Source organism: Semicossyphus pulcher, unplaced genomic scaffold, assembly GCF_022749685.1.
Source record: "Semicossyphus pulcher isolate SPU_LCO1_2020_fin unplaced genomic scaffold, fSemPul1.0.p SCAF_25, whole genome shotgun sequence".
NCBI classification, from domain to species: Eukaryota; Metazoa; Chordata; class Actinopteri; order Labriformes; family Labridae; genus Semicossyphus; species Semicossyphus pulcher.
In genome coordinates, this window is record NW_027211699.1 from 973920 (window position 1) to 1260973 (window position 287054).

The 287054-nt window shown below is 43.1% G+C and overlaps 11 protein-coding genes and 2 non-coding genes across 22 annotated transcripts; 10 read left to right on the plus strand and 3 right to left on the minus strand.

Annotated features, from left to right (window-relative positions):
- The first annotated feature begins 889 nt into the window (after positions 1–889).
- arl5c (ADP-ribosylation factor-like 5C) lies at positions 890–4488 on the plus strand. Its single transcript, XM_069676411.1, has 6 exons — positions 890–1109; positions 1805–1865; positions 1957–2104; positions 2419–2502; positions 2947–3098; positions 3199–4488. Exons 1-6 carry the CDS (start codon positions 1064–1066, stop codon positions 3245–3247), a joined length of 540 nt encoding a protein of 179 aa, XP_069532512.1. The 5' UTR covers positions 890–1063; the 3' UTR covers positions 3248–4488.
- Positions 4489–4688: 200 nt separating this feature from the next.
- trnac-gca (transfer RNA cysteine (anticodon GCA)) lies at positions 4689–4760 on the minus strand. Its single transcript has one exon. It is a non-coding gene; the product is annotated as a tRNA-Cys (tRNA).
- A 2075-nt stretch (positions 4761–6835) lies between these two features.
- On the plus strand, positions 6836–22180 carry LOC138604462 (plexin domain-containing protein 1-like). 3 transcript variants are annotated; one of them, XM_069676401.1, is made up of 15 exons: positions 12059–12777; positions 13771–13868; positions 15454–15620; positions 15877–16020; positions 19869–19938; positions 20069–20191; positions 20283–20401; positions 20491–20587; positions 20666–20761; positions 20840–20921; positions 21001–21061; positions 21135–21255; positions 21349–21384; positions 21463–21620; positions 21729–22180. In XM_069676401.1, the coding sequence occupies exons 3-15, from the start codon at positions 15606–15608 to the stop codon at positions 21840–21842; spliced, it is 1236 nt and encodes a 411-aa protein (XP_069532502.1). In that variant the 5' UTR covers positions 12059–12777; positions 13771–13868; positions 15454–15605; the 3' UTR covers positions 21843–22180. The 3 variants fall into 3 exon arrangements, with proteins under 3 accessions (XP_069532500.1, XP_069532502.1, XP_069532501.1); XM_069676399.1 differs by lacking the exons at positions 12059–12777; positions 13771–13868 and adding an exon at positions 6836–6906; XM_069676400.1 differs by having other exon boundaries at positions 12059–13868.
- trnac-gca (transfer RNA cysteine (anticodon GCA)) lies at positions 17507–17578 on the plus strand. Its single transcript has one exon. It is a non-coding gene; the product is annotated as a tRNA-Cys (tRNA).
- Positions 22181–22816: 636 nt separating the features above from the next.
- On the plus strand, positions 22817–57708 carry lasp1 (LIM and SH3 protein 1). 2 transcript variants are annotated; one of them, XM_069676034.1, is made up of 7 exons: positions 22817–23101; positions 36829–36923; positions 43789–43873; positions 50639–50746; positions 52905–52983; positions 53959–54056; positions 54483–57708. In XM_069676034.1, exons 1-7 carry the CDS (start codon positions 23033–23035, stop codon positions 54654–54656), a joined length of 708 nt encoding a protein of 235 aa, XP_069532135.1. In that variant the 5' UTR covers positions 22817–23032; the 3' UTR covers positions 54657–57708. The 2 variants fall into 2 exon arrangements, with proteins under 2 accessions (XP_069532135.1, XP_069532136.1); XM_069676035.1 differs by having other exon boundaries at positions 53962–54056.
- A 6666-nt stretch (positions 57709–64374) lies between these two features.
- On the plus strand, positions 64375–131918 carry arhgap23a (Rho GTPase activating protein 23a). Of its 7 annotated transcripts, none has more exons than XM_069675778.1 (24): positions 64375–64765; positions 104870–105073; positions 108083–108107; positions 108473–108565; positions 109075–109153; positions 110043–110103; positions 111593–113201; positions 117301–117456; positions 118962–119073; positions 119164–119203; positions 120091–120228; positions 120314–120622; positions 120712–120773; positions 120860–120978; positions 121073–121191; positions 121284–121436; positions 122011–122089; positions 122189–122262; positions 122425–122514; positions 122610–122735; positions 122829–122870; positions 124979–125072; positions 127999–128030; positions 128119–131918. In XM_069675778.1, exons 1-24 carry the CDS (start codon positions 64757–64759, stop codon positions 129571–129573), a joined length of 5280 nt encoding a protein of 1759 aa, XP_069531879.1. In that variant the 5' UTR covers positions 64375–64756; the 3' UTR covers positions 129574–131918. The 7 variants fall into 7 exon arrangements, with proteins under 7 accessions (XP_069531879.1, XP_069531875.1, XP_069531878.1 ...); XM_069675774.1 differs by lacking the exon at positions 64375–64765 and adding an exon at positions 78283–78590; XM_069675777.1 differs by lacking the exon at positions 64375–64765 and adding an exon at positions 78283–78590 and having other exon boundaries at positions 119001–119073.
- A 603-nt stretch (positions 131919–132521) lies between these two features.
- Positions 132522–134425, minus strand: hexim1 (HEXIM P-TEFb complex subunit 1). Its single transcript, XM_069675761.1, has one exon. The coding sequence runs from the start codon at positions 134101–134103 to the stop codon at positions 133009–133011; it is 1095 nt and encodes a 364-aa protein (XP_069531862.1). The 5' UTR covers positions 134104–134425; the 3' UTR covers positions 132522–133008.
- A 3749-nt stretch (positions 134426–138174) lies between these two features.
- On the plus strand, positions 138175–158564 carry plcd3a (phospholipase C, delta 3a). The gene is made up of 15 exons (XM_069675840.1): positions 138175–138416; positions 147766–147933; positions 151660–151888; positions 152536–152665; positions 153165–153390; positions 154205–154406; positions 154493–154637; positions 154896–155048; positions 155150–155302; positions 155401–155551; positions 155676–155792; positions 156049–156227; positions 156601–156736; positions 157038–157187; positions 157267–158564. The coding sequence occupies exons 1-15, from the start codon at positions 138326–138328 to the stop codon at positions 157407–157409; spliced, it is 2373 nt and encodes a 790-aa protein (XP_069531941.1). The 5' UTR covers positions 138175–138325; the 3' UTR covers positions 157410–158564.
- A 1177-nt stretch (positions 158565–159741) lies between these two features.
- nmt1a (N-myristoyltransferase 1a) lies at positions 159742–167989 on the plus strand. The gene is made up of 12 exons (XM_069676243.1): positions 159742–159878; positions 161973–162078; positions 162549–162693; positions 162807–162925; positions 163404–163495; positions 163650–163766; positions 164233–164403; positions 164482–164590; positions 164669–164839; positions 164924–165088; positions 165185–165322; positions 166307–167989. Exons 1-12 carry the CDS (start codon positions 159775–159777, stop codon positions 166325–166327), a joined length of 1458 nt encoding a protein of 485 aa, XP_069532344.1. The 5' UTR covers positions 159742–159774; the 3' UTR covers positions 166328–167989.
- A 2148-nt stretch (positions 167990–170137) lies between these two features.
- retsat.2 (retinol saturase, tandem duplicate 2) lies at positions 170138–178662 on the plus strand. The gene is made up of 11 exons (XM_069675812.1): positions 170138–170334; positions 171114–171296; positions 171405–171646; positions 172374–172575; positions 172667–172864; positions 172942–173061; positions 176444–176582; positions 176662–176771; positions 176870–177039; positions 177502–177661; positions 177761–178662. Exons 1-11 carry the CDS (start codon positions 170175–170177, stop codon positions 177907–177909), a joined length of 1833 nt encoding a protein of 610 aa, XP_069531913.1. The 5' UTR covers positions 170138–170174; the 3' UTR covers positions 177910–178662.
- A 348-nt stretch (positions 178663–179010) lies between these two features.
- On the plus strand, positions 179011–182883 carry cdk21 (cyclin-dependent kinase 21). The gene is made up of 8 exons (XM_069675725.1): positions 179011–179040; positions 179313–179545; positions 180106–180238; positions 180679–180846; positions 180951–181060; positions 181191–181241; positions 181382–181514; positions 182806–182883. The coding sequence occupies exons 1-8, from the start codon at positions 179011–179013 to the stop codon at positions 182881–182883; spliced, it is 936 nt and encodes a 311-aa protein (XP_069531826.1).
- Positions 182884–184047: 1164 nt separating this feature from the next.
- svilc (supervillin c) lies at positions 184048–208733 on the plus strand. The gene is made up of 33 exons (XM_069675814.1): positions 184048–184126; positions 186389–186862; positions 187725–187880; positions 187984–188148; positions 188543–188577; positions 189879–189940; positions 192502–192647; positions 192803–193031; positions 193216–193736; positions 193828–193954; positions 195934–195981; positions 196093–196155; positions 197664–197738; positions 197845–197920; positions 198000–198032; positions 198120–198306; positions 199882–200048; positions 200134–200247; positions 200333–200469; positions 202117–202264; positions 202367–202512; positions 202615–202790; positions 203892–204036; positions 204123–204429; positions 204511–204656; positions 204741–204843; positions 204925–205132; positions 205214–205347; positions 205432–205587; positions 205849–205992; positions 206887–206999; positions 207726–207881; positions 208085–208733. The coding sequence occupies exons 2-33, from the start codon at positions 186585–186587 to the stop codon at positions 208172–208174; spliced, it is 4791 nt and encodes a 1596-aa protein (XP_069531915.1). The 5' UTR covers positions 184048–184126; positions 186389–186584; the 3' UTR covers positions 208175–208733.
- A 2422-nt stretch (positions 208734–211155) lies between these two features.
- tmem98 (transmembrane protein 98) lies at positions 211156–213537 on the minus strand. The gene is made up of 6 exons (XM_069676415.1): positions 213407–213537; positions 212193–212324; positions 212065–212098; positions 211869–211984; positions 211725–211784; positions 211156–211357 (listed from the first exon to the last, which is right to left on the minus strand). The coding sequence occupies exons 1-6, from the start codon at positions 213535–213537 to the stop codon at positions 211156–211158; spliced, it is 675 nt and encodes a 224-aa protein (XP_069532516.1).
- Positions 213538–287054: the final 73517 nt, after the last annotated feature.

Genomic DNA, 287054 nt, shown 5'->3' on the forward strand with positions numbered 1-287054 from the left:
GGGCTGGACATGTGCGTGTCATAAATTGCGTCACCAGTTCATTCCTGTCGTCGGTGTGACAGAAAGAACGCCTGTAACGTATGATGCCTTCAAATTCGGACTACACTCCGACCTCTCAGATGCGAGGGCTCAGGAAAGTATTATTAAGGTACCGTGATTAATCATTAAACCTAATCGCGGTTGTTTTTTTGTATTGTAGTCTGTATTGTTTGATTTTCTTTGATAGATATCAAGAGAATATTTTGAAAAAGCTTTAGCAACCTCACTTAGTATTGTTTTAAACATTTCAATAATAGGTTTTATTTTAATTACTGACTACCATTAAAAATGCTTTTTTTGATTTCTCAACTGATCATAATAGACACTTACAGCATTTTTATTTATACCTTTTTGTTAAACCTGTAGTGGCAAAAAACCCCAAAAAACCCAATAATATATATAATTTTTTTTTATCGTGATTGTTTGTTGTTACCTCTCAGACACCTACACTCTCCTTTAATATCATATACAACATCTGCTTTTAAATTCACTTGCTAAATGTGAAATATTATTTCATATAAGTTGCCATACTGTGGAAAACACTCAGAAGGTTCATGTACCCTGATAAGCATTGCTTTTTGTTCACTTTGATGTTGTACTTAAACGATACTTTTTATTCCAGTTAGTCTATTTTGTTTAACCCCATGTGTCGGCTGAAAACCAGAACACCTCCCTCTACAACCCAGGCTAATAGCACAACAAACTAAAGCATCAAAAAGCTACCTCAACACATCTCAAAAATAGATTCATCATAACCTAATCATTATAGCCGTCATGAGGGTGACGGTAACGACATTTCCTACAGCATCTAAACGCAACCCTAGTATTCCCTTTGTCTCATTCGACTGAAAGATACCAAAGACATTCTTTTAACGAAGCGCCGCCCACTGAAGCTATGCTAACGCAGAGGGTGATACCAGATGAAGGAACAGAGCGAGTGTGACAGTCAGGTGTTAACACACACTGAAGTTTGGATTTCTATCGTCTACTCTTTACTTTAACCTCACACACGCACTTGTTGAACATGGGATTTCTTCTGACCAAGATGATGGCTGTGTTCGGTGACAGAGGTAGGACTAACTATTTTATCACTTTCAATTATTTTTGTTGTTTATGTTGTGACGAAGCTTGTGACTAAATAAAATTAGAACAATAACTGCTTTCATGTATCCTGTAATAAATAGTCACCATATGTCGTCTTTCTCACTTCTCTCGTTTCCTTTCACATGTAAATATTACTTTATTCTGACCAGAGAGGAAGTCCTTTCTTAACTTTGATTGGAGAGCCTTTCCTGGTTTTACTTGAATTTTATTTTGCAGTTTAAATTGTATTTTATGTATTTTGAAGTATTTATTTACTCATTTTCGTTTCAACTGTAAATCTATTTACAACCTGTCTGATTTATATTGATGCCTTTGTGAAGCACTTTGCTGCTTTTACTTTGAAAAGTGCTCTATAAATAAAGGTTATCATTTGTTATTATAAAATAAAGTCAGTCAACTAAGACAGTGTATGAACAGAGACCAGATTTAAACCTATCGCTGGACTGGTGTTGTTGATGTAATAACCTCTCTTTACCTTTTCCTGTTCAGCACATCTCAGTCCTGCTGGTTTTATCTTATCTTGTGTGTACATTCGCCTTTTTGTGCACTGATACAATATTACGCAACTCCAGATGAGAGTGTATTATATGGGAAAACATACACATGTAGTTTTCACTGTTTATGTTAAATGTTTTAACTTTTCTTTTTCTTTTTCTTACAGAGCACAAAGTCGTCATCGTGGGTTTGGACAATGCTGGAAAGACAACAATCCTCTATCAATTGTGAGTGACTTTCTCAAGCAACAATAGTGTCTTAGAACTATTGATATCTCTGGATTCTATGTTAAGTGTTTGTTTCCTGACTTTCTAACAGTCTGACGAAGGAAGCCGTCCACACATCGCCCACCATCGGCAGCAACGTGGAGCAGATCACCGTCCGTAACACACACTTCTTAGTTTGGGATATCGGCGGGCAGGACAGCCTACGAGCCAGCTGGTACTCATACTACTGCAACACAGAGGTACGGATCAATGTCTAACTGTGTGTGCAGCAAAACATAGGACCCTGGTCTAACTGTATAGTTTCAGAATTAATCATAAGAGTCAGAAACATGACAGGCTTTTGCACATTAATCCATATTGGCCTCTTATTCTTGTACCCTGCTCCCTGCATTGATAAAGATATCAGCGTTGCATAATTGTTTAGAAAGTCTTACGTATGTCTGCAGGAGACGTCTTGTGCCCCCTACTATCATTACAACAGCCACTGATACCACAGGTCCCGAGATGTCTGCTGTTTTTGTGCTAATAGCTGATTTTGTTGTGGCTGTTTCAGATTGTTATTCTGGTTGTGGACAGCACGGACCGTGAACGCCTCACTCTCACCAAAGATGAGCTGCACCGAATGCTCTCACATGAGGTACAAAGTCTACTTTTTCTCTTTTAACACAAATCACTCCTCACACGACTTCACATTATAGCAGGATTAATTTAATGAATCAAAACCAGGGTGTGAAAATGAGACGGCAGATTTAAATAGATTCATTTGAATGCAGCGTTGACGTAAAAACCTTTTGTCAGTCAGTGAGTCTGCCCAAGTCTGCTATTCGTGTTTTGATTTGGGAGATACACTCCTATTTTCAGAGTCAGTTCTTGCGCCATAGCTAATAAACCCATGACACTCATGATGAGGAAGTTTCAGCTCAGTCTGTGTGAGTCAGCGTGTTGACATGTTGTGTCTAAATGTTCCGCTGACGATGCTGTTCTCGGTTCTCAAAGGTCACACCGGGACATTTTCTGGGGGTTTTGATAGCTTAATAGCGTAAGCAGAATCAATAACCAATCTTCTCGAATTTCGACATAGGACCTGCAGGATGCGGCTGTTCTTATTTTGGCAAACAAGCAGGACATGAAGGGCTCGATGACGGCGGCAGAGATCTCCCAGTGCCTCACACTCGACTCCATCACGACACACTCCTGGCATGTTCAGGCCTGCTGCGCCCTCACAGGCGAGGGGTGAGTCTCAACACACCCCACACTCTGTCTTCATAATCACTGCATATGAGTCAGTGCTTAAAATGACTAACAAAACCTTTCTCTTTTCACCCTCTCCCAGTCTACCTGCCAGTCTGGACTGGATGAAGTCACGTGTTGTTGCAAACTAGACCACACCGCAGTGGATCAAACTTCCTCAAACTGAGCCAGCCTCGAAGGCCGGGGTTATTTACAGTGTTTTGGGCAAACATGGGGGTCTGTGACAGAGACTATCTCGTCCAAGTGTGTCCCAACCAGCTGTGTGAGAGTCTGCAAGGAGCTGCCTGATCAAAAGAGAAACATGGAGGATCTTAGAGCTGGTTAAGACACACCAGATATCAGTAAATTCTCACACTCCCAGGTGTATATTTTTGTACTGTTAAAGAACCACTTGGTGGTTTGATTATAATTCAACAGTTTTGACAGCTGACAGTGTTTTTCTCAGTGACCAATGTGTAGGCGTGTACACTGTTAACACATGTTTACATTTAATATCCCACCAGACTGGTAATATCACATTCAACATTTCGGTCCTGAGTGCATTTACATGCGCACTGGTGTCCTGGTTAAGATTTGGGTTTTGGAGTATCCAAGTTACATATTTCATATGACTGGAAATCAAACCTCTTATACAGGCATCATGAACATGAACAGTCTTTGTTGGAACAAGAAATAGTGATAAAGATCAAGACTCACCCGCAGTCAGATGATCAGAAACCTGGATGTTCTTATTATCATGTATGCAGGCATACAAAAAACATTTTTTAATGGTCTATGTAAATTGCAACATCCTGAATATGATTAAAAAAAAGGATAAAACTCAAAGCCAGATTACTAGTGAGCAATATTTTACTTAATTGACTTGTATTGTGGTAACTTAAATATGATTAATTACAGCCTGCACACAATACTAGGCATGTAACACACTTTTGACCTTTGATTGATGATTCCTGTCACCAACTACTTTCTGTCTTTTATACCTGAACCAGCTGCAGCTGCAGCTTCAGCATCTCAGTATCTCACTGGCTTTTCAATCACAGAGTAAGTTTAGTAACTGCCTCTGTAAAGACTTTTACACAACAGCTGAGAAGAACACAGCTGTAGCTCCTATGGCCTCTCTTACTCAGAAACTCTGCAATGTTTTTATTAAAGCCTGATGTATCAAACTGTATTTTATGCCAATGAACTGCTGTTTAGTAATTTATTAAGGAACAAAAAGCTCTTGAACTATTTACTGTATATTACAGCATTTTCCTGGATAGGAACATGAGCTAGCTGCTAAGGACTGAGTCATATTTAAAAGTATATATTGTATATTGTGATTTTTAAAAAAATAAATATTGTTATTGAAAATATGCAATGGTTGTTTTCTATCCTGTAGCTGTAAAAGTCTGTGTTTCAAAAAGCGATAAACACCATACTATGTAGGTGTGGCTTAAAATGACAAGTGCTCTTATTTATAAAGTAAAAATAACCTTAAAGCAACAATAAAACATAATATCCAGGTATATGGCTGTTACACGTCTAAGAAGTAAGTTAGATTTCATTGAAGCAAGAACAAAATTTGCTGTTAGGGGGCATCCGGATTTGAACCGGGGACCTCTTGATCTGCAGTCAAATGCTCTACCACTGAGCTATACCCCCTCGCGCTTCTCTCTGACAGTAAATTAATTATTTGGTTGTAATGACAGTTTAGTTTAAATAACTGCTGTTGCTGTTTGTACTAATGTGGATTTATCTTAGGCAGAATTAAACGTGATTCTGTCGACGGCCGCGGTATTTATTTAATATTTTTAAGGCACAACGTTATTTTGTCCACTAGGGGGGGGGACGTGCCTACATTTTTGACTTAATGTACCAAGCTGTTGATGTAAACCAAAGACTGTACAGTCATTGATGTAAACCACAATAAAAAAAAACACCTACCAAATTAAACGACAAACCATCGTTTGTAACTGACCATGTTCTGGTCTGACGTCACATTAACCGTAACATTCACTTGTGAAAGTCTGTGACAGGCTGCTACAACGCTAACCAACATAACTTAGTTAGGAACAAAAAGTAACTTGGCTGTGAGTACCGAAAGGTCGTAGTTTGAGTTAAGATAGGTACTGGCCGGTTTTGGTTACGTGGCGAGGGTACATTTGTTGTTGACAATAATAGTACTAACTAACTTGCTTTTCAATTACCGTCTTGTTATTTTGAGTCAACAGCTGATACTTTACATTCACTAAATTTCCAAGGGATATAGCCTAACATTTTTTACTGCAATACTTTTATTTGACAGCTGTTGTTAGCCAACTGCCTTACTGTCATATTCAGATTTTACATGTGAGAAAAAAACAAGCAATAATCTTTTAAAATGCCATGACATTACTAAGGATTAAACCACACATTTGTAACGTGCATAAACCAGCTGCAACAAATTGTGCTTATACATTCATGTTCCAATTAGTTACATTATCTAATATTATGACCAATACATGCTAATAGTCAATAGACATTCTCTCTAGTGTGACATTGCTAAAATACACACTAGACCACAAACTATGTACAGGTCAGATTGTTACTGTATGTAGGGTTGAGGCAACTTAATCTACTACTACTCCAGTGACAAAAGGTTTCTATGCCCATGTAAATTGCAATATAATACAGTGATTACAGGATAAATGTGAATATATGAGGTTTATACAAGTCAAGTAACTTACCGAATGGATATAAATAGAGTCTATTCATCCAGGAAGTCAATAAGCACAACTTCTTCATTTTAAGAAAAGAGAATATGAAAGATGAAGTCATTCCATCAACTCTGTATTTATGTGTTTGAATGATTTCAGCATAAAACACACACCTGCTGCAGTGAACACAGCACGCTGCGTTCATGGTCTGTATTATGGGACATGGTACTGATCGCCTTTCCAGCTGTGAATCCAATAAACCCTCAGCTGCCATTTTCTCTGCCAGGGACTCCGTGTTTGCTCCCATAACAGATAAAAACGATAAAAGCGGTGGCTCCGAGAGGTGGTGGAGTCAGCCACAGGGCTTGTTAAGCTCGCTTTTTGTCAGTTTTATACACCATAAAAAAAACGAGGCTTTTGGAAATTAAAACTGCAACAAAGAGAGTCTCCTGTTCCATGTTTGAGGATGTTGTTAGAAAAGAGACAGACAGATGTTTTAAGGAGTGATAAACGGACATGACATGGAATGTGTAATATCATAACTCACATGTTTCAGGCCTGGCATTGTTAGCATCATGATATCCATGTCTAATCTCAGATGTCAGATTATTTACTGTCCTCAGTGTTGGTTTGGGCAGAGGGAGGCGCCATACACACTGCTGCATGGTCATATTTTATCCCCCAGAGTGATGGGAGAGTTGATTTTTGATTTCAGGGACCTTAGCTAGAATCCCAATTGGAGAAGGAAAATCATAGAAAGATATAAATCAGTGCACTGATCTTTACAGTCTTCCTGCTCCAAAGCCTCATCATCTGCTCCTTGTGTCTTTGTGATCACCATGGCAATGGACGAGCAGCACTGAGGAGGAGAGAGAGGGTGTAGTTAGGAACAGGGTGGCGTGTGGAGAGAGATTCATAGGGAAGGAAGAGAGTGGCGGCTGGAGGTGGGATTCGAGAGAAAGCTGTTTTTGCAGAGAGAAGAAGAAGAAGAGGAGAGTTATTTTTGTGTTCATTTTTTTGTGTCTTTTTGCTGCCCAACATGTGTTTAAGTGTGGTGATGCTGCTCCTCTGCGTCTCCCAAGGACATCTGGCAAGAGCTTGGGATCAAACAGGTGAGTTGTGTTTACTGTCTCTCCGTCTTTGCTTTAATGTTTCCACCTGTGCTCTCTGAAGTCACGCAGATGCATTCAGGTGAAGTCTGTGCAATTGAACCCTCTTTTCTTATTCCGTCCATTTGTTCTCGAATTAGTCTTCTTTTTGTTGCTTTGTGCTACTGTTGCTATTTTAATCCACAATAAACCGCAGAACTCTTTATGGAGCGACAAATGGGCACACCATACGCGCAACTGAATGACCCAGTTTACAATAAAGTCCACAATTAAAATACCCTAGTCCACAAGCATGCGACTGAGTCTAAACAACAAGCCACAAACAGCCATGTCTACGGTTTAAAATTAGATGTAGACTTTGTTTTTCTTCTTGCGCATGTGCTGGACTCTGGCAGGAAAATGTAAGAGGACAAAGATTTATACTTTTTCATGTATTTATTTGACACAGTGCAAGGAGGGATGAAGAGGGATTTGCAGGAGGTGTGTTTGAGACACGCTTTTTCATGTATTTAAAGCTCTGAGGAATTTGACTGCACTCTCTACAAACTCCTCCAGTCATTTATTTCCCTATTTATTCCCTTTCCAAAGAGAAGAGATCCTTACTTTGTAACATAAGAGGTCAGTTGTGGCTATTGACCTAACATACCCTCCTTTCCTGCGCCTAATTTGTTCTTATCTGCCGTGTCACTCAACATTATGAACAGCTCAGTTTTTAAACATGACTCCCGGTCCTGAGAGAGCCATCTACACCATCCGAACCAGACTGTAAAAACACAGAGCCTCAAGCTGAAAATGAATTGTGTACCCGGCGATGACCTCAGTGTTTGGCCTCCTGTCTCTGGTCCTGCTGAGACGTTTGCTTAACAAATAGCCTGAAGTGGATCCAGACATGTTGGAGCTGAGCTTCAAGTGGAGGAATGAGACACAGAGAGAAAAACATGTGAGATTGGATCATAGATAGGATGTTATTATCTGTTGATCCCAGGTTGACTCTTGCTTTATAAAACTCAAACTAACAAATAAAAATGGCAAGAAGAAAAACAATCATCTGCTAACAGCGGAGCCGCTTGCTCTTTGACTCATGGTGTAATTTGGAACAGCGTTTGCACCCTTCATTCATTTCTCTTATCGGACAAAGAAAAGCTTAAAACAACATTTTTCAGCTGCCATGCAAGATTTGCTTTCACCGATCCAGAAATAAAAGAACAGGCAATCAGTGAGTTCACCAAATTTGGAATAGCTTTTGTCTTATTTTGAAATGTAGCTTGCAAATTAAATGAGTCATTTTTAAGATTCCAGGGTTATTTATAAAAGGAGGCTCCTCTCGAAGAATTAAAACTAATTGTTCCTAAGTGTATTAGCTAACTGCGTGATTACAAAATACACTTTCTTTTCTCAAAAATAACACAGCATTATAGTCCGGATAAAACATATTCAGTAGAATGGAGCTAAGGCACCTGCGTGCAGATCTGCATTTCAGCCTTGAAACTGAAACTATACATGTCCACTGTGGGTGATGCAGAGGGGAGCGTGCCAGCTCCTCCGGCCTCTGCTCAGGAAGGGTGTGTTCTCTCAGACCGCTCGGAGCTGACCGCTCACAGAAAAAGGACACTAAACGTCGTGGTTTGGTAGCTCCTTAAAGAGTGGGCAGAGGTCAGTTCTCTGTCCAAAACAGTTGCCCTCTCATACTTGACAAAGAAAAGTGGCCCCTGTTTTGTCCCACTGGGTCTTTCACGTACATATTGTCACCTTGGATTTTAGAACTTTGACAGCCTGAAACAGACTTAGATTGTAGCCAAAGTAAGCTTTGTTTTTTAACCGAGTTCTGCTTTAACCAACCACTTTCTGACTCAGCAACAACATTTCTGCACTGGCACACTGAGGTATGGTTCTGAGGCCTTATCATCCAACCGAGACACCACCCTGTTCTTTCCCTAAAAACAAGACAGAAGAAATGAAGGTCAATCTTAAAGATAGGAAAATCATTGCATGGACCTTAAATTGTACAACTGGAAAGTTGTGGGGTTTTGGTATTTCTGCCTTTAAGGTATCAAAAACAGTTACAGTTGGGATAACTGACTGTTCAGAGTATATGATAACATTTGTGTGAATCGCTGAAGATACCCAGCAGTAGGAGCAGAGTTCAGAGTATTTTGCAATCCAGTGAATTATTCAGAAATGGACAAGTGGAATGTGAGTTTTTATTAGTGTCTGCTTGACAGCCGAGACAATACGACTCCCATCTCACTGTTTTGGTTATCAGCCAAAGGTTTCAATACTTTAGGCTGCGAGACAGATTATCTGAGCAGATATTATAAACCTCTTCATATCAAGTGTCTGCACCCCGCCCAGGCTTTATAAATCTGAATATGTTTATCTGCTGCACTGCAAATCTCAACAACTGAGCACCACACCAATCCTCCTCTTACCTCATAGATGCCATAACAGGGCGGACCCAGCGCTCGGTAATCACACATGGAGGTTTAATATACGAGCTGCCACGCATGCTTTGACGCACTGCTTAATTGAATCAAAGGGTGGAGAGAAACACTCATGAACAAACATAATGTGCTGCCTATGAGGTCACGACATTTGGTTTGTCACTTCAGAAACTTAAGAGGCACATTGTTGTTGGGATGGCTTTGGAAGATGTCAGTGTGAATGCAGAGTGATGTTTAAAGCAGGCCTTGCCTGCATATGTCCCAAACAGTCTGAACTCTGGGGGTTTGGCACAGGACATGCCTTCACACACTCAAAATCAATGTCAAATAACATGCCACGGGCACCTTTAGGCACTTTTGATTAGTATCAAGTGTTTTGTTGAGCCAATAGGCTCTGCTTTACTCTGTTTTAACAATGAACATCTGCAAAACTGCAAAGAAGGACAAAGCTCCTTGTCTGATTATTTTCTCTTTAACATAAAGTAAAAGTAGGAGTGTGATGTCTGCATGCGAGGAAGATCTTTGTTGCCTTTTAAGTTGAAAACAAGTAGAAAATAGCTGAATTTAAAGCATTTCCTTTAGCTGTGGAACTCAGATGGCAGGTCAGGCTGATGAAACACCTGAAAAATAAACATGCAGTTTTTACATGTGCATTTTGAGAACACAGTTACACACCTAGCTAACACCTTGCACTTAAATGAAGGTTTGGTTGAAGGTGGAGTTCATTTGGATTATCATACCAAATGTTGATTCTAGCTCTTTTTACTCTATTGTCAATGTAAGGGAATGCATCTTAGCAGGGAAAACCATTTTTAAAGATGCCCATTGTGCAAAATAAAGAGCAACCTGGGTCTGAGCCTTAAAGCATATTTGGGGAAGTAATCTAAGTCTTAATATCCTCACTTTTGTCCTCTAATGGCATAAAGTTATCTGAATTTGGAAGATGGAGGAATGGCTTCACAGAGGAGATATTCCTCCCCTGATCGTATGGATGCACCATATTGGGAAACACTGACTGAATGTACGTATAAACAATTAACAATTATATTATTCTCCCCTTATTTATTGAGACTGATGCAGCTTGGGGGCCCCCTAGAGGCTACAGGGGTCCTATGCATCCGCATAGTCTGCGTATAGCAAGAAACGGCTTTGCTTGTAAGTTATTGCAAACTTATGAGGTTTTGCGGACGTCAAGCTTCAGCTTTATCAACCATTTGATTGAATGCGCACCCACACTTTAAAGTTCCCTCAGCCCATCTTTACTTGTTACCCGTTCAGTCCTCCACTCCCCCAATAGTATGCGTCTGCCCGGAATAGTATGTGTCTGCAGAGCCGGAGGCTGCAGATTCAGGACCGCAGTTCTAGGTCCCTATTGGACGACTGTAAAAATAACAAATGCCGGTTTCTGCCCAAATACCACTTTTTTGTCAACTTATTGTTTTCAAGGTTTATTACACCCAAAAACTAATTCTAACAACAGTTTAAAGGTTTATTACACCCAAATACTAATTCTATAAACAGTTTAAAGTTTTTACACTCAAATATATATTTTTTTTGTATAAATGTAAATATAACATTCACAGATTCTTGAGATATTGAAATAGAATCTTTATTCAAGTACAAAAACAGAACAAACAATGAAAACCATTTTTCTGAACAGAAAAATAAAACGTCATAAAAATACACACTGAGCATGACAGGTGTTCAATGAAGACATCAGGCGTTCTTCTGTCGCCCCAACAAACAGGCAGAGAGACAAAGACACAGAGACCGTGAGGAAGGAACAGAAAGAACATGTTACTGATGTCGGAACTTAATATTCAAAGTTCAAATTGTGAAGTAGATAATAGCACTACCTACCATTTTAAAGGTTTCCCTTCCTTCCTTAATTGCCTACAAAATTCCTCCACTTCACTAGAAGAGTAAACAGACAACATAATCAGTTGTGGGATAACAGAAACACTTTAAAAACATTACTACTTCCTAATTGAACTTACATTGGTAGATAGCTTATTAAGATTGTATTGTTAATTGTCCACAGAATCACTTCATGTAGGTTAAGCTATACAGTAAATTAGATAATCTAACAAGGTGTACACCTGCAGAAAAGGCCAATATAAATCCTATTAAAATGTGTTATCCAACGTTACAAAAGAAAATCAAAAATGAAGACAACTGTCTGATAACACTAATTGTTGGGTGAACAGACAGTAAGCAGTTTAATTATGAGAATATATAAACTTAACTAAAATGGTAAGACATTAAAAAAATAAAAAACAGGCTTTAATATAAACGTAATGTTTTTCCCATATCATCCAGACTATTGCTTTCATCCTCTTTTTAAGTGTATTTAAATGCACAGGCTAAAATTATTTTTCATAGTCATTAGGTCAACACTTAGCCTTGCTAAAATAATGCTTCGGTTTTATTAAACTAACAAATTCCCACCAAACTGTTAGCTATCAAATGAATGTTTGTAGTGCCTTTCAGACTAATCATAGTAGTAAATATAGTCACGTATCACAGTAAAACATTCATTTCGCTGTCAAATTGAAGACAACAGAATTGTATAATGACAACAAATAACTTGATTCACATTCAACAGCCACACTACGGTCGTCAGCCATGTTGCTGATAAAATGCGGTCTTTAGCTTTCCAATGCACTAGGTGGTGCTGTCGGAAAACAAGAGACCTAGAAATGCGGTCCCAGAACTGCGATCCTGAATCTGCAGCATCCGGCTCTGCAGACACATGCTACTCCTCAGACCTGGTATTTACAAGTGGCTTTCGTGGATCGGATCACAAGTGGACAGCCTTAACTACAGGTCTTAACACACCCAGGACGGATTGAAGACACATTGAGATCCGATCACTCAGGCCACATACGGAGTTGATCTGGGACGCTTCAGTGCGACACGCATGTGTCCTGGGCCACATTGGGCACCGCCCATCCCAGATTTCTTTTTTTATTCCAGTCTTTAACATTTCTCCGCTGTGTCTCTTAAAAATCGTATTTTTATTTGTCTAATGTCACTCCAGCTGTGTTAACGTTGTTTATGCATGAGAGCGGAGTGTGCACGGAAATACAGACGGATCGTGTCTGTGTTTTTTCACTTAGAGAGAGAATTATATATTTATATATTTTTTTAATACAGGACGATCCCGAACTGACGAGGAACTAACCCTAACCCTAACCTGGGTCGGAGATATGATCCAGGAGCAGTTTAAGTGATCCACATGAAGTTAATCTGAGTTTTTAATCATGCCGCGCAGTGAGGAGGAGACAGATCTGTATGTGTTTTATGCGCTGCTCGTGGCTTAATAGCAGTCTCGATCTGTCCCGTATTACAGCAGGAGCTACAACCCGCGTGCAGACCACCATGGTTTAGAATAACGCGCGGGGAGGACGCCTGCGCTTCATAAAGTGGATATGTGAGTTACTCGCGCGGGTCTGTCTGTCTGTCTGTCCGTCACTGTTAACAGAGACTCCAGTCTGCTGTGTATCATATATTTGATAAACACAGAGCTGAGGAGGAACATCAGACTTCATGATCAAACTAAGTTTTATATCTCATCTTATTCTCTAGTCCGCGACCACGCGCTCCCTCCATCCCTCTTTGTTCGTGCGCAGCAGCTCCCCTTCTCTCTGTGCTGCGAGTCTACATCACACTTTCTTTCATTACATGCCGTTTTATATTATATGATAAGTCTTTTAAAGGAGACTGGGCCTCCGTGTTTATTTGCATACAAGTGAACAGAGCTGATGTTTTATTTTGCTCAAACAATCACATTCAGACAAGCGTGAAAATTTGTGCTGGCAGGATTTTGCGTCCGAGCCATTTCCCAGGCATATTGTTGCAAAATCAAAGCAAATTGGCAGGGTTCAGTTTAAAGATATGATCCAAACAGTTAGGATGTCATTACAGTTAATGTTAATCAGCTGTGGAAGACAAGAGCTGGTCAACAGGTGGCCTTAGCTAAATTGAAGAACTTATTTGTCCTGATTCAAATATTCTATTTTCCTTTTCCCTCATGGCAAATGCTTCTTGGTAGTCATGGGTGACACATGTGGAGCTAGCCTGCAATTGTCACTTTGTGCTGCAGAAACAAAGATAAATACCCTAATAAAATGCCAAACTTCCAGCAACTCAAGTGTCCGCATCTCCCCTCAGTCCTATGTTATTTAGTGCTTGTGTTACTTTGAAGGCAGAAAGAGAGGGGGGTCGGAGATAGTTAGCTAGCTGTTAGCTGTAGGGTTTTAGCTAGCATTAGCACTTAGCCTTTATTGTTACCTGTACCTGCATGCACCCCTAAATAATGCTGACACTGTTAATTGAAGGGTTAACGGATGTTTGAGCGTAGGCGTTCAAACCAGATCACTTAGAGACCTGGTAGAGTAACCCTGCTCAGCTTTACTCTGTTCAGTTGCTAGTAAACCCGACATGAAGACACCGGAGCAGCAGAGACGAACTCTTCGCAGCAGCCAGGCTGACCACGGCCAAAATCACGGTGTTTCTGGACAGGTAACTGAAGAGGACGGAGTGATTTTCTTGGCTTTTTTAAACGTTACCAGCACCTCTCGAAACATCTCCTGTCGTTCACTGAAAGCCAGAGAGAAGAAAACAGCAAACGTTAAAGACAGGATGGCGCCCACATTTAGGGTTAGGAGAAACACGCCGCCAAATCACGGTGCTTTTTGGTTGTGCATTTATAGACTCGGACTGGCATATGACGTCACTGCGGAGTACCGTATTGTATGTAATAAAGGGCTATCCAGTGACGTGCGGTGAGGTTCATGGCTGGTGAGGCACTGACTCCATCAGAATCAGATTTACAAATATATGAACCCAACAACAGAGTAGATTATTCACCATTTGACAGCAAGGGCTGGCTCAATTCGTGGCAGCGGCAGCGAGTATTGGTACTTCCTTCTTCCTGCCTTCCACTCCAGTTGCCGGCGTCTGAGGCAGCTGCCACTGACCTGCCACTTACTCTGCAGCTGCGGAGTAGCATAAACATTTCTGGGCTCACCAGCGCCCCCTACGTTGAGGCAAGAAAACTGCCTGCCTCACCCAGTGCCTCTTCACTGCCGTTGTAAGATCGCTGAGCACACTAAACAAGTTACACATATATATTATATACATCAGCTAGTTTTATTATTATTATATATATTATTATATTATTAAGTGTTTTATTGGCGACATACAGAGAGACAGTAACACGCTCTCATTGCATGGCAGAGCACAGTTTGTGAGGGATTGCGCAATCCAAGGTGAGGCTCAGCTTGCTGCTGCCTCACTGTGCGTCTCTTCCCCGTATTTGAACGGAAATGTGAAAATTCAGCGATTTTTAATAAAAATCGATCCAAATTGTTTACGTTAAATGGAAAATCAGTTTATAGTTCAAACCATTTGATAAATATAACCATTTAATTTATCTGTTTATTATATATTTTATTTATGATGACAGGTGAGGCTCTGCCTCCCCTGCCTCTCCTGACCGCACGTCACTGGCTATCACCAACTAATTCCCGTAATTTCCCACATAGATAGAAAAACATCTAAACATAATCGAAGCCTACACTGCCCGTGGCTTATATACCATCACAGAAATTACTTTTGCAGGCTCCAACTTTAAGTAATGAGGTTCTCCATAGGTAGAGAGCCACATCAAAGTCTTCATATAAATGTAACAGCAGACATGCATTTAGCACAGTCAATAAAAATCACAGTGTGGTGCTAAAATAAACTCCCAATATAAACTAGGAATTTGTGGCTTTGAGAAAAGACAAGCCATCAATTAAAACACCAAAAAGTTTAAAACAAAGCCTACCTACCCCAGTTTGCTTACCAAATATGGTTAACATTTTTTGTTCAGTTTGACAGTTCCTTCCCAGCATCACCACATTGTAATTGTATTGTTTTTGCCTTCATTCAACAATGGCTTTCAATGACAGGACTAACACCAACTATTTTTAAAGCAAATTGTTATTTCTAATTTGGCTGATTGGTTGAACACCGAGCTGTAAACATGCTTCTCCAGGGTCCGAGTAAAAGTGATGTCTAAAATGTCATGCTCACCTGATATTCCTTTTTTTTTTGTACACAGATAACTGGTACAGTGTGATCTCACAGCAGCATGGACAGCCAACTGGAGGGAGCAGTCACAGAGCCCAGAGGTCATCTTCAGGCCAGGCTCGGATCAACAGGGTGGTCCCGGTCCTGGGTGGAGGACTCACCATCGACACCCTGCCAAACAACATGACACGCGTAGTGGTGAGAGCAGCACCACAGTGTTTGTCATGTCTGTAACAGTGTGTGGCATTTATTATGTTTTTGGCTTTGTTCTATTTGTTTTAGTTGAAGTTTAACACTGCCCTCTTATGGAAGTTTTCCACTCACTTGGAAAAGTACATGACATCATATAATTTAACCCTAAACAGAGTGCACTCCTGATGCCTGTATATGACACACTCTTTGAACATAATCACACCATGACAACCTCTGATTCTCTGTGTTTTCTATCTGGAAGGAGGATTCTGGCAAGTATTACACATGGCGTAGCTACGGCCCAGAAGACCAGCGCACAAAGGAACTATGGGTAGACATGAGCGACGTCCGACACGGCCAAGTTAGAGTCCATGGCATCCTGTCAAATTCATACAAACAGGCTGTGGTGAGTCTCACACGCAAAACAACACATGCACTTTTTAACTTTCTTGACAACTGATCGTGACATCTGCCATGCCTATACTCCTATTTTAATTTTTGCAACTGTAAAATGTTTAATTTACCTGCCCTATCCTTGATGAGCACATGGTCCTTCACCTTATTTTTTTATTACAAGATCATCTAGTAAAGTACAGACACTATATTTGGGAAAAGTGTGATGTGTCTGTAGAGACAATCTAAAAGTAAAACTTTTAGAGGTCAGAGTTCAAACCACAAATACTTTGGCTGAATGTGGTCGCACACTTTAATCTTTAAATCAGTTCTAAACCGAATCCTAAAGGCAACTGGACTTGGTTGAAGTTCTTGAAGACGTTTCACCTCTCCTCTGAAAGGCTCCTTCAGATCTAAACTGTTGATAGGTCATTAACGACCCATCAACACCAGGGGGTACTAAAGTCTCTCAGTGATATTAGGTCAACAACTCAGGTTAACGACTCTCCCTTGATTACACATCTATTAGCATACCAATGACCTAAAGAGGCTTATATTTCTAGCTCCCTCCACCAGTCAGTTTACAACTGAAGAAGCCTTTTGGATGAGAGGTGAAATGTCTTCAAGAACTTCAACCAAGTCCGGTTCCTTATTGATTAAGCTTATGACCCGGATGACTGAGAACCTTCAAAGACACTTTAAATCAGTTAATTTCAGTGGACATAATAGTATTAAGCCATCTACAATATATGGACACTGATTGGGACTGTCATGAAATAAATATAAAAGTATTTATTCTCGCTAAGCGTGGGACTCTCTATGATCAGACTTCCTGCCATCTTTTCTCCGTCCTTGATTAAATGTTAGTGCAAAATTGCAACACTGCACTACAGTCAGCTACTTCTGCATTTGTCAGAGAAGAAAATCGCCACATTTTGCCCTAATATGAATTTGTCAAAGCATTCCAGGATGGATCTCTCTGACTTATAAGGTTACACCACAACAGGATTTGAAGAAACTGGGAAAGAGCTCCAGGCCTGCCGGAGTCAGTCACAGCCTGGCCAGTCATGACCTCACCTGGCACCTGTACAGTTCACACAGCTCACTTTAATACGGAAAGATATAGTGGAACAGGAACAGGGGAAAAAAACCCTCCTGTACTCTGAGAAACACGGGATTATCCAAGTGGAAACTGAGTAGTTTGGCTTCATTGAAACATCCATTCCCGGTTGGAAAAGCAGCAGTCGAAGCCACGGCTGTAACATCACATTATGAATGGAGGAAACTAAGAAGGGAAATGTAGCTGCAGTTTGGAAAATAAAGATACTTCACTATATTCGGATTAAACTACAGCTGCACTCAAAGGTTATCACTTTTACAGTTGGTTAAAGCAGGCTCAGTTTCCCTTTATGCCCTACGGATCTTGAGGCGGATAATGTAAATTATCACAGGACAGCCTGCTGAAGTAAACAACTGCCTTTCCCTCTAATGTAGCATCAGGGGGTATAGCTCAGTGGTAGAGCATTTGACTGCAGATCAAGAGGTCCCCGGTTCAAATCCGGGTGCCCCCTCATTTATGACAAACTCAATGATTTGATTATATATATTCCATTATATCAGAGGTATTTTGAATTGATTGGCCTGTGTTGACATGTGCTTATGACTGCATTTGCTTTCAGACAAAGTAAACATGGTGACATTTAACTACAAACACAAGCCCTGCATTACTTGCTGTTTTGTTTCTAGTGAAGTCCTCATTCGTCGGTGGGCAATTTGAACTGAATCCTCCACTACCAAAGAAAACTGCTTTACAGAGGAAATATCAGAATTTATACACATTAAATGGATATTACCTAAATCATAAACATAACAGAAACAGTTTCAAAAACAAGGTCTGACTTCATGAGAATCTTTTTATTGTAACTTTAGAAAAGTCAAGTTGAGTTGTGCTCAAAAGTATATAAAAATAACCTTTCAATGAAAGAAATGAAACTAAACATATCTTTTCTAATACAAAAAAGCATTTCAGCATCTTTATTCATCTTAGTGTGATAAAAACAGCTGATCAGGATGCTTATATCTGCAGAATATTAACTAAAAACAAACACCCTTAGAACAAGAAGCTACAATGTGATAATTGTGGATTTAGTTAAAGTTACTGTGAGGAACCTTCAGTTTGTGTTGATTTTGGTGACCCCTGTGGACAACGCTGTAACTCTTATCTCTTTGTTGATTTTTTCCTGTACATGCTTAAAGGAGCAACTCGCCCCTGGAAAAAGCCACTGTCAGTCAAAGCTGGTGTTCTCTGTAATCGATAGAAGCAATAGTATTTGAAATTGGCGCCATAGCTGTGGAGAAAGTTGTACAAACAGCTCGTGGTTTTGCCCATTCTACATTCCTACAACACCCAGCATGCATTGCGCCCCTCCCTCTGAAAGGAACGGTCCAGCGAGAGACGCTGGAGTGAAATACTATCGTTTTCGCTGCAGGCAATGGCTCAGAGCGGTACAGAATCTGAAATAAGACGAGAATATACCGGTGGATTGTCTAAAAAAGTCTTCAGGTCTGCAGTGACCTGACATGACATAGGAGGCGGGTGTCCTAGATTGAGGAAGTGTAGTTTAGCGAGCTCCCTGGCCTCCGCCAGGTGATGCATCTTAAGTAGTCTGGTGGAGGTTTTCCAGGGCCCATTAGAGAAGCAGATAGCGTCCTCCAAAGGCACAGAGCTAAATTGCATTTTTTGTCTTTTTCTTTTTATAACGGCAACTGATTGCTTTTGTAGGTCATACAGACACATCAGAATGAATTTCAGTCCGTTTCATAAACAGCAAAAACTCCTCACAGGAGCTGTAACTTGAAAACTATACTGCTATGCCGATGACGTCCAGATTTACATCTCCACCAAATCCATCACCACAGCAACTCGCTCCACTCTGACCAACTGCCTCACTAAAATAAAAGCATGGATGCAAGCAAACTTCCTCCAACTCAACTGTGATACATCTGACATAATAATCATCGGCCCCAAATCCCTCACTAAAACCACCCACGACTTCTGCCTAACCATGGACAATTCCACTCTGTCCCCATCACCACACATCCGCAACCTTGGAGTCATTTTCGACAATAACCTCAGCTTTGAACAACACACCAATCAAATCACCAGGACTGCTTTCTTTCACCTCAAAAACATTGCTTGTCTCCGTTCATCACTCTCTTTCCCTGCTGCTGAAACTCTGATCCATGCCTTCATCACATCCAGAATTGACTACTGCAACAGCATCCTTTATGGTTCACCCTCCAAAGTCCTAAATAAGCTATCCCACTCCGGCTCCCGTGAGAACATCACCCCCGTCCTCCAGAAGCTCCACTGGCTCCCTGTTCCTCAACCCATCCAGTTCAAAGTCCTCCTTGTCACCCACAAAGCCCTCCATAACCAGGCCCCTTCATATCTTACAGACCTGCTCCACCGCCACGCTCCACCGCAACCTTCGCTCCTCTGATGCTAACCTCCTCTCTCCGCCACACAGAGCAAAGCACCGAGCCTGCGGTGACAGAGCATTCTCCATAGCTGCCCCCTCCCTCTGGAACTCTCTACCCCAACAGATCTGAGACTGCACTTACCTAACTTCCTTCAAATCTCTGATCAAAACCCACCTTTTTTCTCTTGTAGTTCCTCTTATTGTGTTTCTTTCTCTGTTCTTATTTTGTTTCTTTAGTTGTTTTTAATTATGTAAAGTGACTTTGAGAACCATGAAAAGCGCTTTACAAATAAAATGTATTATTATTATTATTATTATAAAGGTCTGTATTCCATTATCTTATTCTCTCACTGTCTGTTTCTATCTGCTGCCTTTGCAGAGGGTGGCCCTGTCGTTTGCCTTTCCTTTCTACGGACATTACCTGAGGCAGATTACCATAGCAACAGGAGGTACTTTTCGATTTTATATCAGATGTTCAAGTGACCTTAACTGCATGTAATCAGAGCGGAGGACTGTTTTTTGGCGAGGTAACAAGTCCCAAACACGTCTTACATGTTTTCCCATCTGGCCATTTTTCAGGGTTCATCTTCACGGGGGACATTACTCACCGTATGCTGACCGCAACGCAGTACATCGCCCCTCTAATGGGCAATTTTGACCCCAGCTACTCCAAAGACTCCACTGTGCAATACCTAGATAATGGTAAGATACCAGCTGATGTTTAAGCATGTCCTTGTTCCTCAAATTACCAACCCGACTTGTCTGACTACTATTTCACATCCTCTGTCTGCAGGTGAGGTGTTTGTGGTCCAGTGGGAGCGGGTCAGACTACCAGGAAGAGAGTCAGCAGGAGCCTTCACATTTCAGGCTGCGCTTCACAAAACTGGAAGCATCACATTCAGCTACAGAGATGTGAGAAACACCTCTGCTCTGTGCTCTCATATTCACCTTCGAAACCTGTCCCCTTCCTTATTGCGCTCCTCTTTTTGCCTGTGTATCAGATACCTCTGTCGATAGATGCGATCAGTTCAGCTGAGCATCCAGTGAAGGCTGGTTTGTCTGACGCCTTCATGGTCACGACACCTTCTCAATCACCAGGTCAGCTATAAAGCTTATGCACTGTGAGAGTCCTGTAAAAACATTAAGGTATTTAACCCTACGATTTCTGTAACACAGATTCCGAAAGGCAGACGATTTATGAGTACCATCGGGTTGAGATTGACACCTCAAAAATCACCAACTACTCTGCTGTTGAGTTCACTGCACTGCCTAGTAAGTGATCCTATGTTGTTGCATTAATTTAAGGTTTAGTTTCACTACACTCAAACTTGTCTGTGTCTCTCTGTTCAGCCTGCCTGCAACACGACAGCTGTGACCTCTGCCTCACATCAAACCAAACCTCTGGCTGCAGCTGGTGCAACGTACTCCAAAGGTAAATGCACATTAAACTAGCCCCGATGCTAAAATATAGTGCAGTTTCAACTTTTTGTGTAACACACTGTGTGTTTTAGGTGTTCAGATGGCATGGACAGACACAGACAAGAATGGTTGGACTATGCCTGTTCAGACGAGGTATTGCACGGCCTCAGGAGTTGATTTCTACTTACTCGCTGTTTTTGAGACTCATGCATGTTTTACCTTGTAGAGCGAGGATGGAACCTGTGAGGATTTCTCCAGGCCTGACAGCTCCACTGGCTCCTCTATCACACCTGGGCTCGAGGATGTGACCCCTTTGACTCCTCTACAAAAAGGATGTATAAGTGACGGTGAGGCTGGGCTACTTTCTGTGTTAGTACAGTGTCATAAATGGATTCTACCATGAAATAAGTATGAAAATATCTGCTTCCTGTCTCCTTCAGATGAGACCAAACGTCATATATATAAGTCTGGAAATGGTGAGTTATCACTTGTAAGAACAAGCATGGTTGAGCTTTATGAAAGGTTTTAACAATGGAGCTTCTTCTTTAATACAGATGTGCAGACAGAGACTTCAATCAAGAGTGACGTGTTGGCTAACACAGGAGTGATAGCCGGCATAGCGGCTGCCCTGGTGTTACTTTTGGCTTTGATACTTGTAGCACTTTACATCAACTATCATCCTACTGCTGCGTCACCACTTTACCTCATCCAGGTGAGCACCGACTGTGTCCTAAATCTACCCTGGAAGCAGCAAGAGAGGAGTGCTTTTATTACACAATTACACATCAAACATAATCTTTCTGTGCTTTATTTGTTTTAGCGACGCAAGAACTACTGGCCTTCCTTCAAGTTTCAGAAGAAAAAACCTGGTTACACAGAAGTGGAAGGAGAAGGTCATGAAAAAGACTGCATTGTTGAAGCTGGGCCCTGTTGAATTGATGGATGGAAACAAAACATTAGAACTGAACTTCTACATTTGTAAAAACACTTTTATGCCAAAGCCAGTTCAACTTTTTTATTCTGTTTATGATCATTTATTCATTGCATTGCAAACAATGAAATTGTTGCAGCAGTTTATGTAGATTATGATTTTTTTTTTTAAATAATAATTTCAGAAGAATTTTATATTTCTGCTGGAATTAAAGGCTGCTGCATTTAAAAGCATTATCTAATTTGACTGCAATAAACTGTGCAATGCATTCCACAATGTTGACAACATTAGACTAAACCTAAACTGCTGTTTTTCATCAAAGAAATAAAGATCTGAGTGTGCTTCATTGCCAGTTCTTGCTGCTTTTGCTGATGCTGATGTTGATTCTTTAATGTTCCGACTTTTGTTTTACAAGAACACACTACACAGTTTATGCTTCAAAGTTTAAAGTCAGATTTAACATTTAAAATGATTTAATGCTGTACATAAAAGGAGGGATGATTTCATTCAATCATCTGTAGTATGTAAAAGGTGCTACAGTACTTCTCTTTGGTCAGCAGATGTCATCCTAACCCAAATATTTCTCACGGAAATCAAGTAGGGCATGCAGTGAACGTGGCAGATGTGTAAAAATGTGATCACTGGATTGGTAAACCCCTCCAAACCTGCAACAATAAAGATGATCGCATGAGTTTGCTATGCAAGCACAGATGGGCCGAGGACGGATGTGTTGCACATGAACATCATGCATATTGAATTTCTTTACAGTTACACAATAATTTGTTGCTTAATTTTGAACCAATACACAAGTAATGCAGGCTCAGTTCAATGGTTTCTAGTTGTGTTTCCTCAGAAAATATGATTAAACCCTACTTTTTGAATTTGAACCTCCCACACTGCCTCTTCCCTTTCTGCTCGGGCACGCGCAACTGAGGGAGGAAGGAAGGGAGGGAGAGGGGGGAAGCGGGCGCGCGCTTTCCGTGTCTGGTTAGTGGACTGACAGCCAGCTGTGCGGCTACAACGACAACAACAATCTCCTGGATTTGCCACATACAACTAGATTAGTGTTAGTCTGGGACCGATCATAATCGTTCACTGTAGCTAGTTTTTAAGTGTGTACTCGACAGTACACGGCTACAACCAGGATCATCGGCGGTTTCCGTGCTAACTAGCAAGAAGAGCATTCCTCCAACATGAATCCGTTGTGTGGCAGATGTAATCTAGTCGTTTACCCCACGGAAAAAGTGAATTGTCTGGACAAGGTAAGAACATGAGTAAATCGTATTTCTTTGTATTCTTCTTTTACAAACAATCCCAATACGGTTTCCAAACATTGCACCCTTACTGCACCCATTCCTGTGCTCGTATAAAATGACACCCTTCACATTTTTTGTGAATGAATCGAACATCCCAACAGGACAGGTATTTCGCTAGCAAGGCAAGCTAACGGCTAGCTTAACGTCTGGAAGGCGCTAGCACGAGAGCGCGGTACAGAAACAAAATTACGACATATTTTGAAGATTATGGGCTACTTTAAGAACCCAGAGTTTAAATATTTTATTTAAGACAATGGCTTAAGGCTATAATATTGATTGAGCCTAAACCAGCGCCTCAACGCTTTCGCCAGACGAGGTCGGTTTGGGCCTGGCTGGCACCTCTGCTTTGAAGAACAACGCTCGCTAACGTCTGTAACCTCTCTCGAAATTACAGAGGCGTTACCTGACAAACACTTAAAACACAGCACCTCTGAGCTCCTTTCCTGAATAATTATATTATAACCAAGCTTTCCGTGTCCTGTACTGCTTAGGGCAGCAGCGTGGACTGATTTGTAACGTGCCTGTGTCTAATTCACTTGCTAATCCAAGTCAGGTATGATTAGTCCAGCCACCTAGATTAGTTTCCAGTCAGAGGCAGTAGCATAATCTCAGTTGAGGAGGTAATCTCATTAATTTTACCCACATTGACTCTTTTGAGATCACTAATTCAAACAGGGGCAACAATTTTAGTTAAATAATCTTGTTTCTGTGCCCCCTGTTAGATTTAAGGAGGTAAAGGTGACGATCATTTGTTGCTTATTGCATTTATTAAATGCTACTGTTCTCAACTACTCATTTACTTTGCAGCAAAATAAACTATACACAGTTACCATGCTTGATGGGTGGGGTCTGAAGTGTTTGGCATATGAAGAGCAATGTTTATGTATTTTTACTAAAGCATGGTTTGAGGCAAGTAGATAATTTGTCTAATGGACCTCTATTGAAAATCAATCCCTGTCAAGATGTGCTTATCTGTTGGGGTTGACAGAAGGGGAAGGTGGGGAAAGAGCACACAAAGCACATTAGCTGAAGTAACATCAGCTCTTGATTGGATGCATTTACTGCTCAGCTGCATGGATGTATTCTTGAATGCACCATGACTAATGTTTTCCCAAAGTGTTTCGGACTGGAATTGATTTACCTCACAGGCCATCTTCATGCACAAAAGCCTGCCAATCCTAGAAATGTGAGTCGTATTAGGAGGCTGGTATTGATGAGAATCAAATTGCCACAAGTACAGCCTGAATGTGCTGTGGAATCTGGCCTGAAGCAGAGTGAAGAAGAGTGCATTCCAGCAGACAGACACTCCCATAAAACGTGCTCTGTCAGAGGCCTGCTGTGTCTCCCTGCTCTGAACCGAGCACAGGAGAGTAGCCTGCCGTCTGTCTTTGCTGCCATTCCGCATCAGCGCTCACCCCTTCACACACGCCAAAACAACCTCCCCTTCTCCTTCTCTGTGGCACACCCACACACTGCCCTTCTGGTTTGTTTTAAGGCCACATTCGCTCGGGAATTTTCCGTGTGCTAGGCTGGCTCAGGTGAAGCAGCTACGTTGGTATTCTCAGCCATCGATGGATACCTTTTACCTGATAGTCTCCTTCTATATTATCCCTCTGTGGAGACGCTGAGCCACAGAGGCTTGTTTGTCTGTCAGCTGCATTCCAGTATAGCAGGGCTGGGCCCAGCAGAAGGAGCGGGCAGCCGAGCACATGTAAAGACAGGAAGTGAATTTTGGTTGCATGTTGGTGACGGTTTCTCCTTGTTGTTTGGCTTCCCTTCAGTCCTTGAAGTGCTTTTTGATAGTAATGTGTTTAGAGCTGCATATGTGGACCAAGCTCATATCTATCAAAGTAACTTTTTGTAGATTGATTTCATGGCAGCTGTTGGATTGCAGCCAATAAAACTAGTAACAAGGAAGCAATTTCCTTTGTAACCAGTGCCATGTATGTCAACCGTAAAGGTAAAACAGGGCACGTTTAGATTCGTATGTAATGTCTGGAGGAGTGAAGTGATTTGAATGTGTGCCACTATAAGATTAACAGCCTTTTTCCGCACTCAGGAAGCGTGTGTTTTCAAGATAAATGGGGAGATCTGTGTGGAGTGGTGAAAGCTCAAAGCTCATCTCTCACTGAAACACTCGAGTCTGCTGGAGTGTCTTTGTACTTACTATCTGTACGTGCTGTCTACATCATATATGCCTGGATCACAGAGCCTGTTCCTACATGCAGGTGAGGAGACGCAGTCCTCCTACATCCTTTTGAAAGATTTATTAATATTTAGCTTTGACTCAGGAGCCTTTATGCTGTATATCATGAGGGAGCATTATTGGTTCCCAGGTAGTAAATCAGCAGCTATATGTAGTGTTCTAATGTAGATGTATATAAATAATGCAACAAACTGACTTGTGTAATCTGACAGCTCATCCCGATAACTACGGTTGAAGTACTAACATCTCTGCTGGCATGAATATGTTATCAGGTTTAAAACATTTTGATGAATGATAATACACTGATAATACTAACTAGGGGTTTATTGATACATCAATATGGATCAGTACTCAATATTATCAATACAAAACATCTATCCATACGTCGTTTTAAAGATGTGCCTTTATTTTAAAACTCCCATGGCGCCTCTGTGTCATTGTTTCCAACCAAGCGCCAGGTACATGATGGCAAGCAGCCAAGGAAAAGCTTGATAATAGCAGAAAAACAATTTATTTCTTGGGCCCTAAAATTAACTCCCCTCTCCGGAAAAAATTAGCAGTGTAAAATATAATTGCCTTTTGGAGAAAGATGGGTCGACAGGCAAAGCACATGCCGCATGTAAACAATGCTTTTACAAGATATAATACTCAGGACACATAGCAAAACTTGGCCTGCCACCTAAAAAAGAAGTGCAGCCTTATCCAGCGTACGTTTTACACATAAACATTGGAAATATGGCACATAATGAAAGTGAGGTCTAGCCTGGGTTTTTTCTTGTTTTAAAAGGAAAATAGCTTTTTATTTACATTTATATAAGTCGCACTGAAATATAAGAATATTAGCAGTCTTTTTATAAGCAGTTTTAGGGGTATCCCATAGTGAAAAGGGTTTTCTATCGCTATTTATTAATAAAAACGTGTATAAAAATTATTTCAACACTATTTCAATTTATTTTCATTTAAAACACACACAAATTACAGCCTACCATCTGTTTTCGCCATTTCGTGTTTGCAATCCTGCTAGCTAGCGGTAGCTGGGAGCCTACGGTAATGTCCATTTTTGTGAGGGTGGCGGCTGCAATGGCGATCACGATGGTGCATGTTTATGACGAAGCGTTAGCAACAATTAAGTTAGCTTAAACAGCGAGGAAAACACAAAACAGCACTGTGGCATGTTGTAAATAGGAGATGTTATAGCGGCTTGGACCCGGAAACGGTTTAATGCGGAGGTGTGACGTCACCACTTAACAACCAACAACTTTAGCTAGATTATAGCGCTATTGTCTGGGTAAAATACCACACCTCTCTCTGCGTTTTATACTGGTATATTGGTCGCACCAGTATATAGGACGCAGCCCACTTTTTAGATGAAATTTTTTTTATTAAAAGTGCGTCTTCTACACCAAATTTTACGGTAGATGGCGGGAGGAGTTCAGTTAAATCATATTTTGGTTGTTTGTTTTTTTTGAGTTGATAAAAATATAACAAATTCTATTAAATAGTTCAGTGATAATGTCTTATATCAATCACAGACCACTGAAATAAAATGAACTGTGTTGGAGTCATATCGTATTACATGTTTGCAGGAAGGAATAACAGCGTATTTTGTTGGATAGTTAGCAAAAATAGCGGCTGCACTTTGGCTCACATGATCTCAAATGTTCAGACGTGGTTGTCATTTACAGGAGCGTGTGTAGTAATCTCATTTCATACATCATTTGCTTCACCCACTGATCCATCTGACACATGCTGTAGTTCTGCCCACGATTACAACAGACTTGTGTCTATGTATATTTTATGATATTTGGCTTCATTGTGGAGTTTCCGGTTAACATGTGAGCCTTAATTGTACTGCTGCGTCAATCCCAGGAAATGACTGTAATAGAGGGTTAAAGGTCAGAAGAGTACAGAATTTGAGTTGTACAGCTCTGTACAGTCTTTACAGCTTACATCATAAACCCCGAGCTAAGTCACAGTGTGCCACATGTAATCACCAAACTCCTTCCTGTTTATATTCCAGTATTATGCAAATACAGTTATTTTATAGGAGGATTTTGTCTGCTTTTGCTCTCGGATGGCCCAGTGGCGACGCTTTTCCTCTGACCCCAGTTTTTAGAGGCATTTGTATCGCGCCTTTCATATATTTAGACAGATTATTTCTGGGAGCTGATTCATGTTCTCCGAAGCAACAAGAGGTGACGAATCTGTCCAACCAGCGCCAGTCACCTCCCTTTAATGACCACAAACACACATTACAGTCAAAATCAGCTGAGGTGTTGACTCCACAGTGAGCAACCAGGAACTTCTTTCCAATGTAAAACAGCTTTACTTGTTGTATTGCCTTTAAATAGAATAATATTGTAAAGGAAGCTCAAAGAGGAAGTTTTATAAGCCAAACACTTAGAGCTGACTAAAAATGAAACCCGTAAACTCCATTCTGTAGTTGCACCTTGTCGTTATATTTGTTTGTTAGATCTATTTTTAGTGCAACAGGCTGAGCTTTCTCTTTTGAGGAAGGCGGGCTTGTGGGTAACATATGCATGTGACATAGTTCGGCTTATGGGAAGCAAGTCTCGCCTGTGAGTTAAAGTATGACTAGGATGTGCACACAGTACAGCTATGCTGTCCGCAGGTTGGAAAGTTTATTTTGTCAGCAAAAAGTGTCCAGAAAAGCTCAGGTTAAAGTATGGTTGTTAGGAAAAGGGCTGTGTAATTTATCTCCTGCGTTGAGTAAATAACGCATTGTTTTATGCACCGTTACAAAGTTACCACCACGTCTCACTATAATTCTTTACAGCAGAGTTTGCCCAAACTGGTAAAAGATATTTAGCACTAACCAGAGGGGCTAAAGACTTCTTGTCACAGGACAATAAGCTAAATCAGCTACAGATCTCTGTCACTGGTAGATTACAGATATATAACAAAACTGTACTTTACACTATGTTTAAACAAGTGCAGACTATTTTAATATATATTTTATTCATGTTTTTATTCTATTGTTTATCGTGTTTCTTAATACTACTTTTATATTATCTGCATTAAGCAGCTCAGGGAGATGCTTCACTGTTTTGCACAATGACAATAAAGACTTGAATCTTAAATTAATCTTAACTTTATAAACCGAAAGAAAACTGGTTCTTCTTCCTATGGTTTGGAAGTGAGCTAACCATAGACTAAGTATCAGTGAAGGTTTAATTTATGCTAAACTTTCTTTGGTGCTAGCTAGCCACTTACCGAGACAGGTGAGAGACTATGTTATATATATATATATATATATATATATACTGGAAGTTGTCTGTGAGCACTGTACTCCTTGACAGGAAGCTCAAGTGTACAATGTATATTTCCGCTGTAATCTAAACATTTATTCTATATCATGAAACTCAAGCCATTTTCTGGTGCTCCAAAAATACATATTAAATAATTAAATTAAAGCTCCTGTGAGCAACTTTCGGATTGTGTCGATTTTGGCACCCCCTGTGGACAAAACCGTACCTCTTCTGTCTTTAACTTTAAACTTTAACAGTCATATGCAGGGCTCGACATAAGCACTGGCCCGGTGGCCCGATGGTATGTTTGTAACCCCCCCGGGCCAGTAGATTAACTATTTAACTGGCCCTGTGTGCCAGTAGGATCTACAAGCCCACAAACAATGTAGTAGCCCTCCCGAGATTCACAGTTCTGATGAACGGGACGAATTACTTTCTACACAGTACCCTGCGGTAATCTCAGTCCGATGTCAGCATCGTTGCAGGCACTTTGGCTACTGCTGTCAACACGTTAAACGCTACTCTCTGCACTCACGACAGAGCAGCTGTCATTCTAGAACACTCTAATTGACATTAGCAAGCTACCGCAGACTAGTATAAACACACGTTTTAGTTTTCATACACACACGAGGGAGATTTACCTCCCCCAACGCTGATGAGCCACTTAACACCCATAGCAGTGTTTCCCACACATAGAACAACAGGAAAAGTCCGTCTGATATCACATAGTGCAGCTTTTAATGAGAGCACAGAGTAAACTGACCGCTGAGCATGCAGAGTCTGTGTGTCAGTCACCTGCCTGTAAACTGACAACATGCACGTGACGCTCCTGCCATCACAGATGCACCTTCGGGATTATCCTAGGCAGACGTGCAGTTACGTGAGGTGACAATAAGTGTGTGTATTCCCGTTATCAGCGGCACCTCGTCCCGGTGCACGTTAGCGCTGTGGCTACATAAACAGACCGTTCACAGAGTGGACGTGGTGCGGATTGTTTACCTTTAACGGCTACAGTAAGCACGAGACGGTAAGTTTTCGTTTCAAAAAGTTACTCTCACGGGCTGATCACGCTAATTAAACATACATTTGACACGTCAGTAATGGTAGGTAACATACTCAATCAATCTATTACTACCACGTCATGCAGGTCTCAGAGGTTGCTGAACCAAGAGTGGTAAAAGAAGCCTCTTTATACCCAGGACTATTTTTATGACTTTATAATAGTTCCACAATTGAACACATATTCATTAATAAGAACCCTTACAGAGAAACAAAATTTGACGTTAAAATAATACCGAAATAACAGATTATTTTAGGGCCAGTGGTTTTAATGGCAGGGCCAGTGAATTTGTAAAGTTACTGGCCCGGAGTGCCAGTGGAAAATTGTGCTTATTGTCGACCCCTGGATATGGATCACTCACTTTAAATATCTGCAGCGTGCAGTCAACCACTTCGTCTGACACCTACCCCACGCCAGCGGTTTCAGGCATTAAAAATAACTATATAGAAATAATCAGCCTCGCCACTGGTGGTCTGGTTTTGTAGGTCATATAGAGTAATCATAATTCATTCTCGTCTGTTTCTTAACCAGATAAAAACCCCTCACAGGAGCCAGAGAAACCATGGTTTCTGCTCTACAAACATGAAACAGTAACATGAGTGAACACTGTGTAAAGTGAATTATACAGATGATTTTTGACATGGCGGAAGTGTTCTGACATTTCACCTTAACTGTGCTTCATCTCTCAGTTTTACTATGCTTCTTTATTTTTAATGTCTCGTTGATGGTGCAGCAGCTTCTCTGTTTGTGTGTGTGTCACTAAGTGCACATTGCAGTCTGAAGTGGTTCGGAAAGTGTGTTAAGTGCATACTCTACTCTAGCATAGCAGTGTCTGTTTAAATCACCGTCTGCCTGCTGGCAAACAACAAAGCCCTCAGCCTGGGTAAAAATTAATGGCATCAGGTAAGCTAATAATTAACCAGCGTGCTTTAATGAGTTATAGTTTCCTTTATTAGCACCAGCCAGATGTGGGCACTTTGTCTTTAGGCATATCTTACGCACGAATAATCTTCCACTCTCTCACATACACACACTAAGCTGCTGTATTGGCCTAACGTGTGTGTGTGTGTGTGTGTGTGGTGTTTTTGATTCATTAAGCCACTGTTGGTTTGAGCTATATATCTGAGTCAAACAGCCGTCACAGTATCTTTCAAACCATGGGTTTAATAAGCCTCTAAAAGCATGAAACAAAGTGGTTTAGAGTGAAGTCAATTGACCAGGAGTTATGAGACATTTCATCAGGGTCCCCAGGGATGTCCTTTAGTGGTATAAGGCGCTAAATGCCTCTTGACGCTTAATTTGGTAATTACCCGAAGAATGGACTGTGAATATCCATCAAACACGGTCTATAGATTGAGGAGACCTTTTATTTTTTTCATCAAAAAAAAGCAATTATATCGTCTAATCAGTGAAGAACATAACACCAGCTAAGTCCTGATATTTCTAACCAGAGTTTATATTAAAATCAACAATGTTTTTGTGACTATTTTTCTGTGAACGGAAGCGAAACAAAGTGACAAATCTTCCCTGTTTAGCCTACGCGCTACTACACACATATGAAAAGCCCTGTGGAATTCAAATGCCCTAAGCCAGACACCAAATTGTCTCCCATCAGTCTGCGTTTAGTGTAAGAGCACATTCCTGGTCAGATATCTCACTAACCCGTCCTCTGTCTGTGATGTGTGTGCATACATGCTGTCTGAACGCTGTGTTCACCTCACCGATAGCTCCAGGCTTTTTGTCCAGACCAAATTGTATTTGGTCCTCAGCAAGAGGGAGCGACGAGGCTGACTGAGCATTTTTTCTCTCGGCTGGAGCCTCTGGATCCCTGCTGACACACATGCATCATGCGCTTAAACATATAACCTACATACAGCGCAAGTTCACACACACATAGTTAATACCCACGCATGCACACGTGCCCCTGAGCTGCGCTGATACAGGGAGACAGTGCTGGCTTTTTTTTTTAAGTGTGTTTTATTTCTAGGGCTCCATCTCTGCAGTGTCCTCATTTTCCAGCTGACTGCCAGATCCCGGCTGGGAACCCGAGAGCCAGGTTTTCCTGGAGCTGGACAAGGCTAACTGCTGCACGGCCTCTGTTACACACATTTGGGATGTTTCTCGCCCCCACATCTGCGTTTGTCCCTTCCTTTCCCTTTGGCATCTATTCAGCTTAATCCCGGACTTCATAAATATGCCCCAGGGCTAAATATAATCCTCTATATTCAGGTTTTGTCTGGGTTCAAATGGATGCCGCTTCATGCCTGGCATTATAATGCACCTCAAATGTGTCTCAAGTGACCACTTGTGATTAAATTTCACCTCTATGCACATTTGATTTTATCTGTGGGAAACTGTAACCGCTGCTGAGCAGAAAATATAAATGTGTGTCTTCAGCAGCCATACAGCTACAGATGGTGCCTGCAGCAGCTACATGCATACTAATTTAAACTAAGAGTTCACCAGGTTGTATTTTTAACATGTCAGTGATTTATTTAAGCGATAATATTTACACTTAACTAGAAAAGTCTGCTTTGAGGATCATCAGTCGAGGAGACCCCGAGATGATTCACACTTTTTCAGTCTAATCTGCACTTTTTTTTAGCTGTGTCATGCACAGATCAATGTATTCGCAAGGTTTTACTGGTAGCAAAATTATCCGCAGAGGTGTCCTCCTCTCCGAAACAAATGGACTCAGAAATGAAAACTGGTAAAAACCCTGAATAAAGCAGCTTCATGTTAAAAATCTGCCTTTTTCTGAAACTCTTCCTAGGCAGACGCTTTGACAGAAGGTTCTAATACAAGCTTGTTTTATGTTAGGATTCCTGCACTGTCATCAATAAGGAGCATTTATAGAGAGTCAAATGATTCAAAGAGATCTCCTCTTCTCTAAAACAAACAGCTGTGTTGTTTAAAATCTGTAAAAAACACTGAATTGATTATTTCCATGGTAAAAATATGTGTCTTGTCAACGCTCTTTGGCGTAGCTTCAGGGGCTGGAAGCAGATCTGCAAGCTCAGCGTTAGCTCAAAAGCTGGCTTAAATCCCTCATCTGGTGAAATAGTAGAGGTACAGATGACAGTGACGGGAAACACAAAGAAAGAAGTCGCCTGAAAATGTGTTAATGTCCGGTTGATAGTCTGTGCTTGTTGAAAACTGTAGCTGTGTCCTGCAGCCTTCGAAGGAGGCAGTCCACGGAGGTTGCACCATTCATAGCGTGCATAGAGCCTCAAAGCTGAACTGAAATGAGACGGCCTGGTCTACGGAGGATTTCCTGTTTGCGTCAGCAGCTGTTCCCACCCTTACCCTTGCATCACCAAACATTAATCCTGTTGCTAGCTAACATAACTAACTAGCTAACATAACTAACGTCACGTAACTTAACCTATTATTTTAAAGATAATTTGTTTCAAGGTCCCTTTTGTTTTTTAACATGTGTAATGCTAGCTATCCGATTGAAGTTTTACATGTAAAAGTGTATTCCTCGGCCGCGTAAGAGACTGCCATCTCATTTGAATTGGCGCGCAATGAATCTCGGGTTACGTCAGGCCGCAAAGGATGAACTCTGTGGATCCTTCCTGGTCCGGGAAAAGGAGGACGTATTTGTCAGCCGCATCGGAAGGAGCCTTCAAATTGGGACAGCTTTCAATGTGCCGCTGTGACGCAATCGTATTAAAACATGACCCTCGTGTAAGCTGATATTTGAGTTTGGGGTTTCTCAACTGAAAAAAATGAATGAATACTTTTTATTGAACCGCCAATTCTGATTTCACAAGGTTGGGTACAGCCCTACACTATGTGCACAAAGACAGTCACTTGTGTCCTTTGTTAGGGTTGGCAACTTTATTTAGAGCTGTCCGCTTTTTGATGGTTGATCCATTCGGTGTTTTACTTCGAACAGTTTGACCTTTATTCGCCCCAGAGGGTCGTGTTATCCATTTGAAGGTGGGAGGCTTGCCGTGGTGAAATGTAGGTTAGCAGGTTTGGCGAGGATTGGTTCCCTAAACACTTGAGTTCAGCAGGCTCGTTCTCTGGAACAGATCCAAGGTCAATATTTACTCTGGAAAACAACAAGAGTATCAAAGTCCATGCTCAGCTGATAGCCTCACTTTTCTTCCCAACAGCATTTTATTCACACTTTTCTGTTAGGATTGCTCTGTTAATCCTTGGTTAACTATTATTTGTAGAAAGGAGAAGGGACTAACGCTAGCATATACTCGGCTGCTGCTCTACAAGTAGATGAAGCAGACAGTATGTAAAGATGGCGGCCACCACAGCTGCAGATCAGCTGAAGAAGGAGGAAATGGAATCTGCCTGCAGTATGTTATTGTTTGTAAGGGGATTTGCCGTTGCAGTGCTAGCCAGAACAATGGAGAGGGAGAGCAATGGAAAGAGAAACATGATGTGTCCATCTGCAACTCCCTCAGGCTCCGGCTCGGTTGTAGAGGGATAAGGACTTTGCAATCGAAGGCTTGGCCGAATGTGTTTGGCCGGGGATCACAGCCATGCCGAACAGGGCCCAGGCTCGCTGTGAACCTCCTCTTTTGTACGCCTTGGGTACAATATTGCTGCCCCACAGCTACAGACAGACACCCATGTCAAACACACACATACATTGGTTTGTCGTCACCCTGGGTGGTCCAAACTCCAAACGAGACTGTTCTTAAATGCAGCCTGAAGCCATATTCTTGTCCGATAAAGGAAGCATGTGAACCGCTCATTGTGCTGCGTTTTGGTCATGTTTCCATACATAGCGCTGCCATGACTGTACAGACAGTCACCTTCAACATCCTGCTGATTTATTGCCAGCTCTGTATCAGTGCTGTAACACATGCTTTATTATCATACTGTATCACCGCATGAAGGGAAGTGATGAATAATTCTGTCAGTAAAGCTCGGTTCTTATCCCGAGAAGACCGCGCGGGATCAAACTTGCATCGTGCATGTGTTTGTGAGGGAAACCTTAAGAAAGAGATGTTGTGCTTTGTGTTCCCCTGTTTTGAATCTGCGCTGTTTGTTTGTCAGATTAGTGTGCGGGCAATTGGTGGAGAAAGTGATAAAGAGTGGGAGAAAGAACGTGAGGGATGACAGAGCGCCCTGAGGCCATGTTAATAAGGACTCTGTCTCTCCTTCCCTCCCATTCTTTCTAGCTCTTTCCGTGTCTTTGCACTCCTCCCTCTCTTCCCTTGACGATAGCAGGAGCAGCCAGATCATTGCTTCACTCTCTGGCGTCTCCTCTCCCTCGGCCACCCCTCCCCTGTTCGCTACATCCTATTGCTCTCTCCAGCTCCTTCCTTTCATGTTTCCTCCCTCCTTCCAGTTTTCTCCAATCTCCCCTCCCTCGATCCCTCTTTGAACCCTCAGGCCGCAGCTCAGCCCAGTGCCAGGAGGGAAAAGGAAAAGGAGGCGAGAGGGCGGATGGGAGGGAGGGAGGGAGATGGATGGAGGAGCTATAGAAACATGTAGAGATGTTAGAAAGAGATTTAAAAGGTGGTTTGAAGACATGACGGGCCAAAAATGTGATCATATGTTTCTATATCGATATTTATCACAATATTAATTTAATAATTAATCATGCATCATTGGTAATTTCTGTGCTTCTTTGGGAGTTGGGTGGATAGGGTGTCGTGCTGTAAAGCATCACCGTCTGCCTTGACGCTGGACGAGGACGGGGAGTAGCGACGTTATTCCTCTTGGCCTCCATAAACCCGTATCTCACCAAAATTAGCGCGTTGACGCAGGTTTGTCAGACCCGGGAAGACTCGCCTATAAATGCCGGTGGAGTATACTCCTTTCGGTCTCTTTTCTGCTGCGTCACCATCTGACATCACAAACATGCCGAAGACAGGGTTAGTAAACAGTGAAGATGTTATGGTGGTTAGGTTATGTCTATTACTCATTCTGCCTCGGCACTGACAAATTTAGAACGATGTTCGAGCGCTGCTCGGACGGAGACGGGCGCAATTTGTAGCTGAGATGACAAGTAGCCGAGGCGATAATGACCCATGTCTGAGTGCCGATTGTAACCTTTCCCACTGAACAAAAAAGCTGGGTGTTAGCGGGTTTTTTGACCAGTGGGTGCTGTTTTTACAGCTGGTTGAACAAAAACGAGTTGTGTTGCATTGCGGCGGCAGACACAGGTTTCATGCACTCTTTGCACATCATTTTTTCTTGCTTATCATCACTTGTTGTAAACCGAAACTACCTCCAAAGAACCGAGGACGAGCCGTTTCAGGGGATCGGTGTTTTGGTTGAATGAGTCACTTACTCTCTTCCTGTTTTAGCGCAACAACAAGCAGCGTTCAAAGCGCGAGGCGTAACTTAGAGTATATTTTTAGCTCGTAATTCAACAGCTGCTGTAACTACAACAATCACCAGTTAACATGGTCACTTGTTGAACCGACACACAGGTCTCTGTTGTTTACTCTTCCACTCTTAACTGCCGCTGCAAGGTAGGCGCTCATGACATGACACGCCAGCTCCCCTAAAAGTGAAGCCTAAACCTCTCGATCGCCCCTGGGCGAGTGGCGGTTTGTTTAGGAGTTTTCTACGGGTGGAGCACGTCAATAATGGCGTCAATGTATTGTGCAGCCCCAAGTCTTACATGTAAATTTTACCCCTATCCTGAGATCATTCGATCGTGTAACCCTACTTGCTGACCAATCAAATGCATCCAAAGCCCTGACTGAAAACAACTTCTCTCTTTGTATAAACAAACATTCTGCCCACATAAAAACACAAACTCTGATCAAAATAAAAGTGTAAAAACTGGATGGCACCAGATTAGATTAAATGAGCATGAGGGGACTTTGGTTTCTTGCAACAGTTCAGTGCCAGCATTCACAAACTGCTGTGTGTCCACATTACTTCACCCTTCAGAAAGTCCTAACAGTCACTCTTCTTTCTGTCTGTATCAAGCGCCTGTGGCTGTGAAACCTCAAGGGAATAAAAAGTAGTCCTGGCCTTACTCATTCAATTAGCTTTCCTGTGCCAGTACGGGTGTTGTGTGTGTGTGTGTGTGTGTGTGTGTGTGTGTGTGTGTGTGTGTGTGTGAGTGGTAAGCTGTGCTTTTGTATCCTGAATAAGGTGATCTCTCCCTCTCTAACGGTTCTCCTCTGTCTCTCTTGTCTCTTGACAGTACTGGCATAAAGGATGCTTCAGCTGCGAGGTCTGCAAAATGACTCTAAGCATGAAGAATTACAAAGGCTTCGAGAAGAGACCATACTGCAATGCGTAAGTTGTCCCCAAAGCCATCATTTTGTGTGTCAGTGAGCATGTCCAATGTTTTTTCAGACTCAACTGGTTCAGCCTGCTTCCCAAAGACACTGACAGCAGTGTTTAATCTGTCCACAGACGGAAATAGGACTCTCTAAATGTGTGTATTCATGTTGCAACCCAACCAAGGCCCCTGTCTCCCTCCTCTGCTGTTTATCAGTGATTATCCAGCTCCCCCCTCAGAGAAAAGGCCTATATGTGGTGTGGGAAAGTGCCTCCCTCCTCCTCCTCATCGGGGAAGGGAGGGGGGTATCAACAAAGGAAATTCCTAAAGTTCCTCTACAGTGACACAGGCGGACACAGAAAACTAGCGTGTCCACTCACGCTTCACCACATACTCACACACTAAAGGCTCATCAGGAATCCATGGAATCTCCCTCTGCCATTACTTCTAATGATTTTCTCCTCCTCTCTCTGAGTGTGTGTGTTTTATGTGTGTGAGAGAGTTGGGTGGTGAGTGCATGTCCTGAGAGGGAATGAAGAGAGAAGGCGTTGCTACATGTTCCGACAAGCTCTTTTGCATTTTGCCTAAATTGACGTTTTGTTGCCAGAGAAACAAATCAAGACGTCAAGCCTTGTCATTCTCAGCCCCGGTGGAAAATCTATAGCCGCGTGCAAGTTGTGATGTGGACGGCTGTTTTCCATAGTGTTGGGCTGCCCTTTATGATTGATACCAGGTGAAGTCATTTGTTTCATGGTCTGTGTTTTTGGAAAGGAACATTTTCAAGGAACATTTTATGTCCTTGTCCTTCTGTCTGGACCTAGATGTGTTTGCACTGTTACTGACGTAGCCTAAATATGCATTCAGACTAATGCAAAGCAATTTACAAGTCGGCAGCTGGAGTTTCTTGAAATGATCTATTAGCTATAAACAGCGTGTTCCTAGCTAGCTAACAACCGTCACCAACAGGATGTGACAGATTCGATTTATATTCATGAAATAAGGCTGCATTTAACTACATTATTTTTTGTTCTCCATTAATCCAATCATTATTTCATCGATTAATTGATTACTGGTTTGGTCAATATAAATGGAAGCAATATCAGTGTTTCCCAAAGTCCAAAACAGCTTTCTAACCTGACTTTTTTTTATCCACAACCCAAAGATATTCGATTAATTGAGTCTCTATCGTCGAATGAGGTAACACAATGGTGATTGAGCCTACGGCCCACTGATGAAAGCCTTTGCATTTGCAGTATTACAGACTGGGTGTCTGTGGCGACTTTCGCTGAAAAAAATCACAAGCGGCGCCCAGTTAGTGACGCGTTTTCCATCACCCAGCGGTGGTTGGTCTGCAAGAGAGGGTAGGCGGAGCTAAGCGGCTGCTTTTCCGGTCTCTGAACAGTAACAGTAATCTACTATGGCTGAACAAACAAAGAAAAGATGGATGACTACAGATACAACTTCAAAAATAAGTGAAAATCCAAAGAAAAAGAAACAAATTCGACGCTCAGATGAAGGCAAACAGTCTAACACCGGGAACACACCGGCCGCGAAGCGCCGCGAATAGCCGCGAAGCGCCGAGAAGCGGAGCCAGTTTCCTTTTGGCGCCCATGTCAACCGATTGTGTCGTTCACACCAGGCGCGCCGCGGCGCGCACCTCCGCGGCCGGCTCGCGCCCTGCAGCGATCGTTTCGGCGTCTGGTCTATTTTTTGCGCGAGCCGCGAGCGATCGCGTCAATCCTGGCAGGAAGTCACACATGAAACAATGAGAGAATCCAGTCAATTTTCAAAATTAAAACAATTTTCAAAATAAAATACCGCGATTGACAAATGCGATGTTATATTTGTGTGCTTTTATATATTTGTCAGCATCTAAACAGAGCGCGAGAGAGATGAAGATACACACACACACACACACAGACACACAGACACAGACACACAGGCACACACAAGAAAGAGAGAGACACAAAGTGGACTGGCTATAGGGGGTGCGGGCGGGTTGTCAAAACACACACGCAAACAGAGAGAGAGAGAGCATGATGAACACATGAAAACAGCTCCAAATGTGAGTAAATGACAGGTGAGGGGCAGAGGCGCTTGTCGACCGGCGCGGAGAAATGCGCGTCTGGTGTGAATGGAAGTGCTCCGGCTCGCGCGCGATTTTCGTTGCGCAGCGCTTCGGCATCCGGTGTGTTCCCGGCGTAAAAAGGAAAGCGACCGTCAGCGAGGAAAATCAAAAGTTACAACCGGAGCCAACCGTGGACGTCCCGCAATTACCCTTTATTCCAAAGAGAACGAAACTGAAATCTTCGAGATTACAACTTTAAAGCTCAAAAATATTGTCACACCACTCAGGATAATCGCACATTCTTCTCTCGGGGTGAAATTTTTCCAACTCCATTAAATGTTGCAATTTGATCCTGAGAAAATTTTAACAAAGCAACTTATTAGTCACTAGATTTGTTAGGCGACAAACCCTGAGTACATCCAATTTCTAACCAAATGTGTTGATCTGTTACTTCAGTGCACCCAGCTCACAGTATGAAAAGCCTCGCTGTGTCCCTGTAAGCCAACTAGATCAATAACCAGGAACTAACTGAAACTAATGCAGCCTAAATTAAATAATTGTTTTATCTAATTTCCTCCCCATCTTTGTTGTTGTGGATGTACCTAAGCGACATCTCCCTGACATCTTATGTTACCTTCATGATTCATGTAAGAGTACTGGGTTTGGTGTCCACAGCAAATCCCCAGCACAGCTACACCCAGCTGCAACCTGAGCAAACGTCTAATTAGCCATAATCCGTGCAAACACCTGATTGGAAGTATAATTATAATGTGTTTATACATGACTCGTAAAAATCTTGTTATCCTAAATCAGATGTCTCAAAGTGACCCTTCCCTGCTTCCAGTCTCTCATGTCTCCATCAAGTCCTTAACCTCCTACAGCAGGTGTCGTCCTTCCATCAGAGTAAAGTGTCCTTTCCTCTTCCCCTTCCTGCTTCCGACGTTCCCTCCGCTGCCCGAGCCAGCAGGAGCGCGCCCCTTCAGAGCCTGTTTATTTTGCCTCTTTCCGTTTGTTTTAAACGAGTCTTGTTCGAGTAAACATCATCAGGGGGACGAGACTCCTGCTTGAAGAGAGGAATGCAGGCTGCCTCCTCTGTTATTATTCTGTGGGATAACTGCTTTATCTCCTGTACTCCTCTATATTCGTCCTTAGTAATTGATATAGGCGTTGTTTGTTTTCTCTTTATTCCCACCCACCTCTTCCCTGAGAGTCTCATCCCTGATTAGATGCTGGACTCACAGGGGGGATTGTGGGAGATTTAGGAGGGCAGATAAGTAGACATCTTAATTTCCCCCTGAGACTGCAGGAGCGATTGGTAGGACGCTGCCTTAATGACCAATAGTCTGAAATTAATTTAAACATCAATGTGGTGTTATTAAATCTTGTCACAAATGTCCTGATTTAGTGGCAACATTTATAGTTGAACTTTATCTTTAATTATGGTTTGTTGACAAAATGATGATAAATAACCACTTTCACAGAGTGGCACGAACACACACATGCTGGTTACTTCCTGCTTTTTGAAAGCAGCTGTGGGATGTTTCTGTCTGGGAATGGGCTTGTTTGAGCCTGAACAAGAAGACAGACTGTACAGCATCAAATTAACTCTGATACATGAGCTTCGTTGTATAATGGATTCTGCCAGTCATTGTGCAGCAGACGGCTCTCTTGTTATTTCCCAACGTTACATCAATCCTGCCACTACGAGGTTGAGAACTGAAAGTTTGCTTTAAATTAGAACTGAATCTAAAATGTTATGTAGCAGGTAATCGTGGAAAATACTTTTGGTTCTGCTTTTGGGTTTCTAAAGAGTGTAACCCTTTGTTATTTCCAAAAATACACTGTGTATAAGAAGTGGACGGAGCATCTTGGTTTTTCAGTTGAAGTCAAGGCAGTAGTGTCTTAAACCTGCCTCGCCAAAGGGAACAACTCCACTGGATTCAAACTGATTAAATGAAACCTACCACATCAACCTGTCAACATGGCAATGCATATCTTTCTACTTGACTACTTCACAATCAGTGTTTGTGTATAAAGACGATGCATCTCCATCTGTTCTCATTGTACGAAATTAAAGCCAAAATCCCCCCCTGTGACGGGCGCTACCATCTTGCGATGTTGACGTCATTTGGAGCCAGAGCTGCGCGGTAGAGATCGGGTGGGCGGAGCCACCGTAGCCACTTCCGCTAACCAAAACACACACTTAACTTATCGTTGGGAAAACAGCAAAGATTCCCACACGTCGGCGCCGGCGTGTTTAACAGCAGAACAGCTTCTTTGAGTTGGTCTGAGCTTTACGTTCACAGATGGAAACTTCCACGACTGTAGTGATTGTTTTAGTTGCGTTTCCTCAGGGACAAGATATTTTTTCTTATTTTAACATTTGACCTTATAAAAACACACAATTTTGGACTTGAAACTGAAAGCAATAAATTCAAGCAATATCCGTCCCTGACCTTTACCAACCATAGCCTCTCTATTGTGATGTGTGTGTTTTGATGAGATCTGTCCACATTCTGCAGTCACCTGCTCCTGAATCTAACTTGTTCACTCATTTGATGTTTCCTCTTCACTTGGATGTAATATTTCCTTTGAATGATGCATTAAAACCTTTTCAGGTCTCACAGGTTCAAGCCGGCCTCAGCTTCCCCTGGTTCCACTATGCGAACAGGCGTCTCCTCCTGCACAGTAGGCGGTTTGTGTGTGCGTGTGTGTGTGTGTTTGATATTACACATGCGTGGCCTCCTCACTCCTCCACCTCAGCGATACCTCCCACCATTTTGATCACTCCCTCTTTAGCGTTCACAAGGGCTAACTGAGTTTGTGCATGTGTCACTGACTCCCGTCTGCGACTTATTACCTCGTTATACAACCTGACACATGGATGAGTGTTCTTGTGACTCACTCGTAGCCTCAAACAGGCTCAGGCTGCACACACAAACAGACACACATTACAAGATCCCACTGAGTCACTCGGTTTGTATCTGCAGCCCTGTTGTATGTTTGTATAGCAATTCACAGACCCTTAAGTGCAAGGACGGTGACTGAAGACGCACTGAAGATAACAGATGCTGGTTGTGGGGGAGTGTAGTATGAAAACACACCCTCTACTTCAGCCAAGTTAGCGCGCAAAGTGAAAGGAAGTGTGCTCCACCACAAACCAGACGACAAACGGCTCCAGAAAATTTATGTTTTATTAGCTTCCTAGCTTTGATCAAGGGACAGTCCCTAAAAAGACAACACTGCTGTCCTACTCATTAGCATGAGGACATTAGCCTGAGGACATGACCCCAGCTCAAACCTAAAAAGAAGATGCAGTGTGTGATCAGATATCCCTCAACAATGAACAGTAGCTTCATTTGCCTCAGCTGCTAACGTAGCTAACCGCTACATCATAATATTGCAGATAGCTCCAGGAAAAGGGAGTGCTAGCAGCTGTAAAAGCCACCTTTGAGCGAGCACACACCTGCACGTGTTATTATGGATACAAGCGGGGATCAAGTGCTTGGGTTTGTTTTATATCACAGAGCTTTAAAAGCCAACTTCAATCAACTTCTGCTTCTGTTTTTTACATCCAACATTTATGTTCGGCTTCCTGCTCTTTGGGTTTTCTTTAAAGTGGCTTCTATCTTTTTTTAACAGCACTTTATGTCAAATACGGCCGCCGCAGTGCTTTTGTTAAAATGTTTAAATCCCATAATCACGCCAGGATGAATGCTAATTTAGTGTGTTTACAATGTTGTCAAGGAAACGGTAAACATATCGCCTAAATGGGTTACCCAGAGGCGAGGATAGCGGTTGGAGATTTTTGAGGTCACCGTGCACCCTGAGGCAGGCTGGGAACTGCAGTCCATACGAGCTGTTAGATAAGCTGCGAGGGCTCTCCCTCTCCTCCTGGATTCAAGCCATATGTTTCTGCTGCCTTAAAGAGCACACTGAACTGGCAGGCACCATTCTCTTAGACGTAAAGGCTCCTTGTGCACAGATGCCTCCAGTGTATAAAAACCCTGACTTATGCCCTGCACGCACGAACCATTGACAGCGGTTTAGGCAATCGATAACCAAGCGTGCGATGAATTGCTTCTGGAATGATGCTCGGTGTGCTGCATGCGTGCATGTCTGCGTGGATGCTGCTTGTTTACGCCAACTTGTGCATATTTATGTTTGTTAAATTTGTTTCAGGCTGAGCTTTTTCTCCCGAGCAGTAGGAGGTCCGGTGGAGTCTGCGGCTGTCAAGAAAAATTCCCAGAATCCATTCAGAAAAGGGACTCGCCTTCACGCTCTGCTGACGGAGGCTACCCATGACATCATTCACACTCACCCACTGTCTCTTTGACCCTACTGCTGTGCTCTTCCTCTTCCTGTTATCCCCCACAGGGTCGTGCCTGTTTGTATCTTTGCATTATAAGTGTGTGTGTGTGTGTGTGTTTGGAAGCTTGGAAAGCTTTTTCCACACCTGCTACGGCTCGCCTCCAAAACTCTGCAACCTTGAGGCTCTCATCCCCCCCCTCACAGCCCCCGCCTGCACTTCCTCTTTCTCAGACTACCTTGGCTCCCACTGACAGAGCATTGTGTGTTATACTGACATGCTTTTTGTCTACAGGGGCTCCTAATTCAACCCCAGGACCACCTTGAATAACAAATGCCCCCACTGTGGGGCCACAGACTGCACACTGCTTGAGTTATGCTGTTTTTTCTCTTAGAGGTTTGGCTTGAGCAGCACAGTGTGAGTCTCAGTAAAAGCCGGCATCTGCCTGTGAGTGTTTACTGTGTACTGACTTTATTTGCGGTTCTCTGTGTTTATTTTACAGACACTACCCCCGGACAGGCTTTACCTGTGTGGCTGACACTCCAGAGAACCTCCGCCTCAAACAGCAGAGCAAGATGCAGAGCCAGGTAACTCTTTGTGCTGGTGGTGGCGTCTTATTAGATTTATGGCTAGACCAAACTCCAGCTTTGAAACACACACACACACATCAACAGCATCTTCATATTTTGGCATTTTTCCAAAAAAGAGGTTATAAAAAATAGTGAACGAAACCTCAAATTAATCTGTGAGTAGGTGCTTTCAGAAAGACCACTTTAAGATAAAACAATCTAATTCAGAGTTTAAATATTCAAGATAACTGCTAGCTTACAGACCTGTGAAGTCAAGCAGGAAATTGATTTATAATGGACCAGTAGGGGACTTGATAATAGGGCTGGTCATGTAATAGTTTAATAAATAGAATTTCATGGAGACAAAAAACGTATTGCCACAAAAACATAGAAAGTTTGGCTTGACAGACCCAAGTTATACTCTTTTCCCACCAAAATTAGCACGTTGACGCAGGTTTTTCAGACCCGGGAAGACCCACTTATAGATGCCGATTGTCTCTTTTCCCATTGTCAGTGAAGTATACTCCTGTCGGTCTCTTTTCTGCTGCGCCACCTTCAGACGTCTCAAACGTGCCCAAAACAGGGTTAGTAAACAGTGAAGATGTTACGGTGGTTAGGTCTTTATTGTATCTATTACTCATTCAGTCTGTTTATTAAACTCGGCGCTGACAAATTTGGAACGATGTTCGAGCGCTGCTTGGACGGAGACAGGCAGATTTTATAGCATCGCGCCGGAAAGTGGGCGGAGATTAGCCTTTCGACGCGGGTTTTGTGTTCCCATCAGTGCTGATCGGAGCCAGGGTGATAATTACCCGGGTCTACTGCAGAGACATTTGACCCGGGTCTGAATGCTGATTGTAACCTTTCCTACTAAGCAAAAAAGCAGAGTAGGGTGTTGGCGGGTTTTTTTGACCAGTGAGAAAGCGGCTTTACTGGCTTTACTGGCCTTAAAGACCACCTCCAGTCATGTTTTAAGACATATAAAATGCTCTGCTTGAAATAATCAATCGTGTCTGATATGTTTTTTTCTACAAAATACGTTTAATTACCTTGTAAAATTCCTGCCAAGGCATCTCCTCATGAATCTGCATAGTCCCCGCCCACTATGCAAATTTCCAACCACCCCTGCCATCGCAAAAACAAAACACGTCTCTGCCAACTTGTAGTAGTAACGATGAAGTTAGTAGTCAGTTTTGAGTTAGGGTAAAAATTACGATGACGGTTACAGCCGGCTCCTTATCACTGAAGTGGTTGCTATAGGTTGCACATAATGATATGCATAGCGTCACCCCGTCCATTAACAGGATTGGCTCCTTTGGTTTGGGACGTCTCAAACCGGCCACTCTGAAAACGTGTTCAGGCTGTCCTTGGTACACTGCAGTTTAAAAGCAGACAGGCCCAGCCATGGCGACGACTGTTACAAGGTTAAAAACTACATTCTGACTGCATGCTTTCCTTTATTGTTGGTTCAGTCTATTAAATTCCAAATTGAATAGAAATACACTATAACACAAGATTACCTTACTGTTTATTCAGAAGTAATGCAGTTTTCAACTATCAGCTAAGGCCTTGCTTAAATCTCTTTTGCAACACTTTTCATTTCCTTTTATTGGCAGCTGAAAAAAGGAAGGCTCATTACACAAGAACGCACCGCACTACATATCCTTAACTCTGGCGATAAGCCCATTTAGCACATTTGAACCTTACTGTGAAAACACATTCCGTGAGAATTACAGATGTAGGCTGTTGCTGTGGTGGAATGTGTTCACATTATTCAAAGTGGGGTTATAGTGGGACTGCTCCAAAAATAAGACAAACGTACTGTCATGCTCTTACCTCACCGAGCAGCTTGCTTGTTTCACACGGTAGCTGCTTTTTTTTGTAATTGTTGCAAAGTGGATTATACCCTCGTAAACGCGGTGCTCTTTAGATCGTGCCATATGCTGTGACCTAGATCTGATGCACATTTCTTCTCTCTGCGTCTTTGTTTCTGTGCAGTTGTTTTTGCAGGGTAAACCATATGCACTGCCCAAAGATCCCTTTTCTTCAAGCAGTCCCCATGCAGTCTGATTTGTAACCACAGAAAACCCCACTACGGCTGCAGAAAATAATAAAGACCCAAATATATTCTAGGATAAAAAAAATCTCATCAGACCAAAATATCCATCTGAACTGGGTCATGTGTTATTGCCTTAATAAAGATGGCACTGATAGAGTCAGAGAGATTAACAGCCTCTTATCTGGGTTTTTCCACGTTGCCTACCTCTAGTTAAACAAAGAAAAACAATTCACTGATAAAGAGGCCATAAAGTGTGATTATATTTAGTGGCTAACTGGTGTCAGACAGTCGTCATGTGAGGTTTCACTTCTCTTATTCGAGACGTGATGTCTCGAGCATGTTGCTTACTGTAAAATACAAGCACAATTCAGTAGAAAAGCCCCTTCAAATTCACTTATTCTGCATCATTGATCACAAAATACTTGCAAGATTGGGATCTGGAGAGAGGGAGCAGAAAGTGGGGAGGGGTTGAAAGCTGATGTAGAGGCTTGTTGTGTCAGCGTGTAGAAGGGGAGAGTCCTGAGAGGAGGTGGGGCTTATGACAGCGTGTCAAGACTTATCTAAGCGTCGGTGTCAAACACTACAAACGATGCCGAGGTGTGTGTACATGAGGATGGAATATTGAGGTGGGGGTAGCGGTCATATGGGGGATCAAGAGACAGATGGTGTTTTCTACATGGATTGTGTATCACAACAGCTCCCCACAAACACTCCACCAAACACCAAGTGACAGTGACTGATGGTTTATCACAGCCCCTCGCCTAAGAATGAGATTATTAATACACAGAATATGTTTGTGTGTGACGTCAAGTCTACCAGACACCCTTTAAGAAACGGTCTTTTTAAGGAACTTCCTGTTTAACTACAGAATATTTTAAAATATAATGCTATTTTTACCGAGAAGTTCCTTAATATAAAATGAATTCCTACAAAGTGAGAAGCTGAAAGTATGTTACTTACACACATGCACTCTGATGTTTGTGTGCTGTATTATTTTGTTTGTATTAGCATCAGGAAGTTGAATGTGTTTGTGGAGAAATGTGGCCATCTAACCCCTCTCCGCCGCTGCCGCGGCTGCGTTGCTACGGGAACCCTATTGCTATGGTAGCAGGGTAGAGGTTTGTCACACCTCATTACAAGACTTTGCGAGGGGGGAAACGGAGAGAAACAAGACGGAGGGCGAGAGAGAAATAAAGAAACTAGAGAGAGCAATTGGGGAGGAGGAGGAGAGGGAGAGCGATGAGGCGCACATGAGCGAGAGGAAAAAAAAGGAAGAGACAGGAAGGCACCGACAGAGAGAGGGAGGAGTGCAGGGTGAAAGAGGAAGAGATAAAAGTAAAATCCCCAGAGGAAGCGGAGCTGGAGGAATGCAAATAGAAGCAGAGAGAGAGATGATAATGAGGAAGAGCTCCAGCTCTATGGGACGAGCTGTGTTGCCGTTGAGGCAGTAAAATATGAATGAATGAAAAAGGAGCCCAGAGAGAGAAGGGAGTGTGGGTGGGGAAAGAACGCAGAGGCCTGATTGGAGGAGACGGAGCTGTTGCATAGACCCAAAAAAGACAAAGGAGATAGACTGAGAAATAAAATAGGGGGAGGATCACATGTTGCCTGATGGGAGCGAAAGGAGAGTGACAGACGAAGATGTGTCGAGGCCACATTAATCTTCTTCATGACTCGTCTGTGTGCGCAGGCTTCAGAGCCCTGTATAATTTGCCGTGGAATGAGGAGCGGCCACAGTTTTCACGCATTATCTCAGGGGACGTCACGCCCGGGGTGACACTGCATCACGCTCGCACATTATCCGTGAATCATACCCACGTCATGTCATCACAAGGCGTCGGGAGATGAGAGGACGGTTTGGTCAGCGCTCTGTTCAGCGGTGTCAGACTTTATGTGGAAGTCGGGGGAGAGCATGGAGGAGTGTTTCCTGGTAATTCACTGTGCAGGCAGACTCCATTCTGAGAGGGATGCAGGACATTGGTGCAGTCACTGTGACTGCATGAATAAGGATCTGGCGTAGGGAGGTGGAATTAAAGGGTTATTCTTCTATTAACATGAGCTCTATATTAACATTTCGGGGTCTGAACGCAATGCAATGGGTGCAACCTAATCCTAAAAATCAAAGTATGACCACTTAAAGTGCTTGTTTTGACACTGATAAGCTGGGTCCCAATCCAGGGGCTGCATCCTTCACAGGACGCGGTCTACGGAGGATGCGTCATTCATAGACCGTTAAAGATAAAGTGAAATGAGGTGGTCTGGTGACGCAAGGGTAATCCTCCGTAGACCAAACGCTGCTCCGGACGCCTAACAGCAGGTAGCTAGCAGGCTAACTGGCTAGCATAGCTAACGTCATGTAACCTTAACCATTAAGATAATTTGTTTCAAGGGCCCTTTCCCTTTTTTTAAACGTGTAACGCAAGATATTCGATTTAGCTGAAACCAAAAGCGTGCAATGAATCTCGTGATACGTTGGGCTGCGAAAAGGAGGACGAATTTGTCGGCCGCATCTGAATGAGCCTTCGAATTGGGACAGCCTTTGATGCGCCGCGTCCTTTGATGGGTGCAGCACCCAGATTGGGACACGAGATTTCAGAGCAAGACGTCTCCTTAAGTGTCAGTTTTCAGTCTCCAGGGGTTTTTTTCCAGTACATTTTTTTTGCTAACAAAAATCTCCATCTCTTTAACATCCTTTCCAATATGGTGTCAGACAGTATGAATAACAATCTGACCCTGTCAGTGGCAAAAATATTTAGGCGCTTTGATCAGGCGCTGTTGCCCTCTAGAATAACGCTGCAGCCATGACAGCCAGTTACATGGCTGCCACCTGATGTGATCTTATGGATCAATTCCAAATCTTTTTGTACCTATTGGTCTACTTAAACCTCAACATAAGTAAAACAAATTAAGGCCCAGGTTTAAAATAACGTTCCCCTAGTAGTGATTTACTATTTTTCATTCATCTTTGTTGCAGGGAGAGCCAGATTGTGTAGCTGCTTCTTTTAGTTTGAACATAAATAATTACCTGGCTTCCTGGTTAGTAAAGTGGCGTCCGTGGTTGTGGGTTTAAGAACACAAGATCAGCCGCAAAGCAGCTGTGAGGGAGAGGCCCATGCATTGTTATTTCTGATACTCATCTGACGCTGCATGGGCCGGACATTTCCTCCTCTGCCCTGAGGGTCCGGCTAGGGTGGGGAGGCTTGAAGAAACACACACACACACACACTAAGACACACACGCTACCTCTTATTATGACCATGTATGGTTGCCACCACGTCCTGTATGTGAGGCCTACACGCCCCTGCAAACAGGAAGTGAGTGTCACCACAAAAGACTAGGCAATATACATAGAGGCAGCTTCGCTTCGCTTGCTTATTACACACGCCCACATGCACTGGTAATGCCTACTTCAGAAGATTCTTTCTGCTTTGCTAAGTAGATATCATACATCATCTAAATATAAATGCCTTAGTAAAGACCATGCTTAATGGGGCCATATCTTTTGAATGTTATTCTCATATTTTGCATGGGTTTCACATTTTTGGGGGTAAAAGTAAAATCTGTAATTCCGTGTTTTTCCAGAATTACATTTTTAAAAAGGAAGCCTCTGAAATGGGAAAGCCTTGCTTTCGCTGAAATCCACCAATGGTCATTCACCTCAGGCTGCCTTCTTGCACTCGCTTGTAGTCAAGTCGTTTCAGCTGACCGTTCCGACACCTCCTGGCGATTCTGGCTCGTACATATAAGGCCGAATAACCGATCCTAGGGCGGCCATGTTTTCTACAACTTTGGAGTGACAGTGCAGTGCAGTGTGGCCGCTCGCTATGCGGTCATTCTAAATACTGTCAGCCAACCGTGGCTAAGGTCTGACCTTTGAATGGGGAAAAAGTTTAAAACAAAACAAACTTTACCAACGTGATTCAAAAACATTAAAATAATAGAAAATTGATTGCATAGCTAAAATATGTCCCCTTTAAAAATAAGACAAATGTAACATTAAACTAGAGGTGACAGTTTCTTGTTAGTTTATTTAATGGCGTCAAGCTGTAACAATAAGATAGTTTAACCCTTTTCCACCTGCTGTAGAAGTATTTTATTTCGGCAAATTAAAGCTCATGACTGATACCTTTACCCAGCCGACATTGATACCACTGATACTATAGTACAAGTTAATTACATGCTTTCTTTTTTAAACAATTTAAAATAATTATACATTTATTTGAAACAATCACGAAAATTCTAACACGTCAATTTTATTGTTTTTTTTACACTTTTAATCTGTATATGTCGGAATAATCTCCGTCAGAACTAGGGGTGTGGTCGCGATACGTGGCCCACGATAACGATAATATCACGATACAGCGATTCTGCGATAACTGCAGGACAAACATATAATGACACATCACATTATCTAATTATCTTCTTTTCTGGCCAATTAATTTCCACTCACGTTAACCTCATTCATGTCATGAGCACCACCGCGAGGAGTCATGAAGTATTGACGATATATTGCCCTATCAATATTTTGTCCCAGCCCTCGTCAGAACATGTATAAATAATCATTTGTTGGATGTTCCTTGTTGACTCACACAAACGCATCAAATCTCTTCATCTGCCCATTGTAATTCACCTCATGTGCCATAATGTGCCATAATGTTATGTGCCGTGCATGTCTTAACTACCTTTTGGTTTCTAACCTGTTTGTGTTCATGTGTGTTCCGCAGGTTCGCTACAAGGAGGATTTTGAGAAGAATAAAGGGAAATGTTTCAGTGTGGTCACAGACACGCCGGAGATGCAGAGAATTAAGAAAACGCAGGACCAAATCAGCAATGTAAGTGTCACCCATATGATCACCACTTCTGATATAGACTGAGTTATTCTAGTGCTGACAGCCTGGTGTGAAGCCAGTCTGCTGTGAGTTGATTAGTTCCTCTATGTGACGATAATCTCTGTGCCAATATTGTTCTAAGGATTTGTTCTGAGGAGGATAAACTGTCTACATGAAGCACACTGGGAAGTGTCCTTTCCGTCCCCGCTGTTATAACAGCCATAGATCGTTTAGACAGGTGATGCTTCACTGCTGTTAAAAACTTTGCATAATACTTTCGTTAGCTCGCTTACATTTCACCTCCTGAGATTGGGCGTACTTTCTTCATCTCAGGCCTCGGAGAGCTTTAGGAGATTCTTATCTGAAGATTTCTAAAATTGTACACGCTTTTAAGTATCTTTCATCCTTTCAGTTAATGTCAGGCTTACTCTGTTCACGCCGCTCCTCATTTATAGTAATGCAATTCTCCTCAAATCACTCCCCACATCGGCCTTTCTCCTTCCCCTCTCCCTCAGCTCCTGTTATTGATTTGCCATTTCTCTGTAAATACAGAACAGCGGTGTAGAAATGCAAGCAGAGTTTACCTCGTGTGTGTCCCCGGACTGCTTAAGTCAGCTGTAAGGGCCTTTTATTTCCATGCGAAACACACTCGCACACCAAACATGCGTCATTACGCATACGCTGCTCTGCACTGGCCTCGCTAATGGCATAATTAGTGTGCAGGGCGATGGGTAATTACTGCTTTCGTGTGCTGAGAGATGTTGCGTGTCTCAGATCAAGGAAATTTGGAAGACAGAGGGAGGAAGATACACATATGTAACGTGTACTTATGGTTGCGCACACACAAGCCACATCAGCAGAACAAGAGTGTAATGGCGGGATGGATTTGGGCGCATCATGTCTTGTTTTTAGCCAGAGCTGATAACCAAGACATCTGCTTACAATCAGAGCGTCTTTCACAGCCAATCACGAGGGAAGCGCCGCAGCTGAACGCTTCATCTCTCTCTGTTTTTGTTCTCTTTTTTGGACTCTAAGAAACAAACCAGTTCACTCGGATCTGTACCAAGAATGTCAACAATGTGAAGCCTTTCACATCCACTCGTCTAGACTCGTCCTGTCCGTCATTCTCTTTTTCCGACCCTCCTCAAGTTCTCGTCACCATCCTCTCGCCGAGCAGGAACTGTTCAGAAGTAGCGGGAAGCTTTAGGTCACTTCCTGTAAATCCACACACCATCTGTTCGAACTGCTTCTTTCAAACAAACACAAAATAATCTCCTTTACACACTCTCACTTAGCATATTGCTCTCGTGAACGGTCGCCGTGTTCTCTCAGTCAAATCGCCTTCACTGTCCTTGCACAAACACTCCCGTCATCCCATCCAGTCTGTCAATAGACTCCCCGCTAACGCCGCCGGCACAGTGGTGCTCTTTGAGTGCGGGTGTAAGCGGGGACAGAATCAGGGTTGTAAATCTTGACCGAGGCTGTGTGAGTCAGTCTGTTATCAGCCTGGTAATAAGGAGGGCCGGGCTATTTAGTGCAGTCAGAGAGCAGTCACTCAGTTTCAGTTTCATGAGTGGGGCCCCTGTTTCATGTTGTAACACTGAATGCTGCCTTTGTCACACCGGGTGGAGAGGTTGATCTTTGACTCTTTGTACCTGCATTTGTAGTGCAGTCACTCTTTTTGTAGTTAAACATAACCCACTAACATCGGATTAAAAAAACTCTGAGGAAAAAGTTCAAAATGTTCAGTTACACTTGAGAGATTATAAATGATTAGGATTACTCAGTCATATGATCCCCCTCCTCCTCCTCCACTCAGCGTTTCCTCTTGCTGCCTCATTTTCGAGCTTCTAGTTGGTTCCCTTTTTTTCACCTCACCTGCTCTGCCTGATGTGTCAGCAGAGGTTGCTATGCAACTGTGAGCTCACACTACTTCCTGCCGTTGAGATGTCATTTCCTGTCAGCGTCAGGCTGCTTCCCGAGGCTGTGCTGCACGTAGATCGCCCCACCTATCAGCACAGACATGGGGGTGCAGGCGAGCGCGCAGGAGACCTCTGGTGGATAGAAAGTGAACTACACTCTGCGATGGCTTCCTGGAAAGAAGACCTGTAGATTTGAAATTTAACTCTGACCTTATACTGATTGTGGTTTTCTCTTGCAGATTAAGTACCATGAGGAGTTTGAGAAGAGGAAGATGGGAGGAGAGGTCCCACAACATCAGCCAAGCAACCCCAGCCCAGGTACTCCTTCTTACACACACCCACACGTGGCATTTTATATACAGCTTCACTGATCAATGAGTGTGCATTTAATTTGTTATGTGTTAGCGGTGAAAGTAGTAGAAAAATATTAGTGCAAAATCACCTTTTAAATTCCATAACCGTAATAAATAAAAGCACGACTGTCTGTGCAGCTGGATACCCTGAAGGGAGCGTGAAAGAAAGTAGCCTTTTAGTGATTTGGTTCAACTGAAACCTTTTGCTACATTCTTCTTCAAGTATTTTGGCTTGTCTGTGCTTCGCTCCATTGCTGCCACAGGCAGTATGAAATCACTAAGCTTGATGTTGCAAACCACTCGGGGATCTTGGTTGTAACTTGTTCAAACCCCTCCTCCTCTGCTTTCAATCCACTCAGCCATAGTGACTCTCATGGCTGCAGAACATGTTGAAGGTTATTTTAATAACATTGAAAAGCTTAATCCATTGATAAACCAGTTTCTAATCGAGCAAACCAAAAAGTTGTTTGCAAAATTCGCAACTTAACTGAAGTCATTTGTATGAGCTGCTTTATGAAAATGAAGTGAGAAAGTTGCTCTGAGCATCAGAGGGTCAGTGGAGAAGTTGCGGCACATTATTTGAATGTCCAGTGTTGCTGCTGTTTGTACTTTACATGCCTGATTTAGACACAGAAAGGCATTGTTCAGCAGGTTGTGTAACAGGGGAAAAATACACATCCATGCACGTCTTGGCTTGCACGCTTTTAGATCCCTCCCTCCTCTGAGGAGTCAAAGAAGACACACAGATGGGAGCAAATCCACCTGGAATTAAGAAGCATTTACTGCATGCATTGAAATCCCCAAACTGTTGCATGCATGCTGCAGACTTGTGGCTCGTTGCTGAATCCCAGTTTTATCTACCAGTGAGTCTGGTGTTTGAGTACCAACAGGATATGTTTCATTCATTTTCTCTCCCTCTCCTCTCCCCCTATTGAACCAGCAGCTTACCAGCCGCCTGCAGCCTCTCAGAACTTCCACTATGAGCCAACTCCTGAACCAGTGCGCCAGGCAGCCGCTGCTCCTCCTCCCAGTGCTGGGGTGAGTCCTCGATTACCCGCCCTCTCTTGTGCTTCTAAGTGTTGCAAAACACATGTTTACACTTTATAATTAATATTAAGAAGTTGAGCTTTGGGAGTTGCAGCTATTTTGTTAAGCGATTAATCATTTAAGTCTATTTTCTTTCTGCAAAAATGCCAAAAGTTCACGGGCGTCAGCTTGTCGAATGAGTAGATTTGTTTGGTTTTCTTTGGCTTCTAACTATTTGTCACACATTATAAGACATTTGAGGACTAGTCTATTAATTGTGGAAGTAATCTGCAGATTAATCTGATAAGGATCATATATATTTATGGACAAAAACAGCTTTCATTATTGCTTGTGTAAAAGAAATGAACACATTTCTGCAGTAGCTTCTTGTGGCTGCTCTTGTCTGCGACTAACTGAGCTCCCTCTTGTTTTGCGCAGAAGCGTTACCGGGCAGTGTACGACTACTCTGCCGCCGACGAGGACGAGGTGTCCTTCGTGGACGGAGACGTGATCGTAGACGTGCAGCAGATCGACGAGGGCTGGATGTACGGCCGCGTGGAGCGCACCGGCCAGCAGGGCATGCTGCCCGCGAACTACGTGGAGGCCATCTGAGTGAGAGGGAGAGAAAAAGGAGGAGGTAGAGAAAGGGAGGGAAAGAAGGAAAGGAAAAGCCCAGTGCCATCTCATCTTAATGCCGCTTTCTGTTGATTTTACTCTTGTTCCCTAATCCTCCCCCCCCCCCCGTGAGACCCTTAACCCCCTCTTTCTGCATCCTTTCTCTGCTCTCCCTGTCCAGCTCCACCACAGACACCCTCAGCCTGTCTGTTCTTCTGTCTGTCTGCTTCTCTGTCTGTCAGTCTGTGCTGATGTCTATCTTTGTTATCTTTTACCCCGAACCTGGCTCTCGTGCCGTCACGAGTGGAAATCAAAAGTCTTAAAAGATAAACTCACAGTTCATCGCAGTACGTCAGGGGTCATGCCAAGTCACACAGCTCCATTCTAGCTAACACACTTACCTATCCTGACACATGATGCAAAAACCAAGAAGAAGTAACATAAAAAGAAGACATTTTCCCCACCGCTGCAGACATTATTCTAAGTGTGGGTGGGTGTGGCGTTTTCATAAGCCTGTTTGATTTCTGTCTTTCTCTAATTTAGCAGCGTGATCTTGGCCCGACTGGAAACGCAGTGTAGAATCTCAGTCTATCAGAGCTTGTGTACATTCCTTTAAACCTCTAACCCTGCTGCAGCTATCAGCCAGTTTATCAGTCTTAACAGAGAGGTTTTTAATGCAGTTTATAGACACACATCTCGCCATTGTGTGCTCAAAGAAGGCTGTTCAGCTCTGCATCATTGTGAAACTGGAAATCGTAGCCTAACTGAAGAGCCCCTCCTGTCGTTGCCTTGCTCGGGCGTGTCGTTCACAGGAGGGATCAGGGACAAGTTAGGGGACATTATCAGTCCATATCTTGCAGCCACACTGAATATATCACCTCAGTCAGTGTGGGTGCACAGTATATAAAAATATATATACATCCTTATTCATTGTTTTTGCAGCCTGAATGCCTTCAGTTCTGAGAGAAAAGTGATGGTTATCAAGGTTTAGGAGAAAGGAGAAATGCATCCCCCTGTTTTTGCTTCAAGAAAACATTAAAAAAAAGATGAAGGCAAAGCACAACTTCATGTCTTGAATCGTTTTTTATTTTTAATTTGTTTTTGTGACATTCCAGTCCTTGTTTTTTCCATTTAATGTGAGAGAAAAAGTCGAATCCTTGGCTGTGGTAAACGTCGCCGTTCTTCTCATGCTGTTCTTCCTTTGCCTTTCCTTGTTATCTTAAGATGCTTATTTTCCAAAAAAAAATAAGAAAAAAGTAAGTGTATTACATAAATAAATAAATAAATAAACCAGCAACAAAGTTTATGAACCAAGCAAGAGGAGTTTATCTCAATTTGTGGAGCCGCAGTGTTAGAACAGTTGGATTAATCGACCTGCATCAGTGGGTAAATCTCATTCTTTATAATATTCTGGAGCTTCTAAGTAATTAATATCACGGAATGGGATTCAAAAGAACATAAAAGAAAGGTTTGTTTCATCCTCAAAGGCAGGCCGAGCAAAAACAGGAAGCTTTTATTCTGGCGGGTGAATCCCAGGTCACTAAGATTCAAAGACGGTTGGTTCATAAACATGAAATGAAGCATTTAAGTTGCTGGCTGTTACACAGAAATACTGTATCACATCTTCAGTCCAGATACTGTATTTCTGTGATATTTGACGATTTCTCATTGTAAATAGTCTCATTTATCCCCCCTGACAATACACGCCTCTTCCCCTTTACTTGCTGTTTCATTCTCCTGTGATGCACTGTGACCGTCACAGATATGAGCGATCAGGGCGGTGTGTTTTTAGGCGGGGTCGGGGTTTGGGACGGGGGGCGCCCGAGAAAAAAAAAAAGTTCAGCTTTATTAAAAGAATCAAGGCTCTCACTATGTAGCTAGATGACATTGTACAATTGTATATGTATCATAAAGGTGAGTTAGGGAAAATGTTCTTACAGGTCATGGTGCTCTGGGACGTGGCTTGCCTGCAAATAAAAGAGGTTCATATTTTTGTTTTTGTTTTTTTTTGAATGTGGCTAAAGGGGGAAGTGATGTGGTTTTAAAAGTCGACTCCAGTTTGGTGCAAGTTGGTGCAGAAGAACTTTCTAATGTGTGTGAATCAGAAAAAAAAACACCTCAAACTGTTTTAGGTGGCCAAACAAATGAATGAACTCGCTGTGTGTACGCCTGTATTTTGCATTAACCTCTAACTTGACAACAGGACAAGTTTATTTGCAAAGCAGATGCTAGTTCGGATTTCTCTTGGATTAAACTGAGGAGTTGTTGGTTTGGCGTGAAGTGAAATGATTGTTGTTCCTGGCTTTCTGATGATGTTTTGCTCAAATTTAATTTAATAACACGACTGGTAGCCTAAAATCCAAACTTTCTTTGTGTCTCGAGGGCGTCTGTTTTATCAGTCGGTGGTCAGTTTGTAATGAAAAGACGGCCTGTGAAGTTTAAAGATTTAAGTCAGATTTGAGCGTGTGATGGTGTCAAGTGTGCGAGGCTGAATCTCCCGGGCTGTGAGGCAGGGCAAGTTGTTTGTCTGACCTGGATATTAGTCTGGAGTTGACCTCTTTGCGCCGAATGCGGCTCTTCTGCTCTGGCATCACTCATCTACTGAACCGTAACATCATATCATAACCCTGTTTCCATTCAGTTTCTGTCTCGTATCCTGTCCACCCCTCTTTCCTTCAGCCTTCATCGTAGGCTCCTGCGCTTCTGACCAATCGCCCCCCCCCCTCCCCCCCTGCTTCTATGATACTGGATATATACTGTAGACTTTGCAGAGTGAAATCATGTAATCCATTATCGGGTTTAGCATTCAGACCAGTTTTGTGCATTCCATCTTAAATTGTTTTGTTTTTGATATAATTTTGTTTTTTCTTTTTTAAATAAAAAAAAATAAAGATACCATTATGCATAATGACATACACGTGTGTTCAAAACTCATACTGGATACATACTCAGAAATAAGGACCTGATATCATCTCCTGTTGCCCTGTTACAGCACTTCAAATTGTACTTATGATTCTGCAGATTCAATAAAATGTCATTTTTTCTCAGACTGTTTTTTGTGCATCATCTTCTGTTTGCAACATTTACCTGTGAGGAGGGCTTCAGGGCAGACGTTTATACCATGCAACCTCCTGCCGACTATGCATTTCCTGTGCTCGCTTTTGCTGTCAACTTCCTTTCGTATGCAACACAGTACACGGCAGCTGTAGCATATTTTTAGAGAACCCCGGTTGACCAAAGTGCTGCACAGGCTTAAAACACAATATCAAATAAAATAACTAAGAAACGTAAAATGAACAATAAAAACACAATAAATAAGAGTAAAATATGGTTGCATAATAAAATGCTCAACTGGAATTAAAAGCAAACACGAGGTGGGTCTTAAGCAAGGATTTAAAGCTTTCAAGAGTCTAGGCAGTTCGGATATTAACAGGTAGACTGTTCCACAGGTTAGGAGCAGCCACTGCTAAGGCTCTGTCGCCACTGGTTTTGAGCCTGGATCTTGGCGCATCCAAGAGCATCTATGTGTTGAAACTGGATCCTGAAACTGACAGGAAGTCTTACCATGAACGCTTACAATGGTTTCCAATGCTTCTCTCTCATGTTCTGTATTCACTCCAATAATAATACCTGGGTAGTATATTCATTTAAGATATTAATGGAGAAAAAAGGGCCGATAGGTTTGAGATTATGTACTGCAATTTATGGTCATCTAGTCGCCACTTTATTTGTTACACCTTAAAGTATTGCAGTCTAGTAAAACAGTCCTGCAATAAATCCTACCTTCATGGGGGTTTTATTGTTCAATTTGTGTAAGTGAAGTGTTTATGCAACTAAATGATCTGACGGAGGCATACGTTTGGTGTGCTGTTAAATTTCAGTTGGAGTAAAAGCAACAAAATACATCCTCGGTATTTGTTATAAAGTTGCATCAACACTTCATTCAACTTAGCATCATAACAACGCAGGATTTATTGTAGGACTGCTATATAAATTTAAGATAGGTGTATCTAATAATCTGAAAAATCGGTGTATATTTATAAAAGTATTTGCTTAAATAACAATAAGTCTCTGTATTTTTATTAGCTGAAAACTTGTGTTTAAGTGTAATATGTAGGCAAGAAAGTTCTAGATCAATTGGCATTTGTTACAATAGAGGAAATCCTCCTCTCTTCTCGGGGACAATTGTACCCGGAGGTGAGCCTGTCAGGTAGAATACTTGTTTTCCTGGTTGTTTATCGCCCGTCATAATTACACCGTTTGGTAATTGAATATCTCGCTATGGTTTCATTTTTCGATGTTAGTTCGGGATTTGGTTTTGAAACCTGCTCTGAAAATCTGCCTGAAAGCCCCAAAACGAGGTAGAAGATAGCCTGGACTTACTTCCGGTTTCTAAAGCGGAAGGGGGGAGGGTCGAGCTGATTCTCACTTCGTCGAGTCCCGAACGTTTCCGACCTTCCCCGATCTCGTGCACCCGGTTTGTTACGCCGCTGCTGCTGTTTTGCTGCGTGTGTTCGCGTCTTCACCGTCCATCTCTGGTAGTATTTCCATCATGGTGGACATTTTGGTGTTGATGTTTTTCGCCATCATGGGCCTCGTCTTCCTCTCTTACATCATCTACCTGCTGTGACGATGAGGCGTCCTGCTCAGTCGTGCGGACGGCCGGAGCACAGGCGAACACAGGGTGTGTGTTGTTCCTCTCCTGCATCCCAGGTCTCCATCATGGACAATGGTAATGGAGCATTTCATTGCATATAGTAAATGTTATTTTGCATATATTTCTTAGCGAAAATGTAACATGATATTGTAATATAAGACGATCTACAGAGAGGATAGTCTTAAGTAAGGCGTGTGTGGCTCTCTCTACATACAGCTTTAGCTTGGAATAGATACAGTCTCTTATATATGTGAGAAATTATTAGTGCCTCTGAGAAAACTTAAAGATGTTTCGCTGTAAGACACTGTAAATGTTTGAGAGCAGCTGCCATCTGTTTCAGGGAGCAGAGCCTGGCTCGGACCATGATGGGGTCCCATTGGAGCTCTCATGCAGGATGTGAGGAGCAATCCAGTGGAGAGGAAAACAAATGGAGATGAAGCCAAACTCCTGTCTCCCACTTGCACTCTTGTCCTCCTTTCACCCCCCACCCACGCTCCTGCTTCATTGGACCAGGATCCTCCAACTAAACTTCACCTCAAGAGCTCCCACTTCCTTTTACAATCAGTCTAACCATTGTTTTTCTTTATCTACTCATGGTTGTGCATGTTCCTCTGCTATGGAGGAGAAATGTTACCTCTGAGCAAGTCCAGTGCATCTGCACATATGGATGCAGGACAGTTTTGTCAGGTTGTAGTTCAGGCGGAGAATTTGCCTTTTTAAAAGCACTGTGAGTGAATTGTTGGCTGTAATTATAATGTGTTATGTTCAGTTTGATGGTGTAGTGGATACGACTGTGTGGCCAACCCATCTGTACACTCATGTTTGTGTTGGAGAGCTTCAGTGTTAATCTTACTTTATCTATTGTGCCAATATGTTCTCCTTCTCACTACGATTAAGATTCCCCATCAGGTTATAGGGGTAATCAATTCAATTATTCATCAGTGTTCTGTACTTTTACGCCATTGTTGTCTATTTATTTATTTTACTTCAGCTGCAATTGACACACAAAGAGCAATGGTGTCATTTCAGATCTAGACATCTATGGTATTATCGTCCTAGTTTTACCACCAAACCTCAGACAAATATTCTATTATATTTAAATGATTTTATTGATGCACTGATAATCTACTGAGGGTTTTGACAGTATTTCACATGATATGTCAAATAAAGAGGATTTCAGTAAACCCAGCTGCTTCCTGTTCTGTTCAACACACAAGGCACAGCATTTTTTATTTGTTGACAACAGTAAATAATTCATTTTTCAAGAAGAAACATACATGCTATAATGGATATAAAGTCTGCTTTAAAATAAGCCTTTTTCAAAGTACAAATACACATTTACATTTTTATATCACTTTTTGGAATTTTGCCTTGTTGGATAGCGACAGGGATATTAACAGGAAACACTTTAGGAAATAAAAGGGTAGTGCTCGGTGACCAGCACTGCCTACAAAAGTTTTTAATTGTGTGAAAGGGATGTAAAACTATTGTGTTCTGAAGAAATTCCATTGTACTTCGCAGTCATGCTGCCTTTTAGATTATTAGATTTCTGTGGCCAAGTACTGTTCCAGCATAGAGTCAGTGACCCAGAGGGAGAGCAAATGAAAAAAGGACTATTTTTGTTCCCTTATCTTCCCTAGAAGCAGATTGTTATGCAATTGCAATAAAAAATCATAATAAATATTCCTGCATGGGAAGAAATCTCATCAAATTTGTGCATGTTTGTGCTGCAGATGTGAATATGGAATAATGCCGGGGGGGATAAATGTGTAGCTTGTAAGCAAAAACATCCATGCTTTCCTTTAGCTATGCTACACAATAATCAAACTGGGCTCAACGGAAATGCTAATGTGGTTCACCTGACCTCTGACCTCTCTTTGAACAGGGGATGAAATTAGTGTTTAAAAAGTAGTTATAAAGCCCTAAATATGTACTATATATATGGGTCTTTTTGGAGACATCTTTCAATTAACTTCAGCTACTCCAGATTTCCTGCAGTGACTTTCATGTTTTTTTGGGAAACTTACTGACATGTTTTAAAGATTAAACACAATGTTTCCTGTCTAATGAAGCATACAGGCATGGAGCCGTCATCTGCTTTATGGATCATGCCTCATGTGGCCCTGCAGATGGTGCTGTTTACCTACAGACAGCTGTAGAGAATCGGCTGATGGCAGTGAATCCCTGAAGTAAATTAAGTTGGTTCTTTCCAGATGTGAGTCAGAACAGGTGACGTGAGACAGGATGGCATTTTAATTTATCTGTCAGAGTTGATTGAAAAAGCAGGTTTGTTACATCTGGACCCTCAGACCTAAAATTAATCATTGTTAAAGTGTTTTTTCTGCACTTTTTCCTTATTGTTTTTTAGATGTGTGTTCATAGAGATCTGGTATTGTGTCTATGAACTCAGTTCTACTGTGGCTTGAAATCAATGAATTAATTTCTCATTTCTCATTTTGTAGACAGATGAAAGACTTCACTCTATCCAATTATGTTCTTGGTGTGTCCATCTCTATGCGTGGTGACAGGTGAGCTTTTCTTCTGTCTTTATATATATTTTTAGCTTTAGCTTTAGCTTTTACCTTTTATGAAACATGTTGTGAAACCAACCTAATTCCCCCCCTAAAATAGCTTATAGTAACATGTTTTGGGAAATAGCTTAATTGCTTTCTTGCTAAGAGTGTCATGAGAAGAGTTGAACTACTTTCATGTCTGTGGCGAAAATGTGACGCTACAACCTGCCGTCAGTTAGCTTAGCAGTTAACACAAATAGCCTAAAATAGGTGGAAACCGTTGGCCTAGCTAGCTAGCCTCTTACCGTTTTATGGAAACCACCTATTCAATCACAACATGTATTTTTTTTAGTGTTTCTATGAATTAAACAAACAAGATATGCCATGTTATTAGGAAAGTACTGGTAAATAAATATTTTTAACTTCAAAGGCTAGCTGTCTTTAGCTTCTTTTTTGCTGTACAGACTTGGCAGTGGTTTCAAAGTTCTTATTGTCAACTCTCAGCAACAAAGCATATAAGCATACAATGTTCCTTTATTTTGTTATGGCGTTGTGTATGTGCTTCACAGTGTCCCCCTCGTCCCAGTGCATCGCTAAAGTTTCTCCCACATGTGTGCAGACAGGCCCACTCTGGGAAATAATCTGAATTCCTCTGCTGATAGTATAATCTACCACCACTCTCACCATTACAATACACCCGCTGTTCTGTCCTAGAGCACACACACACACACACACACACACACACACACACACACACACACTTGTAGTCATTTCACTTCAAACAGCATCTTTTGCTCCAACAGATCAAATGACACTGCAGCGGTCTGCAGTGGAGGCTGTTCATTTGGGTTACAGAAAGGGATGCATTGCAGCTGGACTATAGAAAGTAGGGCAGGGTTTGTTTTGTTGTTTGCTGCTCTGCATGTTGTATGACCTTGCTGTAATAACTTGCATTCCTGAACCCCCTCATCCCTCCCTCACTCACTGGCCTGTCACACTGCTCAAAGCGTCCATATCAGATTATGTCACAGCTATGTTATGTGTCCATTGAATGAAAATAAGCCAGAACAGGTGCTCTTTTGTTTTGTAGCTGCAGAGGCCTTCAGGGTTTCCCCTGGAGCAGTATTATTGGGTAGATGCAGTAATACAGGGACATATGAAAGTGTTTATAATTACTTTAAAAGGAAATATCCACATCTAGGGCACTGCTACAGCTGCTGGCAGAGTGCCATGCATTTTTTAGCTCGTTTTGTTTTTTGTGTTAGTGCCAGATGTTTACAGTTCAGTTAAGATGTAAATGAGAAAGTTTGGGGTTTGTTTTAGTCGTTAAAAGTCGTTCACACATATTCGTCAATCATACAGGGAAAGACCCATAATAGAAGAGAGGGTGACACTAATTTGCAGTCATCAAGAGACCTTGGAAAAATAAGTAATCCGTCATCATAAATCACAAACTTTCAACACTTAATAACTCCTGGAACGCACCGTATCTCACACGTCTGTGATATACAGCAACATAAGATTATCCCATGTGGTTGTTTTTCCTTTAAATTCATGGTGCCTTTTCACGCATGCTGCTAGTTTGTAATAACATCTCCCCTCTGTGGCACCTGTAACCTCCAGCAACCTTTTCTGGAATCCCAACGAGGCTGAGTTTGCGGGGGGGGAGGAGAGGATGGAGCAGGGGGAGGAATTGAGTGTAATAATACAATAGGTGGAGAGGGGGGTGGAGAGGATAGAGAGAGAGCAAATAAAGAAAAAGAAGGCAATGAAAGAAAAGAGAAAGAGGGAGGGACGGGGGGTTTGCCTATGTGCTTAGCCATGGCCTTCAGCTGTGGAGTTCCTGTTGTTGTGGGGCGGGAGTTTCCCCCCGTGCGGCCTGCGAGGGAAACAGCAGAGGATGTCTTTTTCCTGGCTGACCAAGAATGCCCGGGCCTCGAGGTCTTTCCTCTCCTCGTGTGTGTTTTATACAAGTTTATGCCCGAGTTTAATGTTAATGATGTGACCTGCTGTCCTTCTCTTTCACTCTGGATCTCCGCCAGTGCAACACTGATGCATAAACATCTCAGCAGAGAGGCGAGTGCAGGGGAAACATTCCTCTCAGGGCCACAGGGATGTCTGCTCTTAAACACCCCGTCCACCCTCCCAGCAGATTGGACTACACGTCCCAACATGCTCCCCCCACAATAGGAGGCGGGGGCCATAAATCCTGCCAGCCAATAGCTTTGTGTCTGGGGATCTGTGGTTGGTGTGTTGCACAGCAGCTGTTGTCAATGGCAACAGAGGTTTTCAGGGAAGCATGAGCTGGACAGCTGGTAGAGGGTCCCTCAGCCTTCTACCGGGAGTCACATGACCCCCCTTGCAGCCAATCCCATACGTCCGCCCTCCTCTCCGCCTTGCTCCCTGTCTCTCATTCGCCCGCTCCGGCTCTGTTGGGCTGCAGCAGGAGGGGGAGGGGAGGTGGAAAGAGAGGAGGGAAGTGGAGACAGAAAGGGAGGGAGGGAGGCGAGGAGAGGGGCCAGCTTACACAGGGAACGAGTGGAAGAGCTCGAGGAGGAAAGCGGAGAGCGGGAGACTCCCCGTCTGTGTGGTTATCAAGGAGAGAGGTAAAGGATCCCACGCACGCCCTGTTTGCCCTCCAACCTCCACCCAGAGCAGCAGGACAGAGGAGGAGACGGAGAAAAGGACAAGAGAGGAGTGTTTGGCTGGATGTATCAGACTGTCACACTCAAGGAGAGACAGAAGCATGCCTCTGTGGAGAGGCGCAGCAGCAGCAGCAGCAGTCGGCTGCCAGGCTGCCTCGCCTGTGTGAGGACAGCGGGACCGGATTGTTGTTGGGAATACTGAATACGGAAAAGAAAAAGGAGGAAGCCGGAGATCTCGTGCCATGACCGGGAACAGGAGGAGGGAGGAGGCTTGCTGAAATCATGGACCAGGTGAGGATGGAGAGGAGGAGAGGCAGGGGAGGGGACTGAAGGGGAAGTGAAGGGGACCACTACCTCGCTCACACAAAACACACACAGCAACACGAGCAGTGCATTCATAACTTCCATCATCGCCCTTTTTCCATCCCCTCAAGGCGAAAACAAACAGCACAGCACGCTGCTTATCCTGCAGATGTGTTTTCTGCTCTCTCTCCCCTAAGGGCTAGGTTTCACTCTGGGGGAGGGGGCCGGCGGTGGTGATGCTGCCATCAAACAGCCACCGGCAAGTGCCCGGCCTCTGGAGGGACGACACAAGCTCCAAAACTTCCCCGGCTCACCTCCGATGCCGGGTGTTAGATCAACACTTGAGCAGAGAAAGAAGCAGAGCGTAAAAAAGAGGGGTGTGGCTGAGTTATGTGGGTCATAATCCGTCTTAACTTGTCATGTAGAAACCGGCATCCTCGCCTAGAGTCGGGATGGAGGGCGGGAGGTGGGGTGTCATGCAACAGGGTTTACCTTCACAGCTGCGTGCGCCTGCGTTCATTCATCGCGGCTCAGACGTGTGTGGGCTGCTTTGTAACATTGTGTACTCATGTCAGAGAGTGTCATCCGCACCTCCTTTTGTTTACTGCAAGATAAACTGATGCTTGATGAATTTCTGTGAGAACATCTGCAGAAACAGACTGTGTTTAGGGCTGTTTTTTAAATATTTGCTGTGTTTTACAGCCTGTTTTCGCAGAGCGGCGTCTGCTGCTGCTGCTGCTGCTGCTGGTGTTCTATCAAGGCTGGAGACAACCAGCTGCTGTTGCGCTGAGAGCTCAGACGCCCTCCTCGCCCTCAACGCACAGCCAGTGTGTGTCCTAGTCATTGATTACCTCATCCTCCCCCTTCCCTCCCTCCCTCCCTCCTCCTCTCCTGAGGTGTGAGCATCAGGTTTGTGATTAAGGAGGAGGAGGGGGTGTACGGGTGAGACACCCCAGCCCTGCCCTTCTTTTAGGTGAATTATGCATGTGGTCCGTAAGGGGAACATCTCTTGTGTGTGTGTGTGTGTCCGCTCAGGATGGGGTGACGTTAGCCCCCCAGTTTAGCAGGGATGATGTCATCACTGCTGCTGGTCAGTGTGTTTGGGTGTGTAGAAGCCAGGTGCTATGTTTTCTGTGTCTCATAACCTTTTTTCGCCGAATGAGAAACCACAGAGCACACAGTGCCATGACCTCAGTGTCACACACACACTTTCATATCACCGTGTGGCTTTCTGCACAATGTAGCTCGCAGGACACAAAAACTATTTATAAGCCTGCGCAGTGCAGTGAAATGCTGACACGGCGGGGCCTTGGTGCAACGCTAAGGCTGGGTCATTATGATGGATGGAGCACATTGTGACGTAAAGGACAAATATGATTATAGCACTTCCTGTTCGTGGTGTAAGTGTGTATTATTGTCCTTCAGTGATGTGACTGCGAGGCTTTATCTCTGCTTGTGTTTCCTGTTTAAAGTGGCCCCACTTGCCTGGTGTTAAAACACGATTCTGCATGTTCGCTATATGTCGGAGAAGCATCGCCGGTCATTTTGCACCCTAAACATTACTGCGCGAATGTAAACACAGCCGTGTAGTGTTAACTATAGTCATGGAAAGGCTGCGAAGTTTTACCGGAAATCATCCCTGCGGTATCTGTCTTTGTCCTTCTGTCGGACGCACACATGTTCACGCACACACACTGTGATAAGGAGGGCAGTGGCTCAGTGAGGAACAGGAAAAAGCTGGTTATAAAAAGTATCTGTAAGAGTCAAGGGCAGCAGTGGGACACCTTTTTTCTCTGTCTCTGCTGCCTTCTTCTGAGTGACTCCGTGCTGGACGCTCTGCATAACTATAATGCCCCGATCTAACTGGTCAAAAAACCCGCTAACACACGGCTTTTTTGCTTAATGGGAAAGACTACAATCGGCAGTCAGACCTGGGTCAAATGACTGCAGTACACCCGAGTTATAATCGCCTCAGCTCCAGCATTAATGAGAACACAAAACCTGTGTCAACATGCTAATCTCCGCCCCCTTTCCGGCGCGATTCTAAGTGCCATCGGTAACTTCTGCGGCTCCTTGTCATCTCAGCTACAAATTCTGCCTGTCTCCGTCCGAGCAGCGCTCGAACATCGTTCCAAATTCATCGGCGCCGAATTTGATAAACACATAGAGACACTTCCCGGGTCTGAAAAACCTGCGTCAATGCGCTAATTTTGGTGGGAAAGGAGTATCAGTATATAAAACACACTATCCAGCTGACTGACACCAGCCTGGTTCTAATTGTAAAAACACACTTGCCCGAGGAGGATTTTAAATGCCAGGCTCGCTGCAAATCACTTCGCCTCATTAGTGCGTCCCGATCAATAGTCATTAAGGCAGAGCAGGGCACGGCCGTGGTGACGGCTGCCCTGTGAACTCTGGGTTTGGCGCACCCTGACCACATCCATCACGCGGAAACAAGAAGCTGCTTTAACAGCCTGCAATGCCAAGTAACTAGATCATACAAAAAAAAGAAAGAAACAAACTTTCCTTCACTTAACTTCTGTTTTATTCTCCCGAATTAACTCCATCAATGAGTATTAATGGAGGCTGCCCTACTTCAAAGGGAATCCCTGATACTGCTGGATGAGCCTCACTGATGTGGACAGGGGTGACGCTGCTCTGTTTATGCCACTGTCTGAACACGGCTCCCTGGAGGCCTCGGTTCGGGCGGCGAGGCGACATATGTCTAACTGCACTACGCTTGTGTGTGTACACGAGTGTGTGTTTGTTGTGAGTCCCCGCGGCACTCGGCCAGAGTTATCTCGCAAATTGTTTTGTCTGTTTCCCATAGATGTGACTGAAGTGGAATGCAGTCAGAATTGGCTGGGAGCGCAGCCGGCGCGGAGGGAGATGTTTTATGAGAGCGAAAGTGTGTGTGTGGGAGAAGAAAGGGGTCTTATTAAGTTACAAACGAGATGGTGAGAGAGAATGTGAGAGACGGCGAGTGTGAGAGGAGGAAGGATAAAGGACGGGAATCAATGTGTGTGTGTGTGTGTGTGTGCGCCTCATGGTGGAACAGGTGGTCTAATCTGACGCCCCACCCATGGCACCCCCTGCCTAAAGCCCTCAAATCTTTGGACTCTCTGGAATTTCTTCTTCTATTGTCCCGAGCGGTAGAGGCCGAGGGACTCTAAAAGAACGAGCTGTGTGCGCGTATTTGCATCTAAATTGAAATTAAACACACATACATAAGCATATAGATCGATCTTCTCGCCCGTGAGGAGAGCTGCTGCAGCTTCTCCGCGTCGTCAATGAAAATAGGACTCACAATAAGAATTAAGCATGCTATAGTGAGGGAGTTTTAAAGCTGACTCTGCATGTGGTGAACAAAACAGGCAGGGGTCTGCGTGGGTCATGGAGCTGTGGGAGATCTTGTGTTTGCAGAATCAATGTCTTCTTAGCAATCTTTTCTTCTCACTTTTATTTATGTGTTTTAGATTTATACTTTTATAGATTCTCTCCACTCATCTGCTAATCCATGATAGCTATGTTAGCAACTCCATGAAGCTGCTAAATGCTAACTGAATACTCCACTGGGAATGGGAACAGAGACATTCAGCATCTATAAGCGGGTCTTCCGGGGTCTGAAAAACCTGCGTCAACATGCTAATTTCGCTGGGGAAGGGGTATTAAAATCAGAGTTTTCCGTGTTATGAAGCTGCCTCTTCTTTAACCTGGCTAGATCAGGGGTTCCCAAACTTTTCCATGCCAAGGCCCCCCCAAACAGCATTAGCTTCTGGCCGGGGACCCCCAAACCCACAGACAATGCTACAAAATATGCTCCTTCGGTCTATTTGTTGTCAAAAACCTGTCCATTTTAGCTACACGCAAGCTTGAGGAGCAGAGCAGCTTGATAACAACCGCCAGGTCTACACAGAATATGACGTCGTTATGACGTCGTCATGCCGAATTTGCAGCTGAATTTGAGAATCCAAGGTTACGGCAGTTTACGTGTTGTATGGTTCAGGACAAATGGTTATTAAAACAATAAAATAAAATAAAAAATAAAAATTATAGCCGTGGCTCCCACTTTGAAAACCACTGGGCTAAATCACCATGGCAACTTACTCTGCAAAGCTAACCTTATCGGGACCAGGGAGTTTGGGCTTTAAATCGGCTGTAAAGTGCCGTCATGAAGCGCCAACAATAAAGCGAGGGGCCGCCGAACCTCAAGGGGGCGTTCGTGTTTCCCCACAGTAAGAAAAATTCAGTACCGTCACAGCCCTAACCAAATTGGGCAAATGAAATTGTGACTTGATAATGCCGGTAATTGAAATCTAAGGTGATCAGAAAGTTACAAGTTACAAATTATCTTTAGAAGGAACATGAATTTGTTTATGTAATTCGAATTTCAGTTCATAACGGTAGACCAACCGACTTACTGAGCATTTAACAGATTATTTCCTCAACTTTCTTTAACTTCTAATGAAGAGAGATGTAAAAAAAACAAACTTGCATTCAGTTTAAGGCTATTTTTGAATTCACATACACCAAAGCTAACTTCTCAACTTGTTTTATTTTGCTCAGACAAACAGGGATGCACATCATGTCAAACGTAAGTGTGTCTGTGCGTGTGAAGGATGTTAGCACAGGGCTCATGTTCTTAATTCAGGCTCTATTGGATTGTCAGCCAGTGGAGAACCAATGAGTAGATGCCTGCGGGCGCACAATGGGCAGATTGTCCCGTGAATGAAACTAGGACACCCATCTCCAGGAAGTAAACAGCTCCTGTTCAGCTCAGGAACGACTGCTTTTGGACCTCAACCTCAATGCACTTGAGTGAAAGAATGAATGCAGGCGGTAGTGGTCGGGGGAAGGGGGAGGTGGGGGGGGGGGGGGCGTTGTCCCCGCAGAGGTCAAAGGGCAGCCTGTGTGGTTAAAGCCCTTCCTGTCAGCAGCACTTTGCATCATGACGCAGGATGAGAGCGGCTGAGCAGGGGTTAATGGAACAAAACAGAGGGATGAGGTTTATCAGTCGCATGAGGCGGCCATCCAATTAGGAGCTGGTTCAATTTAACCTAATGGGCCTGTGTGGGATGTTTTCTGCTTTAACCCACAACCCCGTCAGGCTGTTTCTGTCCCCACTTCTGTTTCTGCTCCCTCTTTTACGTCTCCACATCAGCGTCCGGGGTTGTTCTGTGAGGATGTCAGCCTGGTATGAGCAGCTGTGCAGCCGATGCCTCCCGTTTCATCACTTTGATCATTAAACAGACCTCAGATCTGCCCCACTGTACGAGGGCACCGCAGCTGCATGTCAATAATGAACTGTACGCATAATGAGCCGCTAACCTCTTGGCCTATTTTCCAACAACCAAAGACGAATGAGAAATCTTGCCTACTTTTTTGGCAGACCTCTTCTTCCCTCTTCTCATCACACTGACCCTGCTTTGCCTCAGATTACATGTAAAGGCCCTTTTTCAGTCTTTAAAGAGAATGCGCTGTTCCTCTCAGTCAGCCGTGTTTTCCCCATATTTGGAGCTCAGGTTGCATCAGTATCATTTCCACAAATCCTTCTAAATCCTGCTGATGGGGATAAAATGAATTGAACTCACCACAAAGCTGCATCGAGGGACGACTTCATTTGTCATCCTCCGGCCTGCGAGCGCTGTGCTGAGCCCCCTTGTGGCCTCCCAATGTAACTGTGGCTCCAATTTTCTGTCTTTTCAAGGGGATTGAGGATTATCTATTTAGGGAAATCTCTGCAGCGGAACAGATGGTGGTCTTTTCACAGAACTCAGAGTAGAAAAAGAGGACGTTTGTTTATTTTAATGTGGATGACGGTGCACATTTCTGTTTATTCCACAAGGGAAATATATATCATCTCTGTCTTGCTGGCCTCTCACCCTCATTAATCACAGAAGGGAACATTTTATGTTTACCTTCTCTTTAAAAAATGTCCTCACTCACAGATATTTATACTTTCTTTCACTTTTAAATGAAACTAGTGACTCAAACATAATTTAAATGTTACCTTTATCACTCTTTTCTTATCTCCCTTGTGATTTAGACTCAGGCACTAAGCCCGGAACACAAGAACTACAGTAAATTAACTCAAATCAGCATTTCAGACGTGTGAACCGAGCGGTTCTGTGCTGATGCTTGGCTTGATTTCAAAGGGGACCTTTCTGTGGCTTCCTGTCCTCCAAAAGGACCCTGCTTTAAGGCCGTGTCTAGACAAACTTATCTCTGAGTTTTAAGGCCGGGGAAACGCTCGGATTAGGATATGATCCCCTCGCACATACGGGATTATTCCGTTTACTGTATATGCTGTGAGAGGTGTGGCTTAAAGCTTTTGTTGCACCACAAATTCTTAAAGGATCTGCCTTTGAACACCACAATCCTTTTTTTAAAGGAGCAGTTCGCCTCTGTAAAAAGCCGCTGTCAGTCAAAGCTGGTGTTCTCTGTAATCGATAGAAGCAATAATATTTGAAATTGGCGCCATAGCTGTGGGGAAAGTTGTACAAACAGCTTGTGGTTTCGTCCATTCTACATTCCTACAACACCCAGCGTGCATTGCGCCCCTCCCTTTGAAAGGAACGGCCCAGCGAGAGACGCTGGACTGAAATGCTACCCTTTTCGCTGCAGGCAATGACTCAGAGTGGTACAGAATCTGAAATACAACGAGAATATACCGGTGAAACGTCTAAAAAATCTTTTTCAAACCTGATGATTTTGAGACATGACATCAGAGGCGGGCGTAGATTGAGGAAGTGTAGTTTAGCGAGCTCCTTGGCCTCCGCCAGATGACGACGTAGTCTGGTGGAGGTTTTCCAGGGCCCATTGGAGAAGCGGATAGCGTCCTCCAAAGGCACAGAGTGAACTTGTTTCTACCATAATGCCATTAGCTCTCCATAATAGCATGAAAGGACTGAGGTTGAAAATCAGCAAACTGGCCCTTTAAATCACCTGAAAATGTTTTTTTGGATGCATGCAAAAGGCTACACAGTCTACATGTGTTTAGAAACAATGCTTTTTATAGCAGGGGTTTAATTTAGTGGACCAGGGCTCAATTCAGCTGTGTCTTGATAGGCACGTCCATGTTGATGTACTCGCGAAAGCTTCAAGTAAGGACACGCCTGAAAGAAAAAGCTTGTTTTTGGAAGTGACATCAGAAAATTCTCGGTTATTCCAAAGGTAAAAAAGAGGAAAGGAAAATCATTCACGTCCTGGTTTATTCAGGAAACATGCCACCTTCTGTAATAATATATCATTCTAATTATATACATGTTATTTGAGGATGTCCCTGACTCACGAGTGACCAGCAGAAAAAATGATGTCTTTGCTGATATCAGACAAACTGGTTCCCGAATGTGACTCGAAGACATATGTCATTCTTAAGTTCATTTCCATTGTGCCACAGGAAGTGATGCGAGAGGCAGGAATTGGAGCTGTGAAAGGTAAAGAGGCCGCAGACACGTGAAGTGACGGGCAGCAGGAAGGAAGCTGGCTGCGCTGCTACTGGAATACGATGCCTGTGTTTATTTTTCCCTCTCCGAACAGGTTTAGGGGAAGAGAAGAGGCGGTGGTGGGGGCACTGCGGGGACGTCTTTTGAAGAAACTGTGCCAAGCATTTATAGTAACAGATAACGTTTATAGAAGCAGTGGAATACCCTGGATGTGATTCACTCGGTGTTGTTGTCTGTGTTTGTCTGGAGACCGACTGGGAGGTGAATCAGTGGTCATTTGTGCAAACTGCGACACCTGAACAACCACCTCTGTTCATGTTACTTTCGGGGTATTTCCTCCTCTTTGTTCTTTTATCTCAAACGCTCCCACATGGTCGCTGGTATCTGTTAAGGCCTGCGTCTGCACCACAAAGAACACCTCATGAGGTGGAGGATGTTTGGGATGAGATAGTGTATCAGCTTGTACGGGAAGATAGGACTTAAACTGCCTTGGAACAGTTTTCACAATAGACTCGCGTGCATAAAATCAAGGCAAATTTGAACAATGAGACTGGTGCTCTTTGGTTTGCGTGCTTGTGTGTGTTTTTGCCGTCAATGACTAATTCTCTCCGATGTCTTACCCAGACAAACGTCTTCTCCGACAGCCGAAGCTCCGACATGAACCGGCCATTCGTGCCCACAGGCTCTGGGTTGTATTTTCTTGGAGTTGCTTCAGCCTGCGGGAGAATGAGCGAGGCAGCTGCAAGAGAGAGGAGGGATTACAGTGAAATGTAGTGTGGGATGAAGAGGGGAGAGGAGAGGGGTCAGGAGGTCAGCAGAGCCACAGAGACGACAGTCAAGACAAAGTGAAGGGATAAGATTTAGACTGGCTGACGATATTTGCCCTTACATTTAGGGTATTGTGGACACGTGGTTTGCACGTAATTGAACATCTTTAATATTATTCTTCTAAATATATTTGTTACATGTTTTGTTAAAATACAGGAAGCTAAGGAGGGACTTGTCATGGTTATTGATTGGCGTTTACAGTGCCCAATAGTGCTGAATGTGAACATTCAAACTAACACACAGACTGCCTTTAACTGCTGGCAACCTCATTGGTCCTGTTCATAAGGGGGAGGGACCTAACATTTTGCTTTATTCATCATTGTGTCATTGGTTGCACAGTTAGTATATGCCCCCCAGGTACATTTTCCAGGCAATGACAGACTTAAAGGAGCAATTCGCCCCTGGAAAAAGCCACTGTCAGTCAAAGCTGGTGTTCTCTGTAATCGATAGAAGCAATAATATTTGAAATTGGCGCCATAGCTGTGGAGAAAGTTGGACAAACAGCTTGTGGTTTTGCCCATTCTACATTCCTACAACACCCAGCGTGCATTGCGCAACTCCCTCTGAAAGGAACGGCCCAGCGAGAGACGCTGGAGTGAAACGCTACCGTTTTCCAGTCAAGGACATTGATCGCTGCAGGTTAATGGCTCAGAGCGGTACAGAATCTACCGGTGGATCGTCTAAAAAAAACTTCAGGTCTGCAGTGTACACTTCAAACCTGACGATTTTGAACGACACATGACATCGGAGGCGGGCGTCCTAGATTGAGGAAGTGTAGTTTAGCAAGCTCCCTGGCCAGGGCCCGTTGGAGAAGCAGATAGCAATTACCACTATGGTTGACACCTCCCTCAATAAATAGCTGCAAAACAACAGCAAACATAAACAATAACTTAAGCCCACTGTTACAGTACTATTAAGAAAACATTTTTGTGTTATTACATGGCCAGATATTGGTGGCAATATTCTGATTTATTAGGAACTTTAATGATGATGTTATCACAATAATGCTGTCTGCGATGGACACACAAGTCCAGCAAGTTTCAAGAGTCTTCTTCATTTTTATATCACAGGGATAAAATGTAGAAGAAATTCATCAGCAAATATTCCAAAAGTATACATGATTTGCAGATACGTCGGGCGGGGCCTTCCATGTCTGATAAAAGCTTTAGTGTTGCCTCAGCCTTGGCTGAAATAAAGGTAACTGCATCATGGAAATGTTATGGAATTCTGCAGCCATGAAATTGAGATCATGGGACTTTAAAACCAGTAAAATACATATAAAAAACATCATAATAAAGTTACGTTCAAAGTACAGTCACAAGGCCTTTCTGCCTGTCTGTCAGCTGTTTCCTCCTCTCGTGCCAGTTGTCCGGCCAGACAAAGAGGACCCCTCCTGTCGCGCAGGGAGTGGGAATTTATGACCCCATGCAGGCCGTCGTTGCCCCCTCCTCCTTCCCCTCAATCTTCCCGCAAACCCTCTTCAAAGGAGTGCCACAGGAGCCTCTGTGTCAACAGGCAGCCAGAGACGAGAAGAGCATGAACCTCACATGTCTACATGTTGTCACAAGAATCGCTCATCATCCCTGACATCAACATCTCAATCACACTCCTACAGTCATGTGTGTGATCATACATTGTTAGCAATAGGCAGCTGGACATTACTGCTTAAGCTTGAGAACATGTGAGCAGATTTCCGGGCCTCCTGAGCGGACACATTTCACTCCAACAGGCACAGACAGCGCTAACAGCTTCCAGTTACATTGAAGACAGAAGGTAACTAATATAGAGAGTAGTGGATAGCATGGCTGGACTTGAACATTGTGTCTTTTTGGCTCTTAGCGGCAGGAAAACCGTCCAAGCTTCTCCATTAAAAGCAACTGTATCAAACAGAGGGATAGTGTGACCTGCCTGGCGGAGAATGGAGTGTTGCGCTCTCAATGGAGGCTTAAAGTAAATGATGTTGAAAAGATTTGGCAACTACACCCCTCGGACTGGGAGTATGCGTGTGCAGAAGAGGGTGACGGACCTCTACTGAAAGAGCGCACTCGATAACGTGAAGCAAGCGGAGTGAGACAGAGGAGATATGAAAGAATAAGGGAGGCAGGAGCCTAGGGGGGGTAAAGTTGGAATAAATGGGGTGATTACAATTAATCATAGCATACCAGTGAGTGCTCTCGCTTTGTGAAGTGGCCTGGAGGGGTACCCACACCCACCACTCCCAATGTGTGTGCCCAGTCCCTCGCCTCCACAGCCTCAGCAGAAGAACAGGAGAAACTAGTTCCGCCCATGCCAGCCAGCAGAGGGAGGTGGGAAAGTGGGTGGGGGGGGGTGCGGTCAAGCGAGTAAATAGGTTGATGGTTGTTTATGGGTTTTGTCCCACAAGGCGCCAGGCTGTGTGTGTGTGTGTGATTACATAATGACTGAGGAGTCTCTGGATGCTCCCTGCTCGTCCCCGTCCGTCCCTCGAGGGAAGGAGATCGGGGCGCGTCGCCTCACATCAGATCGGGGCTTACGCAGCCGATCACAGCGACGTGCCCGACGCCCGAGGCTGTGTGTCAGACTGTGACTAAGCCTGACCCAGAGACGCAGCACAAGATGCAGTGTATGAGATAAAAGGATATAGTTGCAGCCCTTTCCTGTATTTCTAAATCAGCACTTTAAATCTGCTTACCCACCTGCTGAGATTTAACACATGATTTACATCACACAAACCGTCCTCCTCCTCTCTGCACCGACCAGCAGCACATCAATAATAGAAAGCCCACTTTGCTCGCCTGACAGGCAGATTGATGCGTAGCGTGAGCGAGTGTCTGCGTGCAATCTGGGGAAAGATGTGGACAAACCCCAGCACAGGAGGGGGTTCGCTAACATTCGGTCACTCTTCCCACAGAAAAGTGTTGGGGAACAGACTGATTTATGTGCTCGCGTGCTGGAATAGAAAACACATGAGCTGCAGAAACAGGCTGCAGAGAAAGAACTCTCTCTCTCTCCTTGACCCCCCAGAAAGCAAGCTCCATTAAAACCTCAATTTTCTCACAGACCATCTGCCCTCCTCTCCCACCTTAAGACCACTTTAGATCGGCTAAGCCTCACTCTGCCATGGTGGATTTCAGACTATCCTTGTTCTACCATACGAGTAACCTGGAGGGGGGATTTGGGCCACATATGGTTGTTATCCGCCTCAAATGGGAGATGAGCGAAGGTCATGACTAGGACTTTTGGAGTGTAAGCCAGAGGGTGGAGAGAGTGAGCGGACAGGGGAGACATGTAGAGATGGATGCTGAGTTGGCAGCTGCAGCTCTCTGCGTGGGAAGGCTCCCATAAGCTGATTTTTCCCCTCTATGACTCTGATCTGCTTCCTCATAGGCAGGCCGGCTTTTGAAGTGGCTCGCTGATACTTGCTCAGAGTAATAGCAGCCACATGGCATCCAAGCTCTGAGCCACCACCATGCTTCCACATTTTACCCTTTTTCCATTTGTTATCACTTTTTCTTCATTAGCACCAAAGCTAACACACCTCCTATACAGCTACCGTGGAGCATGTACAGTTGGGAAACATGTAACATCTTGGCAGCAGTCTGGCCTTCCTGCTCTAATGATGAGTAAGCTTCCTCTGACTGGCTGTATTGATTCACATGGGCATCATTTATTTGCTGCCCAAGTGGCTAAAAATACAAGTCAGTCAACGGTTTTCCCAGAATGTATCATGAGTTATAATCTGTTGTCTGCGTGTGGAAAGAACTGTGACATAACTCATTGTGCTTCAGTCTTAATTTAGCCCTTTTCTCTTGTGCCTGTGTAGGTATCTCTAGTCACATACTTTTGTTAGTAACAGTGATTTATGTAAGCCTATGAGATTTTTTTCATATACCTGAAATTCTGTTTCATAAGCCTTCTGATTACGACTTTTACAGTGTGCTTCATCTTCAGGTAGCTTTTCAGTAGCACTATAAGGAGCTAGAAGGGTTGGTTGGGTAGTCGATTAGTCGATTGATAGAACCATTTTGATAATCAATTCTTTGTTTGAGTCATGTTTGAAACCAAAAGGGCAGAAATGTACAGCTTGTTTTATCTCAAATGTGAATATTTATTTCTTTTTTGTCTTTTTTAAAAGTCAAGTGAAGGGTTTTGACCTTTTGCACAGGTGGTTTCCCAAAGCGAGTAGGTTTAACTGTTTTCTGAGACTTTAAAAGCAATGAATCATTTATTTGAGAAATGAATCTCCAGATAAATTAATAATGAAAATAACCGCTACTCGCAGCCTGCAGTTGCTCTTTCACTTTCCCTTTTTCCCACATAGATACAACATGATCATTTGAGAAAGAATAATGACAAAATCCTATACAATTGTCGCAATGTGGGATTGTTAATTACTACATTTCTTAAGTACTGTAAACTACAAATTTGATGGACTTTACTAAAGTCTTTCCTTCTTTACTAAAAGTGTAATACATCAAATTAATTAATTAATTAATTTTACAAAATTAGAATTTTGAAGAAAAAGAAAAATTAAAACAAAGAATAAATACATAACCAAATAAATCACTGTATCTATTTCACTGATTACTGTCAGCCCATCAGGTGACAGATGTGCAGGTTAAACTTTTAAGTTAAACGTTTTGTTTTACATACTAAATGATTATACTGTACTAATAGAATGTTAAAAACGTGTATTTATTTTAACAGTTTTAAACATATTTACTTTTACTTTTTGTCTTGTTGGCATCAGTCGCCCCTCCCCTCCTGTACACAAATGTTTTGGCACAGCCAGAGGGAGCCCGCACGCTGTGGGTTTGCAGGGCGGAGCGCACAGATTTACCAAACGCACCCTCCTTTAATTTGATTCCCTTCTCTTCCCACAATGTCAAGTTTACCACAATACTAATATGCATCTTCCGGTGATTCACAATAAGAGCTTTGATCTTTCAGAATCTAGTCTACAAAATACAAAAAAATGACTTTAAAGGACTTTTGTTAACAAAGGTGTACCGATGAAATACAACAATTGGGTTTTCCTGAAGTGTAAACATTTATCAAAACCCATGAGAAACAATTGCCTTAGTAATTGTTTCTCTAAAACTGTCATCCAAAACTGTAACACTTTTGTTGAAATGTAGGCTGCACGCGCCTTCTCAGAACTTTACTTTGAAGGCAGATTCCCCGGACTTCCGGTGTCCCCCCCTGCCCTGTGTGTATTTTGACGCTGCTGCAGTCAGTTTCCAGGCAGGGGCCGAGCACAGAGGGATTTAGTTATGTACAACTGATGCGGTCTGGCGGAAGAAGAAGAAGAAGAAGAAGAGGAGGGGGTGGGAGCTGAAACAACGGGAACAGAGTGGGATTTTTTTTCAGAGGAAGGAAGCCGGAGAAGTGTTGAAGATATAAGTTTAAAACGTCGTTACTCAGAGCTCTAACGTCTGCCTCTGTTGCCGCGCGTGCAGCAACAAACCAGCCTCTCCTTGTTGCAGCCGAACAGTTTCTGCTGCCCAATGAATGGAGTTGCTTTCTGCCTTGTTGGAATACCACCCTACTCTGAGAACCACGTAAGTCCTACCCGCCGATAACCCTGGTCGATAATTTTGTTGATAACCTGGCTGGACGTGTATTTGTGTTGGGACAGGCTGCGTTGTTTGGGACTGGTCAGAGAGCGTGATTTCCTAAGAGGATTAACACTAGTTTACATAGCCACTGTGTACACACACTCACCGACATACTGTACAGAAAACAAGGGTTTGAATTCTGCAGCTTTTATTAGCTACATTTCGTCCTCAAAAACTGAACCAGAGTCGCATTTAACACCGGGGTGCTTCAGTCTTTTGTCCGCCTCTCGGTGCTGCAGGACGGCTGTCAGTCCAGACGGGACGTCCCGAGTAGGGATGCTGTTTGGAGAGTCTCGATCACTCCTCGTATGTGTTGATTTTTTTTATTATTAATCAAGTAAATTAGTCAAGTAATGGCTTTAATGTAAGTCTTTATCTTCTTTGACAGACTTCCAGCACTTTAGAAACTAGCAATAAAGCCATGAATAAGAGGTAGACAAAAGTTACACGTGAGCTTCCTTATTGGTTGATGTAAATCAAATGAGAAGATGCGTAAAGCATGAGCATCATCACCGGTAGAAAGAAGTTTCATGCACCTATAACCTAAAGATGCAGCTCATATCCTGCATAAAAAGTTCTTATAAGTTTTCCCTCAATCCTCTAAAGTGAAAAGCAACAAGCTGAGGAGATTTTTTTTGGTGATTTTTCATTAAGAGATGCTTTTTATAGATGCAGATGGTCTGACTCCAGGAATGTTTGTGTGTGTGTATAGAAGCACTGATGTGTCATAGTGAAGTCATGAGGTAAGATGTGTCATTCTGGGCAGTGGTCTTGCTCGATGAAGGCATATGGTTTGGTATCCAGGCCTGGTTCTCTTTCTGCTTGTGTGTGTGTGTGTGTTTGGATCTGCTTTGATTTAACCTCAGTGGGTCTTTGGCTCCGTGTGTGATGTGGCTGTGTCAGGGAGTTGCTGACATATTTCCCTTGCTCCTTTGCTGCATGGTGTTTTGCGTTTGTGCGTGCTCACTCTCTTGTGATTTTACCTTCCTTTTCTCCCCCCTTCTTCCCAGAGCATCTCTTTTTTTTTATCCGTCATGGTTTCGTTTAACCCCTCCAGCAAAGAATAATGTTTCCTCCTCTGCGGTGGCGCTCTAATTGAAGCTCCCTGCTTCTGCGGACGCTCCTTCAAACACTTTTATCTTTTCAATTTGACGCTTGTTACGTGTTCTGTCGTAGTAAAACATCTTTGTAGTAAACGGCTGCTGCACCCACAAACTCATAAAACCGCTCTCAAGAGTGTGTCTCTGTTTTGCTGTTAGCGTATGCTCTTTTCATGCTGACCTGTTCCATACCTGACCTTTGACCCCGCAAGTCTCAGCCAACACCCAGCTCTTATTTAGCTGGGGCCTTTCCCTGCGTGTTCATCTCACTTATCTTTAGCCAGAGAGAGGAATTTATCCTTATAATGGCTGTTTCTTTTCTTACAGTAAACCAAATTATCCCTCTGAAGTGAATACATCCAAGAACAACCTGCTTGTCTTTTCCTTTCACTTCCTCCTTGTGTTTGAACCAGTTAGATGAAGCGATAAAAAGCAACAAAATGCCGCTATGATCTGATAAAACGTGTCACAAAGTAAATCAGCCTTTGTGCGTCTGTTTAGCGCCTCGTTGCAGAGAGCAAAGCATGAAACGAGAAGTCATGTCGATGTCTGCCGGGACTCGTTTAATGTTGTTAGCGGGGGCCTCCTCCTAATGTAGCAGTGCAGGGGGGGATCAATAGAGGCAGAGGACGGCAGGGCGGGGCAGAGGGCAGGATGAGCGGCGGCCCTGATGCCTAATGCTGCATCGTGCCACGTGACGCTGAGTTTATTGATGATGGGAAACACGAGAGCGCTTTTATGAAAATCTTGAGCCGAGCCGGTCGATGTTAAACCCCCTCGTTCGTCCCTGCCGCACGTGTACCCGTCTTGTTTGTTCTCTGATACTCTGCAGACCAACGCAGCACTATCCTGCAGTCTCCTGAGTGTTCGTCCCAGACATGACTTGCACACACACTTTATTTTTTGCTGATCCTTGACCTTTTTAGCCCTGATCTGAGAGCTGTTTTTACACCGAGGTCCGGCCCTAGAAGCCGGCTAATAGCTTCCCCCACGATTATTTGTATTTGGCGGATCTACAAATGATCTTTTAGTCCCCTCTGATCACAGGATATCCACCTCAGGCTGCAGAGCTCGGACCACAGAGGCCCCGTCAGGCCCAGTAAGCAGGTCCAGGATCAGCCTCCTTGTCAAGGCAACGTTAACTTAAAGCAGCTGCATGATGCTGTGGATGAAAGCATTTCTGTGATCACTGGCAGATGCTTTCACCACGTAGTAAGAACGTTGCACAGATGATATTTCAACCCTGGGAATTTATGTGATTTAAGGAGACTGTCACTTTTATTCCATGCTTTGTACTGTTTTATTCTAACCTCCACATATGCAGCCTGTTAAAGTACCTTGAATTTACCACTTACTCTATTCTCAGTGTAATAAAAGAAATCACACTTGCGATCGCTTACCTCGCACCTTTGGCCCGAATAACAATAACTTGAACAAGCTGCAGGGGTGATGTAGTGACACGCTCTCTCTCCCTTTTTCCCATGCTCTCTGTGGTACCATTGTTTAATAGAGAGTGATTCAACATGAATCGGTACTTGATAACCTGTAATTATTTGGCCGGTATAACCACAAGCCAAACAATTTGGCAACCACTGCAGTCTTATAATTCTACACCTAAACTCTTATTACCTCTTATTACAGGATATAAAGCGGGTCAATTCTCATTATGTATTTAAGATGGCGGGAAAGTATCAACAAATTGATGCAGAAGTCATGTGACATCAACAGTTACTACTTAAAGTTAGAAAACTTAGAGTTGTTGCCTCATTTAATGCCTAATTAGCCCCCCAAAATCGAATGATATCAGGTATATTATCGTGTGACAATAACAAACAACAGCAGTGTGGTGCAAGCAGAAGGTGTGATGCTAGTCAAAGCTAGCAAAATGCCAGAAATCACTGTTTTTCCACCAATATTATGGACATTTTTTTTATCACACTAGTATCAGAGGGGTACTCTGTATTGGCCAATATTCAAATCTTGGTATCAGGGAGAGAAAAATGCCTTCAGAACGTCTCCAAAAACGTCACAAAAACCAGTGAAAATTTTGTCTAAGTGGTCACCAAAGGCACCCACCACTGCCTGTATTATGTCCTTTGTTTGTTTGTTTTCCCGCACTCATGTCTCCACTTCTGGTCGTTGTGAAACATGTTTGTCCACCGCCCTGAGAAATAGAACAGCGTTAACACATGTATTTGTTTTCATTTCTCCAGGCTGAATGTGCTACATACCAGAAACATGACAACTATTTGGACCTCTCTATCACTACGTCAGTGCAGTGGGCGGAGCCTCACAGACAGCATGACAGTACAGTGTGTGTTACAGAGTGCGCTTCATCAGTCCGTTAACGCCATTAAAACGTCTCTCACACCTTAACACCTCCGCCCTCCCGCCTCGACACCGTCACCCCTGCTGCATTCCTCCGAGCTCCCAGCCTCAGGACGACAGCTGCGCCGCCGCCGCCGCGCTCACACCTCGCGTCCACAATCATTAACCTGGAGAGTGTGTGTGTTGACACACTTTAATCACTCTCACACACACACTCGGTTGAGCACAGGTGTTCACTAATATAGGCACTCTGGCATGTTTACATCACACTTAAAGGGTCAGAGTTGCGCACACACACACAACTCATAAACTGCGCAGGTGCATGAACACACACACACACTGTACTGAGATGCAAAAAAAAGAAAACCAGCTTTCTGATTGGACCCTCTCCCCCTTGTGTTTGCATGAGGAAGTCCTTGATGGCGTCCAAACATGGTGCACAAGTGTTTAGGTGGGCGAAGGACATCAGTGATTGTTGACCTTGTTTACTGTGGTTAGCGGGGAGCGGTCGCTGTAGCACAGCTCTGCAAAGCAGGCGTGTTTCTGTTGCTAATGGCTCTTTATTGATCTCAGTCACTCTGTCGCTCCATCTCTCCCTGTTAGAGGCAAACTGACTTTAAATAATGAATTAATTTTGGTTCTACATGTGAATTATTGCGCACTAGGTCTGAAAATTTAATCATGATCATGTTTCTGTCTATTTTTAATGGGAGTTACTTATTTAGACGTTAAGATACATATTTAATATTTTGTAGTTAACCCCTTAAAACCCCCTTTTTATTCTTCCTTAAGTAGCTTGTGGATTGCTAAATCATCATGCAGTATTGCAATATTTTGTATCAGCTCCTTATTTAAGCTACAAGTCAATCAAACTACTCCACAGATGTTGTGGGCATCATGTCTTTACGTATTCTCTGACTGAACAGCCCATATTTGGTAGCTTTTGAAACTTTAGGATCCCTGCTGGAATTTTAAATAAAGTTTGTTGGGTTTGAACAGGGCTCAGCTATGCAACATAAGTTTGTTGTGACTGACCCCTGGTGTGTTTTTGGGTGGAAGAGGTTAATAAGTTGGTACTTGGAAGATACATGGTGTTTCCAGATGTGCACTAGAGCAGCAACGGTTTGCGGATTAGTTAGATATTAAATTATCGACTAACTATTTTGATTATCCGTTATTTTGTTGGAGTAATGTTTAGGAATAATCTGATTCAATTATTTAAAACTTGATCTCTGTGGGTTGAGGACAAAACAAGGTGCTTGAGTATGTCATCTTGTGCTTTAGGAATTAGGAGATGGTTGTGGAACTGTGGCTGTGTCCATTTCATCACTTTCTTTTGTCGATATTTTCCCGCTTTTCCTCAACGTGACATTTACCTGATCTCGTCCCCGGTCGTCTCCTCCATGTTTATGCAGCACCCGTCCTCTGTCTCCCTCGTGTCCCAGCTGCGTGGGTTTCATGTGGCGTCTGACTGGCAGGCTCTGGGAGGTTTGGTGTGAAACAAAGCGGCTCTCAGAAACAGATGAGAGCTAATTACATTCAGCCTGTTGATGGTCTGGCTTGCGTCAGTGCCTCTTTGTACCTCCTAGTGTGTGTGTTGTTTCTGCGCAGGAAAATACGAGGCTGCACTGTAAAGGGGGCGGGGCTTTGGTTGATGCTGATCAGCGCAGAGCAGGAATTGGGGAACAGGTCGGGTCTTGTTCTGAAATGCATACTCGGCTCGGTGTGTATCTGTCTGCAGGCAGCACGGCTGGGTTTGAATCAGGGTCAAGGTTCAGAGGTTAGGGGCCCCCTCGTCACACACTTTGCCCCCCGTATTGAGCCTAAAGAGGCAGGAGGGACCCCCTGTCTCAGTGTGATGCAGGGGCCGCGGAGGTTAAACAGAGGCTGCTGTTTAACCGATCCCCATTCAGATGATCCGAACCTGCATCTTTGTTTTGTCTCCTTCGCGTCTGCGCTGCGTTCGCATTGTGTTTACATTTTTTGGAGAGAGGACAGACGATAAGAGAGCGCTGCTCTGTCTCGCTAACTGTGGAGGCTTTTTTTTTTTTTAACGAACAGCAGGAATCTGGAATGTGAGAGCGACCGAGAAAGAGGAGGGGGTAAGGAGGAAAAGGGGGCGCAGGAGATAACAGAATAGATGAATCCTGATGAGTCATGGGGGGAGAGTGATGCCAGTGTGACAGACAAAAACACACGTGAAGACGAGTGAGAGAGCAGCAGAGCGACCCTTCATAACCTGCAGAAAAGAGAACATCAACATCGCATATGAGCGCGACTTGTGTTTGGGTTATGCATTAAACTTAAAGTATGTAATCAATGTAGCAGAAGCACAGGATGTTCTGGTTTTGTAGCCGGGCCTTACAGTGACAGACACAGTTGATGATGTTTGCTCGCAGTACGTAACTCCTCAGGAGGTTCCTCTTTAGTTGTTTATACAGTGTGTGGCAGTCAACCCATTAAACATCCATCAAAGCTCCGGTTTAGAGACGATGAACTGAGTGGGATGACTCACAGACGTCTATCTCTACTTCGTAAACAACCCGGGCACTCGCACACGCATTCTCCTATCAATTGTGTCTTTTTTACTATTTGTAAGCAGTCTTGGGGGGGAGGAGGAGGGGGTTGTTTTGACAGTCCTGTAAGAATCACGGGGCAGAGATTATCAGGAATCTAATGAGGAGTGGTGGATGCTGGGAAGAGATAGAGCGCTGTGGTTTTCCTGATGCCTGCTGGTTCTGCACAACACTGCGTCTGTTTACACGCTAATTCTTCAAGGGAAATGCTGATGTGTCGTCCTCCAAGTAAATGTCAAACTTTAAATAGTGTTTTGTTCATAAAAAACAGTGTGTGAAAAGCAACTTTCACTTGCTTTCACTATTTCTTGACATTGCAGAGTGACTTTCTGGCCTCTTGACACTGTAAGGTTGTCTGGTAGTTGTCTTTGTCTTTCTCACTCTTGGCATTATAACAGACTTTATGTGACTTTTCTTAAGTTTAGAAGTTACAGTTAAGCATCAATAGATCACAGTCTCTGCTTAGAAAAAGCTTATTTTAAAGCTCAATATTGTTTTGTCTATTTCCAAGCACCTTTAGCAAGCACACAGCGCTATGTTCCACAATCTATGCAACCATACAGTTTGGTCGTCCATTGACGGTTGCTGAAAACATCGAGCACGGAGCCCTCCGCTAATGTAGTGATGACGCTGAACTCCTATCAGCCTCCTGTCTTTAGTGATTTATCTTTAGGACTGTTCTTCACTTAAAGTTGTAATCTGGAAGATCTCAGTTTTGTTCTCTTTGGCGGCACCTATGGCGATAAACGGTAATTGCGGGAGCACACTTCCCAGATATCCAGACAGTGTCGCATTTGTGACGTCCACGGTTGGCTCCGGTTGTTACTCTTGGTTTTCCTCCCTGACGGTCTTCATCTGAGCGTCAAATTTGTCTCTTTTTCTTTGGATTTTCACTTCTTTTTGAAGTTGTATCTGTAGTCATCGACCTTTTCTTTGTTTGTTCAGCCATAGTACTTGCAGAGACCGGAAAAGCAGCCGCTTAGCTCCGTCTACCCTCTCTGGCAGACCAACCACTCCTGGATGACGGAAAGTGCGTCACTAACTGGGCGCTGCTTGTGATTTTTTCTATGATGTCGCACCAGACACCCAGTCAGAAAAGGCTTTCATCAGTGGGCCATAGGCTCATTGTGTTACCTCATTCGGCGATAGATAGTGACTTGACAGACATAAATGAAAATCTTCAAGATTATTACTTTGTCTTTTTTCGGAGCAGCCAACAAATCCTTCAGAAATCGCCCAAACAACTGTAGTGAAGACATAAACACTTATTCTCGTAAACTGGCCATAATTCAGAGTCTTTAGTCGTCTGCTCATGTAGTGTTAAAGTCTGTCGTTTAGCATTTAACATGCAAAGTTCTTTGTGCATTTTTCCCGCTCCTGATGCCCACACATATAAAGTTACTACTATCACGAACCAGTCGCTGTCATGCTCCGATTCACATCAATTTGCATTCACATCGTCAGAGGTCACTGCACTGAGCCTCACATGACTCCAGATGACTCCGAACTGATGCGGCGTTGTATCCTGAGTGCTTTATAATGTGTATAATTGCAGCACAAGAGGCAGCAGCTGTTTATTTTGTGGCTTTCCTTGGAGTCATCTTTAAAAGTGAGCTATCAGAAGATGTAAACTCGTCCAAACCTCGACCAGAGAACTACGTGCGTTATGCAAAGCCAGCCACTTTACACACGCTCATATCTTTTACAGCTTCTTCCTCTTTTATTTGCTCCCTCCTGTTCTGTGTCACCGTCCTTGTTGATGGAGTAGTTCTCCTTTTTTTATACCCTAACCCTCCCCAAATTCCAGCTTTCTCTTCTCTCATTTCCCCATGACTGTGAGCTATTGCTGACTGCTCTGTGTTACCTTCTTTGGTCATGTCCTTTCTGGATGCTCCCGTCTTTAACTGATGCTTTCAGTCTGTACGTTTCATCTGAATGTGCAGCCTTAAAACATTTTCTGTCTGATTCTTCTGTCAGATTTTGAGCAGAAGCTTGTGCAATAAAAGGTGTTGTTCAGTTTACAGAATAAGAACGAACAGTACAGCACGTTTTATTAGCATTCCTCTTTGCTGTAAGCATCGCCAGTGTGTCTTTCATCCGACTAGCGCACTGAGAACATGTGCGTCTGTGTGTGAATCTCATGTCAACCGTCCCGGTCCTTGGCTGTCTTCCCACTGTGCAACCAAAACAAGAAGATAACCAAGACCCATGAACCCTCGAGGCCGCGTGCGTGACCTTTTTTCTTCTTCTGGGGTTGAAACAAGTCATGAAACCACAGAGGACAGTTTATTTCTGCAGGGTCAACAATCTCAGCCTCTTTGCCATGCTTGCATAAAAAAGGCCGCTAATACAGAGTGACAGAGGCTAAAGAGGCGGCACAGGCGACAGCATCCGGCTGGCATATGGATCGCATCATTATATTAAACACACAAAGGGCGAACACAGAGACAGCATCCCTGTCCTCCAGAGACGCCCCTCTCTGCGGCCGTGTGTCAACAGGAAGGAGCAGGCAGATGAAACGATAGCGTGGGCCCGATCCTCCTGTATTCAAAACAAGCCGGGCGGTATCTGTATACCATCTTTGTGCCACTGGGGACCCGCTACGAGAGGAGGAGGAAGAGGGATGCAAAGGCCAGCTAGACTTATGGGTCCGCAGTGTGAGAAAAAAAGCCCATAATGTCTGAAGAATCACGCTTTACAGGTTTTGCTCGGCCTTTAGCATCACATGCTATCGGCTTTGCTCCGGGCTTCAGACGCATCGTAGAAAATGTCAATTTTGCGGGAGAGAAGATTTGATTTGTTAGCCTGAAAATTCTTGCAGTAATTGATTATGTCGTGTGAATATCTCTTGCCCAGTGGCACTGATTGTTCGGAGGGGGCTGAAGGAGGTCAGTGCGAGTGTACCGAGGGAGTCATGAGTGTTGGAAAACAGATTGGAATTTGTGACGGTCTTGAAGAAATATTCGAAAACCTCGGTGAATCCTTGAACTCTGAGATTCCGTGAATTTGCCCTGCTGCGTCTACAAATGTGTCCGCGCCTGAGTACGTCTGAAAAGAAGCGTATGTACCAGCAGTCGTACTCTGTGGGTCTTTCGGATGAAATTAAACCGCCCCTCGCTGCTCCAAAGGCTCCCCAAATGGCTACTCCACAGGCCCAGACTCCACTTTTGAGGACTTCCTCAGCCTGGTGTGAGCGCTGGTGCATGGCAGGAATGTAAAAACCAGATGACCTCAAATGGAAACTCCAGGGCTGTTGGGAGGCGGGCAGGCCATCTTGCTTGCTCTAATAAACATTCAGACTCCATTCTGCAGTCCTGCTCTCTCTTTTTTTTCGCTCCTCTCTGGCTCGGTTAGCCTCCCAACCTGGCTCAGCATCGCTTCCACCACGCCCCGAATGTTGGACCGCTGCCTGGTTTCGGGCCTATAGGCTGAGGCGCGCAGTTTGGTCCGGAGAACAATGACGTCATCTTCCATTCCCGAAGATATAATTTTCATCTGTTAATTACACAGAGGCAAAGATGAGCTAAATATATACATCTAGGGGAAAGAGGGGGCTCTAAGTACGGCTGTCCTTCGCCCAGACGTAGACGAAGGAGGGGGTGAGAGAGAGGCCTGCTGGAGCCCTGTGGTTTCAACTGCTTCAACCAGTGCAGAAAGAGGCAGGGAAAAAATGGAGGAAGGGGGGCGGCTCTTATTGCAGCGGAGCTCAGACGTGACGCTCTGATTGCTCCCAGCGGTTGTGGTCAGTACAGAGGAGAGGGGGGGGGGGGTGCAGGGCAAGAGGAGCAGGGTTAGCTCTTTGCCAGATGTCGTCATAAGGCCTCCTGGAATATATATGGTGTATATATGTTAGGAGACAGATGTGTCTACTCAAGAAGAAGCACAGCTGGGAGTTTGACCCAGCCGCCGCCTCATGGTGGCACAAGGAACAGCAGGAGTATTCGAGAGCTGACGCGGTACACGACTGGACGCAGTGCGAAGAGATGTAACACCTTTAAGTGGAACACATTTGTTTTGAGTCGAGCATTCGTAGACGTCAACTCGCTGGTCTCTTTTTCTAACTAAATCCATTATTACTAAACACGCAATGATTTCCGGATTGTAGATGCCGACTGTTGGAGCGTCACGTCCCGGACCTTCACGCTCTGAAAAATCAGCTGTGAAGGACAATTTGAAACCTGTAATGAGCGTAAATGTCTCTGCCGTCAAACCCGTCACCCTGCAGGCTTCTTTCTCAGGCTGGAACAGAGCCACCTTGTTGGTTCTCATGGCAACTGTCAGTATGGAGGTGATGGCTGATGGCTGATGGGTGACTGTGATTAGGTTGAGGACGGGTGTCAGAATGGAGTCTGACAAGCTGCATACTGGCAGGTGGAAACCCAAGTGGCTGGAAATGATGTCTTTACTCCTCCTTGTGGTGTCAGATCAGGCAGGTTAGAGCTTTTTTTATAGATTGTTTTCAGCTTATTACAGATTTATATTCAGCTGAAACGTGTTGAAAAAATCAAAGCTATGTGAGGTAGTGTCGACATGTCTTTTATTTTAAAGTTTCCTACCATATGTTATTTATATTTAACATGTTTAGCTATGCTAACATTATAGCTCATGGTATGGCAATGTTGGTCGGCTGCTACAGATATTCAGAGCCCTCTGAAGATCAATCCTAATCCGCTGACTTTGCCAGCAGCAAGTTGAAATTTTGATTTATTTAGTGACGTATCAACAAGCACTATATTTTGGCATAGCATTTTTTAGAGTCATTCGTGGTGCCTACGGGATTTTGGTACACAGTGAATCATCTTGTGCTTGGTTTAAGGTCAAATACAAACTTCCCATGAGCCTCTGCTCTACTTTTGTTTTCAGTGCCGATTAGGAAATAACTGCACGGTAACATGCTAAACTAAACTATGATGGGACTGTTAGCATTGTCATTGTGAGCATGTTAGCATGCTGATATTAGCATTTATCTCAACAGACTACACTGTGCCTAGCTTCACAGAGCAGTTAGCATGACGACACATTTCTGCTCTTATTTAACATTTTATCAAATATCACTATTACTATCAGAATCCAAAGTGCAGCAACAATTGGAAAGTACTTTGGCTAGCTGAAGTTTTGAGATGTTGACAGCTGATCTTGTTTTTGGCAAGAAATGTTGCTGTTTTATTTTGTTTTACTTTTTGTTGTCGCTGCCTCCATCAGTTTCAAAGTACTTGCAGAAGTGTCAGAGGCAGATATCTTAAAATCCAAACGTATATAAAACTATTGATAAGCAATACAGGCAAGAAAAGAGTAGGTTATATGACAGAAGGAAAACATGTCACTACTTTTGGGCCGTGATTGTTTGGTAGGATGTGACCTGGCGGAGTCACTCCCTGCTGATTAGGTTTAAATGGAGCACCGTCTCTCCACTTAGCTGTTCTGGGAAACATAACGGGGTGTGTGTGTTTAGTTGTGCTTCTCTCTTTCACTATCACTTTCTCTCCTGCATGCTCGTACTTACAGTTGAGCTCACATACGATACGCTACACTTGGGAATACATGCGTCTCAGCTGAGGAAGAAACCTCTTCTTATGAAACAGGGTCAAAGGCACACTGACACAAGTCTAACAGTGTTAAATAATTCATACAGATTTCAGCCAGTGGGATCTACACACATGTTTACAGTTGTGTGTTCAGTCAAACTCAGAGGAGGTGTATGGGAGTAATTAGAGTGTATCTGTGAGTAAATATGTGTCATTGCTATCTTAGCTACAACTGTGTCAAACCCCCCTTTCCCCCCTCCTCACCATCTGCTCCCTCCGACGTCCTCGCTCCTGTTTCTGCTTTAGATCACTCTGCCCTCATTTTTTATTCTCGCTAAAAATTTCCCCCCAGTGTTCTCTTTCCAACATCTGTTGCCCCCCCTCCGCCCTCATTTTGTGCTCTTGTTCCCACTCTCTATCTGGCTCTTTTTTTTTTTTGCCTACGTAGAAGCTTGGCTGGCTGACTCATGTATCGCACACTCCCTTGTGGCAGATGTAGCATGAGCCAATGGTTTTTTTTACTGTGTGTGTGTTATTAATCCCAAATGAGCTTTTTCATCTATTGGCAGGGATTTTAGTGAGCTTGAGCCAGCATGTACTGTAGATGTGGTCGTGTATAAACTAGGGCTGATTAGTTGCACTATAAATATCTCTCTTTTCTCCAATTAAAAGTGGACAGAAAAAGATTTGGCAACAAGTGAGATAATCAGTGATCAGAGGTTTGTGTCCTTTATTGGGCGACAATGCCAGACTTTATCAGGTTTCAGCTTCTGCAGTGAGGATTTGCTGCTTTTCTCTCTCTATATGTCTATTAACTGAAAATGTGTAATGTTTCAGCTGGTGGTCAGACAAAACTAAACCTCTGAAGACTTCAACTTGGAGTCAAAAATAGTTTCTGGAAGCAAACTCAGTGTCTTAAAGTTGCTTGTTTTGTCTCAGAAGCAAATCACATTTGCTAACTTTTTGCTTAAAGCTCCTGTGAGGAGTTTTTACCTGGTTATAAATTGGACTGAAATTGAGATTGGTGCCTCCATATGAGCTTCAAAAGCAAACAAGACCATCAGTGACAAGATTGATTATGTCTTTATAGTTTTTTTAACTGCCTGTAACCTCTGCTGGAGGGTAGCAGTTTGACGAGGTGGTTAACTTCGCGCTGCCACATCAACCATTTTTCTATATTTTCCACGGCAAAGATTCACAGCGAGGGATACGTTTTTTTTAAATTAACTTTCTTTATTGCTTTTACGTATTAATAATAGTTCCATTCAATAATGTCAGTACAAAATGTGTTTTTTAACAATAACAACAAGAGAGACAAATACGTAACAAACAATTAACAATTAGACCCCGCATCCCCACTCGTACCCCTCCCCTGGCACATATCCCCTTAATAAAGAAAAATATTTATATAGAAAACAGGGTTAATAATAAGAAAAAGTAGGTGAAATATCGCAGGGTTTTTCAGGCTAGGTTCTCAGATCAGGTTAAGATGACATTCTGTGCTTGTGACATATGACAAAAAGGGGTTCCAAGTTTTTTCAAAGGTCCTCTCAGATCCAGACAGGGTTAGCCTGATTTTTTGTCATCGAGGGATACGTTTGAATGTTAAGAGAAAGCAGGATGAGATTTTTTTGTTGAAAAACACTTCTAGCACATGTACAGGTCAAGCTCAGCAAAGAGATACCACTTCGCCAAAATCAACTCAAACTGAAAGTTCCTCATAGGAGCTTTAATAAACGACCCAAACGATCAATCGGCGATCCAAACCAACTTTCTGATTGATCTATTTGAATAGTCTAGAGCTAAACCGATTAGCAAGTTAGTGGGTTACCTGACCAACAGAAAATGATCAGCAAGATACTGATAATTAATGCTATGTTCAAGAAGTTTTTGCAGCATAGTTGCCCAAAAATTCTCACAACTGGATCATTTATTGTTTTTTACCAAATTATATGGATTTATTTTTTTACAGATATTGATGCAGCCTTGTGTTAGGAAATTAAAATGGTCATTTAATTGTAATTTAATGGATTTAAATAATAATTATACAACAGTTAGTTCTGACCAAGTAATCTGATTGGATAAGAGGCATTCCATCGTGCTGATATAGAGAACAACATCACTGGGACTTTCACTCTGTGTATCACTCCGCCTCAGCTATGTGTTCTGAACACTGTTAATCAACATAACAGCAGACCATGTATGTTTACATTAATCAAGCTGGTACCTCTGAATCATACAGCAGACTCTTATTTCACTGGTTGATGATACATTTACAGATAAATGTTAATGTTAATAAAAAACAGCTGATCGGTGGTAACCTGTCGACGCAGAGGGCAGGAGAATGTTCCGGTTGCTTGGCAACAACAGTCCTGTTTCAGTTAAATTGTGGAACTAGTTGAGTTGGTGGAGCAAAAATAATCTGTTGTTGATTAATAGATTACTCTCGAGGTTGTGATGATATTCAGTACGACATCACTCCCTCTCGTGTGATATTGCTTAATTGATTGATTAATTAAAAGAATAATTGTCAGCAGCATGATAAGTAATTGCTTCAACAGCAGTTTGTATCAATAATTAGAAGCATGTTCTGCATAATTATCTTCATGCAGCATTTGGATCAGTGAGTGGATGATAGTTGTTTCGTGAATGTTTCCACGCTGACAGACTCACATGGCCTGCACAGTTACACAAACACACACACACACACAAGCACGCACGTAAAGAAAGCATGCATAATGCGTTAGCTTCCTGAGGAGGAACACACGGTCAGGTGGGCTGCTTTAACCTCTTTAATCCTCCTGCCCTGCCGGAGTAAGCTGGACATTGTTGTTGTTGTTATTGTATCAGTGCTGGTCGGACCACCCGGCTCCCCCTCAGCTGTGGGATGATGGGATATCTGACCCTCGCACATTTCGTCTCCGCAGAGTCCACCTGCTCTCGTCTCCGGACTCCCCGAGTTTAAACCTCAAAGCCACAACAGGTGTGACCTCTGTGATCCCCGGCTGCGCGCTCCCACCCGCCTCTGATGTTATTAATTAGTAACTGACATAACAACACAGATAACTGCACGCAGGTTGCACTCAACCACCCCACACACATCCCTTGCCTGTGTGCTGAATAAAAAGTGCAGTTGCATTAGTCTGCATGTTGCGTCTCCACCCTTTACTCTGTCGCCCCCCTACCCATTTTCAGCTGCCACACTGTCTGTGTCGCAGCTGCCCTCTAGTGGCTGCTGGGTGGTAACTACACTCTGAATGCAGCCAGTAGGCCTATAGGTTTTATGGCACAGGGATTTACTGGAGATTAAAGTTAAAATTTGCCTGCTTAAAACAGCTGCATCGTTTTTTTTCCCCGTCTCGACAGATAATGTCGGTCTAGACGGAGACATGGACTCCATCACTGTACATCAGCGGGCCCCAACAGGGACTGGGTATATCGAACATCATTACCTTTAAAAGACTGAAGAAAATGTGCAACTTTTTTTTTCTGAGGTTTTTTAACTTATTTTTTTATCAGGTGTTTCCTGACTTATAACTTATAACCAATTTTTTGTCCTTTATTTAATAACGATGCATCGAACGGTTTGGCATTGTGTTCACTTTGTAAAGGCCTTAGCTCATACCTTTGTTCTCTGTTTAAGCTATCAGTAAAAAAACTGTCTTTTCCCTTCAAAAAGGCTTAAAAAAAGCAGTTTCCATAAAAATAGAAAAATAATAAGCCCACTTTTGTCTCTAATCCCCTTACTCATCTAACCCCTCAGATTCATCCTGTGAACCCTGTGGGAGGCTGGAAACCACCGCTCTGCATCATGCATACTTTTGTGGTCCTCTTTGTTGGCTTCACTTCATTTATAGCACCAGCGTGATGATGCAGACAACTCATGTGGCTGCTGCATCAACACATGAACCCCCCCCCCCCCACCCCGCTCCGTACCACATGTTGAATCAGCGGCGTGTCAGCACAGCGTTCGTCTCACCAGTAGGGGACAGGATTCACACTCTTTGGGTATCAACGTCCTTCCATCTCTTGTCTTGGCTCTGCTGTGGAGTTTTTCAGGAGTTTCATGGTGAGCAGGAACCTCAGCCTGTCCTTCGCTGACCCTTTCTGTACTTTTTTCCTGAATTTCCACAGCCTGTGTTTAGAGAAAACACCCCGTGATTGTGTCTGCAGCCGGGTTTGTTTGTGACACGCCAACTTCAGTCTCACTCAGAGCAGCCTGAAACTCTTCCATCTCCTCTTTCGTGTGTTATTCCTCCCTCTCTCACCTCTGTAGGAAACTTTGTTTTGTCTTGCCACAGTGGAAAAAAGCGGTGGAAGGCCTGGAAGTGTTTGGCCTATGGCTGTGTTAAAGGGATTAAAACGTATCACTAAACTAATCTGACCGTTACACCGTCCTCCCCCCTTTCACTTTTCCACTGATGTGTTTATCAAAGAGCGGAGGAGGCCGGGGCGGGAGGCAGCGAGGCATCACTCCTCGCAGATTAGCAGCGCGTGTCTGCCTTTGATTTCCTCACTTAAAGAGCTTTGAGCTGCCAGGTTGTGATAAAAGAAATAAAGAGTGTGTGCAGTCTCCAGTAGTTAAACAGTCTGATAGGGGAGGTATGGTGTACATTATAGATGATGGATGTGTGTCTCCCTCCCTGCTCGGGCTTGTGTAGACGGCGTGGGTCACTGGTGGGGAAAGCTGCTATTGTCACAGCTCCTCATGTGTGACTGTGTGTCCTCCGGGTAAACTGTAACCCAAGGCCTCTCTCTCGTCTTCACGCTCGTCCTCCTTTTTGAGTAAATGCCTCCATGGTTCATGAAGAGGAGGGAGAGAAAGACAGGGAGCTGCACACACACACACACACGGACCTTTTGTTTCCAAATTAGGCACTGCTCCCTCCTCGCCAAAACCAACTCTTATTGTGAAAACTGTGATATGAAAACCCCGCTGAACGCTGCCACTGTGATATTTTCAGATATTAAACCCTCGTCTGGCTCGTCGCCGTCTGCGATTTCCTCGCTCACGGGTGTGGCCTTTTCTCCCATCTCTCCCTCCTGGAGAAGATTTGGACCTCCTCCTGCGCCCCGCCGGTGATCCACTCTCCTCTCTCCTCAGGGCGGTTCCCCCCCCGGCGGTGCGTCGAACCACAGAGGGAGAGAGAGAGAGAGAGAAGAGAAACCCCCCACAGCCACAGACTTTATGAGGAACCCAAATTACATAGCCGGTGTATTTATACTCAGCTGTGACTCAGTGGGACATGTGGCCTGTGTGTGTTTGTGTGTGTGTGTTGGCGTGCACGGTAGATTCAGCTTTTGTGTTCACACGTAAAAGGATGTGTGTGTGTGTGTTATAGTGAAAGTGTGTGCTGACTCTATAAACTATTTAAACCAGGGGGGAAGTGAAGCGTAGATCCACCTAAACCGAGGCTGTTATTATTGGAGAAAAGGTCCTTTAAAGCGACAGTGTCACTTTAAGAAAGGAAATAACACAACGTCCCTCAGACAAATGAAAAAAGACACAAGCAATAAATTGCACCTTTGCTCAGGTAAACATCCTCAGGTGTTTTGCTGCTATACCCTCACTTTGTCTGGTATGAGCAGTTAGCTTTAATTGCTAGCTCATGTTAGCGTACTTCAGGTGCATACTAGACATAAAAGGAGCATTTCAGTGGTTTATTACATTATCCAAACAGGAAGTTAACGCACTGAACCTCTCAGGTGTGCATGTTTTTATTTCCTGTTTGTGTTTTTCTCAGTCAGCAGGTGATGATGTCTTTAAAGGGCTAATTTAAAACTCCTCGTAATGTCATTAGAGTTAATTTGATTTGTGTTTGGATTCAAAGCCTCTGTTGGAAGACTGGGGACATGGGGTTTAAATGACACAGGTGTGTACCAGGCAGGGAGTTCTTCAGTGAAATACACTATTGAGGTGCATTGTGGGAAGTGTAGGATCCAGGGTTTTGGAGCTTTACTTATGTCCATAAACTGTATAAAAAGATGGATGACATGACAGCTCCCTAAAAGTAAAGCCAAAACATCTCTATCGCCCCCTGCTGACTGGCTGCAGTATAGGTCATAAAGCCCGCCTCCTCCATGTTAACAGATGAGACATGAGTCAAACTATAAAATCAAAATACACGCCAATTACACGCCTTCTTCTCAAACATGGTTTCTGTCATTATTGTTAGTTCTTATCATGATGAAGTTATTTGATGTTGTCAAAAGGATGATTGACAGCTCTGTTGACAAATACGGCTCCTGCAGCCGATCTGTTCCCGATCAGCAGAGTAGAGGAGGAACGGTGAGAGGAGACGTAACTAAAACAATCACTACAGTCATTGAAGTTTACATATCTGTGAACGTTAACCTCAGACCAACACAAGAAGCTGCTCTGCTGTTAAATACGCCGACGTGCGGGATCTGTTTTTTCTCTGTAATTTAAGTGTGTGTTTTGGTTAGCGGAAGTGGCTAGAGCCGCAGACCTCTACTGAGAAACTCTGGCTCCAAATGACGTCACCATTGCAAGATGGCAGCGCCTATCAATTTAATTCAATGAGAACAGATGGAGACACAGCAGTCATTGCTTATGTTCATCAGAAGAACAGCTTCATTGGATTCGAGGCTGCGTCCAACACTTTCTGTGACGTTACAAAAATCAACTGTGACATTCACTGCACTCTGTGGTGATTGGACGGCTGTGCAAAGGGTTCACATTTTTGTGTTTACACATCTATTTCTGTCAGTTTCCATGTGAATAACCGAGCTTAACAATATGATTGCCTTTCAGCAGAGCCTGAGAGTCTGAAAATGTGCCCTCTAACTCCTATAATCACACGATTACCCAGTTTCTGTCCTCTCTGTGAAGACCGGCTATTCACTCGTCATCCAGTGTGGCAGCTCAGTTCTAAACATTTCAGCCTCCTGACATGGACGGCTAACATGCTGTAAGAAAAAAAGTTATTTTCTCACATAAGCAGTAACTAAAAGTCTAAAGTAAAGTCTTTTTATATATATTTTTTAAATCTATTAACTCAAAATGCTTGATCTCTCTTTATTACAGTTGATATCTGCATTCTGTATCCAGAGGGTACAGCGTGTGTGTGTGTGTGTGTGTATGACAGGCCTCTCAGGTCAGGTTGATACTTGCCCCGCTGAGCGGCAGGTGAAACCTGTCTAACGTCCTCCCTAACGGATGTGCGGCGTGTTAAAAAGTGTCGGAGGGAAAACGTATGTCGTCTGGAACAACATGGTCACCTGTCTGCCGCTCTCGCTCCAATCCTGGACGCCCGGCTGTTTGGTGAGAACTCTGCCGCTGTGTGGGAGACGGACAGACTGATTTAGTGTTGTGGTGTTCAGGTGTCAGAGTGGATCCTGTGAGGAGGAGTGTGTGTGTGAGGGAGAATAGAGGTCACGGTGACATCCAGCGGTAGCCGTTTTATTTCGAGAGCCTTACATTTTTCCTGTTTTCTCCTCTAATTGTCATCTTCCCCTTTGTGTGTTTTTCCCTCTTTAGCGAGAAAGAAAGGGAGAAACAGTGAACGCAGCAGCGAGGCAAATGTTTTCTTTTCTCTTTGTGCTGGAAATTGGCCTCTCTCTTTCTTTTTTTGCGTGTTTGTCTCCCCACTGGGTGGAGGGGAGGGCCGGCGGAGGCAGGGCCGGCTTTTGTGGAGTTTAGCACCGGGATCACAGCTTTGTCACTGTGTTTGTGTCACACACACACACGCATGCGGCACACGTGCGAGCACCGAGCTCCCTCTATACGCAGCGCAGGAGAGACCTACAGTGGACTTACTCAGCCTGCAGGGGATGTCTCCAACTGGACCCCAACTTTGCCTCTGACGTCCTGTTCCAGTTGACTGTGCAGCACAGTTTGTTTGTTTGCTGATGACTGTCGAGGCGGCTCATGAGGAGGGAGGGAGCGAGTGATTGTTTTTATATGCATTGAGTAAGAAAAACAAAGGAGGAAGAGAAAGCAAAAGAGAAAAGAGGAGGGAAATAACTGATGGAGAGTTTGAGATGAGAGTGAGATGAGGGGATTTGTTTTGCACTAGAGGGAAGAAAAGAGAGAGAGAGAGAGAGAGAGAGAGGGAGGAGAGACAGAGGATCCAGCCCTCTGGGACAGCAGCAGCGTGTGTTTTGGGGGTGGACTGAGTGGCTTTGTATGCAGAACATCACCGGACACCAACAGGAGGGCCACTCTCTGTCAGTCGTTCTGTGTGTGCGTCTGTAGTGAAACCAGACCTACCTCTGATCCCCGCGCCACACACACTCCTCCATCTGCTGCCCAGGAGCCTGCCTTCTGCTTCCTCTGAGCGTGTGCGTGTGTGTGTGAATGTGTGTGTGAGAGTCTTGCAGAGCGGGTTCTCGGAGGTCAGGACGCTGTGATGTGGAACTTGTGGGATTAAACTTTCTGCGGGCTCGGCACTGACAGCGATGGACCCGATCCAGGAGACGGGAAGCTCAGAGTCGTGAACGACTGGAGGATCCAAGAGGAGGATTTGCGAGCGCCACTAAAAAAAACCTGCTTCTTCTTCGCTTGATTGTGTCTTCTGTATTTCTGCGTCCGGCCCATGTGGGCAGCGAGGGTTGAGGATCAGAGGAAACTCCACGCCCCGATGCCCGCTGCTATGCTCCCGTGCCCCGCGCCGGCCGGGTCCGACTGGAGCTTCCAGAACCCGGTGGGGGTGGACTGCAGCTCGCCTGAACCTCGCTGCATCTGGTTGGCGGTGCTCCGTGGACCCACAGGTTCTGTGTCGCCTCCGACGCCACCCACCATGCCTGTTAGGCGCAGCCAGAGCTCTCACCAGCTCAGGGTAAGGAGAGGTCGGCAATGTTCCTCATAGTGGCTGGATGCAGAGGCACACATTCAGAGCATCAGTCACCACCTGCAGTTAATGAGTCCATCTTAGCGCATGCATTGCTAACGTAGTTAACTTGGCTATCTTTCAGCTTAATTGAAAAGCAGCAAACCCCCTAATTGGACGAGCTAATGCTTTGAATTTTTACGCTAATAATCAGTTGATTGTTTAAAGTTTCATCTTATTCAATCATCTCATCATCACAACAGAGACGAGCATGTAAGCAGCTCCTCCTGTGTTTCAGACTCTTGAGATGATGATTGTGCAAACGTGTTGTTCTTTCTGTGGTCCTTCCAAAAATAAGATTACACAGAGAGATATCAGCAAAATCCTCCGCGCAAACCGCTGCGTGGGTTCTGCGTAACTGCACCCATTGTTTTCAAACTGTCAACCGCTCGCTTGTTGACGGATTCTTTAACCTTTTCACCGTCTCCAGGCAAGGCTGCTTGTTGTTTTGCCTTCGGGCTGTTTCGGTTTGATTTCTTGTATTTAGGAATGTACCGGGAAACAATGTGACATCACCTTGTCTTACTGGTTTAAGATGCACAGTTGGGTTATTATTGAAGGATTTCATCACTTGAAATATTCCCCACAGCTTTTACTTCCCTCTGGGCTTGTTTTTAAGCGGCCCGGCATCAGTAATATGAATATTAATCTTCTATTTCTCTTATTTTCTACAGCTTGTGTGGCATCTTGACCTTTTCCTCCCTTGAAGCGTTTTTTTTCCTGTTTAGCGCCTAAAGACGGACGAAGGAGGCCGAGAGGTGTGCGTCCTCCTCTGTCAGTGCCCTCAAAAATCAGGGCATCACTTCCTCTCATGAACTCATTTTAGCGTGGGCATATAAATGTGGAGTATTACTTCCCCCCTTTTTTTTTTTTTTCTCCAGGTTGTTAGCATCACCCCCTCCCCCTCGTTGACTGGTTGACACAGTTAAAGAAATGTGGCACAATTGGGAATGCGAGCGTGGGGGGAGGAGAGAGAGAGAGAGAGAGAGGCCGTACGCACACAGCTGGGACAAACACACTGTACACTGTTAGTTTAGGAGAGAGGCGTCTATTGCGCTGCGAGATTGATAGTTATCCGCATGCTTACAGCTCCTTTATCGGCGATCTGGGTTTTTGTTTGCGATCGGCTTCCATCTTGCACCACGAGTGGTTTGTCTACCCGCAGTTTACAGTTTGTAAAGACGATTAAAGAGGGAACAAAATACGCATGCACAAAGAGGATGCTTGGATGCTAAAGACGCTGCACTTTCAGACCGTATATAAAGTCTAAGGCCACATTTAAACCCTCAAACCTTCTCTGCCCACCTCCTCCTCCTAGGCCCAGGATTTTAATAAAGTGATCATCACATCTCTAAAAATGCATCATCCGGCGCTCCAGCTGTCGTGTAGATACAACAAAAGGATAATATGTTTTGCTGCTCAGGTTGAAAACCCTGTTTAACCGACGTTGCATCATCACCTGTTGGCCTATAACCGACAATGGCGTCAAACTGGTTTTTATGCACACATATTATGCTCATGTTGACTCTTAGGTGCGTGCAAACACACACATATGCCTGGCTCATAAAGCACACTTACAGGGATATTTGAACTTGTGCTTGCACTGCTCTACATTTTGAACCCTGGCTTGTCGGGCAGGTCGTGTTCTTCGGTCGGAGCGTTAGCGCTCAGCAGGATATTCCTCCACAAGAGATAAGATGCATCTCATTCACTGGACGCAAGATGCATCTAGACCTGCAGAGGTGCTGGAGCTCTCCCTCCATGTGGCCGGTGAGTGCAGGATTTACAAGGCCGGAGGTGGAGGTGGTTTGACAGCGCACAGCGTCCCTCTCCTCTCCTGGTCTCTCTTGGTTGGCAGCCGCGGGTGCAGACAGCCGCGGCCGGTCAGGATTAAAGGCTCGTCAGCATTTGTAACATCCGTAAAGCTCCACTTTTCAAACAGGTTGCAGCTCTCAGCTGTTTAAAAGAGCATTATTGTTCTGCCCTGCTGGGGTTTTAGCAGGAGCCCGCCTCCCCCGACAGCCGCTGCATTCCTCCCTGCTGCTTTACCTCTGGATGGAGCAGAGGAGTGTGTGTGTGTGTCTGTGCAAACCAACACGTACGCTGGTACTGACGATTGTAGGACTACAATATGTCTCTTATCTTACAAACAGAAAGTATATATTGTTTAACTGATTTCATGAAAGATAATCACGTGACGTGTTAATGCTGTCAGCAGGACATCCTCCACTCTCCTCTGACTACTTATATTTTGTCTTTTCAATCATGCAACTAAAGAAGGAGAAATATCCTCCGGGAAGCGCTTGCTGCTGTAAAGTGTGTTTTATCAATGTACACAGCTTTAACCACTATACGCCCACTCGAAGCAGGAAGCTGTCGTGTGGCATCACGAGACGCTCTGCATATTCAAAAGCAGTTGTTCCTGGTGCGGCTTTTTTTCCCCCTGTTTGTTTAAGTGACATCATCTTCAGGTGGTAATTGGGATCCCTCAGGGCTCTGTATTCAGACTTTATTTGTTATCGTAATTGGCTCCAACAGACGTGAACGTGTCGAGATTTTCAGCGCAAACAGGATGAATTCCCAGTAGGAGAGAAAGGAAATTCCAAATGTCTTCTTTTCTCAGCATAGCGAGAGCAAGGTTTCCCTCCTCTGTGCCCTGAGCCTGCAGAGGAAGTCAAGTTTGGACTGAAAACCGCAGAAAAAATGTTCCAAGTGCCTCGTTGGTTAAGTGTCGGGAGAGGACGGAGCGCGTCAGCAAGTTCGGATTTTTAGGGGGCTTTTGTTTGAATACTAAAGTGAAACCTGCTCTCGTCAAGGTGACAGGTACAGGAGAGGATAGTTTCTGGCTTCAGGGAGGAAACGGACTGTAGACTCGGCAGAATAGACGAGCACACACACACACACACACACATCCCACACAGACCAGAGCAGCCGAGTGGGAAACAGTGCTGGCTCAGAGACCCAGTCAGACCCTGTGTGTTTTGGGTAATCACAGGGTTTGGTATTCCCTGCGCCGGGAGGGGCCATGCGGTCGAAACCGGCGTGCTGGAGCCTGTCCCTCACTGGGGCCCGATACTCCTCCTCCTCCTCTCCGTCCTCCTCATCCTTCTCCTCTCATCCACTCTCTCCGCGCTCCCTCACCTCCTCCACCAGTTTACCGCGTGTGTTTCAACTTGTCCGAGCCAAACCGCTCCCTCTGAGGAATTCGCTCAGTCTTCTTCCTCCTTTCACCCTCATGCTCTTTCATTTCCTCTTCTCCTTTCTTTCCTTTTTTCGTTTTCTTTATCATCTTTATTTGACACCCCAAACACTCCTCCTTCCTCACGCGATTCTTTATGCTACTCTCAGGCCACATAATAGGTCTCGCTGCTCGCCTCTTTGAGAAAATAGCAGGTGTTACTTTACATTGTTTAGACTGCGGGACTAAAGATCAGGCTTAGAGTGCCACGGAGATACAATCTGCAACATAAACCCTTCTTTTATCCTTCAGAAGAGGCTTTTATTTTGAAAAACAGGCAAAAATGTTTAAGAAGTTTTCTCAAACATGATTCCCTGAACTCACTTTTCCTTGAATGGAACTTAAAAGTAGCGGAAGGGAGAAAAAGTGCGGTAAAAGCCTGCATCACACCAAAGCGTGTGGTAAAGAGAGGAAGGAGAAAGAGGAGTGAACATGATGGAGAGCGAGAGATATTCATTCATAGCAGTGTCTGGTTATCCCGCCCCGCAAAGCTACCACACTTCCTGAAGCCGGCCACTTCCTGTTGTTAAGTGGCCGCGTACGGGCCTGCCAGGTCAATGTGTGTGTTTGTTGTATATCAGTGTGTGTTTGTGTGTAGAGTGGGGGACAGGAAGTGAAACTTGGGGTGCGCTTTTTGTGGGGGATTGTTGCTTGTAGTCTAGACATGTTCACCTCTGGCCCACTGACACTAAAACACACACATTTTCACTGAATTTACAGGAAATACAAGGCCGACTTTGGCATTTAAGAATCAGTTAAAACATGCATGAATCAGCTAAACTTGTGTGCATGTTCACACCCATCTCATGCACCTAGTTTTCTTTCATTACCCTGGGGCGCTCTTATTTTGGCGTTTATTCAGACCACAGTGAGAGTGCTGTACATGTGGGTGACTGAGGTGCTGTTTTTTTTAATCTTGTTTGACTTCTTTTCTTCTTCATCTTTGTATCTCAAGCACGGTTGAAACTCTTTCCTCGTGAGCGAACCCTAAACAGAAGCGATGAGCACGGCGTGATCTGAGAACATAGTGTTCTGAGTGACTTCACGTTTGCAGCTGTAGGTTTGTTTGTAGTGAGGCTGTTGGATAATTAAAGAGGATCATCTAAAGCCGGTATTGCACACAGGCATTCCTTTCCGTTTCTCTTTGAAGCATCTTAAACCGAACGAACCTCATTATAAACATACTGTAAAGTCATTCTGGTCTGTGTAGCGTAAAGTTCTGGCAGTTTGAAGGCAACAAATTACATATTTTACTGAATAAAGTGCCGGTTTGTAACAGAAGGAAATGATACTAGACATGCAGAGATTGCTTGTGTTTTCACGTCAACAGTCCCAAACACAAAGACAGTCTGTTTACTATGAAAGCAAACAAAAAACACAGCAAATGTTTACATCTGACGAGCTCAATACTGTGAATTCTTGGCATAATTGGCATTTTTGCTTGAAAGGGAGCGGGAGTAGCTCAGTCCAGTTCAGTTCGAATTCTGCAGCTAGCTGATTTGTCACGATGATCGCAGTGGTTGTGTTTTGTTGAGGCTTTTGTCGTTAGCTGAGGGTTGTTAGCTGCAAAAGATGCTAGCTTCCCTGCTGCACTCGTAGCTGCACGTGTGGCTGGAGTTTGAGCGCCGTTAACTTGTTTGCCACTCTTAGAATTGCTCACATTGTAAACCTACAGTGCAACCAGAAGTCCCTGGGACTTTGGAAATCAGAGGTTTGTTAAAGTGCAGCATCGACCACAGTACGGCGTGGGCAAAGGTAGCTATAGAGGTGCCTATTTCCTTCAAAGGCAATGCTGTAGTGCATTTGAGCAAGACACAAAAGTCCTTCTGTCCGCAGACTTAGCGATGAATCGACTAAAAACGACTCAAATCACAACAAACTTTAGAAAAAGCTGAACGTTTTTCAAAGTTTTTATACTTACTTCGGTTGTTTGTGACAGTTGCAAAAGTGGGTTGCAGAAATGTATCACTCTTAGTTAGCATAAAGTGCATAAACTGCATGCTAAAGCGCTAGCAGTGTGCACTAAGTGTCTCACTGGGATTGAGACCACTCATCAATAGTGTTGTCTTTTTACTCAAGTGAAAAACCTCAGCAGACTTGGACCCCCCTCCTTCCTCCCCCTCCTCCCCGCCTGTTTGGTCAGGTGATAGTGTTTGACTGACAGATGTGGGTCGTCAGGGCAGCATGAGGGTGATAGTTCTCACGTGTGTCTGTCAGCTGAGCTAGCTGGGCTTATTTACTCGACCTCAGCAATGAGATATTTAGAGAGCGGGTGGAGATCTGCACTCGGATCCCCCCATCCCCCCGGACCCTGCCCTACCCGGGATAACACCCGGGCTAGAGCGGTCAGAAGTGGGTGAAGCCCTACATCCCCTCCTTGGTCCCGTCTAGACGTGGTTCTCCCTGATAGTGGACCCTCTAGGTGTGTTAATGGAGTGATGGGACTCTGAGCTGCTTTCAGGACTTTGTGAGGACACAGTGAAGGGTTAATGTCACCTTTCTGTCCCTTAGTTTTTGAAGAGCCTATTTTAAAAAGAAGAAAAAAAAATGTATTAAAAGTTGTCCTAAATCTTACTGGATCTCTTTCCTCTCTGTGTCCACAGGCGAAGGGGCGGAGGGATGGTCTCTCCTCAGCCGGTGACAACCCTCGGCCGCCGATGGCGACCCGGCCGGGAAGGGAGGGGGTCGGCGTGGGCTGGAAGGGTCCCCGGACGCTGGTTCTCCATAAGAACTCCCAGGGTTTCGGCTTCACGCTACGCCACTTCATCGTTTACCCCCCAGAGTCGGCTCTGCACACGAACCTCAAGGTGAGAGGATTATGTTAAAAACATACCGCTTTAAGGAGAGCTCTGGTGTTTGTCTTTCTTTTAATTCAGTGTTAAGCATCATTAAGTCCTCCTCACAGCTTCTGTGTTTATTTTCACAGCACACATGGTCTCCATTTCAGACTAGCTGGCATTTAAAAGGGTTTTCAAAAGCCTTATGTTTAACTTACTGAACCTGACACAGAGCCAATTTGAGCTTGGAGATAAAGCCAATCATACTGGAGTGGAGGGTCAGCGAGGTCGAGCTGAGCAAAATGAACTCACAGACTGAGGCTGACTGGAAAGATCAAACCTGTTAAAGGTTTTTTAAAGAAATATGAAATATGGACCCACAATGTGTGAACAACCAAATTTAACATATGAAAGACATAAAACGCACCTCCATACTTTGCCAGTACTTCTCTGGTGTTTAGGAGTCAGACTCAGTGAGCGAGCAGTCATTTAGCTCTTTGAGGTGTGGGGGCAAACGGCTCCAGATGTGAAATTGAGGGATATGGAGGCCGGGGTGGGGTGAGCACAGCTGAAACAAGGCCTCTATTATTATTGTACCACCCCACCACGCAGCAGCTGCAGATAGGAGCGCACATTGAATGAGATCTGTTGTCTTAGCCTGGTACCACTCTCTGGCAGTCAGGCCGTACCAGGCCGGCCACGGACAATGAGCCCACTGCCGGCCTCTGGCCCCGGTTCTGTCCTCGTCTCCTCTGCCTCGGGGGGGTCACATGGTGTTTTAGGACAATCGGACCTACAGAGCCGCCGTTCTTATCTGAAGAGGCTGCGTGGAAGTCTCCCAAATGACCCTCATAGTGTGTGATTATCAGGCCGGGTGCATGGCCTCAAGAGTCCTCAATTATATTATGTCTCCTTTTCCAACGTTACCCACTCACATGCTGACCTGAGAGGTCATGCATATATGTAAATGTATGGGCGGAGGTAGTTTTAAACATGTAAATACCCCTGCGTCAGACAGTGCAGGTGTTGACCCCTGTGCACAGTTTCTGACCCTGCTGCAGATTCTCGTCCCCTCCTCTCTCTGCCTCCTCCTCCATCCTGGATGTGCTCACACTGGGGCCTGCTCAGTTGTGGAGTGTCCCCAGCTCGGAGCTCTATTCTGGGGTCGGCAGCTCTCCTTTTCTCTGCCTCTAAACCCCCCACCATTGTCCTCAGAGCCAGGAATGAGCCCACTCAGCGTAGCATAAAGCCAGGCAGCAGTCAGCCCATCGCGCCCCTAACCCCAAACTGTCCACTCAGCTAAGTGTGTGTGTGTCCGTGTGTGTGTGTCGACCTGATCAGACAACCTGCAGCTATCAAATCACATTGCCGCCACGCTCGCTGCTTTGTGTGTTTGTTTGCTTCACATGACGTCATGAGTACCTGCATGCTGTCAAACCTGAAAGTCTTTGTTTGTAGTCCAACAGTGAGAGCTCATAAAAACAAGCAGGTCTATCTCACAAGGTTTCGTAAGGAAGTCTGCAGTAAACTACTCATTAAAATGACGCAGAGGATTCTTGTGAAGTCTCCTGTGGTCTAAAGTTTATAGAAAGTTCGATATCTACCAGGGTTAATGAGCTCAGCAAAGTCACTCAGGTCAATGTCAGGGTTGAGCCCGGGGTCAAACTCTTCTGCTTGTGACGATGCTGTAAAGTAAAAACCCCTGATCACAGAATCATGTGAGAAATTGAATTTTGTTCTACAACATGAGGGCCACGAATCAGCATTAGGCAACCTTGCTGCCTGTAAAAGCAGCACTTTGTTTTTATCTTAATGTTGCCAAATACTGAATGACCAAAAAAAAATCCCCTTTTTAAACAAGAGATCAGATTCTTCTCTCTTGTACCCGCAAGACTCATGAGGCCTCGCCGTGTTTAAAAACCAGCTTCAAGCTTTGGCTTAGGTCACCTCAGAAATGTAACCACTAATATTTGCCTTGTATTTATTCTAGTACTTAGCTTACACTGATGGACATATGTATTTTGCTGTTTTCCTGTTGTCCCGAGGACAGCGCAGGGATGACAGATGCAAATAAGCTGCTAGCTAACTCTGCTAAGTAATTAATAAATGTGTAAAGTTAGCTAACTAACTTTGTGCACATGCCCTTGCAAAAATAAACAATCAAATCAATATAAAATATAATTTACAAAACACTATTTTCATTTTTGAAACTTTCTTAAAGCGTACAGCCATTTCTCTTGGGCCTCTTTTGTCACCTGTCTGTGCACACGCCATAAATCTCGTCAGTTCAGACTTCGAGGCTGAAACAAGACAAATCACACGAGCTACAAAACGGACTCTGGATTTTTAATCAAGACCGGTCGAGACCACCACTGATTTATTTGTCCACACATTACTGTGATTAGCAGGAAAGCGTCCCTCTCTTAATACAACTTAAATTCATTCATAGTTTGTTTTCACCTGGTAACAGCCGCAGCCTTCCCGACACCCTTAACACAAGTGGGAGTGGATGGAGACGCCACGAGGAGTGGCTGCGCGTGTATGCATCGGACCAGAAATCGTCGGTCGTCAAGTTTGGTTTCCAAAACCAAAAAGTATTTATCTGTAAAACAACATGCGAGAGAGAACACATGGCAGTGTGCAAATTCAGTACACAGCTCGCAGAACAGGTTTGGCAGCTGATGTCATCCTTTATAGAACTGTTCCCAGTTTTATGAATGAAACACCTGCTGTTAGGTCACTGAATGTGTTACTTTGGAAATCTATAAAGGCGTCTTGAAAAACCTGCTTTGGAAATATGAGAGTGGAAATGGTCAGACTTTGTTGCTTACACATTTATTTAAAGGCAAACTTAAATTATATTTTTTTATATCTCGTGATGATTTATATATATGGTCTTGGTCTTGACTCGGTCTCGGTTAGTGTGGTCTTGAATACAACACTTCTACTAATACTTCTGCACTGGTTGTTTTCTATAAATCATTGACTTCATTTGTCTTGAATTCGATGAGTAATTATTTCTGTCTCTGTTCCCTGCAGGATGAGGAGAACGGTAACGGAAAGGGTAAGTCATCTCCACCTTTATCCTTGTCTTTCTCTTGATCCGGAGCAAATTAAACCTTGTTCAGAGGGATAACGGTAATCTAATGAGCTGAGCCCTCCTTTATTCCCTCCCGTCACCTCTGTCATGCAGCCTCTCTGCGCCCTCTAGAGGACACTATGCAGCAGTGCAACTCAATTAGTCCGGCTGCACTTAAACCCTCATAAGAGAAGAAAAGTAGTTTATAGATTCTGTAGGCCAGAAAGAGACAGAACATTGAAGTGCATTAACTGAAAAGGAGAAATCTAAAGCTTTATTCCTAAAAAATATATGTTCACTGAGATTTGTTCTTTTCCCTGATGTCTTCTTCCGTGTCTTTTGTCCTCCAGGGTATCAGAAAGGTCGACTTGAGCCGATGGACACCATATTTGTGAAGAGTGTGAGAGAAAAAGGTCCAGCCCATCAGGCGGGCTTGTGCACAGGTAAAGGGAGCATATTGTACACCGGCATTAACATCCTGATTTGCATTGGAAATCTGGTGCGGCAGAGTTTTGGTCATGCGATTCTGCACACATGAGCAGGTTAACACAGACGCTAGGTTATATAGCACGGTATCTGTCTCACATTGGAGCCGTTTTTTAGCTTCTTTGGGTGATATAATACAGATACCAATATGACAACTCAAACTCTCCAGTGCACTTTGAAAGTGACAGAGGAGCTGATGTGTTCCTGTCGTGTCTTGCTGCCTCAGCAGGGCAGCAGTCCGCTCCCAGCGGCTCAGACACACCAAACTAGTACTCCAGTGTGCGCGCTGTCACATCCAGAAAGTCCCATGCCAGAGTGAACAGTAAACACTCACGCACTCGCTGAGGAGTTTCTGTGTGTGTCAGCTCGCATAAAGTCACCATGAATGCAAACAAAGTATAGTTTAACGTCTTTCCTGGCTGTTTCTTTACATTTTACAGCCTTCCTTATACTCTGTGTCTTGCAGGGGACCGGCTGGTGAAAGTGAATGGAGAGAGTGTTTTGGGGAAGACGTACTCGCAGGTGATCGCCCTCATCCAGAACAGGTACGACCTCCCGCCTGTCAGCGCTCTGAGCCTTCGGTGTGTTGATTTAGAGAACCGAATGTTTGCTCTGTCTTTGAAAGCTCACCTTAGACATCACTTGTTTTTTTAAGAAAGAGTAGCCTGAAGCGGTTTACTCTACACGGTCCTGAAGCCAGATACTATGATGCTCTAGAGGGGGGATTAGGGGCTGGAAAAGGTGACACATACACTGGACTCATGTTTTACTGCTCGCAAGATTTTCATTTAAATACATGTTAAGTCCCCTAGATATTAACATTTAAAAATGATAATAAAAGTGTGTTTAAATGTGGATCGGGTGCATGCAGCTTACACCAGATGCTCATAAAAAAAAGTCAATGAAGCCTGGTGCAGATTTGGCGCATCCGGTCTCTGCATCACTCGCCAGTGTACTCCTCTGCAGTCGTGGCTTTTGTTCAACCTTTCCATAAATCATTCATAGGGTTACTTATTCACTGTCCGGGGGTCTCATTTATAGAACATTGTGTTGGATCCATTACAAAAGTGTATTTAAGCACAAAAGCTAAAAATGGCGTGTGCCAAATTACGAATCTGACTTATAAAACGGTGCAAACCGTGCATGCAGACCTGCAGGCGATGTTCCCTCTATAAATCACAGTCAACATGGAAACATGCGTACACGGATCAGCCTCTGATGCCGCCTCTACACGCCAATATTCAGTCATAAATTACGTTTCATATTAAGTAAAAAAACACGTGTAAGAGGTTATGACCCATATATATATTTATATTTATCCTACACTTATAAGTGAGACTAGATTTAGATGTAGTCATTATCTTTGAGCAGATTTCTGTTTTCACCTCTATGTCTCATTCATCTTCATCCTCCCTTCCTGTGTATCTCTTGCAGTGAGAGTATGTTGGAGCTCTCCATTATGCCAAAAGACGAAGATGTGCTTCAGTTGGTAAGTGTGAGTATGGGTTTTTAACGCACCTTATGCCACCAAAACAACAAACTAACCCACACATATCATGCACATATCACGCATCACACACGCTGGATCTCTTTTGAGTGATTTCTGCCGTGCTTGTTTGCAGACTTGAACCTGGGTTCACCCCGTCGTCCTCAAAGAATGTAGGGATTTAGCTGAATGGCTGCAGAGTGACTCAGAGGCTCGCTGCTCTGTGTTTAGCTCACAACGCGCATAAATTAAAAGGTTACGTAAAAAAAACATATCTGCCTGCGTTTACACACCCATTGTACTGTACAACACATTTTTGTCACTCCACAGGTTGCACCACGCTGCCTCACATGATCAGACATGCATCATTGTGCCTCGTCCCTCCCATTAACCCGGAGCAGCATCTCACAACACAAAACCAGATTTAACCCATTCATGCAGAAATGTCGGTTTTCCTGCCAGAAGAGTCCAAAGCTTGTCTCTCCTTTTAGGAGCGCTGCCATTTTTTTAACACTATAAACCCTCTCCTCTGTCCTCACGCTCCTCCCCTCCTCGCTGCTACGCCTGAATCTGCTGCATTCCTAGCATGACATCACCAGTGCTGCGCCTCCTTCCACACTCCCACAGGGTGGAGTAAGGCAGAGAATGAGAGGGAGGAAAGAGAAGGAACCGAGTGAGGAGACAACAAGATCAACAGATAGAAAACTTGCGAAAAAATTAAATAGAAGAACGAGCAAAAAGATTGAATGTAGGTCTGAGGAGGAGGGTGTAGAATCTGAAGAGCAGCAGGAGTGCTGTCGGTGAGGATCGGTCTTCTGCCTTGTCCTCTGTTCCTGTTCCTCGTCCTCTGGTTTGTTTGTGGTGACTACAAGCTTCCCATGCAGGCTGAGGAAAGGTTCTGGACTCTGTTGGACGGTCTAGGTAAACCTAAAAAAGTCTTGTCTTAACTTTTTGTGTGATTAATCATCAGAGAAGAACAGTTTTGTTTTTCTGCTGTTAGAGAGCCGAGTCAAAGCGGTGCTTTAAATGTGCCTGCGTTAAAAATTGTTAAAGTAATCTGTAATTATACGCTTTTATTTAGACATGGATCCTCTTAAAGCAGCGCATCGTGTGTACTCATGTCCTGTATTTATACATAAAGTTGTGTGTTTGCAGCGGGCTGCTGTTCTGTGAGTGTGGAGGCTTCTGCTTCAGGCAGTATGTGCTGTTTGCTAGCTAGCATGTGTTTGTGTTGAGCGCTGAGGCCCTGGGGACAAACTGTGGCTAAAGAAGCAGAGCTGAGACCGTCCCACTTTAAGGCTTGTTGTGTAATGTACAGAAGCATGAAGTTGTTTTATGGAGAAATCGTTTTGGTCTGTGTTGTTGTCAAACTTGTTTACAGTGAGAGCTTAAGAGATTTTGGTTTACAATCGTCACTGCCGCACACACACACCTTTTCTATGTTATCCTCATGTTGTGTCTTATCTAACTGCTCCTCCGTCCTCCCTCCCTCTTCCAGGCGTACTCCCAGGATGCCTACCTGACAGGCAACGAACCCTACTCAGGGGGAGCTGAACACCTCCCACCACCGCCTCCCCTCTGTTACACACGCACCAAAACCACGTCCCCCGCCGGAGCCCCGCCGTCTGCCCCCATGGGCCAGAACCAGCTGGATAACTGGAGTCGCTGGCCCGGTTCCTCCAGCCCCTCTTCACCCCTGGACAACCGCTCCGCTGTGGGCAGCCCCGCCAGCTGGCAGGAGGGGCGGGCAGGAGAGCCAGGTGGCGTGGGCCACAGCAGCCCGGCCCACCGCACGGAGGAGATCCAGTACGGTATGACCAGCCAGCAGCCTCAGGGCCAGACCAGGGGGCGCTCCTACTCTTCTTCTTCCTCATCAGGAGGCCCTCTGTCCAGCCCGCTGCAAGTCCACTACCCCAACCACCACGCCGCCAGCTCCTCGCAGGCTCAGCCACGCAAGTCCAGCTCGGCCTGGACCAGCCCCCCCTTGCCCCAGCTCAGCCACGGACGTACTGAGCGCTGCCAGCAGGCGCTGTCAGAATGGTACTACAGCCAAGTGCCCGAGCGCTCAGGACGCAGCATGCAGACCCGCCACCGCAGCTACTCTCAGGACCGGCTCAGTGAATCAAGGAGGCAGCAGCAGCGGTCCGGTGGCTGGCCTCACAGCGCCTCCCAAGACACTCTGCTGTTACTGCAGCAGTCAGGACCAGGTCCCCAGGGAGAGCCCTACTGGTCCTATGGAGACTGGGAGGCGGGCCCAGGAAGGGGCAACCCATCCACGAACTATACACGAACACGCTCTGAAAACCTGCTGGCTCTGTACGATCGGCACGGCCGCTCGTTAGAGATGCTGGACCGAGCAGCAGCTGGACTGGTCTCGCCTCGGTTCGAGAGGCCTTCATGGCACCAGCAGGCTCCTCAGCCGCCTCCGAGGACTGACGCCTACGGGAAGCAGGGGAACCATTACGGTGCAACACAAGCTCCCCCCATGCCCCGTCAGTCACATTCTAAACACCACCCCCAGACTCACTCCCAGGCCCAGCAGACCCAGCAGGCCGCCCCGCAGAGCAGGCGGCTCCCCCATGGGCAAAGCATGGACGACCAGACCGGCTACCGCAGCTACAGCCCCTCTTTTTACCGAAAGACGGGCCGCATCATGCAGCAGGCCCACTCTTTCAGGGACCCTTCGTACTCTGGCCCCCACTTGAACTGGAACCCAACGCCTAAAAGCCCCCCAGAGGGCACAGCAGCGCCCCTCACTGCCTCTACTTCCTCCCCACTTGCCTCCGAAACCCAGGACAGAGCGTACAGGCCGACAAACCACGAGAGGGAACGAGGGTCTGTGGAGGGGCAGGCGGAGGCGGTGGCACAGACACAGGAAGTGGTGCTGAGGCAGAAACCTCCCACCGGGCGGAGGAACGCCCACGGTATGCGGCATCCCCACTATGTGCTGCCCATGGACGGGCTAGAACCTTCTTTGTTTTCTCCCGATCCAGACGACTCAGGTCCCGCCCCCGGTTCCACAGGAGACGTAGCCCCGCGCAAACCAAACGGCAACCTCGCCCCCCTCCCCATCGAGGACGACTCGCTGGCCTCCATCCCCTTCATAGGTAAGGAATGTTCGAGCTCCGTGCCGCGTCCCATCTCTTACTCTTTAATCCTCTCACAGACCCTGAACTGACCTTCAGATTTAATCGCTGTTTTTCTAAAACGTAATCCACGTCGAGTGTTTACTGGATGTTGGTGAAAGCTTAACGGAGAGGAAACGCAAAGCTATAATTCAGACAAGATTATGAGTTCGGGGGGAATGTGTGTGTTTCCTTAATTTCCTTCTTGTCTGTCTGTTCAGGCTCCAGGCCCCTCTCAGATGCTGTTTCCATTCTCTCACTGAATTTTTGCTTGTGTGTGTGTGTGATTGCGTTGGGTAATACCGGCACTTCCATCAGTTTTACAGACAGTATTAGTAGTTTGATTCAATCATATTTGATGAGAATTCAGTAATCCTGCTGCCTCCCTCTCAGTCACAAGGGAAATGAGGTTTTGACTTCCTGAATGTGTGTGTGTGTGTGTGTGTGAGCAGGCTAGTGCTACAGATTGACTCTAATTCCTGTGGTAGGTCGGCCTGTCATCATCATCATCTTTTTGGGATTTCTTTTTTCTTTAAGTCATTCATCTCAATAGCTTTTAGCCGTGCTAGCTGCATGGCTTCATGAATGGAAGCGTTTGCTCTCAGCTGTTGGCCTTTATCAACTATTTAATGGATTAGCAATTAGCACAAACGACCACGGTCCCCCAGAGGATGAATCTGAATAAGTTCTGAATACATTTTCAGTACTTTGTTTTCGACCGAATAACCACAAACTGATAAAATTCCCATCAGCGTTAGCTACACTTTGTGCTGATGCTAATTAGAACATGCTAATGTGCGGCTCAGTGGTCGTCCCTCAGTCTGCATGTCGAAGCGTCCTTGGGAAAGACACTGAACCCCAAAATTGCTCCCGGTGGCACAGCCATCAGTGTGTGAATGTGATGACTGATTGACAGCTGGGCACTTTACGTAGCAGCCTCTGCTGTCAGTGTGTGTGAATGACTGAATGTGACATGTAGTGTGAAAGCAGCTTTGAGTGGTCAAAAGACTAGAAAAGCGCTGTGTAAGTGCAGTCCATTTAATGTGCTAAACTAAAATAGGGACACGCTCGTCACTGTGCCTGCTAAACACTGGGATGCTAACATTAGCATGAAGCTTTGCAGAGCAGTATAAAGTGCTGCTGTTGACTTTAAGCATTCTTTCATCTTAACCACTGAAAATGATTTGTGCTTCATTACAGTCGGTACAATTTGAACATGTGTAAATTATCCTGCAAGATATATCTGAATCATCTTTTTAAAGTTATTATGAAATGGATTTAATGGTAAATGGACTGCACTTAAGTCGCTCCTCTTTAGTCATCCGACCACTTAAAGCACTTTACACACATTCCATTCACTCCACTCACCGCACACACACATACTTTTGGATCAAAGGTAAAGCTTAGGGAGACTTTTGGGGTTCAGTGTTATCCCTAGCATTCCATATGAGGTTTGCAGCCGTCGATATGCAGATAGGTGGATTACCCACTATACCTCCTAAGCCACAGCCGCCCCATAAAATACATCAGCTGGTATTAAACTCTATGAAAGTTTTAACCTCAAATTGATAGAAATCTGTAATAGCTCCTGTCCATTCAGGACATGCAGGTCTGTGTCTATAGGTTGTTTACATGGACATGTTCTGTACAGTTACATATGTCGGTGTCAGGGGGAGGCGGCTGCGATCATGTCCCGGCTTGTTCCTCCTCTGAAAAGCCTCAAAGAGAAGGGGCTCTGCAGGCGTCGCATTCGGTTGCATCGCCTGGCACGTAAAGCCGCACATTAAGTCAAACCATACGCAAAGTAAGCGAGTCTGTCAGGCGAGCCGGCCCTCCATCACCCTGCCCCCTGCCCGCAGAAAACAGCCGCTGCTTCCCCCTCATGTCAAACAGATTCAAATCAGCTGACTTTAGCCCGACATGGATCGGCTGCTGTGGATATTTGAGTCAAGCCATGCTCGGCTGGAGAAAGTAATTTAAAAGGGGAGGAAAATCCAGTGGATCAGGATAGCAGGAGGATCTCTGTGCCTCTCCCTGACTGTGTGTCACAGCACATTCCTGCCTCGTACCTTCAGAAAGCAGCTCGGCTGCAGGCCGGGACACGTTCCACGGGCATGAACTGAAACTAGGCTAGCTTCTCTCCCCATAGACAAGAACTAGCTGCTCTCGTCTCTGTTCTTAGTCTTTATCTTGCAAACAGAGGTGCTGATATGATCTTGGAACATATGGGCGTTCTTGTCTGCAAAGCACCGTATCTGTGCAGCACTTATATATATAGAGATATAGCGGATCTCCAAACTTTTGTTCAAGCATGCATTCTGTATTTGTAGCTCATGCAGTGTGTCTAAAACAGGAAGCGGCATGTCAGCAGATGCAGGGTTTCACTCTGGACACACTTGGAGTCTTGCAGCATGGATCTAAGCTGTAAATTAGCAGGAGGTTTTTGTGGCCGTCCTTGTGGGGAACAGTAGGGGCCCATACACTCGACATCAATGCTGCTATTGTGCTGCCCCGGATGATGATTGTGTGTCTGTGTGGGTGCGTGGGGGTTCAGTCTATGACTATCTTTACTGGCTGGTCCCTGGACACCACCGACCAGGACCAAGGCCTTCTGTTGTGGCTTCGACAGGCCTCACGTCCCCCTTTATTTCCCCTCTTTTAATAATCCTTTTCCATCTTCCTCTGTTGTTAGATTCCTGTTACATCTCTCTGTTTAACTATGTTTACAATAAAAATGCAATCAGGAGAAGATTCTTAGTAAATTCTTTTATATGGGTAGACTCTTTATAAGCTCTGCCTCCCCTCTAACTTGCTGTCATCTTATCTCTGCGCGCTGAGCTCCATATTAGCTCCAGTATCTGCTGTGGAGTTGCTGCAGTCTGCCGGTCCGTCTCCCCGTCTTGTGGCTCTGAGCTCCCTCTCTGGCTGCCCGTTAATGACGGCCTTTGTTAAACCCACAGCCCGGCTATTTCTGGGCAGTGCTGTAAACAGGCAGATTCCTCAGCCCAGATTGGAAATGTTTTCCGCCTTATGTCGGGGCTCGAAGCGTGCACAGGAGCGAAGGATAGAGCGGACAGGGTGTTGGATGGAAGAAAGCCAGAGGAGAAGAGTGTAAAGAAAGAGAATTTGAGGAAAAGCTTTTTAGTGCTGAAAAATGAAAAGAAATCAGAGCAGGAGTGAAATGAAATAAAGACTGTGTGGTGGTCTGTGTGTGAGGCTGTGCTGCCCCCTGCTGGCGCCACACAGAACTCACCGAAACCTTGCAGCAGCTCTGACAGCTTCAAATGTCAACAGAAAATCCTGCTTCTCCTCACTTTATGCAAATATGAGGGCGCCTCTGATCCTCTCTCAGTCAGGAAGTGTGTAACAGAGTGTGTGTGTGTCGCAGTTTCATATCCCATTACATCAGTTTTAAACTATGACAATATAGTCTATAAAACTCCTGTGTGCCTTTATTCTTTTTGCAGTCATTCATGACTTAAAAACTACCCTTAAATATCTACATTTAATCATCCAAACTTTATCTTCTTCACAAACATGTATTAAAGCATTGTAACATTTAACATGTTACACATGACGATGAACACGGCTGTAGATTTCATAAAGAACTGAAACCTGGAGTCTGTTAATCTCTGTACCAAACGCCCTCTTTAAGCGACAGTCTAGCTCTTCTTATGGCAGCAGGAGACACAGGTATTGCTCAGATATTTGCCTATTTAATTAAATGTCTGTATATTTCTGTCTCTTCACTGTTTGGTTTTGGATCCTTGAGCTTGTTTTTGTGGATTTGTGAATGAGCGGGGATGCTTGCGTCTGTGGTCTTTACTTCCCACTTGTGTCTCCTCATGTTGGAGTACGATTATCGTCGTGTTATTTCAAAGATGAGCTGAAAAAATGATCTTGTTGAGTATCTGTGTGGATAACCCCGCGCTTCCTCTTCCTTTAAAAACCTCTCCTCCTCCTCCTCACCTGTTCCTGATCTAACCGCTTTCTTTTTCCCATCTGACCTTTTTTTTTCTCTAACACCTAACTCTATCCGCCCTTCCTCCCTCCCTCCTTCCTCCCTCCCTCCCTCCAACAGATGAGCCCACCAGCCCCGGCGCTGATTTGCGCGCCCGCCACGTGCCGGCGTCCTCCGTGGTGTCCAGCGGCATGAGTTCGGCACCCGCCGTGGTCACCAGCCCCGCCTCCCCCACTTTCTCCTTCCCCCTCACTAGGCTCTTCTCACACGACTGCAGTGAGTGCCCCCTCCCTCCTCCTCCTCTCCTCCTTCCCTCCCCCCTCCCTCCCCACTGCATGCAGCTGAAAAGTATCTTGATGTGTTTACGAGCACGTTTTTTTTGTTCCAGAGAGGGGTTGATGAAGTGTGCATGAAACATTCAAAGTATTCTGGTTTGGTGTTGGACCTCAGTGCTATATTTCCATCTTATCAAGTATTTTTTGCTTATTTTTGAGTCTAACTTCCTCAAATTTAGTGGAAAAATCTGAAATTAAGTGTTTTTTTTTACTCTAGTGCAGCATATGCCTTTTTTCATGATACTGACACTAATTTCTACAAGGTTACAGATTAAGTTGATCTAATTGCACTTTAAATGTGACTTTTTGGGCTCAAAAATAAACAAAATCCTTGCAAAGATGAGATCTTAGCAGGGCTGTATCTGTGATTTGCAGATTTCCTGTTTTGTACCAAGAATTTCAAACATTTAAAATGTTAAAACTCCGACTTGCATGATACTTTTCTTTAAATAAAGGTTTAAATAAATGCCTGTATATAAAGATGGACGACGCGTCTACATCTGCTCTCATTGTACGAAATTGAAGCCAAAACAGCCCCCGTGACGGGCGCTGCCATCTTGTGATGGTGATGTCATTTGGAGCCAGAGCTGCGCAGTAGAGATCGACAGGTGGAGCCGCCGTAGCCACTTCTGCTAACCAAAGCACACACTTATCTTACAGAAAAAACAGGAAGGATCCCGCATGTCGGCGTGTTTAACAGCAGAACAGATTCTTGTGTTGGTCTGAAGCAGACGTTCACAGATATGAAACTTCAACGACTGTAGTGATTGTTCTAGTTACGCCGTTCCTCCTCTACTCTGCTAATCCGGAACAGATCGGCTGCAGGAGCCGGATTTGTCAACAGAGCTGTCAATCATCCTTTTTACAGCATCAAATAACTAATTAAAAATTAACTTTTCAAAAAAACACATAATCAGCATATTAAGGACTAACTATAATGACAGAAACCATGTTTGAGAAACATTTGTTTGGCGTGTATTTTGACTTTATAGTTTGACTCATGTCCCATCTGTTAACATGGAGGAGGCGGGCTTTATGACCGATACCGCAGCCAGTCAGCAGGGGGCGCTCCAAATGTTTTGGCGTCACTTTTAGGGAGCTGTCATGTCATCCATCTTTTTATACAGTCTATGGTTTAAATGCCTTGCAGTCGCTGTTTACAGAGGTGCTACCTGCATGCCAGTGGTGAGAGAAGTGATATTTTAATCTAACCCACCGTTCCAGCTCACGTCCCCACAGTTCATCCTCACCTCACCTCACCTCAAACCTCCTCCACCTCCCTCCCTCCCTCACTGTCCCCTCTGATAATCCAACACCGTCCACGCTGGTGATTGGCATTACATCAACATTCTGTCTTTCTCTCTGTCTCTGTGTTTCTCCTCTTCCTGTATCTCTCTCTCTCTCTCCTTCTCTCTGTCTCTGCTCATTCATCCCCTCACCGAGCAGGCGATATTAAATCCAGTCGCCGTTCCTCCTATCTTCTAGCCATCACCACCGAGCGCTCCAAGTCATGTGACGAAGGCCTCAACACGTTCAGGGAGGAGGGCCGAGTCTTCTCGTGAGTTGAACCGAGACAGAAAATGGCATCTGTTAAATAACGTGCGAAAGCAGACAGTTTGACTCCTAATAATGTTGTTGTTCTTCACAGGAGGCTACCAAAGAGAGTGAAGAGCTTCTTCACAGATGGGGTGAGTTTGTCACCTTAAATTTACACACATTAAGCTGCAAATGTTTCATCATCTAAGCCTATAATAAGTAGTAATTTATAAATCCTGTCCTTTAAAATCAAAGCACGAATAGACATCTTGCAGCGTTACAGGCAAAATGACAAAAACTTAAACTTGAAAAAATCAATTAACAGGCATTTGTATACAAAATTAAAGCATCAAAGAGTACTTTAAAGACTTTTTCAGTCAGATATTATATGTGGCTACTAAAGTTGTTAGATATGCTTTTATAAATGGTGTCCATTTTAAATCACAATAGTGAAACCTGCCTGATGATGATGGCACACTGAAATGTACCCCCATTTTACCTCTTTACTTTCACTATTGAAATTTAAGTGCACAATTCCCTAAAAGCTGTTAAATATGTACCTGTGGTATGTTCAAATGTAGTGTAACAGTAACAGCAACTGAAGAGTCTCAAAGTCTAAGCCACCACTTCATAAGTTAATTCAATTGTTTTACCTGTAGAAGTTTAAATGTTTTATTTTCTAGCCAAAGGAAAAAAATCCGATCTGAGCGATTAACCAGAATTGAGCACTAAGGCTTGCATTGTCAGTTTCTTAAAAAACTACATATTCCAGCCACCTGGGTCCATATTGTCGTCAGTCAAGAAATGATTCGATTTGCAGTCTGTGTCCACTTTAGTGACGTTCTGTCAGGAACCATTTGTATGTGTTCCTGCCTGTAGTGCTGCTTCATCAGTTGGAAACATAATGAGAATTACAATGAAGGGTATTATTTACTGGAAGTTTCAATATGGAAGTAAAAGTGATAAAGGTTAATATACCGGCTTTTAATGGGCTGACATATGAACAGTTATTCTGAACATTTCCCTGTTTGTGTTTCAGTCTCTGGACAACCTCGGGACAGCAGAGGAGGTCCGATCTAAACGGCACTCCACCTCAGAGCTGGGAAACATCACCTATAGCGACGTGCGGCGGGAAGGATGGCTGCACTACAAACAGATCCTCACAGAGAAGGGCAAGGTGGGACCTTCACAGCTGATTAGAAATTAAATAAAGGCAGGAAAGCGTTTAAAGCAAAGACTCACATCACATCTGTCGTTCACAGAAGGTGGGCAGCGGCATGCGACCATGGAAGCGAGTCTTTTCGATCCTCCGCTCCCATTCGCTGTTCCTCTACAAAGACAAGAGGGAGGCGGTGCTTCGCGGGGCCACGATCGGAGGAGCGGCCGATGACGATCAGCCGATCAGCATCCGCGGCTGCCTGGTGGACATCGCGTACAGCGAGACCAAGCGAAAGCACGCCCTGCGGCTGACCACGCAGGACTTCTGTGAGTATCTGCTGCAGGCGGAGGACCGGGAGGACATGTTGGACTGGATCAAGGTCATCAGGGAGAACAGCAAGACGGACAACGAGGTCAGAGGACACGCTTTGATCTGTCAGTTTAATCTTGTGTCGTTGTCATTAGAAACAAGTCATGACTGAGATGTGTTTGTTTGATGCAGGAGCTCGGCTTTTCCAGACAGGCCCTCATCAGTAAGAAGCTGAATGATTACAGAAAACAGAGGTGAGTCTCTTTGACAGACTGAACAGGATGAAGCTGCCTTTACCACTGCACTCAAATTAAACCTGCCTGTCTGTCTCCCCCTGCAGTCCAACAGGAAGTAAACCCGACTCCTCTCCCAGGCTGCCGCGCATGAAGCCTCCTTTCCTGCTCACCAAGACAGAAAACGCAGCCGGGGCACCGCGCTCCCCAAAACCAGAGGGTAAAGGTCAGTGTCAGGAAAGAATACCGTCATTTCTCCCGCAAGATAAGCTGGCAGTAACTGGTGGTACAATTGAGGATAAAACTGTATTTTAATATAGATGAGAGCGGCCCTCCGAAGTCTCCGTGGGGAATCAACATCATGAAGAAGACAAAGAAGGCCGGGCCCAAAGCTTTCGGCGTGAGGTTGGAGGAATGTCAGCCGGGTGTCAATAATAAGGTAAGCTTCCATATCCTCTGTTTCTAAAACCTTAATGTAGTAAAAAAGATTTCCATCTGAAGGTGATTGAATTCTGTCTGTGTCTGTCTCAGTTCATCCCGCTGATCGTGGAGATCTGCTGCGGTCTGGTGGAGGACATGGGTCTGGAGTACACGGGGATCTACAGAGTCCCCGGGAACAACGCCATGGTGTCCATGCTTCAGGATCAGCTCAACAAGGGCGTCGACATCAACCCCGCAGAGGAGGTGAGGAAATACAAACATGAAAACATGAAGCATTTAAAGGGCCAGTTCGCCGATATTCAACCTCAGTCCTATCATGCTGTTATGGGGAGCTAATGTTATTATGGTAGCACAAAAATGCATTTTCGCTCCGTGCCTTTGGAGGACGCTATCCGCTTCTCCAATCGGCCCTGGAAAACCCTCTGCCAGACTACGTAAAACAAGTCATCTGGAGTTTTCTTAGACGATCCACCGGTATATTGTCATCATATTTTAGAGTCCGTACCGCTCCGAGCCATTGTCTGCAGCGAAAACGGTAGTATTTCACTCCAGCGTCTCTTGCTGGGCCGTTCCTTTCAAAGGAAGGGGCGCAATGCACGTTGGGTGTTGTAGGAATGTAGAATGGGTGAAACCACGAGCTGTTTGTACAACTTTCTCCACAGCTATGGCGCCTATTTCAAATATAACTGCTTCTATCGATTACAGAGAACACCAGCTTTGACTGACAGTGATTGGCGAATTGCTCCTTTAACTCAACAAGTCTATATAATGTATGAATCTCTGTCTGACTCCTCTGTGTGTGTGTCTCTGTCATCAGAAGTGGCAGGACCTCAACGTTGTCAGCAGTTTACTCAAATCCTTCTTCAGAAAACTTCCAGAGCCGCTCTTCACAAACGGTGAGCCTGAACATGTCGTAACAAGCTGTCACACTGCCATGCATCGATATCAAACCTTCTTAACTTACTTTTATTTTGAAATTTCTGATTTCTTTGCAGACAAATACAACGACTTCATCGACGCCAACCGCATGGAAAACGCATCAGACCGACTAAAGACCATGAAGAAACTGGTATGTGTTTGTTTGACGTATGAAGAATAAATCTTAAATGAATCATTGACCGGCTTGGCTACTATGTGGTGTGTGTGTGTGTGTGTGTGTGTGTGTGTGTGTAGTAGACATCAGACAGGTTCGACAGGTTCATCAGTCATTCCTCTCATTTCTCTCCCGTAGATCCGAGACCTCCCGGATCATTACTATCACACTCTGAAGTTCCTGGTCCATCACCTGAAGACTGTCGCCGACAGCTCAGATAAAAACAAGGTGTGTGAAGACTTAGAAGTTTGAAAATAATCACTTAAATAAAAATCATGTTTCTCTGTGTGGTATTAATGTCTCTTCCTGGTGTGTGCTGGCAGATGGAGCCTCGTAACCTGGCTCTGGTGTTCGGGCCGACTCTGGTGCGGACGTCTGAGGACAACATGAAAGACATGGTCACGCACATGCCCGACCGTTACAAGATAGTAGAGACGCTCATACAGCATGTGAGAAATGCCACACCCACGCACACGCACACACAAACACCCATTATTAATAACCCATGTCATGCTAAATATTTCTCTTTGTCGTTCTTGCAGTGCCTCTGGTTTTTCACGGACGAGCTGGACAAAGACGAAAAGGTATGCTCCCAATGTTGTTTTTTAGCATGTGGACAATAAAGTTTAATTTAGATTTACACATTTAAAACCTAAGCAGCTTTTAAACAATGCTGTGGGTGTGCAGTTGCACTGAAAACCGACACAAGTGTGCAGCATACATGTGCGTCTTTAAAAGTGGTCATATAACTGTTTTAACGCATCCTTCCAACACATTATTATCTGAAATGAATGAATCAATGAATGAATGAAACCTTTATTGCTCCTAGGGGAATTTGTTTTGCACCAAGAGCATGAAAAAATACATAACAAAAGACATCAACAAATATGCAGAACAGCACATAATATACATGAAATATCATAAATACTTCATAAAAGCATCGTGTGGTAACCCGTGAAGGACAAGTTAAATAAAGTGCACGCTGTTTAGAGTAATTTTAGGGCTCGTTAAGCAGCTGACTGCTGCGTGGAACAAAGAAAGTGATGCCTCTTTTAATCCGCTCCCTGGTACATTCTGTTCCTCGGACCTGAGGATAGAAGTTCAGACCACAGGGGAAGCCGTGGGTCTGCCATGATCCTCTGAGCTAATTTCAAGGTGTCATGTTAGCAAGACTGCACATTGGTTCTCCAGTTATCTTACCACCTAGTTTGACAACCCTAACCAGTTTGGTCCTGTTTGATAACAAGGTGTTATAATAACAAACCTGAACAATGTGAAGCTCCGTAGTTGTGATAGCAGTAAAGTGACGTTTAGTGGATTCTTGTCGGGCTGAAACTCAGTCATAAATAGAGTCATAAATAGTGAAAATTCCTGCAGCCTGAACTGACATTGTCAGATTCCTTCTTACGTCCAGCAAACGGTCCCAAACACAAAGACTCTTCATTTAGTTAAATAACACACAGAAAAGTAGTAAGTCTTCAGATTCAAGAGGCTGGAAACAGCAGGTGTGACACTCTGCTTGAAACAACAACAGAAATAACATGACACATAAATAACATAACATAACGTAAGGAGAAAAAATAAAACTGAGAATAATGAAAGAGTGAAAAGTAAAACAGATGTATCAAAGGCAGCAAGTATAAAACAGTCATTCAAGTGAGACAAAGGATGTCATTATAATAATATTAAACAGTAAAGCAATAATAATAAAGAAGAAAAACAAAATACATCAGCATATTGCAAGGTGAGGATAAACACAGCTCTTTTTATATATAAGGTAAAAGAACAAATAACTATAATACAGTCGTCTCATAAATTCAAGTGCATACTGAGGTGGCTTAAGATAGAGTCGTACTGAAGGTGGTCGACCATTAATCCACGAGGGGTCACCGTCCCTTAAAGACAGTATTATCCCTGTTGGCCAGCTTGTAACGCAGTCTCTCTTAATGTGATGTTACCCAGATCTCTGAGCCACTGTAACTGTAGAAGAAGGCGTTTAGCCAGCAATGTGCATATCCTATATATCTGTCAGTACTATGATGCATATTATTAATCACTGCCAATTAATTGTCTTTCACTTAAGTTATTGACTTGTTGATTTATTATGTAAGATGTAAAAGACTAAAAGCTCTACCTCAGGGGGTATTGTGTCACCTTTTTCATAATACAAGTAAACTCGATTAAACACCTTTCATGAACAAACCACATGAAGCTGCTCTGCTCAGCGCCGACATTTGTTTTCATCCTATGGATTCTAGCTCAGCGGAAATGCCTCTTTTCATTCTGTTTTCTCTGATACAAGACATTTTAACTCTTGTTTATGCTGTTTGATAAAACCAACATATTACATTATTAACACGTTAAATAATGGGACTAAGGGGCGCTGGTTTAGCTCAGCTGGTAGAGCAGGCACCCCATATACAGTGGCTGCTGTCCCTGACACACTGATCGCAGGTGTCCGGTCTGCCGATCATTTGGTGCAGGTCATCCCCCACTCTTTACCCCCCCCCATCCTGTCTCTCTTCAGCTGTCCTATAAATGAAAGGCAAAAGCGAAAATAAATATGACTAAAAAAAATTGTGTTAAGGTGAGGTTAGATGATAGATACAACATTGACTTCTCTAAACTGACAGTGACTCACATCCTTGTTGGTTTATTTCAAACTTGCTCATCTTGTCTCTGCTCCATCCAGACGCCGGTGGACACGGAGGACGTTCAGCCCGCCCCAAACATCGACCACCTGCTGTCCAACATCGGCAGGACCGCTCTGCTCGGGGAGGCCTCAGGTGAGCTCGCTGCTGTCAGCCAATCAGTTGCTAGCTTTGACCACAACCAACCAATAGCATTACAGTAGCTGTAATCTGCAACCCAAAAAGAATGCTGCTTTCAGTTTGAAGCAAGAAGTGGGAAAATCCCCGTGAATGCGTCATAGTGATGATCTGTTTGTTCCAGTGAATAAAAACAGAAACTCAACAAGTACTTAAACTAATCCTGCTCCATTTGATGTTTATCTCTAATAAGCTAAATGTAAGACGGCACTTTTTGAAACATGTTAATGATGAGTATCTCAGCCGGCGTGCTGCTAATGTCGGCACGTCCCAGTTTAAAGCCAGAATTCCCTACTTTCCAGCAGAACTGGAACGCAGCATAAGAAATGAAGTCCTACATGGGTTAGCACTCGCAGTGTTTCTGTGTCTGACAGCGTGCCTTTACTTCTCCTCTCTGCTGACCTCTTTTTTCCCTCCACGTTTGCTCATCTTTCACTTTCTCTGTACGTTTCTGCATTTCCTTCTCTCAGCTGAGCCTGTGGAGCAGCCACTGCGGTAGGATGGGAACTCCCCTGGCAATACGTGTGTGTGTGTGTGTGCGTGTAACCGAGTCCATTGTGTTGTGAAAGTGAAATAATGTGTTTGTATGTGTGGGCGGGTGAGTGATAGAGAAAGACCGATAGTGTTGGTGATGGTTTGTGTTTTCATGGTCTCCATTCCCCTCCTGAAAGTCAGCGTGTCAGACGGACGATCTGTAAGAACGAGTCACTTCAATGTCGCCCCGGTCTGAACTAATGAATTAATGGCTGACTGGATGCCTGTTAAAGCTGCTGTATCTGACACTGGGGTGTAAACTGTGACACCAGCGTGTAATCTGTGCTCCGTCACTGAGAGACAACTCCCTCACATCCTGCGGGGGTTTCAGTCAGTGTAGTCCGATCATAAGGCTCCTAACTCTCCACACACACACAGATCTCACTCTGAGCTTTGGAGGGACGCTAGGTGGCACCGTTTCGGTTTCTTCTCTGAACATAAGTCACATATTTTTAGAATTGTGACAGCAGAAACTGATTGCAGGTAGTGTTAAGAGCTGAAACCAAATAATTCAAGGACAAATTCTCCCTGGAAAAAGCCGCTGTCAGTCAAAGCTGGTGTTCTCTGTAATCGATAGAAGCTATAATATTTGAAATTGGCGCCATAGCTGTGGAGAAAGTTGTACAAACAGCTCGTGGTTTCACCCATTCTACATTCCTACAACACCCAGAATGCATTGCGCCCCTCCCTCTGACAGGAACGGCCCAGCGAGAGACGCTGGCGTGAAATACTACCTCTTTCGCTGCAGGCAATGGCTCAGAGAGGTACAGAATCCAAAATACGACGAGAATATACCGGTGGATCGTCTAAAAAGTCTTCAGGTCTCGATCTACATTTCAAACCTGATGATTTTGAACGAGACATGACATCGGAGGCGGGCGTCCTAGAGTGAGGAAGTGTAGATTAGCAAGCTCCCTGGAGGTTTTCCAGGGCCCATTGGAGAAGCGGATTGCGTCCTCCAAAGGCACAGAGTGAAATTGTTTCTATCAAAATGGCCTTAGCTCCCCATAATAGCACGATGGGACTGAGGTTGAAAATCGTTAAACTGGAAAGATTTTCATGTAAATAAATGTCTGTTAAGTCACGATCTATCGCCGAATGAGGTAACACAATGGTGATGGAGCCTACGGCCCACTGATGAAAGCCTTTGCATTTGCAGTATGTAGTATTATTATGTCCAGCAGTGGTTGGTCTGCCAGAGAGAGAAGGCGGAGCTAAGCAGCTGCTTTTCCGGTCTCTGCAATTGTGTGAGTAAACAGTAATCTACTATGGCTGAACAAACAAAGAAAAGATAGATGACTACAGATGCAACTCCAACAAGAAGTGAAAATCCAAAGAAAAAGTAACAAATTTGACGCTCAGATGAAGACAAACAGTCTGAAGAGGAAAACGACCGTCATCGAGGAAAATCAAGAGTTACAATCGCAGTCTCCGTATATCGCCATTAGGAGGTGCCCAATAGAATGAAACTGAAATCAACAGCACAATGTCCAACGAAAAGTGGGTTGTAGCGCTATGGAGGATGAATTTAGGAGTCTTAACTGATCTGTAGATTTTTTTAAATCTGTTGTCTACTCAGTAAAATGTCTGCAAAGAATGAACGATTGCCCAGAGCTCTTCAAATTGTTTGTTTTGTCCAAAATTATTAAATTAGCAATGATATAAAACAGAACAAAAGACCTTTCCAAAACTCGCTGAGCTGAGAGAAAGGTTAGCGTGCGATTTAGTTTCATACACCCTGTGAAAGACAAAAACAGCTTTCCTCCTGCATCCGTGTGTTTGTGTTTGTGAGGGACTGTGTGTTTTTCTGGTTTCATTCTCTCTCTATTCAAAAATTCTTTCCGCCTTCACGCCTCCAAACGCTTCTTTCACTGACTGATGTCATCAGTGTGTCCGGTGATGTCATCGGTGTGTGCCGTGGTTTCCTAAAGCAGCTGTTTTTTTCCCTCCAACACCAAAACCCCCCTGCTTCCCCAATCATTGTTTCTCCTCCACATACTTCATACTGTGTGTAAGTGCGTGTGCCGGGGTCTGTCGATGGCAGAGGGCACAGAGGAAGACGAGTTCTTCAAATTAGGTGGAAGAAGTCGTCTTAATCAGAGGACATAAAACTGCTGCTTACTGCATCAAAACTTTCAGGCAGGTGGGCTTTAGCCGTGCCCTAATCGATGATGTCACAGCGGGTGTTTGCTCTTTACAGCTGGTGGTAAACATCCCGTGTGACTGTCTGTGATATATTACGGATTTGTCCTTTAAAAAAGAAAACACCTCTGTGTCCTTCACCATGACCGCCCTGGTGTTCCTTTAGAGCTTAATGGTTCCACTCATGTTTTTACTCTCTCTCCTGCAGACTCAACCAACAGTGACTCAGCTAAATCAAAGGTAACGCCTCCTCACATACTACAAGGTTATGTACAAGGTCACTGTACTGTACGATGATGTCACAGTAACATGTTTTTTCCTTCTTCAGGGGTCGTGGGGGTCAAAGAAAGACCTGGGAGCCAAGGACTTCCTGGCTCTGTCCATCATGTCAGCCGTCACGGGCCGCAAGCGCAGGAAGCGCCACAACGCCCGCCGCGTGGGCAGCAGCACCGACGACGACTCGGAGCACGAGCCAATCAAAGCTGGACATCAAGGGACGGAGGAGGAGGAGGAGGAGGCAGAGTCGCCTGTCAGGGACACTGCTCCTCGAGCAGAAGGAGAGGAGGACGACGATGAGGAAGAAGAAGAAGAAGAAGAAGAGGAGGAAGACGAGGAAGTTGTAGAAAGCGGAGCGAAAGAGAAGGTAGAAGAGGAGGAGGAGGTGGCGGTTATTCCCAGCCGGCCGTGCTGTAAAGAGGAAGAGGAGGCAGGAGAAAGGCAGGCAGCCATGTTGGTGCAGGAGGAGGAGGAGGTGCGGGCGGAGGTGAAGGGGCCGCCGTGGAGAGCACCAGAGGATGCTCGCTCCATTGTTTCAGGTTACTCCACACTCTCTACATTAGGGCGGAGCCTGGGGTCAGAGGGGAGGGGCGACGATGCCGATGACGAGCACAGCGAGCTGGTGAGCGAGACGGACAACGAGAGCGGCTTCGCGTCGCGCTCCCTCACGCAGGAACGACCCGAGAAACACCCGACGACAACTGTGAACACACAGCAGCCGGCAGCCCCGCGCAGCTTCCTCTACACACACTACAAACCCCCTGTTCTCTCACCGACTAACCTTCTGGCCCCGCCCACAGCCCTCACACACACACCAGACTCTGCGGAGAGGAGCGAAGGAGGGGCGCGGTCCACCACGCCCTCGTCCTCCTCCTTCTCCTCCTCCTCCACCTCTCACAAACTGCACTCGCGGCCTTCTTTTAACTCGCACAAGCTGATCCAGTGCGACACTCTGGCCAGGAAGAAGATGAAGTCGGAGAAGGGTAAAGCTCGCTCCCTCGACCTGCTGGAGCTGCCCGGGACCGCTCAGGGCGACCGGTCCGGCTCTGGGTCGGACGGCGCATCCAGACCGAGGAGGGAAACTTCCAGAACCAACCCCTCCTCATGTAGCAGCCAGGAGAGCCTGCGCCCAGCCCGGCCCAAGCCTGCACTGCCGCCCAGCGAGGCCGCCTCCTTCACCCCGACCGGCCCCGGCGGCAGGTCTCTCGCTGAGCAGGTCCGCGCTCGTCTGCTGGGCTCGGCCGACGACCTGCGCAGCGTGGGACTGCGAAAACCGCTCTCGCCCGAGACGCGGAGGAAGAGGCGAGCCTGGCGCAGACACACCGTGGTGGCTTCCCCGACCGAGACGTCCGACAAGAGACCCCCACTGACTGTCAACGACTTCCCCCTGTCCCCCATCGCTCAAAACCAGGTCAAAACACCGGGGCTGCCTCCGGGTGCAGACGGGCTCGACCACGGGCCGGCTACACGTCAAGCACCCACCTCTAGATTCCACCAGTACCTGTGAGCCCTGCCAGCTGACCCCACCCTCACTCCGAGGATTCTGAAAGGGGGTCCGGGCTGGGCTGCTGACTCCTGCAGGTCAGTGGACCGGCAGCAGCATTTACAGGGCAGAGCGACACAGCGTACCGATGAACAGAGCAGCTTCTGCACCCTTTTCTTTTGATAAGCTCCGTTTGCATGGCAGCGGGCGTTCCAGTGTTGCCAAAGCTTTCGTTTGTTTTTTTTCTATATGTGTGCTTTTATAGAAATAATACAGAAACAGGACGGAGACACAAACAGACCTCATTTCCCACAATTCTGCAGCCAAGAATTCTCATTGGAGTAACAACAGGAGACAAATTAAAGGGTTAAATCTCTACAAGTGATCAGAGCGGGAGCTCTCTCTGGTCCTATAGAGAATGGTGCTTCTTATTACTGATAAATTCTCCAACCCTACTTCTGTGAGTGATAAGTCACACACTCACAGACACTTCAAAGTAATCAGCCAGTTTGAAACCATTTCAAGAGGGATGTCAGCTGATTCGTCACATCAGTCTTCCTTACCTGTCATTTATACTCCAAACACACACACACGGTCCGGTCGTCTCTCTACTTGTTTATAATGTTTATGTGTTTGCGCTAAAATATTTGTGAGCGTGCAGGTGTTTTGTGTTGAAAACTTTTGTAACATTTGTACAAAGCCTTGTTAAGTTAACCTTGTAAATATAAATATTATGTGATCATATTTGTTTTTACTTTTTTTAGTTCCTTTTTTTATGGTTTACAAAAAGTGCGTACGAGTGCACGGTCATTTCTTTCAAGATGTTACTTGAAATGTTTTTCCTTAATATATTCTTTTGTTTTGTTTTATATTCAATATATATATTATATATATTTTGTATTAAAGTTAAAAAAAAGTACTTTTATTGTGATGTCACCTCTTTGGTGTACCTGTTCAAAGGAGACGAGATAAACATGGCGGAACCTGTTCCTTATTTCCTCATCGATGGCCTTTCTCTCTGATTCTCAGCACTGTGCAGCGAACCTTTATCTCCTCACACGTCGTCTTAGAAGTGACCAAACTTCCAACAATGTTGCATCAACATCATTAACCACATGTAGCAGCAGGAGGAGAAATGTAATCTGGTCATTTTTACATGATATTATTGGGCAGCTCAGCGCCACACAGTGATGGCTGACCTCGTTTGTTCTGTAATTTCTGAGCGTTGCTTCCACAGATCTGAGCTAAAGACAGAAGTGTGTTTCTTTTTTGCGAAACAGATCGATAAAACAAATCATGAGAGTGTTTTACAGACTATTAAATGATTGTGTAGTGCATACAAACGGCTGCATTTTCACCTCCGTCTGTAGTGATGTGTGGGTGTTTTCACCACATCCTCTCTGAGGGTTCATCTGTGTGCACATTTATTACCTCGGGCTTAACGTGACGAGGAGTTTTCCAGAAGGTCAGGCTCTAATAAATCCTCTGACTGGGGAAATGGTACATTATTAAGAGGAAATGACTGCAGAATGCTAACGTTCATCTATTGTTTCTCATCTTTGTATTGGCCGTAGGAACCAATTTGTCATCGCATAACAACACAAGCAGGAGTCCAAAGTCGTGAGAGACTCTGTCACCTGACCAAAATCGCGCAGTGAAACAAATAAATAATAAGAATAGATTAATGGTCTTGGCGTACCTCAAGATTTGTTCTTCAAGTGCCTGATTTCTGGAATGTGTTTTTGTTCTGCAGTGCCATGTCGGTTCTTATCTTTCAGTTGTTTCCGGGTCTCCTCCCTCCTCTCCTGTGGTCACAACTAAGGCACTGACCCAAAGATGTGTACATTAAATACAAAAGGTCTAACGAAGAGGCTGTAGAGTTTTTTCTTTAAAAAAAAAAAAAATTTTAAAAAGCACACTTCAAGCCAAGGACACGTCTATGCACTCTCTCTGCCTTTAGCATTAACAGCTGTTAGCGCTGCTGCTAAGAGGGCAGGAGCGTAGTTTTCTCTCTCTCTCTGCCTGGTGATCCACAGTGTGTGAATATGGTACACCTGACGAGCCCTTCCCTAACACTGCATCAGCTCATGTCAGACTCCAGTTTCCTAAAGATGAACGCCATCAAAAGAATATGTCTGAAATGTGACCCACCTAATGTCTCATTGTTGTATTTTAAAAACACTTTTTTGTACATACTATCTTAATATGTAACATATTGTATTGTGTACATTTGGAATTTGCTTTTTGAGTATAACTAATATGAAATGACTGGACTTAAAAAGGTTGTCCACCTGAAACTATTTCCCCTCATGGCTGTGTGCTTTAAAGCAAGGTTATAAAATGTAAATAAACAGAACTATGTTTAAAAACGTGCACGTGTGTTTGTTTGTGAGGTGTGCTAAATGTACACTACGGGGAGGATGGGCAGATAACTTAAAATATAAGCTTAATGGCGCCCTCTAGAGGCTGCACGTGGAAAAGGTCTATCCAGGCCTTCTGGCAGTTTGCCTCTGCACATGAAGGAAACTCTAAACTACTGAGAATCTGCACAACACATAGGAATAGGTAAATATTCATGCATTACATTAATATTAGCTATGTCACCAGCTTAAGTAAACGCACTGTGCAGTGGATTATGTTGATTTAGACACGACCAAAACAAATGTGCTTCAATAAAGGGAAATAAACTCTTTTTGCATCCGCCTTTCAAAATAAATGTCCCTAATAGACATAAGTCAGAGTGGCTTAACCTTCATAAAGAGCATCTCCATCATCTCCCATCCCCCTCCTTCTGCTCTGCTACAGTGTTCCTCTTAATCAGAGCCCACTGTTGTCCTCTGCCTGGCCCATTTCTGGATCCTCACATGAAAATCTGATTATTTGTATGCCGACAGAAAAAAAAAGGAGCCCTGTACAGTAAGTTTGACGCTGCAGCTTCTTGAGTTTTTGAGCAGACGAGGCTTCACAACACATGACAGCAGAATTTCACTTTTTTTTATTCGAACTTATGTTAACACACAACTGTTAAAATGTCCACACGGTAATTTTCTTCTGCAAAACAGTCTTTGCAAAGCTGGCCCGATTAGCTGTGATGTATTATTCTTTTTTTTTTCTTAAATGGGGAAAATGCAACACATGTTTGTTTTAAATTCAAAAACGGAACAAATGTCAATGGTTACCTACGAAGTTGACCCGGGAAACAAACAAAATATAATTGCGTTGTCAAATACATTCTCTTTATAAAAACGAATCTTATTTTGAAATATTTACATTTTTTCTTGAAAAAAAAATTGAACAGGACACCCTTACAGTTCAAATAGAAAAGAAACGTTTTGCATTGCAATGCAAGGACTCCTCCGTCCAGATGATAGACTGGTTACAGAACACCGATGACAATTTTAAAATGCAGCAGTCCCATGTTTACCTCTTTCTAAGGGGTTCCTGTCTGAACCGGGTCCTTTAGTTAGTAGCGACCGGGCCCCTGTCCTGGTTCTGCAGGAGGAGCTCCGTGTTTTGGGCCCTCAGTCTCTCCAGTTCCCTCTCCAGCTCTCTGAGCCGGACCAGGGAGCTCTCCACGGTCAGACCCCCGGGCTCCACGGCGCTCCTCAGCCGGTTGTTCTCCTCCTCCAGCCGGGACATGCACTTCTCCAGCTCCAGGTACTCCTGCACCAGCTCCTGCTTTGTCATATTCTGCAGGCTCTCGACGTGGTACATCTCGTAGGTCTCGGAAAAGTCCCTCTGAAGAAACTCCCCACCTGCGTTCCCGGGCCTCCCGATGCCGTCGCTGCCACCTCCGCTGCCGTCATCATCGTCCTCCTCCTCATTGTCGAACAGGTCTTCCTCGCTGCCAGTGTCCTCCATGCGGCCACCGACCCCCGAGGGTCGCCTGACCCCGGTCTCGGTGTTGAGGTCGGGCTCCTCTCGATCGTGCTCGTCCATCAGGAACTGGGTGGTGTTATAAGGGGCCACTGGGAGCCCTTTGGCGAACATCTCCTCTCTGAGTCGGGAAGCCCTGGCTGTCTCCTTCTCCTCCAGGGCTTTCCTCTCTTCCCAGGAAAGTTTGTAATAAGGCTTCCAGTTGCGCTTCTTCTTGGAGGTCCTGCGTCTGTGTCTCCTCTTGCCCTGACGCGCTTCTAAGCCAGTGTCGGAGTCGATGAGCAAACTCTCCTCCTGCACCTGGTTTAAAGTCTCCCCCAGCGGTCTGTCGGAGCCGTTTTTCCCCTGTGAGGTGTGATTACCGTCCCCCGATGCACGAACATCGGATTTCTGATGAGGCTGAGCTGCAATCGGGCACTTAGGGACATCGTTTCCGGCTGCTAAGGCAGGGCACACCCCCCTCTGTCCGCCTTTCATTTGCCATAACTTGTCTGTGTTGATATCCCCACAGATCCCCGCCCGCTGCTGCTGCTTCTGGTCTCTCTGTCGCCCCCTGTCGCCATTCTCTGGTCCACCACGGCTCCGGGCTGGGAGATGCTCCAACGCGCCTCCGCTGCTCCCACCTGATGGGCTGCCTGAAGTTTTCAGGTGATGGGTCTGCTCCGCTGGTTCTGTCATCCTGATGATCCGCTTTGATGGTGCCGCTTTAGCGCATTTCAGATTATGTTCATGCTCTCAAAACTGAGCTTCAAAGTTACTCAAAAGACGTTAAACTTAATTTAAAACAAAATATACTAATTCCTTGAATGAGCCGATATTAATAACAAACTTTGAGTTCTGACGGTTGAAAACAAACTGACGCCAACTAAAAGTAAACTTCCGAACAGTAAACACTTGTTACTCCTTCAAGGGCTTGTCAGAGCAACTGTCGCTAACTACCATTAACTATTTCGATGCCGTTAGAGCTGTCGTTCACCCGGAGACGACGTTCCGCCGTCACAACAGTGTCCAGTGTGCTGTTCAAGAAGAGGGTGCTCCTGTTTATATAGCAGCTCCGCCTCCAGCCGCGCGCATGCTACTGCTTGTAACTCCCGTTGGATTATGGGACATGAGGTTGTAACTTCAGTGAAGCAGTATAGGATGCGTCCCCACAGAACTACATACACCACAAGGCTACCATAACCGACGAGCATTTTAACCAATGAAATGGCAGAATGTTGAGCGCCACAAAGCCCACCCTACTCTTTGTTGATTGGACGAGAGGATAATTTTGCTGTTGCTAAGCTTAGAGTATTTTGTAATTGGACAGTCAAGTCGTCAATCAAAAGTACGTAATCCACACCAAGAAAGCAGTCCGGGGCATTTTTAAGGGCGGTACTACCTACAAATATAGGGGTGACGATAAAAAGTTACTTACTAAAAGTAAACGTATATACCTCTAAATAAAGCTACATTATAATTAAAAGAAATTAACATATTTTATACGTGAAAACATATGGGTCGTTTTCATAAGATGGCCACACAGTCTAATGCGGACGTAATAATAGAATGAAAACCCTCCTGTATTTTGCGGTAAATAAAGAAAGCCTGTAACGGAAACTAGTCCGCGTTGAATGTTCATGTAAGAAAATACGTAAAAACAGCGAATTTTCCAGATTCAATTATTTTTCATGTTTAGCTACATAATAAGACGTCATTTTGGTGCCAAGTTGATCATAAAATGTTTCAGTATGAATAGTCACTGTATTGTGCGGAGTGATACGTTGTGGGGCAGGGGCTCGGGGGAACTTTGGAATCAGCGTAAACAAACGACATTTATTGTCAAGCTGCCGCTACGAGCACAGCTCCGAACCCCTCGTTGTTAAAGGGTGGGTCAGGCGATCTCACACTTGTTCAATAATCCTGTTACCAGTGGACGAAGTGGTGTAGAGCAGATTTGAGTACTTCTGTGCAACAAATCTTCTGATTTGCAGTGAGGGTTTCACACTGTTGTATCAAGTGAGCAGCTAAGGATAAGCTAGCTAGCTAGCTAACGTTAGCCAAATGTTAACGTTAGTTAGCAAATGGTCGCTACGTTGTTTCGCTCTCAAATTAAACACTGCATCAATATATAAAGTGTGAAGCCATACGCACTATAACGACAATAAACGTGAAGTTCGAGCACGACAAAATTTCTAAGCAAGCGGTTGACCAATATAACTGACGCCATACTGTAGAGGAAGCGAGGCTAGCTAATGCTAACCATTACATCATGAGCGGACGATCAGTTTTAAGCAAATTATTTCTTTTATTATACATGTTCTCGTTTCAGCAATGCAGTGGCCCGCAACCCTGAAGTAAAAACGATAATACTACTAGCCACAAAAATGCTAATGTTTGCATCAGCCAACTAGGCCAATGTGGTTTATTGGGTCTGTGTAATTGCTGAAACGCAAGGTTTTTTTCCCCGAGAGTACTACCCTCGACAGATTTACGATTCATTTCAACATGTGTATTTTGAGTTTCCGTCGGATTAATACAGACGACAGTATGTAAAAATACATAAACAGACCGAAAAACAACCATTGTTCGTGTTAATCCGTCACATGGAACCCCCAATAAACTCTTTGAGTTCCAGGAAGTAGTCGGGCCCTCATCTTGCAAAACAGCACTGAAGCTTTCCTTTATTCCACTGCTGGTTAGCAACCTCTAGTTGTGTTTTACAAGCCAAACTAATAATCTACTCTGCTTCCTCTATAACTTTTCTTTATGACACATTGCGTTTTGTGTAAAATAAACTGTTGAAATTAATTATTGTTGAGGAAAACATTATGGAAACCCACTTATAGAGCATTCATATGTTAATATTGTTTTTTATTGTGCTGTTCTGTTGCACATTCTTTACATACACATAATATAGGCCTACTGAAGGATTGTACAAACACTCAATGTCCCACTGTAGAAGAGTTTTTCAACACACTTTCATGTTTGCATGTTTTACTCCACCATATAAAGTTTCCTCCAAGCACTGTACTTCTACTAATGGAAGAAATGGGTTATTCAGTCTGTGACCTCTTATGGTGGGCGGCTGGTCTCCACTAACACTGCCTGTAAAGACTGGGAGTCCAATGGCTACAAACAACACAGGCCTACTGTTTCTACTAATAGAAGCGGGCAGAGTTTCAGCTCTGGCAAATGAGCAAGCTGAGCTGGGAGTCCTTTGAGGAAGAGGTGATACGTTCCTGTTAATATGAAACCTAATGACCAAGGAGATTGAGAAATCATACCAAGGGTTCCCATATTCTCAAATCAAGGAGCGGTGCAGCCACAGAACCAAAGCTGCTCCTGCATAGATCACAGCTTGTGAGGATTAGTAGGCATGACTTAATCTCTCACCCTGTCGAACATGGTTGTTGCTGCAATTGAAAGGAGATGAAAGATAGAAATTGTTATAGACCTACATATGGCCTTGAAGTGTAAATTCAAGCACAGGAGGGCTGCGCCTTTTTAGGTGTTTTTTTGCGAGATTGAGACAGAGTGAGAAAAACCAGCTGCATTAAATGACTTGAGTGAAAGAAACATATCAATTGAGATGCCTCCCACCTACCCCACCAAACCTGCTTGTTTATTATGTGTGTATGTGCTTACAATCCTGTATGAGCTGGTGGATGGCTGTGGATCAGGGAGGGTAGATAACATTTTCTGCTCTTCCAGTTTCAGACCGCCCAGCAGCTGAGCTCTGCCCCTCTCTGCTCTCTGTTATAACTCCATTACAAAGACTTGATTAAGTTTTCCTGCCAGTGCTCTCCTGGCACTGTGGGCACTTTTCCATCACTATAAAATGTAAGTCTATATTTTGTCTTCAATACAGCACACCACCATTTTGATCCGTGCAGACATCATCCTGGCTGGGAAGATGAATTTGACTTCAACAGTATTGATTGTTGTTGTTGAGATTTTTGCAGTTTCTTTTTTGTACCACCAGGCGGCGCTGCGCTCTAACTGATTATATGAGCAAGTAGCAAGGGAGTATTTTTGTGCTTTAAGTGCTTGTTTATTGAAAAGAAAGTTTTATAATATACTTAGATGTCTTTTTTTAAATCTCAAAATATCACGCAAGTATGCACAAAAAAGTAAGTCCTCGTGAGCGTAATCTGGAAAAATATAGAATTGAGTTTATAGATGATCAGAGATTATGTGGCATTAAAAAATTGGCAAATTGTAAGAGAGTGCAATGTGTATGCACAGGCAAGTTTTCAATGGTCTCTACCGTTAAACTGGTCTATTTAGAGCCCACTGATGTCCAGACTTGGCCTTTTATTTCATTTTATTTAGTGATCCAGCCACTTATTTGCACATTTATGGTTAGAACACGAAGTCTAAACGTGTTTTTACTTTAACAGCGAGAGAGATCAAACTTAAAGCGGCTATTACTGTATGTTCATTGGACCACATTGTGACTTTCTAGTTAATAAATTTGGTTTTCATAAAATTGTATGACTTTTATCTGATTTTATTTCATCAAAGATCACTTAGTTCTGGGTGAACTGAAAAGATTTTATTAGACATATAAAGTTTATTTTTCGTGTGCATGGACTTGACCATCCTGAGTTCTTAAGGAGGAGGTGGGGGCGCGCAAAGTGTGCTCCTTGTTTGGAGTCATATTACGCACAGGCATGGAGCAGCAGCAGCGCCGGGGAGGGACTTTTAACATGTGGACAGAACTGTTGCTCTCGGCTGTCTCGCTCTCTCTACTCGGGGCTCGTCTGGGGCAGCAACGAATCCTGCGCTTGCGTGAAGACTCACCTGCACACCCAGACTTACTGAAAGTTACCGGGCGGGCCTCCAGTTTTCAAGTTGTAGCCTGCAAGGGTGTTTTTTGTTTCTACTTGTGTCGCTGGAGTTTATGTAAGTTGCAATAATGTTAGGAAGCGGGAAGTCAGCGGCCACCAACCCCAAAGAACAGAGGAGGAAAGGGGCTGAGAAGACGGTGGACCCCAGCAGGAGGCACGGTAAGCAAACCTCCATAAAGCTAAGTGCCTGCACCAGCCTCAGACGATAACAGTATAAGGAGTTATTATATTGTCACATTATATTGTGATATCTTAAAGCTTATACATGTACAGTCTTTCTAAGTCATGTTTCACCTGTTGATAGTGTTCGCATAACATTTTATCAGGTGATAACTGATGTATTTTAGTGATAAAAAGACTTTTATTGTGACATTTTCTACATGTTATGCCATTAACCATTGCTATTATAGTTATACAAGCACTAAAGTTGTGATATTTGCATCCTTTCTAAAAAGGTGATACAATTAGTAACCTTCCGTGTTGACAAGTGACTCACTTACATATTAAAGACAATTGAAGGCTAATTTAAAGCTTGAAAACACATTATGTGATTTGTTTGCTTACCCTCCAAACACACTGTGCACCTCAGCTGTCTGATGTGTCAGAGAGCTGTGTTTACTGTCTGGCCATGTGCCTTTTGCCTGGTTGTAGCCACATTTCAAAGGTCAATTAGGCCTAATCGATTTTATTTTGAAAATATTAAAGGCCACATCTCTAATAGCGAGACTGATAATCAAATAGTGACAGCTCTGTGACACATCAAACACAGCTGAAGTGGGTGTGCGTGTGGGTGTTGGTGTGTGTGGGTGTATCAGTTAAAGTGATCATGTGGTAATGAAGAGCTGAACGGCTCACTAGCACACTGTGTGTGTGTGTGTGTGTGTGTGTGTGATTCAGGATCCTCACACAGTCCCATCCCATGCAGCTCACTCCCTCTCAATCCAACATGAGCCCTCTCAGCTCACAGTCACCCCTCCCCCAGAAATAGACACCTGCTGCGCGCAGACAGAGCACCTGTCGGGAACCTCTGAAATGAAAAGACTGTGGATGTCAGGAAATCTGGACCACTGGTGATGCAGTGGGAGTAACCTATTTGTACAATTCACATTATTAAAAAACTCATTGTCATGGCCTTTGGCAGGGTTCTAAAAGTTAACATCATGTCATCAATTGTTGTTCAAGTTGTTAAGGAAATGTGCAATTGAATCACTTCATTCGTATTTCACAATAAAAGCTTGCAGCACATTTCCCCTTAAACTGTCTAGAATCCAACAAGTATCACTTTTTAAAACCAAAATTAACTTCATGAAACCTTTTTAGTGTTTATTTTAACTTATTCTTGAACAGTGGACTCCTGATTTCCCCCTCTTTCACAGCACAGTGTGCATGTATCTGTCTGTGCCATTGACTCAACACACTATGTTGAACCTCGTGACACTATGCAGACACTTGCTGAAGCATTACTGATGTTTCAGTTATGAAATTGTATCTCTGTGCCTAAAAATGTAATACGCAACTGTCAACTCTATTTTTGCATGTACCTCTAAGACTGAATAATGAAGCCAGTGAGGTCACGACCCCACCTCCGACCCCTTACCGCCATGTGTCATCATAAATCAGTCAGAAGGCCGTCAAACGAACATGAAAAGGAGAACTTAACATAGTTTTTGTCATAAAGAGTGGGACTAAGTGAGTTTTGTTTTGTGTCATGTGGTGTCACATGATTACTCAGGTACTAAGGTTTCCCACTCTTTCCCAGTCTTATCTTACAGATTAAGTGGCTAATGAAGCCTGTGTGCTTGAGTTCAGAAAACAAATGTTTAAATTAGATGTTGGCAACATATGGATGAATATATTCAGTGCCTCAGACGTGTCTTCGAGGGTGCAGGGGTGTTGTGGATTTGGTTTCAGCAAGAGTTTGTCTGGTGTTTTTAACCGTGTAGCTCTGTGATGCCGAGACAATGAGACACAGCAGTTAAACAGAGTTAAGGTGGGTATGCTCTGGACTTACACAAATCCAATCTATTATTTTCAATAGGGAAAACACATGACTATAAACACGATTTTAAACTTGTGTAATGTTATTTAAAGGAGAAAAGCCAGTCAAAGCTGGTGTTCTCTGTAATCGATAGAAGCAATAATATTTGAAATTGGCGCCATAGCTGTGGAGAAAGTTGTACAAACAGCTCGTGGTTTCGCCCATTCTACGTTCCTACAACACCCAGCGTGCATCGCGCCCCTACCTCTGAAAGGAACGGACCAGCGAGAGATGCTTGAGTGAAATACTACCGTTTCTCTGCAGGCAATGACTCAGAGCGGTACAGAATCCGAAATGCAACAAGAATATACCGGTGGATCGTCTAAAAAATATTCAGGTCTGCATTCTAAATTTCACACCTGACAATTGAACGAGACATGACATCGGAGGCGGGCGTCCTAGATTGAGGAAGTGTAGTTTAGCATGCTCCCTGGCCTCCGCCAGATGACGAGTTTTACGCAGTCTGGCGAAGGTTTTCCAGGGCCCATTGGAGAAGCGGATAGCGTCCTCCAAATGCACAGAGCCAAGTTGCATTTTTTTCCTACCATAATGGCATTAGCTCGCCATAATAGCATGATAGGACTGAGGTTGAAAATCGGCGAACTGGCCCTTTAAAGTCGAGCTGAAACGGCATTTTGAGAGTATCTAGCTTCCGTATCGTGACGTATTTCCGAGTGAAATAGGACGTGCAGGCGGGACATGTCATTGGAGGGATTTGATTTGATCGTTGAGAAGTGGGCGTAGAGAGATGCACAGTAGCTAGCTAACTGACCGAGCGTTCTTGGAGCTCTGCGGCTAAATGTTGCAGATTGATTGGTTGAAATTGTTTGGTGCTAGCTTATGTAAGCACACGGGAAATTTAGTTTTACTGGAAGAAAAAGATCGGATTTCGATATAAGAATACGAAGAAATTGATTTTCTGTATTTTTTGGGGCCTATATTGTCAAATAGATGCACAATATTACCGGGGATGTGATCTAAAAGGATTAAAATGACATTTTTCATTTCACCTCGACTTTAAGGGAGGCATTAAATCTATTTGGGATCTCAGACACCACATAGTTAAACACAGTGTAGTTGCACATGCTCTGCGCTAATGATGAGTGTAAACATAACCTACAGCGCACTCTCTCTGAAGGACTTTTTTTGATACTAAAGGTCTGCATGTTCATTTCTGTAAATCATTCTTTTATCAAGTGGACAGGCCAGTTTGTGGTGAGCAAAGGAAAGGTGTCGACTAGTTCGGATTTAAATGCAGTCAATAGAAAAGCACTTGCACTTGTTATCATTTTTACACGTACAGCCAAGAAGGAAGTAAATCAAAGGTCAAGTCTGATTTATAGACCATCATGACTATGATTAAATTCATAAATCATTAACAAAAGATGTCCTTCATGATTGTAATTCTGGAGAAATCTCAGAAGCTAAAGGAAAGAACCCATAAACTAAAGATCTTCAGCTTCAACAACTTGTGATTCAGTGCTTAATCTTTGTTTATTTGCATATATACATAATTTATGATTTTTCAAATAATTTTGTTCAAATGTTATTAAAGAAGCTAAATGTGAGATCTTTTTATCTTATTTAAAATGGTAAATATTTGACCGTTGAGGTCTTAAAGTAGCTGGTTAGAATGGATCAGTGAGCTGCACACGACCATAGCGTGATCATATCTTGCTTATTAATGAGTAAATAAATGATGCAACACTCATTAGGAAAGACAAAGAGAATGTGTGAACTGGATGCTGCTTATTTCCAGCTGAATACAAAGAGGCTGCTTTGCTTTCATGTTCAAAATGTGTGCTCTCCAAAATAACGTTGGCAGTAATCGTGTGACCGCGGTTTGTTTCTGATCCCTTTTCTGTGGAATCCGTTCTCAGATCAGGTGATGCAGCTACAAGTCACAACTCCTCAGCACAGTCATTTTTTTCTCAGGCTTTCCTCAGATCATCTTTTTTAACTCTGGGGTTGGGATTTCGTCATTTTCATTAAAGACTGGACCTTGTATTAAGAGATACAGAGAGGGCTGACCTACATACTGCATTATCCGTCTCGTGGGGGTGGGGAAAATTGAGAAAATTTAATTGACCCTCCACCCGTATCATATCGACAACACCCTGACAGGCCTATCTATATGCATGTGTAGAGTCCTGGCTAGCTGGCTCTCATGACAGTTGTTATGCCGAGAGAAACGTGAACCGTGTCCCAGGAGGAGCTGGTATGTGGGCCTGAGTGAAGAGGACTCATGCAGACACAATCTATTACTGACCAGATGATATGGTTATTTTCTTTCTGATCCTCCTCTCAGTTTGGCGGCACCCCTGCTGCTAACAGTGTCAAAACACCCTCAAGGAAAATATGAGGCTGATTTGAATGTTTATAGTTTTCTCCCTGCTGATTCACCAAAACCTTTTTTTCTCTTTTAGCACAGAGATGTCTTTCTGTTGGTCTGTCGGACAGCTGGTACACCACTTTGAATACGGTTTATAAATCTCAACAAGCATCAGTTCAGATATTCATGGTGCCCAGAGGATGAATACTTTTTACTTATACTTCGACATATATCTTCATATTTACGAGATTTAATGGTACTAAATTTTGTACAGAGATTCATGATTCCAGGATGATGAATCTTACTGACTTTGTTGCCCCTCTGACTTTTCCTGTTGTGTCACTGAGAGGTTCATATACTGTATATGGGGATGCCTTAGCTTAAAACATAGCTTCATAATTAGGCTCAAAATATGTCCAATACTACACCTGCAAAACATAGTTTTGTGTTTAAGGCTGGTTACCACATATTAGCATGCTAACATGCAATGTTTACATTGTCGTTGTAAGCCTGTTAGCATGCCGACATTAGCATTTAGCCAAAAAGAACAACACATTTCATCAAGTATTCTCATTAGGTCACATTTATTGACCAATATTGTGGTTTATGACAGATACCTTCAAAATAAGGGATGACTTTTCCATCAGCCTCAGCTGTTCTTTGTGGTAGGAGCTACTTAGCAAATATTAGCATGCTGTTGTATACTACATCATATAGCTAAAAATCATTCTCATTAGGTCGTTTTTGTTTTACTAACACTTTGAACAAAACACCTTGTAAACCTGTTAGCATCCTGACATTAGCAGTTAGCCAAAAAGAGCAACACAGTTCATTGAGCATTCTCATTAGGTCAAATTTTTATTTTTGGTTTGTGACAGATACCTTCAAAATAAGCAATGACTTTTCCATCAGCCTCAGCTACACTTTTTAAAGCGCTACTAAGCAAATATTAGCATGCTATTATTCTAAAGCAACATGAAAACAGTGTTTCTTTGTGCAACACCAGCATGTTAGCATTATCATTTTGAGCGTTAGCATGGTAACTTCAGCACATAGCTAAAAATAATACAATTTCATCGAGCATTCTCATTAGGTCAAGTTTTTATTTTACCAACACTTTGAACAACACACCTTGTTAGCATGCTGACATTAGCATTCAGCCAAAAAGAACAACACATTTCATCAAGCATTCTCATTCGGTCTAATTTGTCTTGACCAGTGTTTTGTTTTATGGGCAGATACGTCCAAAATTAGTGATATTTCCCTCAGCTTCAGCTGTACTTTGTGTTAAGTGCTACTTAGCAAACATTAGTATGCTATTGTGCTAAACTAAGATGCGCAACATGATAAACACTATATTTGTTCAACATCAGCATGTTAGCATTACCACTGTGAGTGCGTTAGCAAGCTGACTCAAGCATTTACCTCAAAGCACTCGTGCGAAGTATAACCTCATGGAGCAGCTAGCATGATTTCAGTCTCAGTCTTTTCTCTCCAACATTGCTAACTCTTCTCCTCTCCTAATTTGTCTTCTGAGCCGTGTTGAATGGCTGCATTAGAATACATCAGCACGGTTGCTAACCAGTCGGCACGCAGGGCCTTGACCATCTGATGAAGTGAATGTCAACCAGATTTTTTCAGCAGGAGAGGATGAGGAGAAAAACACAATTCAGCTCTGTAGTCTGAAGAATCATGCCCATCCCTTCGTTTACACCCACATGAATAGGCTTTCACAGGCGCTTAGTGTATCAAAATGTGAATGTGCTTCTGTTTAAATTGGCCCACACTCGCAGACTTGTACCCACTCGTTTTGTTGTGGTTAGATATTAGAACGACGCAGGTAGGAAAGCAAGAATGTGGTTGGCTGGAGAGGCAATAATAAAAGGTAAAGCAGTGGGTTGAGACAGGCAGTTAAGGCTGTTTGGTCAGCTTAGTGTGGTCAATGACCTGCTGTTAATCAGGCCCATGTGCTCCGCTTGTGGGAATGCTTTGCATGTGGTAACAGCTTGGAAAAACAGGGTTGTTGTGGATGGAGGGCTGGTAGGGGGATTTCTTTGTGTTCGACCCTGTAGCGCCTGATGGGGAGAAATCCTCGGCTCTCGTTGGTTTCTAGGAGGGGTGTAGGGGGGATAGGGAGGGGGCAGTTTCTGTTGTGCTATAGCTTTGGGGGCCCTATGAGGAGCTTTAGCCATTTGGCAGTGACAGTACGCGGACTGTGATTTAAAGGCAAGAGAAAGAAAGTATGCCAACTGAGTCTGGACAAATGTTTAGGGGTGAGCAGAGGAGAGCAGGCCATGAAGAATAATTCGACAAGAGTGAGAGTTTGTTTAGACCTCTCCTTTGAACAGTCCTGAAAGAGAAAACGGCCCTGTGAGAGGTCCCATTCATCCCTGCGATGAAAGAAGAAGCAATGAGGCAGAGCTGAATGTCCTTTATTATTAACACTTGTACTGTAAAGCTGTGGTGGAATGATTTGTCATAATGCGTTACGCAGCAGCTTGATTTTAAACTAAACCTTTAAAAATAGGATTGTAATTACAGTTTAGCAGTAAATGTATTACCTTTATAACCTTTATTACATACGTAATTTGAAGAAAATCACAAACTAGGTAATTGTTGAAATATTTAGAGTAGTACACTTCTTACAATTTTACATTTGACTCCTGAAATGTTCACTCCACAGTATTGGATTACTCCTCCGCCCGCTGTGGGTCCGTCACGCTTGAACTTTTGGAATCAGAGTCGGAAAAATGCTGTGTCAACACTCTCTGCATGTCCTGTCAACCTGCAAACCTGCAGTCCAAAATCACCTTTAGCTTTACACTACAACTGCAAATAGCATTTATGTCCTTTGTCGATTATTTGCCATAAATAAATCTCAGAGGCCAGTGGGAGAGCTTCAGATAATTGCTCCAACTAACCGCCCAAATATTTTCAGTGTGCAATGATAAAAAAAAAAAGGCAGTTTAGTGGTTTTTTAAACAAAACCAGCTTGTGTAAATATGACCTTGCACTTGTAAATTCAAGGCCAAACACTTGGCATAAAACCTTTCTTGTTATTTTTTTACAAGATGTAGCCTAGCACATGCACCCTCAGGCTTTTTGCTTTCCTCTTTTATTTTGTCCTATAAAATGCCCCCATCCTTTCAGCGCTCTCAACAAAAAATAATCCATTCTCCGGCTTGCACTTGTTTTCTTTTTGATTGCATTTCCATTGATGGTAATAGCTCGAGAGGACTAGTATGAACATTACAGACAGGCATACGCTTTGTAACTTTCCATACTGTAACTCTTTCCTGCTGTCTGCTGGCCTGCTACTGCCCCAAGGGTGGAATAAATCTACAATTTATTCTGAGTGATTCACATCTCAGCGGTCGATTTCTCTCAGCTTTATTCTGAACTTCGGTACAGTGTTGATTTTCATGTAGACTTGGCTGAAAGCTAGAAAACACGTAGAGAAACATTTCTTTGTGAAAACATTTTCTCTGAAACCGTCTCTATGACCAGTATGAACTTTATGTCATTTCCCTTCAAAGTTTGTATATAAAACATAACCTTGGGTTTAGGGTATAAACAGAGAAGTGTTGACTTTATTGTGTCTTCTACTCTCTGAATACAGTCAAAAAGGTCAGGGAAATATTTCGGCTCTATGGGAGTTAGTTTTTTGAAAGCAACATCCTCTGCCAAGCTGTTGATGAAAAGAAACAGTGATAGAGTTTGTTAAACGTCCTTCCCTGGTGCTTTATCTTTTTAACTAGACAAACAGGAAGGAACAAAATCTCTATAAAGCTTCAGAATTGCATGAAGGCTTTTATGTACCATTAAACTCAGCGTTGAGATTTTACTCTACGCTATTTGTATTTGTGAAGGCAAAATTGGTTGTAAATCAGCCAGTGGTTTGTTTTGGATGGATGCTAAGTTTTTTTGTTTCTTACATCCATGGTGTCCAGATGATAAATCCTACTGACTTCGGAGATCCCTTAACTTTTCACCTCACATGAAGTCAAAATTCAAATCTGTCCAAAACTGACCAAATACCTGCAAAACTATTAGCATCTACATCAACCTCTGCTTAACTTTGTTTTGAGTTAGCATGCTAACGCGCTACGTTAAGATAGACCTAAGACACATCAGCATGTTAACATTGTCAATATTAGCATGAAAGCATGCTGACTTAGCATTTAGCCTCAGCTTTACTTTGTTGTCCCAGTCATAATAAGCAAATTTTAGCATGCTAACATGCTAAACTAAGACTGTGAACATGGTAGAACATTGTTAGCATGCTGACATTATCATTTAGCCTCAGCTTTACTTTGTGTCTGAGTCTTAATTTGCAAATTGTTGCATGCTAACATGCTAAACTAAGATTGTGAACGTGGTAGAACATTGTTAGCATGCTGACATTATCATTAACCCTCAGCTTTACTTTGTGTCTGAGTCCTAATTAGCGAATTGTTGCATGCTAACATGCTTAACTAAGATTGTGCACATAATAGGACTTTGTGTGCATGCTAACATTAGCATTTAGACTCCGCTTTACTTTGTGTCTGAGTCCTAATTAGCAAATTTTAGCTTGCTGCTAAACTGAGATTGTGAACATTGTAAAACATTGTTAGCATGCTGACATTATCATTTACCCTCAGTTTTACTTTCTGTCTGAGTTCTAATAAGAAAATGTTGGCATGCTAACATGCGAAACTACGATTGTGAACATGGTAGAAAATTGTTAGCATGCTGATGTTAGCATTCAGCTCAAAGCTCTGCTGTGGCTAAGGTGGTCTTCCATATTTTCCCAGGTTTTGCTAACATTATGCTAGATTGGTAAGGGCTAAATATGCAGTTCAAATGCAAAAGAAAAAAAATCATAGCTAAGAAATTAACACCAATTGAAATGTTTTCCTTATGAGTCATGTTAAGAGGCTATTAAGCAGGAGATAAGATAAGGCAGGCAAACAGACGAAATGTCCTTTTGATAAACCTTTTTAGACTTACATGCAGCCTGAATGCTGTGCCAATAAACACCACTAAAACAGGTCTAACTCAATACGCTAATGGACCAGTGACACAATGTCAAATTGTATCGCAGTTTATTTTTTTACGTTAAAACTTTGAACTGTTGTGTTCTGTGTGTGCTCCAGGGCTGCAGGATAATGAGGACATCAGTGCGATGATGCAGGGCTCCAACATGGTGAAAGTTCGCTCCTCCAGGTGGCAGAAGAGCCGAAACCTGCGGCTGCTGGAGGACGGACTCACGGTGTGGTGCGAATCCACCAAGAGCTCCCGCAAAGCCAAAGCCCAGCAGACATGTGAGTATGGCTTACATTTGGCTTTATGGTCATAGAGAGGAGTAAGAAGAGACATAAGAAGAGCTCAGTGTGCGAGTGTGGGCCGACTAATCATCAGAGGGAGGATTTAAGGGGGAAAACGGAAAAGGACCAAGTGAAAAAGGAAGTAGGAAGTGCAGCGAATTAGGAAGGAAAGGGAGAGCCTGAAAATTCAGAGAGAGAGCTCATGAATAGGAATTGACCCTGATGAAAGGAGAGGAAACTTAAGCGATATCAGATTAGTAGGCCTGAAGGGAAGCTTATCTACAGGGGAGTCATGTAGAAACAGCCCAGCAGGCCTTCCACCAGACCAGTGCAGACTGGGATGTGAGTCAGGCGATCATTCAGCCAACATATTGTTCAGAGTCGTTGGGCTGTTTTATCTTGGCTGCATCTCATGCCCTCTCATCTAGTTTGCTTTATAGCTTGTTTCCTTGGTGAGTGAGGAGACTAATCATGGACTCTGCAACATGCCTTAATAATAACCATGTGTAATTAGCTGTATGTGAAGCTTTTAACAACGTTACTAGCATACTAAAATGTTCCCACCAAAAATAAGAAAATGCACATCGAAGTGTGAGAGCTTTTGAGTCCTGAACATAATCTGCATTCATCCTCAAAAACTGCACACGAGCAAGCAGTTAGGGCAGCTTGTATGTTGACTGAGAGGCAAAGTACAGGATGAAAAAGGACTGTAAAATGCTGTGAGCACACAGTACTAACTGAATTCGACTCAGATGATTTCAAAATTTGGATCAATTAAAACCTTTTGCTATTTGGATTTTGGTATTTGAGTGCAAGAAGATCAATTAAAACTAATTTACCATCTGATTTGTGTGAATAAATCAGGATATTTTTTACTAGAAGTGTTTTATTTTGGTGATTTAATATTCTTCCTCCTGGAGTACTAAAAAAATTAAGTAATTCTCTATATATAAGTAGAGGTAGAACGTAATCCACATGATACTCATTGGTCTACACTACCAGTCATGTTTATGAAGCTTCGCCTTAGTTCATGCAGGACACAGAAGTCGTACGCCCCAGCTGTAATCAGCTAACAGCCTGCTGATTGAATCGTCACTTCTACTCAGTAACCCACCAGTCACAGCTGATTCTCACAACAAGGCGGTCCATTTAAACTTCTTCTCACTCATCCCTGCTACACCAATGCTGCACACATACCACTGCTGCTGCTGGCAATACTTTGCCTCCACCTCCCCAGCCTCCTTCTTTCTAGTCTAAAGCCTTTTGCTTACTTTGTATAACCAGGGGGTTTTGCATTGCGCTCCCCGGAAAACCGTAGCTTGCTGCTCGGCTAACAGCTGCCTACCATAGCATCTCAGAGTTTCACCGTTAGCCAAAACCTACAGGAGGGTAAAAGCCAATAAAACAGGAAGAAAAAAGCTTTTTATTAAACAAAGGCTCATGTTTAAAGAGTTTTCACCTGCCACATATTTCCCTTATTGACACAGGAAAGGTATTTAAATAAAAAAAGATTACACAGAGAGGATGCCAACGTAGCCTATTATTTATTTTATGGCTCTCTGGGAATGGGGGCTAAAGGTAGGAACGTGTCAGCTGACATCTCTCTCGCCTGCTTTTATTTACTTCTTTGCTGCTTGACCCTTAGCTTCCCCACCTCTCCTCTGTTTTTGTGTCCATCCCGATGTTGGAATGCAGTTTAACACTAACCCCTGCTGGCCTTACAGAGCGGGTGGGTGCTTGTTTGTGGGTCAGCGGGTGGTGAAGGCCGTCTTGATAGTGCTTCAGCAGCACCACAAATAGATACTGGAGTGGTCGAATTGCAGTGTGTGTAACACTCCTTACAATGATGTCGACAAGTGTGAGGACAGATAGTGATAATGCAAACACTGGCAGGCCGCTGACTACCATATCTGTGTGTGTGTGTCAGTGTGTGTTTGTGTGAATCCAGGCTGAAGACTTGGCCTGGTTCCTCTTTTCCGAGCTCCAGGCGCTTCTCCAGGGCCAGTGTGATCTGGCGCCTGCAGCTAAGTGCTAAGTCTTCTGCTCAAAAGCACTTGGCACACAATACAACACTTAACACTAACTACACACACTCGCACACATACATGTAGCTTTTACCATGTCCCTGGGATAACCGCACAGCAGGAATGTGGAGTAATTTTGAAGAGGTGGACAGCAGAGGCTTTATGATCTCCAGCAGGAGAATGAGGCTATTGTCAGGGCAGACACTGCTGTCTACCCAGCTGAGTGATCACCACACTGCAGGCATCCCACAAAAGAAATACACAAAGATGCTGTGCTCTTCTCTGAGCAGCAAGTGTTTCCCCGACTCACCAGAGCTCTGCAAATACCAGACAAACAGATCACATGAGGTTGGAAATCTTTGGCTTGTGAAGCCTATATAAGTCAGTCTGTCTGTCAGTCCAACACTTTGGTCAAGACTGAAATGTCTATGACTATTATTTGATGAATTGCCATAACTTTGATGCACACATTCATGGTGTCCAGAGGATGAACATTATTTACTGATCCCCTCCCTTTCCCTCTTGCTCCAACAGCAGGTCCTGTAGGATATCTCAACATGTACTATTTAAAAAAAAACATTTTATACAGATCCAGAAAATGAACACTTGATATTTTAGATTTTTCCTGTTGATTACTTTCATTATCAATACATCAACAGGAATATTTTAAAAACTATTTGAAAATATTATAAAAACTAGCTGCAAAATGTTTATTTGAGAAGCTGGAACCAGTGCATATTTGACATTTTTGCTCGATGATTTAATGATACAGTTAATCATTTATCAAACTTGTTTCAGATTAATTTTCTTTTTAACATATTGTCGTTAAATGAATAATCATAGCAGCAACAAAAAACCCTGCAAAAATAGCGACCCATTTATAAGCTTTAGCAGTACTTTGTGTTTAGTGCTAATTAGTACATTTAGCATGCTAACGTCCTGAATTTAGATGGCTTACAGCTGCGGTTAACAGTTAGCCAGAGCAGTGCTAGTTAGCAAATGTTAGTATGTCAGCGTGCTAAATTTAGATAGCTACATTTAAGAAAAACAGTAAGAGTAAACCAGATTTTGAAAGTATCTAACCACAGAAATGCTAAAGCTACTTTCCAAAAACACACAAACGTATTTGTTGCTGTCAGGATGTGAATTTGAACAAATATAAAAGAATGTGCAAACAAAAATAATTGCCTCCCCTGCCTTTAACCTTTATACCTTTATGTACAGTATATGTTAGCATTGTCATTGGGTAAATGTTAGCAATGCTGATGTTAGCATTAAGCTAACACAGCCTAACAGAGCGTCTAGCATTATTGAAGACTATTTATTCAGATTTTTTATATCATATTCTCCCTCCAAATTATCCAGTGCATGTCGAGATAGTAGCTGCCATGAAACCCATTAGCAGGCCCTGCTCTTTGACTGTCAGGCAGAGAGAGCACAAACTGAAGGGCTAACTTTATCTTGTGTCAGTTTGTGTGCTGTTAAGAGTTATAAAGTTGCAGGTTAAAATTATCCTGTTGATAGCTGTTTCATATATTTTACAATCCTGTTGCTATGGCACTCTGCACGGGGGAATTTATGATTCCTTAAAAAAACACATGACGTTTGACCTTTAGCTGCTTTGCTCCATTTGTTGCTGTGATCTCCTGCTCAAGCTGTGTTTACTCAACAACACCGTCTTCCCTCTCCCCTCTCCCAGTCGCAGTGACGGAAGTGGAGTGTGTGCGTGAAGGCTGCCAGTCCGAGGCGCTGAGGCGGCTGTCTGGGTCGATGCCGGAGAACCAGTGCTTCACGGTGGTCTTCAAAGGAGACAGGAAGAGCCTGGACCTGCTGTGCCCCTGCGAGGATGAAGCTAAGCGCTGGGTTCGAGGGCTCCGAACCTTGAAGGACCATGTGGCCAACATGACTCAGAATGAAAAACTGGACCAATATCCTGCCCAATTTCTAACATGCCAGAATAAATATAGTGTAGCTGAGGCTGCATTGCTAAGGGTGCTGACTGTGCTGTCACATGTGCCATCCCACATCCACAGCATAGCTAAGATGAGCAGTAATGACCAGATAAAAAAACCCTTTCTAAATATAGTCTGACCATAAGTGTAGGTATCAGGTAGTGATCACTTTTGCTTCTCCTTTTATTTCTCCCTTAGTCTCTGTTTATATTTAAACATCTAAATCATCAGAGTAATTATCGTGTTTATGCTATCTTGTCATCATGATCATTATGTTTCATACTGTAGACTTCCAGCAGCCCAGGTGATGTTTATCTTAAATGGTGTGATGTGAATGTGTGGGCTTTTCTGTGTTACAGTCTGCACCACTGCACACGCAGGTGACAGCGACCTAAATTTAGTCTTGTTGCCATCGACTCTTTTATGCAGTAACATTACATTGTGACAGACGAAGAGACTTACAACAGGACAATTTCCTGCATAGAAACAAAAGCTAGATGCCTTTTCAGAGGTGCTTTGAATTACATTTAGGCCATGGCATTAATGAGTTTCGTTAAGCGTTCCAAAACAGTGCGGTCTAATGCAACAGCTTCAGTTTAATTTCATTCCTTAACCCTCTCCACTTGGATCCGGGGCTACCTGAGGCGGGCAGATCAGAACCAGGACGGCAAGATGAGCTACGACGAGGTCAAGCGCCTGCTCCAGATGATCAACATCGACCTGAGCGAGCAGTACGCCCGCTCTTTATTCAAGGTCAGGGGCATCATGTGAACAATATGTGGGTTTTAAGCACCCGTAAAATATTCTAAGATCACGGTCAGTTGATGTAATTTACATGAGCTCATTTTACTGTGACACCCCGGAGTCTAGAGTCGTTGTTCAATTACCAAAACCAGCAGCAGCAAGGCTATAACCAGTCCCCCTCCACATCTTTATCCCCTCCTACAACAAATCAAGAGCCTGTTATGTCTTTATTGCAGGGGATTACTGCCTGCTGTGTCCCTCAGCACTTTATTACAGCTGAATTGTTGGTTTTATGCTCCTTTCAGATGTAATTTCCAATTCTGACCCTCCTCAGAGAACCATATTTTTAATTTAAGTCCCCACAGCTGAGTAAATTATTATGGACATCCTTTCCCCATGGGGAATTTGAACCACTCCCAAAATAAAAGCACACTGTGTTTGATGTGAGGCCGTCTTTCTCCGCGTGTGCTCTATTGTTTGTGTTTTTTAACTCCTCCCTGTTTCCCAGAGGTGTGATCGGTCCGGTGATGGCCGCCTGGATCACATAGAGATCGAGGAGTTCTGCAGGGAGCTGCTGCGTCGGCCCGAGCTGGACGCCGTGTTCAGACACTACTCCAGTAATGGTTGTGTGCTCGCCACTGCTGAGCTGCGCGACTTCCTGGGAGACCAAGGAGAAGACGCCTCACTGAATCATGCTCAGAGCCTCATACTCACATATGAGCTCAATGACTGGGGTAGGTCCTGAACGCAGTCATTACCGGCTTTGGAGGGAAAGCACACAACATTTTCATATAAACACTATGATTGTTCCTTTTGGTGCTTCCTCCAGACTCACAAAACAGTGATTTAGCCCATGAAGGCAATTCTAAACACGGATGCTAGATCCTCTAAATAATGTGGTGCACTTTATGTTTCCAGGGTTTGATTTTAGAGAGGTTTTTTTAGGGAGGAATAAAGTAATAATGGGTAATAATAGGCTTAAAAATAATAAAATGCCACCCACAAAGACTCTAAAACAACTTTAGAAACATAATATTCAAATAAAAGGGAGTCTGACTTTCAGGCGTCTAAGCGAGGCTAGCTAACTCTCGCTAAAGCAGCTTCAAATTCCAAGTAGGGGACAATGCTAAATGCTAAGCTACTTTTTAGTATTTACTGTGGCTAAAGTGCTAGGCTGTTGTTACAGTTGTAAAGTTAGAGTCATAAAATCAGTTAATTGGCTCAGTACTTTTTCCTATAAGTCAAAAACATTAGCTTAAATTAGCCACCTTTTGCTAGCTGTCATACCACGCCCAGCAGTTAGCCCCTCAGTATTTAGTACTGAGCACTGGTGTGTTTTGTTTTCTTCACACTTCTTAACACAGAAACATCACAACATTGACAGCGTTGAATAAAATATGTTAAATAATTATTTAAAGTAATGAAGATTTATTTTCCCTACTGGTTAGCTTAACCGCTACAAGAGAAGGAGGCTGTGATTAAAGCTGTGATTTAGTGTTAACCCTCTCTTTTTTTGACTCAATTAAAACACTCTACTATTAATTGCAGCTCAGAAGAACCAGTTCATGACGCAGAATGGTTTCACCATGTACATGCTGTCCTGGGAGAATGATGTGGTTAACCCTGACCATGCCCGAGTCTACCAGGACATGAGCCGCCCTTTGGCCCACTACTTCATCTCCTCGTCACACAACACTTACCTTACCAAGGACCAAGTAACCAGCGCCAGCAGCACTGAGCCATACATCAGGTATTCAGACGTACAATCATCAACTAGCACACACTTCACTTTCACATCTTGCGGTGATTGATTACGTGTGTGTGTTTCACTGGCAGGGCTCTGAATCAGGGCTGTCGCTGCGTGGAGCTGGACTGCTGGGACGGAGATAAAGGTGAACCAGTCATCTACCACGGCCACACTCTCACCTCCAAAGTGCCTTTCAAGGAGGTCATTGAAACCATCAACCAGTACGCCTTCAAGGTAACAGGAGCTTGAGTCAATGGTGCAAATCCTCAGCTATGACAGTTAGCTTGCTGCTTCTCATTACTGCTAATGAAATAAGTGAGTGGTAAACAAATCCAGATTCCCTGACTCCATGCTTTCGCAGCCTACTTGGCGATGAGATATTTGGTTTTGACATACTATAGCATCAAAGTGCTCTGTGCGGCATTGCTGTTATGTGAGCTAATTGCATTTTAATTGCTTGGCATACCAGTGTCCCTGTGTTTCTTTCTGCAGGCCTCCCCGTACCCTCTAATCCTGTCCTTGGAGAACCACTGTTCTGTGGAGCAGCAGGCCGTCATGGCCAAACACCTCCGCACCATCCTGGGGAGCAAACTGCTCACCAAGCCCCTAAGTGACCAGTTGCTGAAGGATCTGCCTTCTCCCGAGGTAAAACACACACACACACACAGCTGGAGCTCTTTTTCAAAGACCTCTGGCTCTGACTGTTTCTCTAATGAGGTCATTTGCTCCGGCACCCTTTTTTGCAGGAGCTAAAGAGGCGTATTCTGGTGAAAGGGAAGAAGCAGACTCCTCACCTGAGCCAGCTGGGTAAGAACGGCAGCTGTGCCAGCTTCTCCTCGAGCTCGGAGGACGAACTAGCAAGCAGCAATAAAAACACGCCCAAGAAGGATCCTACAAAGGTCAGTTCAGAAGAATTTATTGCGGTTCAGCCTCTGAAGCTATTAAAGCAAACTTTTAGATAATTGACCAATTTCCTTTTATGTTTGTCCTTTCCTAGGTCTGTTCTAAGCTGAGCCCCGAGCTGTCAGACCTGGTGGTGTACTGCAGGAGTGTCCCCTTCAGAGGGTTTGAGAATGTAACAGAAAAACTTCCAAATGAAATGTCCTCCTTCTCTGAAAGTGATGCCCTAAAGCTCATCAAAGACTCGGGTACAGCAGGGGAAATAATTGCATCCTGACATGATCTAGAGAGAGTGCTGCAGCCCATTCTACTGAAAATGTAATCATCCTCCTTGGTATCATTGCATGTGGTTCTCTATCTTTTCATTTGCAGGGAAGCTTTTTGTGCGACACAACAGCAGGCAGCTGAGCCGGATCTATCCCTCCGGCCAGCGCCTCCAATCTTCCAACTATGATCCTCAGGAAATGTGGAACGGAGGCTGCCAGATGGGTTAGTACTCCAGACTAGAAGCGAGGATGCTGCTCTGATGGCAGCAAATTAAGGCAATTCATTTGAAAAACATTATGTGGTCAGTGAGTGCCAAAGAAATGTAATGCTGCCTTTCATTTCTGCAAATTGCTGCTTCATCGCAGCGCTTTGATGTCGCCAGCTTTTACCGATTCATCGGCTGTAATCCAGCGTTTACTTCTGGACTTTAAGTGAGCAGGCTTGCTGTTTTTCTGACTCCTCTCTGTGTGCTGTGCAGTGGCTCTGAACTACCAAACCCCCGGGGAGCAGATGGACCTGAACCAGGGTCGCTTCCTGCCCAATGCTCGTTGTGGATACATTCTCAAACCGAGCTTCCTGTGCAGCCCGACGTCCAACTTTAACCCAGAGAACACAGGAGGAGGCCCCGGTCACATCCCCACCCAGCTGACTATACGAGTGAGTGGAAACCTAATGAGTAATGGTGTCCTAACTACTAGAGAACAGGTAGATTTAGTTATCGCTTTAGCAACATGCCAGGTCGTTTAAAAGCAGCCACAGAAAGGAGGGCATACAGATGGTGAGATAAGGAATGATGACATACTTTGATTGCTGTGTGTATGAAGGAATTCTGTTTACATTTTTTTTTGCACAATTGCATTTATACTTACGATTGAGGTATAATGATAAAAGCTCAGAGAGTCTGGACTTTCTTGGTTCAGGTATTTTGGACGTGATCTCTGGCTTCACAGGTTAGGGTTAGGATATAAATTTGACAGATTACCCGTCAGAATATGATGTGAAAACTGACAAATGAATCTTTTTTCCCCAGATTATATCTGCGCAACAGCTGCCAAAAATCAACACAGAGAAGGCAAGCTCCATTGTGGACCCGCAAGTGTGGGTGGAAATTCACGGGGTGGCTATTGATAAAACAAGAAACAAAACCCAACGCATTGACAACAATGGTAACTTAATTATTAACTATAAAGCATTAACAATGAAGCAGAAATCTTAAATTATTGACTGTATTATTTTAATCACAAGGCTAATACCGTATTTGTATGCACATCTGCTATTGCTGTAAAATCAATCTGCTTTGTTGCTCATGTTTCATCACTGTCTTATATCGACATGATGCAAAGGCAGGAGACGGTCTCCCGCTCAGGTCTTTGACACATTTCTCTTTCCTGTCAAACGCCATGCTTAGTTTGTGTGAAAGGTTCAGGTCTGGGTGATGTATTTACAGCTCTTGTGCGCCCTCTACAGGTTTCAACCCTCGCTGGGACTGCACCCTGAGCTTCCAGCTGCAGGTCCCTGAACTGGCCCTCGTGCGGTTTGTTGTGGAGGACCACGATCACACTGCAAAAAATGACTTTGTGGGGCAGTTCACTGTGCCGTTCACGAGCCTACGAACAGGTGCTCATAGAGACCTCACACTGATTTTAAATCACTATCACTGTTATGTTTTTAAGTGTATTTCATTCTTTCCTCTCAGGTTATCGACATGTTCATTTATTGAAGGCTGACGGTTCAAGTCTGTCCCCCGCTACACTCTTCATCCATGTCAAAGTGAGCCGCAAAGGAGTCCCCATCAAAAGTGTGTCTGAACGTATGGCCGTCGCCAAAGGGAAGGCATGACGGGCATCTGAACAAGATGGAAAGCTGCACTGTCCAACAAAGGGCTTTGATAAAAGGAGCTCTGAATGTGAGGAGAGAGGGAGACGGCTGCTGCTGCCAGACCTCAAGTGGTCCAATTTAACACTGATCCACTTCCCAATGCAGGAGAGATGTCGTTTATCAGAGAAGAAGAAGAAGCGAGCAGGCTCTTAGCAAATGAAACGCCTAGGGCTGGGTGATGAATCCAGGAAACACTGTGGGAGTATCTGGTCATGTCAGTGCTGGACTGAACAGGCGACTTATTATTATGGTTAAAGACACACTGACAGCACATATGTTACAATTAAACTAATGTTATGTCATGTGTAGCTTATCCCTTAATCAGTATTTGATCTGTTATTTTATCTTTTTATATATTTGATTTGAAGAGAATTTTAACATTTTTACACTAAAGTATTTAACTTAAATATATATTTTAACAAGGAACAGCACTTACTTAACTAAGACAATCTCATATGTGCTGTAAGTAGGAATCCAAGCATGACTGCCTGTGATTGCAAAAGATTATTTTATTAATTTCAGAACTAATTCTGAGGTCATTCTCATGCTATGTTTTAAAGACTGTCGCAGGTTGTGTTGTCCTTAACGGCTGAACAAAATGAAGCCAGTCAGTCTTACTTCATTCTCCAGATACCTCGCACTTTTAATACATCTCAGGAGGAAAATTAGACTTTCTGAGATGAATGACAGTAAACAGTATTTCCACAACTTACTAATGAACTTGAAATATAAACAGTGTTAACTTACAGATACATGTTTACTTATGCAAATGCTTTGGTTTCATCATTTCACATGTTTAATTAAGGCGGCTAGTTAATTAGTTTTTAAGTTTTACCTTTTTTTTGTATTGACAACCTTGCATAATTATATTTGATGCTATAACACCACTCTAATGCAACCACCAATTACTGTAGACTGTAATGAATCATAAACACTTTTATAAGTCGGTTCCCTGATTATACAATGGTGCAGTAATGAATAGTGCTGCACGTGGATTACTGTAATTACAGTATGTATAGGAACTAAATGAGTTATGGTAGCATGTAACATTATGTTGTGTGAGCAGCAGTTGGTATAATGTGTACAAGAGAAAACACTGTTTTCATAAAAGCACTAATAACACATCACTGTGTGAGCCCTTTTGTTCATGTCTTTGTATGTGATCCAGAGAGATGGAGATAGAGTTTGTGTGTTTGTAAGGGGTCGGGGGTTGCAGAGGAATATGTGTTTAATTCTTGTTTACCTTTAGAACAGCCCTACTGCTTTCAACTCATGCTTTCACTTAAGCTGCAGGAGCTTAAAGGGGCACATTAAATGAAGAAGGGCTGAGACTTTTAAAAAAAAATGCAAGAGGATATTTGTAACAATATCCTACTGGTTGAATTTCAAAATAAAATTAAAACATGTTGCATTACACAATGCTTTACTCAACACATCCTTTCAGCCTTCTTGCCTTAAGGGTTCTCATAGTAACAAAGAGTTATTAAGAGTTTAAAACTGTAAAAAAAAATGGCTGCATAAATGATCAATAAATTTGCAAATAGCAGCAACAAGCCGGCAATAAGATCACATTGTGGGTTTCTGGGTTGTGTTAAATTCTGTCGGCTGATCTTACCTATTCTGTTTCATATTAATGGCACTAAAACACTGGTATCCAATCAATTCTTGTTAAAGGGGTTGTTTCCTCCTGATAACCCATCTATTCAGCAGTTGTGAATTAATTTGTTTGTCAGAAGCCTGTTTCCAGAAACTGGGTGATTAAATTGTCCAACCAGTCTTTGATATTTTTCCCAACAAGGCAACTCAGATATTATTTCTATGTAAATTAATTATATCCAAGATTTGTCTTATTGTCAACAAATCCCATAAATCAAACCCAACAGTAAATAGATTTTATACAAGTATACAAATGATACCGTAATAAAATATAATTCTTAATTCACTATTTAAAAAAACCCAAAATGGTATATTAGGAAATTGAAGATGCAAGAAAGTCAGCAAGTAAAATAATTAGGTTATCTTTTATTTTTGTCTATTTGTACATTACGCACATAATGCACACGCCCCTCATGTGAAACGAATCAGATTTATTTTGATAGTCAGCCAAATGTGGGTCCACTAAATTTCCGCGTTTTTATAAGTGTCATTGAAAATTTAGGGCAAAGGCTTCAAAACAAAATCACCGCCACCCCATTGTGAGCATGTCTTACAACTTCTTCGCAGCGGCCACAGTGAGGACATTTCCATTCCGCCCCTGAACCAATAGCATCGAGGCAAGTTTAAAGCCGTTGATGGCACGCGGTTGCTCCTCACTTCCTGGTTGAAGATGGCGGATGAGAATGAGACAGCACCGATGCCGGAGAAAGAAGATGTAGAGGACCATGGACACTGCAGCGACTGTGAAAATGAAGAGCACCACTTTGAAGATGGGTAAGAAGACAAGCCTAGCAGCATGGCGGTGTAAAATATGTCACGTTGCTGTAAACATAAGCAAAGCTAATTCAAGCTAAAGCCTCGGCGAGCAGTCCAGTTGGGGTAGACAGCCATCGGTGGCAGTAGTCCCGCCCACTGGCTTTTACTCTATTGGGTAGAAAAGAAATTAGCCGGCCAGTTCTCTTACATGATTGGGCGATGGTGCGTTCCGTTTCTCATGTGGGCGGGCTGTGCCTCGCTCTCCTTCAGCTCAGATAGCAAGGCGTAGTATGGGGGTAGAAAACCCAAACTGCGTTTGGTGCCAGACATGTTATATTGCACGTTATCAGGTGTCACTTGCACAATGTTTGCAACAAGTTTAATCATTTAGATATGTTAGTCGCACGCCGTTGTTCACTGCCTGTACCTGATGCAATTCATGGTAACCCCATCTGATATTTAGCGAGTTAGCTTGCATGCTAACATAGCTGTCAAACCTCTATTGTCTGTAAGCTGATTTCCCTGCAGATAGTTGTCGAATCAAAAGTGAAACAAGCAAAACCTCCACGTTGTTCCACATGCAGCTTTGTAATAATACAAGTCTGGGCTCCTGATCCCCCATTTAATCACAGAAATATGAAAGATCCTTGACCAACATAGCTCTGACTAGCTCTAACTCAAAACAAGATTTATGGAAATCCTGCATTGCCTGGCATTGACTTCTGTTAATGTTTACCAAGCGGTGACACATGAAAGGAGCCTAAGCTTGCTAGTATTAAGGCGTGTCCTGCTCAAGACAAGTGCTTCCTCAGTATTTGGCAGCAGTGGAGAGAAAGTGCTGCTGTAAGGCAGTGATTTCCAACATTTTGATGGCTTGTGACCTCTTCTAAGAAATCAGTGCCTACTTGTGACCCCTCACCACAAGATAGGGCTTTAAACCTAAGGATTTTGAGGGGTGGTGACAGTCCAGTATTTTACAAGTTAAAGAAAGCACAAATTTGATGAAAGTATAAACATAATTTTGTTTAATAGATATGCACATGCACAATACACAACCCCCTACTGCTGGAAGAGTAAAGTGTTAACCCCTAATCATTTATTGAAGTGATGCATATATGAGGTTTACATCCCTTTTCGAGCAACACATGTAAATCCCCAGCACCCGATACATGCACACACAGAACAAAGAGAGGTTCTGGCTGTTAGCGGCCATACTCTGTTTAAATGGAAGCCTGTGGAACAAACTATTGAATGTTTTGTTGTCTATTGTCCTGGTCACTCACTGACCTCTTGTACATACATGCATTCACACACACGTGTGGATACTACTTCCAGAGATCATGTGATTCACCATCTGTGCTGGTGTTACAAATACAGGCCAGTTCTTTGCCTCTCTCCTCTCTGGGACACTAATGAGATTATCCTCTGTAAGTATGCGGTCCCTGTCAGGACAGAAAATGGGATAGCTGGGTGGGGGTGTGTGTGGCTTCTTAGCTTTTAAATGATTGACAATGGGGATTTATGACACAAAGGCTGTGGAAGGAGGTTACAGGATTACCTGTGTATTTCTACTTTGCATCTCCGGTATTGACTCAAACAGCTGAAAAGGGAGATAAAGAGGACACATCTGATATGTTTCTAGAGCTCTACTTTACATATGTTCCGTCAGCTTCTTGTGCCTTTGTGTTGTGCTTCTTTCTTGCTTGTTGAGCAACACCTGAGTTTGTTCAGGTAAACAAACAACTTTGTTTGCTTGTCACCTAAACAGTTCAGACGAGCCTTTTCCAAAGCGACAGTGCTTTTGTTTCACCACTGAAAAATGAAATGCTGTGTGTTGTTAACATTTTTAGGAAGCTTTTATCCACATTTATATGAAACAATTAGTTGATAGACAGAAAATGAATCAGTTACTTTGATAAGTGACTTTTAAGGTATGTTTTAAAGCAGAAATATCCACTATTTTTCCGTCTTCAGCTTCTCCCCTGGTTTTTATATTATGCTGCAGGCATATCCCAGGTAGAGATTTAAAATAATCCATTTTGACCGGGACAGAAATTTCCTCTGGGATGGTAGACTAAAATACGGATGCCTTCTATTTCTGTGCTGTTTCAGTGACAGGGGTCTGGGAGACGACACTGGTGCCAAGAAGAAGAAAAAGAAGCAGAAAAAGAAGAAGAAATCTGGTGCCACAGAAGCAGCTCAGGACCCTCTTGCCAAGGCATGAATTTATTCACTTTTAAAGTAACACTTGTTAGTTTATACGGTTGGATCAACCTGAAATTATAAAATGTTTATGTACCAGTTTGGAGTCACAGTTGTACCCGGTGGTGCAGAAGGATGTAAACACCTAGAAATCCTGTTCTAGTTTCTTAGATAGTCGTAAATCCAATTAATTATGGATGTCTTCACTTAGTTCAATTATCCACTGGCATATGGCCGTGTGTTCTAGTGATCATAGATGGCAGAGTTGGTTGTAAATACACTGTTAAGCATTGCAGCATGTAGAGATTTGTACACTGTTGCATCACAATGCAGCTTCCTGCTCATTCGACCCTGCATGATTATATCCAGGTCATTAAATATCATATCTCACTCAGCCCATTCAACTAACGTTAAAACTCTTTTGGATAGAAGATAATTTATTTGAACAGAGTTGATTTCTGTCTAAATATTAAACTTTCCACACAGGTGAATTCATTGCCAGCTGATAAGCTCCAGGAGATCCAAAAGGCCATTGAACTGTTCTCTGTAGGCCAAGGTCCTGCCAAAACCATGGAGGAGGCCACCCGGAGGAGCTACCAGTTCTGGGACACACAACCTGTGCCCAAGCTCGGTACGACATTCTTCAGGGCTTTCAGCTGCTCTTTAAAAACTTGAATCAAGTGGACGTCCTGTATCATGACTTTTATTTCGCGTCATGTGAGAAACGGTTTTGTTTTTCTTTAGGGGAGACTGTGACATCGCACGGCTCCATTGAACCTGACAAAGACCACATTCGGGAGGAGCCGTACAGCCTCCCACAGGGCTTCAGCTGGGACACCCTCGACTTGGGGAACTCTGCTGTGGTAAGCGAGAGGATAAACACATGCTGAGAGCAGCAATGCACATGAGAAAATCACCTTTTAGTAACAGCTTCTAGGACTCTCAGTGATCTTTTCTTCTTTTTGATAAAAAGCTAGTTGATATTTAAGTGCCAATCTGAACATCCTTATATTAGCCTACTAGCTGTTCTCTCGTCAGTTGTGTGATTGCTGCTGATGATGATGATGCACGTACATTTTGCAGAGTGCAGATGATCTTTACAAACTTGATTTAAAGTGAAACCAAACACCTGAAAGGATATCTTCTATTTGCAAGTTGAACTTTGAATGTTGAATTTTGCATCATCTGAATGACTGTCATGGATGTTTAGAGTTCATGCAGACCATGACCAAGTATATTTCACACATTTATAATAGGCACATATGCACATTGTCACATGTAGACTATAGAAGATGTTGTGTGTTCTAAAAGTTTCTCCTGTCCTTTTTTCTATGAATCCAGCTGAAGGAGCTGTACACTCTCCTCAATGAGAATTATGTAGAAGATGACGACAACATGTTCAGATTTGACTACTCCCCCGAGTTCCTGCTCTGGTAATTCTCTTCTGAACTCATTCTTCCAATGTAACACCTGACGAGGGTGTTACATTTTAATGCTAGATAATAGATTGTATATCTAGAGAGTAAATACTGTCTTTTATAAGACACTAATATGTAGCATTTACTGACTGACTGATCTCCTTCTCAGGGCCCTGAGGCCCCCTGGCTGGTTGCCCCAGTGGCATTGTGGGGTGAGGGTCAACTCCAATCAAAAGCTTGTTGGCTTCATCAGTGCCATTCCTGCCTCCATCTGTATCTACGACATGTAAGTGAACGCAACACCCTGCTTAGTAATGATTTAGTGTCTAACTCACTTCTACATTACATACAGTCAGTTGCCATTGCATTTGGCACACACTGAACGCAATCTGGTGCAACTGTTCTGCCATCAAGTCTACTTTTTTGATGCCAGTAATAAGTTTGTGTTGAAACTGTCATAGACGTTTAATGAAGACGTTGAGAAACAACTCTCAGTATAATGTAATCCAGTGTAACAGCACCTTTAGCTACGATATGAACAGTAAATGTATAGTAAGAAGTAAACAATATTACCCTCATAAAGGTTGATGTTATCGCAAGGCTGTTGCATTGAATTGTAATTGAATTAATTAAGAAGTGCAACATGCATTAGGTAAGAAAATCTCTTAACAGTATTTATAACGATTATTCCTTTAAGTACTCTTTTGGTTGCAGAGTTGCTCACCTGATGAACTGTCCCCTTTGACATTTAGAGAAAAGCAAATGGTTGAGATCAACTTCCTCTGCGTCCACAAGAAGCTCCGCTCCAAACGAGTCGCTCCGGTTCTGATCAGAGAAATCACCAGACGGGTCAACCTGCAGGGTATCTTTCAGGCTGTTTACACTGCTGGAGTGGTGCTGCCCAAACCTGTGGGCACATGCAGGTGGGTCTGACAGAAACTGTGCACCAACGCTTCTCTTCTTCTTTTACTGCTTAACTTATAAACTTGATTTTTCCAAAGGTACTGGCATCGCTCTTTGAACCCACGCAAGCTAATCGAGGTGAAGTTCTCCCACCTGAGCAGGAACATGACTATGCAGCGCACCATGAAGTTGTACCGTCTGCCCGAGGTCAGTGAAAGTCTCACATTTGACAAACATAAATGTTAGACAACACGGCTCTGCAACGCCTTTATTCTTCTCTTTTAGGCTCCTAAGACTCAAGGTCTGCGGGTAATGACTAAGAAGGACGTGCCGGTGGTGCACCGCCTCCTCCGTGAGTACCTGAGCCAGTTTCACCTGGCGCCTGCCATGAACCAGGAAGAGGTAGAACACTGGCTGCTGCCCCGGGAGAACATTATCGACACTTACCTGGTGGAGGTAAGAAAACTTTGGACAGGCTTTTTACCTCAGACTTTATTTTTGTAAAACAGTCTTAAAGCTAAATTTATGTTCTCTTGACAGAACGATGGAAAAGTGACTGACTTCCTGAGTTTCTACACACTGCCCTCTACCATTATGAACCACCCTGTGCACCGCAGTCTAAAAGCAGCCTACTCCTTCTACAACGTGCACACCACCACCCCACTGCTCGACCTCATGTCCGATGCCCTCATCCTGGCCAAATCGGTTCGTGTTCCTCTGTAAATCCATGTTTGTATTCTCTAAAATAGTCTCTCCCGGGGAACTCGTGTGTTTATTTTTTCTTCTCATCCTTCAATACAGAAAGGGTTTGATGTCTTCAATGCACTGGATCTAATGGAAAACAAGACTTTCTTGGAGAAGCTTAAGTTCGGCATCGGTGATGGAAATCTACAGTATTATCTGTACAATTGGAAGTGTCCCAGCATGGGCTCAGAAAAGGTATGTTTTATGGGATTACTCTTTACACGACCTAGTGGTGACCTGACCTGTGCAGGTCTGCTGGGAGTTTATGCTGCGTTCCATTTATCTTGGAAGTTGCTCCAGTTTTTGTTAATTTTGGCAGCTATTTTATATTAAGTCTTAAGCCCTTTTTACACTGCGGTTACGCCTCAGCGCCGTAAAGAAGCTCCGCCATCATGCAGCCTTTGCCATTTTACAAATTTATTCTTTGGATTTACACTTATTTTTGAAGTTGTATCTGTAGTCATCCATCTTTTCTTTGTTTGTTCAGCCATAGTAGATTACTGTTTACACGCAACAGTCGCAGAAAAGCAGCCGCTTAGCTCCGCCTACCCTCTCTGACAGACCAACCCCTGCTGGGTGATGGAACCACTCCGTTAACAGACATTTATTTAAATGGAAGTCTTCGAGATTATTAAGGAATTAAAGTTATCACTTTTAGTATTACCTCTTGCTTGCTCTAGGCGCTGTCGCTGGGATAAGTAGCAGACAAATTGAGCGTTATTGCGACAGAACTGAAATGTGTCTCAGGAGGCAGTTCAGTCCTATTTGTAGAGAGCAATCAGCCCTGTAGCCATCACTGTCACTACTGCTCGCTGCAGCAGCTAGTAAGCTCATTATATCATAATGGGAAAGTGTCCAACTAAGCCAAAACGTGAATGAATTAATCATTTTTCACTAGTTAAGCCTTCCAACTATTTTTAATTAATAATAAAATCAAGAATTATTGATTTATGCTGCTGGAAAAACTGAAAAAAAAAGTGATTTGAATAAATAATTCTATGCCCTTTCATCCCTGCTGGTTTTTCAAAATACTTTCATCCTTTGACCATGAAAGCGGTTTTAATTTGTAATCAAATTTTTTATCTAATCTGTATTGAAAGGGTTTTAAAATGTCTTAGATTAACTGCAATAAACCCTGGAGCCTCAAAGTAACTCCTGTCCTAATGTGTTCTTTTTCAGGTCGGGCTGGTTCTGCAGTGACATCCCTTTACGCCATAAACAACAAGTCACAAGTGTCACCAGGCCAGGAGACCGCACCATCACTCTGACCACCTGACGAGATGGACTGATGACTTCCTGCTTCAGGAGAGGAAAAAAAACCCCACCGCCCATTTTTACTTTTTGACCTTCTGAACTTTGACCTGCACTACCGCTGCCAGGCGGGGAGGCTGGGAGAGTCATCCCGCTCTCCCTCCTCCTTCGATCACAGGGACCTTAAGCCATTGTAGTTATCATCCCAAACAACTGTATTTCATCTGAGAGCTGTTTTGATTGTACCAAACACACATACACACAAGGAACGGTTTGCACAGATTACTGTATACCAAACACTCATGGTTGGCGTACCTACAAAACGTACGAAACATGTAAATAATATCAAACATAAGTGCGGATTCTGCCCTAACACATCGAACTAAAACCTACTGTTTTATTTTATTGCTAAATGTTGGAAGTGCTTTTTGCAATTAAAAAAAAAAAACTGTCATCCTTCAGTTTTAGAGATAAAAACATCAAAATGATCAAAAAATATTTTAAAGAAATAAAGGCTTAAGAAGGTGAGGTAATAAATACCAAAAGTGGACACCAGATAAGGGCTTCTGTTTAGATTTCTCTTGTCACGTTTGACCCAGTGTCTTTTGTTATTTTACACATCAAACCCTCGTTTCTGTCGGTCATTATGGAGTTGTTTCAGCACTGCTTGAAGAAGACGTTCATGCCAGAGTCGTGCGTTTTGTCTTCTGATCTGTATTAACTTTCATGATGCTCCTCCACAGCTTACTGCACTAACAGAAGAAGCCCCGAAACACTGACTTAAACCATGGAGATACAAAAACATTTTTTTTTTTTTTTTGGACGGGTCGGACTGCCGCACAGAGGTTGAAGGTTTTCTGCCAGGCGTTTGGTCAACACATTTATCAGCAGGGATCAGATTTGTCATGACACCTCTTGAGCTGCAGCTTTAATGTCCAACCTGAGGGGTGCTCAGACTGTGATATGTATGCAAAGACTTAGGTTGAAATTTAATTGCCTTAGGTACTTTTAAAGAACTTTTCAGCTCGTTGTGCAGATTTTTTGCATGAAGGGGTCACACAGGAAGTCTTAATAGGAATTAAAATAGGACACCAACGAGTAAAGCTGAAAGTTCTGGAAACTTGTTTACATGCACATATCATATATTGTGTTCTTTGCTGTTCAAAGGCATGATAGTGGATAGCTTTGGTCACGCTCGCATAAACATCACTAATTGTATGCCTTTATAAGCTTTATTTAGGAAGTGACAACAAACACAATAGTATTATCTACATAATATAAAGTATGAGCATTGCAGCTGGCGTTACACCTCGATAAAGCATTTTTAACTACAATCATGAAGGCGGCATCAGTGAGAATACAGGATGGATTTTGAAACTGGGCCCATGAACAGCTGGACTTCCAATACTTATTGCAGGGTGGGTGATGATGACTAGAAGAAATCCCCTTGAAGTGTTACTTATGTGAAATGTTGGTTCTGTTCGCACACAGATGTAAAAGAATATTGGGTTTCATGGTGTTCTGGTGCAGGAAAAGACTTTAAAGATGTCGATGATTTTCTTTTTCTTTTTTTTTTTTGAGCAAAAAAATAAAATCTAGAAGTTGCTGTGAGGATTTTGCATGTTTTCTGTCAAGGCAGGATTTTCATCTTTATGTCTGCACAGGGTAGCCATAATGCTGAATTTAATCAAATCAATATGGCAAAAAGAAATTAGCGTATCATATTTGATACATGAGTTTCTGAGACCTCTACATTATCAGTGTGATTTTTTTTTCCGTAAAAACCTAATGTATACAATCGGAAACGTGCAGCGCCCGGATAATCCACCAGGGGTCACTAACTCACTCACCAGAAGGCCTTCACTTGAGACATCCAAAATGGCAGCTGTCGATCAGTGACCCACAAGTTTTTTTCAGGAATATTTTGGCTAATTTTGAAAAAGTTAAGGTAAGAAAAACTTTCAAATTGTTACCAAAACTTCAATAGGAATATTTACTGGATTGATGCAAAGTAAAACTAATTAATAAAATCGTGTTGAAAATGTGTGTATCAAAAAAGATACAGCAGGTATATAAGGTAATTTATTTGCAAATCTGTCAGTCGTGATTGTATTGCATTTCATACATCATGCATTCAATAAAGCAAAATACAGTCTTTTTATTATTTAACTAAACTAATTAAATATTTAAATGACATAATTAGGTATATTTAGAGTAAAAATTGAGATATTTATAACATATATTGTATTTTTATATCACAACCTGCTGTATCATGATGATTTTTCATTCATGATTGACTAGTTGAATGTTTCCATTGCTCCACTGTAAATAATTGCCTTTTGCTCATTGATTTCCACAAAAAAATTAACAATTTAGAGAAGAAATATACAATACATTTGTATTTCTTTGTGTGCATTTTTAGATGGCAAAAGAATTCAGTGTTGAAGATGTCCTGGGGATGATTATGGATGGCAATTCAAGTGATTTGGAGCAATTAGGGTAAGATGATGAGGAGGAGGAGGAGGAATGGACTCCTACTGCAATGTGTACTGAGGAAAACTCAGATAGTAGTGACGAGGAAGACTTACAAGATGAAAGTGTGGACTTTATTAATTACTAAATTAATTAAATAATAATGATAATAATAAAATTACTTGAGCAAAATATTGAAGGAAACTCAAAGTTTAATGGGTTAAAATTTTGTCTTTATATGTTCTTTGTTTAAAAAATAAAAAAAACAGCAATAAATTGCACAAAAATGCCTGATGTATCAAATATGATACAAATTAAAACTCATATATGTAAATTGCTATTTAATTTTTTTTTAATTATTTGTCAGAAGGTCCAATAAACACACAAGAATTAGAATTTTCTGGCAATTATTTGATGATTCAGGCTTTACAGGGTTTTAAGGACAACTTGCTGTCTTTTTTATAGAGGTTTATATCAGGTTTTATGGTCGGGAATGCTATGGAAAAAGCTGGTAAGTGGACATTGAGCTCAGGTTTTTCTTAGTACAACCACTGAACCCACATTTAAGAACAATTAGTTATCTAATGACTGTTTTCCAATGTCAATGGGCATGTCAGATCTTTAGTTTTTGGTTGAACTAATTTATTTAACATGTTTTTATTTTTGAAGACTTGGTATTTAACCTGCAAGTTTTGCGAAAGCTACTACTACAGTCAAGGTGTTTTGAGGGATAGGCACGTGGCGGATATCTTTTCAGCTTCGATAACTTCTGACAACTTTAACCAGAAGCATGGTTACACAACAAAACAGATATTGCTGGTTCCCTGCATGGATACCATTACTTCATTTAACAACAACAATAATGAAAAAACTTGATCTCTACACGACACTCTACTCTACCTGACATGTCAGTGCACTAATTAAAATAGATAAATAATTTTATAAACTACAGATTTACCATATCTAAAATATAAAAAATATACATACTATTAAAATATAGTTAATATGCCTTTGTTTTTAAAAGGTTTTAAGATTTAATTCCGAAGGTTTCACGAATAAAATTCGTAATACTCTTCACAAAAATAACCGAGGTCAAGCGGACCTTTTGTTGTAATTATGTAACACAGTAAGGTCGTTTCGAAGGATGGGTCTCCCACTTTACTTGACGTTGATTGGTCTGACGCCTGACGAGTATCGGAACCCGTCTCTTATTGGCCAGAATTATCAACTGTCCGTTAAGGTGGTACTTAGGCGACTCTCACACGGAAGTGACTGCACAGTGAACGACAGCCTGCTGCATCCAGCTGGTCGATATCCTGCCATAATGTGGCTTACTGTGGGGATAATTTGCGTCGCTTTGGTCATATTTATATGTAAATATGTCTTCGGCGGCTCCGGGCCCAATCCCTTTGAGACGGACACTCGTGAACCTTTAAAAAAGATGGTTCACAACAGGAAAGAAAAAAATAAAGTTCTCAAGCAAGGTGAGTTGAACTATCAACGACATGAAATGTGTTGTTTATCTTTATTTTTAGTTACCTTAAGTTCATGGAAATAAAAGTGTTTGTTGTTTTATCCACTTTATGGAGAGTTTTCGGTTAGAAAAAGCAGATAAAGGAACATTTTCTCTGTTTACATAAGTGGTGCAGTCAGCGCTGTGAGGGCCGAGTGTCACTAAAGGATGTGGGATAAACACTGTACAGTAATGTTGTGTACAACTTTGATATCTTGCTACAGGCTTAGTGGTCGCCAAGGACATCGATATTAGTCTAAAAACAAATTGTTTGATATGTTTTCCTTTTCAAAGTAACAATGGCAGAACATTATCTCAGTTTTACTTCAAAATAAACTTGTGTTATGCAACGAAATGTTGTAAATATAAAAGTTTCTTTTTTCCCATCATCTCAAAGGCGAGGGTTTCTTGCTTTTCTCTTTTTACTGCTGTAAAAATGGCATATTTCAATAGTTTTTTACATTTATCTGATAAGGTAAAATACATAGATTGATGAGTCAAAACAATTATTGCAAGATTGACCCATAATAAATATAGTAATAGTGAATTGCAGACCTACCTGATACCGGACCCCAACTTATGTTACAGTTCATTCAAATCATGGTCAGGTTAGTTTGTAACATGAAGCATGGACAACTGAAATGTACCTTTTGTAATTGAAACTGCAGGGGGTCAAAAATGTTCAAAATCCGATTTGATTTATTGGTATGCGTGCTTTTATTTGGATGCTTTGTTGCATTTTTTCTTTAGGTTTCCTGGCCAGTAAAGTACCTCAAGACTTGGATGCCGTCATCATCGGCAGTGGGATCGGAGGGCTCGGGCTGGCAGTGCTGTTGGCCAAAGTTGGAAAGAAAGTCCTCGTCCTGGAACAGCATGATCGGGCTGGAGGCTGCTGCCACACGTTCACTGAGAAGGGCTTTGAGTTTGACGTTGGTACGAATGAAAGCCTTTGTGTCTTTTAATGAATATGCAAAAAAACATACAAATCTTGGTCACATAAAACCCTGCAGTGTCCACATGTTGTCTCCCTTCCTCCCACAGGAATCCACTACATCGGAGACCTCCTGGAACACAAGCCTTTCCGCTGCATGCTGGACAGCATGACTAACGGTCAGCTGCAGTGGGAGCCTCTGGAGAATCCGTTTGACCAAGTCGTGCTCGGACCCCTGGAAAACCGCCGCAACTACCCGATCTACAGCGGCAGGACCCGCTTTCCTGAGGAGCTGAAGAAGTGTTTCCCTGGAGAGGAGAAGGCCATCGACGAGTACATGAGGCTAGTTAAGGTGGGATGTTGCTGCATTACAGATCATGATCAGGGGGTTTAAAGAGACATTGACTTTATGCAGCTTTAATATGGAACATTTGCATTCATGGTTTAAAGTAGAATAATTCATCCCTGATCATTTAGCCACTTATTTAATTCTTCTACTTTATTTAAATGAGACAAATTTCTATATGCCTTTTCTCCCAGTGAACTGTGTGTTTACAAACTGCACTTTAGCACAGTGAGGCCTCTTTATCCAGATTTCTGTTGCGGCTGTCACTGATATTCCTGTAACGCTCAAGGGTTGGTACATCAAAGGTCAGATCAATTTGGCAAGGCAACTTTTCAGATGAGATGTTACATAATTTCGTCCAGACCGGGTTACAACAGCAGCGTTTTGCTTTGACACGCAGATAAAGTGTCACTTTCTTTATCAGTTCAGTGACTGAGGACTTGTGTTTTCAGATAGTGCATCCCATTCTTGTGCACGTGAAGGAATACCTGGAGGAATAATCTTGGCTTTTGGCACTTGGAGTGAAGGTTGAACTGATTAGATTTCCATGGTCAAAGGTCAAAGTTGCTGTGACCAAATTTACATCCCTTTATCAGCAACTCTTTGAGGGAATTTTATCACATCTGATTTTTTAAAAATCTTTTTATTCATCCCAAAAAAACAGAACCTACTTGCACTCACAGTCGTCAGTGTATCGCAGCCATCAACTGTGTGCTCTGTGTTTTATCTGCAGAAAGTCGGCCGGGGCATTTGGCTCCTCGCTTTGCTGAAGCTCTGCCCCGTCCCCCTGGCTAAGTTCCTGGTCTACACCGGCCTGGCCAGACGTCTGTCCTTCTTCTTTGAAATGTCTTCCCGCAGCCTGACTGAAGTGGTCAACGGACTGACGGAGAACAAGGACCTCAGGGCCGTTTTCGCCTACATCTTCGGCACCTACGGTAGGCTGAACAGCAGTTCTTCTTCTGCTGTGATTCATAAATTTCTACAGCACTTTTCTTAAACTTTTTTCTTTCCTCCTCTGATCTGCAGGTAACATGCCAAAAGACGCCAGTTTCTCCATGCACAGCTTGCTGGTCACTCACTACCTGAACGGCGCCTGGTACCCGAAAGGCGGAGCCACTGAAATTGCGTACCACATGATCCCCATCATTGAGAAGGCCGGTGGAGCTGTTCTAGTGCGCGCCCCCGTCAACCGCATCCTTTTCAACAGCGCCAACGAAGCTTACGGTGGGTGTGATGTCCTCCGTTTTTCTATAGAGAGAAGAGGAGAGGAGGAGGGTCACTGTTTGTTTTTATGGTTTCAGGTGTGAGCGTCATGAAAGGTCAGGAGGAAGTTCACATCCGTGCCCCGATGGTCATCTCTAACGCCGGCATCTTCAACACCTACCAGAAGCTGCTTCCCAAAGAGCTGCAGGCCATGCCAGGTAAGGGATTATTATCAAATCAAATATGGGGTTACGTTCTCTGCTTCCATTTTTCCTACAAATGTCAAGAAAGGCTGCCAAATTGCATAGAATCTCTGAACAGACCCTTGGAGAGAGACTCTGATCTTCTCTAGGTTAAGATATTGCATAATCTCTTTGATCCAATGGGAATGTGTAGGGGGGAGAGGGTCTTTCCACCTGAACAGTTTAAGTCGCCTGGCCAACAAGGTGCAAAAGGCCAACATGTTGCACTTAATATTACTGAGACACACACACTGCGGTGTAACGCCAAATAAGGCAATAAAAGGGGATGGATTCAACGGCTCTTCTAGTACTTTCGAGAAAGTCTTGAAAATAGACTGCCAGAAATTATATAGTCTCGGACATGTCCAGAACATATGTAATAGACTTGCAGGAGCTCGCTTGCATCTATCACATGTAGGGTCCAGCTCCGGTTTAATTCGAGACAACCTAACCTTGGACCAGTGAAGTACTATCTTGAATTGTACAACAGCATGCCGTTGACAAATGGACGATGAGTGAATCCTTATAGGCAGATCATTTTCTGCCAGATTACCTCTGGGATCTCCTCATTTAAATCCTCTTCCCATTTGTTTTTGAGATGATCTAGAGTTGTCAGATTACGTAGATTGAGAAGGTTATATATCCTACCTATAACCTGCCTTAAATCTGTCCTGAACTTAAAAATAGAATCTAAGAGAGATGTGGGATATGAAGTGAAACAATCGGAGTGTTAGGCTTTAAAGTTCCGCAATTGTAGATTTCTATAAAAATGAGACCTGGGGATACTGAATTTGTTTACCAGTTGCTCAAAGGATGCAAAATTATTATCTACATAGAGGTCCTGTAGTGATGAGATACCACTCTTAAGCCAGATACCAAAGGCTCCATCTAATATTGAAGGGGTGAACATGTGGTTTTTAACTACCGGAGCAGAGAGAGAGATTGTGGAGAGCAAATGACCTCCTAAACTGAATCCAGATTCTTAGCGACTGTGCAACGATGGGGTTAGTGGTATAATAAGAAATGGGTTTTGCCAGTGGGAGTTCAGAGCACAGTAGAGCTGGTAAGGAGGTGAGCCTACAGGATGTATTCTACAGGGTTAGCCATTTAGGGGTATCGGGGTTGCCCATGTCACTCATCCAGTACGTCAATACCCTGATGTTGGCTGCCCAATGGTAATATAAAACATTTGGGAGTGCCATACCACCCTGGAGACGAGGCCTCTGCAGTATGCCTTTCCGTATACGTGGTTTTTTTTTTGTTCCAGATAAAGGCTGATATAAGTTTATCTATGGAGCTAAAGAAGAATATTTTGTCAAATTTCTTTAATAGGCCTAGTATTCTAGGGAGGCTTGACAGGGGATCCGTCAGGTACAACAGCAAATCATCAGCGTAAAGAGATAGTTTATTCCTTTTAATATGAATATCCTGTCGAATAGCTAGTGCTAACGGCTCAATAGCAACAGCGAACAGGAGCGGAGACATCGGACATCCTTGTCTATTACCTCTTTGCAGGTTAAAGGAAGCAGAAAGGTTATTGTTGGTACGCACCCCAGCCATCGGGGAGGAATAGAGAATTTTAATCCAGGATAAAAATTTTGGGCCAAAACCGAATTTTTGAGGAGTGTAAAAAAAGGTAATCCCACTCCACCCGATCAAAAGCTTTCTCAGCATCAAGTGATAGCAAAATCTCTGGTGCGTCGGATGGAGAGGGACTATAAAGAATATTTAAAAGGCGCCTAATATTGAAGAATGAATAACGGTTCTTCATGAAGCCAGTTTGATCTGCTGAAATGATTGAAGGGAGGGATATCTCAAGACGTCGGGCTGAGAGCTTTGCAAGAAGCTTTACATCTGTGTTCAAGAGAGAGATTGGGCGATATGAGATACACTGAAGGGGATTTTTGTCTTTCTTTAAGATAAGCAAGATGGTCGCCTCATGCATAGTTGGGGGGAGAGAGTTTGAGGAGAACGATTCCTTGAAAACAGAGAGCAAAAGAGGGGAAAGTGTTTCTGAGAATGTTTGGAAGGATAGCCATCAGGCCCTGGAGATTTACTGCTTTGCATACTCCTGATTGCCTCTACGACCTCTTCAAGAGAGATATCATCCTCTAGCTCAGCTGCCAGCTCCGGACCTACTCAGGGGATGTCAAGATTATGGAAAAACACATCCAAAGTGGATCCATGCTAAAATTTTCCCAGCCTTCCCTCATGTTCATTAGAACCATGTCTAGACTTAAAAATAAGATTTTCTGCTTGGTGCGTCGAGAGGAGATCAAACTCCATTTAAATTTCAGACGTTGCTCATAACAACTCTAGATTCATAATATTCTGAAATTAACTAAATCTGTATGTGGTGCCACTTCAGTGGCAAATTGCGAAGTGGGCCCTGCTCTCGGGCTCGGCGCAGTACATCAACACAATCCTGGTAGTAGTGAAGTTTGGCAACAATAACCCGAGGCTTTCCATTAGACTTTCTCGGTGCGAGGCCTTTGTGCGAGCGATCAACCAGGATTTCTTTCTCCGGATGCAAAACTTCCTTCAGTAGTTTAGAAACTGAAGCAGTGGAGCTTGAACCGGGTTCCTCTGCAACACCCACGATACGTACATTGCGCCTCCGCATCCTCCCTTCCATATCCTCACTCTTCTCCCTCAAATTCGCCATCTCCATTTTACTGTCGCCTGTAGCGCGGTTACCTCATCCGACCATGTTGACAGGCATTCTTTCATGTCGCCGATAGCGGCCCTCATATTATCCAATTCAGAGCGAATAGCCGCTGTGTTGTTTACAATTTCAGACTTGACTTCTTTCAACTCACTTTTAAGAAAGTTAAAGTCTTTAGCTCTGACCTGATAACAACAGAGATGTCCGCTCTCAGTGAGGAGAGAATGTCCGCTTTCAAGTCCGCGGTGTCGCTGACTCCTGTTGCGGGGCAGGTGGTTGATCTTGTGTCTTGGATGCATCGGACCTCGTGCTCGAGGAACCGTCGTATTTATATTTACGGAGCTTGGTCGCCATTGAAGTAACGTGCGCAGTTCAAACTTAGTCCGGTGTATCTCGTATGTGTTAGAAAGTGATATTCACATAAAATTTGCAGAAAGTGCACAGTGAAATAATAATTTTGGAAAAGCTAGGCAGGAGCATGGCTCAACACGTCCTACTCCATTGCTGGTTCACTAGCGCCCCCCCCAAGATGACAACTTTAAATAGCTTTTTTTGACCAACCAATATCCCCACACCGAAAGAAAGCAGTCACTAACTTGCTTATAAAATTTAAAAAAGGTATAAAATGAGTCCTTTTGTTGCTTTACATCTGTGAACAGTTGGTAAAGTGACTCTGTCCGATGTGTCTCTCAGCTATCCAGAATCAGCTGAGTATGATGAAGAACGGCGAAGGTGGGCTGAGCATTTTCCTGGGTCTGAACGGAACCAAGGAGGAGCTGGGCCTGAAGGCAGACAACTACTGGATCTTTAAAGAGAACAACTTTGACGAACTGTACGTTGTCTCGCATCACAAGAATGTATCTTCATTTATAAATGCAGAATGTAAATTCACCAGGAGTTTTCTTTCACAGGGTGGAAGAATATTTGAATGGCAAGAGGGAAGAATCTGCTAAAAACGTCCCCCTCCTGTTCGTCGCGTCGCCCTCTGCTAAAGATTCAACCTGGGAGGAGAGATCACCTGGTACACAAGCTTATTAGCATGTGAAGCTATGTTAATGCACGAGTCACAACAATCATCTTTATTTTAACACAAAAACTCTGTTTTTTTCTTCACATCAGGGAAGTCCACCTTGAGCCTGGTCAGTTTTGCCAACTACGCGTGGTTTGAGGAGTGGAAGGACGGAAAGGTGACCAACAGAGCGGAGGACTACAAGGAGCTGAAACAGGCTTTCATTGACTCTATTCTGGAGATGGTTATGGAAAACTTCCCCAAGATCACAAGAGACAAGGTAACGTTGTCTGCTGCCTCCTCACTGCTCACGGCTGTTCTTTGTAGTTTGAGGTATCCCGCTCTTTTTTTAAAGGGATTTTCCCCCTAGTTTTAAAGGGATATACAATTTGTGTTGATGGTAAATGTAGTCACTTAATGCAATAAATTCAGAACAGGCTGCTTTAATTGACTGGGTAGCTGAGTTCTCCTGATTGCAGTTGTGTGATGACAGTGCCTACATGTGCAAGGATGCATTGCGAGCAGCTGCAGCTAAGGGCTGCTTTGCTGCACTTTTACAATCATACACATAAAAATACTGCTGTATATCCATGTTTGCTTCAACACTATAAAATCTTCCCTCTCATTTTCTGCACTCATAAGTAAGGATGTCAGTTTTGCCGCTTGTTTGCAATACAAGTAAAAGCAGAGACCAGAAATACCATTGTTCATACTCCTGTTTTTTTGACATGTGTTTGTTTAGATCGAGTACGTTGACGCCGGCACCCCCATCACAAACACCCACTACATCGGAGCTCCCAAAGGTGAAATCTACGGAGCGGATCACGGCATCGCCCGATTCAGCCCTGAACTCAACGCCACAGTGAGACCTCAGACTCCCCTGAAGAACCTCTATCTGACAGGTTTGTCCATCTGTGCAGCTTAATACCATCCAGACATCACCTTTCATTCCTGACAGGACTTCAACAGTACGATCTTATGTGTTGCATTTTCTGTTGCAGGTCAGGACGTGTTCTTGTGCGGCTTTGCAGGAGCTCTCGCCGGAGCACTCACCTGCGGCTCGGTCATTCTCAGCCGCAACCTGCACCTGGATGCCATCGGTTTGGCAAAGAAAATGAAATTCCTAAATGCCAAATTGAAAGACGAGTAACTACCCGACAACATTGAGCAGAGTGACCGCTATATACTGTAATTAATCAGTAATGAAGCTTGCATCAAATCCATAAATAACCCTGTGTGCAAAGACTCCCTGATTTCACTAACACATAAGTTATTGCTGCTCAAACAAAGCGGAAAGGGGATTTTTCCGCAACAACTCAAAGCACTTAACTGTAACTACACTTTAAAAATATGCAACCCTACAATAATGCTTGTTTGAATACTACGGTTTTGATAAATTGTTAGTAATGTAAGACGTGGAATGTTATATGTCAAAGTGAGAAGCTGTTGAGCTTCAGCAGTACACCTGCACAGATCAAAGCGAACATTACGCTAACTGTGGATGCAGATGCCTTTCTAAACCGCTGATTACGTTAAGGTTCATATGCAGCTTGTTGTGTTGTATTTTATTCTAAAATGCCTTTGGACTAAAGTGCCCGTGGTCTGTTTGGTTTGCAGTTTGTAACAAGTTTACAGAGGTTTCTCCCTTTTAATATTAAAGGGTACAAACAATGACCTGGTTGCAGTTTGTTTTTTGGTGTACCATGGGTAGTTTCTTGTTCATATTTTGTCCTAATACCTGAATGTCACATCTACGATACTACCACGGTGTGTTAGAGAATGTTGTTTGTAGAAACCATTATCATGTACAATGTTTATTCCTTATATATCCTGTCTTAATATAATTAAAAAGACTTGCTTTGCCACTATAGCTACTAAGATAAACAAAATGTGTAAACTGGCGTTTAATTGCAAAGTTCAGCTACAATTTTGTTGAAATTAAATCCTGTCTGCTCTTTGATCTGCTAAAAGTCTTAAAACAACCGACTGTCCTCTTCCCAAACGCTACTTTTATGTTTATTTGTTTATTGATTTTGTTTTTGTTTGCCGAACTCTGTGAGCCTCACACACCTGAACGCAGCACAGTGACATTGATGGCGGCAGTGAGCACGTGCACAAGACGTGGGCTAAGCATACGTACATTTTGAGCTTTCTGATTAGTTGGCGTTGGCGATTTAAAGGGGAGTGGTTTTGGCATGTTCTTTTTATGCTGGCTGCAGTCATGCAGACATATTTCCCTACAGTTAGCGGTATGGAGGGAGCGTGTGCCCTGCAGTCTGAGGTAAAGTAAAAACACCAGAAACTGTACAGACAAGACCGAAACTCAACACTTAATAACAAAAATAATGTTATTAAAAGTCTGTAACAGTTATTGATATTCAATGCTAGCTAACGTGCAAACCTTTGAGTTAGTCAGAACATTGTTAGCTAGCTTAATTTTTCTTTTAAATAAATTGTGTAACAAAAGGAGGGGGTGACATATTCAACTGTTATTCTCTGAAAAGACATGAATGTGAAAAGTTCTGGTTAATGTATGCTTAATATATTTGTAAGACTATAGACGATTGCACTAAACCGCTGTGCTACGAGCTCCTGGCTGAAGCGGGAGAAGGCTCCTATGGTAAAGTGTATAAAGCCAGAGAGGTGGGGGAGGAACAGCGCCTCCTGGCGGTGAAGAAATTAAAGGTCCACGGGGACACAGCTGAGATGGGAATCCCTGCCTTCATGATCCGAGAGGTGGCGCTGCTGCGCAAATTGAATTACTTCAACCATCCCAACATAGTCAAGTAAGTTTATTTTTATTTATTTATTTTTATTTTTTATTGGTGAAAAAACACAACAAAACAATTGTGGAAGTGGAGATAAATTACACAAGAATGGACAATAATTTTTTTGTTATGTACATCTTGCGTAGAAAGACTTTAAAGCAACAGTCCTGCTTTAAGTGGTAGTTATATAAGTTATAATGGTTCATTTGTCAAACCAACAATCGAAAGCCTAAAGAGTCCTGAGTTACTAAATAAGTTAGAAATAAAGGCAGCAAATCTTAAAATGTTTGCTCAGAAATTGACTGAAACGATCAATCCATAATCCATATTAGGCTGGCAATAACTGTCAATGCCTACAAAATAAACAAGGTTAACAGTAAGGATAACAAGTTGTTTGTAACTCAAGTTTGTCCTTGGAGAGTTGAATAAAGTTATGTATGTAAGGTAATTGTATCTGGGAATAAAATATTACACAATAAATACTAGGAGAGTGCACTGAAAGTTATGGTAACACCTGTAAACGTATTCTCTTGTTTGTGCGTGTGTTTTTCTCATGTCCTGCTGATGTAAACGTCCAGGATGTTTGATGTGTCGGCTGTACCGGATGGCCAGAGCTTGAACCTCACTCTGGTGTTTGAATACATCGACCAGGACCTGTCCACCTACCTGTCCAATGTTCCTGTTCCTGGACTGAGCTGTGACTGCATTAAGGTGTGAGATCATTACCTGACTCATTGTCGTATAGCTGCATGTGTTTACTTAATGGATTTCTCTGGTCAGACATTTGATTTAAGAGACTTTACAGATCTCTAACTCTAACTCTTTATCTGGGATCTTGTTCTACTAAAGGTCTTCATACAATGTGCAACAATGTAGGGATGATCCCCTGTCTCTTTGCAAAATACAAGGGTCTGCTAAGGAGTACTTTACTGAAGTACTATTTTGACTTACTTGCACTTCACCCGGGTATTGCAAGGTCATGCTCTACTCTATTAGATGTCTGAAAGAAATTCTGCCAAAATAAAGGCCACCTTCCTCCTATGTCAACCAAACTGTAACATATTAAATCCAAAACAAAATACTTCCAACGCCCCTGGATGCTCTTCAGACAGCATGATAAGTGCTGACATGCTTCTTCTCTGTCTGCACAGGATATGATGCAGCAGCTGCTGCGAGGATTAGACTTCCTCCACACAAACCTGGTGCTGCACCGGGACCTGAAACCGGAAAACATCCTGGTCGGCAGCGGAGGGGAAATAAAGATTGCAGACTTTGGACTGGCACGCATTTACACCTTCAATATCGCTCTCACTCCAGTTGTAAGTGAGGCAACACACACTCATGTGATAAGATGATATAGAGCTTAATGTGTCGCAAAGGAAACAGCTGTGGGGGAATACATGAAGAGTACATTTGTGTTCAGGTGGTGACGCTGTGGTACAGAGCTCCCGAGGTGCTTCTGAACTCTGTTTACATGTCCTCGGTGGACATGTGGAGCGCCGGCTGCATCTTCGCCGAGCTCTTCCTCTTGAGGTAAAGCGAGCTGAGTCTGTGTCTGGCTGGAAGAGATTTGTGGCTCTAGAGAGACGCGTGTAAGAGGTGAAACAGTCTGCAATTGTAAGAACACAGATAAAGTTAGATTGAGAGATTTGTTCTCCCACAGGCCGCTGTTTAGGGGCAATACAGAGGTGCAGCAGCTGCAAAAGATCTTTGAGTGAGTTGTTACAATAGTGTACGAATACTGCAGCTTTAAACAATCGGAAAGACACTCCCTTGAAACAATAAACCTGATCAACATTTTATCAGCAGCCTCTCTCAGTGGCTCAGATCTTAGCTGCTGTGTGTGTTTGTCAGGGTGATTGGTTTGCCCAGCGAGGAGGACTGGCCCAAGGACAGCCCGATCTCATACTCCCTCAGCTGGGGACCAAAAGGCTCGAGCGCCAAGCTGCTGCACAAGCTCGGACCTGTTGAGAACAACCTGCTATCTGTGAGTGAATCTGTGTTTTTGTTTAACAGATGGAATATATTAAGTGGTTAAGCTAAAGGCTGTCATCAATACTAACATGCTCCCAGTGACAATACTAACATGCTGATGTTTAGAGGGTGTGATGTTTACTGTTTTCAACGTCTTAGCTTAGCGTACAGAATCAGAGTCAGCTTTATTGGCCAGGTATGCACTTTGACTCCGGTTTAACTTCGCTCTCTATGAACACTTAAACATGAAATATTAAGCAAAAAACTACAAGCCTACCTTAGACATTAAATATTAAACATTAAACTAATATGTACATGCTACGAGAGACAATAATGCCATGATGAGGAGTGCAAAGGATGCTGAAATAATATGATAAAAAGAATGTAGTAAAAACAGTGTGCATAGAAGCATGCTAAGATTGTTCCTTTCAAATTTCATGTCCATTCCTTGAAGTAATAATCTCGAAGATTTTAATGTAAATAAATGTCCGTTAAGTCACTATCTATCGCAGAATGAGGTACACAATGGTGATTGAGCCTATGGCCCACTGATGATAGACTTTGCATTTGCAGTATATAGTATTATTATGGACTGGGTGTCTGTGGTGACATTTGTGGAAAAAATCACAAGTGACGCCCAGTTAGTGACACGTTTTCCATCACCCAGCAGTGGTCGGTCTGCCAGAGAGGGTAGGCGGAGCTAAGCGGCTGCTTTTCCGGTCTCTGCAAGTGTTGCGAGTAAACAGTAATCTACTATGGCTGAACAAACAAAGATAAGATGGATGACTACAGATACAACTTCAACAATAAGTGAAAATCCAAAGAAAAAGTAAACAAATTCGACGCTCAGATTAAGGCAGTCAAGAGTTACAACCGGAGCCAACCGTAGACAGTGTGGATATCTGGGAAGTGTGCTCCTGCAATTACCGTTTAGCGCCATAGGTGCCGCCAAAGAGAACAAAACTGAAATCTTCGAGATTACAACTTTAAATAGCAGTTATGATATTTCAGAAGAGACAAAAATGTCTGACGGTGGCCTAGAGTTAAATTCAAGGGATCATCAAAGTCAGTCGGATTTGTCCTCTGGGAACGTTTCGTAGTTGCAGCTTCACTTAAGAGTTGCTTTTCTGCATTTCATAGCATCATAAAGATTGTTGTGTTTTTGGCTGCTGTGCACACACAATATGTGGGTTTAAGATGTACTGCAGAGTAGATTAAAACAAACAGGATCATAGCAGGAGCACGAAGACTTTAAATTTAACATCTCTGCACGTTTCTAAAGTGTGACATCTTCTCACCTGCAGCAATGTTTGGCATTCAAACCGAGCAGTCGCATCACAGCCGCCAAAGCCCTGGCTCATCCGTTCTTCGTGAAGAACTGAAGATTTCAGACGAATGCCGAGATGCCAGCATTTTACCATCGACGAACCAGCCGGGAACATAGACTGTTTTTTTTTTTTGGCACCTTTTAAAATGAGCTCATCAGCGAAAAGACAAACTGTGATCAGGTTTCGACGGAACAGTTTTTTTTACATTATGGCTGACTTGTATAAATTGCACTATCACAGAAACATAAAAGAATATGTTGACACAGTTCCAAACAGAAAAGACTTTTTGACCTGCCTTTATACGAGCAGTTAATGTTATGTTGGGGGTTTTTTGTTTTGTTTGACATGATGTGAATTTTTTAAAAGTATGTTTCTACTTTGTGCTGCTGCAAGTTACTTAATTTTTTAGCACTGTTATGGGCACTTTTGAGTTTATGTTGTTTGACAAAGCCTTTTTTTGTTCTATACCTGTATCCACTGGATGAGATGATTTATTTTTGTTATTAAGACTAATGGTGTATGACTTGAACAAATTACACCTGTATTTATGTTTGTATTGAAAGATTAGAAGATATTTTTCTACTGAATTTACACTGTTCATTAAAAAAGCTTTTCTATAAATATTTGTCCCTCAAACTTGTCTGACTTGCATTTGAATGCAACACCATGTAAAACAGTGGATCATTCTGGAAGATAAGAGGACCAGCAGCTGTGTACTTCCCCTTTAAATGTGTCCTGTACATTAGCAGCTACAGATCATGGATGGGTAACCGGAGTACACACAGCTTTTCCCCTGCAACTGCGCAGTCTGAACAGGAGGGGGCAGTGCTGAAACACTTAGGGAAGAACCAGTATAGGTGGAATGGCAACAAGTAAGAATGAAAAGTTCTAAAGCAAATTGTTAATTCATATTCCAGTTAAAAAATCATCCTGTAGACTTATTATTTTAATATTAAAGTCTGCTAATTAGATTCAGACACAGTGCCACGCGCGATATTTCAGTACAAATTCGCATTAAATCATCTGACTTGAGATGAACCTGTACTTCTTCTATTGACACTAAAGCTCGTGAGACCCCAGGTCCATCAGAGCAGCGTCTCTCGGCTGCTTCCTGGACAGTGGAAGGGGCTCCCCACGGTACGTCCATCTATTTATACCCTCCCCGCTTAATACGGAGCGCCGTCCACAGCTGCGAGTGTGACTACATTTGGAGCGACAGTCCGCGTGGGGAGGGACCGCCGGTCTGAGGCAGGGCTGCGGCTCCACTCATGCCCAGTTCACACGGCGCGCAGCGCAAGTAAGTACACAATTAACTTCAATCTACATTAATTGTCTTTAAATTAGAGTTAAGTAATCGAACCGAGCGCAGATTGAGAGCATACTTTATGACAAGCCACTTATTCCTGCCACTCATCTGTTGCTGGTTGTTGCGTCTGACCTGCTGAACTTGGGGCATTGAACATGGAGGTCATGGTGTTGTATTACAATTTAAAGAGTTTTATGTAGTATTGTCCCAAAAAAATGATGTAACAGCCATGGCGACTCCATAGTTTAATGTTTTAATGCCACGGCAGGTTTTACGCACAAATTACGCAAAACTGTTGGAACTTTTAATCCTAAAACCTTGTGTTTTAAAACGTATTACTCCTATTATATCCTATATGGTTGAACACTTCATGTTCACTATACATTTCTGTAAATAACTTGTGAATTGATCCATTGTTATTATTTTTGGAAGCCTAAAACCATTTGTTTGATATGTGCCCTCCATCTCCATTTTTCACAATCAATTCGAAATATTGAAAGTTTTATTATATATACGTGATGTTAATATTAATGTGCTACATCCCTAATGAGTGTATTGAGGCTGTGGCATGAGGAGGAAGCTCTGTAGTCACATGCTTTTATTATAAAGATCAGGCAAAGGTATCACAGAGACTGCAGCTGCTCCTGTTTTACTCATGGACAATGCAGGGCTGTACAAACATGCATATTCATGGGTTATACTGCCACATGTGCCATTTGTGTTCATATATTCAGTTAAAGTTTGAAGGTAAGAGTTTGTCTCTGAATGATGACGCTTCTTGGGAGCCTTTAGTGCAGGTCGGCCAGCCAGGAGAGGCGGAATCAGCCTGTACAAATACACCCAGAGCAGGTTTATAGTTGAGGAAATTTCTCAGGAATTCATGTGTTAAACTTTATGGAGGGTTTGAGTTCAGCACTGAAGGCCTTCTGTTAAACCCTCTGCACTTTTTTTATTTGAATTTATGAGCTAAAGAAAGGCTCCTGTGTGCTCATCCACCCGCTTCATTTCCAAGCCAGCGTTAACTACTTGTTGCTGGATTAGAAGCCCATGATCCACGTTGAGCCTGGGTGGCATTCTCCCCTCTGAACGACAATCCTCCAGCTTGTCCCCTTTTTTGTTGTTGTTGTTGTTGTTGTTGTTGTTGCTCTTTAAACAAGTGTGGTCACTCTCCTCTCTTCCTCATGTTCAGCCAGCAGAAGCGCACAGGAGCGTGGCGTCAGTCAGACTGCTCAGGGCCTGATGATTGAGAGGATTTGCGCTCTGGGTGGCTGAATGTTTGTGTTCAAAGCACACACGTGTTTTGATGTGCAAACACAGATACTCACTTTCAGCCTGTTGTCTCATGTTAGGGATTATGGAGTCTTACAGCTCAGCTCATTAGGGCACTGTAGGTCATCGTCCTTTTGTATCTACACTCAAAGTTACATCATTTTGTATATTAGGCTGTTTCTGCTTGATGTGTTTAATATACATCTATCGCCTCTGTCCCCTCTATACTAGATTCTAGCAGTCTAAGAGCAGCAGCATCATAAATTAGACTTTAAAGTCGCATCTTTTACTTTGTGACCTCTGCTTCCACCAGCAGCTTTCAGCCCCGCTGCTGCGCTAAGTCCGCGGCTCACGCCTCTTTTGTTCTGCCTCCATTGTGCTTCCTGCTGCAGGAATGCTGACGCGCACGGTTTCGGAAAAAGGCACAGACACATATGCAAACACACATTTATGTTTGTGCCTATTTGTCAGCACACACGGGCGCTCATTTGCGAAGATAGCTGATGTCTTTAAATGCAAATCGTGTCACATCAGTTCGGTCTCAGGCCTTTGTTTGTGTTGTCTAGTCACATCCAGGCAACCATGTAGCCAGCGGGGACTATTTTGGTTCATCTCTGAGTGCACGCTGAAATTAGAAACCATCCCTTATTTGATTTAAGCTCTCTTTCTGATAGACAACTTGCTCTGTATTGACAGGCTGTGCAGTTTGTTAGATATCATTTGGACGAGGAAACAAGGACTTGTTGAGCTAAAGTTACATCCTGGTGTGTGGAAAAGAGCAGCAGGCCTGCAGACTCGCTGCCACCGAGGCCTGGACTCAGTGGATCTTGGCTGCTGTGGTGTTGAGTTTCAGTGCAAGGGGAGATTCCTGCATGGCACCGCAGAGAGCTGCAGGTCATCTTACACGGGCTGGAGCAGGAGGAGAGAAGAGGATGCACTTTTAGAGGAATAAGTTAATATTCTGTTTGCTTTTTCCTCTCTCAGGAGCGATGTCTCATCCACCAAGGAGCGGAGTATTCTGCAACCCCTGAGCGGTGGACGGTCAGCAAACAAAGCCCTTTGTTCCAATGGAATCTGAATTCTACTGGAAGAAAGTTTGGCCCACGTCTTTTGCTTTAGCTGAACCAACATATCTTCCATTTGTTCCTGAGAAGAATTGACTGAACCCTCCTAAAGGAACATGGACGCTACAGAGAACCCGGTCCTGGAGCCAAGATCAGAGAGGATCGCTCGCTACAAAGCCGAGAGGAGGCGAGAGCTGGCCGAGCGCTTTGGCAACCTGGAGGAGCTGCCTTCCAAGTGGGTTAGGAGGGACGGGAAGGAGGCGCCTGACCCGGCTACCCGAGCCCACAGAGGGACCCTGAAGTCAGACGTCCTCAGTGAGAGAGTGAACGGCAGGACGAGAGGGGTGACTAACGGAGTAGAAGCTGACAACGCAGAGGGCAACCACTTGAGGAGGTGAGTCATGTCTGCCGTGAACCAGGAGAGTCATGCCAAAATCCCAGGCTTTACAGAGGGCTTCCAGAAAAGCCAATGATGCTGTTTAAACTGATCCGTTTACAGACGGGATCAGTGTTCAGCTGGAAACACAACAAATGTTCTGTTTCTTAGGACATAAAACCTGCGTTTTAATGTGGAAAAGATGCAGCCTTTAGGACACTGCCATGAAAACATCTCTGTTGTGAGCTTAAGTTGTCCAAACACCAAAAAAGCAGCGTGCCCTCCTGCTAACCCTGATAACACCTGTCACTTGCTGCAACCTTGACGTCAACACACACAGACAGAACTGTTTTGGTAGCTGCTACTTAGAGAGCAGCAGGGATGTTAACATGCACAATTTTCTACAAGTTGATTGCTCTCTTCTCCAGAAGCATGAACACAGTCTGAGCCAGACCTGTTTGCATTGGAGTTCTTATAGCTCTTGATATTAGTCATAAGTGCAAGAAGTAAGTCAGGGTGTTTGAGAGATATTTAAAGTTACTTTTTTTGCATTTGACTGCAGATTTCCAATGCAAATCCCTTTAATTTCTTAATGCACGCAGGCCATACTTCCAGGTTTTTAGCTCGGGATCCTTGACTTAATCAACTGCTTTGCAGCCTTTGTAGATTATTCAAACTTAAAGGTCTAAATCCGTGCAAGCATTGAATCAGTATGATTCTCCGTATGCATTTGGCTGTCAGAAAAAAGGTACAACATTGCGCCTTTCTCCATCAGACTCTTGATGGAAAGGTGCAACATTGTACTTCTCATTTCTGAGAGCGTTCCTCATGCCCTCGTCCCCCCCCAACTCCTGCATCCTCACCTCCCTCCCCCCTCCAGGCAGGGTTCCCAGGACTCTGCCAGCATGCTGAGCGGGGAGGGGTGCCCCGTCCCTCTTGGACCCGACGCCCCGCAGCTCCACACCCGTGTGTCGGTGGGCCAGCTGAGAAGCGCCCTCCTGCAGCAGACGGGGAGCGGAGCGCAGCCCGAGACAGTGTATGATCACCTGCATGTGTGTGATCCAGCTGTGTACCTCTCTTATGATATCTGTTTTTGCCTCAACATCTTCTCCCTCCTGATCTGTCCGTGTTTACACCAGTTGCCCAGATGTTGGGCGCGTTACGTCCTCTCTGGATCTGGCTTCCGAGGGGGGCCGGAGACGCACCCGGCGCTACCTCCCTGACGGGTCAGGTGGCGGCCGCAAGAACAGCGAGCGCTTCAGGACGCAGCCGATCACAGCCAATGAGATGGAGGAGAGCGGCGGGTAGGCGCTGTGTGCTGTGGTCTCTGCAGGAGAGACACCTGGTTTGCTTTTTCCAGGAGGAGATGCTGTTTGCAGTGTTCTGTGTGATTGTCCCTTTTACATGTAGCCAAAGCTTTCATGTTGCCGATGGTTTGTGTGTTTATTTGCTTTTCACTCATAAGTCACACCTTAATGGCTGCTGTCGTTTGCATGTGTTTGCCCTCCTTCTTTATCTCAGCAGTGCTTCTATACAGAGCATGCAAATATGACCCAGTATCTTGGCTGCTTGAAGCACAAAGACGTGCATTGAGAGCTCGGAGCAGGATCCGAAAGAGAACGCGCAGGAGCCGGAGGAGAGATTAAAGATGACATCAGCTCCCATGATCTCACGCTCTGCCTCTGTTCTTTCCTCTAGGCTGGTGGATGCTGAAGAAGAGGAGAACTGCAAAGGTAACGCTGCACTCTGAGAATAAGGGTTCATATCTTAGATAGATATTAAAGGGCAACAGAGTGAGCATGAACACCAAACAAATATATTGCTTCCAACACAAATATTTGGATCAAACTTTGACAGTTGCCTCCATAAACTCCTTTAATAGCTTATTAAATCAATCAGGTTTTATTTATAGGCTCACAATGTCTGATCTCCTCAGTGATGACAGCTCTACGTCCATTAAAAACCATGTGAGAAGCGGGGCAGTCTGTCCCCCTCTTACCCTCGCCATAAAAAGATTACAAGCATGTTTTTGCAAAGCTGTGCAGCTGTGCAGAAACAAATATAAATCTAGATTTTACTGCAATTTGGACTCATTTCAGGCATCTACATTGCAGGTTTATAACTCCTTAAATACAACATAAGTTACAGGTTTAAGCTCAAACTTTCTAAAATGTGACCAATTTCATTTGCATGTTTTAACAGGCTGGAAGTGTAGCTTCTCATATCAGTGTGGTGCTTCTGTTTGCCATCTGTGAGATGCTCTGCGGCCTCGCATGAAAGGATCGCTTTCAAGCCTCGTCGTGTCCTGATAGAACACTCTCTCCCCCGATGTGCCGCCGTGCTTCTGTAGCCTGTTAGCCTTAAGCTAAAGTGCAAACAACATTCAAATATCAATAGGTAAAGATAGGCGATGACAAGGGTTGTTCAGGAGGGATGCGTCGCTGTGTTATCGGTATCCTGTTTTACTTTTTTTTACCTTGTAAACTAGTGAGAAGGAGCAACTTTAATATAAAATCTATCAGGACAATATGTAGATCAACTGAGGACAAGAAGTTGCATACCACAACTATCTGTGCGGGAAGAAGGACTCTGATTTACTTAAAAAGTACCCAGAACACAGTGTAACTAGAAGTCCTGCCTATAATATCCTACTGTAGCACAGGGACTGTTGTATTGCTAGTGCTGTTGCATCAAAGTGTAAGCAGCATTAGGAGCGAGTTTTTTGGAGCTAGCTGTTAGCTCTTTGTTAGCTCTGTCGAGTGATTCCAAATTAAAGTGCTTCTCTCCTCAGAGAGATAAATTCAGGTTCAAGTTCAGGGGGAAAAAACACTAATAACTCACATCTAAAGGTTCACAAAGGGACACATGTACTATCTTAATTTAAAATGACATTAGTCACCATAGCTGTCAGATAAACATAGTAGAGTACAAACAGAGAATATTTCCAGCTCACTCGATTAGCGGTTAAGTTCACACACGCTGCTTATTTGCGCATCCTATTGACACAATGAATTATTTCTTGTCTTCTTCACAGCTGACGTGAAAACAGACGACCGAGCCAAAATGAGCGTGGCGGCCAAGATGTCTTTGTTTAAAGTGAGTCTATGTTCGTCACCGCACTGAAACGGGATCCTTACTGCTGCTCGTGACCTGCTTATTTCCTCTGTTGTCTGCCGTCGCCCTGATGACTGCTGCTGGAATGATTGTGTGTCTAAGTCAGTCTGTGGATATTCCCCACTTCTTCATCTTATTACATTTATTATTCATAGGTTTACTCAAAGCAAATAGGCTGATCAAAGGATGTCAGATGCTAGATTAACTTGTCTAACCAGAATAGCACTTTAAAATGTATCCAGGAGAGGGAGAAGTTTTCAGATCTTTGCTGTCCTTTAAAAACCTAAAAAATCCACTTTTCATCAGCTCAGAAAAACATCGCTGTTTACAGCTTGGTGGCGATGCAAAATGTTTTAAACCCATAAAGTAACACTCACAGTGGAAAACTTTATAACTCCCCAACCCCCTAGTGTTTCCAAGTTGTTGTTGTGTTGTCACAAAGACATCCTGATTGCTGTCTGTGTTTCTCAGAGCCTGGCAACTACCAACAACACAGGACACACTGAATTAAAACCCGATCTCAGCGCTATCGTAAAGGCAGAGTAAAAACCCCCTGTAGTGTTAATAAGAGGGCAGGTTCTGTTACTAACTGATCCAGTTGGATTTGAACTTGAGGCTCTCTTGAATGAGTAAATGCCTGTCTGATTTTCTGTCTTTCATAACCCATCAATCACCCTCTTTACTTACTTTGCCTCCTCCTTCAATGGGGCTCTTACTCTTTTGCCAGGTAGAGTTTTTTCCACAGAAACTCCAGTTGTTCCAACATTGGACAGCTGAATAAAGCTAAACCAGTGCCACTATTGAACAACTTTGATAATCCTGTTAGAGGCAGGATTTACATTAAGTATCTCAAATTGATGCTGCTCGATAAAAATGTTGCAGATTTAATTAGATGGTAAAATACACTTTTAGAAAATTATGTGTAAACATCCTTGGTGTAGCCATTACACTGTGCAACCAACATTTAGTTCATAATATGTATGAATAATGTGAGGAGGTTGTATCGCGTAATGGAACCCTGACAGGGTGAGCAGGACCCTGACGCGAAGTATGATTGATATGATTACAGTTAGCCCTCCGGATTGTGGGATTAGAGCTGAACCCCTAGCAACAGTCTGTTCTTCATAGCAATGGTCTGTAATTTTGGGCAACGGTCTGTTCGTCATAGCAACGGTCTGTTCTTCATATCAACGGTCTGTTCTTCATAGGAACAGTCTGTTCTTCACAGCAACGGTTTGTTCTTCATAGCAACAACCTGTTCGTCATAGCAATGGTCTGTTCTTCATAGCAACGGTTTGTTCTTCATAGCAACGACCTGTCCCTCCTTGCAACAGTCTGCACTTAATAGCAATGGTCTGTTCTTTAGAGCAACGGTCTGTTCGTCATAGCAACAGTCTGTTCTTCATAGCAACGGCCTGTTATCAAGAAATAGCAGACGTTGGAATGCCGTAATTAACCAATCAGAATCAAGTCTTTAACACAGCCGTGTAATAATTAGTATTAAAAAAATTGCAAGATTCATGGTTTTCACTGGACAGGAAGGACAAATTGTTATCTGAAGCATAATAAACACTGTTAGATAAATGTAGTGGAGTGAAAAGCATCTGCAAATATTTGCCTCTGCAGTGAGAAGGAGCAGATAAAGTTACACAAAATGGAAACACTCAAGTAAAGTACAAGTACTTTGAATCTGTATTTAATCGCAGTACTTTAGTAAATGTACTTAGTTATACTGTATTTCCCTGCAGAATACATCTAATAATAAGGTCTGTGAATGTGCTGTCCTATACCTGATTAAACACTAACATCATGGACTGTTATATGCTGTTGAGAGACATATTGAACAGCTAAAGAGAAGCTCTGTCACCTCAGCTGCTCACCTTTCAGTCTGCGTCTCATAGTGAGCCTCTGCTGAGGCTGCAGAACACAACCTGATCACGTTGAGGGATATGAATGGTGAAACAGGTGCTGCCCCTGGATCCATGCTACAGTGCGTCTGTTTGTGCTTATTAAAAGAAAGACTAAATTTATAGCGGGGTTAATACACTTCTAAATCAGTCTGGAGGTGTTTGTCTCTGCACCAAACATGTAGTGGTTTATCTCTTCAGTTCAACAGTTACATTCCTGCCTTTCACCTCCGGCACAGTTTGAAGCATCAGGTGAAAACGTGGCAGACACTGTATAACCATTAGCAACCACAGCAGCGCTGTTATAATTAGCCTGCTGCTGCGTGGAGGCAGGCGGAGAGGTAACTGAAGCTGGCAGAGCTCCGGTTACACTGTGACCTGATGGGCTGGCATTTCTAACTTCTTTATTCACTGGCTATCTGACCCGCCTCCCCTCCCTCCATCTGTCCGTACAAATAGAACAGGAGGCATCAGGAGAGGGACTTTTCACTGCCATTTTTGTGGTCTCCTTTATTACTTATTTAGGCTGTTGACTGAGGCTGCTATGTGACCTGAATGTTGGGGTCTCACCTGTATAAAAAGAGCACCGTCAGATGTCACGTGTTGATATAAAGATGTTGTGAACCTCCTCTGTAGGAGCTGGAGAAGACCGCCTCCCCCGAGGCCTCGGCCTTCCTGAAGCCCCGCCCAGGCAGCGTCAGTCATGAGCGCAGGATGCGCCGTGGAAACGACCATCGCTTTCTTACTCAGCCAATCACCTCCGAGGAAATTGTGGCAATCAGGTGGGGAAGCTGAGTGTCCAGCTGGCGTGAGATTTATTACATAGGTTGATCACGTGTTCAAAGTGTAAGGCTGGCATTCTTATTGTCAACAAAACCACCTATGACATACATCCTTAAGTCTGCTTTAAACCACGTGTACTCGTGTTGCCCTGCAGCGCCCCCAAACCGGCTCCACCAGCGGACATTCAACCTGTGCAGGATGAGTCGGTGGAGGACGGTGATGAGAGCTGCAAGCTGAGCATGAGTGAGAAGCTGGCCCTCTTTAACAAACTGTCCCTGCCGGGGAGGCAGGCGGGCGGCCCTGCTGAGGGGCCCCCTGAGAGACGGAGGCAGAAGGGGGCTCGGTACCGCACGCAGCCCATCACTGTGGAGGAGGTCAGCCTGGTGTGTAGAGCCAAAACAATACAGTCAAATTATGTTTATACCATGTTTTATACGCTGAAACCTCAGTAAGTTTTATAGGAAAACATACAACAGTCAGTTTTGACCGAGTAACAGCACTCCCTCTCGTGTGATATCGCTTAAGTAACATTATTTCTTTATAAACTTCTCCCTTGTCTCTGTTCAGCTCCAGAAAGGCCCCGTTCAGCTCCCCGTCTTCAGTTTGTCCCCTCATCTGTCCGACAGACAGCAGGCCTCGTCTGTCAACCTGAAACCCAGCGAGCTACGCCTCTCCCAGCCAAGACTGGACCCCGGTCATGTGACTTCAGAGCTCAGTGCATCCGCCCAGCATGGCCTGCAGCGCTACGACTCGGAGCCCGGCTTGAGAGGAATCCTGAAGAAGAGCTGCAGGACGGAGGGCGGTCGAGTGGATGCGCCGCTCAGACATGAACAGAATGGAGGAGGCTGTGAGGAGGCAGGGATACGAGGGAGGATGGAGGTCACAGAGCAACAGGAAATCCCCGTACCGCCAAGGAGAGAGAGACGAGCGGCTGCAGGCATGGAGGCTGGAGCTCCCTGGAGGCAGAGGGCTCGAACCAGGAGGGAAACCATCGCCTGTACGCCGGTCAGAGTGTTGACGGAGCAGGAGGGTCCTCAGGAGGAGCAGCTGGTTCCCTCTGTGGGAAACGGCTCAGAAACAACTGGCAGGTTTGTGCTTCAATGGTGATATTTTAGGGGCTCTCAGCAGTTTGTGGATGCTAATTGAACTTGAATGCATCCTGTGTCATCTGTCCAGAAGGCGTCAACATGAGGAGGAGACTGTGAGGAAGATAGAAGAAGAAAGCACAGCTATGGGGCATGTTCAGGTCACACTGGCAGATGATACCATGAAACAGCAGGAGACGGCCGACACCAGCAGATCTAAGGTAAGAAACAATGAAAAATCACACTCATTAATGAGGTAGCCACAGCTTCAGAATCAGGGGCTGCGCTCGTCTGTAAAGAGAGAACTCTTTGTTATTGCAGCAGCTTTAATCGCAAATCCTGTTTGGAGCCGGTGGGTTTCAGACCGTCAGCGGAGAGCAATAAAGTTTAATGGTCAGTAGATGGTGGACAGTGCAGCAGTAGAGAATATGAATTACTTTTTGTTTTTGCAAAGCAACATTTTCAGAACCCTGGGGGCAATCCCAAGTCTTTTTCCCTGGGTTTTGCCTCTCAGGCTACTTAGAGGTTACTCTTCCATTCTCTAGCCCCTTTTACATTGTGGTTCCGCCTCAGCGCCGTAACGAAGCGCTCCGCCGTCACGCCGCCTTAGCCATTGAACCAACGCCGTCGTAAAGCTGCCCCAGTGTGTGTTTTTACACAACGTTCCGATGTTGCTGAAGCAAAACGTGTGTGCCATGTAAACAAAAAGCGTGAGCTTCACACACACACATACACACACACAGCACTTTGCCTCACCATTCTGCCTTGGTGGGTTTTACATAAAAGAAGAGGCGTAATAATCCTGCCTGAGCTGGCAGTGTATAAGGGGCTTCTGATTGCTGGAGGCTGCTTATACTTGCAGCCTGAGAGGAAGACCTGCAGACACCATTAGGGCTGTAAAATACTGCATTAAAGTATGCTATTATTTATGATCAGTGATAAAACATTACTGTGTACATCAATCAAAGATAAGACAGGGAAAGACTTAATTTGTATTCATACTATTTATTTTTTTAATTAAGATTTTTTAAGATGGAAACAGGGGAGGAGAGGCTGACATGCGCGGGCCGAGGTTGGGAGTTGAACCCTGGGCTGCTGCATCGAGGACTATGGCCTCTGCACATGGGACGCCACAGACTATTAATTTTTACAGCCTGATATAAATAAATAAAAACAGAAGACAGCTTTCACATTATGAGTTTTAGAGTTTGTTTGAAGAACATCCGTCTTCTCTTCTGAAACCAAACCAAGGCCCTTCCTTTTATGTGTCGTGCAAGAGTGGTTTTATGGGGACATACAAGTTTTTGCATCGGCACATGAATCAATATTGTTTATTTTCGTGTGGTCGGAAATATATGTTCTCAGCTTGTTTCTATTTTCAGAAATGATCAGTATTATCTCTGCCCACTGGACTATTTTAGGATTTTGTCAGATAACAAACCCAAACATTAACCACATGCAAACACTCACCTTATTGATTGTGTAAAATACAGGCTGCATTACTGCCAGGTCTTAAAAAGAGACTTTTTTTTTTGCATGATATTCAAACAGCAGCTTTCAGACAATGTTGCAGAACCTCTAAAAAGCATTTTATTAACTTGAAATTTGCAGCTGCTGTGCAAACAACCCTAGACTTCCAACCATTCTCGACTCGTGTGTGACAGATTTTTGCAGCATAAAATCTCTGGAAAAGCAGTGTCGTGGCTTGGGGAGAAGATTGCATACATTAGAGAGGTTGTTGGGTTCACTCCTCCTGCCATCCTTAAATCCAAAAGCAGAGGAGAGGGTGGTGGCGGATTGATCGGTCTATTTGTCATTCCACTGAAACCAGATATCTGCATCTCTTAGCAACAGCGCTCTGGATTTGGTAGGTGCTAAATGTCTTGAGATCAGAGTAGAGTTACAGGGAATACATGCAGACTCGTATGTGTTTATGAACTGAGATGAGTTTTACTATCTTAGAACAAGATGAGGAATGCAAACAGACTGATTCTTCAGGTGGTTAAATGTTGAGCCTTTATGACCTTTTGACCTCAGCTCCAACTCAGTGACAGTACATGTGTGTGCATGTTTGTGTGTGTCTTAATTAAAATCTTTTTCTGCTCTGTTTTTTACTGTTTCCACTTATTCAAACATTTTCATGTGTTTCCTGTTATTCTGATTATCCATCCCCCTGTCTCCCCGATGCCGCCCTCTGTAGGAAGAGACGGGAAGTGTTTTTGTGGAAGGAGTCGACCCTCAGAGCTGGGTAAGTCTTCAGCTCTAATGAGAAGTGCATAGATCTCCATGATTTATCTCCATCACTAATGTTACAACAGCTTTAGACTCTCTCTCTCTTCTAACTCCTCTTCTCTCGCAGGAACCCGTCTTTGCCTCTGTCTTTTCTTGCAGCACACCTCAGTATATCATGTGTTTCAACCAGGTAATAGTCTGAGCCGCTGCATGGCAGGTTTAACCGCGGCCTTTTGGTTTGCAGTGTTTTGTATGCAGTGAAAAGTCTCACTGATGACGTGTGAGGTTTTACTAACGAGTCGACTCTGCGGTTCTTTTACGGTTGTGGTTTCTAAACCCGAAATGTTTTTTCTGACCTGTTGCACACAAACCTAAACACCAAAGCTAATTAGATTTTGTTAAACTTAAACAACATTATTTTACAGACTACACACAGGTCTGTATGTGACTGACTGGCTGAGTGAGTGAGTGACGGTACTCTCACAGCCATAGAGAGAGAGAGTTGCGACATCGCAATGGCGGATCATGGAGCATATTGGACCTCCACTGACGCGACTCTCTGTCTATACGGCTCTGGATACTTTGTTTGGGGAGTAGGCGGGGCTGCTCCTCCGATGCTCACCCTCTGTCCTCACCTGCGTCCGCCGCGCGCACCTGCTTTCAAACACGTCGTCATCGGCCTCATAAGGACAGTCCTTGTAACACATTGCTCACAAAAGCGCACATTGACCTGATGCGGTCAGCCACATACTAGACTTACTTGACCTAGTTGTTCAAAAAGAGCCAGCTTTCAGGGCACTGGTTTATCTCAGTTGGTAGGTTCGACTCCTGCTCTGCTGATCATTTGGTGCATGTTATTTCCCACTCTCTACTCCCCACACATCATGTCTCTCTTTGTTCTAATTATTAACTAGTATAAAATGAATGCTTCTCGTTGTATGCTATATTTAAAAGTAAGTCTTCTTCTTATTAATCTTTAGAGGGGTTGTCATAATTTGGATTTGTGAGCAATGAAAACACAAGCAGCTGCAACAGGAACAAAAACAGGAAGCAGAAAAACCAGACAAAATAAAATAATATTATCCACGATAAACTTTACATATATATGAAAATAATAGTAGTAATAGTGTAATAACTAGGCTTTGTACACATTAGCCATGCGGAGCAGCCTTAAGCAACAAGTCAAAAAGAACAATATTAACAAACAATATGATTCCTAGTAGGATTTTGATACAATTTAAGTTTGATCTTGATAGCTTTGCCATCTTGAGAGCATTCTCGTGTGTTTACTGGGGAAGGTGTTTGAGTTACTCGGGTCAAAATCCTCCTGATTACAATACAACAAGGAAACCTTTCAAAACATTGTATTTTCTAGGTCAATTTTTGTTTTTTCCACATGACAATATGTTAAAATAAGAAGACTATTTTGCAATGATAAGAACAAAGTAGCCTCACAGATTTTAACATTCAAACTGCATTGGAAACATGCACTTTAAACATCTCTCTTAACACTGCTGCAAAGATAGCCTTCACTCTGACAGTGTGAGGAAACAGTGGACCCTGAGAACATACAGATGTTTGTTTTCCTAATTCGACTTTTGTTCTGAATCATATTTTTTCCTCTGGTCATGCACGTCTGCCCTCACTCACCTGTTAAATTACATCACCCATGTTATTCTCTTTTCGCTTCACCCTCAGACCAGTCTCTCCTTCGAGGCACAGGAAGTCTCCTCTCCTACCAAGAACCCCGTTCAGCCACAGTGGAGACAGAAGGTGACGCAGGCTGGTATTACTTTTAAATCTTTTAATGGTTTAGATATTAAGATCTACAGACGAGCTCATCTCTGTCTCACATTAACACGTCTGTTACTCTGTACAGGCCAAGGGGGCTGAGGATGAGACTCAGATGGACAACAAAAGAGACTCCGCAGACTCTCCAGTGTGCACATATGAAGGTCAGAGCTGCTTTATTTCATATGATAAAAATGTTTTCTTTTGTTTCTCTCTTAACCGTCTGTTCTGTTTGCCTTACAGAAACCTCCACGCAGTGTTTGATGCAGTTTGAAGGTACACTCATGCACATGTTCAATAGTATAAGTTGTTAAAGCCTTCAGTAAATTTGATTTTACGTCACCTGTCTCGCCCCCCCTGCAGCTGTGCAGAGCCCCTCAGAGTCGCCCGTAAAGGAGGACACGCCTGTGGACGAATCAAACGCTTTTGATGGAGGTTTTTACAGAGATCAGTCGCCTCCTTCCGCCTGCGCCCCCGCACCATGTGGAGGCGTTGCTGCCACAGAGAGCGAGCAGGACCTGGACGTCCTGTGTCAGACCAACACACCCATGTGAGCATGCTTTTCCTACAGATTTCAGCCTTATCAGCTTCGTGTTATTATGAATGTCTTCAATGATGAGGTAGATGGAAGCTGCATCTATCTGGTGGTCTTTTGAGGTAAATTTATAATAAATAGAGGATAATATGTTATGGTCTCTGACAGGTCAAGAGCTTATTTTACGGTTAAATACTTTCGGGATATTTTCTAAGCCTGACAATGACAAAACAAGCTCTTTTGGTGGGCTTAACTTCTCGTCTGTAATTGCTCCAAAGGATTACATTATAGCTTAATAGTTATTTTCACGCCAATGAAAATAGGTCCGAGGTTGAAAAATGCAGGATTCCCTCGTCATGAATCACACTCAAACTCGAGCTAAATGTTATTTTTTTCTCATTTCTAGTTATTGCAAAGATTATCATAAGTTCTCCACTGCTGAACTGTATCATTACTGTTAGATTTCAGAGAAAAACATAGGTTGAAAAATACAAGACCTCCCCTTTAAATGCTGTCTGTGTAGCGCACTGAAAAGATGACTTCTTTTTTATTGATAGTTTATTTTCAAGGAACATAACCAAACATATTCAAACAAATATACATTCCCGCTGACCCCCCGTCCTCCCCTGACAACCAAAAAGCTAGACAATTAAGAAAAAGAATAATAGATACACAAATACCAAAAAAATAAAAGTGAATATTTAGCAATACTTACTGTGCAAATAGAGACGTACATTTGCATGATCTCCACACAACTATCAGTAGGAAGTAAAATGGCTCAGAGGAAACAGATCGAAAATAAAGATTAAAGAGTCAGAGAGAAATCTATGAATGAGGCCCAGGTGTCAATGAATTTCTGATGGGGCTTGCATCTGTTGTAAGTTTTTCTAGTGGACTTAGTGATAACATTTCTTTGATCCAATTTACAAATAATTGGGGCTTGTCCGACTTAAAGTGATATTCAATATTATTACTAGTTAAAAATGTAAGTTAAACCAGTTAGAAACAGTATTTACCTGAATGCTTACTGGCTTTAAAGAGGAAAAAAATGTTGTACCTACCCTTTAAGAAGAAGGCACTGCCCCTTTAAGAAAAGCTCAGGAGAGATAAAAGTTGCAAAAAGTGAAGATGGATGAGCTTTGGACGGTTTATTTTGGGGGTGCAACATCTGCAGTGACTTCTAAGTGTTGTAAAATAAAGAGTATTGCCTCCCTCCAGCACTAAATGAGCCATTAGTGGGCCTCCTGTTGTCATGATCAATTTCTCTAATGGAAGTACTTTAATCTTATGTAATTATCAATATACATGCATCAATATATAGACAAATATGTATTGAGTTATTTTCATGAGAATAGTTATAATAGTGGCTGTATGATAGATACAATTCTGCTTATTATTCAATTATATAAAAATGCTAAAGACAGACTGACTCGCTGTTTGTTGTGGTCGTCTGACATAATGTTTCTATGTGACTCAAATAGATGACTCACTGTTTCTGGCTGATTGAAGCAGAGAACACCGGGTCAAACCAAAATTAAATCAAGAGATATACTGTATGTCTGAATTTGTGTGTGTTGTGTGTGTGTTCAGGCTGACCTCAGCAGTAGCGGAGCACCGGCGGTCAGTGCGTCCGTCCCGTCGGACTCAGGGCTCCAGAAACCCTCTGAGGGCTCTGGCTGCGAGGGAGGACGTCCGGCAGGACTACATGGGAGAGAGAGTCAATGCAGCTTCTGAGGAGAGGATGCAAGCTGAGAACAGTGAGTCGGACTGTTTTCTCTTTTTTATATCCTTTATTTTAAATTTTCTTTGTAGTTCAGCTTCTTTAACTCTGCTTTCTCACAGAGTCCAAGAACTCAGATTCACATCACGCCAGATCAGAAGACATCTCCTCCTCAGATGCTCCGACAACAAAGTTGTATCCTCCCTTTAGCAGTCTGATGCTCATCCACATCAAAGGTCAGAAAAGATTTGGTTTACTCGATTTATGTAATGGTGACTTTGTGTTCAGGTTTTTATATTAACTGGTGCCTGTGTGGGACAGGTAGGCGGCATGTCCAGGTGCGTCTGGTGGAGCCCTCTGTGCGCTCGCTGAACAGCGGAGACTGCTACCTGCTGGTCACTCCGGAGCATTGCATCCTGTGGAGCGGGGAGTTTGCCAATGAACAAGAGAAAGCCAAGGTAACACTGAGAACTAAAACATGTTTTCATTCTCCAAGACAGCATGTTGTTGACATTAAAGTACAGGGTGGCATGTAACAGGTGTACGAGGTGTAAGGCAGGAAACAGATTATGTTAGAATGTTGGAAAACGTGCACTTCCTTTGAAAACCTTATTATCATACACCCAAAGACCATGAAACATCACTTCATATACTGGTGAAGAAAATCTCTCTGAGTGTTGCAAATGAACAATTTAAATTTTAAATTTACCATTTCATGCCACAAAATGCATAAAAAAAACACACGATGCCCCGAGGAGCATGTGGAGCAGCACGCACATGCAGCAGAATATATTAACACTGCTTCTTGAGGTAATGTTGACACTATTGATGCTTACTAAGGAAATGTTATCAACATAGATTACCTCAAATATATAATGTGTATTAGCTATTAATATTTGTTTTAAATAAATAAGGACAATACAGCTAAATAGACAGTTCTGTAAATGGACCTGTGTTTCAACCTGTCCTAGTCCTTTGGCCAGATGTTCTTAAACCACCGAGTACACAAAATATACAGACAGAAGATGAGAAGACGCCATAAAGACAGCATTGGATACAAAATACACAATATAAGTAATGGCAACAACAAAAAAATAAAAACAGCTACAGTTACAAAATAGGTAATGGTAAGAAAAGCTTTCTTTAGTCAGCGCATGCAGCCATGCAAGCAAGTGACACAAAGCAGCAGAAACAGCTATGCAATGATTATTAAAGCCAGTTTTGACACACGCAGAACAACAAGCAATATGCATGTATAACCAGAGGTGGAACGAATTACAAGTATTCGCATTATTGTAATTGAGTAGCTTTTTTGGTGTACTTTTTTGAGTATATTTCATTTTACTTTCACTTAAGTATGTTTGAAATGTAGTAAAATAATTTGGTACATTTTTACATTCATTTGTTACTGATTAAAATATCTACGGATAACACACGTTAGTTTGGAACCGAACTAACCCTTTAACCACCACACAACAACACAAACAAACTAACCAATCGAGGCAGCGGTAGACGATCAGCAACCCCCGTGTTCTGTGAGGAAAAATCACTGGTTTTGTCGATGGAGTCTGGCGGCTATGAAGAGAGCTTTACATCTGCTGTTTGTGGTTAAACAAAGGATCTTACTCTTTGACAAAAAGTCCATCTCTCAATCTGACACCACAACATGTGAACAAAGGGGCCAGGTTTGAAAATAACAAAGTTTCTTTTTAATTAATTTGCATAGGATGCGTGTGTATGGTAACCTTGGAAAAATGTGTTTATTATAAAGATCAGCGGGGTGGACAAGTAACACACTTTTACTTTAAGTACTTTTTAAATGAGCTACTTTTTACTTTTACTTGAGTTGTTTTTTACACAAGTACTTTTACTGTTATGCAGAAAGAGCTGCAGGATTCTGCAGGTTGTTTGGGGAAAATAGGTGACGTCATTCTGCAAATAAGTTTCATTTTCTTTGGAATAAATTTGATAGAAACTTTAGCAATTAAGCTGAAATACAGTTGGGTTGCAGGATCTGATGGCCAAAAGATTTTACCTCGGTGTCAGGAATCACTTTATAATTACGCTAATTCCACATGCATGTTCTGTTTTTTGTTTGTTTTAAGGCCTCTGAGCTCGCATCGTTCATCCACAGTCAGAGAAATCTCGGCTGTCAGGCCTCTCAGATCGTCCACCTGGAGGAGGGGCTGAACTGTGACAGCAGCCTCGCCGCGGACTTCTGGAGCCTTCTAGGAGGACGGGCTCAATACAGAGGTTAGAGGTCAACATATCCAGTTGGTAAAGGATGAATTATAAAACTACCAGACAATAAAGATCTGTTGGATCTGTGTTCATCGTGTTTTCTTCTCCCCACAGGAGCCGGTGCAGAAGAGGAGGACGAGCTCTTTGAACGTGGCGTGACAGAGTCTAACTGTGTGTACAGGCTGGTGGAGAACAGACTGGTGCCTCATGAACAGGCCTGGGCCTCCATCCCCAGCGTGTCCCTGCTGGGCTCTGATGAGGTTCTGGATCCTCCTGTTGCTTCACTGTACATATGTTGTTTCTAATTAGTTTACGGCCCTAACAAGGCGAATGTACTCGCTGATTTGTTTGTGTGTGTCCAGGCCCTGGTGTTTGATTTCGGCGGTGAGGTGTACCTGTGGAGCGGACAGGATGTTTCGCCCAGCAGGAGGAATGTTGCCCTCCAGCTGACTCACCAAGTGTGGGTCGGAGCGTACGACTACAGCAACTGTCGAGTCAATCCGCTGGATCCCACACAGTGTAACCCCGGCATACCGCTGTGAGTCCACCCAGCAGGCAGTTCAGCTTTTAGTCCACACTTCACACAGAATAATAACAGCACATCGATATTAGGGCTCATTACAGAAACAGTGGTGGAGGATTTTGGTGCACACAATTAAAGCGGAGGATGTAATTCCACTCTTAATTCCACTGAAGACGGCATACCTTGTTATGTTTACTGTGCATGCAGCACACAGCAGCAGGTCTTTACTGCACATGATAAAACCAATGCAAATAGCTTGCAAAAAAAAACCCAGCATGCAGCACTGGTCCACAAGACATGCTGTTAGATCCCAGCACTACACGCTGTCATACTGCAGCTGGCAAGAACATTCAAACAAGTGGACAAACAAACCCATTTACTGCAGCACAGTGCAAACATACATCCATGCTGAGCGCAGATATTACAGTCTACAGTCTGCCTACAGTACGCTCCACACTGTGCACACTGCTGTGAGGAGTTGTCTCCACATGTTTGGACCTGGCTGCAGTGATTTGCTCCCATTCAGGATCAAAAGCAACAGAGAGGCTCACCAGCATGTTGGGTGATAAGGCGTTGCTTGCAGTAGGGCTTATCAGTTCATCACAAAGGGATTGGATGAGGTTTAGATCAGGGATCTGTGCAGTCCTTTTCTTTGTCAATCTGTCTTTTCTGCACTGATGCATTGTGATGATGAAACAGGATGGACAGTTTCCCAAACAGTTTCTTTTGTTTAGCCCTTATCATGCTGATTTACGTCCAAGTGTTCATTTTTCCGACAAGTTTATTTTTAATTAGTTATTTGATGCTGTAAAAAGGATGATTGACAGCTCTGTTGACAAATACAGCTCCTGCAGCCGATCTGTTCCTGATTTGCAGAGTAGAGGAGGAACGGCGAGAGGAGACGTAACTAACACAATCACTACAGTCATTGAAGTTTACGTATCTGTGAATGTCTGCTTCAGGCCAACACAAGAAGCTGTTCTGCTGTTCAGTGGAAGTGAAAATTCTGTTTCCTGTACAGATTTGGCCTGGACCAGCTATGGTCTGGAGCAAATGAATTGTTTCATAACTATGTTTCCGCTCACTTTTGTGACATTTGTTCACCTTTAACTTCAGGAGAGGCGAGGGGCGCCCCAGCTGGGCGTTGTTCGGCTGCGTCTCAGAGCACAACGAGACGTCTCTGTTCAGAGCAAAGTTCCTGGACTGGACGGGCGAGGGCGGTGCCAAGGAGGAGGCTGCTTTTGTGATTGCGGAGCTGCAGGTTCACCTCATTATTAACTTATAAAAGTTACTGCTACAGCTCACAAAATACTCATGATCGTGACACTGACTTCCATCTCTTCACAGCCTGTCCCAGTCCCGTCTCATCCGTCGTCAGACCTCTTAAGCGCTTGCGACGCCAAGGCTCTTGTATCAGGTGAGACACTGGAAGGAGACGGTTTGGTCCATAACGTGTTGGCTGGGGTTGATGTCCAGAGGGGGCACGGGGTCATCACTCTGGAGGAGGGACGTCAGATGGAGCTGAGAACGGTTGGCGTGGACACCTGGCACGTCCAGGAGTTTGATGACAGTGAAAGTCCCGTAGAGAGCACGGGGCAGCTTCATGAGGGAGACTCCTACGTCATGCGCTGGACGTACAGCGTCAGCGCTGTCGGTCAGTCACACTCCTCTTAATCACTCACTTCTTATTTTGCCTTCAATTATTTTTATGTACAAATGTTTTGCTCTGCTGCAGATAAGATGAACGGCTCTGATGACGGCGTCGCAGGACAAAAAGAAAACAGCGCCTTGTTCCTCTGGAGGGGCCGTCACTCGTGTGTGAGTGGGCGGGACACGGCTGCTTTCCTGTCCATCGGGATGAAGAACCAGGAAGAGTCACAGGTACGTTCTTAAAAATACATCATGTGCTTATATTCACGATTAAAACCTAAAGTATAATTAAATTCACCTCTGTTGTTTCTTCAGGTGGTGGTGCCTCAGGGAAAAGAGCCTCCCTGTTTCCTGCAGCTTTTCCAGGGAGGTCTGGTCCTTCACAGGGGCAAGCGAGACGAAGCGTCCTCTAAAGCAGGTACTGATCAGGTATATTTTTGTCTTCCTGAGTCTGTTTTCTTCTGTGATTAAAATGTGTTTTCTTCTCTGTCTGTTGTAGCCGAGTGGCGTCTGTTCTGCGTGCGAGGAGAGCTCCCAGAGGAGGGCTCTCTGTTAGAGGTGGACTGCTGCTGTGCAAGCCTGAGGTCCAGGGGCGCTGTTGTCCTGCTCAACAGCCAGCAGGGGGTGCTGTATCTCTGGACTGGCTGTAAAGCTCATGTCAGCATGAGAGAGGTCGGCAAGAGAGCGGTGGAGCGTCTCACTCAAATGTAAGACACTTACGATGGCAGGAAATGCAGCTATCGTGATTATTTTGACATTGTAATTTCCCAGCTTGTGCATTTCATCAGGTGTCCACCGGAGCTGGGTCTGAGCAAAAGCAGCCCTGTGAAGGTGCAGGTGGTGGAGGAAGGTTCAGAGCCTGCAGACTTCTGGACAGCGCTGGGGCAGATGGACAGGAAGGCGTACGACTGCATGCTGCAAGGTAGCAAACAGCTCTGACTGTTGTTCTCTCCGTTCCAGACCTTTCTTTAAAGTTAAACCAATGACGTGTCTTCTCTTGTGTCAGATCCAGGAAAGTATAACTTCACGCCTCGCCTCTTCCACCTGAGCGGCACCTCGGGGAGTTTCCGGGCCGAGGAGCTGCAGAGTCCAACGCGGCTGCCGGGGCTCATGATGGCGATGCCGTTCACCCAGGAGAGCCTGTACTCAGTACCACAGCCAGGTGAGAGCACACACACTTCCATATGCAGTAGAAGACAGAGCACTTCTATCCAATGCAACTTTTTTACATGAACAGTCACTAAAAAGTAGAATGAATAATCTTTTTATTGCACATTTATTTGCTCTGTTTTTATCTATATCTAACTTTGACTCTAACTAAGCTGTATCATGTTCTCTTGCCACCAAGAAAAACAAACTTATAAATCTAATCCCCTTTATCGTCTAACCTTCGCCCTGTCTATCTTTCCTGTCTGTCCACCAGCCTTATTCCTGCTCGACAACCGTCTGGAGGTCTACCTGTGGCAGAGGGGTCAGCCGGAGCAGACGGAGAGCTCGGCCTCAGCCTGGAGCTGCTGGCACAACGAGAGGAGGTGTGCCATGCAGACGGCGCTGCAGTACTGCAAAGGTAAGAGGACACTGTTTGAAATATTAACCCTTTTTACACTGCCAGTTCAAGGCGGGATTATTACGCCTCTGTTACGTTCCGTCTTCTATGTAGAATGCACGGAGGCGGAAGTCGTTCCGCCTCTCAGCCGGCATCAGGGGTAGTAACAGAGGTAAAACGGCATCAGTGTAAATAGCGGAGCCGGCAGGGCGGAAAAGTGCTGTGTGTGTCTTTGAAGCACGCAGTTTTTGTTTGTTTACATCTCGCGCACATTTTGCTTCCGCAACGCCTGAACACTTTGTAAAAACACACACTGGGGCGGCTGCATGACGGCGGAGCTTTGTTACGGTGCTGATGCAGAACTGCAGCATATAAAGTGCTATAGACTGGACAAAAAGATGGATGACATAATGACTCCCTAAAAGTGACGCCAAAACATTTGGAGCACCCCCCGCTGACTGGCTGCAGTATAGGTCATAAAGCCTGCCTCCTTTATGTTAACAGATGGGACATGAGTCAAACTATAAAATCAAAATACAGACCAAATAAATTTTTCTCAAACATGGTTTCTGTCATTATAGTTAGTTCTTATCATGCTGATTTACGTCCAAGTGTTCAACAAGTTTATTTTTAATTTTTATTTGATGCTGTTAAAAGGATGATTGACAGCTTTGTCGACAAATCCGGCTCCTGCAACCGATCTTTTCTGGATTAGCAGACTAGAGGAGGAACGTCGAGAGGAAACGTAACTAAAACAATCACTACAGTCACTACTATTTTGGCTTCAATTTCGTACAATGAGACCAGATGGAGACGCGTCGTCCATCTTTATATGCTGTCATTGGTTCGAAAGGAAACAATGGCTCAAAAAATGAAATGGTCGGTAATTGACATTGATTTTTCTCTGTGTTCCAGAGATGAACCCAAGACGCCCACCGCAGGCCTACCTCGTCTTAGAGGGGGCAGAACCTCTTACCTTCACTAACGTGTTTCCCCGCTGGGAGAGGAGCCTGGGAGCCCACACACAGGTACAAACACCATCCAGACAGAAGATCAGTTTCTCATCTGTACATTGTACTTCTACAGGAGTACGTCCATTTAATGTCATGTGTATATCATAAATCATAGTTCCTTTTGTCCTTCGTTTTGAGGGTTCGGTTGCAGCCATTTTTATGTGATAGCTTCTTTGCTAGCAGCTAAGAGTGTTGTAAAGAGGTATTAATCCTGAGCCATGAGTTTGTCCATTCAGAAAGTGAAGAGCAATCATGTTCTACTCTAAAACTTTTCATTATTTTCTTTGCAGTCTCTTGACAGTTTGAACAAGAAAATTAAAAGGCAAACCCCATAAATGCGAAAAAACGTTGTCATTTTCTACCTCACAGCCTCCAGCATTCATCATGTCCCAGAATACATTTCAATTTTAGAGTCTCAAAAAATTCAATTATGTTCTCCCAACAGAGCTCTCTGTCCGTGACGCTGGGAAATATATCAAGGCGTTATTGTTTCTCCCATTTCTGTTTGACACAGACAGCAGTGGATTTTTTTCTATTGTTCGCTGCACTTCAAAAGTTTGCAATTGCCTGCCAGAAAAACTTATTTCTGTACCATCAAATCTCTGAGAAATTGTGAAGTAACAAAGTATCTCAAGCAAATCCACAATATGTTCTATTTTGTCCAATCAAATTCTTCAATCCTTCTGGCAGTCACAACCACATCTGTCTCTTTCCCCTGGGTGTGTTTGATTTATGTGTCAGGGCGACACAGCGCCGGTGAAGCTGACCTTGGTGCAGGACGCCCTGGCCCAGCTCATGAAGACCCAGTACCCTCTGGAGGAGCTGCTGCGGAGCCCCTTACCTGAAGGAGTGGACCCCCAGCACCTTGAGGTCTACCTGTCCGATCAAGACTTCCAGGTAACCTGATAAAACAGCATGCAGTGACATGTTTCAACCAGCAGCCTGCAGTGTTCGCCTTGTTTTGCGATTCATAAATAGACCCTCTTATGTTTGTAATTAGATGATAAATCTTGAGTTCAGTTGAGACTTTTATATTTTATTATATGAATTGATTGTTACATCGCATCCCTCATAAATAAACCCCTGCAATTATGTTTCAGACTATTTTGGAAATGAAGAGAGATGAATATGCCTCCCTGCCAAGCTGGAAGCAAATTGATCTGAAGAAAAGCAAAGGGCTGCTTTGCTAGACAGCGTACACAAGCAGAGGCTGGGTGACGCTTCTGCAGCAGGGAGCAGGCGGGGAGCAGGGGCTTCCTCCTCCACCCAGAAAGGAAGATGGCAGGGGGGTATTAGCGCCACGTCGCTGCACAAAGGACTGCTCACAACGTCATAAAAAGAGACGAGGAATTCACTTTTATTTATGTCAAATTAGTACGAGTGTGTGGACTTTTTATCAGACATGGATTTCTCCGTAGCTATTGTTCAGAGCAAAAACAAAAACACATTTTCCTATGAATTTTTTCTGTACAAATCAATGAGAGATACAAAGAGAAAGATGTGTGGGAGTGAGGGAAGGACATCAGTAACAAACTGTGGGATAAGGATGAGAAAACAAAGGAGTGCTTGCAAAAAAAAGATCAATGCTAATAAACAATGTAAACAAAGAAAAAAATAAAAGGCTAACCACTTTCTAAATGTTTCCTCCTCAATCAATACGTTCCCATCAAACATGTCTGCATGCTAACAGCTGCAGCTCAGATAACAGATGAAAAACCTCTTCAAACAAATGTATTTCACTCAATTTTACAGCCGTGTGTCATACAGTGTAATAATGTGTTCATTTGTCTGCCGGCACTGTGTGCATAAAGCTTTGAAGCCTAAGCCCATGTGTTTATTGTGGCCTCTGGGTAATGCCTTATTAGGACCCCTCTGGGATTCACTATTAGCTATGCATGGAAGAGCAGGTAGCCATGCTCCAATAACATCCCTCTGGCCCAACACACGCTAATTCTGCTTCACCTCAATCAACACACTGTTCAAAACACCCGCAGAACACAGCAGTACACACAGACGCACTAAATATCTTCATAGTGTGTAATAGCTTTTTGAAACGTTTGGTTGTCAGAATTAATGTTTTCATACAGAAAGGAATCATACAGAAACTTCAGAGGTTCGTACATAGGCTACAGACTTGACTTGCTAGCATGTTAGCGGCTTTGTGATGCTGTGAAGGCACAGTGGTTCTTTGAGCTAAATGCTAAGATTAGCATGCTAACAAGTTCAAGATCTTAAAAAGTCCTCCAGGCTTTTACCTAAGTTTCTCATCTTTCCAGTAAAAAACTATAAAACAGTCCTTATGAATCATTATGTCGTAGAAGTTGTAAGGTTAAGTCAAATCCAGAGTAAATTTCCGTAGCATAGTGAACGTGTAGCCTTAAAGAAATGCTAGTGCTAGTTTGTTTTATGGGCCGCATGATGACGAAGCTATCCTAAAAATCAGAGTTATTTCGTTGAAATTTTTTTTTAGCTTAATGTGCGACTGAGCAGCTTTCATAGGAATGAACATACTAATCCGTGATGCTCACAATGATGCTAACATGCTTATATTTAGCAGGAGCCATCTTTGGCTGTGTCCCAATCCAGGGGCTGCAGCCTTCGAAGGAGGCAGTCAGAGGATGAGTCATTCGTAGCCTGTGTAGACCGCTAAAGCTGAACTGAAATGTGACGGTCTGGTCTACAGAGGATTTCCTGTTTGCGTCACCAGCTGTTCCCGCCCTTACCCTTGTGTCAACAAACGCCACTCCTGTTGCCGAGCAACAGGTAGCTAGCAGGCTAACTAGCTAGCATAACTAATGTCACGTAACTTAACCTATTATTTTAAAGATAATTTGTTTCAAGGTCCCCTTTTAGCCTTTTTTATGTGTATCGCTTGCTATTCGATTGAGTTGAAACCAAAAACTTTTAAAAGTGTATTCCTTGGCCGCGTAAGACTCCATCTCATTTGAATTGGCGCGCGATAGGTTGGGCCGCGAAAGGATGCACCCGATGGATCCTTCATGCATTTGTCAGCTGCATCTGAAGGAGCCTTCCAAATGTGACAGCCTTTGACGCACCTCTGTGATGCAATCAGCCTTCGGATACGCCCTTCGAAGGCTGCAGCCCCTGGATTGGGACACAGCTTTTGTGTTTTTGTATTCTAATTAGTGCTAAATGCAAAGTATTGGACTTATTAAACTGGTGCTATGTCATAACTGATCACTAACTATGTATCCACCTGTGGGATACATGAACATCTGTGGCAAATATGGAAATCCAAGATGCTGAGACATTTAAAAAACACAAATGTGAAGTTGCTTGTGGTGCTAGAGGAAAGGTCAAAGAATCACCAAAGTCATTAGGATTCATCCACTGAGAACCATGACTCCATCTGATCGATGCTGAGATGATTCACTGTGGACCGACAGAAAGATATTAACTTTGAAGAGGAAGAGATACGAGTTTCTCCTTTGATACCAGCCTCAATTAAACACAATACAACGCAGCAATGGCACAAAAGGGCATTACTCTGCTGCTGATGAGGCTAAAACGAAGCCTATTGGTCCCATGTTTTTGAGCATCCACAAGTCATGCTGATAACACAGATTGTAAATACGTGCGGTTGGTCTTCTATTAGTCCGCTGAGGTGGAGCCCCTTTGGGTTCACTGGCTAACTGGGTGTTATTTTCCTCAGCATGGATTAGCTGACTAAGCCTCCATGTGATGGGAGATTGGATTTGGGCCCACCGCTGGGTGATGGCGCACTCAAGAAGAAATGTTTAAAAGCCTTTAACGAGCAGGCGGCTTACACCTTCGACAGACCAACTTTTGTAGATCTGCTTTAGGGGTACATACAGAAAACCCCACCTGTATCTGAGTGTTTCATACTGACTTTACAGTGGCTGTGGTGAAAGCAAGGCATATGATAAAAAATAAAAATCCAATCCTTTTATCAATGTTACATTTCAAAATAAGAGTCCCTGCATCCATCAGCACGGCTTCTCAGAAATGTGCTTGTTAATTTAAAATGGATGTTTGGGAGGAATGCTTTCACAACACCGTCTGTCAGAGTATGTGCCTGCTAACAATCAATTGAGTACAGAGTTTTGAATAGAGGCAGCTTAAGGATAAATTGGACATATTTTCACGCCCTGTTGCTGCTTCTTTGCATACATGATTATCTGTGTTCGCTCTAGATGGCCTGTTCTCTGTGTGTGTCGAATCCAGGTATGCCTCGTTCGGGTTCTGATGCCAGGGCCGCCTCGCGTAAAACCACCATGTGATCTTCGGCCGCGTGGAGCGACTGGTCGATCCAGTCCATACTGCCGGACATGTGACAGGCGTTGCGGGTGACCAGCACCAGGTGGCTGACTGAGAGGAGGAGAGCAGTGGCCCTGAGGAGGAAGACAAATTGATTACATTTCACTCGCTTGTGCAGAAAGAAAAGCTCTTATTTTTTAAAAAGAAAGCTTTTAAAATCAAGCATTAGGGTTGGTCCTGCATAAACTTCAATTTTAGTTTGATTCATTGATGGAAAACAAACAATTCTGAGTTACAATATTTTCCTGGCATCTTCTGAACTATTGTAATCTCTCTATTTATCAGTGTTATTATATTATGGATAAGTCAAGTCAAGTGGTCGCTCCTCTCCGGCTCTCACAGACGCTAATCGATCACATTAATAGGTCCCTGCATTAAGCAGTCAAAGTAATACAAACAGCCTCATTTAAAAAGAAATGAAGGGGCTATAAACATGATTACCTGGCGTCGAGGAGGATTGGATCCAGAGGAGGGTACATGGATCTGACCACGTCGTCCACCCTGAGAGGAGGCGAGACAGGTTGGTTAGCTGGAGTCAGTAACGTGCTAATGTCGAGTTTCTGTGAATCGAACGTGGTGCGTTACCTCGGGCTGATGCGTTTGGCCACCGTGATGATGTCGCTCAGGCTGGCTGGTGCTTTCACCTTTGCCCCTGAGCCCATTGTCAAGGCGACCAGCTTTTCGGTCAAAGTGTGGCAGATCTGTACGTGGAGGAAATACGTGTTAGCATAAGGTAATCAGTGAAAATTAATATGGACTAAAGACGGTGAAGTTCAGGTACCTTTAAGATAGAAATGCAATGAGAGACCAATCCGCTGTTTGAGAGAAATCACAGAATTATTTTTGATCTATGAGATTGATCATGTACAGAAACCTATGTCATGCAATGCTACAACTAGTGAGACATACGAGGCGTCCTCTATCCAGTCCTCGTTCTCCAGGATGGCCTCGATGTGGGGGTTAGTGATGACCACATCGTCCAGCTCCAGCTCTGACGGCTCACTCTGAGTCTCCATGGCTGAGATCAGATCCACTGTGGGCCTGAAAAACACACCAGGGAATGCAGAGCAGGCAAAACTGGATTACTGACCAGAACCCCAATAGTCACAGTTACATTCAGTGTGCGAAATACCATCATCTGCTAAATGAAACTGCAACATTGTAATGTAGTTGAAGTTAAGTGAAGTGGGAAAGGCTTAACTTTTTCCCTTTTCATATTAAAAGGGCCCTGTGTCTCTGAGTACACAACGGAGGTGTCATGTGTGCTCTGTCGTATTTCAAGCTGAGGTAGGAAACTTTAGAAATCAGGAAGAGTTAATAAGATTTTTCAAGCATCCAACCCAAAAAATAAGCTGCCCTGCTCGAATTCTGATGCAGGACAAGTCCACGAGGAGTCTAGTCGATTGATGTCATCACAAAACGTATGATGCTAGCTTTCTCTGCCACGCTTGAGCAACTAGCTCACTAGCTTTAGCTTGTTGAAGACTTTGTTCATGTGCAGTGAGTGCACAGGCAGAGTCTTTGTCGGTAGGCAGGTAGACAATCCAAACATTTCATCTGCCCAAAATAACCATTGGAGTTATTAGCAGCAACAGCCACAGATACCTGCTTCTGAGATGAATTGCTGACCTTAGCTTAAGAGTTAATTTGAAGGTAACAAAGCACACTAACAATGCCATGGTAAACTGCAACATTAGGGTGCAAAAACAGCCAAAACATCTTAATGGTTAAGGTGAATTAAGTCCAGCTGAGTTTGAACAGCACATAAATGGAGTGCCACTGTGGCTTAGCGATTAAGATGCTAACCATGAAGCGTAACATCCCTCATCTGAGGGCCTTTGTTGCAGCTCTCCCTCCCTTGTTTTCTTGCAAAACTCTGTCACAACTAGTTAATAAACACGTTAAATACTCCCAAATGATTTTAAACGGTGCTTAAACAGGTGGAATATTATAATGCTAACGCAAATTATACATTATCACACATTGTGTAGACAGTGTAGAGAAGCCTGTAGCATAGGTGACTGGGAATTAAGACCACACATAACTATTTCAAGACTAATAAAAGTCTAAAACAGAATGTAATATATCATCCAGATTAACAGGCTTTGTATTGATTCACTGACTTGGAGTCGAAGTGGTGCAGCAGGTCGTGAGGGTGGCAGTACCGGTGTCTGCACACCACCACCAGGGCAACGAAGGACGCCAGGAAAATGGTGGCCAGCACCCCGATGGCCACGATCACCACCGTCTCCATGACCACTGCGGCTCCCACAGCGGCTGCAGGCAGCGACTCGTTTGGAGGGGGGAAACAGTCCAATCAGGGTTGGCCGATTGTCCGAGCAGGATTATGGATGGGTGCTCATCTGTCGAGGAGAGAGTAATTGGCAGTTTCAGTCTGATTGGGGGACATCAAAGCAGAGAATAGTGACATTATCTCCACACTTGAGGATAATCGGCATGAAATTTCCCTGATTTTGATTTTTGTTGGACTGCAATGCCTCTCAGAGTCTGTGAGGAGGAGGACACAATCAGCAGTGTTTGTCTGTTTCTAAATATGGCACACCTACGACACACACATAAAACCGACCTTTATCTGAGTGCATAAAAAGCTGAAGTGCACTTGCCCTTTGTTTGCGCTGCTCACAGTGTAATAAGAGCACAGTGTTGGCTATAAACAGACTTTTTCACTCAACAGGGCAGACCAAAACAAGTGACAAATATTACATTTATTCTACTGAAGGTTAACAAGCAACTGCAAAGTCAACAACTTCAAAAATGATGTGAAAAAAATCCACTTTTGACTCATACACACATTTAAACCCGCAGAGAAAACCTCAACAAAAGTGACCTTTGACCTCCTACCTTCTGATGTTTTCAGTCCAAGCTGAAGTATTTTTGGATTATCTAACGTTTAATTTAGGTTCCATGCTCCCACATTTCCTCTTTCTGAAAGCGTACCTGCCCTTCAGCCCTGTGTAGTCACTCATTAACCCGTCCTGCCCCACCTGATCGTGTAGATGTGTGTAATCTCCTCTGTCCTTGGCTCCTCAAACAGCTCTCTAGTTACAGTATGATTGATTCATAATTAGGAGTGACATTTATAAAGCAGAGATACAGTGTTATGAGAGCGCGAATTACCTCAGGGGCAGCTGAACTTTCAACATTACAACATTGCAAAGCTGCATTTTTGCCTGGATGATTGTGTGAGATTCTGCCGCGGAATGCTGTAATTCTTTAATCTGATTAATTTGTGTTACACTCGCCGTATCGTAAGGGGCTTTCTCCTGTCTCGCTCTCTCTCCTGCAACAAAGCTTCTCAGGCTCCTTTTCCTTTCACAGGCTGGTGTATCTGAAAAGTTTGAAGAGCCCTCTGCTAAAATGAAACTTATACGTGTAAATGGAGTGACATTTTAGGGTACAGAAAGAGTCACTTAGAATATTTCTCCATCATTTCTCCGGGCCATCAGTGACCAACGCCTTATTTTACTTACACAGAACTATTTCTTTAGGGCAGTTTTGCTCATTCAAACCCAACTTTTTTAAAGTCTGTATAAAAAATAAACAGTTTGCCTCTACAAAGCAACTACTTTTCAACTAAATCTAAGTAATTTAGTTTTTCCTGCTAACTCTGTACTGAAACTACAACTTTTAGGTACATTTTCTGCTGCATAGGACTTCTATTTCACAACATAGCAGGGAGAAGAATTGCACTTATTACACCAGATTTTTTTGACAGCTTTAGTTACTTTTTGGATCATGATTTTACACACAAAAAAATTATGCAATGAGCTTTTGATTTAGCCTTTCTGACAGGCATAATGACACTCTCTACTTCTACTTGTCTAATTTTGAGTGCAAGGCTTTTTCATGGAGTACATCTAAACGGTGGTACTTTTACTGAAGTTGAGGTTTTAAATACTGCACCACTGCAAAAAAACACTAACAAAACAAAACACATTTTAACTCAAATAGATCAATAGAAACACAGTTTTCCCATTTCGCTGCATTTCACAGATACATAAATCATCGACACTTAAACTTAAACTTTATAAAAGATCTCACAGAATATTTCTAGAGTAACGTTAAAACTTACAACACTATTGGCATGAAGTAGGCACACAAAACAAAAAAAATCCACTTACTTACCTAAACATTTTGTTCTTCTTTTGGATTCCTTTTAGGGCTCAAAAAACTTTTCCCTCCGGGCACCAGGCGCGCGGAGACGGCACCGACATCTCCAAAACTGAGCCGTGAACGCGCACAAAAGCAGCCCACGAGCTACGTGAACGGCTTTAGCTGAGGCTGCCGGTGAGTGATTGATCGCCAAACTTTCCTGCGCGCACACCCTGCAGCTCTCATCTGCGTGTGGGTACATTCCGGCCACGCGCCTCTCCTCGCGGGGATTGTTGTAGCTGTGTAAGTGCTCGCTACCATGTTTTAATGCTTGGGAGACTACAGTGCGGCTATTGTCACACACAGAGTCGGTAACGTCAACGCTAGGTGGCGCACAATAACCGCTGAACTGTTTTCATCACATGAGGGACGGTAGAGTCAAATCATTTTAAACTTTTATTAGATTAATTTAAGTGACACCTGGTCGGTTAGGTCTGATACTAAATTAGCAAAGTAGAGCGTATGCTAATTGTGCTGTTTAACCTGACATTCCTATTTATTTATTACTTTACGTGGTTATAAATGTGCTTTATAATTTATTATACAGTACTGAGCCAATAATTGAAGAGTTGTCGTGGGTTTTAATTTATAAAGTCTAGATGGCAGACATTATGACTTGCCAAAGCAAGAAAACACTAACAGGTGTAACTAATTGAGATAATTAATGAATGATGGCTTTATGCAACTTAACTGCCAAGAGTCAATTTAGCTGAACAGTTTTACAAGCCAAATCCCCATTGGATAATTGTACACAGATTTAGCCTTAAAATGCTGTTTTATGCTGAATTATTGTGAATATTAAGTTTCAAAGTTAAGAAGGATAGTATCATGTTTTGTTTTTGTTTTTTTCTTCTCTCATTTAACACAACATATGCCTTCAACTCTCACTCACGAGACACCTTTTTTTTAAGCATTTTTAAAAATTATTATTATTTTATTTACATATTTATAATTATTACTATTAACTTTTTTTTAAATGTTTTGTCTTTGTCATTGTTGCTGTTATATGTGCACATTACCATGTTAACGTATCATTCCTGTCACTGTCCTTGCAAAATAAAAAATAAAAAATAAAAAATAGATGATGAGAAACGAGTCCGCTAAAAGGGTTGTATGGCTCGTAGCTTTATTGCATGATCCTTGACAGCAGATAGGAGATTGCTCAGTTGTGATGATATTATTTGAGCACTATCTGAGTCAAAGTCGGGTCAAAGTCATCTTGACCTTTGAAACCGCAGCCTCACCTCTAGGTCAGGTCAGCAGATGATGAAGGCTCTGCAGCTCTTAAACTGAATTGAGGTAAGGTTGCTTTAAGTGCCCAGAAAATAGTTGAGACCATAATTAATTACCTCTTAAAGGAGAAGTTTTTAAACCTGGGCCCTATTTTGACAAGTTTGGGTGTTGAAATGACTCATAAGAACAAAAACTCGCTCTGAATTCTCACGGCTGGTGAGATGTTACCTGAACAGGACGGGTGAAACGTGAGTTAGAGTTGAGAGGATTTGGTAAGCGTAGGCTAGTGTATTTGTTTTATCCTTTGCCTGTTGCCCGTGTCTCTGTCTCTCTCCTCATTCTCTCTTCAGTCTCTACAAGCTCTTCGTCCGTGTACTCTGGTTCAAATAAATGTGGACGGCCATCGAATTCAAATGCCTCATCTTCATCGTCAAAATCAGGTAAATATTCAGCCATGGCTTTTGTAATATATATTCTTGCTGGCAGTCCTCTACGGAAACAAATCCTCCTCAAATTTGTCAAAAAAAAAGGGCCCATGTTTAAAGTTACAGAACTTCTCCTTTAAGAGCCAATAAAATCTGCTACGTTCAAAACTCCAGAACAACGATTAAATGAGCTCTAAGGTTAGATTGTTTTGCCAAATACATTCCTCTAAAAGAGCTTATTCACACAAATTGAAAGGTATTTTTTTTCAATTGATGAAAATTCATTACCTAACAAAAATCACTCAACAGCTATAAAAAAAGCATAAATATGAATGAGGTTTGGTTGGCGTTTCAAAATGTCTTTACAGCCTTGTGTTGATATGACGCTCCTTTTACTTTGCAGAGCATTTAGCCGTCCGTCCACAGGAGCATGAGGTGCTGACGGCCGAGAATTGACAGAAGACAACTCTAAAGAGGTATGACCAGCTTTTTCACTCTGCATTATGCCAACTCACTCAACATTAAGCCATTACAGAGAGTAAAGTTGCAGCATCCCCTTCGTTGTCATAGTTAATCCATCTCTGTTACACTGCAGCTTGGTGCTTTTTCCTCATAAATTAAAGCCCTACATCCACTTTTCCCCGCGTGTTCCACTTTGCTTCAAGCGGATCCATGCCACCAGCAGAGATAATTACCCCCCTCTTCAGCTGAATCCAGAATCCGGCATGAAAGCAGGGTACCTCAGCGCAGAGCCGTAGAAAGCTGGCCTATCAATCACAGCGAGGCATCATTAGGTGTGTCTGTGCAGCGTTCTGGTGCAGGCGCGTGTCTTTGAAGTTTTACTCGGCACAAGAATGAGAGAGCCGGCTGGTCTTAGTTTAAAAATATATACATTTTTATTCACCAACACCAGCTTGGATTGAGAGCAGAAATGTAGATTCTTGTAGTTTAATCTCACACAAAAACACATTAATCATTTCTTCACCCGCTTTACTTTGTCTCCTCTGCTCACTGACTTAGCTCTTACTGTTCATCCCGACCTCTGAGCTTTGCAGCGACACCAGCTAACAAGCAGGTGAGTGTTTTCCAGTAGCTAGTATTGAGCAGCGGCAGAGCTAATCAGCTGGTAGCGGTCGATTCCCCCGGAGATCGAACCTGCCAAGCTGTAATTGAACTATAAACTTTCCTTGACGCTGCTGAGGTGGCCTCCACGAGTCGAGGACACAAACAGGAACGTCTTATATTGAGTTTACAGAGGAAGAAAAATCTGATGTCTGGTTAAACTGCCTCCGAATGTTCCTTATTAGTTTGTATTTTCTTTCTTAACCAAGGTTGTTGAAGTGGACGGAAATACAAGCCTAAATTAACTAATACTTAAGTCATAAAAGCTATTAGGTTCATAAAGGGTTAATCGACACAGAAGTCTCAGACACACAGGAAGTGGTGTGTTTTAATGCTGCTGGTAGAAGCAATTGTTGCAGCAACTTTAAGAACCTTTTTCTCTGAAACATGAGGTAGGAGTCTTTTTCATTTCTCCAGTCTTTACTGTCAGACAGATCGGACGTCTGAGGAGGGATTTCCTCCTGCTATAAAAGCCGGACGTAACATCCTCCCTTCAGAGAATCACAGTTGAACCAACACAACCTGAAGATGTCTTTCAGCGTTTGTTTCTGTATCTCACTATGAGATCCAAAATCTGGCGGAGGTTTTCCAGGGCCCATTGGAGAAGCGGGTAGCGTCCTACAAAGGCTCAGAGTGAAATTTAGGGATGCACGATATTAGATTTTTTGCCGATATCCGATATGCCGATATTTTACAACTCATTCAGCCGATTACCGATACCGATTTTTTTTTTCCCGCACACCTAATTGCAGAGATCATCAACTCTCTTCTGTATTGTACAGTATAATAGTGATACTCTTATCACATTTGTTACAACGGTCGGGGTGACGGGTCTTGAGATGGTTAATCAGGTTTGTAGTGTTGAAAGACTTTGCCTTGGCTCCTCCTCGCATCACCGAAGCTGAGCAGTCATTGCAAATAGCAGTTTTGCTATCTATTTTAGACACTCTGAAAAACTTCCACACCACGGACTCTCTCATGCTGCAGGGAGACACACATGACGTCATCACGCTGCGCCGTGCAGGTCGTCTCCGCGCCGGGGACATTGCGCCGAGGTCGGGCATTTAATCAAGTATCGGTATTTTATCGGTTAATTATATCGGCGGATATCAGCGTGTTGGCCGATATCCAATAGTTCATTTTTAAGCCAATATTGGCCGATACCGATAACGTGCCGATAATATCGTGCATCCCTAGTGAAATTGCATTTCTTCCCTACCATAACGGCATTAGCTCCCCATAATAGCATGATAGGACTGAGGTTGAAAATGTACGAACTGGCCCTTTAAGCTTAATTTAGCCACAAGATAACTGGCAAGGAAAATTGAGTAGGTTTCTGAACTTGGATCTTTATGTATGTTTTCTGCCTGTTTACAGAAGCAGCCGTTAGTATGCTGGCAGTTTTGCTCACCGTCCATAATCAGAGCCAGTGGATTGCATCGTAACAAATCTCCACCTTTCGTCTCCTCCACGACGTGATGGACAAACTGTTGTGACAGCTGCAGTCGACAGGAGGGAGTAAATGATGCTTTTCCTACAACTTCCTCTTTATTTCACTTCTCATTATCCCCGGCCTGTCCCTCACTGCGCTGATGGATTCATGAAGACGGAGACAGACTCAGTTTGTGGCTGGTTTTTGTTCTGAAACAGAAATGCCCGTCATGGAGAATAGATGTTTATACTACGAGCCTTTGGAGTGGAGGCTCACTGATCACCGGTGCTTTGGACTGTCAGCCTCTAACTGATCGATGTGTTTACAGTCCCCGTGGCCTTTCATGACATCTGTGGCCTGCTGTGGGAGGAGCATGAAGTGTATTTTTGAAGGGGGGTCTCACTTTAACAGATGGCCTTTGAGACGCTGTGGAAGTGGAGCAGCTCTCTGATGATTTATCTCTTGCTTTCTGTCTGTTTATCAGAAACAGTGGGAAACAGTCTTGGCTGTCAGTGCTTGAAAACAGTCTTTGTGTTTGATGCCTGTCGTTGACAGAGCAGCAGGATACTGAGATATACTTGTATTTTCCTCATACTCCCCGGCAGGTGCGCTCGTTTTAGCGAAAAACCAATCAACTCTGGCAATTTCTAACAGCGCTTTCACACCATTCAATGACTAGGATTACGAAGAAATGCCACGCCTTCATAAACAGCTCTCTATCAAAGCAGTGTTTTCAGCCCTTAGATGAAGAAGACGGTTGTCGTGTTTTTCCCTCACCTGTTCTCCCTCCCCTGCTCCTGCACGATGCTGAAAAATAAGTTGGAGATAATATTTCGGTTTCCTCCAACATTATTTTGGAAATAACACCGGCCAGTCTGCGGGGAGAATTGTTGTTGAAGCACATATACCCCCCGCTGTACTCTCTGTGCCCATCTTATGTGTTTGGCGGGGGTGGTAATGCTTCCCACATTTAAAAAAAAAAAAAGATGTTTTGTTTTCTCTGTTTTATCAGCTCTGTGAAGCTGGAGGCAACGCATGACAACATCATCTGTGTGAGAAATGCAGGAGAAACACTCGTAGATGTTGCTGAAGAGGCTTCACACTAATAGATGTGATTCAAGGCAAACTTAAGATAAACAGAAACTGTTTATTTTGTTCATATGAGAGATTGTTTTGCTTGTGGCTTGTTACACATGACTGATTTGCGCACACAAACATCTCCTGTTTGCTTTCAGTTTGTTCCAATACGAGATGATCCAAGCGTAGTGTGAGTTGAGTGATGTGTGGTGTATGTCAGTAAGTCTTTTCTATTGGTTATTTTTCCACTATTAAATTAATGGCCTAACTATTTTAATTATCGATAAACTTGTTTGCTTATTTGTTTTACTCTATAAGTCAATTTTCTCTTGTTCAAGCTTCTTTTAGTTGATGCTATATTGCAAAGTTTCAGTTTCTATAAATCCATTTCGCTCTCTTATCCTGCACCCGTCTGTCCCTCCCCTTTTCTTTTTCTGTTTCTTTCTGTCCTCCTATCCGTAGGGCCCTGGGGGGGTGGTCGTCGTAGTGCTACGGGTGATCCCCAGTAAAGCTTCCCCAAAATGCTAACCGCAGGAACTTCGACCTCTCAATCTCATTAATCGATCAATTGATCAGTCATATCCTGATGATGGTTTGGTCCTTGCAAGCGAAATGAGTATTTTCTGGTTTCTTTATTCCTCAGTGACAGTAAAGGGAATGTCTTTGGGTTGGAGGCAAAACAAGATGTGTTAGGAAGTCATCTTTGTCAAACAGTGATCAACACTTTGTAAAACAAACAAGTAAAAGATCAATTGAGAAAATACTCAACAGCTGTGTAGAAGAAGGGCTGCATAGTGGTGCAGTGGTTAGCGCATGTTCTCCTGTGTATGCATGCATGCTCCCACAGTCTTTAGACATGCTCGTTAGGTTCCCTGGTGACTCTGAATTGCCCGTAGGTGTGAGCGTGAAAGGTTGTCTGTCTGTATGTGTCAGCCCTGTGATTGGCTGCCGATCAGTCCAGGGTGTACACCGCCTCACGCCCAATGACAGCTGAGATAGGCTCCAGCCCCCCGTGACCCTGAACAGTGTAAGCGGTATAGATAATGGATCGATGCCTGTATGTGAGTGCATTAGTGCTAAAGGTGACCTCAAAGGTATCTGGTAAGGTAGTCTAACTCAAATGTTGTCACAAAGCCGGCTATGGCAGGGCATTTGCAACTAGTTGTAAACTAAAGTACAGCGGCAGTTTGATTTTATTTCTTGTGTTGTGATCAGTTCAGTTTTTAGAGGTGAGCTAATAAATTCAGTTGAAGAATCAGGGCCTAAACCTCATCTTGAACTCCGGGCCAAGTCGCTTATATTTACACAGCCCAACTTCCCAAATCCCACATTTACCTCAAGGGTCTTTATTATCTGTACATCATACGTCACCCTCTATCTGCATACTCTATTTGGATGAGTTTTACTGGGAAGAGACCAGAAAGAGCAACAGAGGACAGACATGAGAGGGCATGAAATAGACCTGTGTGCAGAAAAGATGACAGAATGGACAACCAGGATGACGATTTACACATGAATTACTAACATATATGGGTAGTCCTTCTTCTCTGCATCAAGAAAAATGCTGTCCAAGATGACGTGTTCGGAGCTGTTTGTCACAACAACAAATTAAGCCTATCTTTTTTAATTTTTAAGGTCTAATCTTGAAGACCTCAGTTTCGTTCTCTTTGGCGGCACCTATGGCGATAAACGGTAATTGGTGGAGCACACTTCCCAGATATCCAGACAGTGTTGCATGTGTGAAGTCCACAGTTGGCTCCGGTTGTAACTCTTGATTTTCCTCGCTGGCGGTCGCTTTCCTTTTTAGACTGTTTGCTTCATCTGAGCGTCCAATTTGTTTCTTTTTCTTTGGATTTTCACTTATTTTTGAAGTTGTATCTGTAGTCATCCATCTTTTCTTTGTTTGTTCAGCCATAGTAGATTACTGTTTACTCACAACACTTGCAGGGACCGGAAAAGCAGCCGCTTAGCTCCACCTACCCTCTCTGGCAGACCAACCACTGCTGGGTTGTAGGAAAAGTGTCATTAACTGGGCGCCGCTTGTGATTTTTTTGCACCAGACACCCAGTCCATAATTCTGCAAATGCAAAGGCTTTCATCAGTGGGCCATAGGCTCAGTCACCATTGTGTTACCTCATTTGGCGATAGATAGTGACTTAACAGATATTTATTTAAATTAAAATCTTCACGATTATTACTTTAACTCCCAAAATGTTGTCCAAGATGACGTGTTCAGAGCTGTTTGTCACAACAACAAAATAAGTCTATCTTCAAATTCTAAACATATCAAACATGGAGGCATGTTCATAGAGCAACTTCTTATAGAAACATCAACACATTCAGTCTGTGTGTACCCCAAGTCTACTGGCACTAACAGGATTGCAGTAAAGAAGTAAAGAAGCAAAGAAGGCCTCTAAAGTGTAAAAGAATAATAAAGAGGAAGATTTCTGTTGCAGTCTGTTCCATCCATCAGGGGACTATTTGTTGCTCGAGTTTAAAAGCATTTCCTGTGTGCAGAGGGTTGCTGGTGAAGACATCATTCAGTAGAAAGTCTTCATCTGCCGGCCTTGGCTGAATTAGCTCCTTATGTGGAGAACATGAATAGATTAAATGGTGTGTTCACTGTGAGTTTCCTGCATGTGGTAACAATGCATCCGGCTCGATTGTTCTGTTCGATAATATCTTTAATAAGGTTTTTTTCAAAGCGGGTGACGTAAACTCTGACTCTATGGAATGAATCATACTTCATGAATGGATGTGTATGAATAGATCCGCCAATATGACACCCTCTGTACATGCAGAGGTTTCCGGTTCTGAGTGCCACTTGTGGTGCCGTTTACTTTAATGACCCTGTTTCATAAGACCTGCGCCGCTCACAAAGTTCTCCGGCCTTTCAACTTTTTAAAAAGCCAATTTTGTGTGAAGAGCGACTTAAAAATCTCTCGACTTTCAAAAATGGAGCTCAGAAAAAAATAAAAAAGTCCAAAAGCCAAACGAGAGTTTTTCCTGAATGTTCCCAGCTTTTACCCCAGGGATCTCCAATCCCTGCGGCTCCTGCGGCTCCAGCGGCTTACACGGCTCTCTGTTTTATAAGCAGCTGAGTTGGAAGAGCAGGAAGCTCTCTGCCACTGAGAGCGGTACAATGGGGCCGGGTGGGCTGGGCTCAGATAAAGGCGAGGGAGGGGGGGGACTCGACGGAGGATAGGACGTAGAAATGTCCTTGAGATTCAAAGAACCCAGCAGGCTTTTAGCCAAACGTCTCCGCTTCTTTATTTTGCTCGTCCTCGTCTCCTCAGTGAAATCTCTCTCTGGCAGGCGAACAGAGAAAACAAACAGTTTTTCTTTTGTTGCTTTTGCTGCGGATTACAGGGTGTTTGAGGCAACAGCACCCGAGTGTGTGTGCTGGGAAGTGTTGTTCATTTAGAAATGCAATCATCCGAGTTTATGTTAAAAAATAATTCCTTATCATGGAAAGTTAGGGCTTCTTTACATATACGATGTGATTATATAACTGTAATGTCTGATCAAACATGGAGTAACACCCCTTTTCTTTATTTTTTTCCCTCATTTATTAAATTCTTGCTAAACTAACACATTGATTGACATTTTTCTTTAATTCTTATAACAATAACAAGAACCGGTATTTTTTGCGATTTAGTACCGTGACAGATTCTCTCACAATCAAGTAAAAGCCCGTCCAAGATTTATTCCCATCCTGCCTCTTGCCCGGTCACTCCTCCTTTTCCTCTTCTAAGTCACCGTACTTACTATTCTCTTTGCGTCTGCCACATGGACTGTATAAAAAGATGGACGACATGACAGCTCCCTAAAAGTGAGGTCAAAACATCTCTATCGCCCCCTGCTGACTGGCTGCAGTATAGGTCATAAAGCCCGCCTCCTCCATGTTAACAAATGGGACATGAGTCAAACTATAAAATCAAAATACACGCCAAATACATTTTTCTTAAACATGGTTCCTGTCATTATAGTTAGTTCTTATCATGCTGATTTACGTCCAAGTGTTCATTTTTCTGACAAGTTTAGTTTTAATTAGTTATTTGATGCTGTAAAAAGGATGATTGACAGCTCTGTTGACAAATACGGCTCCTGCAGACGATCTGTTCTGGATTAGCAGAGTAGAGGAGGAACGGTGAGAGGAGACGTAACTAAAACAATCACTACAGTCATTGAAGTTTCATATCTGTGAACGTTAACCTCAGACCAACACAAGAAGCTGTTCTGCTGTTAAACACACCAGCGTGCAGGATCCTTGCTGTTTTTTCTGTAAGTTAAGTGTGTGTTTTGGTTAGCGGATGCGGCTATGGCTGGGCTATTTTGGCTTCAATTTCGTACAATGGGAGCAGATGGAGACGCGTCGTCCATCTTTATATACAGTCATTGGTCTACCATTGTGCTGGTACTGTGTTTACTGAACTAAGAGTGGTGACGGGAGGTGTCTGCTTTCAGGGCTTTCTCCAAAAAGATTTTTCAATAACTTTTTACCTGCTCAACCTAGAGTGTGGAATGGTAATGAAAGAGGCGCAGTTTTCTCTTTAACAAGTCAGTGTGCCATGAAATGGTTTTATCTTAAAGTAACATACAAACAAATATTGCATTAAGGTGGTTAGCTTTGAGTTAACCTCCTCTGTAAGACCATATCTATAATGTCACAGAAAAACAAGAGGCGTCAGGCCTCAGCTGTGCATTTCCTGCACACAAGTGTAGTAGATTTATACTTGACATACTTATGTTTGATCTCATGTGATGCTGAAATGCATTTCAGTCTTCTTTTATCCAGTGAGAAAAAAACCCAAAATGAATGAAATAAACATCTCTTCAAAGCTGCATCACCTGACAAGTTAAAAACAACATCAACAGAACTTCATCGACATAATATACTTTAAAGTTGCCAATTAAGCAGTCCTAATGCTCCACCGTGTTCACCAGCGTGTTATTAGTTGTGTCTGTCAGCTGTGAGACTGCAGCTAAAGAGTAAAGTTGCAGACACACTAAATGAGATGAAACCACATATAACCATCCATAAAGCCGAGGACAGCTGCACATGATAATTGTGATAATTCTCCAAAGGTTAAGCACTTCAAGCGACCCCTCTCACATGCTAATTTAATTCATTTTAAAAATAGATTAGAACCACTTACAGGTAATTTTCTGTAATGTCAAATGTGAGTTAAGCACATGTGTAGTCACAGTGCATCTTCTTTCCCTCTTCAGGGGCAAACGCTTCCAAAAATCAAACTCTTTAGGATTTAGGAGAAAGTCAGCAGGTGAGTCAGTGTCAGCTGACTTTAAACATTATAATAGGAGGCATAATCTTTAATCATTTTATTATCATTATTGGAACATTTTTGATTGTGAGCCAGAGGTAGGAGCACCAAGATTACATTATTGAGATCAGCATCCAGACTAAGAGACAGCACAGCCCGGGATTATTTCACATGTTTTTTATTAAAGTGACAGAAATGATGAAGTCACCCTGAAAATGAACTTTTGTTCCGTGTCACTCGGAGCCGCTGGCTGTGTCGGGCCGTCCATGTGTTCCACCCGTGTTCCTGCTCACTTCACACGAGCGTGCAGGCCTGCAGGCAGAGGAGAGGACATCTTCCTCCTCTGCTCTACAGTTAGCAAGTTGTTTTTATGATTTCTTTGTGCATTGTGGATGTTTTAACTCTTCATGAAGTTTTCTTTTACCCTCGTGTATTTAACCTGGAAGGTGACACAGATGACAAATAAGTATTCTCCACTTTTCTCTTCACCTTCTGACTGTATTTCTCCTTCCTATCCTTGCTGAAGTTATGGCCTCTATTTGTATTCCTCCCAACATCTCCAACCTAATGTAATTGAATTAAATTTGATTTAAAGGATTACTCCCCTCTCGATTTCTTATCTCTCTGGTTTAGAGCCGAGAAATTGCTTCCTCCTCAGATTGTGGGCCTAATCTTTAAGCAATTTCTTGCTTCCCAAAAGCTGAATGGAGAGCGAGACGATGGGGGAGAGCGGACAATATTATCTTGGTTGCAGGTAAATTAATAGTCTCACTGCTGTGAAGTTATTATACAGAATAGTGTAGTGGACGGACCTCTCACGCGGATGGATGAATTAGCCTGAATTAACACGGAGCTAACCTGAGGCTAAATCCACACTGTATGTTTAAAACGCATAACTATTATATGTTTATTATACATGATAAGGACGGGGTGTAGCAACGTTATTCCTCTTGGCCTTCATACACGCATCATGCTGCACTTTGTGCTGTTTTTTCAGCTGGTTGAACAAGCGTGTTGTGTTGCTTCGCGACGCAGACACAGGTTTCATGCACTCTTTGCACATTATTTTTTCTTGCTTAACGTCACCCTAAACCCAAAATACCTCCAAACAACCAATGGCGAGCCGTGTTTCGGTTTGACGAGTGACTGGCTCTCTTCCTGTTTTAGCGTAACAACAAGCAAGCGTTAAAATGCGACTTAGCGTTAGTAGCCTTCATGACACGTTTGCAACAGATAGACATGACAGATAAGTAAATTTTGAGATCATGAAAAACAACAAAGAGGCATTCCTGAGGACAGACAGACATTTTTAACAGCTGCTACGACAACCACAGATGCATTCAGCTGAAAGCCGCCAGTTAAAGTGATAGTTCGGATTTTTTGGACACCAAGTTGGATGAAATACTTGTGTAGTGTGTTGTGTATTAGCTTACTCACTGAGTTCTGTCTGGTTCTGAACTTAGAATAAGTAGTTCTGGCAGGGTCATGAAACCAAAAAGTTTTACTCTACAAAAACAACACGTGGGCAATGGTGATATATTTCAAACACTAAAGCATCATCTTAGGATTTCATATACTGCGCCGTTTTTTGGCACTATTTTCTCTCTTGACAAATCCAGTATCACTACGCCTGCGGCAGGCGTTGAAGTAAGCTTGTCGGACTATGACAGTGATGAGTGAACAACCGATCTAACGGGACCTCTAAGGGCACGATCCGTGTCAGGAAAACGATGAAATACGTGCAGTGGAATGTTTTATTACTACAGCCAGGAAAATCACAAACTCATTTTGACATGTATCTTTCTCTGTAACAACAAACATCTTGTCACAAGTTACCAATTCCACTGTGTTCTCTTAGAAACAGCTGATGGATCACGTTACCTGAGAAACCGGCCTGCCACAGGGGTCCAAAAATCCAAACTATCCCTGTAACATAGTCACTTTATTATTCGAAACACCACTCTCTGTTGTTTACTCTTCCACTCTAAACTGCCGCTGCAACATGACCTGACATGCCAGCTCCCCCAAAAGTGAAGCCAGAACCTCGGGATCGCCCCCTGGGGGAGTGGCTGTTAGTTTAGGGAGCGCTTGATTTGATATGCAGCAGAGTTTTCTATTGGCGGAAAACACATTTTTATTGCTGTCAATCAATTATTTAATCGTGAAGCCAAAATCGTGATCAGGATTAACATTTAAATAATTGCGCAGCCCTACTTGCAGACCCATTGGTCAGTGTACATAAATGATCATATTGAATGTGTTGGCAGGCGGGTTAGTAAGATTATTCTCGTCATGGTGCTAAAACATTTCATCAAATCAAATCAATCAAAACATCAAAGTTAGAAAGTGGAACAGGCTCGTCTGCTTCTTCAGAAATGTCCTGTCCTGAAGAGCTTCAGGAACTCCCTCCTCCCCCAGCTTTATGTCTGAATTAAAGAGGCGTCTTTGTGTGTTCTGTAACTTCTGGAAAACTGACAGTCGCTCTCTGAGAGGCTAAAAATGTGCTGGATTATCAACATGTTGAACATACATTGTCTCTATATGACAGCCGGCTTTTCCATCTGCCTTCCAACTACTGGTGACTAAGTCTGTTCTTAGACGAACCTTAGCCTGGCGTAGCATTCACCTCCAACTTAACCACGGCATGCTGTATGTTCTATACGTAACTACTACTCGAGAGCTTGCTGACATTTTGGGATACCACATGTGTTAAATATATATGTTTATTTTGTTAAAAAGTTTTTGTTCCTGTTTCCTTTAAGAGTGAACATTAATTTGATTCATGCATTTTAAAAAACAAATGTTCCTGGGTTTAGCTCGGTTGGTAGAGCAGGTGCCCCATATAGAGAGGCTACAGTCCCTGTTGCACTGATCGCAGGTTCCACTCCCGGTCTGCTGATCATTTGGTGCATGTCGTCCCCCACTCTCTCCACCTTACATTTCCTGTCTATCTTCAGCTGTCCTATCAATTAAAGGCAAAAAGCCCCAAAAAATAATCTTAAAAAAAAAAAAAAAAATGTTCCTTCTTGACCAGTTGAGAAAAAAGATGCTGAAAATGTGTGTACTTCTTTCCTTGTGGCTCAACTTGCAACGTATAGCCAAATCGGCCTGGGGCTGTTGTCGCATGGCAACCCCCCCCCCCCTTTATCTTTCCACCATCTCTGGCTGCTTAAAAATATGTGTGTGTGTTTGTGTTACTGTGTGCCTCCTTCCCTGGAAAACCTGCTGAGTTGTTGCTGTGTGCAGGCTGTGGCATACAGTTCTTGTGAGCTGTGTTTCTGATGAGCATAAACGTCCATGATGACCTCAGTGTTTTGCAAATGAATCATTGCTGGTCCATGATCACGGCAGCTGACGCTCTGATTGACCGGCTATCAGACGTCCTAATCAACCATGTAGGGTCCCCTGTAGAGGACACGCTGCCATCGCGGACACTCACTAATCTCTTTAATCTCACTTACGTCCTAACCCGCAGACCTGCCTTGATTATATTAACTCTCTTCCTGGTCGATTGCTTTAACTGAAGCCGTTGTGGAGTGAGGTTTGAAAGAAGCTGTTTGACAAGACGTCCGTTTGGAAGCGATGTGTGTACCGAAACCTCGCTCCGCGGCGCTGATGAAATCCACTCTGTGGTCTATTGATCTGGCCTGCGGTTTGATTGATGCCGTCTTTAAAAATTCATTAGATTGAGGCATGGGGGAGCTGCGGGGCGGCGGGCGCTCCTGTAGGGCACATTTGTCTATGTTTACAGAACCAGGAGCATTCAGTCAGCAGCCAGAAAAGAGGCCTGACAGGCCACCCAGGGTTCAATGAGTCACACTGTCACTCTGAACCACGCACACACAAACACGGCCCCACGAGGTGAGAACACAAGCTCATGTTTAGCACATTCGTATGCTCCCACATTTTCTACTGTATCTGAAGTTGTTATTGATTACCTGGTGTGAGGCACCTCATCCTTTCCCGTGTTTACTGCAGGCTGCCTCTCGCTCTGCAGCATCACAAATAACACATAACACATTCACAGTACGCACACTTCATTCAGAGGCTGTTGTTCAATTATCTCCACGACTCCTTCGCCATAAATCAGCTGGAGGGTTATTTTATGAGATGCTATTTATTATGTGTTGTGGCAAAAATGTAACTGATTATACTGATAGCAGGACGTTATTAAAAAGGTGCTAATCAAAGGCCATCTTTTTCTCCTCACTTTGTTGTAGCAAAACTTTCCTAATTAGCTCAGAGACGTGACAAACAGGCTGCAGAGCACAAACGCTTTCTCCAGCCTGCATCTCTTCACTGCTTTTCATGTCTCCCTGCATTGTTCTTCTGCTTTTACTTTCTCAAATTCAGAAAAAAAAACATGGTAAACTCAATTTTTCTCCACTGGGAAAAAAGAGAAAAGAAAATTGGGCATCAAGGTCTGCTTGATCTTAAAAAAGAACAGGAAGTACGGCCCACTGGTGCCGTGTCATGTCAAGAGACAGTCAGTGAGATTACACTTATTATGTCAGGCTACAGCTAAAGTATATTAAGTAAGTATTTGTCCCTGCTCTTAAACTCTACAGATAGAAAGATTTTTGATTGATGCTGAATTTATAAATCCTTGTAATCTTTAAATCCTCAATCCTGAGTTTATTATCCAGGTAAACATCATTCACTGATTGGTTTATTAACATTTCCTGGTTCCTTCATAGCAGGTCAGATGGAATGAAGTATGAATGTGAATTGATAAGATGTCAGAAGGGTTTTCCTTCACACTTAATGATCCTAAATAGAAGGAGACATTGAATTTACCTGAGGACCCAGGAGTCAATCTGGAGGGCAGATTAATTTAGAGATAGTTTTTTGGTGAGACAGTCTCTTTCCTTTTCTATTGAGCAGAGACTCAGTTTATTATCTTTTTTCGTATACATCTGGACGACTCACCGATCTGTAGAAGCTCAATTCTGCAAAGCCAAAGGTCAAAAGTGTCAAACATGACTTTCTGTCAAAATTAGGAGCAACTATCAGCAGCTGCTGAGCTAAGCGGCTGCTTTTCCGGTCTCTGCAAGTGTTGCGAGTAAACAGTAATCTACTATGGCTGAACAAACAAAGAAATGATGGATGACTACAGATACAACTTCAAAAATAAGTGAAAATTTGACGCTCAGAACGAAGGCAAACTGTCTAAAAAGGAAAGCGAGGAAAATCATGAGTTACAACCGGAGCCAACCGTGGACGTCACACATGCGACACTGTCTGGATATCTGGGAAGTGTGCTCCCGCAATTCCCGTTTATCGTCATAGGTGCCGCCAAAGGGAACGAAACTGAGATCTTTGAGATTACCACTTTAAAGTTTAAATTATAACATAGAAATTAAAATTGTTTTTACAATAACAATATTTTCACTTTTACTATTTTCATTTCTTTCCCTACATTCCAACATTTCCTCATTTTTTTTATTTTCTGTCAGATTCTGATTTCCATACAATTCACCATTTCTACACATTTCTACACTCTGTATATTTTTATTCATGCACACCCTTTTTAAAGGTAATAAGTGTTACATATATCATAATATGTTACATTACTCTCCTGACCCTACATGTTCCAAATGTCTCTAAATTGATCACTATGAGCATGCAGGGTATCGATCCTCTGTATCCTTCCTGACTATGCAGCTCATAACGGTGACCATAAATCATGGCGCTACTACAGGGGATTTACCCGTATAGATGCATCCCCCAGTGCGGGTGCGTGCGTGTGTGGGGGGCTGACAGCTGTGGTGAAACAGCAAATAATGAGTTAACATGACACACTGTGGAAAATACGCTGACTTGATAAACAGGGTCATTAAGACTGGATGTTAACTACAGCCGTGTGCTTCAATTAGTGCTGATTGGAGGGAGGTGTGCTCGGGTTTCGTGTGAACAGTGGGTCAGCAGGTATCAGGAAAGAAGAGATGAATGCCAACAGAGAATAAGAAGAGGAAAAATAGGCCTTTGTCCGCCTCGTCATGCTGCTGCTCTAATTGCAATTGTAGTGGTCGTGGTCTTACATCGAAGCCCTACACCCACTCAGCTCCCGCCGCAGACAAATGCCCACCTTGCTCGCACTTCCACGTGAAAGCAGAGCCTGAACAGAAGGCGATCCCCGCAGTCGCTGCTGGCGGCTCCCCCACAGTGGATTCTGGGTCAGCGCCGCGTTCGCCAGCAGAGCAGAGGGAAAGCCTCGGCCGCCAGCACATGAAACGCCGCAGAGCTGCCGGCTTTTTGAAGCAGGGAAATGAGAATTTGCCTCTGCCTGAGCTTGCGTCACCCGTGCTCCTCGCCCACTCCGACGATGGAGAGGGGGAGAAAGTTCAGACGCACCGTTCTGCTCCGGCTTTGTCAGCACAGACCAGAGCCCACGCTTTGTTCTGTGTGTGGATGCATGAGCGATACAATTACTGATGTAGAGTTATTCCACAGATGATTTGCAGTTTTCTGTATGTTGCTCTGCTGACATGCTACATGGCAGAATGTGTCCTTGTTTAGGTGATGGATAATCTGCATGTTCATACATGTAAGAGCGAGAAGCCGCCTTTGGCAAACATCAGCACAATCTTCTTTTCAGTGACTCAGTTGAATAAAATAACACCTCTGGCTCCAACTTGTTACACAAGAGGCGTGTGTGAGAACAGAGGACAGTAATGACTTCTCTCCTCTGCAAATAGAAACATGCACATTATACTGTCAAAGGCAACATGGCCGTCCTCAGGGGGTGAGAGTCTGTGTATCATACATGTATAAACACTGATGAGATGTTTGAAGGCCGGGATCTGCTGCGGTGTCGTCTCTCGCTGGTGTATGTTGGAATAATGAGATCTGAGAAGGACAGCTGTCTTAACTTGAATCAAACTGTAACGCAAATGTATTTTCCTGTCATCAGAATAAGATAAATAACTCGACGTGTGTAGTCCTGAAAAAAAGCCCCCTATCGCTTTATGTAACTGGATTAACACTGAAGTAAGTATTTGGAAACCAGGATGTATACTTGTGTACTATGAAGTGTTATAAACTTTTCTGCAGTATCGGCGCCCCATAAAATAGTGATCTTCTCCTGAGTGTGGTGAAATTTTGACACTGTTGGTGCTGGTGATTCAGGGTCCAGAAATCTTAAACTGCTGACTACACATAACCAGCGCCGTGTTTTCGACACTGAAGAAGTTGACAGAGACTCTCCTATCAAAGAATGTGTCTGCCTGGTGGCTTAACGAAAAAGATGCTGTTTGTCCAACTAGAGGGTTGTTTACACCCCTCCCCTCACTGCTCCTTTCAGAAGCTCTGCTAGTCTAGTAGGAAGATAGGGTCCCCATGCATCCCGTTGATATATTTTTCGAACTTAGTTGTTTGTACACCTCAACGTGTCTAGTAAACAAATGTTGAGGTTCCCAACTCGAAATATTGTTCCAAGGGTCTGTTTGGCAGCCATTTTTGCAGCTTGGATTTCTGACGAGAATTGAAAATCTACATAACTTTTGAACTAGACATCATGCAGAGACAAATACCCCCATTCTGTGTAATTGTGTCATCATCACTGTCATCATCTCTGTTATCACTGTCATCATCTCTATCATCACTGTCATCATCTCTGTTGTCATCCCTGTCATCATCTGTCATCTCTGTCATTTCTGTCATCATCACTGTTGTCACCATCACTGTCATCATCTCTAACATCATGACTGTCATCATCTATGTCATCCCTGTCATCATCCCTGTTATTATCCATGTCATCATCAATGTCATCATCCCTGTCATCATCACTGTCATCATTACTGTCATCATCCCTGTCATCATCTATGTCATTATCCCTGTCATCATCCCTGTCATCATCTATGTCATTATCCCTGTCATCATCCCTGTCATCATCCCTGTCATCATTACTGTCATCATCACTTTCATCATCCCTGTTATCATCCCTGTCATCATCCCTGTCATCATCATGTAATCAATTTAAACGAAATGGTGGACTCTTACGCGGCAGGGGAATAAACTTTTGTTTTCAACTCAATGAAATAGCTACCGTTACTAATTTTTAAGAAAACGAAAGGGCCCTAGAAACAAATTATATTTCTTTAAAATAATTGGTTAACTCACTCAACGTTAGTTATGCGAGCTAGTTACCCCACTAGCTGCCTGTTGCTAGGTGACAGGAGCAGCGTTTGGTGATGCAAAGGTAGACCAGACCGTCTTATTTCAGTTCGGCTTTAACAGTCTACGCAGGCTAGGAATGGAGCATCCTCCGTGGACCGCCTCCTCTGAAGGCTGCAGCCTCCGGTTTGGGACACAGCTACAGACTGTATAAAAAAAATGGACGACGTGACAGCTCCCTAAAAGTGAAGTTGAATCTAATACATCATACTTTATATGTTGATCAGATTAGTTTTTAAAGGAAAGGAGGTCAATTACACATGAAGCGTTCATCTGAGGGTTTATGTAACCAATGACACATTCTCCATCTTTACTCTCTCATCTTTGCGCCCTGTGTCTCTGTCTCCTCTGTGCGATGTCTTTGGCTGCAGTAGTTTAAAAAGTTCGGTGATGCAGCTATAAATAAAAGGATACTTGGCAATGCATGGACAACCGGGGAGGTTTCATTTGTCTGGAGCTTTCACACATTGATTCCCAGTGAAAGTGATGCAGGCTAGAGCTAAAGGCTGATTAGAACAAGAAACTAAGACTCCTGTGAGCTAAAGGGACTTAAATCTCTGTCTGTGGTTTTATTCAGCTTTGATTTTTAATGTTTATTCACATATTTATTCTGTCTGCGTTTCAGGCAGCTCTTACTGGTAGATGTTTTAACAGTACACAGTCTCTTTCTTTCCCTCGCCCTCTCTCTTTTGATTATTCTTTAAAGGTTGAGAACATAAAGTTAATGATCCCCGTCTGATCCCCTGCTGATGAAAGCCCGCTCTTCACTATTAAATATACTGTACCCCCAAGTGTTTGCGAGTTTTAAGCATAATGGAAGGAAAGTACAAGTCTTTTAGGTAATGCTTTTTGTTTCAAGTGAAAGTCCTTTTTCACACAGAATAACTGAGAATGTTTTAGCTACTTTAACAAGTGCATGTTATTACTGTTAATCTTTGTTTTTATTCCAGCACCTTTTGCGCTCTCTTACTAAATATGCACTTCTATTTTTGATCTATTTGTAAGTGCAAATGACTGTAGTTCTTTATTCATTGTAGCTTTAATTTAGCCTTGTTGTCTTTGTTTTAAACCACATAATGTGTTTTTCTCTAACATTGATACAAACGTCATTCATTTAATATGTTTAGTATTTGTTTTGTTATTTCTTTGCTTCGATTTCTAATCATTGTTCTCTAAAAGGTCCATGGTGCTCTCGTTAACACGCACGCCTGAATGCCCCTTGCCGCACTTGCTGTTTTCAAACTGGACTGTACCAAGTGGGCCTTTGGGATGGGGGAGGATGCAAAGGTTTCTGCGTTTGCATTAGGTTTTAAAAAGCTGTAGTAACTCTAGCTTGCTCATCATGTAGGAGAGTAATTATATATTTTAATGTCTAAATAAAAAAACTGATGTTACTTATACTCTTTATATTATAACTTTGATTGTCTGTTGGACTTTACCCTTGCCAGTGGCAATGTGGTTTAACCAGGAAGTATTTAAATGTGTTGTTTGGTCCATGCAGCCTTTTGTTTGTTGGCTGAGGGACCCCCTTTTATGTGAGTTACCTTTGTGTTATAAAGACTTCAACTTTTTAGAAGAATGCTAAATGCTAAGCTACCATAAGGTAAAGCTCTTAGCCATGTTGCTGGACTGTTGTGATTAGTTTGGTTCCCCAAACCTCCTAGAACTGCTGGTTTACACGCTTAACAGTGTTCGAAATCTGTACCCAAACAAGTAAGGTTGTATTTAGGTACAGCACTTTTAAATCTACTTGCTTATAACTCCACCACTGTACTAATAATCACGTCAGACTCGGACAGATGGCTGTTACACAGTCTCCATCTGCTACTTTAATTTCTAGCAGGTTAAAAGGAGGGAAAGCTTAATGATTGTTTAAAGTTGACAAATCTCAAACCTTTAGCTTAAAAAGGACAAAATGTCTGTTACCAGAGGAGGTAGAGTTTCTTTGTTTTGGCTTTTTTATAAAAGGTGTTCGTATGTTAAAATAACTGTCTGTAATTGTTTCCTTTGATGTCCCGCAGATGCAGCTTCGTCAGAGAGAGGTGCTGCTGATGCAGGACAGTTAGGTGTGCTTCTGGAGAGACGTTTCCCTGATAAATCACATCTGTTCTGGAGACGTGAGCCTGATGCCTGAACCGAAGCGTGACCAAGAGGTGAGGGAAGAAGGGCTGATCGAAAGAGGAGGAGAAGAGGCGGAAAATTGAGATTCCCAGCTCCTCTTTCTCTTCTTCCTCTCCTCTCTCAGTGTATTTGTAGTATTTACAGTCTTATTGAAAGTCAGGCAGCCACTGTAGCTACCTCTAAGGTGTATGCGTGAGTGAAATCATCTCTTTATAGAAGCTGAGGTGAACAGATGGAGGATTACATAACTGCTGTTCTAATGTTGACAGTGAGCCAGATGTTGTGAGTGTGTAACAGTGAAACATGAACGTACCTCGGGGATCCTGTGAGTGTGTTTTAAACCTTTTTCATCAGACACTCAAATATGGACACGGTGTGAACTTTATGTCACTCTAAATATGCATTAAACACCTCAACAAGACATCAAAAGCAGGGACACCTTCTGGTTCAATCTAACACCTGCTTAATATCCTCTTTGGAGAAGCCACCCGGGGTTTCTGTACATGTTGTGGTAATCCCGTCGTCTTTTTGCTGCCCCGGATGTAGCAGCGTTACAGCCGTGTCTAAATCATCATACTGCAGGGCTCCCTGGGCCAGAACGCCTCAATTATAGCAGAATAACCCGCCTGTGGTGTCACATTAATTGTGAAGTAAACACTTGTCACTATAAAAGATGATTTAAAGAAACAATCTTTGTGAAGATAAAGAGCGTGGGAGGAGGGAGCACAGGATGCAAACGGGGGCTCTGTGCCCGAGGTTTTAGCAGCCCATGAGAGTTAAATGTGCCTGAACCGTCTAATGGAGCCGCCGTGCAGCGAATTTCTAATCACGCAGCCGACAATGAGAGGGGCTGTTTTTACTAACAGGTGAGCCTCTCTGCTCACCGCTTTATTTTAGTTATTTAATTCATTTTGCACGGGGACAAAAGACGGTGATTAACATCACTGTGAATGTGCCGGCAGTTTTAAACTGTTGTCACATGGCTAGATTTTAAATCACTCATTAAAATAATGTGGGAGATAAAATGTAAAATCTGCTCAGGAGAGGAAGCTGAAAAACGCGTCAGCAAACAGTGGATTAAAACTAAAAGAGAGAAATATTTAAAAGGGCTGCAACTAACTTTATCATCTCTATAATCCGAATAGCTTCAGATGGGACCAACAACACCTACAAGTAGACCACAAGGTGCAAATACATCCATTATTCTCACCATGTCTGCAGCGTTGCCTCAGTGACAGGTCATACATTACCCAATCTGGGATCCCATCGGCTATAGTCTGACGACGATATAGCCTCTAGGGACACCGGTGAACATGCCGGGCGTGTAGCCAGCGGTTAGCGATAAATGACTTCCAGTCAAGACTTTGGCGTGCTGCATTGTTTACAGAAAAAGAAGCCGATTCTCTTGTGATTGACTTTAATTAACAGCTCTTACCTTTGCTGAAATTTCAACATCATGATGGAGATTAGTAAAAAGTAAAAATGAAGCTGCTCGTTTGTTGAACGGAAGTCAGAGCGATCATTTCTGATGCATTCGAAGAAGTCAGGAAATTTGAACGCTGAACAGGCTTTCGTGACACAGCGTCAAGGGAATTTATCTCAAGTTAAATTTTCGATCTAGAGCAGATTGTTAGCTGTTAGCATGCAGATGTCTGTTTATTAAGATTAATAAAAAGCTAAATCATCATCAGATGACTCTGATGGGAGCCGGGATGTCATTACGGCGCATTGTGTTCCGCCTGCCGACACGTGATTGGTCAATATTACTCGGACTACAAGCGTATTACAAATGGAAACCAGAACACTTGCCTTCCCTTAAATCCCCGCCCTTGCCATCTGTTAATAGAGATTATACGTTACCAGACCTTCATCTTCATGCTAATACTAACTAAACATGCTAATGGTTGTTAAAACTTTTTAGTTAAAAAGATATTGTACTTTATTTTGCATACTTATTCCGTCATTTAAAGGTACTGTGAGCCGTTTTTAACTGGTTAAATGGACTGCATTTATTTAGGACTTTGCTACAAGTAGTCTTACAACCACTTAAAGCTGCTTTTACACTACATTACACTTACATTAACCCTTTCACTCACACATTCACACATTGATGGCTGCTATGTGAAGTGCCAATCAGGATCTAATCATTCAAACACCTTGAACAGAATCTGTATAATCCAGGTCTGTAAAGCTCTTTCTGTAAATGCTGCGTTGCCATAATGCAGGATACACTAATGATAAATAACCATACAGGCTGCAGAGATGTTGGGTGTCGGATTGTGCTGCTTCCTTCATGGTGACTGTGTAGCGCTGCTGTTTGTGCTGCACGCTCAGCCATGGTAATTAAAAGACTCCCTCCCCTCGTCCCCCCTGAGTGCTCACTGTTTCCTCCACAGCTCTGCGTTACCCAACATCCACAGTCAGACACAGAAGAAAGTCCTGTTACAAAGCACTGAATCGACTTTAATTAAAAATGGAATTATTATTATTATTATCATCATACGCCCACTGCTGCTGGCGGTGTGCTGCTCCGGTCACTGAGTGTTTGATAATTTCACCTCAGAAATGCCGGTTATTATCTTCAGAGTTTATAATCAGGAATCAGAGTCGTGACAATCATTTGACTGGAACATCTCACAAGGACAAGAAGAAAGTTTATTTGTAATTAAATCAACATTTCTCCAAAGATTATTTGCAATAAAAAAAACCTCAAGGTTTAAAAGGTTGTTCCCGCTCATCTGCAGCTCATATTATCCATCTGTTCGGTTGCATAAGTGCAGTCTAAATCTGTGTAGTTTTGCTGTGTGCATCTTAATTTTTGGGAAGAAGTGAGCTGCTGTCGCTTCAAAAACTTCCTACCTCTTATTTTGAAATGCAGTTCATGTAACAAATACAACTAATAAAGTTCTGGACATTAAAGACCCCCTCCAGTGAAAATCAAGTGTTTGTCCTTGTAAATCTCCATGTGCTACAAGACATATCATGGACTACATCAGCAGTCATCTCCATGGCTGGGCCTGTCTGCTTTTAAACTGCGGTGTACCAAGGACAGGCTGAACAACACATATTCAGATCGGCAGGTTTGAGACGTCACAAACCTAAGGAGCCAATCCTGTTAATGGACGGGGTGACGCTATGCATATCATTATGTGTAACCTATGGCAACCACTTAGGGGATGCGCGAGCCAGCTGTAACCGTCATCGTAATTTTTGCAAACTCACTACTGACTACTAACGTTAACGTTACTATTACATTTCAAGCTAGCTGAAGCCTGGCCATGTGCGAGAGACCCCACACATGACAATATGTAACCATAGATTTAACAGTTTTCCTCCTATAGTGTGTGGAGAGCAACGATTACACCACACACTTAAAGATTAATTCACCAACAACCAGAGTCCGACTCTCACAGCTGGAAATCTCGTTTAATCTCTTATGTGGTCAAACGCGACTTTAGAGGGAACAAACATGGCGGACGATGGGCAGGAAGAATTGGCGATGATAGTTTTTGGACTTTTTACCGAAAATTCAGGAAGAAAAAAGGAACCAAAAGTGGTGGAGATGGCATGAACATGGGCTGTACATGTGACTTTATGCTCCCCGTTTGCTTCTGTTGCCATGGCTGCGGTTGTTGTGCTTCCTCCTTCTGTCAGCTTGCCTCCATATTGGCTATTGTTTCGTTCCACGTGACAAACACAAAACATGACTGGAGCTCGTCTTTGACAAATACAACAAAAAAAATCCTGGACTTTAACGTAAAAAGTTTAAAGCCTAGTTAATGTTGACTGAATTCGAACAACAAAAGCTCATTTTGCTCTCATTCCGTCTTCACTTTGCCGACTTGTCTGCATCGCTGGTTTCTAAACATCAAAAGAAGACACAGTACGCTCAGTTTGTTAAAGAACACAGTGTAACATGTTGTGATCCAGGCTATTGTGTCTCTTGTTTATTCAGCAGGACACTAACTGATGTCCTCGCTGTCGTCGCCCACATCTGGGGCCTCCGCCGGCTCAGTTTACCAATAAGAATGAATTTATTCGTCCTTTCTGGAAACGCAGCCTGACGCTGGACCAAACCTGACCTTGTGCGGTAACAGAGTGGAACCTGATTAATATTTACACACAGGAAGCTTATTACTGCGAGCTCCCTCTTACAATACACTGTATTAATAAGGCAGCCGTATGGCATAAATTCAGTCAGTCTTATTCCTGCTGTGGAAGTGTGGCTGCTTCTCATCAGGTGTAAACAGGTAGCGCCTGTGGGGAAATAAAACCTGGTAGAGTTCGTATTAATCTCAGCAGAAACACAGAAATGTGAGGATGGGGATGTTTCGGACAGACAGTGAAGGTAACAATGAGAGACATAAAGGCATGAGCAAAAACATCAGGTGTAACATTTCCTCCGAGAGGGTGGGGGCTTAATTTGTATGCTTATCTCCGTGCAGTTTAAACCCTTCTGATGTTATTTGGGCGTACACACTTTCTCATGTCAATTATCAGACTTCTGCGCTCAGCACTGCGCACATGTCGACCTATAGTTTACATCTGCTTCTTGGTGTGGGAGACAAAGAGCCTTGAAATTATGCTAAACGCACCCTATTGTAGTTTATGATGACTTCCATTTACCTGCTTCCAGAAGTGTCCTGTTAGTGTCAAATATGTACCTAACACACGTTTCCTCTTTCAGGATTAGCAGGACAATTTAAAAATAATGGGACATTAAATGCAAACATTGATAATTTATAGAGGATTATATACATGTGGGATGCTTTAAAAAATGACTTTTTGTTGCCCAGAAACAACAGTAACAAAATACATGTATTGAAATTCTGATGAATTCTTTAAATGTTTTTTTTACTTAGCTCAGAATTGACGCAGCTGCCCCACAGATCGCCTTTTTAATCCCACACGTTCCTCCGGCTAATCAAAGCCTACAATACCCACAATTCAACGCCATCTCCAACAGCTGCAGCCATTGTATCCTTGAGCTGCTGGATACGGAAGTCGGGTAAAATCAATTCTTGTCTGGATTCCTTTTCATTTATAAAACTCAGATGAAGCCGACTCAAGTCAAGGGACTTGAGGCAATTTTGCACAGCTCCCTCTGGAGCCATACAGTCGTACAACTTGTTCAGACATGTACTAGACCTAAAGACCAAAATTAAATGGATCTTGATCTGTAAAATAAGTGCGGTTCCCCCTTTTTTTCCTCTTTGCTTTTGCCTATATTGGATAGGACAGCCGAAGTGAGACAGGAAATGTGGGGAGCAGAGTGTGAGGGATGACACGCAGGCAGACCAGGATTCGAGCCTGCGATCAATGCGTGGAGGACTGTAGGTCACCGGGGTCCCCCTTTTTAATGTTGGGTGTTTTTTTAACCTGAATGTTGTATGTTTGATTTTTAGGGAGATTTTCAACTTGTGTTGTCTGTAGTCATCACTCTTTTATTTTGTTTTGCTATAGTAAGTGTTTACTCAGCAGAGACTGGAGAACACGGCACACAGCTTGCATCCTCTCTCTCTTGTGAACCACTTCTGAGTGACAGATGCTGCTTGTGTTCTTCCTCTGAAATGGCGACTCAACATCCAGTTCGTGATGGAGGCAAAGAATACTGCAAATGCAAGTGCTTTCATTAGTGAGCCAGAGACTCAGTATCTCTGCATAGTGTGTTAACGTATTCAGCTAAAGATGGTGACTAAAAAGGCTTTTACGTGACTGCAAATCTTTTTCTAACCTGTGGAGTCCACAGAAGCTGTGTTGCACCAGAACCCGCTGAATTTATCCCTCAAGCGTGACAAAACATTGGATTCCCTCCTCATGAAACATCTGCAGAACCATTTTTTGAAAGCTGCATGGTTTACTTCCAGGGGCCTCCTCGTGCTCCTGAAACAAACCACCTCCTGAAAACATCACTTATAGCACTACCAGTGTTCAAAACTCTGCAGGCTACTTTCCTTAAAAACTATTACTCAACTTTTATAATAGCATTCTTTCGTCTTCAGAGGTCAACGATCGTTTCTAATTAATAACACAGAGCTAGGTCACCCATGATGAGCAGTCTCTCTGTGTTCTGTATTCTCTGCAGGTCTCAGGGGTGGCTGACCTGAAGAAGCAAACACATCGATGCATGATTTCTTTCATAATGACATTTCTCGCTATGATTCAGGTCCCAAAAAAATCAATACACACCAGCAGCCTTCCTCTATTCACATTATGTCCATTTATCTTCACAAAACACATCCACACATACTTAATAGACAAATACATCGTGAGCACTTATTCCCACAGTGATCTGAGTTATTCACAGTGACTCAGGCTCGCCGTTGTAATGAGCGAGACGCCTCGTAAACAGGAAGAGAGAAGCAGGCGGGCTCAGCCCTCTGACTTAATGCTCCTGTCTGTGGGAGCTAAGTGGCTCTGACACACACCTGAAGATACAGACTAGCAGTCATATTAGATGTCAGGACAGGGGGAAGGGTTGAAGCACATACTGCTGTGCTGTTTAATCAGCATCTTCTGATCTCTGCTTGTTGCTTGTCTGACCGCTATGCACGGTCGAGAGGAGGCCTGCAGGAGAGCAGCGGGTTGCTTGTCTGATTTTTCGTTCAAAGACAGCATGACAGGGCCCCTGCGTTGTTGTCCATCGGTGGGCAACGTCAGAGAGGTAATAAAAGGGAGATCAGACGTACTTCCCCCCTCGGAGGGATGAGCGATCAGGGATTTTGCTGCAGCTTTTCTCCCCGTGTAAGATCCATCTCTCCGCTGAAGCATCCAGGCGAGAGGCCACAGGCTCAGGTGCACATCAGCGGCCAGTGAAGCAGACAGCAGCTCCGCCTGCGTGTCACTTTGACAGGAGGTTTCTGCCTGTGTTTGAGTCCTCGTGTGGCTACATGTGTGTAGTTTAGAGACCAAAGTGTGTAAACAATAGCACCTGAACCGACCACTGTCAGTCAGAAGCGTGTTTGGCTGCAGTGCTGTATAAAAGCTCATACATGTTCAGTTTGGCGATGCGTACTTTACTCAGGGGAGTAAACGTCCCCGTGAGCAGGATGTTTCTCAGGGGATTTCTGCTCATGCAAGCTGAGCCCACTGACTCATGGGATATGGAGAGGAAGTCTCCCAAGTGTCCATAATAGGAAGTAACGTTGATGACAGATCATGAAGAAAGAGGTGGTGGACAGGACAGGATTGGTTCACTCATTTATTCCCCCTTTTAAATCTTATTTCAGCGGCCCCTAAATACAATTAAAGAGGGGGTATTATTCTGTTTCACATTTTAAGACATATATACAGTGTTACAATGTTGGATGTCTGTACTAAACATGGGTGAAGTTTCAAATCTGTAGGTAAAAGTTTGTTGGAGTAATCCCCTGCTAAAAAAGCCTGCAAGCTGCTGTGAACGCCAGGTTTCACACAGGCGCTTCACTTTGTGATGTCACAAAGGAAGGAGGAAGTCTATATTTAGGCATCTGCCAGAGACACAGCCTAACTTCTTGCCTCTTGCACAGTTTAAGGACACGCCCACCCAGCAAATCAGCCTGCCTCTGAAATTTGTTTCACTCCACCTCTCTGCTCAACGGCTCTGCTCGTCAAGTTGATTAAGAATGTCTTGGAGAAAGTTTCTTTGGCTGTGAAGGAAAGACATCAGTGTTTAGTTTCCAAAGGACAAGAGCAGCAGTAGTTCATTTCAAATCTAAAAAGTAAACTCTGACAACTCTGTAACACAGCCACAGGGTAGGAGGCGCGCCTCAAACACTGAGTTCTGCCCCTCAGCATGCTTTGGAGAGCTGGCCAATCAGAAGAAAGCAGGCTTGTAGGGGCAGGGTTTCTTAAAGGAACAGAGCTGACTGAGTCGTTTCAGGTAGAAGCTGTATGAGGGCCTGCTCAGAGCACCAGTGTGAGAAAAATTATGAATTTTTTCTAACTGTAAATTATGCTAAGCTACTCCACAGAGTGAAATATGAAGCTTGAAATTAGCATAATACCCCACCTTTGAGGAAATGGTGACAATCGCTTGTTCGTCTTCTGTTCTCTGCTTTCATGTTAAGTACACGGCTACTTCCTACTGAAGACAAAGATCTTAGATGCCAGCTGACGACATGGATATACTATGCAAAGAGAAAAAAGTGAAACTAATGGGCACAACAATGACGACGATAGTGACACTTGATGTCAATTATATTGGCTAGTGGCAGCTCGGCTAGAAGCCCACTCACCAGACGTACTGTGTCTGCCGAATAGCATTTGAGAAACACTGAATTTTAACATGAAACTGCTTGAATTAGTGTCTTCTTCTGTTTTTAAGTAGTGGATCTGTTTGTTTTGGAGAGAGGAGACTTCAGCGGAAAATTCGGCTCCTGTAAAAACCTCATCAACAATAAACACTGAAGGATTCCAGAGTCATAGGTGCGCTACTCGGACAAATAGCACTACACCTTTGCTTTGGTGTTGTATTTTATGTTGCTGAAGAGGAAAGACGAAAACAAAGAGTGAGAATAAGTTGGAGACAATGACGACACATTTAAACTTTTTCTTTTAAAGTCCAGCTGGGCTTAAACAACAGCTAAACATGCATTGTGGTTTGATTAGGCCTAATAGAACTTCCTCAGCTGTGTCCCTCTGTCTGTCTGAGTTATTAAAGGTAATCATTGCATCGTTGGCTCAATCTGTCCTTTGTGTCTCGTAGTCACACTGACACACTGACGTGTCCGTGTAGTATTAACAGACTGATTATGGTAGCTTAAAGCTCCGAGTCAGATTCTCCGATCTGTGTGCCGAGTAAATCCTTTGATGATCGCTGCACAAACAGTGCTCAGCTCCGCCAGGCCTGTCACTCTGTTTAAATGTGGATGCTGCTTACGAGGGAGAGAAATGCGGAACACTGCGGGACTAATTAGACGTGGACATGTTTGTCTGGTGGGTTGCTTTGTCGGCTGGTGATCTATAAATACAACAATAGGTTGAATCCAGTAACTTCTGTTTGCTGTCTTGACTCCTCAGGCCAGAAGGCACAAGGGACGCTCCCCGTCCAACTGCGACACAAACGACTCTCTGCAGGACGCTGCTGCTGCCGGTAGTCAAGATATGATTTACATATGTTTCAGAGCAGATTCTCATCACAATCAGAGATCCCTGCGCTGGCAGCAGAGCTCACTGTCTCGATTTTTACGGTAATTATCAGGTATTTAGGAGAGTCTGAGCCGGATTCATACAATACTGAATCTTCAAAGTCAGAGAAACAGTCTTTTAAACACAGAAACATTTAGACACATTTGAGCACACAATTATTACATAACTTTATTTTCAAACATATCTCGGTTTTCTCAGTTTGTCCACGGAGATTTACAACCTTTCATTGTTTGTATACTTTTCAGCCTCAGAACTTTTTTCTAAGGCACCTGGGTAATGTGTCACGATTACATAACTCTGCTTCGCTTCGTCTCAACATCTGGCAGGGTTCATCATGGTGTGACACCAACCAAACCTCACTTTACTTTTTAATCATTTTATCAGTACAACTTTTAAAAGCCTAAGCTGCATAGATAATGGATGGATGGACATACAGTGTTGCAAAGATTTGTTCATGACCTTGATAACAAAATTTTGAGAGAAAATTGTTGGAAAAACAGGACGTCATTTCTGCCACTGCCACCGCTCTCACTCAAAACAAAAGTAGTTTTTTGATGATGTCGTGAAGTTGAATGGGATCATGGGAGTTGTTGTCTTTACAGAAGAACCTTTGCTTGTGCTTTATTATATATTTTCACTCTGTTAGTACAAACATAGGCCCAAAGTACACACAAACAGGACCATGTGGACATGCATTAATGGAGAGATGTCAGCACCCATGCTTGGTCCGTACCGGGGCTTAAACCAGCCATCCTAGTCCCTACAGACTGAGCTACTGTCTACCATAGATTAATAGTTAATTAAACAACCATTATTGATCAAAATCATGACTCATGCAGAAATGAGTTTTATTGACATTAAATTTATTCCCAAATATTCCCCTTAAGTCATTTTATGTCTGTGCATTAGAAGCAAGTATCCTTAGCTAATGTAAATGATACCAACTTCTGCATCATAAAAAATAATCCAAAATCATAACATAAAATAACTTTAGTGACAATATTGTAAAGTACTTTTACTAATAATACTTATACCAGAACAAAATGTAGTTCCTTTATATCACTGATTCAATAAAAAGACATGCTCGCCCTGTGTCTTATCTCTGCATTTTGTACATTCTCTAATTGATGATAATCTAACGGCATTCATACATTCTTTATAATCATGAGAATAAAGGCTGTCCTCGGAGCTTCCTGCGGCTGCTGCCTGGAGACAAAGCTCCCTCCGAGGACGTCACAGTTCTACGGACCCGAATGCCTCCTCAGAGATGAACTGTGGCTTTGCTCTCTGCGGTGACAAAGAGAAATGGAAGCAGCAAGTTTCTGTGGCAGATGCCGCGCTGTGACTTTGTCTCACATGGGACTTAACACATTTAGGACCCCGTGGGACCCGTCAAACAAACAACACCTTCTCCACAAGCGCATCCATCAGCTCCTCCACGGGCAGCGTTTGTATTTTCGGCGTTTTGTGTTTGGGATATTTTAAGACGGATTCCTGGAGTGCCCTCTCTGTGCCTTTACCTGAGGCGGATTGCGCAACGCCGAGCGCTTCCTGCTGGCTCTATGGACACAGCGAGTCTGCAGGGGCCTGTGAGCAGCGCCTGTTCCGGTCTTTTCCATCCCCGCTCCACTGTGAAGCTGCCCCGACCAGCTGGTGGAGCTGGCTAGCTGCAGGCTGCCTTGGACCCTGATCAAGTATTGATGTCTGGCTCTCCGTGCTGGCTGAGTCACCAAAGGAAGAGCTCTACGAGACAGAGCGAGAGAGGATGGTGGTTTCAAAGGATGCTTCCTTAAAAATTAAAGAGCTAATTGCACCGTGTTGAGCCAAGATTTCCTCCATGTATATTTAAAGAGAAGCTTTTTCAACCTAATTCGAATCCGTGTTTCTGCTCATTGCTTCACATTTAACATTCAGCGCATTTAATGCAAACAAATCAAATCTGCCTGCTTGTGGAGGATGAACAATAGAAAGAAACAGCAGGCCTGTATGCTGCTGTGTTCAGACTAATACGTCCAGCCTCCTCGGTGGCAGGTGCTCAGACAAGTCAGTGTGAGAAACTAATCATAGTTGCTGACCTTTTCTGCTGTCATCACGCTGTGCATGGATTATCTCCATGCAGGCTGTTGTCAGCATGCATGGGTTAGACGAGGCACTCAGTGGTCCAGAACTCTGTGTGATGGGGTCGGGTCATTTCAAACCCAGGATCTCAGCCGCTGCAGGTTTTTGTTGCTGCTTTCATCCGTGTGAATTGAAGCAGAGCTGCTGGTTCCTGCTCTCGGGTCCATTGCCTCCCCAAACTCAACACGCTTTACCAGTTCTGTGGTATCATCAGCTAATGCTCGCCGGTTTGTTCAGTTGGCTGACCGCATGATGCTCAATCTGCTACTTAATTATGTGCACTCAATGTATGTAGCCATGAAGCTAATGGCCTTTTCTCATGTATGTGTGTGAGTGTGTGTAAAGGCTTTAGAGGTCAGACAATTGACCTTCTCTTTCAAGGCAAATCTATCAGTTGTTCCACAAAATGAGAGAAAATAAATGGCTTTTATTTTACCTCTTTGGTGAAGATAATGAAACTGCTGTGCTTTTCCTGCTTAAGCACCTTAATAATTATCACATCTTGGAGAATAACACGAATAAAGTCCGACAGTGGTGCCCAAACGTTCGCAATTCAGACATTGTAAAGGTGCAGGTGGAGTCGGTTCAGAAGGTGTTCTGCTATCTCACAAGGACTACTGATGGAGTGTACTGGCCCTTTAAGAGACTATAGCCATGCTAACATGCTGCTGTTTAGCAAGTAAAATATATCCTATGTACAACGTCCTTGTTGAACGTGTTTGATGATCTTTGAACATTTACATCCAATGGTGGCACTGGATCAAAAGTGAGAGTAAGAGTGCCTGAAAGTTGTGATTACATAATCCATTAGTCTTTCTTTTATTCCTTTTGAAAGTTATAATCTCGAAGATCTCAGTTCGTTCTCTTTGGCGGCACCTATGGCGATAAACGGTAATTGCAGCAGCACACTTCCCAGATATCCAGACAGCGTTGCATGTTTAACGTCCACTGTTGGCTCCGGTTGTAACTCTCGATTTTTCTTTGGATTGTCAATTATTTTTGAAGTTGTATCTGTAGTCATCGATCTTTTCTTTGTTTGTTCAGCCATAGTAGATTACTGTTTACTCGCAACACTTGCAGAGACCGGAAAAGCAGCCGCTTAGCTCCGCCTACCCTCTCTGGCAGACCAACCACTGCTGGGTGATGGAAAACGCGTCACTAACTGGTCGCTGCTTGTGATTTTTTCCGTGAATGTTGCCACAGACAGCCAGTCTGTAATACTGCAAATGAAGAGGCTTTCGTCAGTGGGCCATTGGCTCAATCACCATTATGTTACCCCATTCGCCGATAGATGTGACTTAACAGACATTTATTTAAATGAAAATCTTCAAACAACTGACAACTAAATTGTGAACTATTTTGTTTGTTTACATGAAAACACCTCATTCCATACATGAGCTTCTGGTTTGGCTTGTGACACAGTATGTGCTTATGTTTTTATATGCGATTCCCATCCTCCTCATCACAGTGTGTAGCATATAGCTTGGTTTGGTTTTTATTTACTCCAGTATCAAACAACTTTCTAGACTTCACTTTGAAATGTTATGGCACTTTTGCATATTCTGTCGTCCTGTCTTTCTACATGCCGTGATATAAATTGCATTTTATATTCATCCCCATTCAGTCAGTCCTTATTCACAACATATATTTTCTTTCCTGTGATCATATTCTGCTGCTACAGCCCAGTTTCCTCCAGCGAATCATAAAATTTTCATCTTAGTGTCCCACATAAAAAAACCTATTTCCCTGGAACATATATCAGGTCTCTCACAATCATGTAAACTTTATAAATAAACAGAATTTATTCATTTTTTGGGTCTAAGGTTTGGCTGATCGTACAAAGAGTCTTTCAGAGTGCAACCAATTAAAGTAAACAGCATTCAGTTATTCACGGTTTGTGACTACAGTGATATTATGTTAACAGTTGTTGAAGATGTCAGATAATTGTTTTGCTTTTGATAAATTGATTGAAATAAACTTTCAGATTAGATCTGAAATAAGTAGTGAATTTGAAATTGTGCATTGTTTTTGCTGCCAGTCTGCCCATTGTACCCTGCGTGCATCCTTTTCTTCACAGGCGGAGAAATAGAAGCATTTGCACCATTTGTCACCCAATGCATGATGGTATATACTCTTACCTTGATGTCTTGGTGACTCATTTCATCAGGTTTTAAATCAAACACTTAAACCACATGTTTCTGAGCCACTGATGTGATGCTTCCTAGGAAATGTGTGTTTTTAAAAGGCAAAAATAAAGCGCTGAATAACAGGAGCGTTATGAAATTGAGGATTGAAGAGCAGCCTTTACCGAGCTGACTCAGAGAGGGGAAGAAAATATCAACTACACTGAGAGCAGGGCTGGAATAAGAAGAACAATAAAAACAGATAGAGGGAGAGAGAGATACTACGTGTGAGGAATAAAAGATTTGATCATGTTCCCAGCACAGAGGCGATGTTGACAAATGAAGACATGGCTTAAAAGCTTAACCGCAGCTTCATTCTTCTCAGTTCCATTTGGATCGGTGCATAAATTAGATGCTCCTCCTTTCACTAGCTGGAGTGTGTGTGTGTGTGTGTGTGTGTGTGTGTGTGTGTGTGTGTGTGTGTGTGTGTGTGTGTGTGTGTGTGTGTGTGTGTGTGTGTGTGTGTGTGTGTGTGTGTGTGCGTGTGTGCCTGGTGATGAAGCAGGCTCTTGAATTCTCCAGGTGATAGGACACAGCACAAAAAGGCATGATAATCTGAAGTTAATGCATGTACAACCACCGTTTAGCCTCAATGCACCCTTCACCTCCTAAGGTGCTGGTGACACACGCACACACAAAGATAACAGAGGATGCCATTACTTAAATTGTGCACTTGAAAGTGCAAATTACATTTACAATAACTTTTCTCCTTCTCAGCTCTATATACTTTTCACTTGATTTTTAGTGCCGAGACTCTTATTATTTTTATATTTATGCACAAACTGCTTATTTATTTTGCAGTTGGGACTGTCGAGGCTATGAAATTATATTTTAAAAAAACCTTCTTAATAGTGGCTCTAAGTTTTATTTTCCCCAACTGATGGCAGCATTTTTTTCTTCCTTATTTGATCATATTTATGAAGTCTAAATAGGAGGACTGAACTTACTTCAGTTTCGTTTATATTAAGCTCAAGAAACCTCCTTGCCATTTAGCTTTTGATGTTGTTCAGACAGTTAATGAGGCTGTTCAGAGAGCTGGTGTTGTCAGGTAAAACAGCTAGAAACAGAATATTATATTTTTAAAGACAGACACAAGTGGGAGAATATTCAGTATAATGAGAACAATTGAGGCCCTAAAATTGACCCCTGTGGGATGCCACATCCTATTTTGACTTAGAAGAACTAAAACAGCATACGAACGTGAATCGATACAAAGAAGAAAATTCTTATAAAAGAAAGGAATTTTAATAAAAATATTTTTCTATGTTTCTGGCGTTTGCTTATAAAAAAACACGTCCTCCAATTGTTTCACATTAAAAGCCTTCCTGTGGTTTAGAGGGCTGGAATCCCCTAATTTCCCTGGAGGGCAGGGATGGGTCATGGTTAATCGATGATTGATTAGTGGTCAAAAGAATTTGGTTGATCGTGTGGAATTTGATCGATCTGACGTTGGTATCAAATAGAGATGACACACTGCTCGGCTGTTTTTATTAGCACAAACCCTATTTCTTAGTTGTTGTTTTTTTTATTATCTTTGTGAGGATGAGGCTGTGAAAACGTGAAAATAAAGATTTCATTAAGAAAAACACATTAAGTATGTAATAAGATCAAGTTAGGTAATCTCTTTAAACTCCCATCCTTATTGGAGGGCTTTTATTGTGAAACATTTGAAAGAAATTTCATTTAACAGCAGCACGGCAAAGTAGAGGACTACATCAGACACTGCTGACAGTATCCTTGTTAGAGCCAGGCTAGCTGTTTCCTCGTGTTTTTAATATGCTAAGCTAACCCGCTGCTGGATGTAGCTTCATATTTAAAGGATAGACATGAGTGGCACCAATCTTCTCATCTTACTCTGTGTGTTTCCCAGATGTCATACTTTTCTTTAATGAGGCTGGATGCTATCCAGAGTGGATTAAAACTGTATTCTGCCAACCTACAGACATCTATACTTTACTCTACACTCTCTGTGAATGTCAAAACATCCTCAGGGATGTTGGCCGCACGTTTTTCATGGAAGGCCTAAATACCATCTTATTTAAATCTGTGGATGAAACATGTACGCCTTAGGTGATGTTTATGCTAAGAGAGGAGTAGCTGTGACTGTACGAAGCGCTGAGTGTCTTGAATCCTTAAGTAAATATTAGAATCTCTTTCATGTTGCCTGGTGGCATTAGGTGAATGTGCTTTAATGGGCGTAGCACGTGGAGTTTTCTCCTCTGCTGAGGATTTCACGTGTACCAACCCTGATTAAAGCTCCATATGATGACAGCTGAGCTAAGTAGGCAGATGTTTGACGTGTGAAGAGGACACTTATCATTCCCTCTGTACTTCAGGTGATGAGTCACACTCTGCAAAGTGATCTGAAAAGTTCATTACATTTCATCCAGGAAATAAGACAAACACTTGTACGTCAGACTAGTTTTACAGAAATCTCTGTTGGGGTTTAATCTTGTTCAGCCTCCCTGCTGAGTGTACATTTTTCCACTAACACGCAAATAATTCCCGTTGTTGCAATAATTAAACCAACAGGGGGGAGATAGTGGATGAGTTCTCACTGATTCTCTCTCTGATGAGTGTAACAGGTTAGTGTTAACCACACTGCAACATAAGTGTCCCCTCTTTTCTCAGACTTTGACGAGAGACGTCAAGAGCTTATTGTTTCTGGAGGTTTATCGAGACGTTTTATGTAATACTGGCTTTGAAGGGCATCGTGTCGTCATACAACTCAAGGGTAGCACTGAAGTTTTCTGTAAATTTACTAGTATGCGAAGTGGTTCTTTTTCTGTTATTTTTGTATTAAACTATTATCTTTCTAAAGATACATTTTGTAGGGAAGTATTACATTTTGAACTTTTCAAACCTGTGATTTGCACCATATAAAGACTACAAACTACACATGGTAGCACATACATAAAACATACATACATAAACATTGTAAATGCATCATCTACAAGAAAACAAGAAATACAATTCAATACTTCCATGTGATAGAAATATATGGAGATATTTATCAACAAAAAAAAACAACCATAAAAATGAAAGAAGCCTCACAGCTCTGAAAATACAGCCGGCTCTGTCCATGGTGCTGAATCGGTAGAGCCAATTTCAAAACAACCTGAAATGACTCTCTTTCACACGCACCCACACACACACACACACGCACACACCTTCTTGTATATCTACACCTGTGAGGAACCTCATATATATATATATATATATATATATATATATATATATATATAATATAATGCATTCCCCAGGCCTTTATCCTCACCCTAAACATCACAACCAGATGCCTAAACAATTCAATGGCAATTTTTTTCAGCCTATTAGACTGTCAGAATAATGGCTCTTTGTATTTGGGATAATGGGCTGTTGGACAAATGGGCTTTTGGTCCATGGGGAAATTTTTCTGACTACTGGGATTTTGGATAATGGGCAGCCCCCCAACCCCTACCACCCCTATCCCCACCACCACCACCATGATGCGGGTGTAGTTAATGGTACATATTAGTAGCGCTTTATGTAGTTAAAAAAAAAATTGCAAACATCGCCTGCTGCCTGTAATTGGAAAAAACAAACAAACAAACAAACAAAAAGAGAAAAGGCTGATATACTATACATAAACATCCAGCAGACATGGTGCATTCATTTGGACGTGTTTCTGGCCACCTGATAAATGTCCAAATCAACCCTAATTTTGCTCTGTTTTGGTCTCCACCAACTCCTAAAACATATTTGGCTTTTGAGCTGCTAAATGCTAAGCAATGTTCACCAGCTAGTTGCTTACTTTGTCTGCTTATGTCGCTGAGCAGGTAGTGTTCAGCGGATAAATCTGTGCTTTTATTCTGAAAAACAACCGCCTGCTGCTTGGAAACGAAGTACAGATGAAACATTAAAATGAGTAAATTGGAAACAAAATGGGAAAACAGTATGGGTTAAAGTATTGGCTCTAAAAAAGTAATCCACTTGGGATTAATTGTCAGTCAAATTTAGATTATTAGCGTCCAAATGCACTGAGACATTATGTGAAGGGATATAACTCGTATCATTTACCCTTCTCCAAAATTCTTTATTCTTTGCACAGCTTACAAAACAGCCAATTTCTCCCTTTTCCTCAGAAGTTTTGGAAGCCCTTGAAATAGACCTCCCCTCCTGTCAAACAGGACAAAAAGCAAATGTCTTGTGGTTCATAAGAAGAAGTTGAACTTTGAATGTAACCCGCCAAAGCTGAACTCTGCTGATGAGTGCTGCTCTGATAGCGCTATAAGCTCTGCTCCAGCTCCACTGTGAGCGCCTTATGAGGGTTTTCTGCTCCCCTCGATTATCAGCTCACAGATGATCCTGCGGAGTTTGTGTGAAAATATGTGTGTGTATGTGACTGCAACCATAAATGCATATCTCACATTCAGGCACCAATTCGTCACAGGTTATAGCACATGTAAGAGTCCTCTCTGTATGTAAATTAGCTGTTTTAATGCACTCCACACACGGTAATGTGCTGAGCTTTTACTGGTTAGTTTTATTGACATTTGGAGCAGCTGGCTGAATAATTTAAAGGTCTCTTTTACATATTGACTCATTTTCATTTTCTGCCATTTCAATTACCATTTTGGTTCAAGTTGTAATTAGGTTTTATTATTGTGACATATTGTTAATATTATTTGGTAAAAGGGGGTGAAAATCAGCAGCGAGTGATGTGTTCTTCTATCATGTTGGAAATAGATCTTCAGTTCCAAGGCACAGATGGCAGACAAGCAGGAGGCAAACCAGACAAAACATTAAGTAAATACAGGACATGGAAAGGCAACAACTTGCAGTCATGTCGACGTCACCATACACAGAATTTAAGAGCTTTCTTCTTTTGTGGGTTTTTGAAACTGCCAAAGGTACATGTCGTCCTCTTTCTCGTCAAAGCGAAGGGTTGTACCTGTCCTTCGGTGCTCTGATCAGAGATGAGCTGACAACCCGAAATTCAAACGGATGCTTTCTTAAATGTACTTGACACAGCAGGCCAATGTCACCATCAATAACTTCTGTGGATCCCTTGACTAAAAGAAACCCTCCTTCTTTTGAGGCCATAAACTTTTTCTTTCTTGGAGTCAAATCTTGCGTTTGTGTAACTTTGCTGTTAATCCAGCAGACTCCGGTGTGACTCACAGGACCTCAGATGTCAGAGTGAAACCTTGTCAAACAGAAAGAGGAGACAGAGCAAAGCTTGTAATCACACAGCCTCAAGTTATAACAACGTAAACTACACACACGGACACACTTTACATTCACAGTTTGGGGGGCTCAGAATTTCATCTCTGCTTTTTGCAGATGATGTTGTCCTGTTGGCTTCATCAAGCAGGGAACTCCAGCAGGCACTGGAGCGGTTTGCAGCCGAGTGTGAAGCTGTTGGGATGAGGGTCAGCACCTACAAGTCTGAGGCCATGGTTCTCTACAGGAAAATAGTGGATTGCTCCCACCTGGGGAGAGAGTCTCTGCCTCAAGCGAAGGAGTTCAAGTATTTCAGGGTCTTGTTCACGGCTGAGCGTAAAATCGATCAGGAGATTAACAGATGGGTCGGTGCAGCTTCAGCAGTAATGCGGGCGTTGTACTAGACCATCGTGGTGAAGAGGGAGCTGAGCCTGAAGGCAAAGCTTTCAAATTACCAGTTGATCTATGTTCCAACCCTCACCTATGGTAATGAGTTTTGGGTAGTGACCGAAGAATAAGGTTGCGGATACAAGCGGCCGAAATTAGTTTCCTCCAAAGGGTGGCGGGGCTTAGCCTTTGAGATAGGGTAATGAGCTTGGACACCCGGAAGGAGCTTGGTAGGAGAGCTGCTACTCCTTTGCATCGAAAGGAGCCAATTGAGGTGGTTCAGACATCTGATCAGGATACCTCCTAGGTACATCCCTTCGGAGGTTTTCTGGGAAAGTGCTAGTATCCCATCTGGCCTGGGGAACGCCTTGGAATTCCCCGGATCAGGGTCAACTTGCTTAGCCAGCTGCCACCACGACCTGGCCCCAGATAAGCAGACGAAAATGGACAGTTGGTTGGATGGATGGATGGATGTACTGCAGCCTCTGAAGGTGTTACGATGACAGGGCTGCACAATCAGATGCTGAATGAGCTCTAATGACTTTCTGCGATTTGTAGAAGTCATCAGAGACCAACGGGGAGGTGACTAAGCTTTCCCGCTAAATCCGAGCCTTCATTAACCTGTTAGGCGACTTCATATCTCCTTGTCATCCTGTCACTGCCATCCTGACGTGCTCTGCGACTCCAGGCACGGTGGGAAGCCGAGGAAGTACACACACCCCAGCATCTGACTCCTTCTTTTCTTACCCCCCCCCTGGATCTACATCCAGCTGCTGAATCACAGAAGAACAGCCGCTGATGGGATATGACAGCGTGTCGGACTGACCGCCCGAGGACCCGCAAAACGTAGTGACTTTCACATACTAATGTCGAGGTCAGAGGTCATGTGAATGCACGCAACATGCGACTGCTGGAGACAGCGGAGCAGGGAAGGAGTCTATGCAAGTGTGCGTGCATATATTCTCCTTCTGTACATGCATGACTCAGCATGAGCCCAGCATCCATAAGAAATGTGCAGCTATAGGAAGATTCTGCAGCAAACAAGTGACATCCAATGCTTAGAGCTGCAAAGTAACAAAATACATTTATAGTACAATTTTGAAGTACTTCAATGCTCGCTACTTTTGAAAGACATATTTTACTGTTACTCTACCACATTGATTTGGCCTTAAATGTTGTTTTAAGAATTAAATGTATTATTAACAGTTTTACCTTTATTGACAGAAAACACTGGGAGAGTGAGGAATGCAGCAGCCATAAAAAGAACCACCATAATTATGCTCCACCTTGACCAGTTACAGAGTGCAAATGCTGCTGACACAGGAACTCAATTATACAAGATTTTAGATTCAACCTTTATTACAGACTTAAGCTCCAGATAAAAGATGCACACAAGCACAAAATGAGTTCATAATATAGAATATAAAAATATATAAAAATCAATGTCGTACAAAGAGTAAACTTTACCAGTGTCTCCAGAGCTAAATGTGTTGTATTAAACAAAGATGGTTTCATTTTCTGAGGCATCAAACCAGCAAATAAATTCATACATAAGAATTCTAAAGACAGTTTGGAAAGTATTGACTTGCACTAAAATATCTAGGACGCCTAAAGGAGCAACTCTGTCAGTCAAAGCTGGTGTTCTCTGTAATCGATAGAAGCAATAATATTTGAACTTGGCGCCATAGCTGTGGAGAAAGCTGTACAAACAGCTCGTGGTTTCGCCCATTCTACATTCCTACATCACCCAGCGTGCATTGCACCCCTCCCTCTAAAAGGAACGGCCCAGCGAGAGACGCTGGAGGGCAATACTGCTGTTTGCTGCAGGCAATGGCTCAGAGCGGTACAGAATCCGAAATACAAGCAGTAGATCGTCTAAAAAAAACTTCGGGTCTGCAGTCTACATTTCAAACCCGATGAGCAGGCAGCGTTTCAAGACACCTCGCGTAATAAATGATTACATTTTACGGTATGTGTCTTTTTCTTCAACTAAACACTGGAGGGGGGCGACCTAGATTGAGGAAGTGTAGTTTAGCAAGCTCCCTGGCCTCCACCAGATGCCTTAAGTTGTCTGGCGGAGGATTTCCAGGGCCCATTGGAGAAGCGGATAGTGCCCTCCAAAGGCATGGAGCCAAATTGCATTTTTTTCCTACCATAATGGCATTAGCTCCCCATAATAGCATGATAGGACTGAGGTTGAAAATCAGTGAACTGGCCCTTTAAGTAGTATTCTCAAAGCATCATTATAATCTACTTAAAGTAACTGTAATATTGTGTGTGTTATATAATAGTATAAAAAGGCGTACAATAAGCCCTGAACATGTGTAAAAGAATGTTTTCTTGTGCATCAATATCGTTTATTTTGTGACGATAATATGTCCAATATATTTCACCCGATTACACACACAGACGTTCTTTTATAATAATCTGATATTAATATCTAAAGTGAATAAGCAATGTGCATTGTGTGCAAACCTCTTGCGTGCCGACCTCTCCTTGACATGGCCGTAAACTGAGTGACGCTGGTGTGCTGTCATTTTGAGTCACATTCAGGCCCTCAGCAAGCACTTGTCACATTACCCCCAAACCTCAGTCAGAAAGCAAATTTTAAAGAAAGATTTCTTTCTCTGGTTTTGACAAAGCACGGAGAAACAATAAGGAGTCCCTGCAGTGTTAGTGGATGGAAAGCTGCATTGAAGGCTCCTAAAGCAAGAAATCTATATGCTCATGATATATGACAGGAGCTCGAGCCTGTGTGTTTCAACACTGGAGGAATGGTCCGAGCAGAACAAGTGGTGTTTGTTGTGAGGACAGAGAGAAAGAGAGAGAGGCTTCATGTGGAGAAAATGATCTGATTCGTGATGTGGAGTGACACGTATCTTTTAAGTGATACCGCTGCAGTGACAGCACCCATGGGTGAGCGTGGCACCCTGCTGAACATCAGACACCTCTAAGGAACTGACATAAATTGGGCTGGCAGAGGACGATGATGAGAGCTAGTCACAAAACACTCTGGTCTCTTTCCCAGCTGCCCTGTTATGTGATATCATTTGTTTGTTTTTTGGAGGAAGGTCATCAAACACAATGTGACTATTGTTCCATTCGCACCATATGGTTCTACTTAAAATTAAAGCTAAATAATTTTACACACTATCAAACAATAACAGATGTATTCAGTGTCTGCTTCTTCTCACTCTCTGAGCTTCACAGTCTGATGTGAGAAAACAATCAAAGATGTTTTGTGTGTGTGTGTGTGTGTGTTTTATTTTTAATTATGAAATGAAATAACTGCTTGGTAACCAAGAAAAGAGACAAGTCAGAAATATAATTGACTAATTTGAATACATTTAGAGTATATTTGAGAAATATTTTCATTTAAAGTGATAATCTCGAAGATTTACATTTAAACAAATGTCTGTTACGTCACTATCTATCGCTGAATAACACAATGGTGATTGAGCCTATGGCCCACTCATGAAAGCCTTTGCATTTGCAGTATTACAGACTGGGTGTCCGTGGCGACTTACGCAGAAAAAAATCACAAGCGCGTTTTCCATCACCCAGCAGTGGTTGGTCTGCCAGAGAGGGTAGGCGGAGCTAAGCGGCTGCTTTTCCGTATTCTGCAAGTGTTGCGAGTAAACAGTAATCTACTATGGCTGATGAAACAAAAAAGATCGATGACTACAGATACAACTTCAAAAATAAGTGAAAATCCAAAGAAAAAGAAACAAATTCGACGCTCAGATGAAGCAAACAGTCTAAAGAGGAAAGCAACCGTCAGCGAGGAAAATCAAGAGTTACAACCGGAGCCAACGTGGACGTCACACATGCAACACTGTCTGGATATCCGTGAAGTGTGCTACCGCAATAACCACTTATCGCCATAGGTGCCGCTGAAGAGAACGAAACTGAGATCTTGAAGATTACAACTTTAACCACCCAGTTAGTTAATGAAATAATTATCTTTCAGACGCTCATTTTATTCTTTCAACGCAGAAGATTTTTTGTCCCATTTGTAGCAAAACCAAAGTTCAGCATTGACTTATCTACCTCTTACTTGCAAATATAACTTTGTTTGTTACTTCACTACTTGATCTATCCCAAGCCGTGGGTTTTTACTCAACATAAACACACACAAACTAAACATTTGGTGCCTATCTGAACCTGCGGATTCAGTTTGACAATGCTAACGTGTTTTGCACACTTTCGGTGGTACTCAATATTATTAATGCATATTATTTTGGGAGTCATTGGAAAACAAAATGTTGCAAATTTTATTTCAATATGATGAATTGAAAAGCTAAGAATTGATTAATGGTGTTTTTTTGCAGTCAGAAATATGAGGACAATAGACTGTAGCTGTGAGTGTCTCATCTCGTCTTGTCAGTTAAACTTCCCTACGTGTAACTTCAAGAGGCCCTCATCACTGCTGTCAAACCTGAAATAACTTTATCAGATACTTCTATAGAATCCAGGTCAGAATTTGACATTCCTAGCATTTAACTACATTGTGACAAATAATTTTTTATCAATGCAAAAACTGCATTTCAACCAGTAAGAGTGAGTTTTCAGTGTATTAAGTTTCAAAGACCTGTTGAACACAACATACGGCCAAGTTTAGCTTGTCATCTTCTGTCACAGTCAAATTTTTTCTGGGGTTTGCTCTGAGTCACTTGTGTTTCTGACAATTTCCCCTGCTCTTGAAATGCTGTGATATTTGGCAGCGGCACACTGTGTCTAAAAGTCTGAATGAGTTCCTCGCAAATCCTTTTCATCTTCAGATTTGTTTTGTTTTGATGACGACATCAGGGATGATAGCCGGTTTCTGTTGCGATCTAAATTGCCTCCAAAAGCTGTTGATCTCTGAATGTCAGCAGAAATTGGCAGTGGCTCTCCTAAATGCTCCTGCTGTCAGTGTGACGGGGACAGGAAATGTTAAATGCAGAATCTAAATGTCTCTGGCGGATTGTCTGTCACATGTGAGGAGCATGTGGGGCGATGTTGTCTGAGAGCTGAAGGTCAGTGTTTGTGTTCAGTTTGGGATCTATTTTCAGTAACTCCTGTCCTTTTCACTAAGTGCTCCTCCTATGTCTGTCTCCTCCTCCGCTTAGAGGATCTCTGGCTGTACCTCTAATCGATTTGTCATAAACATTCTTTGATCTAAAAAGGTCAGAGAAGCACAAAGATACTAATCCTCCTTCACCTGCCTACATATATTGACAGGAAAGGTGACTGTTAACATTAACTCTTTCTAGCCGTTAAGTCCTACTTTCTCCGCCCCATACATCCAGAAATACTCATTTGTTTTACTCCACGTATGCGAGCAGATGCTCACTTTCTCCAGCATGTCCACTGACGAGAAAAATCACCTGTCAGAGCGATTTATCTCGCTGCCTCTCATGCCCGACGGCTTGCTGTTGTCGTGTCGTAATTATAAATGACACCTGGCGCAGATTTTTACACACGCCGGTGATCTGGTTTGGGTTGCTTGTCGGCCACCTGTGCTCGATACGGAGATGCATTAACGGCTTCACCTCCGCCTGGCTGAGACGCTCATTTGCATCGGCCCTGCAGGTTGCTTTTAGTGGCCGCGGGATTTCCACATGAGTGAGAATCCTGTCGAGCCCACAACCTAACTGAGATCCAGCTCTGTCATTCACACGAGTCCAAACTGGAATGGACTGACTGCAAAAGGGCCTGCTCTTAATTCTCTAAAGGAGAGGCAGTAAATCAATGAATTAAACGTGAGCGCTTTATGTCTAATGATGTCGGTAAAGCTGAGGAGATGAGATCTGACCTCTGCGGTAATGGTAGAGGTGACCAGCTGGATCAAAGGTATCGCTGATTCTGAAGCGCTGATGGAGGGCAGATTGATGGCTCTGCTGCAGATCCGAGTGTAATGAACAAAATGTGAGGCTGTGTGAGTGATGGGTTACATGGGTTTCTACGTCTGTGTGCAATGTATAAAGCTGAACTTGACTGATGGTTTGGGGGAGGTAGAGGGGCCCGAATGCAGCTCATTATTTAGTTTTATTTTGAAAGACTGATTAGTGGTGCGTAAAAAATCCATCCAGTCTACTTTGTTTTGAATCCATTCATCTTCTGCTGCTTACCTTGGAAAAAACAAGGTATTCCAGACGTCTTTTTCCCCAGTAACACTTTATAACCCCTCCTGGGAGATCTCTCCAGCATGTTCTGGGTCCATCATAAGGTCTTCTACCAGTTGGACATGCCAAGAAAATCTGCAATGGTTGGCTCTCATTTTAAGGGGGATGCATGGACTCGCGTATCTGGATTGGGTATCGGAGACAATTGGAGACAGCTGATTGGTCCGATCGATTCAATTCTATGTTACGTCTATGTGCACTTACTAGGCCATGCTTCAGCAGCTTGCTTGGCAGCCATTTTACTTGAAAGAAGGAGGGAGCTAAGCCACTGCCATAGAAGGAGCTAAATTGTCAGCAGTCAATTGTCAGTTTGGAGATATTTCCTGTTCGCCATCCCAATAAGCTGCCAGTCGTTTGTTCTGCCAGTTCGGCAGAGTCAATGTTTTAAGGGGAGGTGGTAGCAGTACAAAGTAAAACAACCAGCCAACTGTACAATTAACCACAGATATGACTCGCTATCAAGGCTAAAAAAGTCAGATCAGTGCATTAAATTCAAGATGAATTACTCATTAGTTACCTTTAGACATCAGCTAATCTTAGCATTCAATCACGTCCCAGCTAACATTACCATTTGATAGTGTTACACATACGTAATGGAAGGCGTGAGTCCCTAGCTAACGGTCATGTTAGTTAGCTAAAAGTAATGCTAGCTGTCTAACAGTAATGTCAGGTAGGAATTGGGGAAATGCTAACATAAGCTGTCGTGACACAGCTGTTGGTAGCTAATGCGTTATAACAAATGTTGTTTAATATAGCCGGGTGGCCATAAAGTCTGTGTGGGAACAATGTGAAAAGGCCGCAGTTTGGCTAGCTTTAGGGAGGTGGTAGGAGTACAAAGTAACCAGCCAACATACTAATTAACCACTGATATGAAGCACTATCAAGGCTAAAAAGTTGGATCGATGCATTCAATTCAAAATGAATTACTCATTAGTTGCATTTAGACATCAGCTAATATTAGCATTCTACCACTTTCTAGCTAACATTACCATTTAATAGTGTTACACATACCTCAGGTTCATCTAGGAGTTGGGTGAATACTAACGTGAGCTGTTGTGGCATTGCGTTTGGTAGCTAATGAGTTATCACGAATGTTGTTTAATATACTTGGGTGGTCCGTCAGTAAAGTCTGTGTGGGAATGTGAAAAGGCTCCAATTTGGCTAGCTTTAGGCAACCAAACAATGTTAGACAGGGACAGTCAATGTTTTAGCAGAGGTGGTAGCAGTACAAAGTAAAACAACCGGCCAACTGTCCAATTAACCACTGGTATGACTCGCTATCAAGGCTAAAAAGGTTGGATCGGTCCATTCATTTCAAGATTAATTACTCATTAGTTACATTTAGACAGCAGCTAAACTTAGCATTCAATCACGTCTTAGCTAACATTGTTACACGATACCATACAGAAGGCATGAATCCCTAGCTAACGGTCATGTTAGTTAGCTAAAAGTAATGCTAGCTGTCTAACAGTAATGTCAGGTAGGAATTGGGTAAATGCTAACGTAAGCTGTCGTGACATAGCTGTTGGTAGCTAATGAGTTATCACAAATTTTACTAATATACCTGTGTGGCCTGTCTAAGTAAAGTCTGTGTGGGAAACACAGTAAAAAGGCTGTAGCTTGGCTAAATTAAGGCAACCAAACAAAACTCTTTCCTCCAAGTACACTTTGCATTAGCTTCATTTCAGCTGTGCTAGCACTTATAACACATTAGATGCAGAGGTTGTGGTCATTTAACCTTTCTCTTTGAGACTGGGTTGACTGGTTGCACTCTAGCTGTGTATAAAGTTTGGAGAGACAGCGGAGGCATGCAGACTAAGTAGGTTTGGATGTGTTCTTCACAAAAAGCGAGTTTATGTAAGCAGCCAGATCATGACATGATATAAAAGCACTTTCCTCCTGTGCCATCTGGGAACAATCCTGGGTTCATTTTAATCCTCAGAGACGGTTGAAAGAGCGCGCTTCATCACATCGGGACTCCTTTGATTGAATGAGATAGGAAGGCAGACACACAAACTGCTACCGTTAACTTGCTGCCAACATCCAACCTGCTTCCATCTGTGGAGTCAGGACAAAAAAAAAGCTGCTAAATGCTTTGTAACTACAGTGAAAGTTGAGCTTGATTTTGCTTTGACACTTTTTCATTATCTAACATGAGATTAAAACTTGAAGGATTTATGTAACAGAAGAAGTTTTTATGAGTTTTTGTTGCGACTCTCAGCTTCTTTAATAACATTTTATCTGCTGATGTGAGACAAGCCTACAGTCACACGTCTCCCTGTCGCTGTTTTGAAGAATGAAATCGACTCTCCAGACTTGTTCTACACCGCAGGCAACGAGATAGAGTGTTACTTACTTATGAGTTATAGGAAAGTAAGTGTGTTGGCTGCTTGAGTTGTTTTGAAGCATTCAGAGGTTTTAGGTGAATTTAATGGGGCTCTGCTGATGTGGCAGTGTGCCTCACGCTTTATCTGCACGCACCTTTTCCAACACTGTTCTGTGTTTCTGTCATCCTCCGCTGCTCTTACTAGTTGCCAGGGAACAGTATCAGATGAACGCTGGGTCTTATCTTGTCACACTCCTAATTTCCTGTGGACCGGCTCCCCTGTGGCTGCTGCTCCTGTGACGATGGAGATGAAGCAGAAGAAAGGGGGGTGGATAGGGGAGGTGTGTGTGTGCGATGACGGCGCCGGCTCCCGCTAGGACAACAGTGCAGTCACACCAGGTGGAGAGGCCTGTAATGACTGGGTAAACAAATGAGGAACATATGGAGCCGTCCATTGCCAGGGACAACCCCTCCTCAACAAATATATCCTCTCATGTTTCACATGGAGATTCAGCGGCACAAAGGATGTGTTTTGATGTTTGCATTCAAAAGGCCTCAGCAGAAAATACAGGTGTCACAGCGCTGAATAGTCCCGCTCCTCATCAGCACAGCTAACGTAGCGGGTGTTTTGTTATTGTCAGGGCTATTTTACTCCGTCTCACTGGAGCTGGAGCACAGTGAATACTATTTACGGTGCAGTATTAGATAGATAACCCAAGCAATTTTGAATCCAGCCAGAGATGGATGGATGGATAGCAGAGGCCGGAGTGAGCGAGGAGTTTGTGATAAAAGCAGAGTAATGGTGTTCCTCCCAGCTGCCGGGCCTCCCTCGGATCAGCAGCGGGGAGTCCGGGATTGAATGAAATCCATCTACTCAGTCGGATATTCTCCCATTTCCTGAGAAAATTGAGAAGAAATCTGGGTAAGCTTCAGAAGCTGGAAGTACATTAACTCAAGTAATTTGACTGTTCTAGGTCATTTTTACTTCTCAAAATTTTCACCTCTACCACTTCAGAAGGTTTACTGCATGGTGCATTGTAGTCTGATGTAATTGTTTTACAGCTTAAGTGTAGATTTATCATATAAAACATTAAATTAGCTTCTATAAGGTCATCCTGATTTAATCTTTCATTGGTAAATAATGTAAAACTAGCTCCACGTCAATGTGCTGCAACATTAACATCATTATAAGACTTTTATAATCAGTTAAAATGATAACATACATAATATAAGTAAGCAATGAGAGGGAGTGATGTTGTACTGAATATCAGCACTGCTGTGATTCGGCTGTAGGCACGAAGCTGCAGGCTCCACCAACTCAACTAGCTCCACAACTTAACTGAAACTGGACTTTTGTTGCCAAGCAACCCGAACATTCACCTGCGCTCCGTGACTACAGAGAATAAAGATAATTTGTTTCAAGCCCCTTTCGTTAGTTTTATCATTTGTATCACTAGCTATTCGATTGACTTGAAACCAAAAACTTTTACATTTAAAAGTGTATTGCTCGGCCGCTTGAGAGGCCGCCATCTCGTTTGAATTGGCGCGCAATGAATCTCGGGATACGTCGGGCCGCGAATGATGCATCGGATGGATCCTTCGTGGCCCGGGAAAAGGACTTATTATTTGCCAAATAAGAAAATGATACTTGAGTCTAGAATTTCCATTTCCATAGTTCTTGTTTTGTCAGCATTACAGCATTATAATAATATAATTGATATATTATTACATTTTCAATGTCACAATTAATGGAGAGTTTTCTAAATGGCAAAATGTTAAATGGATTGCAATTATATATCGCTTTTTTAGTCTTCAGATGGCTCAAAGCTCTTTTACACTCCATGTCACTCCATTCTTTCACACACACACACAGACACATACACACACACACTCTCACACACTGATGGCAGCGGCTGCTATGCAAAGTGGCAATCTCCAATCAGGATCTCACCATTCACGCACAGTTGCACACTGATGGCTATGCCTTCAGGAGCAATTTAGGGTTGGACTGCAGCAGCCGGGGATTGAACCGCCAACCCTCCAACACTGAAAACTACAGCCCCTGATGTATCCATACATACACGCACAATCATTCTCCAGCATTAGCCCTCAGTATGACTCTCCTTGTGACCTGACTGTTAGCGTGCTCTCTGGTAAACAGCATTTACATGCAGATGATATTCCTCTTTAGTGGTCCTGAGTATCAGATAAACACTTAGCTCTTGTATTTTCCTAAAAAGGCGCCTCTTCTTGATTATGGAGGGCCTGAAAACCCCCTGAAACCCTCATCGGCACATTTAGATTGCAAATGAGCAGGAAATCTTAAAAGCTAAGAGCTCGGCGTCATTCTTTATCGGCTACGTTTTTATGCAAGCTAAACGGGTGCAGCCGTCCAGTGCACTGGTTTGTAATTATTCTTCCAGCGATCAGATGTCAGGCCCGGAGATGCATGAGCCTGCCGTCTGTGTGCCAACGCTCCCGCCTGATTAAGATCTGTTACAGCACACAACACAGCAATTCAATTAGTCAAGCCCTACTCCCATGTTAACCAGCGAACTGTACAAGAAAGCAGGTCCCGCCTATGCACCGCAGAGGACTATGTAACAGTGATTAAATAAGAACAATCAATCCCTCTTTCACGAAGATTAATTAGCATTTTTTTCTCTCTTCCTCTGTCCACTTGACAGTTAATGAAAAATAACAGTAGATGAATGGAAATGTAGAAAAATTAGGCATCATGCAGCACGTAAATTTCCATGTGTCATTTTTTATGTGTGCGTGTCTCTGTGTCTGTTTGCAGAAGCATGTTAATAGCCCTCTCACTCAAAATGTAAACAACTCCTGGGTTTTTTCCAGTCTCTATCCTCTTATATTTCCATTATTGATGGAACAATTTCTTAATGCGTCCTGTACAGAACACGAGGAAACATCTTCCATCACTAAATCGTTCATTAAATCATGGCAGGCCATGATTTAAGGTCATGGCCATCATTATACATTCTGCTCACTTGCTCCTGCTTTCCATGCACGCTGCCATAGTTGCCGTTTATGTGTGTGTTTATGCGATGCCCCTCTCACGACCCCTATTGGCTTTTCCCCTTATAGCTCCCACTGGGATCTACACACCACGTTCCTCATTATTGTATGTGTAAGGGAAGATCTGCCCTGGGAATTTAGTGCTAAGCTAAGAGGGTTTATTGTTAGCAAGAAAACAACTCAGTTCATTATGAGGAAAACTGATCTATATGCAGGGTGAGCTTTAGGGTTTTTCTTTGGATTTCAGGTTAAGTAAAGTCTGTACTGCAATTTCTATGGGTTGGGAGTGTAATTACAGAGGAAACAGACCATAAAAGATGGCTATAATTTCCCAAAATGTGTTGCTTCTATGCTGATCGTTAAATATAATAAACCATAACTCCCAGAAAAAAGATATAGGTACAAACAACAAAAAATAGTCCTCAAATTGTGACTGATAAACATGTTTGCATCATTAAAATGCTTGATAAACCCATCTCAAAAGTCTGCCTGAAACTCAGTGAATGTATGTACCCACACCATGCAGTCATGCTCAGCACATTTGACCTTTCAGATGGAGCCTGGATACAAGGACTCTGTCCAAAAAGTGTGAATGTTTGAAAACAGTCAGATGAAGCCAAAGGTAGCCGTTAGTTACCCCCAGATTAATTTGTGTAAATTTGTTGCAGCTTTTGAAATTGGTGGCTGAGGAAGGAGAAATGTGGTTGGCAAGATCTTGTAGTAAAATTAACTTAACTCTAATCCTATATTGAGGAAAGACGAGTCATTACAAACACACTAATTTTGTAAAGCATGTTAAAAATGTGTTCATTTTTGCCACATCTTGTAGTCATTGTACGACGAAGACTTAAGGCCTCATTAAAGAGAGAAATCTGAGATTACAACAATAATTTTGTAATAGTACGAAAAAAAAGTCGTAATATTATGAAAATAATGTCGTAATATTATGGGAAAAATGTAACTTTATGAAAATAATGTTGGAATATTACGCAAAAAAAGTCGTAATATAACGAAAATAATGTTGGAACATTAGGAGAAAAAATCTGATTATTAGAATGAAGTCGAAATATTATGAGAAAAAGGCGTCATTTAACGAGAACAAAGTTGTAGTATTAAGAGAAAAAGTTGTAATATTACAAAAATAATGTTGGAATATTACGAGAGAAAAGTCGTGTTATTACGCAAATAATGTCAGAATATTACGAGAAAAAAAGTCGTAATTTTACGAGAACAAAGTTGTAGTATTGAGAGAACAAAGTCGTAATATTACAAGAAAAAAGTTGTAATATTACGAAAATAAAATCGCAATATTAAGTGAATAAGGTTGTAATTTTAGGCTCTGGTTAACCTGTAAGTTATTTTGACGAGGAATATCAGAAAGGCAGCCAGCCACCTGCGCTAAAATGAATAAAATCACAAGTCATTTTCAAATAAATTAAAATGTTGTGCTGATGTGCCCAAAGATTTCCTATTTGTGAAACCTATACTTAACATATAAAGCTGTGTAATGTGCTTGCTCATTACAATGGGCCTCATTTACGAACAGTGCGTACACACGAATCTGTGCTTGAACTGTGCGTACGCACGTTTGACGCACAAATCTGGGATTCATCAATTTGTTCTAACCTAAATTTCTTCGTACTCTGCAAACAAATGTAGAACTCCCTCAGACCATGCGTACGCACAAATGATGAAAGAAATGTCCTAGGGAATGTTAACACACACCCTTTTAATAAATGCATACTATATTAAAACTTCATTTATTGAAAAAAAAAAAAGGCTTTAATAGACAACAATAATTGAATTTACTAATGTATGGACCAAACGTAAATGCCGTGTCATAATTTATTGTCATATTATTAAAACTTCAATTATAGCAGTTGAGTTAGTTTATTAAGTTTACAATAGAGTAGACCATATGAAAATGTTCATATTGAAATGTAACACTTTTGTTACAATTGTTTCTATTTCTGCTGATGTGAAATTTTTCTTTTTTCCTTTTGAGGCCACCTTTCACGTTCTTTCAGCTTCTCCGTAACACCGCTCTTTTCATGCGACACCAAACAGATGTCCTTATATAGAGAAATAGAGGCGTGGCAGTATGCTGATAGCAGATCGCGGACACGCGCCTGTCAATTTAGAATGGTTCTGATTTACTAACATACGCACGGTGGTGAGAACAAAATTGGCCGGTACGCACGTGTCATAAATCCGACGGTGATTTTGCGCAAGTACTTATTTTTTGCGGAGAGTAAGAACATTTCTGCGCAGATATTAGTGAATGAGGCCCATTGTGTTATACGGTAAAACAGTCTTCAACAAAACCTAGACTAGAAGATCTTACATGTTCTTGCTAGGTACATGTATGTTATGCTTCCATGCTGCCGGTTGTGTTCAGTACATATACGCGTTCCTCACTTTAGGGCAGGCAGCTGGTTGCTCTTCTGGTATTCCTCTTCATAAAAACACATAGGCTAACGATTACCTGAAATTCCGACTTTATTCTCGTAATCTCCGTCTCTATGTTATTTGCACACTGCAGATTTTCCTCATATTGCGAAGGCCTCGTAAACAAGGTTATTAGTTCTTCTTTCTGACGTGCAAAGCTGCTTTTCTTTGTCATTACAGTGTTTGTTGAGTTATTTGGCCTCCAGGTAGTTCATAAACCTCTTTTGCTAGGCAACTTGTGAATTTCTTCCGTCATTGATACATTAAGTGGTTCAGATCTTTACCTATTTAGAAGCAATGCAGTGTTTGCCTGTGGACAATGACTGAACAGTATTGCCTTAGATTTAGATAATTCGATAGAATCAGGACAAAGAAACCAAGGTGCAAACACAGAAGAGAGGTGATGTTCACATGTAACCAAAATTTTGTTGTTCCTTCTTTGCCTTGTCCATATTCAGTTGATACAAATAAGATATCTGTCCACAAGATGGTCCAAAACGACTTGTACTAGACAGGACAGACGAGGTTTTTGAGGCGACTTCTGTGCCATTAATAAGTCTGCACCTTCTCTTTCATGAGAAACAACCTGGTCAGACAAACTGCTTGCAGGTTAAATTACTCTTGATCTTTTATGTCCTCAGTAAAAGTATATTAAAAACTCTGCCGACTCTGCTGATAGTTGCAGTCACAGGACACCTTCCAATTTCAATAGGGCCCGAAATGAAGCAGAGTGATTCCCTCTGCCCCTACCTTTGGGCAGATGAGCCCTCCTCCTCCTGCTGCCTGTGTGACAGGCCTTTTAATTATCTCATTCAGATAACATGTCATCCCAGGGCTCAGACCACACGTTGACATCTGCTAATCATCTGTCCAGTGTCTTTTCACACATCCGTCCATCCAGTGTGAGGATCTGATTGCCTCTTGGTGCACTCTGCCCGGCACCGATTCATTCTCACCTCCTATCTGTGTCCGCGTCTCTCATTCTCGCCCTCTTTTCACACTCCTGTTCTCCTCCGGTGGCCCTCCCACCTATTTCAATTTCAATCTTTCAACATCACTTTTTATCTCTGTTGCACTTTCACCATGTCTCTGAATGTGATGCCGCAGCCTAATATACTCTCCTCGCTCGCTCCTCTGTCTGTTTCTGACTGGCTAATCATTTAGTGTGACTCTAAGTTGTTCTGAACAGTTTCACTCTATAGGCTCACAACTGAGCTCCTTAAAGCATTGCTTTGGTTCACTATAAATTCAAACCTAATTTAAAAGTATGACTGTGGGTGTCATTCTTCTGTTGTACTTATTTGTACTTACAGCATTTGTGCTATGTTCCTAGATCTCAGTAATTACTTTTGTGAGTCTGGATAGATGGGTGCGAAGTTGTGAAAAACAACCCCTTAACACAGTCGTTTGATGCTTTTATCAGCTTGGTGAGAATGGTCTCTGCAATGCAGAATCATAATTTGCTTGTTTTCTCTGATACTTTTTTTTTTTTTTTTTTAGCATTTTAAGATTTAGTTTGTTTTGTTTGAAATATTAAATGCTAATGTGAAAGGGGTCGCTCTCACAGATGAACTTACCAAAACCTATAAGCAAAAAATAGCTCTTAAACCCACTGTAATCTACCTGCTCAGCATCAAACAGCTGTGGCAACTAGCTCCTAACATATTTTCGGAGTTGGTGGAGACCAAAATCGGAGCTAAAAGAAAGTTTCATATTGGACTTTCATTCAAATCAAAGTTAATTTCATCAAAGTGAATTATTATCCTTAACCATGTAAAACTAAGATGCTATATTTTGATGTCGTTTTGATGCACCAGAGTAGCCTAAAAGATTAGTTTACTTAGTGAAGAGATATAACGACTGCGTAGTCACCAATTTGCATGTAGGTATTGTAAAGGTATTATTTCTGGCAGTTACCTGTCTGACATGTCTCTCTTATGTTTTTTAAAATACAAGACAAAACCAACCCATTAATCCTCCGGACATGAATAAGATAAGGTAGCTGTTGATGGACACTGTGCTGTTGTGTTTTGTTGTTTATCACAGATCAGCTGTCGCTGTTTAATCTGTCTGTTTGTGTGAGTCCACGAGTCTGCAGAGCTGATGTTTCCATCCATTCAAACTGCTTTCATTACTTTTTCTGTTGCTGTTTTCATTTTTTGCCTCCAGTTTTTCGCCACCTGGAGGACTTTTTATTCAAGCTGTGTGTATATGTGGTTTTGTGTGAATAATGGTTTTGTGCAAACGCGCTGCAGATGAATGTGATAAAGAAGAAGAAGTGACGGTGGCGGTTAATGTGAAGCGTCCCCGACCTTCCTGCATAAATGTATTGGCTTTTTATGTCTGAGTCTATATGTATGTGTCTGTGTGTTTATCTTGTGTGTGTGTGTGCTCACATGTTGTGTGCATTGATGCATGTAGGTATGCGCGGTAAAGGCTAGTGAATGGGTACCCGGGCTGTGGTTAATAGCGCGGCTGAGCCCAGCAGAGAGATAAAAGGAGCTTCTTTCCTCGATAACACTGGTGAGACTCAGTGAAGTGGTTGGAAAACATCGCACTCAAGGCTCATTGCCCAGAGAGATGTGTTGCTCTTTCCTCAGGGATGTCCTCCTCTACAGTATTTCCAAGCCCCATATGGCATTGCAGCAGACCAGAATTGATTTATAATTTATTTGTCTTGTGTGTGTATCTGTACGTGTGCACGGACACACGCTAAAATGAGGTCAAACGATTGGACGGTTAAAGCATGAGAGACCACAACTGTGCATTTCATGCTGTAGTAGCAGCCCATAGCTCACATTTCCCATGAATACAGAGAAGGTGAGTTTGCACTGAGGCGCAGTCAGTCCGGTATATTTCCTACAGGGTCAGGGACACTGAGTGGTTTCTCTTACTCTTCAGATCGCTAATCTTCAATGGGCTGTTTCCCCCTCACCTCCATTTATCAGTGGGGCCTATTCTGTTCTGCCCACTGACACATCCAGAGATAAATGACTCTGCCCACAGTGAATCGTTCTGCATGAATCACCTCTACTGTACTCCAACATGGCACTGAAGGGGCAGGCGGGAGTGTGCAGCAACTTCGAACCGAGTTTTTGTAAGTTCTAAATGTTGAAGACATGGATATTTTATGATGGCCTATATAAGTTATAATTTATTGATGTATGGGTTGGTTATATTGGCAAATCTAAGGTAGAATGATTAATCTGTCAGAAATGTTCTATATCTTGTTTTCTCATGGTAGCATTTCCTGTATCTCTGGGTGTAATTGACCATTGTGGGCAATGTAGCAAATGAATAAGCAGGACTGATTTATAGCAGTATAGATTTTCTATTAGTATCCTTAATTTATTTCAGAGTGCATCTTCTGTGCCTTTTCTCTGGCACTGCTAGCCATACTGGGGTTTCTGCCAAACCCAAGTAGAAAAGTTTGGATGGGCTGGGGAGAACTTCTTAAACTGATTTTAAGGATTTCTATTTGAGCTCTGTCCACAAGATCATCTGGTCTCGTGCCTAGTCCCCTAGTTCCCCCCTGCCTCATCCTGTCATCCTAGTGGAACCTGCTTCCTCTACCCCTGCTTGGATCCTCTCTTGCACAATCTGAAATCTTTCTTTTCCCTGGGCCTCGACATAGTGGGGTCTTGGGGTGCTTTCTATCCTGACTCCACTGTTCCATCCGGCCAAGATTCTGCCTTGTGTACCCTCCACTTCCTTACCTTTGGGACTTCAATGCCAGCCCAGGAGACTTTGGTGTCATTGGAGTCTCGGTTCATCAGCAACTCCCTTGTCCATGAACTCCTCGGTCAGGCTGGGAGCTGCAGCTTGTTCTTGCTTCCGTATAAGGCGATGCTGCTGAGGCTTTAAGGTAGGCCACCTGCGCAGGTTGTGGGAAATTTTTCTTTTAATGCACTTAACAGTGGTCAGTGGTACCTCAGACAAACAGTGGCCAGAGGAGTTGTGGCATGATGCCATGTTGGTGAATCCAGGCTTTAAACCCTGCCCACTGCTGTAGGCCATACTTTTCATTCACTGATGGTTGCTTTGAGAGCTGCAGTGTCCCTCAAGGTTGCAGCCAAAGATTTTATCCAGACTCTTTACTGGCTTCTTCTATACTGAAGGGATCTGGACATCTCCAAGGGAAAAGTGCAACTTGTCTGTTATTTTCTCACAGCCAAGGATCTGAAGTTGGCTGGCCTGAAGTCCATCCATGCCAACTTAATTAGGCACTTAAGGCTGTGTAAAGTCCATGTGCAGTCTTTTACAAATTTTGTCCTCACTGTCAGGACACCCATGAATGCCCTGATGGGGGACTGTTGGACACCTGACCTGGTCAAGGTGTCTCTGCCCTCCACCTCTGTGGACTTAACCAGCATGTTGAAGGCCAGCGCAAACAAAATCACTAAAATGGTGCATCCAGTGATATTAAGGTGACTCTCAGAATATAGCATGTGTAATAACTGAGTGAGATCCTTGATCAGGCCTAGAACACGGTGTTGGTCCAGTGTTCAGTTTCAGCTTGTATCGTACTGACCCTTAGGTATTGGCGCGGTTCAGCCACTCATTTGCCAAGTCTCCTCTTGCCAGCCTGATGCATCCCGATGCATCCTGGCACTTCAGGACTCCTCTCTTTTGTACAGAGGTGTTGATTTAAACATTCCTCAGGAGAAACCTTGTGAGGCACTGGGCAACAATACTGAAGAATATGTTGCACTCAACAAAGAGGAGTGAGATTGTTGCTTGAGATTGCTTGAGCGCTCCTCTCTGGAATCAAGACATCTGCAAATCTCCAATGTAGGGCCACCTTCCCCCTCCTCTAAATGACCTTGAGGGTTTTCCAAAGTCTCTGTAGAAGCCTGAAATTCTTGTAAACCACATATGGCACACCACAGGACCCAGGCGATAAGCTTGTTCTGGCAGCTCTGGAAACCTCCTTGACTTCTTTAAGGGTGGGCTGCATTGAAACAAAGACTCTCCAATCTGTCTGAAATTTGCCCAATGGTGTTTGTTGGTTTTATCTTTTTTTTTGACATGTTTCATTCAACTAAGACTTGGATCTCTTATTACATCAAGATATTTAAACTCCACCAACTATATCAATCTTTTTACAGTTAATTTGAATGTCTGCATTATGGGAATGTTTGTTGGTTTTGGAAAAGAACATGCCATTTTATTTTGGCCAATGGCCAAATTAGGCTAAGACCTTATATATCTAGCACCTCTGTGATGCTTCCCATAGCAGTTATTAACTTCTCAGCGGCTAACTCAGCTTGTGTGTACAGTATATAACAGTGTTATCGGCATAAATTTGCAGATCCATCCCATGACACTGTTGTGGATTTATAGATTAAATAATAGGGGGCCTAACACAGAACCTTGAGGTACACCCATTGTATACTTCAAGTGGATAGTCTCATGTTTTACACAGTCATCAACTAACTACTATTAAAGTTTCAATTTACATTTCTTTTGGTGCTTTGTTTCTCTGGAGATCTGAAAAGGTCTGAATTCATACAGATCAATTTTGCATTAGATGCATGAAGTTTGCACATCTCTTTCGATTCGTTTGTTCAATTTTTCCCTCTAAGTTCTCTTAAACTGTGTGTTTTTAGATTCCCATCTCTCAGTACTGTTGGTTGACAGTTGATGTTTTATTCATCATATCACTGATTAGTAGCAACACCGCCCAGGCTCTCAACTAATCATGATCAACCCGGTGGGAAGAGTCTTTCACATTATTAGCTTCACCTGTGTCTGGGCTCTCCTCGGCTACGGATGCTTATATGGCAGTGATGAAGTCAGACGCACAGCAGCCGGGTAGCCATCTGTAAATGCAGGTTGAAGTATGAGACCTAATCACTGAATAACGTCAGCTCTTGCTGAAAGTGCAGAAGTATCAGGAGTCCCAAATTGCCAATCAGGGATAACTAGAGTGCTGTAGTGAGGTTTGCTCAATGTAGGTAGGGAAGTACTACAAAGCAGACTGAAACCTGGTCCAGACTTCAGTCTCAGAGAGGCGTTTTGTTTTACTGTGTATGGCTGCACTGTGTCCCTTTGAAGCACGCTGTGTAGTGAGACCCTGACAAGTTTCCCCCTGTAACCGCCAGACTACATTTGATTTCTTTTTGTGCAGCAGACTCTGAACTATCTCAAATGTGATGCAATCATTACAAACACAATGTAGTATTTTCTCTCTACATTTATGTCTGAGTGTTGCATCATTACACTCCTGAAAAGAAACACTTTTTAAAGGTATAATGAGCAGGTTTTTCCTTAAAAACAGTGTGTAAACTATCAAACGGCAAGTTAAAAAACAAACTTCATACATACAAACTAGTCCTCATTACGTGTTTGGTAGTTGTCGTCTTTTGTGTGTTTTTGCACATCAGCCTTTGCTCTTGTAGCCCGTCTGTCTAGTCTGACTCTACACTCAAAACTGCATCCATAGTGAACTGGTAAACCCTTGTTTAGCCTGCGTACTTTCCTGTTATAATTCAAGTTCAACTGAAAATGACCATCGTGATTAATGTAGACATACATGGTCTGCTGATAACATGTTATTAATCAGCACTCTTGTCCTATCAGTGTCGGAAGTAACTGTTGTATAAACTGAAATAGCGGACTGTAGAATGTCATAATTGACCAATCAGCATCAAGTTATCAACAAGGCTGTGTAATAAGAAACACCGTAGCGACCAGGGGTCAGCTTGAGGGCGGGCCAACTTTGAATGCTGGGTTTACAAACTGCAAAAATTCTACTCACTGCTTTCAAGCATGTCTTTTTTACTGGGTCTTATTTTCACAGTTTTACGTTGATTTCTCTGGGTTGTGCTCACACTGATGTTTGGGAACGCACCAACATGAGTGCTGCTCTTCCCTGAATCTGTTTATTGTTACCTGTTTTTCTCTAATTTGGCACGTTATAGCTGCTCTAAGTGCTGCTGTCCGTCTGTGGTCGCCAACATCACCTCCTCACTGCTGGCTGTACGTCCAGATTTGTTGCTCGTCTCCACTGTCTATCAGGTGGTCACTTGCATATTTTCTGTTTTGGCTGCTATTTCCTGTCAAACTTTGTGAAGCCTTTTTTCAGGTAAGTGTTGTGTTATGTTTATAATGTTAAAAGTAAATAGACCACAAACAGGGCTCCTGGGCCAAGCACAGCGAAGCTCAGATGATTACAGGTTGTTAACTAATTCACACTTCCTCTATATTTTGTAAAGCAAATGATTTGGAAGCAGTGTTGGCTTCATCCCCAGAGTGAAGTTGGCAAGCAACATATGTAATTAACAGGAATTATACAAAACCTACACGACCGATTTGCCTACAAAGAGTTGCAACATCACTTTTTTGTGTCTGTTAAACCTCATAAAATGTTAACAAAGTGTTAGTCAGTCTTTCAGTACTTTATTGCACTCAAACTGGAGTAAATGGTGCATTGGTCAGGGACTATTTTCAGCAGCGGATTACTACACTTTTGTTACTTTGGTGAATATTTAATCAGCGGGATTGTGAAGGATGGAATCACAATAAACTTCAGCGTATCATCAAAAGGAAGGAACTTGTCACCCACGGCAACAGTGTGGCTCACTCCTTGTGAGTTATTTGACAACAACAGAGCCTTTGTATCCACAGACTTGTTTGTGGGATCAGGTTATTGTCTCCTGGGATTTCTAACTTTGGAATAACACCAGACTTATTCTGGAAGGAAAAAAAAATATGCTGGTAAAACTTTAGCTAGGTTGGATTCTGCTGCTACAGTTCTTCCATTTTCTACACATTAATCTCTAAATTGAGCTACAAAAGAGAACAGAAAAGAACAACCTACCTCCGCTAACTGACAACTCCAAACTTCCTCTACAGTGTCTAATTATGAGACGACACAAGGGAAGGAACAAACAGAGTCGAGCACCGGCTCCAAACGGTCTCCACAACAGGAACTAATGAGCTCTTTGTCGAGTCAGAAAAGTTAGATCTTTTAACCCACTCTCTGGTTGGTTTTCTTCAAAGGATAATTAGCCAATTTCAACCTCATCTCTATCTGCCAGTGTAAGGTATACAGTGGGAAAAACCTGCTGAAGTTCTCAGCAAAGTTGCAAAATCTGTTCTTGTGGCGGTGGTGCCGTCATTTGCTGTAGTTGGCAACTTCAGATAAACTTTGAGTTTATCTGACACATGAACGGTAGGGGCAGTGTGAGGCAGAGGGGATGTGACTGGGTCAGCACAGCAGCAGGGACGACAATGGCAGAAACTTCAGAAGACGATCAGATTAACCAAGTCCGCAACGTCCACATCTGTAAAATGCGTCATTACCGTTGCACAGCGACTAATATGCCTCTCAAAATAGCTGACCGTTACGTCCGTGCATGTAGGAAATCGTTGCCAGAGTGGGGGTGGTGCCGATGGTGTGTTCTGTCCACCGAACACACAAAAGCCGCCACTTCCCGTGGACATCAGGACCTCCTCGAGCGTCGCCATGTCTGTTGTTTACATCCCGCACATACGGTAGTCGCATACGGCCTGAGCTCTCTGGTGTGCCCTCTAGAGGTATCTTCCAATAACACGCTAAGTTAATAGACAGGTATGAGAACTATTCCGTTCATGATGCAGCCGGTTAAAAAGCAAGTATATCTTCAGCCTAAGGCTATGCAGTGCTTACTGGTACGTGTAGGCCCTGCAGGGCAGTTAAGCTAGTAGGAGAACAAAACCCATTATAGGATACATGCAGGAATGTGTTGCTTCAACTGACTACCATCAAAACTGATGGCGAAAATTCTCTTTAACTCTCACTGTTGAAAGAGGCATAGAGCATGATCAAAATGAGCGGTTTTCACTCCAGTCCTGTCTGAAAATGTTCCTCCCACATAAAGGGAGAAACCTTCTCTTCTCTCTTTATTATGGAACAATGATACACAGCATCATGTCACCTTGAAAATATATGAACACATACCCCTTTTTTAATTACAAATAGAGTAAAGGGATTGCAGGGTTTATTCTTCATGCAAACTGACTCTGCTGTTAATCACAGTGTGTTCCCCTCCAGAGGCTCTAGATGAGGCTAATATCAGGGAGGGATTAATATCCAGGTCTCCTATTAAACAATAAACGGTGCCGCTGCCTGTGAGTGGGCGGATAGAGATCGTGAAGTAACTGCCATGGTGATGGTTAACTGTATTTAGTCTTATGGGCACTGGGATTACAGGAATTATGGGTATCCACGTACTGCCCGGAGATCCTATTACCTATTCTATTAAGCAGAGAGATGCACAAAGAGCTACTTCCTCTCTGCTCTTTACTCTCACTTAGCCACTAAAAAAACTCACTTGTTTTTTAGCTTTTTGCTTCAATTTGTCCCTTTAAAGAGTAAAATGTTCTTTATTGACTTCACAGAAGCTCACATTTCATTTAAATTTTTTAAGCACAGATAAAAAAAAAAAGCATCGATGTAACAGAGTAGAAGCCAACTGTTTATTTCTCTGCATCCTTTTGACTGAGTAAGAAAATGTAGCAGGCTGCGTGGCATGTGAATCAATAAGGTTAATTAAAAAACCTGCAGCGACCAAAAGCCTTGAATAGGATTGAAAGGCAAAGTCTAATGAATTAAGTTTGGTACGTTGAGTCATGTTTCACAAAGTGATTTTTATCTGGTGCCCCTACTTTTTTGAATCTACTTTCTTATTTTTTAAAGATTATATTTTTTGGCTTTTTGCCTTTATTCGATGGGACAGCTGTGGAGAGACAGGAAATGTGGGGAGGAGAGAGTGTGGAATGACATGCACCAAATGATCACTGACGAGGAAGCGAACCGATCAGTGCGTCGAGGACTGTAGCCTCCGTACATGGGCCGCCCGCTCCACCAACTGAGCTAAACCAGCGTCCTGGATCTACTTTCTTAATCCAACAGCTACCAATTAGGCCTTCATAAGTCCCGCCCCTTTTCACTTTGTTGTCCAATAACAGGTGAGCAACCTTCATAGACTGCAGACCCCCTGCTAGCTTTTTCCTTTTGTGTTACTCCATACCAAATGTGCTATATGTTTGGCTTGTCTATGTTGAAAAGACAACCAAATGTTGAATACGATTACGTGTGTTTCCATGGCGACATGTGTTCAGTTTATCGCCAGTGTATATAAGATAGATTGCCGACTTTAAAGACTCTTGCATACTGTCCTCAGTGTCAGCTTCTTAAAGGGGCCATATCTTTTAAATGGATATTGTCATATTTTGAGTTTCAAATTTTCGGGTGAAAAAGTGAAAACTACATTATTCCGTGTTTTTCCAGAATGACATGTTAAAAAAGGTCGCCTCTGAAATAGAGATAGACCAATATGTTTTTTTCAGGGCCGATACCGTTACCGATTATTAGTAGTCAAGGAGGCCGATAACCGATATATTATTTAAATAAATAAATAAATAACTTCCTGAAGTTTCATAAAGTTAAATACAATTTGCAAAGAAATGAACTCTTATCGGCCGTCAGATTTAAAAAAAAAAAAAAAAATTAATTAAATTAAATAAAATTAAAACAATTAAAAAAAAAAAAAGGCCGATGCCGATATGCGTCAAAATGCCGAATATCGGCCCGGCCGATAATCGGTCAATCCCTACTCTGAAATGGGCCATTCAGAACAGCCGCAGGTTTCTACGTAGAACCTTTCGCTGAAATCGACCAATCATCATTCATCGTCATTCACCTCAGGCTGTCTTCTTGCACCAACTTGTAGTGAAGTCGTTGTCAAGATTTCAACTTTCCGACACCTCCTGGCGATGCTGGCTTGTACATATAAGGCCGAATAAGCCATCCTAGAGCGGTCACTCCAAATACTGTCAGCCAATCGTGACTAAGGTCTGACCTTTGAATGGCAAAACAGCTTGTTCGTTTCGTGAGGAAGGAGAAATTATTGAAATATGGATACAATTTTTTAAACAAAATTTACCAACGTGATTCAGAAACACATTACAATAATAGAAACATAGCTAAAATATGTCACCTTTAAAGCTTATGTTGTCTGTAGCTTCTCCTAAAGCACTATAATTAGTCTTGTTTTGCTGTAAATGAAGTCAAATCTTCACCTTTATAATGCTTCTTTAGGAATCACTGACCGGCTGATATCCAGCTTTAACTCAAAGGTCAACACTGGACCAACATGACGGCAAACGGATCACTCTGACTCTACTTTTTGTGCTCCTTGGATTTATCATCCTGTTTGTTTTGTTGGTACAGTTTTCCATAAGGACCTTGGGATGAATCGACGGTTTACTGTGAATCCTCAATATTGAATTGGTAACGCTCGAGTGTCCAAATCAACAGAAACATTGAAACATAATTGAACACATCAGCGCTCTGGTGCTTTACACTTCAAAGGCTTTCACAGATCGTCAGCTGAGAGCCACTTCAGCTCGTCTGTGACGGCGTTTCTGACAACCAGGAAACGCCGTCTTTGGCCGGATTTCACACAAATCCCCCCCTAAAAATAAATCTCACTGAAAAGCTGAAGTAATGCATGTCTCTGTGTTTTATTCTCACTGTGAATTACAAGCAGAAAGCATGCAGTGACGCCAGCGTGCTGAAGGCATACAGCTGTGATATCAATACATCACGCGGCTATTATTTCAAGGAGCAATAAATTAGGAGGGCCCGGTCAATTTCCCGCCGTTAATTAAGGCCCATAACATGATGCTATGGCGCAGTCCGCTGTAATTGAGTTAATTGCGGCTGGTGGCTCGACTGTTCGCATGCCTCCCACGCAGAGAGAGGGGTTGAGAGGTCACTCACACCTACACAGGCGTCATGGAGGGCTCCCTGGAGAGGGCTGCTTAGGATGAATGTATTGAATACCTTTTGAAGGAGTCTTTGAGGGGGGGGGATCATATTTATCATATGGGCTAGACTGTTAATTAGGGCAAACATTGGACATTGAAATCTAGCTAGTATTGAAGCTTGTAGATTTTCTTTTCTTTCTCATTTCTTTGCTCTAAATTGATCTTTTCTTTCCTCATTCCCTCCTTTTTTTCCCCCTCCTGTCGTCACTTGGGACTCGCAGAGCTCCAGGATTAGATTAGCTATCATTTATAGCAGGCCTGGGAGGCTGTGAAGAGCAGACTCCATCAGATGGAGAGATAATGGTGCTTTATGATAGATCCTGGCTAATGAAATGCCACTGTCTGTAATGAGATCAGTGAAAAGTGAGCTTTTGACCTCCTGGAAAGGGCAGGCAGCATGTCGAGAAAATCTACTGAGGATGTTCTTGAAGTCTGAGACTTCAGCCCTCCTGTTTGCGACACGTTACTTCTGGATTTATGACAGAAAGGTTTTTTTTTTTTAAAACAGCTAAAAAAAAGTCTCTCAGCGCGATGATACCGCAGACCCTCTCTGCACACTCGAGCTGAAGCACAACACGAATCACACATGCAAGTAGCACAAACAGTGGAAATGCCAAAATGCTAATGCCAACATTTACCAGAGGCTGAGAGGTGGGGCTGTTCAAACAGTCAGAACTGTGTAAGGTCAAGAGGGGGATTAGTCATTCTCAGTGTGCCTCCGAGGTCCACACATGTGCAGAAATACACAATATCATTCCGACAGCAGCAATGGGAGCATGAAATGTGAAGCCTGTAAGGACTAATTACATGGAAACTTCCAATACCAAGTCCAAATAGCTAATTAAAGTGAAAATTCAAATATAAAGTAATACTCTATTATAAAGCTTGGACCCAAAAATAATGTTTGTTAAGAAAAAAACTTGTGAAAGGTCATTCAGCATTCTGCGTACATGATCATAACGTGACCTCTTTTCTGATCTCTTGTGTACAGCTGTTTCTCTGAATCAGCCTGACGACGGATAACTCAATGGAATAGCTAGCGATACAAATGTTAAAAACAACAAAAGGGGCCTTAAACATGTTATCTGTAAAATAATGGGCTGACTTACTCGACGTTAGTTATGCTAGCTAGTTAGCTCGCTAGCTACCTGTTGCTAGGCGACAGGAGCCACCTTTGGTAACGCGAGTTTAAGGGCGGGAACAGCTGGTGACACAAACAGAAAATCCTCCGTACACCAGACCGCCTCATTTCAGTTCGGCCTCAGCGGTCCACGCAGGCTGCGAATGACTCATCCTCCGTAGACCGCGACCTACAAAGGATGCAACCCCCGAATTGAGACGCAGCTTTAGTCGCTGATGTTTCTGCCCCCATCATTTGGTTTCAATGGAACATTCTGTTGCTATAGCGAGCACTACTGCCCCTGTTCTCTAGCAGTTATAGTGTAACTAAGTTTGATACGGCCACCATTAGGTCTTATCTGTGAACAAGCAGCCTTTATTTACCACCCAAACGCCCTTGTTGTAGCATTTTCTGATGGTTCTCCTTTTACTGGGGCTGTTTTAGTTCTGATTTTAAAGTAATACTCTCGAAGATTTTCATTTAAATAAATGTTAATGTTCAGTCACTATCTCTTTGGTGATTGAGCCTATGGACCACTGATGAAAGCCTTTACATTTGCAGTATTACAGACTGGGTGTCTGTGGCGACATTCATGGGAAAATCCCAAGCGGCGCCCAGTTAGTGACACGTTTTCCATCACCCAGACGTCACACATGCAACACTGTCTGGATATCTGGGAAGTGTGCTCCTGCAATTACCATGTATCGCCATAGGTGCCGCCAAAGAGAAGGAAACTGAAATCTTAAAATGAGTTTCTTCTTCTTCTTTCTTTCTTGTGTAACTGTGTCCATTGCAACTGTACATTCTGTAATTTAAAATGTTTTAACAAACTTCTCTTTGTGGATTGATATGTTTTAGCAATAGGCCTCCACAGTCTACAACAGCTGTGTCATTCAGGAATAACAGACCATAGAACTTCATAATTCACCAATCAGAAATGAGTGTTCAACAAAGACGTGTAATAAACCAACTCACTGACCTGCAGCAATTCTTTTAAACCACAGACACTCATTAAACCACGTTGTAATTTGAAGACAGCATTGGGCAGCCTCTACACTCGTGCCACTGATAGTTTAATTGGATGAGCTTCTTATATTCGCAGTAGTGGATGGAAATGAGCATTAGTTCACATCCTTTTACAGATTTTCTGTAAGAATCGTTGAACCCGTTTACAGCTGAGCAAATGTAATCGCTAACAAAACCCCAATTAGTGTACTTCATTGTTTTGTGAGATGACCCCTCCACACCACCGTAGTTTTCTCATCCGTCTTGCTCACTTTTTTACCCTTGTTAGTCGTTGATTTATGATCTATTGGGTTTGTATACAAAATCCACTATTATTGACTCATTGCTTACCTTGATTGTGTATCATTTCCAGCAAAAACGGCCTCGATCATTGATCATCTGTCAGTTTCACACTGAATCTATGAATGGGAAACCAGCTCTTCCTGCTATTTTCCTGACTGCCTTCACACTCCTCTTTATAAATTCCTCCTTCTCACTATATTTTCCTCCTTCATACCTCACAGGTCATCAACCCCTCCTGTCCCTTCTCATTACTTCCCACTTCCCTCCTTGCTTTCACTAAGCCTAAGACTTGTGTGACAAACGAAAACACATCTGAGAGCTGTCATCTTCCCCCCTCTCATCATCCCGCGGAGCTCAGCCTCATGTTTCCTCATGAGTCCCCGAAGACGGGTCAGGGGTCACGCCAAGTCATCTATAGCTTGAGGAGGACTCAGAGGGGGCTCATACGCGTCTGACAAGTTTTCATTTACACCTTCTCCGCTCTCCTTGGTTTCTCATCTCTGCTGTCGTTCCCGGGGGAACAGCACGCACTTGCTTCCCCTTGAAAATATGTGTTTTGCATCTGAGCAGAGACGGCCTACAAAGAATGTATTCTTATTTTCTTCTTCCTACATATTTAATTAACGCAGCAAACTGTTTTATTATATATACTTCGCCTGTGGCTATTTAATTTAGCTGTTCACTGTGATAATGCAGACAGATCTTTTAAAAATCCACCTGACTGTCAAGAAAAAATCTCATTCAGTAATCACAGGATAAATCTGTGACCACACAAACACACACTAAATTAATTCAAGAATCTTTTCAACTTTCACAGTCAGTCTGTCATAGACTCACCTCCTGGCAGCAGAACACCCCGAACCGTCTCCTCTCTTTTTTATAACATTTCTATTATTGTCAAGAAATCATTTCCGTGGCTAATCTCCTTTTGAAAAGGACAGCGAGAAGTCACAGAGAGTAATATACTTTTTTAGACTTTTCTTTAATTGAGGAGTCACGGCAGGATTAAATTTTATTTGGTCCGAGGGAGCAGCCGGAGCTGGTGAGGCGACAAAGGAAATTGATTTTGTGGCCCTCATCCTTCCCTGCAGCTCCTGGCGTGCGTTCTGATGGCACGGCACAGTGCCATGTTAGGGCGGGCAGGGATGCAATATAGCTTTATGCAATTCTTTATCTCTGGGTGTGGGAGGTGGCCTGACCGTCCTGCGAGGCTAAAATAGAGTAAGAGCAAGTGAGAATAGTGGGTGGGAAAATACATCTCAGTTTTAATGATTTTATTGAATGTGGGGACAGTTTGTAGGCTAATCTAACGTCTGCCAGACAATAGCTTTTAATTAGTCACTTCAGACGCACATTATTTTAATATGGATTTGTCCCCATCTTATACATTCTGATCTATGTCTGCTGGCTCATTTCATTCCACCCAGACAATTATATTCTGAAAAGTTCAAATACGTTTAAATCAAGATTTAAGGTAAAAATTAAGACCCGTTTAGACATGTTTTTAGGCAGCGGTTCCAAAACTTTGTGGCCTGAGGTGGGTTTCCACAACAACCTTGTCAGTCTAATTCACAAAGGAGTACCCTTCATGAATTTTCACCCATCATGTTCTAAATAGGGACCCACCGATTGAGAAAATCACGGCTGATATGATGTTTAAAAAATGTTGCTGATGTTTTTTTAAATAACTGTAATTTGTGTAATTATTAATGCCCTCGTCTGGATAAGAGGCCTAACTTTCATTATAAAAAAATAAATTTATTCAGGCCTTCATCACAGTCTTTCAAATTCCCAATACATCTTTTTTTATCTAAACTTCTTTCACATAAAAACATTTTTGCAAGCAAACATTTTTCAGCCTAACAAAAATCTTTCTGAAAACATGAATACTTTTATCTTACAATTACATTTATTGCACAATTAAAGCAGTTAAATAATAAAAACATCGGCGCAAGCTACCGTATTTGCCGACAGGCCAATGTCTGTCAACACGGCCGATATCGGCTGATTCCGATGTTCAGCTAATGCATCGGTGCATCCCCAGTTCTAAATGTATAGCTGTCCTGATGGTATCAAAGTGAATATTGTTTTTGCAAACAATTTAAGTGTCAGTAGGGTTTGGTCAATTTTGCTAATTGTTGCAACGCTTTACTTTAGCTAACTATTGCACCCATTTAATTATTAGTTTTAGCTAACAGTCTCAACTGTGTATTACTTAAAGCAAACTGTTTCAACATTAAGTATTTGTTTAAGCTAACAATTTCAACTGTGTATCCATTCGTGTTCGCTAACTCTTTCAACTACATTACCTTGGCTAACTATTTAAGCTACTTATCCATTAGATTAAGCTAACGATTTCAACTGTGTATCCATTCATGTTCGCTAACTCTTTCAACTACACTACTATGGCTAATTATTTAAGCTACTTATCCATTAGATTAAGCTAACGATTTCAACTGGATATCTACTAGTTTTGCTGATATTTGCACAAATTTATTAGCGAGTTTTAACTAAATATTTATGTGTCCATTACACTATTCAACTATTAACTACTTATTTAAACCATTTATCTATAGATTTAGTTAACCATTTTATTATTTGACCGATTATTTTTAGCCAACTGTTTACATGTGTATTTAAGCTAATCATTTGAACTGTTTATGTAGTTAATGTAGACTTCTGTGCTTGCTTGTTTGCTACTCACTGTTAACCGCTATATAATTAATACTTTGCTTAGGTTAAAAATTTGGTCTTTGTTGTGTTTGCTTGGTTAAAATTAAAAAAATTAAATCCAATAATTAACTATATAAAAATATATTTATAATATTTTACATATTGAAGCTCGAACATTCAAATGTATGAAGAGAAGAAAAAAGTTTTATGGAGGGGACTTCTTGTTAAAATATGTATTCTATTGCAGCTCAACTTTAACGTATTATAAGGAGAAAGGAGAATTTTGCCCACTTAATAGATACATTTTCACTTCCTATAAATATCCAAATACAGATATTTTTGTGACATAAACAGATAAATAGCTGTCGTTGTGTGTTACACCCATATAGTGAACACATTGATCGCGGGTGGCATTTAAAGAACTCTGTCACACTTAGTATGCTCTACAACAAAGCTCCATTTTTCACTTGGCCAGAGGGTTGAATTTTAACCATGTCTGTACCTCTGAGGAAACCCTTATAGACCCTCTGAGCCTGAGGGCACGCTGTCCTGGGCGGACCCCTCTGAGCAACTTGGCATGTTCGTAATATCATGGCCAGCGGTCGCTTGGCTGAAATGTGCTAAGCTGACCTTTTGCCTCTCATTAATGTGTGTTTCTAGCTGCCAGATGAGGGAGAGCAGCCTACATTCAGTGTGTGGGGAGAAGCTGACGTCCTGAAGCTCTTTTTTTTTCTGTCGCTCATCTGCCTCACTGTCACCTCCTTACAAACCTGTGAAGTCCTGACACCCCGCTGAGCGCTTCATGGTCGGC

Bases quoted from the DNA above. Each gene is read 5' to 3' on its own strand.
- plcd3a (XM_069675840.1), top strand. From the start codon at position 138,326: ATGTTAGGAAGCGGGAAGTCAGCGGCCACCAACCCCAAAGAACAGAGG. The intron at 147,934-151,659 runs GTGAGTATGGCT...CCCCTCTCCCAG, and splicing joins AGCCAAAGCCCAGCAGACAT to TCGCAGTGACGGAAGTGGAG. The intron at 156,737-157,037 runs GTAACTTAATTA...CGCCCTCTACAG, and splicing joins CCAACGCATTGACAACAATG to GTTTCAACCCTCGCTGGGAC.
- hexim1 (XM_069675761.1), bottom strand. From the start codon at position 134,103: ATGACAGAACCAGCGGAGCAGACCCATCACCTGAAAACTTCAGGCAGC.
- retsat.2 (XM_069675812.1), top strand. From the start codon at position 170,175: ATGTGGCTTACTGTGGGGATAATTTGCGTCGCTTTGGTCATATTTATA. The intron at 173,062-176,443 runs GTAAGGGATTAT...TGTGTCTCTCAG, and splicing joins AGAGCTGCAGGCCATGCCAG to CTATCCAGAATCAGCTGAGT. The intron at 177,040-177,501 runs GTAACGTTGTCT...GTGTTTGTTTAG, and splicing joins CCAAGATCACAAGAGACAAG to ATCGAGTACGTTGACGCCGG.
- arl5c (XM_069676411.1), top strand. From the start codon at position 1,064: ATGGGATTTCTTCTGACCAAGATGATGGCTGTGTTCGGTGACAGAG. The intron at 1,110-1,804 runs GTAGGACTAACT...TTTTTCTTACAG, and splicing joins GGCTGTGTTCGGTGACAGAG to AGCACAAAGTCGTCATCGTG. The intron at 3,099-3,198 runs GTGAGTCTCAAC...ACCCTCTCCCAG, and splicing joins TGCGCCCTCACAGGCGAGGG to TCTACCTGCCAGTCTGGACT.
- LOC138604462 (XM_069676399.1), top strand. From the start codon at position 6,852: ATGCTGCTCCTCTGCGTCTCCCAAGGACATCTGGCAAGAGCTTGGGAT. The intron at 16,021-19,868 runs GTGAGTCTCACA...CTGCCTTTGCAG, and splicing joins ATTCATACAAACAGGCTGTG to AGGGTGGCCCTGTCGTTTGC. The intron at 21,062-21,134 runs GTATTGCACGGC...TTTACCTTGTAG, and splicing joins ACTATGCCTGTTCAGACGAG to AGCGAGGATGGAACCTGTGA.
- lasp1 (XM_069676034.1), top strand. From the start codon at position 23,033: ATGAATCCGTTGTGTGGCAGATGTAATCTAGTCGTTTACCCCACGGAA. The intron at 23,102-36,828 runs GTAAGAACATGA...GTCTCTTGACAG, and splicing joins AAGTGAATTGTCTGGACAAG to TACTGGCATAAAGGATGCTT. The intron at 52,984-53,958 runs GTACTCCTTCTT...CTATTGAACCAG, and splicing joins GCCAAGCAACCCCAGCCCAG to CAGCTTACCAGCCGCCTGCA.
- svilc (XM_069675814.1), top strand. From the start codon at position 186,585: ATGGACGCTACAGAGAACCCGGTCCTGGAGCCAAGATCAGAGAGGATC. The intron at 192,648-192,802 runs GTGGGGAAGCTG...GTTGCCCTGCAG, and splicing joins GAGGAAATTGTGGCAATCAG to CGCCCCCAAACCGGCTCCAC. The intron at 202,265-202,366 runs GTTAGAGGTCAA...TTCTCCCCACAG, and splicing joins AGGACGGGCTCAATACAGAG to GAGCCGGTGCAGAAGAGGAG.
- arhgap23a (XM_069675774.1), top strand. From the start codon at position 78,537: ATGAATGGAGTTGCTTTCTGCCTTGTTGGAATACCACCCTACTCTGAG. The intron at 108,566-109,074 runs GTAAAGGGAGCA...TGTGTCTTGCAG, and splicing joins TCAGGCGGGCTTGTGCACAG to GGGACCGGCTGGTGAAAGTG. The intron at 109,154-110,042 runs GTACGACCTCCC...TATCTCTTGCAG, and splicing joins ATCGCCCTCATCCAGAACAG to TGAGAGTATGTTGGAGCTCT.
- cdk21 (XM_069675725.1), top strand. From the start codon at position 179,011: ATGGAGGGAGCGTGTGCCCTGCAGTCTGAG. The intron at 179,546-180,105 runs GTAAGTTTATTT...GTAAACGTCCAG, and splicing joins AACCATCCCAACATAGTCAA to GATGTTTGATGTGTCGGCTG. The intron at 181,515-182,805 runs GTGAGTGAATCT...TCTCACCTGCAG, and splicing joins TTGAGAACAACCTGCTATCT to CAATGTTTGGCATTCAAACC.
- nmt1a (XM_069676243.1), top strand. From the start codon at position 159,775: ATGGCGGATGAGAATGAGACAGCACCGATGCCGGAGAAAGAAGATGTA. The intron at 164,404-164,481 runs GTGGGTCTGACA...ATTTTTCCAAAG, and splicing joins AAACCTGTGGGCACATGCAG to GTACTGGCATCGCTCTTTGA. The intron at 165,089-165,184 runs GTTCGTGTTCCT...CCTTCAATACAG, and splicing joins CCCTCATCCTGGCCAAATCG to AAAGGGTTTGATGTCTTCAA.
- tmem98 (XM_069676415.1), bottom strand. From the start codon at position 213,537: ATGGAGACGGTGGTGATCGTGGCCATCGGGGTGCTGGCCACCATTTTC. The intron at 212,099-212,192 runs GTATGTCTCACT...TCTCTCAAACAG, and splicing joins GACTGGATAGAGGACGCCTC to CGGATTGGTCTCTCATTGCA. The intron at 211,358-211,724 runs GTAATCATGTTT...CTTCCTCCTCAG, and splicing joins CCAATCCTCCTCGACGCCAG to GGCCACTGCTCTCCTCCTCT.